The 272316-nt window shown below is 37.5% G+C and overlaps 2 protein-coding genes, 1 long non-coding RNA gene and 1 other non-coding gene across 8 annotated transcripts; 2 read left to right on the top strand and 2 right to left on the bottom strand.

The window, feature by feature from the left end:
* Window positions 1-6255: 6255 nt before the first annotated feature.
* On the bottom strand, window positions 6256-54207 carry PNPT1 (polyribonucleotide nucleotidyltransferase 1). Its single transcript, XM_015074200.3, has 28 exons — window positions 54008-54207; window positions 47061-47121; window positions 46394-46468; window positions 45611-45716; window positions 44743-44792; window positions 43681-43744; window positions 43537-43584; window positions 42531-42644; window positions 35512-35698; window positions 34357-34408; window positions 33939-33996; window positions 32200-32296; window positions 31630-31732; window positions 28003-28073; window positions 25975-26011; window positions 23061-23127; window positions 22889-22978; window positions 21304-21357; window positions 16651-16757; window positions 16093-16164; window positions 15938-16001; window positions 14366-14449; window positions 13962-14045; window positions 12781-12887; window positions 12649-12704; window positions 11623-11701; window positions 7661-7708; window positions 6256-6549 (listed from the first exon to the last, which is right to left on the bottom strand). The coding sequence occupies exons 1-28, from the start codon at window positions 54166-54168 to the stop codon at window positions 6391-6393; spliced, it is 2355 nt and encodes a 784-aa protein (XP_014929686.2). The 5' UTR covers window positions 54169-54207; the 3' UTR covers window positions 6256-6390.
* A 2-nt stretch (window positions 54208-54209) lies between these two features.
* On the top strand, window positions 54210-151158 carry LOC106976773 (uncharacterized). 4 transcript variants are annotated; one of them, XR_008289319.1, is made up of 4 exons: window positions 54210-54371; window positions 61573-61650; window positions 89058-89229; window positions 133608-151158. It is a non-coding gene; the product is annotated as an uncharacterized LOC106976773 (long non-coding RNA). The 4 variants fall into 4 exon arrangements; XR_008289318.1 differs by lacking the exon at window positions 133608-151158 and adding an exon at window positions 89802-91167; XR_001430531.3 differs by lacking the exon at window positions 133608-151158 and adding an exon at window positions 81716-81849 and having other exon boundaries at window positions 89058-89502.
* A 19561-nt stretch (window positions 151159-170719) lies between these two features.
* On the bottom strand, window positions 170720-231319 carry EFEMP1 (EGF containing fibulin extracellular matrix protein 1). 2 transcript variants are annotated; one of them, XM_027072418.2, is made up of 12 exons: window positions 231004-231319; window positions 230227-230271; window positions 229657-229744; window positions 225394-225442; window positions 224813-225229; window positions 188072-188194; window positions 183946-184065; window positions 182843-182962; window positions 181629-181748; window positions 177177-177300; window positions 176897-177092; window positions 170720-172321 (listed from the first exon to the last, which is right to left on the bottom strand). In XM_027072418.2, the coding sequence occupies exons 3-12, from the start codon at window positions 229738-229740 to the stop codon at window positions 172160-172162; spliced, it is 1515 nt and encodes a 504-aa protein (XP_026928219.1). In that variant the 5' UTR covers window positions 229741-229744; window positions 230227-230271; window positions 231004-231319; the 3' UTR covers window positions 170720-172159. The 2 variants fall into 2 exon arrangements, with proteins under 2 accessions (XP_026928219.1, XP_014929695.2); XM_015074209.3 differs by lacking the exon at window positions 230227-230271 and having other exon boundaries at window positions 231004-231315.
* On the top strand, window positions 200169-200272 carry LOC113603319 (U6 spliceosomal RNA). Its single transcript, XR_003424898.1, has one exon. It is a non-coding gene; the product is annotated as a U6 spliceosomal RNA (small nuclear RNA).
* Window positions 231320-272316: the final 40997 nt, after the last annotated feature.

Below are 272316 nucleotides of genomic sequence, written 5' to 3' on the forward strand. Positions count from 1 at the left end.
CTGAAAAGGACCTGAAAGCTAGCTGAACAGCATCTCTACAAGAAAGGATAAAAGGGCCACATTGAGATGGGTAGGAGAGGCAATACATGGTCTTGCAAGAACTGACCCCCCTCCACCCCCTGCAGGCACAGAGACCACCAACTGGAAAGGATCTCCTAATACAGAGCTTGTCCCTGAGGAGTGAGAGGTTTGTGCTCCTTATCAGGCGCCCCAGTATTTGGTAACTATATCAGAGAGATGAGCCCCCAAAGCACTTGAAAATCAACTTCAGGAAAACCAGAGGGCTTTAGGGAATGGAAAATCCATTCTTTTTTTTTTTTTCTTTTGGTTTAATGTCTATTTATATTTGAGAGATAGAGACAGAGTATGAGCGGGGGAGGGGCAGGAGAGAGGGAGACACAGAATCTGAAGCAGGCTCCAGGCTCTGAGCTTTCAGCACACAGCCCAGTGCAGGGCTCGAACTCATGAACCACAAGATCATGACCTGAGCTGAAGTCGGACACTTAGCCAACTAAGCTACCCAGGTGCCCCGAAAATCCACTCTTAAAAGGCTCATGCACAGACCCACTCATCCTAGGACCCTGCACAAAAGTAAGTTTGCTAATCTTATAGCATCTGCTAGAGAGACAGGAACCTGTTGGGACTCTCAGGACAGAGGTGCTGGCAGACACCATTTTTGCATTCTCCTTCTGCCTTGGGACTGGTGCTGGCCGTGGCCATTTTTGCACACATACCCCCTCCTCTCAGCCAAGGCCTACCCTGCTCTAGCTAGTGCCCTGCCTCCATGGCCCACCCTGCCAGGCAGTGGGCATGTATAGCCCACATAAGGGACACTCCTTGAGCACCTGGCTCGGGTGGCCAGGGTGAGACGGTGTTTCTGGACCCCCTGGGACTGAAATAATCAGTCCTTGACAGGTTACCACCTCCAAGGCACTGCACAAACAGCAGACTGAAATATATCCCCAGTGTGCATGTGAAAAAGGCATATTTTCTTGTCCTAGAGCTTTAGCCTGAGGTGCAGGATTCAGGTTTGCCATATATTCAAAAGCTATAGAGATGCCCCCAGAAGATGGGCCGGGAGATAACCATATTAGTGCTCTCCCATGGCCACATAACAGCTCACTGATACCTCCCAGAAAGGAGCTTATGTGAGTCTATAGCCACGAGTTTTGCAGTTGTTACCCCGGGGTTACCTCCAGATTTCCTGGTCTGAAAGTCAGCATGGTTTATTGATTGCAGACCCACAAGACTATATATTTACATACCTTGAGAGCTGCTACCTGTAGATCTGGCTTATTCTATACCTAAAAGAAGTAGTAAAAGGACAAATGAAGCCCAAAGTTAGTAGAAGGAAGGAAATAATAAAGATCAGAGTTGAAATAAATGAAATGAATAATTGGTTCTTTGAAAAGATAAGCAACACTTATGAACCTTTAGGTAGGCTCACAAATTAAAAAAAAAAGACAGGCCTCAAATAAAAAATAAAAAATGAAAGAAGTTACAACTGATCATCCAAGACTGAATCTTGAGGAAATAGAAAATTTGAATAAACCAATTGCTAGCAAAGGGATTGAGTCAATAATTAAACACCTCCCAACAAACAAAAGTCCAGGACCACATGGCTTCACTGGTGAATTTCTACCAAACATGCAAAGAAAATGTAATACTAGCCTTCTCAAACAAGGATACCATAAGAGAAGAAAATTACAGGCCAGGCCAATAACCCTGATGAACATAAATACAAAAGTCCTCAACAAAATATTAGCAAACCACGTTCAACATCATTAAAAAGATACACAAGGGTCGTCTGGGTGGCTCAGTTGGTTAAGTCTCTGACTTTGGCTCAGGTTATTCTCGTGGTCTGTGAGTTTGCGCTCCATGTCGGGCTTGATGCTGACAGCTCAGAGCCTGGAGCCTGCTTCGGATTCTGTCTCCCTCTCTCTCTGCCCCTCCCCTGCTTGTGCTCTGTCTCTCTTGCTCTCAAAAATAAATAGACCAAAAAAAAAAAAAAAAAAAAAAGATCATACACCATGACTGAGGTTGATTTATCTAAGGGATGCAAGGATGGTCAATATCCACAAATCAATTAATGATAGATACATCACATTAACATTTGCATAGAAGAATAAGCTATTGTGTGTAAAGTACAAATAAGGCCAGGAGACTCCAAAACAACTGTAGAGAGAGAACTGCCTCAGTTCATAATGACTTAGCAGTCCTGGTGCCATTCTGCCACAGGGAGTGTGACTTGGCTTCTGTGAAACAAATTCATGTCCCTGGGATAAATTCCCTCTTTTGCTTTAGCTTATGTTGGTTTCTGTCCTTTGATACCAAGACATATTCTTAGTTTTTCATTTACATTGTCTACCTACCTGGTCTCAACTCTCATTAGCCTAGAATTTTGTAACAGCCTCTTGAACTTTAACATGATCTCATTGTCTACCTTCTTTTTGTAAGTAAACATATTTTTGCCTGATTAAATGCTTTGAAATATCATTTTGCACTGGCCTCCTCTTGACTTGTTTTCTTTAATAAAATTTGCGAATTCTGGCGAAGAGAAGGCGCAGATTAAGGAGTAAGACTATGTTAAATTGGTTTATAAAATGAAAAGGCTACTCTATAACATAAAATACCGAGTGAATATGAAGTTGTTAGTGCCTTTATCTGGAATTCTTTTTCCAGAATAGTGGCACATCTTCCTCTGCTTCATTCAGGTGTCTGCTTAAATGTTACCTAGTCAGGCCATTCTGGTTAATTTTATCTAAAATGGTAGATTTTTCTTTTTTTTCATCTTTTAAAAAAATTATTTATTTAATTTCAAGTTAGTTAACGTATAGTATTGGTTTCAGGAGTAGAACCCAGTGATTCATCACTTACATATAACATCCAGTACTCATCCCAACAAGTGCCCTCCTTAATGCCCATCACCCATTTAGTCCATCCCCTCCAGCAACCCTCAGTTTGTTCTCTGTATTTAATAGTCTCTTATGGTTTGCCTCCTTCTCTGTTCTTATTTTTTCCTTCCCTTTCCCTGTGTTCATCTGTTTTGCTCCTTAAATTCCGAATATGAATGAAATAATATATTTGTCCTTCTCTGACTTACTTCGGTTAGGATAATACACTCTAGTTCCATCCACATTGTTGCAAATAGCAGATTTCATTCTTTTTGATCTACGATTAATATTCCATTATATATATATACACATAACACACACCACATCTTCTCTATCCATTCATTAGTTGATGAATATTTGGGCTCTTTCCATACTTTGGATATTGTTGATAGCGCTGCTATAAACATTGGGGTGTATGTGCCCCTTCAAATCAGCATTTTTGTATTCTTTGGATAAATACCTCGTAGTGCAATTGCTGGGTCATAGGGTAGTTCTATTTTTAGTTTTTTGAGAAACCCCATACTGTTTTCTAGAGTGGCTGTACCATTTTGCATTTCCAACAGTGCAAAAGTATTCCCCTTTCTCTGCATCCTCACCAACATCTTGTTTTTTTTCTGAGTTGTTAATTTTAGCCATTCTGACAGGTGTGAGGTGGTATCTCATTGTGGGTTTGATTGTATTTCCCTGATGATGAGTGATGTTGAGCATCTTTTCATGTGTCTATTAGCCATCTGGATGTAGTCTTTGGAAAAGTGTCTATTCATGTCTTTTGCCCATTTCTTCACTGGATTGGTTTTTGGATGTTGAGTTTGGTAAGTTCTTTACAGATTTTGGATACTATCCCTTTATCTATCATTTGGAAATACCTTCTCCATTCTGTTGGTTGCCTTTTAGTTTTGTTGATTATTTCCTTTGCTGTGCAGGTTTTTATCTCAGTGAGGTCCCAATAGTTCATTTTTGCTTTTGTTTCCCTTGCCTCTGAAGACATGTCTAGTAAGAAGTTGCTATGGCCTAGGTCGAAGAGGTTGCTGCTGCCTGTTTTCTCCTGTAGGATTTTGATGGTTTCCTGTCTCACATTTAGGTCTTTCATCCATTTTGAATGTATCTTTGTGTATGGTTTAAGAAAGTGGTTCAGTTTCATTCTTCAGCATGTCGATGTCCAATTTTCCCAACACTATTTGCTAAAGAGCCTGTCTTCTTTCCATTGGATATTCTTTTCTGCTTTGTTGAAGATTGGTTGGCCATACATTTATGAGTCCATTTCTGGGTTCTCTATTCTGCTCCATTGATCTAGGTGTCTGTTTTTGTGCTATAAAATAGTACTTTTTCTTAATCACTTTATCCCTTTACCCAGTTCTTTTTCTTTAAAGAACCTACTAGCTGTTATGCTATATACTTCTTTACTGTTGGCTTCCATCCATTAGAACGAGCATTGGAACTTCATCTGTTTTGTTTACTGATACATCTGTAAATGTTTACTGATTCATCTGTTTTGATACTGATACATTAGTAGTGTTTGGAACAGAGTAAGTATTGAATAAATGAATGATTACTATGCTTGGCATAATGAGCTAAGAAAGATATATTTATACTACTATCTTAAATCTGGAAGTGTAAGATACTCTATGAGAAGAAAAAAATGATTGTATACAAACTGTAATTTATGGGCAAGGGGTTATCACAGTAACTAAGAATATGAAGGAAAAAGTCTGTATGTACCTATAGTGCACGAACTACCAAAGATGGGCACTTCAATTTTAGTTCTTACAGCGTTTTTAGCATATAATTATATGCACTTTCATTTTTTAAAATATTTTTCAACCTTTCCATTTTTTTAATGTTTATTTTTATTTATTTTTGAGAGAGAGAGAGAATGATAATGAGTGCCAAGTGGAGGAGGGGCAGAGAGGGAGGGAGACACAGAATGTGAAGCAGGCTCCAGGCTCCGAGCTGTCAGCAGAGAGCTGGATGCCAGGCTCGAACCCATAAACCATGAGATCATGACCTCAGCCAAAGTCGGATCCTCAACCAACTGCAACCAACTAAATGCACTTTTAGAAGTACTTCATGGAAAATAGAGAAAACTATCAATATTTGAAGACAAAAATAAAAGTTCAGACATAAAGTGTAAGCTCTTGGTTTAAGTGGAAATGAGATCTTTTTGGAGATTTGTTAGTGGGCTGTATTGTAACTTTATGGAACCAGAGTTTTAAGAACTAGCTTCATTTTTCTCCTAGTAGTAGTAGTAGTTGGGAGTCCCTCTGAAAAATAGAAATTTAAGAAAAATATAAATTACTATTTTGAAATTCTACCATTAAAGTTTATGTCTTAGAAGGCAAAGTGAGAAATGAAAGATTTTGGTCACTATTAGAGAAAAATCAAATGTACAAAGCATATAGTTTATATTTAACGTCATTTTCAATTAATCTTAAGTATTTCAGAAAATGTGCCTACCATAATTATATATTATTTAGTATATAATATTGTATAATCAGTATTTATGGACTTAAATACATTTAAAAAATATTTGACTAAATTTTCAATATTTTATAAACCATGTATGAGTCATGAATATACAAACATTTTATCAGAGTTATAAAAGGATTGCATATTCTAAATTATGGCTTCCATCAGCTATTCACTTTTTTGTGGATTATGTGATAAATGAAATCATGGAAATGAACATTTTATAGCTATTACTAATAATTATGTCAACAGCCTTTATATAGGACTGTTTCAAGCATTAACTGAAAATCAAGGTCTTTCCATCCTTTATACCAGGAACATACATATGTGAGCAACATACACAAAAAATGACCTAGATCCTTTTGATGAGTAAATGATTTTCCTATATTTTCTAAATATTCTAAATATATTTGCTAAATTTGAAAAATGTACTCCCTCATTCTAGTTAGGATCCCATTTATAATACTTATTCCACTACATTTATGGTTTTATGACCAAATTGAAAGATGGTGTATCATTAAAAAAACAGATCAAATTAGCTTCTTCAACTCCTTATTGTATCTGGTAACTGTACTAAAGAAAATGGCTTTGAATACGGCAAGTCCCAGTCTGTGAAAGTTGTAGGCAAGTACAGCACTTGTGCAGAGGTGAGCTATTACATGACCAAGGGTAAACTGTCACAACTATATACAAAGAAGGAAAAGAAGATATGTAGGAAGAGATCCATTACAGTAGCAAATGTTACCTATTATTTCTAAGGTTTTAAGCTATTTTGAAATTATAGGAACTGAAGGGCAATCTTTTTAAAGATGTATATAAATGGTTTAGTTTTAATATTTATTCATTTATAACAAATAAAAATAAGAATAGAAGTAACTCTTAAAATAAAAAAATAGACCACATAAAATGAGCATTTTAATACAAATCATTAGAATATATTTATACTATATATAAATCTATACATTAGAAGACACTACTGAAATTTTGCTCTACAGAATATCATTCTAGAATTCTCTTTAAAACAACCAAATCACTGGGAAGAATTAGATGATGACTGTGAAACAGATTCTCCCATTACAATACTACTTCTGTCATTTAGAGTTTTGACAACAGTTGTAGCTGGAGACTGTAGCACTTTACGAGAGAGCCTCATTCTTCCATCAGCTGGATCACGTCCAAAGTATTTCACCTATATTAAAGAAACAAATTTACTTTGAAAGTTATAGTACAGTGATTGACATCCAAATTAGAAGATATTTAAATTTACATAGTGCAAATAAAACACTGATTAATGTTTTTACTTGTCTGCTGAAAGCATAGCTCAGTGCTAAGTAGAGGTATATGCTAATAAATATAATTTGGTTAAACAGTGATTATAAAAAAAGAAGAGACCAGCATTTAGTTGTCCAATTATAATCTTCTGTTAGATTCATCTGTGCCTTCCAGGTCTCTACACTGGAAGAACAGTGAAAGCCATGGTCAATGATTCTAGATAAGGGATTTCTGAGCCTAATGGTGCTACAAACTATATAGGATTATGCTTGGGTCATTTACACTATTTCTCAAAAAGGACTATCACACTGGAGATTATTTGGCTTGACCTTAGACAACACAAGTCAGGGAGAATTGTGGCAGTTTTAAAGTCCCTTCTGATGTTAAAAAAACAATCTTATACAGATGTATCTTAGTTTTTATTCTTCTCCAGAGGCTACCTGAACAATGGGACTACAGATTGGGAATAAACTAGAAACCTTAGTTACCCGGGTCATGGATGATAGGTGTAGCTGGAATGTGGTATGGAAGAACAATAAAACAAAAGAAACAAAACCAAACCACACCACACCAGACTGGCAATGACTTCCTTTATCCACTCATAAAAGACTATAGAAAAGGTCAAACAACATGGCTTTCATCAAACTTAAAAACTTTTAGCCTTAAGCAGTGTAGAAGCAATTAAAGTCTCAACTCCTCAAATATGACATTCGAGGCCCTCAACAGAGTTACTACATTTTCAGGGTTCTCCTGTCCTGTTTGCAAATCACTGCACAGTCATCATTGACCTCATGTATTTTTAAAAGCTCTAAAGGGGACTACTGTTCTAACTAAACTATAAGCTAGGGGAAAGAATTGCATCTTAAATCTTTAGTGAGTCTATTTAAGAGCAAACCTAAAGTTTAAAAAGCACAGCATATAAATAATGTAAATCACAGATGTTGTTTTGATTCTTTCAGCTTACTTAAAAAAATTCAAACTTCGGATATAATTTACAACATTAAGGGTAAAAAGTTGAATACAAGTACCTGAATTTCTTGGCCAACTTCTAATCCTAAGGCAGTAGGATGTTTAATCTGAAAGAGAACATGTTAATCTATTAGTTGTTGTATATAATTTCCTAATATCCATAGTAGTACACATTTTTTAAGTAGAAACAGCTTTATTGTTTTTTTGATTATAAAATCTGTTGATAAAGACTTAATACATAAGTATTCAGATAATAGCAAAAATTACTGAAGACCTCTATACTTTTAGATCACTACTGCTAATACAAGTATTCAAATGTCTACTTAGTGTGTATTACATTTGTAAAAATGGACCTTACTGAGCTTGTCTTATAGTATGTTAATTTTTCATTCAATAATATGTTGAGGACATCTTTTTACAGTGGTGAGAATGGACATCCCTGTTTTGTTCCTGACCTTAGTGGGAAAGATCTCAGTTTTTCCCCATTGAGGATGATATTAGCATTTGTCTTTTGTATATGGCTTTTATGATCTTGAGGTAGGCTCCTTCTATCCCTACTTTCTTGAAGGTTTTTATCACGAAAGGATGCTGTATTTTGTCAAATGCTTTCTCTGCATCTATTGAGAGGATCATATGGTTCTTGTCCTTTTTTTTATTGATGTGATGAATCATACTGATTGATTGGCGGATACTGAACCAGCCCTGCATCCCAGGTATAAACTCCACTTGGTCGTGGTGTATAATTTTTTTTAATGTATTGTTGGATCTGGTTGGCTAATATCTTGTTGAGGATTTCTGCATCCATGTTCACCAGGGAAATTGGTCTATAGTTTTCTTTTGTAGTGGGGGTCTTTGTTTGGTTTTGAAATCAAGGTAATGCTGGCTTCATAGAAAGAATTTGGAAGTTTTCCTTCCATTTCTACTTTTTGGAACAGCTTTAAGAGAAGAGGTGTTGACTCTTAACTTAAATGTTTGGTAGAATTCCCCTGGAGAGCTATCTGGCCCTGGACTCTTGTTTTTTGGGATTTTTATTACTAATTCAATTTCTTTACTGGTTATGGGTCTGTTCAAATTTTCTATTCCTGTTTCAGTTTTGGTAGTGTATGTTTCTAGGAATTTGTCAATTTCTTCCAGATTGCCCATTTTATTGGCATATAATTGCTCATAATATTCTCTTATTATTGTTTTTATTTCTGTGTTGGTTGTGATCTCTCTTTTTTCATTCTTCATTTTATTTATTTGGGTCCTTTCCTTTTTCTTTTTGATCAAACAGGCTAGGAGTTTATCAATTTTGTTAATTCTTTTAAGGAACCAGCTTCTGGTTTCATTGATCTGTTTTTTTGGTTTCAATAGCATTAATTTCTGCTCTAATCTTTATTATTTCCTGCCTTCTGCTGGTTTGGGGTTTTATTTACTGTTCTTTTTCCAGCTCTTTAAGGTGTAAGGTTAGGTAGTGTATCTGAGACCTTTCTTCCTTCTTTAGGAAGGCCTGGATTGCTATATACTTTCGTCTTATGACTGCCTTTGCTGTGTCCCAGAGGTTTTGGGTTGTAGTGTTATCATTTTCATTGGCTTCCATGTACTTTTTAATTTCCTCTTTAACTTCTTGGTTAGCTCATTCATTCTTTAGTAGGATGTTCTTTAGTCTCCAAGTATTTGTTACCTTTCCAAATTTTTTCTTGTGGTTGATTTTGAGTTTCATAGCATTGTGGTGTGAAAATATGCATGGTATGATCTTGATCTTTTTGTACTTGTTGAGGGTTGAGGACATCTTTTTTTTTTTTTTTTTAATTTTTTTAATTTATTTTTGAGACAGAGAGAGACAGAGCATGAATGGGGGAGGGTCAGAGATAGAGGGAGACACAGAATCGGAAGCAGGCTCCAGGCTCTGAGCCATCAGCCCAGAGCCCGACGCGGGGCTCGACCTCACGGACCGCGAGATCGTGACCTGAGCTGAAGTCGGACGCTTAACTGACTGAGCCACCCAGGCGCCCCAAGGACATCTTTTTATATCAATGTATGAAACAATAGAGTATTCAATTATGTAATTTGTTTGATATCCTAAAGATGGTCATTTAATGTTTTCAATTCTGGTGTTGCAAATGTTAATAATTACTGAATCTAGGTGTAAGGTATATGGGTGTTCAGTGTACAAGTTTTTCAACCTTTCTGTAGGTAATTATTATTTCAACAATTGTGTATTCATTTACTCAAATTATCCTCTCAAAACAAAGTCCTAATGTTGAACTTCTAGGGCCAAAGGTACTCATACACATTTACCAAACACTCTCCAAAATGTTTGCCCCAATCCTGTCAACAGTATCTGAAGTATATGAGAATGTCCATTTGTTTTACCATATATTTACCCACACTGGGAATTTTCAACTATCTGAAAGCTGAAAAATAGTAACTTAGTTTTATTTGCATTTAAAACAATTGCTATTGCTCTTTCTTACTGATCCATATAATCCCTTTGTATATGAAACCTCTCTCATGTTATATACATTTTTTCCCCTAAGTTGCTACTTGCCTTTCAGCTTAATTTTGCTACATACTTTTTTCCCCTTAATGTTTGTTTTTGCGACAGAGAGTGTGAGTGTGAGCAGGGCAAGGGCAAAGAGAGAGGGAGGCAGAGGATCTGAAGCAGGTCCTGCATTATTGGCACAGAGCCTGACACGGGACTCGAACACACAGTGAGATCATGACCTGAGCTGAAGTTGGAGGCTTAACTGAGCCACCCAGGCACCCTTCTGCCATATACTTAAAAAAAAAAAAAAAAAAAAAAAAAGGTCAAATTTAATCAATTTATTTACATTTTTGGCTTTGATATCATGCTGAAAACTATTTCCCCAGTCCCAATATTATTAAAATATCCCAATTTTCTTCTAGTGTCATTCCTCAACCCCACTCTCCCATGCCCAGATTTTCTTTTTCTTCCCTCATCACCTTAAAATGTTTTTTTGTTTTTAACAGCTCCTCAAAGCGGATGGGATTTTGGTATTAAAAAAAGTAGACATCAGGGGCACCTGGGTGGTCAGTCCGTTAAGTGTCTGACTTCGGCTCAGGTCATGATCTCACGGTTCACAATTCTGAGGCCTGCATCAGGCTCTGTGCTGACAGCTCAGAACCTGGAGTCTGCTTCAGATTCTGTGTCTCCCTCTCTCACTGCTCCTCCCCTGCTCACACACTCTCTCTTTCAAAAATATACATTAAAAAAAAAAAAAAAAAGAGTAGATTTCAAACCAGCTACTCCAATATGAATTATTGAATAATCTTTGTTTCTTCACAGACTGAAAATGCAACTTTTAGAATGTATTATGTTCTCATGCATATACCTGGATGACTTCTGGTCTCTATTTTCTGTTGCATAAATTGTCTATTTCTGGGTCAGTAATACACTGTTTTATTCTGTATAGCTTTATATTTCAAGGTTTGGTAAACCAAATACTCCTATTCTGTGCCCCCCCATAGTATTTTTAGCTTTATCCTGCCATGCTTGGCTGGCCAAGAAAAGTGTCAAGACAGGGCTACAACTAGATATTTGTAGTTAACTGCCACGTGTTAACTCTAGATGTAATACTCAAGAATGTTTCTATTCCATCATGAAAGAACAAATATAAACATCTGTGTTAAAGAGTATTAAGAACCTTTTGTCATTTTTAGTTTTCTTTATTTAGGCTAGTATTGGAGAAAGTACACAATCCTCATCAACCCAGGTAATTTCACTATGATTATTTTAAGGCAGTTTTATATTTTTTAAAAATTTTTTTTAACGTTTATTTATTTTTGAGACAGAGAGAGACAGAGCATGAATGGGGGAAGGTCAGAGAGAGAGAGGGAGACACAGATTCTGAAACAGGCTCCAGGCTCTGAGCTGTCAGCACAGAGCCCAACGCGGCGCTTGAACTCATGAACTGTGAGATCATGACCTGAGCCGAAGTCGGACGCTTAACCAACTGAGCCACCCAGGCGCCCCTTTAAGGCAGTTTTAAAAATAATTAAGTTATTTATTTTTTTTTACCTTTCGTTGATCAAGTTGTGTGTTATGAAGCAGTACTGCAGTCATATTTGGATATAGTTTAACCATTACTCCAGTGTCTCTGAAAAGGAAATAAGGCTAGTTAAAATAGTAATATCTGTGTATGTACTGATAATCAAACTGATTATGTATTCATATGGGAACAAAGTAAACACACACACACAATAAAAAGTAGGATTCTCTAACTTATATTTTCAATTGAACATACAACCCATATTTAAATACTTGTGAATCAAAGTACAGAGAAAAGATAAAAAGGACAAGCTTTTAGACTGTATATTTTTCTGTATTTCTTTTCATAGTATTTCCCAAAACATTTTGAAATGACATTAAATATTTTATTTTACTTTTAAATATTTATTTATTTATTTTGAGAAAGAGAGGGAGAGAGAATCCCAGGCAGGCTCCTTGCTGGCAACACAGGGGCTTGAACCTATAACCCTAAGATCATGGCCTGAAATCAAGAGACAGACACTTAACTGACTGAGCCACTCAGGTGCCCCTCCTTTGGTTTTTATTCTTTATTATTCATTTCATATCACTTTGAACATTCAGGCTACATCTGATATAGTTTTTTTTTCTTCTTAGATAGTGGATTTTCTCATTCTGAAAATCAATCTTTTCAGCTGATGTTGAAGCTGACATTTTAAAAAATGCGCTCCTTAGGCATTAAGTAATACTATCTTTACAACAAACTAACAAGAAACTACCAGAAAAAGAAGAAAGAAAAAGGTCTAGGTCTTTTCTGGGCCTGTTTACTATTAGAAGATTTAAATGGTGGGAAATTTGGTTTAAGAAAACAATTCAGATGTAAGAATCTATTAGTACAATCGCAAAATCATCTTATTGAAAACAAACTAGTATAGAAAATAAAATATACCTTAAAAATAATTAATGATTCTATGGTAATTGACATAAAATCTAAATACCTTATACTTTCAAAGTACATAATGCAAATGTGAAGTTAATGTGCACTTAGAAATCTTATAAAAACCAGAAAAGCATTACCTGATTTCAGTTATTGTGGCAGTATACACTGCTCCAAATTCTAGTTGGTGCTCTTGCTGTAAGTGCAAAATAAGTCAAAAAATTAATAAACAGCAACAGAAAAGAAAAAAGTATTATAAGATCTATACTTACATCATCTCTGCAGATTTCAGTAATGAAGTCTCTTGCTTCATGCATAGCACTGGGTGTTGGTGCAAATACAGAAAATGTTTCTTCATCCACCTGACTAATAGTTACTCCTTTTAAAAAGATAATTTAACATATTAAAGTTAACTTGCTCATGTGAGGGGTGCCTGGGTGGTCAGTCAGTTGAGTGTCTGACTCTTGGTTCTGGCTTAGGTCATGATCTCATGGTTTGTGAGTTGGGGCCCCACACTGGACTTTGTGCTGACATCACAGAACCTGCTTGGGATTCTCTCTCCCTCTTTCTCAAAATAAATAAATAAGCTTAAAAAAAAAAGTAGATGTGACAGCAAGGCATTGACCTGTAAATAGCTGGGCAGGGTTGTGTTATATTTAGTCACTGCTTTAGGAATGATAGGATTCATTCACCAATAAATACATATTGCACACCTGCTATGTATCAGACATTGTGCTAAGCCCGAAGGAAACAACAGTGAGTCAGTGTCCCTGTGCCCTTGGAGCCTACAGTTTGGCAGGAGAAAGCATATATAAGTTCTAATTTTGGAAGGTTTGGCTTTGCTCTCTTAATTATGAGTAGAAACTATACTATAATGTTTTCCTCACTTTTTCTTCTTTCTCTTACCCTTTAGAGTGATGAACAGACGGGTAAGGGATGAAATTATGTCAGTTTATCAACTAAAAAGCTGGTTAAGGCAACTCTGCTTCTCATTTTCCCTCAATAACTTCAAAGCTGGTAAGTACTAGGTAACTTAGATTGTTTCCAGAAAAAACAAAGTATACTATTTCTTTGTATACAAACTCTTTATATACAAACTCTTTGTATACAAACTTTGTATACATACTCTTTAAATAAAATAGCTTAAATAAGACTAAGTGAAAAACAGAAGATTACAGCAAAATCCTCTAAAGTTGAAAACTAAACATTTTTCTAAATGTTCAATTTTAAAATGCTGCAAAGAAACTGATGAATTCTAGGTGATCCTTCTTGAATACAGTTAAGGATGAATGCTGATTTATTAAGAGGCATACAGAAAACGTAAAGACATGTCAATGTTACATTCTTTTCTCTTGTTCTTTTCTTAAACATATTTTTGGAGCATCACAATAGAGATGAAATGGACCCTTACATGGCCTAGCATTAAAGCCCCCAAACTTCATACAACTCTCACCTGTTTCAGCCTGAAGCTTTTTTAAGTGATATCCACCTGGTCCAACAAATTTTGCCCGTTTTGATAATGGAACCTGAATAGTTTCTGAAATGTAGTACAGACAAAATTATAAATAACTCAAATATGTATATAAATATAAAACATGTCTTGATCAGTCAAGATTTTTTTTTGACTTAGACACAAGTAAAAATATTTCATGTAAAATAGAAAAATAGTTATTTGACTAAAGTTTTTGAAAGTTCTAATGTCTAAAAATATCTCCCCAAATTTAAAGCATTTTCACTATGGAAGTATTTATAATATTTCTGTTTTATGTATGGAGTTAAAGGAAATTTAAAAGTAATAACATACTTTTATATATTAATGTTTACCTTATCATGGAATAAATAATTTTAATGCATTACCTACAACAGGTCCATTTTCTTTTCTAGATGCTCGAGGTTTTGAAATAGTTTTGTTCATAATCTGTAAGATCTCCTTCTTTGCCACTACAAGAGATAAAAACATGATAAAAATTATAATTACAGTTGACCTTGAACAACTAGAGACTAGGGACACCTACCCCTGCTTAGAAAATTCGTGTCTAACTTTTGATTCTCCAAAACTTAACTACTAATAACCTATGTTGCCTGGAAGCCTTATCCATAACAAAAAAGTTAAGTAATACATTTTGTATGTTATATATATTATACACTGTATTTTTACAAAGAAGTAAGCTAGAGAAAAGGAAATGTCATTAAGAAAACCATAGGATGGGTGCCTGGGTGTCAGTTGAGCATCCGACTCTTGATTTTGGCTCAGGTCATGATCTCATCATGGTCCATGAGTTCAAGCCCCAGGTTGGGCTCTATGCTGACAGCATGGAGACTGCTTGGGATTCTCTCTTGCTCTCTCTGCCCCCCTCCCTCTAAATAAATAAAAAACATTAAAAAAATTAAAAAAAAAAAGAAAACCATAAGGAACAGAAAATACATTTACAATACTGTATGTTTACTGAAAAATATTTGTACACAGGCATGTCAGGTAGCTTAGCTAGGATGGGGGCTCCCTGTAGAATGGCAGAGCTTCATAGCCTGATTGCCTAGGCTCAGTAGTGGCAACCTCTGGGTGGCCTGCAGGTAGCAACAGTTGTGTGGAGACAAAGTATAGCTGCCTTATCTGCCTGGGCATGTACCACAGTCCCATGGCCATTCACCTGACACCTGTGGCCACTTGTGAGTACACTGGTCTCCAGGGGTTCCTTGAGGCCAAGGTGCCATGGTGGGGAGTGGGTCCCTCCCCAACCCCACAAGCACTGAAGACTTTGTGCAGGGACTCCTATGCAGTGTTGTCCTGCCCTCTGGGCATGTTCCTCCTTCATCTGAGGCTTCTGCCAGCCAGCCCTGGGTGCTTGACAGGACCACCCTCTCAGCACATTGGGTGATCTTTAGCCCAGCACAATTATGGGCCCCCTGGGGGGCTGCTGATGGCTTCAGAAGGCCTCTCAGGATAGTCAAGAGTATAGCAGGCATGACCTTTGTGTGAGATGCCTTTAGTTGGTTGGATGGAGACTGGGATGGGCAGTAGAAAATAAATGCCTTTGCTGTAAACTTAAAAAAAAATAAATCCACATATAAGTGGACCCATGCAGTTTGAGCACATTGTTCAAAGGTCAACTGTATATAAAATAAATGAGATCAGATATAGCAGCATTCTTAGTTTTTCCAGAGTAAAACCCAAATTCTTTAACTTAATAAACAAAGCTCTTCATATCCTAATTACCTTTACAAGTCTACTTATAATCCCCCTTCTCCATCAATCCTATAAAAATTGAATTTTCTCTGGTCTCTCATAAAGGTTGTTACGTGAAATTTCATTTTCTAAAGTGGTATTTTATAAACAAGCCCATTTTTAATAATAAGTTTAATGGGAATTATAGTTGCCATGAACAAATGAACAATGATGGAAAGAGAATCAGGCACACTGGGTTAGCTTACCTGAGGCTTGTTGAATGGCCTCCATTACAATTTTTATTGGTATTCCGGGTAATTTAATATCAGCCTAAGATGGAAAAGCCAAAAAATGATACAAATATTACTTCATGACATTATTTAAGTATTATACAAGTGAAACAAAATAGGTTTTAAAATACCTGTAATGCAGTTATTCCCTTATTAGTGCCAGCTATTTTGAAATCCATGTCACCATTGTAATCTTCGATTCCCTGAAAGAATTTAAGAAAGTATGATATGGTTTTAAACAAAAATAAAATTCACCCAGTTACTGTAGAAGAATTAAAAAAAATAGCTTTAGAAGTAAACCATATCTTCTGAGACTAAAAACAAAGAAGTGTCTTCTACATTAACTACTGCTTCTCATTTGTGACTTTAAGTTGTAACTATTTCATCACAAAATCACTTTCAAATCATGTTCCTCACATAAATGCATAAGGATTCATTTACAATCACCCTAAAGTGAGCCATTATGAATATTTATAGTGTAATATGTATATATATATATATATATATATATATATATATATAAACTCACATCCTATAAAATTCAAGGCTAGTATTCAGAAGAAGAAAGTAAGCACAAGGACCTTTATTTCTCAAGTAATATTATTCTTCTAAACATACAATGTTTATAAAATGTTTATAAAAATGCACAATCTTCACTCTTAAATATTTGAAAATGTGGATATACTTGCCAGGATATCTGTCAGCAATCGATAATCTTCTATTTCATCCTTGTCAGGATTGTTTTTAGTGACCAATCCTATTGCTACACCTGCGACAGCAGATGAAATTGGAACTCCTATAGTTGAGAAAAAGAGCTTGTGTGTAATGTGTATATCAGCCTAACACACATATGTATCATACCCTTGACATTTATTTTAATGTAGGTGAATAGTGTTTTAAATTGACAATCACCAGAAGTTGGAGAGGTCATCTGACTACCTCATTTCTTTTTAAGCATATGATAAAAGCCCCTTAAGACAATTCTAACAGGTAATTACTGTTCTCAGCAAAATCCTCTATAAACATAGCAACCTTAACTCTTAACAGAATCCATCCATCTTTTTGCTTTTGGTGTGTTTATCTTTTTTTTTTTTTTTTTTGAAAAGTAACCATGTATTTGGTAAATTCTTCTAGCTTGAACCCCTCAGTTTACCTTTCCATGAAAGCCATAATTAGGTTTTGTGTATCCTCCCAGAAAATTTCTGTGCCCAAATATGAATTGTAGTATAATCTTCTTTACTTATGGAAGCATACTGAATGCTCTCACTATCCTGCACCTTGTTTTTTTCACTTAATAACATACCTTGGATATTGACAACATAATGCCACACAAAGCTCCACCTTCTTCTTTTGAATGGCTGCAGAGTACTCCCCCCATAGGTTTATAGGCCACATAACAGAAGTGGGATTACTGAGTCAAAGGGTGTGTGGGTTTATATTTATTATAATTCTGTCAAACTGCCTTCCAAAGAGTGTAGCATTTTATATTTTTACTGGCAGTATTTGAGGTTCTACATTCTTAATTCCCATCCAATCTCAAGACCTTTGTTCAGATAAAGGGTAAAAATGTAGCTTATTGTTTTTAATTTGACTTGGTTAAACTTCTTTTGAATGTTTATAGGAAATATAAAAATAGATTATTTCCTAGTCAGTTGACTTTGTTTATTGTGATTTATTTTCCTATACAGAATTTTAAATTTATATGCAATGATGGTTCCTGGATTCTGCCTAAAATGGTTTTTCCTAAGATTTTGATAAAATCTTCAATGTTTCATTTTTATATAAGCATTAAAAAAAATTTTTTTTAATGTTTGTTTATTTTTGAGACAGAGACAGAGCGCGAGTGGGGGAGGGGCAGAGAGAGAGGGAGACAACAGAATCTGAAACAGGCTCCAGGCTCTGAGCTGTCAGCACAGAGTCCGATGCGGGGCACGAACCCACGAACCGTGAGATCATGACCTAAGCCGAAGTTGGATGCTTAACCGACTGAGCCACCCAGGCACCCCAAGCATTTTTTTTTTTTTTTTTTTATCACTTGGAATTTATTATAAAGGAGTGTGGCAGGGGAATCTCATTTCATATTCTCTAAGTAATGTCACTTATGCCCATGGTTTTTAACCATCACCTATAATGCTGATGACCTAAAAAAATCCCTCTCACCTGCCTACTTCTCTTTGCTAAAGCCTTACATCTGTATACCCAATAATCTGCCTTGGACATCTCTTGCTAAATGTCCCAAAAGCACCTTAAATATATATACGTATATTCAAAATGTAATTACCCCCAATAAATCCTTTTTGTCTTGCCTTTCTTATCTTGGTTGAATGCAACTAAGACACTTATGCCAGAATCAACACTTCTTTCCTCATGTCCTATATCCCATGAAGTCACAAAGATCTGATAGTTTATCCTTTAAATATTTTTTTTTTTTTAGAAAGTTGTCCTTTCCCCTAAATACTGAAACATCCATTGCTACTCCTTTAGTCCAAGTTCACATTATTTCTTGCTCTGACAGCATTCTCCCTGTCTGGTTTCCCAAATTTTAGTGTCTCCCCCCAGCTCTCATTCTCTCCCACTTCATCCTCCAGGGCTAACATCTAAGCTGGGAAAAACTACCAAGAAGAAAAAAAAAATCAGATTAAAAAAAAATCAAATTCAAATCAAATCTACATAAAATTCTCTGAGTTCCCCATTATCTCCTTTCAAGAAATTTTTATACATTTCTATGGTCAAAAAAGTTAGGGAAATAGTATATATCCTATTTCTAGAGATTCAGAATTCATACTAGCATATTAAAGTTTCTTTAATTCATATTAAATAAACCTGCTTAACCCTGCTCAAATGTACTTTAGAACAGAAAAATTTTCAATAATCAATATCCAGCAGGAACACTAGTTCATAGAACACAATACGGAGTTGTTAAATACTAGCTTTAATTTCAAAATCCTTAGCATAACAATAACCTTTAAAATCTGGTCCCAATTTAATATTTTTTTCAAATACATTTCAGAAACACGCTATACTGCTTTCTAACTTTATACATGTTGTTCCCTTCGAATGAAATATGGTCCCTGCTCCTAATGACAGATCAAAAACTACTCAACCTTTGGAACAAGATGAAATGTAGCTGTCTCTATGAAGCAAATTTTCTTCAATCTAATTCTTCATCCATATTGTGCATATTTATGCCTTTTACCTATTTGTATTATCTTTCTGATTTGTTAGTGTCTTTGGGTTTTTCACACCTGTAAGATTAAAAAAAAATAGGTACCATTTGTATCTCTGGAGCACAGGATAGTGCCTGATATAGGGCGTGGCAAGCACTCAGGTTTTGAGTTGAATTGTATACACTTTGTTGGCTTTTCCCACAGGACTTGACATTCCTTCTTGTCAAATTAAATTTTTTTCTATTTGGCTTTTTTTTTTTAATCCTGTTTTTTACATTTTTTAGAGATCAAAATTGTCATTTAACATATCGGTTACCTACTCCTTTTTAGCAGTATCCTTTTTATCAGCAGGCCAGTTTTCTCAGTTCAGTAACAAAAACATTGAAAGGGACAGGGTTTAGAATGAAGTATCCTCAAGCATTCCACTTGAGGTCTCACTCCAACATACTGATCTGATTCTCTTATCTCCTCTGCTCATCCTTCCACCAGTTATGAAGGTGCACCTATCATCCACCTCAATTTCTGCATCATTTACAGAAAGATCATAAACTGTGTATCTCTAGATACACAGCATAAGCAACATTCCCCACATCCCCCTGCTCCAAATCTAGTACTATTTTCCAAAAATGGAACATTAGTTTACTATGACATGTTTTAAGTCAGTCCCTTCTGGTCTCTTCTCTTCAGTCCCCTTCCTTCCTAAAAACACTTATACACCTTTCTTTTCATAATCTATTTAAGAGTCTTCCACAGTCAAGTTCACTGAGTTATGCTTTACAGAAAATACTTTCCTTTCTTTCAAAATTAAAAACTTTTTGTGTCCTTGGTATACCACGTTCTGATTTTTCAAATACTGCCAACATAGGTCAGTTTTCTCATCCTGAAGATCGTCTTTTTAGGTTGGGTTTTTGTCTAGACCAAAAGATCTGAATTCATTTAATGCAGTTAAAGGCTCTCTCTTTTTACTTTATCTTTCAGTTCACCTTTTTGAGAATATGTTGTGTTTTCCAATATGAAATTGGAAGACTGATGAATTCAGGACCCACAAGGACAAGGACTTCATTTTGTTCATCTGTGTCCCAAGGGCTTAGATTAGTACTTGGCACAGGAGTGACATACAGTAAAGATTGTTGAATGAATGCATGACGGTGAAAACAGCAACCTTAAATATCAGATTCTGTTTTCCTTCCACTAAACACAACTGAAAATTGCCTTTAGCTTTTTTTTTTTTTTTTTTGCTTTGGCTTAAGTTTTCATCTTTCTAGATAATGTTATTACATATTCACACCATTCTTTCATCTCATTCTTGGTTATGGTATCCTTTCTATCCATTTCTCTGTACTATAAATGTGTGAACTTAGAGGGAACTCCTTGTATGGCCTCTTGAGTATCTTTAGGTTCCTTTTTCTTCTGAATGGCATCATTGGTGGGATGCAGGAATTGTTTTCAGAGCCTCTTAACATGTTGACTCTTTCCCTTTTGGTGTTTTAGACCCAGAGATTATACTGAACCACCGGCACTCTTCCTTCCTAAAATTCTGTGTACCCTTCTATGGGTGGTATTGTTCTTCTTTTATCTTGCATAAATTGACTAGAAGATTACATGGTTACTTTCTTTTATGGGTCCTAAATACTTCTGCTTGGTGATCCAAACTTCCTTAGGGAATGGAATCAACTGCAGAGCTCTTTACCTTTTGGAAGGTGAGACAGCTCACTGCATCCCCTAGGCAAGTAAATAATTTCAGTATTCTGCTTTTTGCCAAAGATAAGAATTCTAGTAGATATCTGTATAGTTGAAGGTGTACTTTGATCTTGCTCTAGTTTAGTTTGGTAATCTGACTTCTCCAAGTTTAGTAAAACCCAATTTTTTTTTTTTTAATTTTTTTAACGTTTATTTATTTTTGAGACAGAGAGAGACAGAGCATGAATGGGGGAGGGTCAGAGAGAGAGGGAGACACAGAATCTGAAACAGGGTCCAGGCTCTGAGCTGTCAGCACAGAGCCCAACATGGGGCTCGAACTCACGGACCGCGAGATCATGACCTGAGCTGAAGTTGGATGCTCAACCGACTAAGCCACCCAGGCGCCCCAGTAAAACCGAATTTTAAAGAGATCTATATTTAATACTAATCAAATCCATATAAAGCGTTAGTAGTTTTGAGACATAATCCTTTTACCTGCATCCATTAATGCTAAGCTTCCACCACATGCAGATGCCATTGAAGATGATCCTATGGAAAGAAAAATACTTGCTTTATAATATACTGATTTTTTTAAGTGTTGAAAATTGTTATATTGGTTATTTCCTTGTACATATTCAGTTATCTTTCCTTCTTTCTATTTATTTTTTATTTTTTAAAATTTACATCCAAATTGGTTAGCATATAGTGCAACAATGATTTCAGGAATAGATTCCTTAGTGCCCCTTACCCATTTAGCCCATCCCCCCTCCCACAACCCCTCCAGTAACCCTCTTCTGCATATTTATGAATCTCTTCTGTTTTGTCCCCCTCCCTGTTTTTATATTATTTTTGTTTCCTTTCCCTTATGTTCATCTATTTTGTCTCTTAAAGTCCTCATATCAGTGAAGTCATATGATTTTTGTCTTTCTCTGACTAATTTCACTTAGCATAATACCCTCCAGCTCCATCCACGTAGTTGCAAATGGCAAGATTTCATTCTTTTTGATTGCCGAATAATACTCCATTGTATATATATACACCACATCTTTATCCATTCATCCATCGATGGACATTTGGGCTCTTTCCATACTTTGGCTATTGTTAACAGTGCTGCTATACACATGGGGGTGCATATGTCCCTTTGAAACAGCACTCCTGTATCCCTTTGATAAATGCCTAATAGTGCAATTGCTGGGTCGTAGGGTAGTTCTATTTTTAGTTTTTTAAGGAACCTCCATACTCCTTTCTTTTTAAAAGCAATTAACACAAGCTCTGCTAAACCACAAACTACAGGACTACACAAATCAGTATGATAGGTACATGTAGCTACATGTAGCTACTAAATTTAAGTTAACTGAAATAAATTCAGTCCCTAAACTGCATAGCAGAGATAACTTTCATCATCACATAAAGTTATATTGGGTAGCAATGCTATAGGAGATTCTAAGAAACCTCCCACAAAAACCAGCACACCTCTTTTTGTTGCTTAATCAGATGTCAGTTAAAGATACAGGCTCTGGCTCTCTCACTGGACCCTAAGTCACACCCAGTAGAGAACAGAAAGTCTCTAATTTAAATTCAGAGGGTGTTTTTGTTTTTTAAAAATATTATCTGATCTATGTCTGATATATCTTTGAGATCTCTGTGATCTTTCTATCTCTAATGACCATACCTTGCCTTGACCTGGGGACTTAATTTTAATTTAAATTTGATCTTATAATTCAGACTCTCTCTGTTTGCTATTTACTTGTATCTGTGATATATGATAGGTGTCCCCTACCAAATGGATCACTCTCTTCTGGTGCTTTCTTGCTGTAAGCTGGCCTTGTTTATTCTAAAAATAAACATCCCCAACTGGATAAGTTATAAAAGATAAAGAGAAATATTCACTTTATATTGCTTTAGAAACATCTCATTGGCTAAGAACAGAGATTTAGACAGTATATGATTAAACACATTTTTCTTTTTTAATGGACTTGGGCACTGTAGTTATAAGCATAATGTAACATTAATTATGAAAAGAATATATATAGAGAGTTCTGGTCTTTTTGACTAGAAAAAATTTATATTAATACTCTACCATTTGACTCTAGGACTTCGGATGTGACTCTTATGGTGAAAGGAAAATCCTTGGGGATAACAGGATACAAAGCTTTCTCAGCAAGAGCACCTAAATTAGAATAGAAAATAATAAGGATAAATGTATTAAGTCTCTGTAAGAATACCATTTGAGTTTACAGATTTGTACTCACCGTGCCCAAGTTCTCTTCTGTTCACACCAGTGACTTTGCCAATTTCGTTAGTTGCATAAGGAGGAAACTTAAAAAAATAAACACATATACATAAACAACCAACATGGAAAGATATCTAACCTATATTACCAAAATAATAACAAAAGTTACAAAACAGTAGAATCCCATTTTTTTTTAAAGTACATTTATATATGTAGAAAACGTCTGAATATCTGAAATATACAACAAACTGCTAAAGGTATCTATTTCTAGTGTGTATATGAGCCAGAGGGGAACATGGATGGTTATGGGGACTTAATAACAATGACAAAGTATTACATTTTTATAATAAGAAAAATATATACAAATTAAAAAAAATGCACACTGAAGAAATAGAGATCTTTTTCAGTAAGGGTTTTCTTTTAGTCAGAGGTGGCAAACTATTTTATTTGACCAATACAGTATCTCAAAGGAATATGAATTAGTTGCAGTCATCTAAAATATTGGGAAATTTCCCATAAAAATTTGGAATTCCAGTCTTAAACAAAATATTTTTATTTAAGGGGTGTCTGGGTGGCTCAGTCCATTAAGCATCCAACTTTGGCTCAGGTCATGATCTCACGTTTCGTGAGTTCGAGTCACACATTAGGCTCCCTGCTGTCAGTTTGGAGCCTGGAGCCTGTTTCAGATTCTGTCTCTTCCTCTCTCTCTTCCCCTCCACCACTCAGATCTGTCTCTCTCAATAAATAAACATTGAAATTAAAAAAAATTTTTTTTAATAAAATTGATTTTGAGAAAGAGAGAGAGAGTGCAAGTGGGGTAGGGGCAGAGAGAGAAGGGACAGAGAGAATCCCAAGCAGGCTCCACACTGTCAGACAGAGCCCCATGTGGGGCTCAAACTCGTGTGTGCAAGATCATGACCTGGGCTGAAATCTACAGTCAGATGCTTAACTGACTGAGCCACCCGGGCACCCCAACAAAGTATTTTTAAAAAGGAGTGATGATGGTACATGAATCTGATCAAGCCTCTGGATCTAGCCATCAATTTTCAGGAATGCAGTCAATTTTCAGGAGATAGAAGGACAGAGAAACTTGCTGGATTGCACCATGAGTGTGTAATCAGCAACATGCAGACTGTGGGGAACTCTAAATGTCAGATGGCTCTGGGACTTCAATAGACAGACTGAAAAGAAAAGAATGTACTGGAGGAGAAACCTAGAGATTAAAAGAGAAATCCCAAATTAAAAAAAAAAATGGACAAGACTATAGTGTCTAGGGATGTACACTAAAAATGCAAGGAAGTAATTACAATAAAACTTAGGAGAGTAGTTATTTTTAGGGAAAGAATGATATTGAGACTAGGATGAAAAGCATGGAGAGGTTTCTGGGGTGACTGGAAACATTCTACTCTCTACCTTGGGTGGTAGTTTGTAAGGGTCTCTGCCTTATAAAAACTCATTATGCCATCCTTTTACAGGTTTTTCAGTATCTGTGTTTCATTTTACAATAAAAAGTTTTTAAAAAATGAAATGATATAGCAGGGGCACCTGGGTGGCTCAGTTGGTTAAGTGTCTGACTCCTGATTTCAGCTTAGGTCATGATCTCACAGTTTGTGGGTTTGAGCCCCACATTGGGCTCTGCATTGACAGGGTGGAGCCTACTTGGAATTCTCTCCCTCTCTCTTCTCTGCCTCTACCCTGTTTGCTTTCTCTCTCAAAATAAATAAGTACACTTAAAAAATTTTTTTTAAAAATCAAATGATACAGCAATAACAGCCTATATCCTTTTCATGCCCCCTCCCTCACTTCTTTTCCCAGTAATCAGCTAGAGCTGCATTTTTCAGAACTGCCCTTTTAAAAAGACTGCCATGTGCTGTGTAGCTCACAATGAAGGATATGCTTCACTCAGTTATAATTCCTCTCTGGCTTCTATAACATCTGGGTATATCCAGAACAGGGTATTTATAAGGGACTGAAAACGTGTGAAAATCTCCAAGTTTCTGGATATTCTCTAGCAATTACTGTCTACATGAAGTGTTCTCTATTAATTCTAGCAGACTCAACAAAATTGACATGTTGGGATTCTGGGCAGCCAATAATGGTCACTCAAAAGTGAAGAGACTTGCTACTTTTATACCAGCCTCCCTGCATATATGCTTCAAATACTAAAACTAAAATGCTATATATAGTGTCTGGTTCCTTAGGATTAGTTGTAAATAAAGTCAATCACAAACTCATAATAATTTCACATAAAGTAATTTACTATCAAATACCTTAGAGTTCTTTTACTATTTATCAACTAAGTAAAAATATGAACATTTAAATGAACTAAAGGGAGAAGGTGATTTGTCATTTGAGGTATTTGAGAAGTCCCAGTTTTGCTTGACACATGTGAATGGGTATGACTTTTTCTTGACTAAAACAAAGCTGTCTACTATACTTTAACTTTTATGTATGATTCAGAACATGAAGTTGTTGACTGAAGACTATGGCTTAGCTCTTTAAATTCCTTTCTGCATGTAAGAAACAATAGTGCCCAAATCCACCTTTTTTTATTTTATTAAAAAAAAATTTTTTTTTAAAATTTTATTTATTTTTGATAGAGAGAGACAGAGCACAAGTGGGGGAGGGGCAGAGAGAGATGGAGACACAGAATGTGAAGCAGGCTCCAGGCCCTGAGCTGTCAGCACAGAGCCCAACACGGGCCTCAAACTCACAAACCATGAGATCATGACCTGAGCCGAAGTTGGACGCTTAACTGACTGAGCCACCCAGGCGCCCCCAAATCCACCTTAACAGATATATAAAACGAGCACCGTAAAATATTAATAGAACCGAGGTAGTGGGCATATAAGTATTCACTATAAAGTTCTTTCAACTTTGCTATATCCCAGAAATTTTTCATAGTAAAATACTGGGGAAAAAATTTATCTTACCTCATAGTGCAGCATGAAATTTTTATCTTTTATCCCACTACAAACAAAAAGCATAATATTAAAAACATCACATAGATACAAAAACATAATTTCAAAGAACTTAAAAAGATTTAAGGGTATCTAAAAAATAACTAGGTATTAAAGAGTTGGTTTGAAATTGAAAACCAGAAGAACTAGAAGGATGAATGTCAGAGACAGTATTTTTTTCTGGGACTTATAAATGAATTTTACACAGATTTAGAAAATAATTTTGCTTTATAAGCACTTTAATATTCAATTTGAATACTAAAGACAGTAGACATTTATTTTTAAGCATTTGTAACTACTGAGAGAATCTCAAACGTTTAAACACATTAGTTAAATCTCAGAATTATGATCTTTCTCCCAGTCAACATGTGAAATGAAGGTCAATAACTGAAATGATACATGGGAGAGCAATCAGGAGATTAGAGAGGCAAAGATTTTTTCAGGGTTTGAAATGAGAACTGTTATGACTCTGTCTAGAACAATGGGGGGAAATAAGGATGAGAAGAAACACAATTCCTGAAGTAGGAAACCAGATTTATCTTTAACTGAAGAAAAGACTAGCATATATAGGGTCTTAGCTCAAATAGTGTCCCCTTTGGGTGGATGTTTAATTACAAAAAATACCTCTCTCCGCTGAGTATTTAAAAAGTCCTGGATTAGGGCTAAATCTGCATAATCATAAGCCACAGTCTTGGGAAAAGAAATATAAAAACCTGACTCTAGAAGACTAAAGGAATAATAGATTTGGGGGGCTAGAGAGAAGGATATGGATCATTAGCGCAGCACCCGCATTTTACAAGTATGAAGAAACCAAAAACCAGCATGGCTGACTGATGTGTGCCCTCTCACTAACATAGGTTACAGACCTAAGACTAGAACATAAAGAAGTGCCCTGGCCAAACACAGTGCTCTTTCTTATGAAGCTGTGTTGCCTCCTAGAATGGAAAGGAGTCAAAGTGAAAAAGGGCAGGGCAACCAAATTGGGGCTCAGATGGGAATTTAAAATACAAAGTATAAAAGCTCCCCCCCCAAAGGATTATGATTACAATGAACAATCTCACCTTATACACACAGCTGCATTGTCAATTTTATCAGAAAACTGAAAAACAATTAGCAATGCTATCCTGAAAATACTGGGGATTATCCTCATAGGAAGAGTGAGACAGAGTCTTGTGGTCTTCTGAGACCCTTACCAAGGGAAAGGGAAGCAATGCTGTTAGGCACTGAGGAAAGAAAAGAACTGTGGCTATGAGTCCCAGGACTGATGCAGTAACGCTGGTGAGGACTGTAACACAGATTCTCATCATCTAAAATTGATCAGTAAGATATTATTGCTGACTTTTTAGGAAAAGAGGAGGAGAGCCAAGTATTTCTGAACACAAATTCCAACATGGCTTGGGATTAGATAAAGCTTTTTTTACTTATTAACAGCCTCCAGATTCTTTTTAGCAACTGGGACTCTTGCTTATTTATTTGCTCTCTGGTTTGTAATAGAAAAACCTACCTATAACTCTCCTGAGAAATGGTTCTAGAGACAGAGAATAAATGTACCCATGTTAAAAATACCTTAAAATCACTATTAAGTAAACAGAAACATAAAGTATAGATATATAGGTTTAAAAAAGTAATAATGAGGGGAGCCTGGGTGGCTTAGTCAGTTAAGCATCCAACTCTTGATTCTGGCTCAGGTCATGATCTCACTGCTGTGAGATGGAGCCCCATGTTGCGCTCTGCACTGGGCGTGGAGCCTGCTTAAGATTCTCTCTCTCCCTCTCTCTCTCTCTCTCTCTCTCTCTTTCTGCCCCTCCCCTGTTAGCGCTCTCTCAAAAAAAAAAAAAAAAACAAAACATAAAAATAGTAATGAATAATATACTATGAGCTTCAATTATATGATGTAAGACCACAACTTCAAGACATATCAAACGTAGGTTTTAGAACATACCAAATTTATGTTTTAGAACATACCAACATACTTATAACTTACCAAAAAACTTAACTTACTTTATGGCTGTTATAATTCGGTCTGACTTAATACTGGATTCTAATGAATCAAACGTAACAGTACAAAGAACCTAAAATAATAAGAAAAAAAATTGTCAGGCTTTAATTTACTAACAATGAGAAGAAAATAAAGTATTTGAAGAACCCAATTAGTTATTAAAGAAATGGGAAATTCTATACAAAGCTTGTCATGCTACTTAACGCAGTAAACATTTATTCATTTTATAAATATTAGAGTTATGTGTAAATCTCAATAATGCAAAGGTGTAACATCACAGACTACTATGTAAAGCATTGTACTAAAAGTGCTGGGGGAGGACAGGAAGAGGAAGGTATATATGACCATATAGGAAGCCTCAATAAAGGTCTAGCCAATAAAACTGCCTACTTAAAAAAAATCCAGTCTCATTTAGAGGGACACAATGTAGTCCAAACTCTACAGCACATCATTCACAACATCCGAGATACAACATACAAAAAAATAAGAAATGGGAATCATTCTTCAGAGAAAAGACAATGAATAGAGATTGCCCCAAGCTAACTGAGATCCTGGATTAACAAACAAGGATCTTTAATAGCTCTTATAATTATACTTAAGGACATAAAAAAGAACCAATAGAAATTCTAAAACTGAAAGACACATTATCTTGTAATGCAAACGAGATGACAAGAGTCAATAAACATGTAGATGGATTAATAGAAATTGCCAAATCTAAACAACAAAGAAGGGGTGTGGGACTATTTCAAAAGGACTAACATATATACTTACAATCCCATAAGGAGAGATAAAAGAGAATAAGGTAGAAGAGTATTTGAAGTTTCATTAACAATAGAAATTTACAGGTTCAAGCTCAGGAAACCCTTAGTATATAAATACAAAGAAAACTACACTTTTTATAGTTATATTGTTGAAAACCAAGACAAAAAGAAAATCTGGAAAGCACCAAGACGAAGACAATTGGAACAATGATTTGAATGCATCTTGACTTTTTATTAGGAGAAAAAATAAACAGTGGAACATTTTTTAAGTGCTAAAAGAAAAAAGCATCAACTTAGAATCTATACCTTGCAAAAACATTCTTTGTATGTGAAGGCAAAATAAAGATATCTTCAGATAAATGAAATATAAGAATTTGTTGTCAGAAGACCCATAGGACAATAGCAAAGGAAGTCTTGTCAGATTGAAGGTAAACAATACTAGATGGAAACTTAGATCTTCAGGAAGAAATATGAAGCATCAGAAATTATATATGTAGGTCAATATAAAAGACTATCTTTGCCACTTACCTTCTTAAAATACATGATTGTTTAAAATTCAAGTTGTAATATTGCCTTGTGGACTTTATAACATGTAGATGTTACTCATGAGACAACTACAGCATAATGTGCGAAATAGTACAAAATTAACTCTAAAATGAAAAGTTAATGATATATACCGTATTCTCAATAGTCACCATTAATAATGTAAAGATATAGCTAAAAAGCAAAGAGACATATTAAAATGGAATTCTAAAAAAATATGCAGTTAATCCAAAAAGAAGGAAAAACAGAAAAAAAGAGGGGGCAATCAGAAACAAATAATAAAATGACAGGCTAAATTCAATCAAATCAGTAATTAAAACCAAACATCAATGGACTAAACACTCCAGTTAAAAGGCTGAGACTGTCAAAATTGCTAACAAAAGTATGCAGGATATCTTAATTGAGTTATTTTTAAAATTTTATTAAAAGGCATAAAAGAAAACCTGAATCAAGAGTGAGGCTATTTATTGTAAAGACTGTGATTTAAATTGTAAAAATATCATTTCTCTGTCAAGTTAATTTATAAATTTAGCACAATACCAATTCAAATCTAAGGACCTTTTTTTTTCCCCCCGAGAATGTAATTTAACACTGAAATTCAAATGAACGAACAAATGCACTAGAATAGCTAAAACAATTTTGAAGTGCAGAGGAAAATAAAAAGGGAGGATTTGCTGGGTGCCTGGGTGGCTCAGTAGGCTAAGTATCTGACCTCAGGTCAGGTCATGATCTCATGGTTCATGGGTTCGAGCCCTGTTTTGGGCTCTATGCCGACAGCTGAGAGCCTGGAGCCTGCTTCTGATTCTGTGTCTCCCTCTCTCTGCCCCTCCCCCGTTCTCTCTCTCAAAAATAAACATTAAAAAAAAATTAAACAATTAAAAAAAGGAGCATTTGCTCCTCATATATTAAGACAAACTTTAAACCATAATAACTAAAACAGTTTGACACTGGCCAAGGAAATTCACAGAACAGAATATAGTTCAAAAATATATTTATAAGCTCAGAATATATTAACATTATAAGTCAACAGGAAAAATGAATTATTAGTAAATAAGTTGTAAAACTGGTTCACTCTGGAGGTTTCCACCTCACACCGTATGTAAGAGTAAACTCCAAGATAGATTAATGGTCTAAATTTGATAGCTACAACCAGAAAGTTAACAGAAAAATTAGGTGCACAATTTTGTGACTAGGAGGGTAAGGAAAGATTTCTTAAATAAGACTTTAAAAACACAAATCACAAAATAAAAAAGGGGAAGGATTATCTACATCAAAACTAAAGATTTCAGGTTCACTCTTCACAAAGCTAAAAGGCTTATGACAAAGAGGGAGAGGATATATACAAATTCTGGTTACTAAAAAGGATTAATATAAGAAATCATTAGAAAATAGGAAGAAAAAAATAAACCACAGTAAAAAAAAGAAAAAAGAAAAAAAACTGGCCAAAGGATATGACCAGATAATTCACAAAAGAGCAAACCTGAACCAGGATGAGCACGTTGCTTAAGTTCAGGGACCACTATCTAAGTGAAAAGAATGAATGTCCTGGAGGGTGTGCAGCCCTCCAGGGTATGATTTACGCAGTGACCACACTGATAGGCTATTTATATAAAGAGATGCTTAGACTCATAGGGAAATACAAATGAAAGCAAGGACATACCACAGTTTGTAGCAATTAAACTGGCAAAATTAAAGTAGTGATTAATATAAGAAGAGGGAGGGAGTATAAAGCAAATACCATACACAAAACAATGGATACACCTATATGTTAAATATAAGACAATGGGTGCCTAAGTAAAGGAAAAGAATAGGACTAAGGTATAAGCTAAATAGAGAACACAAATGAGGGCCTTGAATAGACCAAAAATGACAATATGCCATAACTGAAGAGCATGGGTGATTCAATTCTGTGCATGAAAATTAAAAAAAAATATGATAGAGACACCAGGTAATTCTAGAAAATGCAAACCAATTTACAGAGACAAAAGCACATCAACAGTTGCCTGAGGAAAGGGAGGGGAGCAGGAAGAAGGGATTATAGAGAGGCAGGAGGAAACTTTGCAGGGGTGATATGTTCATTATCTTAACTTTGGGGACAGTTTCTCAGTTGTATACACCTGAAAACCTATTAAACATACACTTTAAATATGTGCAGTTTTGTAGATGGCAATTATGCCTCAAAAGCCATTAAAAATATTAAAAAAAAATCAGGTATTAACACATTCCATAAGATAAAAATCTATAGTGTCTACATAATGTACTTCTATTAGATCTAATTAAGCAATCCTGAGTTAGCAAATAATTACAGCTTTTCACATATATTACCTGTGTTTGTCCCCTCTGAAATAATGCTGATCCATGAAGAATTTTAAACATATCTACCTCACAATTTATATTCCTAAGTGAAGTCAAATCTCGACCATCACACCTACAGTAATAAAGGAATAAGTATGTAAAGCAGTGTTCAAAATCATAAATATCACCTATTATCTCTTTATTCCTACCAGAAAGTTCTCAATCCCAATTGTGTCATATTACCTATGGAACTTTAAGAACTTTAAAAAAAAGAAAAAAAAAAAAAAAGAACAGTTCCTTGAACAAGTTGTCACTTTCAAAGCACCTTATAGAGACAGCACATATTTCATTCAGTTCCATCAAAAAAAATATATTGGGGCACCTGGGTGGCTCAGTCAGTTAAGCATCCTATTGAGCTTGGCTTAGGTCATGATCTCATGGTTGACGGAGTTCGAGCCCTGTGTCGGGCTCTGTACTGATAGTGTGGAACCTGCTTGGGATTTTCTCTCTCCCTGTCTCTCTGCCCCCTTCCCCGCTCATGTTCTCTGTCTCTCTCAAAATAAAAATAAAATAAATTAAAAAAAAAAAAGATATATTTACCTTTTGTATTCATTCAAGATAATACTTCTAAAAACCTCCTTTGCAACAACATTGAAGGATTCTATTATTTCATATGTATCAGCCTCTGGAAACTTTTCTGTAGAAGAAATACAAATCAAAACAGAGGTTTTCTCCTTTTGGAAGATAAGATTTCTCTTCAATTCATAGTATCAAATCAGTTAACTGTGGGAGTAAACCACGGGGGAGGTGAAGCTGAACATTTTGTCCCCAGGCAAACAAAGTAGATGAATCAAGTATTCTGAAGTAGGAGAGACACAAGTATTATACCTCAAATGTATTGTTATTGAGAACTCAGTCTGCTTTCTACAAGAAAAACAGTGCTTTGTAATTAGCTCTCTATTGTATTACATTAATAACAAATCCGGCCATATTATGAAAAGGTCTGAATGACACTCTTTAAGACTAATCACCTTCACTGTTTTACCTTAGGAACTGCAAAGAGAAATAATTTTCTTTATGTTACAAATCTATAGTTACAAATCTTTTTAGTTAACATTTATCAAATTCTTTCATGATCCATGTACTCTCTCTCTCTATATATATATATTTTAAAGTCTTTAGTCTTTGAAACAACTTATGAGGTATATTCTATTATCACCATTCTAAAGAAGAAAAATCAGCTTAAAGAAGTAAATTGCCTGAGATCACATAGTGACTGACACAGCTGTGACACTGTTCTTTAAGGCATTTGGTTTCTTAATTATAACTTTAACCAGAACTAAGAAATGGACACAGAGAGATATATTAAAAACTGTACCTTCATCAGGCAAGAATAATTTTATACACTTTAGTATGAACTTTTATGCTCTGACTTGCACTTGGAAAAGAAAATAATTAGTAATTAAATATTTAAAATATTATCCTATGAACTCAAAATGTCCTCAAGATATTCTACTACATATAATATTAACACAAAATCACTTTTCTGTTTAAATAAGGCAATAGGTGTTATACAGCTCATTTTTAACAAATAGGATGAAACGTAATGAGAAAAGACTATACATTTTCAATGGCAATTATAGGCAATGGCCTTAGTATCAATACTAACAGCAGAGTTATAATCTTAAAAATAAGATAGGAGAGAGGACATTTATCTCTTAACCGAAAAATTAATAAGTATATGTCATTCTTGGTATACATTCAGTTTGTGATTGATATTAATATAATAAGATCCTTTGCTTAATAATTTCTGGAGAGCTAAATTCTCTAAAATCTAAGTTTTACAATCCTACATATTAATAACAGAGTCAGTTAACATTTTTCGGACAGTTGGTATGTGGCAGGCACAAATGCAAATGATTTACCTATTTAATCCCTATAAACCAGATATTATCAGTATTATAATTTCACAGACTAAAAAGTCAAGAATTTTAAAGAATATTTTTCAGATGTTCAAATGACAGGATACAAAATTTCCTATCATAGAGGTTAAGAACCTGATCCAGAAGAGATTGGGAGTATTTCACATTCAACATTTACTGGTGATCACTCTGTATCAGGTACAGTGCTGACCACATTCACAGAAGTTAGTTTAACAGTACCCTTGGGATGCAGCATTATCCTAAGTTTAAAGTAAGTTTAAGGTAAGTTTAGGTATCCTGAACATAAAACTAAGGAACAATGAGAATAACTGATTCTTTGAAGTCTTAGAGTAAATTGAAATTTAAAAAACCTATTTCCTTTAAATATTTTCTTAAATTAAAAAAATGAAAATTTACCTTTTAGTTGTTCCTCTGTATCTAATCTTATCTTGTTAATAGCTTCATCTCTGGAAATCTGAAAGAAAGATGAAATTCAGTATACATGGCAATATTTACCATTTCTATTTTTACATTATTATACAATTAACACAATGCAATAGTACTCACATTTTTCTACTGATATTCTTCAAAAGATTAGAGCTGGTTATTGATTTACAAGAGCTATTAGCTGTTTAATTCAAATATATTTGCACACTTCCCTAAAATTTGCATTAATCAACAAAAGGAGAATGGAGAAGCAAATTGCTATGCTTCTATTTACTTAGCTGTTTAGAGATTTTTAATAAAAATAGGACTAACATTCATAAATAAGATTATGTGAATTATGACAAAAAAGAATTCCCAGAACAATAAGAAAAATTTCGGGTACACCTACTTTATCATGTTCATATTCAGTAAAAACTGCGTAGAGTCTTTCCATGGCGAGTCTATTTGAAGCACAAAATAAATGTCAGAATAAAAATACTTAGAAACATGAGGCAGTGTCTATTATAAACAAAACAAATATTTAGTAGTAAGTTAAAATACTTAATAAGCATTTCATAGAGAATTTAAAAATATATATTTATTATTCTTTAACACAGCTCATCTGTTTACTGTTTATGATACACAAATTTCTTTCTCCCCACCTGTCAGGGAAATCACTCACACATGGTGCTACGCCCTCCCTTTTTCTTAATTGTTCAATTTATTTCAACTTAGATTTTTTCTTACACACAAAGTCTCTCTCCCGAAACACTCTCTTTTAACTTCTTGCTTTTTTTCTATTCTGTCTACGTTGGCTGTTATCGCAGGCAACTGTTTTGTTGGGGACAGTTTACATCTCTTTACTCTCTCACTGATGACTATGAGATTGATACTAATGGAAATATTAACTTTTTCAATTTATTTGAAGTAAAATGAAATACTCTTTCTGGTGATTTCATTTATATTTACTGAGTGCTTGCCTATGTACTGGCACTGCTGTAAGCACTGGGCATAAAGAGGTGGTCATACTTTTTTTTTTTTTTTCAAACTTGATTTCTTTTCAAGAACCTCAGCAGTTTCCTTGGATAGATATCCTATACTTTCTTTTTACTTTTTGACACAGAGTTATGTGGATTATATGAATCTTAACCAATAAATTCCCTCCCCCTTGCATTTGGGATTCAAGCTTAGGCCCTTGAAGAGCGAAGTGGGTTTATCCTTTTTAAGGCATTAATGACTGATACTTATGGCACTCTTAATTTTGGGGGGGGTAAGAGTACACAAGTTGGGGAGAGGGGCAGAGGGAGGGAGAGAGAGAATCTTAAGCAAAGCATGGAGCCTGACGTAGGGTTCAATCCCACAACCCTGAGAATCATGACCTGAGCTGAAATCAAGAGTTAGACACTCAACTGACTAAGGCACTCAGGTGCCCTGGCACTCACTTTTAAAATAGAAGGGTACCATGTTAGTAATGCATGGACAATGCTTCCATGGGAAGTTTTTTTCTGAGAGGAAATTAAATCTGGTAACAATTTCAAATTTTCTTTTGTACAGATATTCTTACTTATGAGTGTGTTCCACAATCTCTGGTGAAGGGGTAAATAACTTCTGAGGTGTCCTCTTGGTAACACCAATTTCTTTTACCAACTGCTGGATGCCCTGAATTATTTGTTGGGTATATTTTACCCCCACTTTAATAGCATGGCAAAAGTCCTGTTGTAAAATGTTCTCTGCAGAGGCTTCCATCATAACTATTTAAAGGGGGAAAAAAAAAAGATTGTCATTGAACCTTTTACCAGGATAGCATTGTCAGTGCTACACATGACATGCATGTATATGACATGTATACATACATGTACACATGACATAAATACTACAGATCAATTTTATTAGTAGTATATCTACTTTTTAAATTTCTTCCCTTAAAATCAACATACTTCCAAAATGTAAACAGCAATGAATAAAGAAAACTTAATATCTGAAATTAGGTTTACATTTTTCTTTAATTTAATAAGGGACTTCTCATAACAAGTGAAACAAATTATGCATACTTATTTTTTAAATAAGTTCTGAGCTATAATTTAAATACCATAAAATTCCACTTTTTAAAGCATACAGCTGCATTTACTTTTAATATATAGTTAAAATGATATTTAAAAACAACAGCATAGTAGATATCCAATAAATGTTTCCTGTTTAACAATTATTTGCTGTGACCTCCTACTTAATTTTGTCATTGTCACATTGTCTACTGCTTGCACAGGTGGGGGAAATCTTTTGAAGTGATACTGTTTCAAGTAAGCCAACTAGAGGACAGTAGCTATTACCATAAAAAGGCTGTTTATGGTTTTGTAATAGTAAAACTCCTGTGTAAAGCAGAAGAAACCCAAGCAGTGCTTCTAGCATGGTATCTAGCTAAAATCTGCTCTTCAGGTTTGGCTTTGGTTTCTGCTAGGCTGACAGACTCTGGCCTGCTTGTGTGGCATTCCTGGCACTTCTCCATTTGTACCAAGTCAAAGATCCTGTAATGCAAAGATATGATAGTAACTGTCACATCTAATATGTTTAATTACATCATGTTGTCATTAAGGTCACTTGTAAAGCTTCTAGTTATAATCTAGAATGAAAAAAAATCTTATGTGCTTTGTATGTTGGAATTCCATCAGTCAGTTGAAGGAGACCTGTGAAACTAAAACGTTAAAAACCTAACATTTGTTGGGAATACAAGCTGGTGCAGCCACCCTGGAAAACAGTATGGAGGTTCCTCAAAAAACTAAAAACAGAACTACCCTATGACCCAGCAATTGCACTACTAGGCATTTATCCAAGGGATACAGGTGTACTGTTTTGAAGGGACACATGCACCCCCATGTTTATAACAGCACTATCAACAATAGCCAAAGTATGGAAAGAGCCCAAATGTCCATTGATGGATGAATGGATAAAGAAGATGTGGTATATATATACAATGGAGTATTGCTCGGCAATCAAAAAGAATGAAATCTTGCCATTTGCAACTACGTGGATGGAACTGGAGCATATTATGCTAAGTGAAATTAGTCAGTGATAGAAAGACAAAAATCATATGACTTCACTCATATGAGGACTTTGAGACAAAACAGGTGAACATAAGGGAAGGGAAACAAAAATAATATAAAAACAGGGAGGGGGACAAAACAGAAGAGACTCATAAATATGGAGAAGAAACAGGGTTACTGAAAGGGTTGTGGGAGGGGAATGGGCTAAATGGGTAAGGGGCACTAAAGAATCTACTCCTGAAATCATTGTTGCATTATCTGCTAACTTGGATGTAAATTTTAAAAAATAAAAAATAAAATTAAAAAAAAAAACAAAAACAAAACAAAAAAACCCTAACATTTGTGTCATCTGAAATCTGGAAAGAGAGGCTAAAGATGGCAGGCTGAAAAGTACTGGAAAAATAATAGTTGAAAAGTCCCCAGATTTGGCAGTGACATAAACCTACAGATTCGAGAAGCTGAGTAAACCCTATATAGGGTAACCCAAAGAAAAACATATCATAATTAAACTTCTGATAATCAAAGACAAAGAAAAAAATCTTGAAACCAGCCAGAGAAAAACAACACCTTACCCGTATGGGAAAAGCAATTCAAATAACACTGGATGTATCATTAGAAACCATGGAGGCCAGAAGGAAGTGGCATAATATTTTTTAGGTGCTGAAAGAAAAGAACTGTCAACCCAGGATCCCATACCCAGTAAAAATATTTATGAAATAAATAAATGAAGGAATGAATATTTAGGAATGAACTGATACTCTTAGATGAAGGAGAACTAAGAAAATTTGTCACTGGCAGCCCTACCCTAAAAGAATGGCTAACAGAAATTCTCTAAACAGAAACAATAAAGAAACCATGGAATATCAGGAAGAAAAATACCTGTTAAGCAAAAATGTAGGTAAATACACTTGCTTTCTCCTCTTGAGTTTTCTAAATTATGTTTGATGGCTGAAGCAAAAGAAAAAATTTTAACAGCCTGTTGGCTTTTCTGTCACCATGACACTGAAATGGTTATATTCTTCTTCTCATCAGTATTCCCATGACATCCTCTCACTTTTCAGATTAATTTGAACTGTTTTTTTTTTCTTTTTTTTTTTTAACATTTATTTTTGAGAGACAGAGACAGAGCATGAGCAGGGAAGGGGCAGAGAGAAAGGTTGATACAGAATCTCAAGCAGACTCCAGGTGCTGGGCTGTCAGCACAGAGCCCAACGTAGGCTCGAACCCACAAACCGCGAGATTATGACCTGAGCCAAAGTCAGACGCTTAACTGACTGAGCAAGCCAGGTGCCACTGAACTGAAGATTTTTAAAAATGTATTTGACAAATGTAAATTATACCTCAATAAATTCATTTAAAAGAATATGAAAGGAATAATATAATAAAGAAAATTAATGGCACAAAAACAGACACATAGACCAATGGAATAGAATAGAAACCCCAGAACTAGACCCAGAAACGTATGGCCAACTTATCTTTGACAAAGCAGGAAAGAACATCCAATGGAAAAAAGACAGTCTCTTCAACAAATGGTGCTGGGAGAACTGGACAGCAACATGCAGAAGGTTGAAACTAGACCACTTTCTCACACCATTCACAAAAATAAACTCAAAATGGATAAAAGACCTGAATGTGAGACAGGAAACCATCAAAACCCTACAGGAGAAAGCAAGAAAAGACCTCTCTGACCTCAGCCACAGCAATTTCTTACTTGACACATCCCCAAAGGCAAGGGAATTAAAAGCAAAAATGAACTACTGGGACCTTATGAAGATAAAAAGCTTCTGCACAGCAAAGGAAACAACCAACAAAACTCAAAGGCAACCAACGGAATGGGAAAAGATATCTGCAAATGACATATCGGACAAAGGGCTAGTACCCAAAATCTATAAAGAGCTCACCAAACTCCACACCCGAAAAACAAATAACCCAGTGAAGAAATGGGCAGAAAACATGAATAGACACTTCTCTAAAGAAGACATCCGGATGGCCAACAGGCACATGAAAAGATGCTCAACATCGCTCCTCATCAGGGAAATACAAACCAAAACCACACTCAGATATCACCTCACGCCAGTCAGGGTGGCCAAAATGAACAAATCAGGAGACTATAGATGCTGGAGAGGATGTGGAGAAACGGGAACCCTCTTGCACTGTTGGTGGGAATGCAAACTGGTGCAGCCACTCTGGAAAACAGTGTGGAGGTTCCTCAAAAAATTAAAAATGGACCTACCCTATGACCCAGCAGTAACACTGCTAGGGATTTACTCAAGGGATACAGGAGTACTGATGCATAGGGGCACTTGTACCCCAATGTTTATAGCAGCACTCTCAACAATAGCCAAATTATGGAAAGAGCCTAAATGTCCATCAACTGATGAATGGATAAAGAAATTGTGGTTTATATACACAATGGAGTACTACGTGGCAATGAGAAAGAATGAAATATGGCCCATTGTAGCAACGTGGATGGAACTGGAGAGTGTGATGCTAAGTGAAATAAGCCATACAGAGAAAGACAGATACCATATGGTTTCACTCTTATGTGGATCCTGAGAAACTTAACAGAAACCCATGGGGGAGGGGAAGGAAAAAAAAAAAAGAGGTTAGAGTGGAAAAGAGCCAAAGCATAAGAGACTCCTAAAAACTGAGAACAAACTGAGGGTTGATGGGGGGTGGGAGGGAGGGGAGGGTGGGTGATGGGTATTGAGGAGGGCACCTTTTGGGATGAGCACTGGGTGTTGTATGGAAACCAATTTGACAATAAATTTAATATATTGAAAAAAAAATAACATGATAAACAAGAGATGGGATATTTCAAGCACAATGTGAGATTTTAGTAAAATAAACATGAGAATGAAGCTCCCTAACAACAACAACAAAAAATTCCTCAAACTTTGTTTTCACTAAACTTCAAAGCAACTCATTTTAAAAAATACTTGATAAGAAATTCCTTACAGTTTTGTATCTATAGACCCGTGCTGTCCAATATGGCAGTTTTTAGTTCCATATAATTATTTGCATTTAAATAAATTAAAATTATATAAAATTTGAAATCCAGTTCCTTAGCCATTCTAGCCACATTTCAAAAGCTCAGTTGCTACATATTCAAATATAAAACATTTACTTCATTGCAGAGTTCTACTGGACAGCACTGCCATAGAGGCTAAAAATTTACACAAAAATAGCTTGTCTAAATGCTTGCTCTAAACTGTTAACCATTTTAAGTAGTTGAAGATTTTTGAGAGTAGTTGAAAACTATAAATTCTAGATATAAAGTTCTTAAAAATTGTTACTGGTATACTTTTTCCTAAATTATATCCTAGCACATGTAGAAAGATCAGTGATATTAAGTGTACCAGTTGAACACAAGCAGAATGTGTAGAATGATGGCTGCTGAAGTCATCTGGCAGCTAAAAGCACAAAGAAATTATTCTTCCCCTATAAGGTCATGCTTTAAAGATTTGGATTACTAAATTTTTAAGTAATGGAATGGCAGTAATTAATTACTTTTCTGTATTTTTGTATCCCAGAAGTTCCATGACTTGGGCCCAATATTAACTTTAACACATGAAACATGAAGTAAAATGTGTATCTGGTGCATCGTTATCAAAGTAGAGAACTGGCTGAATATCTTTATGGAGACAGTGATGGCAAAAGACATAAAATGGAGGCTGGTAATTTCTGAAACCAGTCCTTTAAGAGGTTGCTTCTGAATCACTCTAAGTCTCCTGGTTACTCAAGATAACCTTCTGATGGTTTCTTCAGTCTCTAGACTGCAAGAGAGCAATCCATCTAGAGAGCAAGAGGTAAGAAGAACAAGTAGAAGGCTGCCTGTGAGGTTTCTACAGCATGCCATAGATGCAATAAAGATCCTTAGTTCATTCCTCCAACATCTACACAAAATTAGAGGAGTTCAAAGTCCAAAGTAGGTAGAGGCTATATATGTGACTATATATATGACCATTTATATGTTATAAATTTTGAAGCAAGTTAATTTCTGTGTCTGAATGATAACAGCAGGTATGAACGGTATGCCTACTAGGTACTAGATATTATGTTAGGTACTTTACAAATCCTGACTCTAATCTTCACAACAACCCTATAAAAAAATAATTTACTAAGTAATGAACACTACTTGTTCATTTGTAACACTATTTTTAAGCAAAAAAAATTTCAGATTCAGACCAAGTAAACTTTAGACAGTAAACCAACACTTTGCTCAAGGCCCCTTCTGAGATGTTCAAGTATGTAAGAGTCATCTGTTATTCATGGCTTCCCCAAATCTTTGCAATGTTCTCCCTACATTGTAATAGTTCCCTACAGTATGAATCTCACCTTCTGGAGGTAGAATCCAAAACATTTCCTTGCTTCCCCTATAGTCAAGGATGCAGTCATGTGTTACCGTTCTGCCTAGTGTGATGTAGGTGAAAACTGCTATGTCAGGGCTCTAGGAAAGCTCCTTGAAAGGGAAGGTGACTTACTCAGTTGGCATACACCTTTTTGTTATTCCCCTCCTTTTTCCTTCCTCTTGCCTACAAATTAGCTAAGTTGGTCAGAGCTCCAGTAGCCAGTTCATAAGCATGAAATAAGGGCCACACCTTGAGGATAGCAGGGCAGAAAACTGAAAGGAATCCAGATTTCTTAAGATCTCATAGAGCCACTATAACTGTCATGGACCCACTTGTTATTTATTTTACCAACACAATCTCTAATATGTAGATAACATACAACTCCTATTATATGTGTTTTATCTACCATATAGTACCAGATTCCATCTCCATTACTGACCAGTATTCCAAAAGAAGCTGGAAATGAGGTATTTCATATGTTAATTGTACAAAAAAGTAATAAAAGCTCAGTAGTTTACATTTCATCAAAATATTCCCACATCAGAAGATCCCATGTCAGAAAGTCCCAGATATCAAATATCACACAGAATACACTGATATGAGACCTTAATTAATTTGTCCAAGGTTACACAGTTAACTGTGTGGCAGCTGTTGGGTTTCAAGCACAGGTTATTTTGACTGTGGAAGCCAATTCTCCTTCAACAGAACTATGCCACTTTTCATTCATACAATTATGACATTTTTGTTACGAGGAGCGAGGGTAACCTATGGTCAGTGCATTTCTTCATTAGTTTTCTACCTACTAGAAATAGGTCACCTCTTTTTCAGAGGACATTAAGCAGGTTTTGAATGATGAATTAGCTAAATTAACATAATTTAAACTAATAAAACAATTTATTATCAGATTTAGAAATTCAATTTTTAGACTAGCTTTTTAGTCTAAAAATAATTACCAGAACTGTCGTGGAAAATAAAAATTTTTGTAGATTTCAATTAAACTTGTACAACATTCTATAATTCTAGGTATTGTTTGATATGTAGCAAGAGCACTACCACAATAGGGCAGCAATAAAACAGAACAAAAATCTTTATGGCTAATTGACAAAACACAAATACACAGAAGTATATAAATGCATTTTTAAGGAGCCAGAATTTATAAGTAAAATCCAGAACAAATGTAGTAAACTACTTACCAATTTGACTTTTAGGTGCTCCAGCAACCACTAGATTTAAAGTACTGGAAGACATTTCTTTCCGTGTTGGATTAACAACACACTCTCCATCAATCATTCCTATTCGGACTGCCCCTACGATATATCAAAATACAGGCAGTTGTGCAATAAAAACTCAGTTTTCAAGACATTATTTCAGTGATAGCTTCAATCCCTATCTTTAATTGTGACTACAATAAAATCCATATATCTACCATGGTATTTAAGGCCCACAGAACATCCTACCCCACCTTACCTTCTGGCCTCACTGGAGCACTCTGAATTGCTCAAATACACTATTTCTTCCATACCTCTGTGATTATGCTCATGCTCTTTTCTTGGGCTAGACTGTACTTTCTCCAAGGCAAATGCTTACCATCTGATCCTACTAAGGTTCAGCTTTAATGGTGAGTACTCTGAAAAGCCCTCCTTGACAACCTGACTTCACAAGACTAAACCCACCCTTTTCTATCATTTTCTTACCATTTTTACTATACTTTTATAATGCTGTTTATAAATAATTGTTTCCCCTGCTTACATTGAAAGCAAGAATTGTGCCTAGTCTGCCTATATTCCTTCAGTTTTTACCTTAGTATCTGGCATTTAGGATATTCAAAAATTACTTACTTGATGAGTCTTTTTTATATTGCATGAATACAACTTTTAAGAGTCATTAAGTTCTAAACATGTTGTTTTATCCTGAAAGACTTATGTACTCTAACAATTTCCTATTCCCCCGCAAAAAGTCCTTAAACAGAGGAGGCAACTAAGAAGTCAAAGTATCTAGGAACATAAAAGTCTCTAACACTATAACTTATTGCTGTCAGAAATAAAACTCAAGGCAAGGATGAAAATATCTCAAAAAGGAATCTTAGATGGTCATCTAACTAAACTCCCTATGAGATTTACAGAGCCAGTAAATCTATGCCCTTGCTATAGCATGCTCACTAGTAAAAAACATGTTTCTTATTTTCAAATCCTAACTTACCAATAGGTCCATTCCAAGGAATATCTGATAATGAGAGGGCTACAGAAGCTTAACAAAAACAAAGAAAAAAAATAAGAGCTGAAATAAAATTATTTCATACCTTTAAAAAAAGGTGATAATTTTAATCTCGATTTTTAAACTTACCACCATTAATTGCTAGAACATCAGGTTCATTAACACCATCTACTGCTAACAGATTACAAAGTACCTGGTACAAGGGGAAAAATTTAAAGCACTTAAAAAAAAATCTACTTGATTTAGGAGGATTATCATTTTTGTTAACATCTTGAACTAAAATAAAGGATCATCATGTGGTTAAAAATATGGACTTTATAGTCAAACCCTTATTTCTGGCTATCATTTAACTACATGCTTGACTATGGCAAATTACTTAAGCCTCAAAAAGTTCCTTATATTTAAAAGGGAAAGATAATAGCACCTCCCTAAAAGATATTCTGTAAGTTAAAGGTAATATTATTTGTAAAGCATTTACAATACTGGGCATGTTGAAAATATTTACTAAATGTTAGCTATTTCTATTACATAAAAATACTGTTTTCTATTAACAAGCATATAGAAAACAAATGAGTGAATTACTTTATTATTACACTGCAATAATACGCCTATGTCATATACTTAAGAAAACAACTTAAAAGAGAGAAAACTTCTTGAGGCATCCTTGCAAAGGCATATTTATTTTTGTCAAATAAATAAAAGTTAATTAAAGTAAATTAATGGGTCATTATTCAGAGAATAATATTCACAAAATATTAAAATATAATAAAGTAGAAGAGGACCCAATAAAAATAGGTAATAAAAACTAGTTGCAGTGATTGTCCTAGCCTCTGACACTAATCTGACTTTCAGGCCCCAGCCTGATCTGTCCCCGACCTCCTTAATTGCTATAAACTTTTGCTCTAAACCCTGTTTCCTGCATCAGAGCTTTTGTGCTTCCCCCCCATCTGCTCAGAATGCTTCCTCCACACTCCTAGGTTGGCTAACTCCTACTCATAATTCAGTATCAATTCAAATTGACATCAGATTAATACTAATTTTTAAAATTATTAGTATGTTTTTTAAAAAAAATGTAAAATAGCATCACAAAAAATTCTTATTTTGTTCTTTAATATTTAGCTTAAGTAGTAGTATAGAGATTCATTACGTAATTTTTGATTAATCTGGAAACAAACGTAAAACAGAATCTACCTGTGTATCATAAAAGTAGCCAGCTGGAAAGAGAGGTCTAATTGACCGATCTGCCAAAAGAAAAAGAAAAGTAAATAGTACTGACAAAAGTTGCTTTATAATTCAACCTTTTCACTCTATTAAACACCAGGCTAGAAAATAATATAGGTAGCTGTTCAGATGTTAAAAAAAAAATTCCCTTGGACTGACTTACTGAGAGGGTCATGGATAAATGTCAGTGCTTCAATTAATCTATACATGCCCTAATAACAAAAAACTAGCAGGGCTGGAGCACACAAGTCTAAAATTGGGGAGCAACTTTTCACTTCTGTTCCAAAGGCATCAGTTACATATATAAGCAGAGGAAAGAGACTTAAGGCCAATAACAGACCAAAAGAAAATCTTTCGAGGTATTTTGTGTCAGAAGAATGCATATACATATACACAAACTAACAATTTCTGTTGTAACAGAGCTATAAACTCAAATGATCCCACAATATTTAAAGATGTCAAAGATTTGAAAGATTGCAGGCACATTTCAGTAGTTGAATATAATGCTTTCAGGAATTACTATGCTGAATATGAAAATGAAAAATACTAGAGCAGTAGAGGCATGAGCCACGGAATTTATATTGTCAACAGAGATTCATTCATTTCATCGACCTGTATTTACTGAATGCTCATTTTGTGCCAGGTGGTATACCAAGTACCCAGGATTCAGTAGTGAATAAACAAAATTTTTTCTTTCATGGACCCCACATGAAAGTAAATAACCTCAGGCAGTGTTAACTTAATGGAAGAACATTTAAGGGAACTGTAGAATATAGACAGAAGAAAGGCTAACACAAGCATATCAGAGAGAGTTAATGTCTCTGTATTAATATCTTACCTATTACTCGACTTGTAAGAATTTCTTTATCAGAAGATCCAATCTCTCTTCTAAGATAGTTTGTGGGAATTCTACCTGCTGCAGCAGCCTTCTGTCTATAGTCAACCTGAAGTAGTAATGAAAAAAAAAAATGAAGTTCATTTAACTCCTTTTTATGGCAACTATTTCCCAAGAACCACTATTCAGATACTAATTCTCCTGAGGTTGCTAACAATATGGTCCAGATTAAGAATGGAGAATATTTACTTTTAGTGTTTTGTATGTCTTTGGGAAGTGAAAGCTGATACAAGTATTTCAGTAAATTGATTTTTAAAAAGCCCTCCACTTAGCAGTGAGAGGACTATGTAGCCTCACTACTTCCCACAGTGGCTTATTCTACTCAAATTAAACATTCCCTTTTTTATATCAACTCTGTTCAATAAAACTGCATTCCCCTTTTCATAATAGAAGGAAGCCATAAACTCCTAAAGAACTCTTTATTCTTCACCAAACATACTTGCAGACTCATACTGAAGGGAAACCTATGAAAGCAATGAATTCATTGCTATTCAGCATCAAAGTATTAATGCACTTCACTGTTGTCAACCTGGACATTCTGAAGTATGCTTACTACTAATACGAGAATTAGTTATGAAGGAATCAGTCATAATGACTCAGTATCAACTAAGGAAAATCCTTTACTGTGCAAAGTTTACATTGTGCACTCACTAGACACGAGACAAAAATATTGCAAATTCTACATTTGTGCCATATTACTGTTTAAATAAATCAGCAAATACTTACCACCAAAGGCATGAACTGGGAAGGTGAAGGTTTTGTTTTACTGACTGCTGTGACCATCACTGCAGTGTCACCTGACTTAAACATAAACAACAACACTGGCAAATTCCTTAAAAATCAGACATTAACATATAAGTAGTGACTGAATGAATCCTTGCTCCAGTTCAATACAAAAGAACAGTTATCCCAAGACACCATGATAATGAAAATAATCACAACTAGTCCAATCTTGATCCTTTCTACAAGATCATGATCTGTTTTATAACAGTTGCTGAGCTTTGCAAAAGCAATAGAACTAAAACAAGAGGCTTACTGATAGCTTAACCACATCCAATCATATTTTCTACTTCTTATGAAGAAATTTAGGATATATATAAAGATTTCTCAATTATTACTATTAAAAGAAAAAAGTAAAATCACATTCTCTAGAAAAGCATTACAGAATATATTAACAGAATAAAACAGAACCCTAAGTTTAGAACACATCTTAAAGGTCATTTAATATATCCAGCCTTCTGACTCCCTACTTCTCTGGAATGGTTCTGAAACTAGAAATGGTCTGCATTAATTTCCAATACCACAATTCTAAGAAGTTATATGATGCTGTAAAGACAGTATCAGTCTCCATAACCATTTTTAAGATGAAAATTTTAAAATCTGGACTTTTTACCTGTACTACAGCAGAGCCATCTGCAAATCTGGCCAATTTTCCAGAGGATATTTCTAACTTTCTGTTTAAAAATAAAAATCAATACAAAAGGACTTAGGTCATCAGTACAAATTCCAGCTTAGTATAAAATACTCTAAAATATCTAACAGAAGAACCAAGCCACACAGGCTCCCACCCAGCAAAAAAAACAAACAAAAAAGGGATAAAGTTCACAATTATTATCAAAAGTACTAGGGGAATTTAAGAGCTGCTTAAGGAAAAATATAGAAACCAATGCACAGAAATAATCTGAATGAAAGATAAAGTATTTTGGGGGTGCAGAAGCTAACTGCATTCCTAAATGTTATTTCCCGTTTACAACCTTAGTCTGTCAACCTTAGTTTACAACCTTTGTCTTGTTGATAAAAGTAGACTCTTAACTCACACACTGAATCATTTCCCTACTTACAATCCTTTAAAATATTCTCCAATGCTTTCAGGACAAAATATAATTTTTAAATATTGCTTACAAGACCTTCATGTTCTATAATGGTGCCAAGACAAGTCAATAGGGGGGAAGAATAGCCATTTCAACCAATGGTACTGGGACAACTGGATATCTATATGCAAACAAGTTAATAAACTGGACCCCTTCCTTTCCTCATACTATAAATAAAAATTAACTCAAAACAGAGTATAGACCTAAATGTAAAAATTAAAACCATAAAATTCTTAGGAATACACATAGGAGTAAATCTTCAAACTTGGGTTAGCCAACATCTTCTTATATATGACATCAAAAACACAAGTGACAAAAGACAAAAACAAATAGAACTTTATCAAAATTAAAAACTTTCATGTTTCAAAGGATATCAAGAAAGTGAAAGAAAATCCACAGAATAAAAGAATGTATTTGCAAAGCGTGTAACTGGTAAGGGACTTGTATCTAGAATATGTAAAGAATTCTTACAACTCAATAGAAAGACCAACAACATTAATTTTTAAATTGGCAAAGGATTTGAAGTCTATCCAAAGAAAATCTAATAGCCAGTAAATACATGGAAATATGCTCAACATCGTAAACCGCCAGAGAAATGCAAGTCAAAACCAAGATGAGATAATGACTTCACATGTACAAGGATGGTTATAATAAAACATATCAATAAACAGTGTTGGTGAGGATATGGAGAAACTATAACCCTCATACAGTATTAATGGAAATGCAAAATGGTACATCTCCTTTGGGAAATAATCTGGCAATTCCTCAAGAGATTAAACACAGAAGTGCCATATGACCCAGCAATTCTACTCCAAGGTATATAATCAAGAGAAATGAAAACTTGGGTGGTGCCTAGGTGGCTCAGTCCTCTAAGCATCTGACTTCAGCTCAGGTCATGGTCTCACGGTTTGTGAGTTTGAGCCCCACATCATGCTATCTGCTGTCAGTGTGAGGCCTGCTTCAGATCCTCTGTCCCCCCATCTCTTCTCCTCTCCCACTTGTGCACATGCTTTCTCGTTCTCAAAATAAATAAACTTAAAAAAAAAAAAGAAAAGAGGAGCACCTGGGTGGCTCAGTCTGTTGAGCATCTAACTTCAGCTCAGGTTACAGTTTCATTGTTTGTGAGTTTGAGCTCCACGTTGGGCTTTGTACTGACAGCTCAGAGCCTGGAGCCTGCTTCAGATTCTGTCTGTCTGTCTGTCTCTCTGCCCCTCCCCACTCGTGCTCTGTCTCTCAAAAAAATAAAGAACATTAAAAAAAAACCATAAAGAACAAAAAAATAATAATAAAAAGAAATGAAAACCTGTATGTCCATTCAAAAATTTGCATATGAACGTTCATAGCCACAGCATTTTTCATAATGGCCTCAAAAAGGAAACAATCAAAATATGTCAATGAATGAACAAAATGTGGTCTAATACATACAATGGAATATTATTCAGCCATTAAAAAATGAAGTACTGATACATGTTACAACATGGATATACCTTGGAAACATAGTAAGTGAAAGAAGGCAGTCACAAAAGACCACTCATCATATTCTATTTATATGAAATGCTCAGAATAGGCAAACCCATACAGACAGAAAGTCTGTAGATTAGTGGTTGCCTAGGGCTATGGAGTTTGGGGAGAAACGGAAAGTTACTGCTAATGGGTCTGAGGTTTCTTTTGGGTGTGATGAAAATGTTCTAAAATTGTGGTGATGGCTGCAAAACTGTGAATACACTAAAAACCACCAAATTGTACATTCTAAATGGGTAAATTGTATGGCATGTAAATTATATCCTACTAAAGCTGTCTCTATATATAATAAACAGTCAGTATTATTAGCATTATTTCCCAGCTTCTGGTGAGTACAAAAAGAGGTTAATGAAGGCTTGAAACAGATCAGCAAAACTTGTCAAAGAAACTAAAATTCATCAGAGTATTGTGAAGCCTTACCAACTCAGTGACTCCTGAAGATACGGAGGAAAATGTTCTGTCCCATGAAAGCAGCTTCCAAAACTTTCTATCAAGTCCCAGTGCTGAACACACACACACACAATGCCCTGCCTCTGTACTTTATATACAAACGGGATAAAGAGATCACTCAATATTTCTACTCATTAAACACTTCTGTCAGAAGTCTGAGTTCATGAAAAGCATATTTACCTATTCAGATAGTCTCATTTTGTTAAATTTGAAAATCAAAAAAAGCATGTACACTTGTGTTATCAGTCTTGAAAAACTATGAGGATTTTTTTTTAATCACAAGAAATATTTGAGACATTCAACACAGATGTTGCAATGACAGCCTATAATAAAATGGGTTTACCTTGAGAGATGGAATAATGAGATGCAGAGATAAGAATGAAGCTGGAATAGAAGGTGGAGGGAATGAGATGCTTAGACCCAGTAACACTGGAGCCTTAAGCAGAGCCCCACCAACCTATAGCTGAAATCAGTATTAAGGTTTTATGTGTAAAATGTAAATTTAGGGTCTTGAAATTTTTTGTAATCTGGAATAAGAATACGTTACCACTGTTTCTCAAGATTTATCAGGAATTGGCATTCCATCCAATAATGCAAATTCTGAGTATCTGAGTGATCCCTGTGAAAGGGAGAGTATCTCTAAATAAATTGAAGTGGGCCCAAGACAGAAGAGCTGTGAAAGCTACAGTTCTATTCCATTCATAGGGCTCTTGCCCCACAGTTTTTGAGATTGCCCACAGTGGCATATTCTTTTGAGTATCTTCAGCGATGGTTAAGTCTTTATTCTTAAAGGGGATATAAGTTGTATAGGGGATGAAGAGAAGGCAGTAGAGAACAAATGTTAAAACATGGGTTCTCTCTGAATAATGGTAAGCATCACTGGAATAAAATAAATACTTCAGTCTGTGGATAACCTGTATCACTTCATATTAGGTTTTGCTGGTGAAAACCAGTCACATAGCCCCACCTGTGTAGGGACTAGCAGTGTACCAAAGAGAGCACACATACAAAGAAAGCTTGAGGCAAGGAGTAGAGGACCCACTCCTCTCCTAAGAACCAGCCTTTCCCAGTTCTATCAGCAGGCAGAGAAGCAGAGAGAAGGCAACACTGTTAAGCTTCCAAAGCTAACTTGTTTACAATGGGAGCTGAGTGAGAAAAACAAACAGGTCTGCAGTGTCCCTAGATCTTAGACGTGCACGCTTGGATTTATGTATTTATTCAAACATCCCATCTTCCTGCCGTCTTTGTTCCTTCTCGAGTCTACCCAGTGTCTCCATTAGCGGTCCTAGCCCACACACCAGACAGCCCTATAGTCCTGCCTTGATGATTTCCCTAATTTGAACTCTTTTTCTTCCAGGTGTGTGCAATTTATATTACACAAAGATCCAGCCGGTTACTTTTCATTATATCTCATGATCTCAGCTGATGTTACCTGACCTTGTAATTTTTTTCCTATTCATGCAGTTTTGGTTCTGTTTTTAGTGCAAACTGGTTATTACTTTTATACTTCATAGTTGGTTTTACCTTTTAACAACTTACTCTCCAGTATTTTATGTGTAAAATATCTCCAGATGCATACAAGATTGGTAACACAAGTGGCCTTTGGGAACTGGAATTAGGCAGCTATGGAACCATATGGGAAGGAGAGTTTTGAACTTCTTAAAATGCTGATTCATGTGAATGTTTACCTAATTAAAAAAAACACTTAAAAAATAAATAAAAAGGATTAGGATGAGCAAGGAGATTCTATTGGCGGGGAGAAGAGTGGGAAAAGGTAGCTGAGGAAGAGAAAGGGAAGAGCAGAGCCAGCTGCTACAGGGAGTAGAACTTCAGGGAGAGAGATGCTTAAAGAACATTTTTAGGGGTGCCTGGGTGGCTTAGTTGGCTAAGCGTCTAGCTTCAGCTCAGGTCATGATCTCATAGTTCGTGGGTTCGAGCCCCTTGTCAGGCTCTGCGCTGACCGCTCAGAGCCTGGAACCTCCATCGGATTCTGTGTCTCCCTTCCTCTTTGCCCCTCCCCTGCTCATGCTCTCTCTGTCTCTCAAAAATAAACATTAAAAAAATTTTTTTAGAAACATCTGCAGAATGATGTGGAATGTAACCACCTTGCTCCAACTTCCACAGAGAAAAATTGAGTAATACAAAACTAAAAAAACAAACATCTTTATGATTTGGACTCTGCCTATGTCATTTGACCTTTGATGCTAAACTCACATTTTACCTTTTGCTTCATCCACATTGAGTTATTTGTAGTTACTCAAATACACTCTCTCACTTCCCTGTAATTGCACTTACCTCTTTCTCCTTGCTAATTCCTCCTCCTCCTCACCCCTCAAGATTCACCTTCAATGGAAAGCTTTAGAATGGAATATGCCTTTGCTCTCCTTTGGCACCCCATCCATACCTCGACCACAGTGATTTTCCCAGCACCAAACCTGTGTTTATCTTACTCCCTCATCAGATTCTGTATCTCCAGTGCCCTGTACACAGTACATTCTCAATAAAAGCTTGTTGGATACCTACTCAGGTAGGTATCCAACTCTTGATTTCGGCTTAGGTCATGATCTCATGGTTCCTGAGCTCAAGCCCTGCGTTGGACTCTGCGCAGACAGTGCAGATCCTGCTTGGGATTTTCTCTCTCCCCCTCCCCAACTCATGTGCATGCACTTTCTGTCTCAAAGTAAACATTAAAAAAAGAAAAAAAATGTTGAAATGAAAATTAAACAGTTGCCTCAAAGGTTACTCTGAGTATTAAGTACAGCATTTGAAAAACACCACAACAGTATATAATCTATAGTGTATTGTAAATAATATACAAGATAACAAATATAAAGTGAATGGTACATAGTCAAATTTAATAAATGCAAAAAAAAACAAACAAACAAAAAAAAAAACCAAACAAAAAACAAGACAAAGGTGAAGGAACTAATTTACCCAGTGGGTATGTTATTTATGAATCTAGTTGTTAAAACACATGACACAGTTTAAAAGAACTTTCAGGCTGACTAATAAATGAAATATTTAAAGTAGATTGTTTATGGAAAATTTGAAAGGCAGGGACTAATACTGTTGCTTTTGTGTCCATTAAAGGAGTCTGTACAGCACACAGTAGCTGTCTGTTGAATGAAATGCTTTGAGGCATTTCTTTTTATTTATTTGAGAAAAAGAGAGAGCACGTGCATACAAGTGGGGAAGATGGGCAGAGAGAGAGAGAGAGAGAGAGAGAGAGAGAAAGAGAGACGGTGAGAGAATCTCAGGGAGGCTCCACACCCAGCGCAGGGCTCAATCCCATAACCCTGAGATCATGACCTGAGCGGAAATCAAGAGTCTAATGTTCAAACAACTGAGCCCACTCAGGTGCCCCCGCTAAGGCATTTCTTCAAAGAATGTTAAGTCCTTGAATAATGGAAGAGATATCCTCTCCCTCAAAAAATCAGAATCAAAGAATGTCAGAAGTGGAAAGGGTGCTTAGAGATCATCTAGTTTAGGGATCAACAAACTATAGCCTGTTTCTGTACAGCCTTTCAGCTAATATATTTTTTTTTTTTACATTTTTAAAGGGTTTGTAAACAGGAATATGTGACAGTATGCAGTCCTCAAAGCCTAAAGTATTTACCATCTGGCCCCTTACAGAAAAAGTTTGACCCTTGACCTAGACCAGTGTTCTCATTTTGCCACAAAAAACTTAACTTGTTCAGGATTCGGTAAATTAGGAAACAAGACCTGTAATCCAAAACAGATTTTTCAACTTTTTGCACGAATGAGGGTCAAAGAATTTTAAAGTATATGTAAAAAAGATAGATATATAAAGTAAGTAGCAATTTAATTTATTCCAAAAAGGATCCATTTTGTTATTTTAGACGTGAATTGTGACAAACGGACCCCTAGTAGAAGCATGGGCTTGGAGAGAAACATAAAATCCACCTAGTCTCAAAGTACTGGCTTTGTTGACTCAGAGAGTTACTAACCCTTTCTGAGCCTCTGTTTTAACTATGAAATGGGGTAACAGCACGTTTACCACAGGTTTAAAAAGAGTGTATCCCAAAACTAGCGTTCAATAAACTGACGTTTTCCTTCCCTTCCTACCCAGGGTCACACTGGCCACGCATTTAAACAATAAACTGGATTGGATGACGTAGGCATCCATTATCAACTCATTATCCCGAGGTGGAATGTTACCCACTTAGGAGTCCAGGAATCCAAGCAAATAAAGGAGATGAAAGCCAAGTACACAGACTCAGCTGGAGAAAGGAAACCGGAACAGGGTAAAAGGGAGGACCGAGAGGCAAAGGACATGAGGCTGAGACAGCGCGGCAAAAGGGAGGGTACCAGGAGACAGACTCCAAACCCGGAAAGGGAAATCCAGCATTTTACGTTTGGGGTAAAGTGGGGTAAACGAGATTTGTGTTGCCGGATTTCTAGCCTGGGAGATGAATATACATGCGATAGCTAGACAGGATGCCTTGTGAAAGGGCAGAGAACGTACACCGTTACTCACCTGCTGCCTAAGTCCACGGCCACGGCTCGGAACCCCGCGCCACCCCACAGTGCTCGCACTTGCAACTGGGTGAGCGCCCGGTCCCGCCCAGGCAGGCGGAGGGTACCATCGCCGAGCGGCCGAAGCCTCAGGCACGAGCAGCAACGCCTGCAAGCCGCCATGATACCCGGCACGCGATCACCCCGGGCTGCACCCTGATTGGCTCACTCTGCAGACGGTGGGGCGGAGCCTTATGCAGTTTTGTTTCCGTAGTGCCTGGGGGCGGGGAAGGCGGGGTTGCGGATTACTTGGCCGCTTCCTACGAAGACTAGAGAGGGTCAAACATAACTGAACGCAGTTGTGACAACCTGTTTTTCCTATTGAGGTATCTACCAGTGAAAGACAATTGGAAACGTAATGCCGTGTGTGTGTGTGTGTGTGTGTGTGTGTGTGTGTGTGTGTGTGTGTCTGTGTCTGTGCGCGCTCGGGCGCTATCGTAGTTTTAAAAAGTTCTAGAATAATGTATATGTTTAATAAGTAAAGTATAGTAATAAGAGAAGCCACCAGACAACTCATTATTATTTGGCTTCTGTGAACTGGCAATTACAGAATTTGTGTTGTGGTCCATGGAAAGAGATCTCACCGCTTCTCTGCCCTGGTTTTTACTTTATAAATTTCACGCAAATATTACTGCAAAGGTTTATGTTAATTTATTTCTAGTAAGTTAATTTCACTTCTTATTGACCTGTATCATTTTAGATATCTTTAACATCATTTGTGATTCATTTTCATTTCCATTGTTAATATTTAGCAATTCATTTCTCTGCCCCTTTTGATCAAATGTTAATCTTTTTTAAACCAACTTTTATTAAATGCGAAATGCCAGCCAGTATTTAAAGGAAATGTTTCGGAAAATGAAGAAAAAGAATTTTTGGAATTCGAGTTTGGTAAATTTTTAGGGAGTAGATAAATCTCTCTCACTCCTCTTAATCTTGTCTGTTAGAAAATTTTCATAATGGTTCCTTGAATGAACCAATGATTTTTTTAATTTTTATTATGAGGGTCATATTTCTCTTTTAAGGTCATAACTTCCTTCCTCCAAAGAAATCCAAACAAAAAAATCCAACACACAGTGGAACATGGTTTTAAGAACTAAAAATGTTGAACTTCAAACAAATGATTTAGTGGCAAAGCAGCTCCCTGACACCTTAGTTTCCAGGAGCTGTTACCACTGATTTTGGAAGGGATTACTACTAACACTGCTTAGGGGTATTTAGTGTTAAATAAGTTTTTTGCCTCTTGCTCTACATATGACTTTACTTTGTGTTGCCACAATGTTTTCAAGACCAATCTATTGAAACCTGTCCTAATGACAAATCTGTCATAATCTACTTGCCACAATACAACATGACTTTGGATTTATAAAATAAGAATACCAAATCACTTTTTGGTAAAGCACTTAAGTACTATAAAATCTTTCATTTAGGTGGTGTTGCCTACTAATTTAGAGCATAAACTTGAAGTTAGTCTTGAGTGGTCCCAATCTAAGCTCTGCCATTTACTAGTTGTCTGACTCTACCTTTCTAAGCCTCAGATTCCTCATTTATAGAAATGGTTACTAATATGTATCTTCTGGGGTTTTTGTAAAGGTTAAATGCGATAGAGAATGTAAAATGTTAATCACAGTACCTGGCACATTGTCAGCACTCAGTAAATGGCAGATTCAGCTTTGATCCATCCTTTTCTTAATTTTCCCTCTAGTTTCCTCTGAAATACTGAACAACCCTCTTTCCTGTAGAGCCCCATGGATCTATTAAACTTTCATCCATCTGGAAATACTGGAAAGCAATATTCACACATTAAGTCCACCTGTTTCTTCACACCCACCCAAAATAACTGATATGGTAGTAATTGGATCATAAATTTAAAGGTAAATGTGGGTATCGAAATTTGTTATAAAGTAGTCATAAAGATGACCCAGACTATGTTTATATTGAGTGTGGTGTCTCTCTTGATCAGATGAAGGCCCCCAAATGTGGGGTGACGACTGGGTGAAAAGTTTCACCCAAGGCAGAACAAAGGAGATAGTTTACTGAATATACTACAAGGGAGCAGTGGGCAAGACAGCAGAGGAGAGGCTGTCTGCAATGAGGCAGTGGGGGCTGTATTTAAAGGGAGAAAGTGAGGAGGTATGGCAACGTTGGGAATTTTTTTCTATTTTGGTAACTGCTGTCCACTGGTTAGTTAGGGTCTATGGGTATTTTGAGGTGAGTCGCCTGATGGTCCTGTCTGTATTCAGCCAGAGTGTCGCTGTGGGCCCTTTCTACATTCTATTGCTCAAGCCTGTTTGCCTAACAGTGGCCACTACATTATGTATCTTAAGATTAACACAGAAACAGGGTGCCTGGATGGCTCAGTCGGTTAAGCGTTCGACTTCTGCTCAGGCCATGATCTCGTGGTCTGTGGGTTTGAGCCCTGTGTCAGGTTCTGTGCTGACAGCTCAGAGCCTGGAGCCTGCTTTGAATTCGGTGTCTCCCTCTTGCTCTCTGCCCCTCCCCCACTCATTCTCTGTCTCTCTCTTGCTCTCTCAAAACAATAAACGTTAAAAAAAAAGATTAACACAAAAGCACAAATATAAAAAGTTTAAATTGTTGTGGTTGTGAGATAGGGAACCTGAAGAATTCCTTAAAAATGTGGCTTTTGCTCCTTTTCCTGCTCCTGTTCATGCTACGACCTGCACCACCACTTTACACGTGCCTCAGAATGTAGTGTGTGTCACCCTTGTAAGGGACAAGGAGTTAAGGATTTCTTTAGAATATAGAACATCTATGGAAGGACCAGATGAGAATGATGGGACAAAGCTATCATATGCATATTCCAGACAACCAGGAGCTAGGCTTCTCATGCCAAGACCTGCTGGCTCCAAGGAATGACACCTGGGCCCTGTCTTTATTCTGACCAGTCCCTGGATGCCTGAGAGGACAGGTATACCAGGCCACAATCCTCAGTAAAAAAACCCCAGACCTCAAACAAAGACAAGACTCATACTCCTTTCCTTTCTGAGTCTCCCAGACACTCCATCTGTATCTGCTCTCTCTATATCTTCAATTAACTTTGCTCTCACTTCCTGCTGGCTCATGTTTGATTTCCATCCTATGTGAAGCCAAGGACCATTTTGGCTGGTCCTGGGGGACCCCCTCTGGGTCCCTGGACCCAGCCTGCCAGCATCATTTGTATTTAAAGAAGCTATGATTCACTGAGGTTCAATCTGAGATGTCACATTCTAGAAATATAGTTCTGCCAAGTACAGTTCAACAGCCAAAATACAATTTAAGAGGAAGTTCTTTACCTATAACTCCTGAAGGACATTAAAGATGATCTAATTTAAATCTACCAGCAATATTTTTCAGATCTCCTTTTCTCTTTTTTTCAAACTCCAACGAATGTGCATCCAAATAGTTAATACCACTGCCTGCTCTAAGTGGCAATTTCGTTTAAGTAAAACATCATTGCATTAAATTACTGTTAATTAAAATTTAATTTGATTTGTAGTTTGGCTTATGAAGTATATACAATTGTTTCAGTTTGATGACTGTATAAGAGGTACCAGACTAAGGAGTTTGTGTCTTCTTATGTATTTGTACAAAAAGTATCAGTGGACACCAAGTCCACTGATACTTTTTGCTCTTAAAGAAGTGTAGGCTGCTCAACTTTAAGAAGACTGCTCTATGTCACTGCCAGAGGGAGTTTTCTAAATCACAGCCTAATTGTATCTCCATTCTGATTAATTTTCTTTAATCACTTCCTAATCTTTAATCTACAGGATAAAAATCTAAACTGCTTAGTGTTGACTACAAACTTTGCCTTTTAGACTCATCAGTTTTGACTTTCTACCTATTTTCTTCTCATTTTATAATCCAAGGAAACAACTACTTGTTCCCCTCCTAACATACAACCCTCTCTTCTGCCTCTGTGTCTTTGCATGTATGAGTCTCTGTCCTTGGTACATTTTCTCTCCTGTCAGTCTGGCACACTCAGTCTTCAGGTCTTAATACCTGAAGGGAGGTCTTCAATATTAGCCTCTCTGACTTCTGCATACTGACTTGTGGGTATAATCTATGTCCGCCCTTCCACTTTATTAATTAATATGTGTAGTCATTATTTCATCCATGGAAATGAATGCGGGAGTAGGTATTGCATAGTGGTTAAAAGTGCTGGCCTTGGCATCAGATTCTCTAGGTTCGAATTTCACCTGTTACCTCCTAACCATGTGACTCTTGTTAAGTTGCTTACCCTTTCTATGCCTCAGTTTCCCCACTTGTGAAGTAAAAATATCTACCTCTTAGGGTTGTTAGGCAGATTTAAGTGCAATCTTATTTTTATGCAACTTAGCATAGTCTTTGGCTTACCTACTTTACGCCAGGCAGTATGCTAGGCTCAGGGCATACAGGCGTGTAAGACAATCACAGGGCATAATAATTCCTGCATTATTAGCTTGAAGTTTAGTATGAGAGACTGACAAAAACACAACCAAACAAATAAAAAGAAAAAAGTAGAGGGTGATGGTAAGAAGAAAATAAACTAGGTGAGAAGATAGGGAACAATGAGATGGAAGAACTTACTTCAAATAAGGTGGCCAGGAAAAGCCATTCTGCAGAGACATTAAAGCCACCCTGAAGGATGAAAAGGAGACAAGTTCTGAAACATGGGGCCAGGTTGGAGCAGTGACTGGGAAGGGGGATGGTTGCCCCTGAGTCTGCAGAGAGTTTGGCTTTTATGAGGACTTGGAAAAGGACTTGGCTAGAGAGTAGTAAGTAGGGGTGGCAAAGATGAGGTAGGGGAGGACTACACTGTAAGTTTAAACAGAGAAGTGTCATGACCTAGTCTACATATTAAGATGGTCCCTCTGACTGCTGAGTCTAGAATTGGTTGGAGGAAGATAAGAAATAGGTGTAGAAATCAGAAGTAATATGGTGACAAGGGTGACAAAGAGAAAGGATGGGCAGATCTGGAATATATTTTAGCTTGTTGATGAATTGGATACTGGCAGGGGTGAATTAAGATAATTAACAGGATCAGATGAGTCAGAAATGCAGTGTAGGAGACACCCAGAAGTAGCTGTCAAGGCAGTTGGATCTGAGTGTAGAACTCAAGGAAAGGAATGGTAATTTGGTGCCTGGGTGGCTCAGTCCGTTAAGTGTCTGACTTCAGCTCATGTCATGATCTCACAGTTCGTGGGGTTCGAGTCCCGCCTCAGGCTCTGTGCTGACAGCTCAGAGCCTGGAGCCTGCTTTGGATTCTGTGTCTCCCTCTTTCTCTCTGCTCCTCCCCCACTCATGCTCTCTCTCTCTCAAAAATAAGGAAACATTAAAAAAAATTCAAAAAAAGTAATCAGCATACCAGTGATATCACAAGCCATGGAAATGCATAATATCACTTAGAAAGATGGTAGAGAGAAGAAGGAAGGTTCAGGTTTGCACCCTGAGGAGGCAGAGGCTGCCAAGGTTATGGAGGTGGATCCCGTGGTGATGCAGTAGTCAAGCTAGGATGATTATGCTGGGTATTTTCCATTTGCACCCACTCCATCCATACCCTTGGCTCTTCTCTGTGCCCCCATAGGTCTGATGTATGGATAGCAGCATGCCAACTCCCTGGCTCTTTTTTGGTTTGGTCAGCCAATGAGAGACACCAGCAGCCGATGAAAGGGTAGGATGAGGGAGAAACTAAAAGTATAGAACATAATTACTTATGATGTGGCATTGACTGCAGCTGCCTGCTACCTGCTTGCTGGGCTCTAGCTATCCCTCCAATTGCTGTTTCTTCTCCTTGCCACTTTAAGTCTTCACAGTTTCCCATCATTGGTCATCACTCAGTGCCTTCAGCATTCCTCATCATTAGTTCCACAATCTGCCTTCCCCACCAGAAATAGTCTCTTCATTAAGTTCTCTTTAGAACTCATCTGAGTGTGCCCTCTGTTCCCTGTTTCCCTTTGCACTGCTTCTCTGGGAGCACGCCCTGGCCTCTCTCCCAGCAGTAGACCACCATTACTTGTTAGGAGTAGCTTGTTACCCTGGAGGTGGGAGGTGAGGGGTGTGCAGTGCTATCTGCTGTTCTGACTAACCCTCAGTCTTAGGAAGGTAATGTGTCCATGGATTCTCAGTGCTCATGCCCCTCTCCCAGCTGTAATTCTTGGCCCAGCATGTATTCTACCCTTTTCCCTGGGGTAAAGCGTTATGTTCTATTCCTTCTTCTACCTGGGTTTTCACAGCGCCTTAAGATTAACAGTATTTGTCACATTCCCACAGAGCATAGAGCTTTGATTCCTGTGGAGAGATAGGGGAGGAGAATCCAGTAGGGCTTTTGCTTTCCCCACAGCACTGCTGGGTGCCTTCCCCAGACCTGCACCTTTGTCAGGAGTTTTGCTTTTACCCCAGTCTTTTTTGTGAGTGCTCGGTGAAGTCCAAGAAGAGCCTGTGAGAGGTTGTGAATTCCTGTGTCTGCAGTCTCCATGGGTTCTATATACTCTCATTCGTCCACACTGAGCCATTAGCGATTGGTTAAAAAATCTAGTTGGATTCTTTTTACCCATGTCTGTTGGTGACTATGTTGGGTGAGCAAGAGCTCATGTCCTCTTTGTCTTTGGAGACTCTTATCTTTAGATTTCAGATTCACTGGTTTTTCTGTCACTTTTAGCTCTCTGATGGGTTTCAGAAGAGTTGTGAATTTTCAGACTCTCTGGCTTTGTTGTAACTGTTGTTACTATTACTCTTGTTATAAGGATGGGATGCTCTTTCCAGATTTCTGAATCCTAAGCAGAAGTGGGTCTCACATGCATTTGAAGACCTCTTTTCTCCATTAGTCTGGAGAAATGAAAAAAGGGCATAATTTGTTCTTTCACTATTTTTTGTAGCTTGCTTCTGCCTCCATATTTTTTCTGGTTCTTAAGAATTGGGACACAGGAACAGGGAATAGAAGAGGGATGAAAGAATTCAAATTCTGGAGCCAGTGGAATTTTTATTTGACTGATGCTTGTTGGTTTTCATGTCCACTATTACTGCAGACATACAAAAGCTGGCTATGATATGGGGTGGATGTGGGAATTGCCTGGTGACCTCTGCTGGGACCTCCAAAATGGCATAGTTTCCTAATGTGGGTACTCTTGGGGTGACCTTTTGTGACCTTCCCAGCTTCCACTCCTGGTGGTCTGTTGCACAGCTTCTTAGTGCTGAGATCCTCTTGTCTTGGCTCTTATCCTTCTTGGGTGAAATACCATCAAAACAGCTTCCCTGGGTTCTTTTGGGCCACATATTCACACATCTTTGCCCCCAAAACAAGTGGAATTGAAGCTTCTCTCAAACACTGATTTCTTGCCTTTTCATTGCAGGTGAATTCAGTAAGCCTCTACCTTCCAAATTCTCTTAAATGGGAAGCAGGTGCTGGTGTCTATATTCTTAAATGCCCATGTATGGCCATTTTGTAGTAGCAAAGTGGACCCTCATCCAAAATTTGGCTTGAATGTCAAGACTGATGTTCTCTGCCCTCCTTTTATCTGCCTTAAAGCTGAACACAAATTTCCCTTTGTGAAGGTGGCGTAAATATACCCCATCTCCTGTACCAGGACGAGGAAAGTGACCATTGTCTAGAAATGGAAGGCTGGCATTAAGGTGAGTCTGCATCAACATACTTTACTAAAATAACTCTTCCATTAGTTTCCCTCATTTATTTCCTACTCACTTTCCCACAATTTATCACCAAACCTCCCTTTACTTTGTCTAGTTTTTTTCTACAATTTATTGCCCTTTGTTAAAATGTACAACCTCTGAATCTAACTACATCCTTAGGTTTTCCCTTTTTTCTGTGAAGCCCCTATACATGTAAAAATATTAACATCAACAATATTTGCATGCCTTTTCTCCTGTTGATCTGTCTTTTGTCAGTTTAATTCACAGGCCTCAGTACTGAAATAAGTGGATAGAGCAAAAGCTTAAGAAAACACCTTTTCATCATTGTCATGGATTCATTAAGAAAGCCATGACTAGATTCAACCACTGGCTCACATTTTCTGCTATGAGGAAAGCAATAAAGGTTTACTCCTTTGGAATGGGCACCTAGCCTTGCTAGTATAGATAGTAGACATCTCTTATGTATCTTCACTGGGAACCAAGTGACCTGAGCAGTTTTGAGGTTCTGGGTCATTTGGATAACTGAAAACTCCCACCTTCAGAGAGAGGGTAGGAGCAGATTCGGTAACCCATGGTAATACTTGCTACTACATATTTGGACAAGAATTCGGGATAGTGAAAACCCCATCAGCTTGTTTCTTGGTGTACTGAAAATTTCCTCCATCCCAATAAAAGAGAATCAGAAAGACATCTGCCCCAGTAAGGGGATCATCCCTAATTTTTTGATACCTTAAAATAGCTAGGGTTCAGTATTCAGACCCTCAGTCTATAGCTGTCTCCCTCTGTGTCAAGATACCTCCAATCACCATTATGGTTATTTATTTTCTTCTGCCACCACTAGTCATTGTAATTTTTCCTAATAGATTGATTTTCCTGTACTGACCACACTCCTGATGCCTTCAATTCATTGTCACAAATTACCTCAGACAGAGTGTTACCGAATTATGATGAACAGAATCAATTTACAAATAGACTTTTGCATGAGTTGTGTGTCTTTAGAATTCTAACTAACTGCAACCTGCATTAGATTATTTAAATTTTCATGTTGGTTAGTTGTTTGTAGGATATTGGGATCATTGTTCCTTCCCACAAAAGTTTCTTTAAAGTCAGCTTGAATGAACAGTAATTGAGCACAAAAGCCTGACCTTGCCAACACTGCATTACATGCTCAGTCAAATTAGTTCAGACCATTATGGTTTATATTAACTATATTTGTCATTTGTAATTAACATGGATTAAGATTTGGAGGAGAGTTCTGGTACTTGTTTTTGGTTGATTATGCTAGTGGGAATTTCAGACCATATTAACATTTTCTCTTGCTTCTTAAGTTTGTTTTGTGTTTTCTTAACAGAATAATTATATCTTTGATCTGATTTTGGAATAGTCTGGCTAATGTTTGCTCAGGAAGAAAATAAAACCATCCCTTACCCAATTTTCTCCTTCTCCCTTCGACAAGTATATAAAAGGTTGATGGGGAGAGAAGCAAACCATACATTTGAGTTTTGGCTCATTGTATAAGATGATGACAATGATCCAAATTTAGAATGTCATGAAATCTCTTAAGGTTTTGTTTTAAAATGCACTTACCATGTCTTGGATATGAAACAGGTGGTTCTGCAGACAGGCCTGAGTTATCGCCAATGAATAGACTATTGTGTGCAAAGTAGCTTTTCATTATCATTGTTAACCCTCATTAAAATCACAAACCTTTAGCTTTTCACAGCTTTGTTTTCTTTTAAAGAGATGATGTTCAAGGTTTTTGAAATGTCTACATTTTCTTGAAATGTTTTCATTTAAAATAAAACTTTTGTGGTTATACACATGCATCAGTATTATGAGAGAGGAGGGTTTGAAGCTGAGCAGTAATATTAGTTTTAATATTTTGTTGTCTTTTTCAGTCTTTCATAAAACTTTCAAAAATTAATAAATTCATAAAAATTTCATTTGGGCATCTGTATTTGCATTTTCTCTTCCTTTAAACAATCCCTGTGTCTTTTTCCTGATGGTAATATGCATCATCCTCATTACCACTAAACATTTATGGAACAATATACCATTAGGTAAGAAAACAGCAATTTCTGTAGCAAATGCCTGCACATTTTTGCTCTTTAAACACAAACTCCCATGGACTCATTGCAAGGTAATATCAGGGTGAGGAGGGCATTTGAGATTTCTTTTAGGCCTCAACCTACTTCTCATTAGGCCTCCTTTAATTTGGTTTTGGCCTTAGACATAGCTTAGTTTAATTGTTCATAGCTGGTTTGCTTCACTTTCCCCCTCAAAGTTTAACTCTTCTAGTCCTCCCAGTATTTTCTTATGGAAAATTTTAGATTGAGTTTTTATCTCTTGTAAAGTTTGGTTGCTTTGATGGTTAAGAAGGTACACTTCAGTCAAACCTTGAATTCTATGCACATTCAAATTGTTGCTCTTTTTGATGAAGATGTAAATTTTGAAATGGTACTTAGAGTATTAGGGTTCAGTTTCAACAATAATTTATTGAGTGTTGGGTATAGGCACTATGCTATTTTCACATTTGCTGTTTTACTTAATTATAAAGAATAAGGGATCATGGCTGTAAAGACTTGACCTAATATAAATTCATGAGCAATGTGTTATGGGGGAATTCAGACCATATGGAAGACTATCTTCTCTTAAGAAATTTGAAAGGAGGTATACAAATATAGTGAGATTACATTTTGAGATACTTATTCTTCCTTTCCAATATTTTCTGCTATCCTACCACTCTCCCACACTCAGGAGGTGACCTGAGTGTAGTATTCTCACTGCCCCTGAGCAAGGTTGTTACAAGAAAGAAAATAATAAATACTTGGTTTATGACTTTAAAAATAGATGCAGACAATACTTTGAAAGAAATTATTTGTGAGATACAGGGCAGAAAGTTCTGCACATCATACGAAACAGATTAGGAAGAATACAGGATGATGTAAATTCATTTTTCCAGTTTTTAAAAAGATGTCCGAGAGAGAGAGGCTAAACACAGGTGTGAGAGGGGCAGCAATAGGAACTTCATGGAAGCTTGAATATCTGTGAGAAGAGAGGACTGCAGCCATATGAGCTATTTTCAGTCCCCTAAAGAGCCATGCTGGCATATGCCTTGATGATTTTGTTCATCATCATTTTTTGCCTATATTTCTTCTGACTGATGTGTGTCTTTTGCTATACAACTCCAGTGTCATTTCTGTTGGGTGGTCTTCCTAAGCGCCCCCACTCTACTGAATTTCTATAAGTGGTAAAGGATTAACTCACTAGTAAAGGATTAATTGGTTGGATTAATTTATCCAAACCCTGCACATTCTGAGGATCTTCAGGACTGGTCTTGACCACCTCCTGGGAGATAACCTCTGATCCCTTGAATATTCTTCCTGATAACTGTGTCTTTGTATACCTGAGACTTTGTATCACACTAGATAGCTTATGTATGCTAACCCTGTTGGTGGCAAACGCTTGTTTTTTTATGCCTTGGGCTTTGGGTCATTCTGCATCAGTTTGACCTTTGGGTGGGGAGCTGGCGACTGTCATATAAGACTTCATTGCTTCATGCCTATGTGATTAGCCCAAATAAAAACCCTGTAACAAAGATCTCAGGTGGGTTTCCTTAGTTGGCAACACTTTGCATGTGTTGTTATGCATCATTGCTGGGAGAACTAAGCACTGTCCATGAGACTCCTCAGGGACAGAACAATTGGAGGATTGAATATGGTTTCTCTTGGACTCTGCCCTATGCCCTTTTCCCTTGCTTATTTTAATCTGTATCATTTTGCTGTAATAAACCATAACTGTGAATATAATAGCTTCTCTGTATCCTGTGAATCTTTCTAGTGAATCCTAGAACCTGAGGGTGGTCTTCATACTCCACAATAATTTTTGGTTATAACACTTATTATACTTCTATTCATTCATTAGTTTATTTATCCATCCATGCATTTGACTAATTAACTACTGAATGCCCACTATGTACCAGATATTGTTAAGCCCTGAAGTATGAGAATGAGCATGATAGGCAAAATTCCTACCTTTGTGAATTTATAGTCTGGTGGGACAAAGGGAGAAGGAAACAGATAAAACAATTTGGTATGGTAGCAGCTATTATGGACATAGTACAAGATGACATGAAGAACAGAGACCTCAGACTCCAACACAATCTGGTGGGGAGGGGTGTCAGGTAAGCTGCTTGATAAGTAGGGAAGTGGCAAAGGGATAGAAAAACAGTGGTTATGCAGATTCAACACATATACAAAAGCCAGAAAGTAAGAGACAAGTGAAATGAATTCATTGTGTCTGGATAAGCCTGTCTGAGGGAGAAAGTGACAAGAGATGAGGCTAGAGAAGGGGCCAGATGATGCAGGGTTCTGTTAGTTGCATTACTGAGTATGGTTTTTATCCTACAATGAGTGAGAAGTCATTGAAGGATTACAAGCAGGTGAGTGACTTGATTGGATTTGCTTTTAGAAAGAACACTCTGGCTGTGGTTTGTAAGAATGCATTGGTAAAACACAAGCATAGAGGGGGCAGACTCATTAGGAGACTATTGCAGAAATCCAGATATGAGACGATGGAGGTCTAAACTGGGGTGTTGGGAGTTCATTGGAAAAGAGTGGGTAGATTCACAAGATGCTTAGGAGGTAGAATTGATAAGACTAGCTGATACGTTGGGTACTGGGGAGAGGGCATGAAAAGAGTTAAATATGACATAGTATGCCCATCTTAAAGAGGTGTGAGCAGCTGTGCCTCTGTTAGAGAGGTGTGAAGAAAGTCAGATTTAGGAAAAAAGATGAATTCAAGTTTGGTCATGTTGATGTTGCTTAATGTTTTTTTTTCTCCTCTAGTCTGTAATCTCCATTCGGTCAGCTAGTTGTCCCAATGCCATTGTTAAAAAAAATATAATCTATTTTGCTATAATTCAATAGTATCATTCCTAAGATACTTTTCACAACATAAAGTATGTTATCAAAACAATTGTTTCAGTAGCAACAGGAAATTAGGGGTTAGAGAGTTTTAGATTGGCAATAACCAAGTTATTTTTGCTGCAGGGATTTCAATAATAAAGGAATTTTGAATATAAATGTATTTAGTTACTAGATGCTAAAAATAATAAATTGTATTAAAACTGACAAAACACATTTCATTTTCTTTACATTCCACTCACTCCAGAGCCTCATTTTGCTCTTTAATCTTTGGCCTTACCTGGCAATTTTGCTTGCAGCACACTTCATGAATATCAAAGTTAACATAAGAACAAACATATACTCAAATAAATATCGGACATGCCAACAGAGTAGACAGCCTTTCCAGGAAAGTGGTTCTGTGTCCTATGTCTCATACACATTTTCTCTACTCACTCAGCATTAGCTCCCTATCACAATCAAATTATTAAACTATTAGTCACATTGTATCATATGTATATATATATATATATATATATATATATATATATATAGTGAAAATTAACACTGTTGGAGAAATGGTTGCTATCTTGCCACCCCCAATGATGTGATATGCCACCTTTGAAATATGCTCAATTCCAACTAATTTATGTTTAAAAAAAGCTCTCCAGGATATGCTGATAACTCAGTCAGCTTTCTGTATGATGTCTATGAAGAATGTAAAGATATGTGCTGTAAGCCAGAATTCCTTCTCTCTACCAAATCACAGTCCTGCAAGTGAAATGGCATGAACATAACATTTCAGTTTAACTAACATTTATTGAGTGTGTGAGGCACTGGGCTAGGAGTCAGAGCTACAAAGGCAAGTCATGGTCTTTGCCCTCAAGCTGGTAATGGGAGAAGCAAGTGCATAACCAGATGTTTGTTTTAAAATATGGTAAGAAGCCATGTGCAAGACTACTGAAGAATTCCAGGAAAGCTTCTGGGAGAGATGAATTTTGAACTGGACCAAAATAACAGGTATGAGTTCATTAGGTAGAGAAGAGGGACTGAGGGTACCAAGGGCTATTGCTGGCACAACAAATTGTATCCTGTGTGAATGGTATCCCCAAGGGTAATGCAATGCAGAACCCTGCAAAAGGAGTGTTGATGAGAAGGTTAATCCAGGCAAGAACAAAGGCAGACAAGTGTAAAATAACAGTGTGTTCAAGGAACTAGAATCAGTTTGCAGTTACTCAACTGTAAAGTGAAGGTGGAAAGTAGTAGGATGCAAAGTGGAGGATGGAAGTTTCTCTGCTGTGGATCTTGGACTGTGCTCTGTGGGCAGTGGAGAACCTACAGATGGTATTAAGCAGGAGAGTGGTGTGGAGTTTTGAATTTCCAAGAGATGTCTTGTATGGTGAGTTGATGCATTTGAGGAAGTAAGATCAGATACAAGAACAGCGTTGACACTAATTGCTACAGTTCTGTGAACGATAAGGGGGAACCTAAACCAGGACATTATAAGAGTACTCAGTGGGAGCAAATGTAAGAGATATTTGGGGAGTACAAAATCTGGACCCTGATTTACTGTAAGGGGTGAGGCTGAGGGAAGGAGGAAGGAGAATTCAGGATAATTCCCAGGTTTCTGAAAGGTTTAGACTTGAGAGATGATGACATCAGATGCGAAATTTGAGGTACTTGTCAACCACTCCCGTGGAGTTGTCCTGTAGCACAAGGTGAGAAACAATAAATGGCACAGGGGAAGTAGAAATAAAATTTAGAGGAGCAGAAGTAAATTCTAGTTTGCATAATCAGGAATGATGGAATCATAAAGAAAGTAGTATTTGGATGTAGGCCTTGAAGGATTGGTAAGATTTGCATTTAGCGACTTGATGGGGTGGAAATGTCCCAGAGAAGGCATGGATACCCTCAGGATATTGTTTGAGAAGAGCTGAGACTTCCTGTTTGTGACTGGAGTAAAGAGTTTGCTAAGCATGATAAAGAGGATGTGGCTGGAGTGGTGGGTTGGAACCAAGTCATGAATGCCTTAGGGTTCTATGCCTAATGGGCCTTGGGCTTTGCATTGGACAAGTGTGCAAGCAGAGCCTGCTTTGGGAAGAATGATCTCAGGTAGTAAATGAGACAAAATAGAGGCAGAGAGATTGAAGCCAGACAGAAGAGTCAGGATGGTGCACCAGAATGCTAGAAACAGGAATAGAGAGGAGGGGACCAGCAGTGAAAACGATTGGGTAGTTCACTGCATTTGGTAGTGTGGCTTAGGTCAAATGTTATAAATGGTTGGATTACAAGGGATTGAGAACATGCTGCTGCCTCCATAGAAATAAAGGAGTCTAAGAGGAACAGATTTATAAAGATAATGGGGCACCTTCAAAGAGAATACTACTTGTGTCCCCACTTGTCTTTTTCTTTATTATTGGCAAAAAGATTTAAAAAAAAGGAGGAGGTAGTATGCCTCCTTATACTGGTTGACTATAGTTAGAAATTCTTGGCTTTAAATCTCTGCTCTGTTCTTTATTAGCTGTGTGCACTTGGGTGAGAGTTCTAAGCACTTTAAGTCTGAGTTTCCTGATCTGGAACATGGAAATAGGAAGACATCCAGTAAGCTTGTGAATAACACATAGTTTACATTGAATAAATGCTAGCTGCTATTATTAGAATTCTAAAAAGAAGGAAATGCAGAATAGAATTCTAATTCAGTTACTATGTTCAAAAATACAATTTGTTCAAAATTTTCATCAGCTCTTCTGATGGACTGAAGGGTTGGTAGGAAAACATTGATGTCATGTTATAATAATCCAGCTGGTGGTTACTAGCAACCATGCAAACTCTAGAGATTACCTCTTCGACTTAATATTTTAAAGATGTCCTGACCTGAATCCCTTAGACCTGGCTGTGAACCTATAGCTCTGTGCTGTGAATTCAGAGAGATCCATGCAGTGGGTCAGGATACTTTACAAAATACAAAAGATTGTTTTATATAATGTCAAGTAAATGGAAACAAGGCTGATGACTTCAGTGAAAGTCATAGGCATTTTCAAGTGAGACCAGTAGAATGAATTTATTTATTTATTTATTTATTTATTTATTTATTTATTTATTTATTTATTCTCTCTTTCTGAGAGAGTCAGAGCGTGAGGGCGGGAGGAGCATAGAGAGAGAGGGAGGCACAGAATCCGAAGCAGGCTCCAGGCTCCAAGTAGTCAGCACAGAGCCCTGTGTGGGGCTGGAACTCATGAACTGTGAGATCATGACCTGAGCTGAAGTCGGACACTCAACAGACTGAGCCACCCAGGTGCCCCCAGTAGAATACATTTATAACTTGAGATAATTTTAAGAGTTTTCCAGAATCCTAGTTATGTGTATTAACGTGCTATTTAGGTGCTTTGGAGTCTATAATGTATATAAAAATATTTTCTGTCATCATCATAGTAATTGATTCTTGCAAGAATCATCAATGGAGCTAAAACTAGTGGGTAAAAATCTGAGGAGTAACAGATTTGATTTAGATCAATCTCATCTAAAATTTAGCTTCCTTCTGTTTTCATAACAGTTCCAAAATATCTCTCCTAAAGTCAGTCTTTTTTCTTATATTTGTCCTCAATACACAATACATTCACTGACTTCAAAGAGTTCAAAAAGTAATGGAAATCTCATTTATTGCTGTTTAGCATGGGAAACACTCCTGCAGCCTTTGGACCATGGAGCATTCAGTTCCCACCAGAGGGCGCTCGGTTGTCACTTAAGTCACCATTTTGGGTTTTGGGACTTCCTTTGTAACTCAAAAAGTAAAATGGAATTTTTATTTTGTACATTTGTAGGTGAACTTAGAGATTTGACGATTAATGTAACTAACATTTTAAAGCTTGGGTAGGTCTTGCTTTTACTTCCAGGTTAAGGACAATTACCTAAATGACATATCAATCAGAATCCCTTACCAGAAACCAAAAACCAAAAACCAAAAACCAAACAAAAACAAAACAAAACCACTATAGAACACAAAGCAAAACAAAACAAGTGAACATCCATTTTTTGTTTTATTTTGTTTGTTTTTTTCAGCAAACACTTCCAGTCTTGGTTCATTGCAGGTTTGAGAGCCATAGTTTCTTCTTCACCTCACTCACTTACTCTGGAATTAGGTCATTAAAGGAGAGGTGGGGCCAGGATGGGAGGAACTCAGTTTCAGGGCCTACGTGCAAGGTGCTGACACTCCCGTGAGTCTTGCTTCTTTACCAGAATGGTCTTGCCTTCCTTGAGACCGTGTCAGTGTTCTCAAAGTCTCTCCACCAGCAACATCAGCATCACCTGGGAGCTTGTTAGAGGGCAAATTCTTGGGCCTTACTCCAGACCTACTGAGTCAGAACTTCTGGGGGTGGTGCCCAGCAATCTGCATTTTAACAGGTTCTCTGAGTGATTCTGATGTATGCTACAGTTTGAGAACCACTAAGCTAGACACTTTGTTTTTGCAAGGCAAGCTGCTTTTGGGCAATAGGAGCGTCAGGATTATTGTTTAGTTTTCATTCCAAGAATTAGGAGCAGACTTTCTCTAGGCCAGGTCTCAAAACTTTTAGGTAAAAGGTAGTATCAAAGTGGTTTTCTGCCTGCTTCAAGCTTCCAGAGAAGTTTGTTTTTCACCAGTCTAAGCAGAGGTACCAGCCCATGGAAGGAAGTTTTGGAAATAGATCACTCACATGTAGAAGGAACCAAGAGAATCCGTTAAGAATTTAGGAAGGAAGTGTATGTGATGGTTAGGCCTACAGATTCTGGATCCATCTTGCCTGCTGTGACAGCTCTGTGTGATCTTGGGCAAGCTGTTATTGTTTTACCTGTCTAGAACTCAATTTCCTTATCTGCATATTAGGGATGATAATAGTACCTATGTCATATGCTTGTTATGAGAACTAAATTAGACAAGATTTCTAATGTGATTAGAACAGACCATTGGCACAATGTAAATGTTTAGAAATACTGTGCTCTCCACAGCACAGGACCCCCTACCATCCTACCAGCACAATACTGTCCCTTTTGGCTAGCAGCAAAACAACCATAATCATACTTTTTTCCCAATTCTTAATGGGAAAATCTTAATGTAAACAATCTCCATCACATTTATACAGGTGACAAGAGTCCTAGGAGCTCCTTTGGAATCAGAACTTTTCTTTTAATTTCAGCCCTCCTACCTAATAGATGTTCAGCTTTGAGCAAATTACTTAACCTCTCTTTAAATCTCACTTTCATTTTTATTTGTAAAATGGGATTATAATTCACATCTTATAGGGTTTAGTGTGAGAGAAAGGAACACAGTCAGTGGGCAAATTGTAGAAATAAAGCACTGTTATCTGTATACTACTGTTCCCAGGAAATGCCATAAAGAGAGTAGGATAGTTCTTGGCACATAAGAGGGCTCAGTACACATTTGTTCCTTTTCATTCACAGCTTATACATTTTGAGTATTTAGGGACCTTTTAAATCACCAAAGCACTAATTATGTTCTCGTACTGTTTACTTTTCAGCTTCACACTTCAGCTCCTGAATTTCTGGCCTGGAGTGACTGGGAGAGTCTTGTTTTCCCTTCTTCTCACATGGGAACCTTTTGGGCTAGATTTTCTAGTCAGCTCTTTCCCATTTCTTTAGGCTGACTTGCCCCCAAGATCACAAAACTCATATTTTTCATTTTAGAAAATTTGGAACATTTCAATAAAGCATAAATAAGAAAACGAACATTGCCAATTCCTCTCCAAAAGAAAACATCATAAATGATTTGGTATATTTCCTGCTAGACTTTCCTACCTTTGCTTCAATAAAATTGCTATCATAAAGTATGTTCAATTTTCCTTCTTGCCTTGGGGTTTCTACAGATGTGATCCTCCTGGCCTGGCATGTCCTTCCATGGCCTAGGATGCTCCTTATTTTCCCACCCCTTCATCCTATCCCAGCCACCCCTGATGTTTCAGATGAGGCCAGGTTTCTGTATTAGACATTTTTAAAGCATGCTATACTCTTTCTGGACTTACTTCTGGTTCTTAGTGATATACAGTATTTACTGTGTGAGTATGTGAGCAGTATTTATCTCCATGACTAAACTGTAAGCTCCAGGACAGTAGGAACCATGTCTGGTTTACTTACAACTGCATTCCAAGTGCCACCACAAAGCTGGACACATAGTGTATCCTCAACAAATGGTTTTCAAATGACTGAATGAGTAAATGAAATGTGTTGTAAGCATTTCTCCATCCTGGGCATGATCTTGAATGTCTGGGTTTAAGTGGCATGATTTTAACTTGTACATGGCAGGGTGATAGGTAAGATGGTCTTTTAGAATTTCAGAGCACTCCATGGATTTCTAAAGCAGCCTGTTATGGTGAGAGGGATCTGTAGGCCAGGAATCAAGAGACCAATGTATTCCTTTCTGCTTTACCAGTTCCTGTGACCTTGAGTAAGTCACTGACCTTCACTAAACCACATTTTCTTTTTTCTCCTCTATTTCTCTCTCAAGGAAACTCATACATAAAATAAAACAGTGTGTGTAAAGACACTTTTCAAATTATAAAGAGCTATATAAATATGTCCAGACCATTCAAAATATATTTTTCTTGATAGAGCCACTTGTGATTTTGCATAGAGGCTCCATTTTCAAACTTGAAATTGACTCTGTTACCAAGAAAATCTCCTACTTCAAAGCTTAATGGTTAGAAATAATTGTGAGTCTGAATGTCTTAAATAGCCAAAATACATTAACTACTATTTTATTCCTTAAAGACAGACATAGCAGAGTTTGTTTCAATTTCATACTTGAAGATTGCAATAAAATAATTACGGTGAGTTGTGAAAACAGAAACTTAGATTTACGTTTCTTTCAAATTTCAGTTGGCTGATGCAGTCAAGATATTTCTGACAGACTAGCCAATGCATGTAACTTAAATAGATTAAAAAGAAACTTTAGTTTTTGAATATACTTTATACCTTATTCAACAGTCAAGGAATATGGTAAGATTTGGAAATTCCAAAATGGAGTTAACATCTCTGTGACAGGATCAGTGTTCATATTTGAAGTCAGGATGGAAGAAAGAAAATTTCCCACCAGTGTGTTACATGTTAGGAACTGGAATAGGTCACCCCATGACTAAATTTTATTGGCTGATTCTTTGGTAGTTTTCCACTGCCTCTTAAGCAATTTCCTTTCCATTTTAGGTTATGTGAAGGTGCTTGAAATGTACACATTGAGGAGGTAAAATATTTCAGAGAACAGATAAAAATTGAAAGTATGATAGAAGAGAACAGTCTCTTACACTCTGTGGAAATTGTGAGTTCATGGATAGAATGAGGCAGTGTTTGCTGCTTTTATTTATTAATGACTCCAACACACCGTATTGAAAGGTGAATTTTTTTTTCTCCTTCTTCATAGTACCAAATAGTAAATGCATAGCATTTTAGAAGAGGAAAATCCTTTAAAGGTCTAATGTCCTTGTTTCATAAATAATATCTGACATTTACAAAGAAATTTACAATTGCTTCCAGATAGTATGGTTTCATGGACTCTTCACAACTCTGTTACTATCCTCAATTAAAAATGAGGAAATGAAGACTCAGAGAGCTTAAATGACTTGTGTAAGGTCACAGAGATGATGATAATAATGATGGGTAATATTCATTGAGTACTTGCCTCTGTGCAAAGCCATCCTCATGCATGATCACACTGAATTCTCACAAGAGTCCTAACACCTTATACATAATACATTACAAGCTGAAATTATAAATCAGTGCTCAGAAACTGAAAATATTTTTTCACTGAATGCTCTTCTATAGACACAAGATAAATATTGAATGAAATTAATGTGATTCTCTTTTTAGCTTGTGTTGTATATGAAACTGATCAATCAAGTAAATAGTATTCTCATTTTGCAAGTGAGAAAATATGGAGAATTAAGACTACCATAATAGCATTGTGGTAGCTTATGCTCACAAGCTGAGGCAAGAACCCAGTTTTCCCCAACAGACCAAGTTTCCTTTCTTTGCCATGTATTTCAGAGTATTGAGTGGGCAATTGGCAACTAGGAGCAAAGTTAAGGACAAAGTACACCATATTCTGAATATTGAGACCAGATATTACCTGTAGGATTTAATGAGTCAGACAAATGACTCTCTCTCCCTCCAGGAAACTCCTCCCTGTACCCTGCCCATCATCATCTGAGGCTGAACCACTCCTCAAACCCCATCTACTTTTTGACTAGATAAGGGGAGGTGGACATGTTGTTAGAGTCATGAATTTTGGCCTACTGGAAAGCACTGCGGCTTCCCATTTGAGGGTGCTCTGAGGACCATCTGCAGAAATTGGGATTAAAAGAAGATAATGATATCTTTTTTAAAAAAGTTTATTTTGAGAGAGAGAGAAAGAGAAAGAGCAGGGGAGGAACAGAGAGAAGGAGAGAGAGAATCCCAAAAAGGCTCTGTGCTGTTAGCATAGAGCCCGACACAGGGCGCGATCCCGTGAACTGTGAGATTATGACCTGAACCGAAATCAAGAGTCGGATGCTTAGCCGACTGAGTCACCTAGGTGTCCCAGAAGGTAATGATATCTTATTTCTTTGTCATCAAACCATATGATTGATCCTAGTGGTTGTATCAGTGAAGGAACAGAGAATCGAAATGAGACAATAGGGCAGAGAGAAGTGAGCTAGCAGAGCAGCCTGTGCCTACCTTGTGACATGGCAGTGATATGTGAGCCTCCCAGAAGTCAAGAAGCCTCCATGAAAAGTAGCTGGACTTGAGCTGACTTGCCAGTACCCTCCATAAGAGGCGGTAGCAACTGGGGAGTATTAGATCAAGGTGAAGACTTTGTCCTGCGGACACCCCTCAGTAGTCTCTAAAGAACCCTCACATGTACCCCATGGAAGAGCCAGCGTCAGGATGTCTGCCACCCAGAGGCCAATAAGCAGCATCAGCCAAGAGAAAGCCCTAATGCAGCACTGAAAGAGACACTTGTCCCTTTCTATCTCTGCTTCTACTAGCAGCTCCAACCCTCAAGCCCACCACTCGAGAAGGAAGGATGGAAAAGTGAAGGGGAAACCAGTCCCCTTTCCCATTTCAGGCCCTAGTCACAAATGGCCTGGCCTACAGGAAGGAAGGGGCTGCAAGTAAAGTTTTAAATTGGATTGGATTTCTTTAACATAGTCGTTTCAAAACTGTAGGAGCTGTCCCAGAATGTTGTTAGTGGTTGGAAGTTGTACTCTGAATTCAGGCTGTTTAGAATGGCTATTACATTTGCTAGAAAAATATATGTAATAGTCATGACTTACCTGGAGAGCTATGTATCCTTTTCAAATACACAGAAAGTTTTATGAGATGATATTGTCGGGAATCAAGTAGAATCTTTAAAATCCTTCATTATTGTATGCTCAAAAGGAATGGAATTGAGAAAATATGGACCAGTAAAAAGACAACCCCCTCCTTTCTTCTGATTATTCCTTTTCCTACAGCAGGTATCTTGGCATCTGACCTGACAGAATGAAGATCTTTGATTCCAAGTCAGGTAGTTCACTTTTGCATAAGAAATCCTGACTGATAGAGTCAATCAAACAATATTTACCAAGTGTCTACTATCATGAGAATTATGGCAATTAAAAGCGCATAAAAACTGTTCCTACTTTCAATGAGGTTACGATCTAGATAAACATATACTCATCAAAGATAAGAGAGTGTATGACAAGTGCTAAACGAACAGAAGTGACAGCAAAAGTACTATCTGAATTGAGATGACCTGGATACCTGCTTGCAGTGGTCATCAGATCAGAAAAGGTGAGACTTGAGCAATGCCATGAAGAATGGGTAAGAGTAAGTGGGCAGAGACAAAGGGCTGCTGTATGAGGAAATGGGCAGAGATCAGGGTGGTTTGGAGGTCGCACTGGAAGGTATTGAGTCCCCTCAAACAAATTCTTCATTAGCCAACTTTTCTTTGCAAATATTGGAAACCTAATGCAAATTGGCTTAAAAAAAATAAAGGACATTTATTTATTGGCTTATGTAGCTAAAGAGAACTAGAGGTAAAGGGGGCTGTAGGGTGCATTAATTAGGGCTGTAGCTCCATTTCTCCACTGTTCTCATAGCCTTCTCTTTATTATCAGCTTGGTGTTCTTGTTGGTTGCAAGATGATTCCTCAAGTGTATAAGTTAACTATTGCTGCATAACGATCACTTCAAAATTTATGAATTAAGCAGTCAACGTTTCTTATCTCACAATTTCTGTGCAACAGGTATCTAGGCATGGCTTAGCTGAGTGGCTCTATCTCAGAGTCTCTCACAAGGCAGGAGTTAAGATGTCAGCCAGGCTGTGGTCGGTCATCTGAGGCTTCACTGGGGCTGGAGAATCTACTTGCAAATTCACTCATTTGGCTGTTGGCTGGAGGCTTCAGTTCCTTATTAGATGGGCCTGTGTATGGGTTTCTCATGTTATAGCAGTTGGCTTTCCAGAGAGCAAGTGATGAGAGAGAGAAAGGGGTAAGGAGAGGGAAAAGGAGGAGAGAGAACCCTGTATGTTATAATGTAATCTCTGAAATGACATACCATCATTTCTTCCCCACTCTATTGGTCATACAGACCAATTCAGGGACACTGTGAAAGGGGTATTATTCAAAATTGTGAATATCAGGAGACTAGAATCATTGGGGGCCACCTTAAAGTCTGATTACTACATCTGGCTTATATGATTCCTCGTTCATATCCAGGAGAAGAGACTTGCCTCTTTTAGCCACTGAACAAAACTTCTCGGATTTGCTCTGATTGTACCATCCTTAAGCCAATTACAGTGGCCAGGTGAATAACAGCTACTGAGTGACTTAGGTTTGGGTTATGAGCCAATGTTAGTTTCAAGGAATACAGGATGACAATGATTGGCTTAGACAGATTAAGGTCCACCTGTAGTGGGAGATGTGTTTTGCTGCCAAACAGCATGGTTGCTCCACGAAAGGAGTGGGTGATATGTTTGGGAGGCATCCACAGCGTCCTCTACAGTCTGCCTCTGGCTACTCTCAGCATCCATACATATCTTCCTCCCTACCCATACACTGTTAACATGCATTTACAGCCTCTGTGAAAGGGAGACAATCCAAAGTTCAATTCAAGCTCCAAGTCCAGCTTCTCTGGGGTTGTCTATCTCTATCAGGTATGGATACCATTCTTCACAGTTATTATCTAAGGGGTCCACTTGTAACACAACCAATATGGAATTGTGGAGAAAGAACAGGATAACTTCAATAAAACTTTCATTGGAAAAAGAGAGGCTAGAATATAATACATAGCTTTCCCTGGTCCACAGCACACATCATAATCCACTGGACAGGAATTTTAAGCTTCTTGCCCTGGTTAGAAGAGAGAGTCTGTGTAGGGAGGATAGGAAGTGAGGTCCCAGGAACTAATTGCTGCCAGATTGTTGAGAGCCTTTTAGAACTTTAGCCTGTAGGCAATGTAGAAAGAAAGAGGATCATTGAGCATTTTTGAGTAGGGTAGTGAAATGGTCAAAATTGCTTTGGTAAAATTAATTTGGAGGCATTATGCAGTATGAATTCACAAACTCCTTAAAATAATGCCCTGGGGACAAGTTTCCTCACATAAACTGAAGGTGATGCTTACAAAAGAAATGTTAACAGATTCCACAGTAAAAATCCATGTATAACCCAGGTTTGTCTCTTTCCAAATAGAAGCTGTAAGTTGTTTCTAGGCACCTACATGAAACAAACAGGGTGGTTCACGTTGTGTCACTTCCCTGGCATTGATTCCAAATTAGAATGAATGAGCTTTTAAGACTGTTTTATGATAGAAAGGTAGAATTGGTAGGTAGAGAGTGATTGGGACTAAGTTTAACTTGAAAAAGTAAGAAAAAAATTAGTAGGGAAAGCTTTTTAGATAAAAATAACCCTTTATTTGTGCATAGTGAAGTAAATAAAAAAATTACTGTTTTGTTTTTTAAAGATTTTATTTTTGAATAATCTCTATACCTAATGTGGGGCTTGAACTCATAACCCCAAGATGAAGAGCTGCATGCCCCACCAACTGAGCCAGCCAGGCACCCCTAAAAATTACTGTTTACATTATTTTACTACTGTAAGCCCAATGCAGTTAGCTGGTTAAAAGTTTGTGTAGACTGTGAAGCATTTGTATTTTAAAGAATCAAGCTGGGGGTAAGTGAGGCTGTGAGCACGCAGTGTCACCTGCCATTGTGAGGGGTCTTTACTAATTCAGGACATTAAGGAATATCCTCTTCATAGTGATAAAGCCTGTGAGATTTCTCTTCAGATGGTCTGGAAGGAATCCAAGAAGGGAAGTGGTGGAAAATGGATTATTCCTATTCGAAACTTCAGATTATTAGGATTGGATTTGTATTTTGACTTATTCCTAAGAAACAGATGATAGAACCTCCCTCCCAACCCCAACACACACACACAACACAATAAAGTTGTTATTTCTCTAGTCTACAGCCCTGAGTGAGTATGAGTGAGTGAAATGTATAAAAGAAAACATTTTTTGAGGTAGGAATAGATTCATCATTGAGTTTCCCTGCCAAATTCAGAATTAGATAGTGGAAAAATACTATTTATTTTGAGTTTGTGAATCTGCCAGAGAACTGTTGGGAAAAATAAAGACAAGCCAGATGAGGACTTGGGTTATGGAATGAACCATAGATGACATATGACTGAACTTTCTGAAAGAAGAATATAGTTTTTCCTACTTTTATTTCCCAGTTTTAGTTTAGAGTCCTTAATAACTTTGATTTGCAGCATGCTTTTCTATTGTACTGAACTATAGCAGCAAAATGGAAAACACAGCATACTGCAGTGTTGAAATCGACCTTAAGGGTTGGGAAATTGAAAATATCAAGTTTCCATAGTAACACTAATTTAGTCAGATCACACATGTTGTTTCTGAGCCATTAGTTTACTCTTATGATGTTAAAAGAACATAATATTTACTCTGTAATGTGGTTAAGTTAATGTTACAATGCAAAGCAATTTCATATTTTCTGCATGTACATTTTATTATGGTAGGCTTGACATTTGATTGCTTGTAATATTTTAGAAAATGTGAAAATGTCTAAAAGCTTTTTTTAAAAAGTATCTTAAGATAATTAAACAGGAAATCATGAACATATCATACTTAGAAAAATAAGGTAAAGATTAACTGAATTTTGTAAGTTTGCATCAGCATTTTTTTATGTTTGTTTATTTTTGAGAGAGTGAGAGAGGACACAGAGCATGAGTGGGGGAGGGGCAGAGAGAGAGGGAGACACAGAATCCAAAGCAGGCTCCAGGCTCTGAGCTGTCAGCACAGAGCCTGACACAGGGCTTGAACTCTTGAACTGTGAAATCATGACCTGAGCCGAAGTTGCATGCTTAACCGACTGAGCCACCCAGGTGCCCCTTGCACCAGCATTTATTGCTGAATTTCTGAGAATTTATTTGGTCTTCCAACTGGGTAGCTTTTACATGATCTGATTATAATTCTCACAGTTACCACATTCTTTATGATATATCCTTCACATCTACTAGGAATTTGTCCCAATTCCTTTTAGAATTCCCAAATTCATGAATACTACTATAGGCTGGTTGTGGGGGCCTATTATTCCACAAAGAAGCCTTTTCCTCCACAACTTTATGACTTACTACAAAGATAATGATCTAGAGAAGGGCAAAGCTGCCTTCTCAGTGGGCCCTCCTCCAGTGCACACACCAAGCATATCTTTATGACTGGTCCTCATATATTGGTCTTCTCTTGTGTGTGGTTCAAATCTGCTTCTCAATAAAATGACAAAATGCTACATATCATGTGTTCAAGGCCACTCATGATTGAGGATATTTATGCCTGTGTTTATAAGCAAAATTAGTCTGTAGTTTTATCTTCTGCTGCCATTCATGAATATTAGGGTATAAGCTACCCAAATTTCCATTCAGTTTACTAAAATTAAAAAAGAAAACAAGTAAATTCAATGAAAAAAAATAACAGTCATGCTTTTTGAGAGATAATTCATTTGGTTGACTGGACTGTTCACTTCTTGCCTGAGTCTAAGTAATGCTGAGAAATTTAATTCAATACAAGAAATAGCTACTGAATGCCTATTATGCTAGGCATTGTGCTAGGTACTGGGGATATGTTGATAAATATGTATGGTAGTAGCAGTAATAAGTTGCATAGTGGGTAATAGTGCTTGGCACTTGGTAATCACTAGATACACTTTAGCTATTATTACTATTATTATTATTATTATTATTATTATTATTATTTTGAAAAGGAGAGAGAGAGAGAGAGAGAGAGAGAGAGAGAGAGGAGCTGTAGTTGTATTCATGGGAACAGGAATAGAGAGAGAGGGAAAGAGAATTTTAGCTCAATCCTGCAACCGTGAGATCATGACCTGAACTGAAATCAAGAGTTGGACGCTTCATCAGTTGAGCCACCCAGGAGCCCCTATTATTACTATTATTATCACTATTTGTATTCCATGTGCCAGTACTTACTTACTTCATTTGATTCTTATAGCAACCCTGTTGAAGTTGTAGTGAATTGAAGTGGTATTACCTTCACTTTTATAGCTCAGAAACTGGGACTTTTAAAGGCTAAGTAACTTGCCTGAGATCACCAATATGATAACTGGTAGAAGCAGAATTCACACCCAGAATACACTCGACTGCTAAGCCAGTGTTCACATACATTACTCTATCTAGCCTGTCCCTGGCTTAAAGAAGCTCTCACCTAGTTTTTCCAGGAACCTCTGTCCAATAACTAACTTATTCTGAAAGTTTCCAGAGGAGGTCTTCTGGGGCTGTATTCCAGTAACTTATTCCCCTAAAGTTAGAAAAAAAAGTCTAACACAAATCTCATGTATTACACTTGAAATCTATTCCTTCCTTAGTCTAGAGAAGAAAATATATCTACCCATGTTGCTACCCAAAGTCAATACGTTCTAGTATTTTCTCTGATGTATACTTAGAAAATTCATTGTTCAGTGAGGGGGAGGGCACAAGTTATATTATGAAAGCTTTGTTTTTCTGGATTTCTCTTTAATGTTAAAAAGCTCTGTTAAGGAACTGAATCTTTTGTTGTCTATTTGGATACTCTTTCTGCCCTTGACTTTGATCGTGTTTCAACATTATTTTCCAGAGTCTTCTGACTGCCTGCTCATGGGATACGTTCTCACCTTGTAGTTTTTAAACGCTGTGTTTTCACACCAGATGATGGGCATAAGAGGTCATGAGACGATGGGAAGAGAGTCAGTAAATAAAGTGAAAGCAAAGGTATGAACATTTAGGGCCAAGTTTAGTGCATAACTTCTCTTGTGTGAAATAGCTTTTTTGTGGTAAAAAAAAGCTATCATTTTGGGGGAACCATGACAGAGTTTTGGATGCTGAGGCACCAGGGGAAGGAGTTTAAGTAGACTGAAACATAGAAAAGATACAGAATGAAGGTAGGGTAATTATTGTACTTCTACTAAGAGGCATCCTAGGACTTGACTATAGTCTTATATGCCCTTCAGGGTAAATGACATTGTAGAAAATCAGCCTGTTTCTTCCAAAAGGAGAAATTGTTCAACATTTCCTCTTTTTTCTTGTCCAATGGCTCTTATAAGTAATGTTTTCAAACTCTAGATTAAGGGATTGTGCTCATATTTCCCCTAAAAATAAAGCCTTTATGAGCACTATATACTCAGAATTGAAGTTCTTTGTGAAAGATGGGTGAATACCTAAAAATCAGGCAACTTTCTGAAAGGAAAGTAGTCTTTATTTTAAAGGAAGAAAATTCCAGTGCATACCAAGTATGACACAAGGCTAATACCCACCCAGTGGCCAGATATATTTTCCTTAGGGATTTTGTTGTGTTTATTCCTCTAGCATTTTTTCATTCCTGACTTTTGGGGTGGCCCTTCTGTGAAGAGTTTCCTCATCCCAGCTGTTATGATGTTTAATATAGAGTTGCCAACTTCTGATCTGGCGGTTCCAAGACACAGGGTGAGGAAAACAAAGCTTTCCAGCATTTTGAATCCTATCCCCCACCCGCACTGGAATTAGTGCTTTCATCTCTGGTCAATCCTGAATTGTTTTCAACCCTAGCTTCGTCTCTGCTCTCCCCCGGAATAGCAGAACAATTACTAATCGTAAAGATCCATGTTCATGTCCGGAGTTCAAATTACTTATGCCTCACACAAACCTCAATTCATTTCTCTTTCCTCTTCTATCTCTCCCCTCTCCTCTCCTCCACCCAAGTAAATTAGCTGATTTTCTTTTGGGGAAATATTTACTTTAAAGAGCTGTTTTTTTTTTTCCAAGATAAAAATTAGATTCTGGTTTTTAAGTGAAGTAGGGTGTAATTTTTTCTTAGGAAAAACAGGATAATCATCTGGTTTTGATCCTAATGTTAGTCCATGGGATGGCTTGATATTTCCAATATGGAAAGTCATGGTATTTCGTTTTCGAAATATATAAGGATGGCTATTCCCTGCTTCTCCTTCCTGCTCTCTAGCCTTAATTGTTTAATGTTAAGGTAGAATGGTCCTGACTGGTCTTGTGTTTTATGCCTGGCCTGCAGATAAGGAGTTTGGGATAAGCAGAACTCAAACTCAAAGGTAGAAAACAAGGCACATATGTATGAAGAAACAGCCCATTTTACCAAATGTGGAAACACATAAATCTTAACAGTACTGTACCTTGTTGCTTTCTTCTGGTACATTCAACATGCTATTATACTGTGAATACTTCTGGCAACAGAAGGTATTTAGGAGATCAAATGGTGAAATAGGAAAATGTTGTTTTTTGGTTTTCCTACTGCCCCCAAGTGTCTGGTACAACATGGCTGTTCCCATATGGCTGTGTTTAAGGACTTCACCCTCAGAGCCCTCACAAACTTGCTTTTAGACAATATCTCATGCTCTGGATCTTTTCTTCGTTGTTACCATCCAGAGGAAGGATGGGATTCATTGACCTGAAATAATTGTGTCTATTTCCCTTATACACACCTGTTCCTAGACACGTACAGGAAGGTAGACGGTTGGAAAAATATTAGCATCAATATAACATTTTACACTTTTACAATAGGAATGTTTTAGAATTAATTCCTTATCCACAAATAAACTCTACTTATATAACAAATTAGTGGAAATTTCAGATGATGTCAGAATAATTGGATAGGTATCTGGGAGCGGGCAGACCTTCTAGTGTTTTACAGGATTTCATGCATAAGGTCAAAGCTGCCTTGGAATCTTCACTTGTTTTCTATTGAAACAATAGAAAGGGTCTTCCATAAAAGGGTCTTAATGCAAGCTTCAAAGAAAAATGCAGATTTGTAATGAAGGAAGAATGGGTCCTTATTCTAAAGATATTTGGCCAGGGGTGCCTGGGTGGCTCAGTAGGTTAAGTGTCTGATTTTGGCTCAGGTCATAATCTCACAGTTCATGGGTTTGAGCCCTGTGTCAGGCTGTGTGCTGAGAGCTCAGAGCCTGGAGTCTGCTTCAGACTCTATCTCCCTCTCTCTCTGCCCTTCCTCTGCTCATTCTCTCTCTCTCTGTCTCTCAATCTCTCTAAAATAAATAAGCATTAAAAAAAAAGATGTTTGGCCAAAAAATACAAAGATTAAATGGTGTCCCCAATATTTCATAGCAGTCTAGATGAGGACAACCCGGATTCCTATACTGTTTTCACTGTATTATTCTAGGACTTTTGTATGCTTGACAACTCTTGTTCACATTTCTTCTCTTTTTCCTTTTCTGCCTCATTGGTATTATTTATACTTTGTTTCCATATATGAAAAAATATTCCTTCCAAACAGTTAAAATTCCTATAAAAGTGCTTTTTTGTTTTTTAAAGAATGAAGGTAGGTACGAATCTACTTTTGCAGGTTGGAGAATATTTAGGAGATCCAAGTCATATTTATATTATTATTGATATTGACATTATACTTGACTCATCCCTCAAAAATCACATATGGTGGAAACCTTTTATAATTGCTTGTGTTGAGTGGATTTGAGTATCTCATTTACTGATGAGGCATGATTTCTTTGGAATTCTTTTGTTTATGAAAATATGCTTTGTATATCATCTACCTGAATTTGTATAATAATTAACTTTTGCAGAACTTAAGAAAATAATTCCTTCCTGTTTAAGCACTAAAATGTGCTTTTTAAATTTTATACCACTATAAAGCATAATTTTGTTTAGTATTAAGGAGCTGCATTGGTCAAAATATTAAACTATTTTTGGTTTGTTTACTCATTTTCAGTTGTCAAAATAAGCATAATTGGAAACAGCTGCCTTGAGATTGTTTTTGACAACTCTTCACATTCAGATCTAACATGGATAACTTTAAGAAAATGAGCCTTATCTAATTATGATTTTTCCTAGAGTATATAGTCAGATTGCTATTCTGCAAATAGAAGATAATTAAAAACAGAAACTGATCATTTAAAAAGTAGTACCACAGTTTTATAGAAAGATATTTTCCATGGCTTTCTCATTTTTACATAAATTGATTAGCTTCATTTGGCTGTTTTATACACATCAACATTTTACTAATCTTTGGGATGATTAAAATGTAAGATTAATAAGATTAATGAAGTGTTTCCCTACCCTTTTATTCTTGTCCTCAAGCTGTACTTAAACTTTTTGTAATTTCCAGGACAGCTTAATAATATGATTTGATACTAATTAGTAAGAGATTTAGAAATTTTCAATATTTTAATACATTTTGTGATTAAATAAGTACATTTATTTTAATAGTTCCTCGGGTTAATTTATCTCACTCTAAGTGAGCGCTTGATTAAATTTAGAAATTAGGAAGCTATTGGAAATTTTTTTTAAATACCAGTTTTATACAAAATCCTATACTATTGGATAACTTTTTATTCTAAATTTATCCCTATAGTACTTACAATTTATTTTTGGAATTTAAAAAAGAAATATCGTGTGCTTAGATATTCTCTGGTCTCTCCTAGACCAGAGAGTTTGGCAAAGACCAGAATAAGGATAATCAAAGACACCTACCATGCATCTGAAAGTATGGGAACTGATAATTTTACTGTTAATGCTAGGATTCCATTCCTATGTGCACATTAATATAACTCAAAAAAGAAGGAATTGGGCTCAAAAAAACTTTGATTTTACATGGCAATATGGTAAGGCATAAAGAACACTGGACTATGGGTTGATGGTCCTGTGTTCCAAACTTTGCTTTTCTTTAAGCCATTTCTCTAGGCCTCATTCCCACCCCCCCAACTCCCAGATGTAATGATGACGGTGGATTAGATGAGTTTCCTGTTTTCACCCTCTTTGATATTTTGGAATATTTGGAATGCAGTCTACAACTGACTCCCTCTCATGTTTCCTACACTGTCCAGCTCAAACATTTTGCATTTTCCTCAAGGTCTACACTTTATCACACTCATTGACTGCAGATGACTGTAATTCTGAGAACAACAAAAATAGCACATCATGAACCACAGTAAAAACAGAACCAAGGCAACAACACTTTGTTTAACACAAGCCCCTAAGTAATGAAGACGTTCTGAGTCTTTACTGAGAAGTCCCTCATGAAAAAAATAATTCATCTCCAACTTCTGCCATCTATATGTAGTAGGTGGTGATCCTTGCCCATATGGTAACCATATGAGGAAATGACTGCTTTTGCCCGCCATCAACAGAATTCCTGTTACCTTGGTAACCTTGCATTTTTTTCCCTTCAATACCTGCTGTATTCTTTGTTTGGGGAATCAATTCCATTAATGATTGGACTCCATTATAAGACTCCATTATAACATTAAAAGTAAAAATACTTTCTTTTTTTAAAAAGATCTACTCTTTTAGCAACTTTCAATTATGCAATATAGTATTATTAACCGTAGTCACGATGCTGTACATTACATTTCTCATTACTGATTTATTTTCTAACTGGAAGTTTGTACCTTTTGACTTCCTTCACTAATTTCTCTGACTGCCATTTCCCCTTTCCCACCTCTTCCTTGCCTCTGGTAACAAGCAATCTGTTTTCTGTATCCATGAGCTGGGTTGCTTTTTTCTTTTTCTTTTTTTTTTTTTTTAAGATTATACATATAAGTGAGAACATCTGTATTTGTCTTTCTATGACTTAATAGGTGACTTATTTCACTTAGAGTAATGCCCTTAAGGTCTATCCATGTTGTCACAAATGGCAAGATTTTATTTTTTATGGCTGAATAATATGTCATTCTCTCTCTATATATATTTATCCTTCTATCTATCTAGATCTATCTACATATCTATATCATATTTTCTTTTATTTTTTTCTTTTAATGTTTTTATTTTTTTAGAGAGACTATGAGCAAGGGAGGGGCAGAGAGAAAGGGGGACAGAGGATCCAAAGTGGGCTCTGCACTGAGAGCAGTGAACCCAATGTGGGGCTTGGACTCATGAACTGTGAGGCTCAACTGACTAAACCACCCAGGTGCCCCTCTGTATTTTCTTTATCCATTCATCTGTTAATAAATACTTATGTTGTTCCCATGTCTTGGCTTTTGAAAATAATGCTGCAATGAACATGAAGGTGCGTGTATCTTTTTGAGTTAGTTTTTCCATTTTCTTTGGATAAATACCCAGAAGTAGAATTGCTGGACCACATAGTTCCATTTTTAATTTTTTGAGGAATCTCTACACTGTTTTCCATAGTGGCTGCACCAATTTACATTTCCATCAACAGTGCACAGAGTTTTCTTTTATTAATGTTTTGGTCTCTGAGTTTTTAATATTGTACACTTTGCTATCGAAGATCCTTCTGCCTCAAACAGGGTGTGTTCTTCCTCCTTTCAAAGACTAGCTCCTGCACTTGTGTTCTTCTGTCTCTCAGAACATTGTTCCCTCTACTCTGAACACCATCTTGCGTCTTTAATATTTCCTCATTGTAGTCTATTTGTCTGAAATCATGGTACTCTTCTTTATCTGGAAAAAGGCCCTTTTCTTTTGATTTACTACTCATGTTATTTCCCTTTTACTACCAAAAGTCTTGAAAGGACTGTATTCACTTTCTCTGCATTAGGGTGATCCAGAAAGTCCAAAACTGTTTGTAGCCTGACTTCTGCCTTCAACAATCTGCTGAAGCCACTCTGTTTAAGGTGACTAAAAATTTTTCCATCACTGAGCACAATCACTTTCTCTCAGTCCTCCAAACCACTGCTGGAAAAATACTGAAAATCTTTCCTCCTTTGGTTTCTTTACATTATGTTTTCTGTTTTCCCCACCTTTCTGCCAGCAATTATTTGTCTCATCTTTCTTCTATAACTTTAGTGTTTCCTCAAAGATTTGATCAATTTGATCTTAGCATCTTTTTCATTAAAAATGTTTTAATTAATTAATCTATCTATTTATTTTCGAGAGAGAGAGAATGAGAGAATGTGAGGGAGGGGCAGAGGGAGAGGGAGAGGGAGAGAGAGAATCTTAAGTAGGCTCCACACTCAGCGTGGAGCCTGACACAGGGTACTCTCCTACAACCCTGGATCATGACCTGAGCACAGTTTAGCAACTGGATATTGGATATTCAAATCTTTTCCCTATTTTTATTCCTGTGTACTTTTTCCTTGTTATTTGTAGCAGTTACTTATATTCTGGATAATAATTCCTTATTAGTTATATGCATTCCAAATATCTTTTCCTATTCTGAGAGTTCTTTACACTCTATATTGTTGTTTATAAGCAGTTCTTAATTTTAATTCATCAGTCATTTTTTCTAATATGAGTACTTTTTGTGCTTGTTTAGAAAATCCTTCCTGGAGTGCCTGGGTGACTCAGTCAGTTGAGCATTATACTCTTGATTTTAGCTCAGGTCATGATCCCAGGTTGTGGGATTGAGTCCCATGTTGGGCTCCACACTGAGCATGGAGCCTGCTTTGGAATCTCTCTCCCTTTTTCTCTCTCTCCCCTGCTTGCACTCTCTGTCTCTCAAAAAAAAAAAAAAATCCTTCCCTTGTCCAAAGTCAAGAAGAAATAATCCTGTATTTTCTAAAATTTGCTGGATTTCAGTTTTGTGCATGATATAAGAGTCCAGTTTCATTTTTTTCATTGTCCCAGTATCATCTTTTGGAAAGTTCATTCCATCCTCACTGCTCTGCAGTGCCATCTCTGTCACAAGCCAGGTGTCACACAAACCTATTTCTATGGTGTTTCTCAGATCTCCTGCTCTATTTTTCATCTACTTTTCTGTCCCTGTGCCAATACCATAATGTTCTGATTACTATAGCTTTGTAATATGTCTTGTTGTCCAGTAGAACAAATTTTCTTCTGGATGTTTTCTCTTCAAAAGTACTGTTATGAGCTGAATTGTGTCCTTCCCCCAAAAGATATACTGACATCTCTAAAACTTCAGAATATGACTTTTTTTTTTGGAAATAGGGTGATTACAGTAGTAATTCATTAAGATGTGGTCATATTGGAGTAGGGTGAGCCCTCATTCTTTTTTTTTAATATTTATTCATCTTTTTTTTTTTTTTGAGAGGGAGAGAAACAAAGTGTTTGCACTCATGCTCATGCAAGGGAGTGGTGAGAGGCAGAGAGAGAGAGGGAGAGAGAATGATGTGGGGCTCAGTCTCATGAACTGTAAGATCATGACCTCAGCTGAAATCAAGAGTCTGATGCTCAACCTACTGAGCTACCTAAGTGCCCCAGGTGAGCCCTTATTCTAATATAATGGGTATTCTTATAATATGCTGGCCATATAAAGACAGAGGCACAGGGAGAAGGCTATGTGACCATGAAGGCAGAGATTGGAGTTATGCAGCTGCAAACCAAGAAAAGCTGAAGATTTTCAGGAAACCGCTGGAAGATAGGAAGACACAAGGAAGGATTCTCTGTACAGGTTTCAAAGGAATCCTGTAACACCCGGATTTTAGAATTTTTGCCACCTGAAATATGAGACAATAAATTTGTTATTTTAAGTCACCCAGTGTGTGGTACTTTGTTACATAGGGCATCTCCAGGAAACTAATACAAGTGCCTTGATTGCTTTTGGCCTTTTGCATCAATATAAATTTTAGAAGTAGTTTGTCAAGTACCATAAAAGCTTGTGATTTTGATAAGATTGCATGAATCTACAAATAAATTTGGGGAAGAAGTTACATAGTTTTACTATTGAGTGTTCCAATAGTTGAATATAGTATTCTTCTCCATTACTTAAGTTGTCTTAAGTGTTCTGAACAAAGTTTTATGATGTTTTTTGGGAATGTTTATTTATTTTTTAGAGAGAGAGCACACAAGCAAGGGAGGGGCACAGAGAGAAGGGACAGAGGATCCAAAGCAGGCTTTGTGCTGACAGCAGAGAGCCCGATATGGGACTTGAACTCACAAACTACAAGATCATGATCTGAGCAGAAGGCAGATGCTTAACCGACTGAGCCACCCAGGCACCCCTCTAAGATTTTCTTTATAAAGGTCTTAGAAATCTTTCATTAGATTTATTCCTAAGTAATTGGTAATGTTTAATGCTATTGTAAATGATGTCTTTTATAAACTTAGGCTTTCCATTTGTTGCTGGTATAGAGAAGAAATAGAGTTTTTGGACATTGAATTAATATTCAGTGACTTTACTAAACCTTCTTGGTCTAAATTATAACAGTTTATTTGGGTTTTGTATAAAATCATTATCATCTGTAAATAATGCTAGTTTTTTTTCTCTACTTTAGTTTCTTATTTTTAATTTTTTAAATTTCTTCCTGAATGGGTCCTTCCCTACAATGTTGATTAGAAACAGTGATAGCCGGGAACTTAGGTGGCTTAGTTGGTTAAGTGTCTGACTCTTGATTTTGGCTTAGGTCATGATCTTATGGTTGTGAGATTGAGGCCCGGAGTCAGGCTCTGCACTGGGTGTGGAGCTGAAGGCTGCTTAGGATTCTCTGTCTTCCTCTGCTCCTCCCCCTCTCTTTCTCTCTCTCACAAAACAAAACAAAAAACAAAAACAAGAACAAAAACAAAAAAACAACAAAAAGAAACAGCGATAGCAGTCTTCCTTGTCCTGTTCCTGATTTCCAAAGGAAAAATTTTAGCATTTAAATTAAGTGTGATATTTGTTGTATGTTTTGTAAATATCCTTTATCAGATTAAAAATATTTCCTCCTGTTCCTTGTTTGCTAAGAGTTTTATTTGGTTAAATCATAAGTGAGTGTTAAATTTTATTAAGTGCTTTGATCTGCATCTATTGAGATGATCATATTATTTTTCTCTAATTTGTTAATGTGGTGAATTACATTACTTAATTTTTTAATATTAAACCAGCCATGAATTTCTAGGATAAATACACCTTAACCATGATCTATTATTATTTTTACATGTTGCTAGATTAGATTTATGGATATTCTATTAGAATTTTTGCATCTCTCTGGTCATAAGTGAGTTTGGTCTGTAATGTATTTTTCTTTTTTTTTCTCACAGTTAAACATTTTTAAATAATAAACTTTGGTTTTCAGAGTAATTAAACGGAAAGTAGAGTTTCCATTCACCCTTGCCACCATCCACAATTTTACCTATTATTAAAATCTTGCATCAGCATGATACAGTTATTACAATTATTAAACCAGTACTGACACATTTTTTTTTTTTGTAATAATCTTTCTTATATTGTCATTGTCAGGTTTTGGTATCAAAATTATGCTAGCCACATTAAATGAATTGGACAATATTTCTTATTTTTCTATTCTTTGGAAGAGTTTATGTAAAATGGGAATTATTTATTCTTTGTATGTTTGGGAGAACTTAAGAGTAAAGTCATCTAGTCCTGGAATTTTCTTTGTGGGCAGGCTTTTTTAAAAAAATTACTGACTTAATTTCTTTAACAGTTATAGGACTTTAGAGTTTTCTATTGCTTTTGATGCCAGTTTGATATGTTTTTCTATGATTTTTTTCTACTTCATTTAAATTTTCAAAACTTACTGGCAAAAGATGTCAATAATATGCTCTTATTATTTGTTTACATGTGCAGAGTCAGTAGTGCTGTTCTCTTTTTTACTTCTGATATTTGTTATTTGTTCTTTCTTCCTTTTCCTGATTAATTTCATAATGATTTTATCAATTTTAAATGTTTATTTTATGTTTTGAGAGAGAGAGAGAGAGAGAGAGCACAATCAGTGGAGGGGCAGAGAGAGAGGGAGACACAGAATCCAAAGCAGGATTCAGGCTCTGAGCTGCCAGCACAGAGCCCAACATGGGGCTCGAACCCACAAACCGTGAGATCATGACCTGAGCTGAAGTCAGAAACTTGACCTGAGCTGGAGTCGGACACTTAACCAACTGAGCCACCCAAGTGCCCTAAATTTTATCAATTTTGTTAGTCTTTTAAAAAAGAAACTTTTAGTTTTGTTGGTTTTTCTTCATTAACTGCCCTCTATCTTTATTATTTCTTTCCTTCTGCTTTCTTTAATTTTATTTTTCTTCTCTTTGTCTAATCTCTTGAGATAAATATCTAGCTTATGAATTTCCATTCATTCTTTCCCTTTTTAAAAAAATTTAGATTCAAGTTATTTAACATATAGTGTAGTATTTGTTTCAGGGGTAGAATTTAGTGATTCATCACTTACATAAAACAGCTAATGCTCATTCCAGCAAGTGCCCTTCTTAATACCCATCACCCATCTATCCCATCTCCCACCCATCTCCCCCCCATCAACCCTCAGTTTCTCTATATTTAGGAGTCTTATGGCTTGTCTCCATCCATGTTTTTATCTTATTTTATTTTTCCTTCCCATCCCTTATGTTCATCTGTTTTGTTTCTTAAATTCCACATATGAGTGAAACCATATGATATTTGTCTTTCTCTGACTGACTTATTTCACTTAGCATAATACATTCTAGTTCCATCCACATTGTTGCAAGTAGCAAGATTTCATTCTTTTTGATTGCCAAGTAATATTCCATTGTGTATATATTATATACTGTATCTTCTTTATCCATTCATCAGTTGATGGACATTTGGGCTCTTTTCATAATTTGGCTATTGGTGATAGCATTGCTATAAACATTGGGGCACATGTGCCCCTTCAAATCTGCATTTTTGTATCCTTTGGATAAATACCTAGTAGTGCAGTTGCTGGTTCATAGGGTAGTGCTATTTTTAACTTTCTGGGGAACATCCATACTGTTTTCCAGAGTGGATGCACTAGTTTGCATTTCTACCAACAGGCAAAAGGGTTTCCCTTTCTCCACATCCTCGCCAACATCTGTTATTTCCTGAGTTGTTAATTTTAGTCATTTTGACAGGTGTGAGGTGGTATCTCATTGTAGTTTTGATTTGTTTTTTGGGTGTTGAGTTTCATAAGTTCTTCATAGATTTTGGAAACTAACCTCCAAAGTGATATACACATTCAATGAGTGATGTTGAGTATCTTTTCATGTGTCTGTTGGCCATCTGCATATCTTCTTTGGAGAAGTGTCTATTCATGTTTTTTGCCCATTTCTTCACTGGATTATTTGTTTTTTGGGTGTTGAGTTTCATCAGTTCTTCATAGAGTTTGGATACTAACCCTCCAAAGTGATACACAAATTCAATGCAATCCCTAGAAAAATAACGCCAGCATTCTACACAGAACTAGAACAAATAATTCTAAATTTAGTTTGGAACCAGAAAAGACCCTGAATAGCCAAAGTAATGTTGAAAAGAAAAACAAAGCTGCAGGCATCACAATTCTGGACTTCAAGCTGTATTACAAAGTTGTAATCATCAAGACAGTATGGTACTGGCACAAAAACAGAAACACAGAGCAGTGGAATAAAATAGAGACCCAGAAATGGACCCACAAATTCATGGCCAACTAATCTTCAACCAAACAGGAAAGAATATCCAGTGGAAAAAAGACAGCCTCTTCAGCAAATAGTGTTGGGAAAACTGGACAGAAACATGCAGAAGAATGAAACTGGACCACTTTCTTATACCACACACAAATAGATTCAAAATGGATGAAAAACCTGAATATAAGACAGGAAACCCTCAAAATACTTCAGGAGAAAACAGTCAGCAACCTCTTTGAACTTGGCCCCAGCAACTTCTTACCAGACATGTCTCCAGAGGCAAGGGAAGTAAAAGCAGAAATGAACTATTGGAACTTAATCAAGATAAAAAGTTTTGCACAGCAAAGGAGACAATCAACAAAACTAAAAGGTAGGGCACTTGGGTGGCTCAGTCAGTTGAGCATCCAACTACAGCTTGGGTTATGATCTCATAGTTTGTGGGTTCGAGCCCCGTGATGAGCCCCATGTTGGGCTATGCACTGACAGTGTGGAGCCTGTCTCCCTCACTCTCTGCCCCTCCATTGCTCTCTCTCTCTCTCTCAAAATAAATAAACATTGAAAAAAAAACAACTAAAAGTCAACCGACAGAATGGGAGAAAATCAACAAAATTAAAAGTGATTATTTTCTAGTGCATTCAGTTTATATATTTCCTTCTAAGTACTATCATAGCTGCATCTTAAAGTTCTAATATTCAGGTTTTTATTTTTTATTTATTTTTATTTTTTATTTTTATTTTTGTTTTAAAATTTATTGTCAAATTGGTTTCCATAGAACATCCAGTGCTCATCCCCAGCAGGTGCCCTCCTCAATGCCCATCACCCACCCTCCCTGCCCTCCCACCCCCCATCAACCCTCAGTTTGTTCTCAGTTTTTAAGAGTCTCTTATGGTTTGGCTCCCTCCCTCTCTAACTTTTTTTTTCCCCCTTCCCCTCCACCACGGTCTTCTGTTAAGTTTCTCAGGATCCACATAAGAGTGAAAACATATGGTATCTGTCTTTCTCTGTATGACTTATTTCACTTAGCATAACACTCTCCAGTTCCATCCACGTTGCTACAAAGGGCCATATTTCATTCTTTCTCATTGCCACGTAGTACTCCATTGTGTATATAAACCACAGTTTCTTTTTCCATTCATCAGTTGATGGACATTTAGGCTCTTTCCATAATTTGGCTATTGTTGAAGTGCTGCTATAAACATTGGGGTACAAGTGCCCCTATGCATCAGCACTCCTGTATCCCATGGGTAAATTCCTAACAATGCTGTTGCTGGGTCATAGGGTAGATCTATTTTTAATTTTTTGAGGAACCTCCACACTTTTCCAGAGTGGCTGCACCAGTTTGCATTCCCACCAACAGTGCAAGAGGGTTCCCGTTTCTCCACATCCTCTCCAGCATCTATAGTCTCCTGATTTGTTCATTTTGGCCACTCTGACTGGCGTGAGGTGATATCTGAGTGTGGTTTTGATTTGTATTTCCCTGATGAGGAGCGATGTTGAACATCTTTTCATGTGCCTGTTGGCCATCTGGATGTCTTCTTTAGAGAAGTGTCTATTCATGTTTTCTGCCCATTTCTTCACTGGGTTATTTGTTTTTTGGGTGTGGAGTTTGGTGAGCTCTTTATAGATTTTGGATACTAGCCCTTTGTCTGATATGTCATTTGCAAATATCTTTTCCCATTCCGTCGGTTGCCCTTTAGTTTTGTTGATTGTTTCCTTTGCAGTGCAGAAGCTTTTTATCTTCATGAGGTCCCAATAGATCATTTTTGCTTTTAATTCCCTTGCCTTTGGGGATGTGTCAAGTAAGAAATTGCTGCGGCTAAGGTCAGAGAGGTTTTTTTCTTGCTTTCTCCTCTAGGGTTTTGATGGTTTCCTGTCTCACATTCAGGTCCTTTATCCATTTTGAGTTTATTTTTGTGAATGATGTAAGGAAGTGGTCTAGTTTCATTCTTCTGCATGTTGCTGTCCAGTTCTCCCAGTACCATTTGTTAAAGAGACTGTCTTTTTTTCCATTGGATATTCTTTCCTGCTTTGTCAAAGATTAGTTGGCCATACTTTTGTGGGTCCAATTCTGGAGTCTCTACTCTATTCCATTGGTCTATGTGTCTGTTTTTTGTTCCAATACCGTGCTGTCTTGATGATTACAGCTTTGTAGTAGAGGCTAAAGTCTGAGATTGTGATGCCTCCCTCTTCAGTCTTCTTCTTCAATATTACTTTGGCTATTTGGGGTCTTTTGTGGTTCCATACATATTTTAGAATTGCTTGTTCTAACTTCAAGAAGAATGCTGGTGCAATTTTGATTGGGATTGCATTGAATGTGTAGATAGCTTTGGGTGGTATTGACATTTTAACAATATTTATTCTTCCAATCCATGAGCATGGAATGTTTTTCCATTTCTTTGTATCTTCTTCAATTTCCTTCGTAAGTTTTCTATAGTTTTCAGCATACACAGCTTTTACATCTTTGGTTACGTTTATTCCTAGGTATTTTATGCTTCTTGGTGCAATTGTGAATGGGATCAGTTTCTTTATTTGTCTTTCTGTTGCTTCATTATTAGTGTATAAGAATGCAAGTGATTTCTGTACATTGATTTTGTATCCTGCAACTTTGCTGAATTTATGTATCAGTTCTAGCAGACTTTTGGTGGAGTCTGTTGGGTTTTCCATGTATAATATCATGTCATCTGCAAAAAGTGAAAGCTTGACTTCATCTTTGCCAATTTTGATGCCTTTGATTTCCTTTTGTTGTCTGATTGCTGATGCTAGAACTTCCAACACTATGTTAAACAACAGCGGTGAGAGTGGACATCCCTGTCGTGTTCCTGATCTCAGGGGAAAAGCTCTCAGTTTTTCCCCATTGAGGATGATATTAGCTGTGGGCTTTTCATAAATGGCTTTTATGATCTTTAAGTATGTTCCTTCTATCCCGACTTTCTCGAGGGTTTTTATTAAGAAAGAATGCTGAATTTTGTCAAATGCTTTTTCTGCATTGATTGACAGGATCATATGGTTCTTATGTTTTCTTTTATTAATGTGATGTATCACAATGATTGATTTGCGAATGTTGAACCAGCCCTGCATCCCAGCAATGAATCCCACTTGATCATGGTGAATAATTCTTTTTATATGCTGTTGAATTCGATTTGCTAGTATCTTATTGAGAATTTTTGCATCCATATTCATCAGGGATATTGGCCTGTAGTTCTCTTTTTTTTGCTAGGTCTCTGTGGAAATTTTCCTTCCATTTCTATTTTTTGGAACAGCTTGAGAAGGATAGGTATTATCTCTGCTTTAAATGTCTGGTAGAACTCCCCAGGGAAGCCATCTGGTCCTGGACTCTTATTTGTTGGGAGATTTTTGATAACTGATTCAGTTTCTTCGCTGGTTATGGGTCTGTTCAAGTTTTCTATTTCTTCCTGTTTGAGTTTTGGAAGTGTGTGGGTGCTTAGGAATTTGTCCATTTCTTCCAGGTTGTCCAGTTTATTGGCATATAATTTTTCATAGCATTCCCTGATAATTGCTTGTATTTCTGAGGGATTGGTTGTAATAATTCCATTTTCATTCATGATTTTATCTCTTTGGGTCCTCTCCCTTTTCTTTTTGAGAAACCTGGCTAGAGGTTTATCAATTTTGTTTATGTTTTCAAAAAACCAACTCTTGGTTTCATTGATCTGCTCTACAGTTTTTTTAGATTCTATATTGTTTATTTCTGCTCTGATCTTTATTATTTCTCTTCTTCTGCTGGGTTTGGGGTGTCTTTGCTGCTCTGCTTCGATTTCCTTTAGGTGTGCTGTTAGATTTTGTATTTGGGATTTTTCTTATTTCTTGAGATGGGCCTGGATTGCAATGTATTTTCCTCTCAGGACTGCCTTTGCTGCATCCCAAAGCGTTTGGATTATTGTACTTTAATTTTCATTTGTTTCCATATATTTTTAAATTTTTTCTCTAATTGCCTGGTTGACTCATTCATTCTTTAGTAGGGTGTTCTTTAACCTCCATGCTTTTGGAGGTTTTGCAGACTTTTTCCTGTGGTTGATTTCAAGCTTCATAGCATTGTGGTTTGAAATTATGCATGGTGTGATCTCAATTCTTGTATACTTATGAAGGGCTGTTTTGTGACCCAGTATGTGATCTATCTTGGAGAATGTTCCATGTGCACTTGAGAAGAAAGTGTATTCTGTTGCTTTGGGATGCAGAATTCTAAATATATCTGTCAAGTCCATCTGATCCAATGTATCATTCAGGGCCCTTGTTTCTTTATTGACCATGTGTCTAGATGATCTATCCATTGCTGTGAGTGGGGTATTAAAGTCCCCTGCAATTACCACATTCTTATCAAGAAGGTTGCTTATGTTTGTGAGTAATTGTTTTATATATTTGGGGGCTCCCGTATTTGGCACCCAGACATTTATAATTGTTAGCTCTTCCTGATGGATAGACCCTGTAATTATTATATGATGCCCTTCTGCATCTCTTTTTACAGCCTTTAATTTAAAGTCTAGTTTGTCTGATATAAGTATGGCTACTCCAGCTTTCTTTTGCCTTCTAGTAGCATGATAGATAGTTCTCCATCCCCTCACTTTCAATCTGAAAGTGTCCTCAGGTCTAAAATGAGTCTCTTATAGACAGCAAATAGATGGGTCTTGTTTTTTTTATCTATTCTGATACCCTGTGTCTTTTGGTTGGAGCATTTAGTTCATTTACATTCAGTGTTATTATTGAAAGATATGGGTTTAGAGTCATTGTGATGTCTGTAGGTTTCATGCTTGTAGTGATGTCTCTGGTACTTTGTGGTCCTTGTAACATTTCACTCATAGAATCCCCCTTAGGATCTCTTGTAGGGCTGGTTTAGTGGTGATGAGTTCCTTCAGTTTTTGTTTGGGAAAACCTTTATCTCTCCTTCTATTCTGAATGACAGAAAAATGCCTTTTTCCTTCCCCAGATCAGGGAAGTTTTCAGCTATGATTTGTTCAAGTACACCTTCAGCCCCTTTCTCTCTCTCTTCTTCTTCTGGAATTCCTATGACATGGATATTGTTCCATTTGATTGCATCACTTAGTTCTGTAATTCTTCCCTCATACTCCTGGATTTTTTATCTCTCTTTTCCTCAGCTTCCTCTTTTTCCATAATTTTATCTTCTTTCACCTATTCTCTCCTTTGCCTCTTCAATCCATGCTATGGCTGCCTCCATTTTATTTTGCACCTCATTTATAGCATTTTTTAGCTCCTTATGACTATTTCTTAGTCCCTTGATCACTGTAGCAATAGATTCTCTGCTGTCCTCTATGCTTGTTTCAAGCCCAGCGATTAATTTTATGACTATTATTCTATATTCTTGTTTCATTATATTGCTTAAATCAGTTTTGATCTATTCATTAGCTGTCGCTACTTCCTGGAGTTTCTTTTGAGGAGAGTTCTTCCGTTTCATCATTTTGGGTAGTCTCTGCGGTGGCTCCAAACTGCAGGGCACTTCCCCTGTGCTGTCCGGAGTAACTTGTGTTGGTGGGCGGGGCCGCAGTCAGACCCCGTGTCTGCCCTCAGCCCACTGCTTGAGCCACAGTCAGACTGGTGTGACCTTATCTTCCCCTCTCCCGGGGCAGGACTCACTGTGGAGTGGTGTGGCCCCTGTCTGGGCTACTTGCACACTGACAGGCTTGTGGTGGTGCTTCTGTGGGATCTGGCGTATTAGCTGGGTGGATCCGCAAGGTGCACAGGGGCAGGAGGGGCAGGCTTAGCTTGATTTGCCCTCGGTGGTCTCCTGCGGGAGGGGTCCTTCAGCACGGGGAGGGAGGCAGACCCGTTGGACGGATGAATCCACAGAAGCACAGCCTTGGGTGTTTTCGTGGTGCAAGCAAGTTCGGTGAGGGGAACTGGTTCCCTTTGGAATTTTGGCTGGGGGATGGGAGAGGGAGATGGCCCTGGCCAGAGCCTTTGTCCCCCCGTGGAGCTGAGCTCTGTCTTCCAGGGCTCAACAACTTTCCCTCCCTGTGTCCTCTCGCCCTCCCCCTCTCCAAGCAGAGCTGTTGACTTTTAACATTCCAGATGTTAAGTCCTGCTGGCTGTCAAAACTCACGGAGTCTGGCTCCTGTGCTTTTGCAAGCCAGACTTTGGGGGCTCTGCCTTGCTGGGCGGGCTGCCCCTCCACTGCCCCGGCTCCCTCCCGCCAGTCCATGTAACACGCACTGACTCTCCACCCTTCCTACCCTCTCTCATGGGCCTCTTCCATGGGCCTCTATGCTTGGCTCTGGAGAGTCCGTTCTGCTAGTCTTCTGGCAGTTTTCTGGGTTATTTAGGCAGATGTGGGTGGAATCTAAGAGATCAGCAGGACGAGGTGAGCCCAGCATCCTCCTACGCCGCCATCTTCCAAGCTCCCAGTCCAAAAGCTATTCAGGTTTTAAAATTTTGATTCAGTTCAAATTATTTTCTAATTTCTCTCATTATTTATTTTTGACCCGTTTGACCCCTTTTATAATTTCTCAAACAAGTGGAGATTTAAGAGTTTATGTTCCCACATTGTATGGTGGTCAGAAACCATTACCTGTATGATTTCAATCCTTTGAAATTTGTTACGACTTGCTTTATGACACAGTATATGGTCAATTTTTTTGCAAATGTTTCTACATACTTGATAATAATATGCATTCTACAATTTTAGAGTCAGTATTTTATATATTTCTATCAGATCAGTTTGTTAATTATATCCTTCAAGTATTTTGTCCCTACTTTTTATTTGTTTTATCATCTACTGACAGAATTATGTTAAATCTTTCAACATAATTGTAGATTTGTTTACTTGTCCTTGTAGTTTAGCTTTTGGTTTACATATTTTCTAGTCATGTATCTAGTCATGCATCAGGTGCATATAATTCTAAAATTATGTCTTCCTGGCAAAATGAAGTTTTTATTATTCAGAAGCCTCATTTCTTTCTTTCTTTCTTTCTTTCTTTCTTTCTTTCTTTCTTTCTTTCTTTGTTTCTTTCTTTCTTAATCTTTATTTTTGAGAAAGAGAGATACAGAGTGTGAGCAGGGGAGGGGGAGAGAGAGAAGGAGTCACAGAATCCAAAGCAGGCTCCAGGCTCTGGGCTGTCAGCACAGAGCCCAACGTGGGGCTTGAACTTATGAAACTCGAGGTCATGACTTGAGCTGCAGTCGGATCCTTAACCAACTAAGCCACCCAGGTACCCTGGAAGCCTCTATTTCTAGTACATTTTTTCATTGAAGTTGATTTTGTGTGATATTCATATATACACACCAGTTTTACTTTGGTTATTATCCTCATTGTTTCCTTCCTTTTACTTTAAACTTTTCAGTGTTCTTTAAAATCCAGATTGAAAATCTTTGTTTCTTAAACTGGAACATTTAATGTTTGCATTAAGCATAATTACTGATATATTTCATTTAGTTCTATCATTTTATTTATTTATTTATTTATTTATTTATTTATTTATTTATTTAAATTTGACCTACTGATCTACCTCCTTGTTTGCTTCTCTCCAGATTGACTATGTATATTTTTAAAAATCTTTTTTTCCCTTTATTATCTTAGTTGTTTTATACTTCAATTTTATTCATTTAGTTATTGACCTATTGATTACAATAATTTATTGAAGTCTAAAGTTAATACAAATTTGCCCTTCTTTCGGATAACACAAATAATTTAGTATGGCACTTACCCTATCCCAGCTTTATTTTTCCCTCCATTTTGACTTTCTGGGTTATTTCAACTTTATTACTCCACAGAAATGGAGAAGGCATTTTAGGAAGACATAATAAATTTAATATTGATAGATATAATCTTATAACGGTTTTAACTAGAAATTCTAAATTTACTTTTATGGGTCTTTCTCTGAGTTTCAGAGCTGTTAAGGAACTTTTTAGTTAGCATATAAATTCTTATGTTTAAACTTCTAAGGATTTTTAAATAAACAGTACATTCTAGAAGTGGATTTTCTACTTTAGCATCTTTATTGCAATGGAACAATTCCAGGCCAAATACAGCAACTTATCCCATGTAGCACTTGGTGGGCATGTTTAATCTGAAAACTTCTATATTTCTTCTATTTTGGAAAATTTTTTAAAAAATGTTTATTAATTTATTCTGAGAGAGAGAGAGAGAAAGAGAGAGCGAGCATATGTGTATGAGTGGGGAAGGAGCAGAGAAAGAGAGAGAGATGGAAAGGGAGAGAATCCTAAGCAGGGTCCCAGTGTGCTGTCAGCATAGAGCCTAATGGGGAGCTCAATCGATCTAATCTCATGAACTGTGAGATCACGACCTGAGCTGAAATCAAGAACAGGATGTTTAACTGACTGAGGCACCCAGGCGGCCCTATTTTGGAAAAGTTTATGTCATGTCCTCAACAATCTTTTTGTGGCCTTCCCATTAGACATATGTTGGAGACTCCTAATTGAGTCTCCATGTTTTTAAACTGCTTTTTCAAAGTTTTGATTTTACTTCCTTATCTCACTGTCAGAGTTCTAGGTAAATTCCCCAGTACACTTCCATTTTATTAATTCCCTCACCACTATCTATCTCACTTACTAAAGTTGTTAAAAAGTTAAACCCCCCAAATTTTTTTTAAAGTTTATTTATTTTGAGAGAGAGAGAGAGAATGTGCAAGCAGGGGAGGAACAGAAATAGAGGGAGAGAGAATCCCAAGCAGGCACCAAGCTACTAGTGCAGAGCCCAACACCAGGATCGAACCCATGAAACTGTGAGATTGTGACCTGAGTGGAAACCAAGAGTGGGTAGCCCAACCAAGTGAGCCACCCAGATGCTCCATAAACTCTAATTTTTATTTCAGAACTTCTAACTGGTTTTTAAATTGCCTGTTCTCATTTCATTTTTGCTTGTTTTATTTTACAATTTATTGATTTTTTCCATAAGAGTGTTATTACTTTATCTCTTTGAATATCCTATAGTCATTTAAAATTCCTTTTTAATTTTCATTTTTGCTTTTTAGTTTTCCTCATGTGTTAATAAACTTTTGATTTGTAGATTCATTTTGGGAGTAAGCATTTTTCCCTTTGTCTTTGCTCACTCACTCCCCTTCTACTTTGTTGCAATTGTACATAGTCTTTGTTGTCCCCTTTTCAGAATCAGGTGATAGGGACAACTCAAGGCATTTATCACTGGTGATTTAGGGACAGAACAGATCTAATCTTAGCCAATGGCAGTTCAGCCCAGATGCTGACTCTGAGGCTATCTGTTTTGTCTCAGGAGGATGGGTATATAGCTTTATATAAGCTGTAGCCCCAGGCAGCTGTCAGGTATAGCTCTTTCAAGCCCCCTTTCCTTTGTAGTCGGTTATGTTAAATAGTAAGACTAGCTCTGGTCTTCTGCCTCAGATAGGGCACTTTCAGTCATCATGATTAAAAATACAAGTTCCTGGCTGCCTTTGCCTACTGTGTCCTTATGTATCTATCTGCTGTATCTTGAGAGAGACAGAGACAGTGCAAGTTGGGGAGGGGCAGAGAGAGAATCCCAAGCAGGCTCCCTGCTGCCAGTACAGAGCCCGACACGGGGCTCCAACTGACCTCGAGATCATGACCTGAGCAGAAACCAAGAGTTGGATGGATACTTAACTGAATGAGCCACCCACATGTCCCTAATATTTCCACTTTTTACATTTTAATTTTTCATTGCTTATTTGGGGTGGATAGTGAGTGGCTTACAGCATGAATTCTCAATGCCTTGATCTGAGGTTGTGGCCAAAAATATATGTTAATACAGCCAGTCATTTGCTTATTAGGGATGAGTAGTATGTACTGCAGTTATTACTACTTATATCTCACATAGCCAAATATTTTAACAGTTTAAGAATTTGAGCTTCACAAACTCAAACTCATTTCCTAAGCACATCTTGATTTAATTTTCCTCCATGCTCTAATGGTGGATAGCATTAAAAATTTTACATTATATTTGGCTTGATGGAAACCTGCCCAAAATAATCATTGAACACAGCTTGTCTAATTAGCCCTTTTCCGCATGACTGTAATTGTAAAAGTGGTGGAAAGTTCTGCAGAATATAATATGCCCAGATAATTAATTAGAAACATGCCACCAAGGAGGATTTGGCATATGTATTAGTTTTCTCTTGCTGCTGTAACAAATTGCCACAAATGCAGCAGCTTAAAACAATATCCATTGTTATCTCATAGAACTGAAGATCAAAAGTCTGGCATGGCATAGCTGGATTCACTGTTGAAGGACTCGAAAAGCCAAAATCAAGGTGTTTGTAGGGCTGCATTCCTTTCTGGAAACTATTGGGAAGACTTCTATATCTAACCTGCATTAATTATACCTTTTTGGTTTTGATGCTTTGACATCTGAGACGTTGCTGACCCTGAAGAGACTGCCTTTCTACAGGCTAATTTCTAGAGGCGGTAAATGACTTACCTGCAAATGTACCTTTAATATGCAAATTAACCAATCCAGTCAGGATAGCCCCTGTGCCTCAGAGCCTGTGGAAATTATTCCTGCTAGCCAATCCTAAAACTACCTACCCTGCTCAGTTCATTCCTTCGTTGGAAGCCACAATAAGGAAAATTGCTCACATTTTCCCCACCCACTCTGCCTTTGACTGACACTAGCACTTCCTGTGCAGTCTTGTGCGGTGAGCCTACTCTTCTTGCCAACAGTGAATAACAAACTATCTTTTTAATTGTAGCAGTCTCCTGATTCCTTGGCCTCACCATATCTGAACAATAATAAGACCTGCATTTTAAAACACAAGCTTATTCAGGTTGTGGGCAGAAGCCAATTCTTTTTCATGCCTTCCACTTGGCTCCTCTACCTTCGAGCCAGCACGTCAAGTCCTTCTCATGCTTTGACTTCCTCTTATCCTTTTAAGGGCTCCTATGATTACACTGGGTCTGCATTAATAATCCGGAATAATTTCTCCACTAATTTAAGGTCAGATGATTAGTAATCTTAATTATGTCTGCAACATCCTTTTACCACGCAATGTAACATAGCCACAGGACATATACCAGGGGACATATATCATGGAGGTCAAAATTCTGCCTAACACAGTGTTTTAAAAGTTAAATAAGAAAAATACTGATTTCGGGGCACCTCGGTAGCTCAGTTGGTTAAGTGTCTCTTGATTTCAACTCAAGTCATGATCTCATGGTTTGTGAGATGGAGCCCTGAGTCAAGCTCTGTGCTGACAGCCTGGAGTCTGCTTGGGATGCTCTCTCTCCCTCTCTGTCTGTCTCTCTCCTGCTCTCTCTCTCTCCCAAAATGAAAAAACAACATTTAGAAAAGAGAAAAATACTGATTTCAAAATTTGCTTTGGGAAGACATCATGAGAAGTTGTAATATGACTGTATCTGTTCCCATTGCAGACTATAGTCTCTGAGTTCATCTGCTTAAAATTTCTGTGACTGAAATAGCTTAAGTAATAGTATGATTGAAAGAATTAGTCTGGAAAGAATTACTCAGCTATGAGTCTGGTTTTGCTCCTATCATGCATAAACCTTGCATGACATTTTGTCATGAAATTCCTTAAATTTCTCTAAGGGGGTATCTAGGTGTTTCTGTGCTCCTTCATGTGCATTCACTGTCATAAGACACCTTACTACTTTCCCTATTTTTCCATCACAGTATCTTTATTTGGATATTGTTTGTTTTCTTATACACTCATTGGGGGAAAAGTTCTGAGGCACAATGATACACTGATAGTTTAAAAGGTCTGACTTAGACTGTCTAGTACAAACACAGTTAAAAATACCTTATCTTCTGCAATTAATACAGGACCAAATAATGCAAATGTAAAGCATCTCAGAGGCAATCATTTTCCAAGATAACTTTACTGCAACCCAGAGGCTCTTTGAGATGGTCACAGATATGTTCCTCTTGCCATGTGAGTGCTCATTCTCACTTCCTCTAACCCTGTTTTACTATACTTTCTGTTTTTTTCTTCTTTCTTCATTCTTCCTTTCTTATGTCTACTTCTTGCTTTCTCCTTTCTTCTCCTATATTCTATTTTTTCCTTGTGTGCCTGTCCTGATCCTGCTTTATGTATTTCATCACTATATGATTTCATTACTCACTTTATCCTAGTTTTCCAGTTTCTTTGGATTACTCTCTTACTTTCTTCTTTTCATTGTGTTTTTCCAATAAGCATTGTTGTCTTATATCTTCTGTTCTTCAAACAGTTATTTCCTTGCAAAGTGCACTATTTCCTTGGCAAATAGTACCCATCGAAGTCTATTGCTAGGTGAGGAAAGAGAAATAAAACTAATAAAAAATTAATGGTAAACAAAAATAATTATAAATTAAGAGAAATAAAATTAATGATAAATTAAAAAATACTGATAAATTGTGTGACCCTGGTTTTAGACATAGGGTCTTCCTCACCCATAGTGATTAATCCCATTTTTCTCAAATTTTATCTTTAATGTTCTAACTTGAGAGTTTAGAATAACATGATGAGGACAGGTAACCACTTGAAGGTTAAGCATTTTTCAATTTCTTGCCAAAACAGGAGGGCATGGCAAACTTATGAGTTGGCTCAGGTTCAGAGACATGCTTCTCATGTTTTTCATGCCTTTAGAAAAGAAGTTCAGAGTTCCTCCAGCTCTAACATCTCATATGCCAAGAGTTCTGAATTTATCCCTGTAGGGTATACTGCGGTTAGTACACTATGTGCTTAATGAGTCTCTGGGGATAAAGCTTGACTCTGAACTCTCTCAAATCTGAACAGTTGTTATTTTCCCAATATAAGTAGATTTACCATAACTTTGCCATTTGCTTGGTATGTAGCTATACTGCAGCTTTAACTCCTGAAAGATTGGTGGAGTTTTCATTTGGTTGTCATAATTTTAACAAAGTCAGACTTGGCCTTTGCAAAATTATTTTGCTTTCAAGAAATCAGCCCTGGTCTTTGAAAACCCTTAGAACCTTTGTGAGGTTTTTAAGAAAAATATTTTGTGACAGTCAGTTCCAGTTGTTTTTTCCTTCTTTTAAAAAATTTTTAACTTTTTATTTCATTTTGGAGAGAGAGAGAGTGCGAGTGGGGGAGAGGGGCAGAGGGAAAGAGAAGGAGAATCTTAAGCAGGCTCCACATCCAGTGCAAAGCCTGATGTGGGGCCTGATGCCACAACCCTGGGATCAGGACCCAAGCTGAAACCAAGATTCAGACACTCAACTGACTGAGCCACCCTGGTGCTCCTTCCTTCATTTTTAAAAAATTGCTGCTATCATGAGAAATCTGGGCAGATGAATCAATTCCCTCTGTTTTGGAGTTAAAGCAATGCCATACATAATACAAATGTTAGCATTTTGCCTGTGCTAGAATATTTTTCTCCTGCTACAAATACAGAAACAAATAAAAAATATGCTATTTTCTTATTCAACCAAATGATTCCAGTCACTTCTCTTTGTTTCTTGGTTATTCAGAGTATAATTTCTTTCTTCAGCAGCAGAAATGGGATTCTTGCCTTGTGTTCTCATTATAATTAGTGGAACAACTGCTGTAATTATGAAATTTCTAGGGGCGCTTGGGTCGCTCAGTTGGTTAAACATCCAACTCTTGGTTTCAGTTTGAGTCAAGATCTCCTGGTTAGTGAGTTTGAGCCCTGCATTGTGTTCTGTGCTGACAGTGTGGAGCCTGCTTTGGATTCTCTCTCTCTCCCTCCCTCTCTCTGCCCCTCCCCCTCTCGTGTTCTTTCTCTCTCTCAAAATAAATAAATAAACTTAAAAAAATTTTAAAAAACGAGGCTACTATAATTGTGGTGCTTGAAAGATGCTTCTCTGTAAGAGTTCTGTAATACCATACTGTCTACAGTAAGCTAATGATCAAGATCACTAACTTGAGGGTAGGATTTATATTCAGATTTTCCCCCTTTCATAGTCTAAAACTTGCAGTACATTGGTGCATGAAGATTATATATACATTATGTCTAATATATATAATATCTATATATCTGTATTATATCTATAATATAGATATAATATATAAAAAATAAAATATAAAATATAAAAAAAGCAAAATAGTATATATATAATATAATATAACATTTTTTACAGTGTCAAAAGAAATAGAATATAAAATGTAGCAGGAAAAATTTAAGCTCAAAACAATTTATTCAATGCTGAAATTGTTAAGGAATTTAGCACTGATTGAGAGTCCACTATGTACCTACACTTTAAACATATCATCTTATTTAATTCTGCTAACTACCACATGAGGGAGGTATTATACTCTTCATTTTAAAGATAGAATAGGGACTCATAATTAGAAGTATTTAAGGTGACTGAAATTGAGGAAGCCTGGATTCAACAGCAGGTCTGTCTTCCTCCAAGTTTTTTGTTCTTTTGAGCACAAAAAGAGGTAGGACAGTTTTTGAGGTTTTATTTTCCTCCCTGAAAGTCTTTAAATTCTTATTCCCAGGGTCATTTAACTGAGATCTGAAGGTGAAAATAATGGACGGAGAACTCTCCTCAGTGTCAGGAGATCTGGGTTCTAGTGCTGTCCCTGGTCTCCACATGTGGAACTAGATGTACAGCTGCTGGCTTTGCTTGGACTTTGTCAGTTGCAAAGCACTGTTGACAGGCAAGGTGCTATTAATGAATAAGAAAATGTCATCTCTGGTTTTCTTGTGGTAAAGTAAGAACATAGTTTAGGGCTTTCCCATTACCATTCACTTTACTTAATCTCCTACTCTTGGTCAGAGCAGTTAGTTAAAATTAAAAAGTGCGTGAATGAAGAAGACTGGGTAGTCAGCATAACTCATGTCTGCTACCTTGCTTAAGGTGTCACAGAACTAGTAGAACAAGAAAAGAATGTAAGTGGATCCTGTTTTGTGGCAAGAAAGCAAAAACATAATGGCTTCTGGATTCAATCCAGGATCATAGGTCTTGTTGACTTTTGAATTCAATCCAGCATCACAGGTCTTGTTGCCAGTCAGGTCCTAATGAAATGAATATTCTGGCTCAGTCTATTTTTGGGCAGGCAAGGTTTCATTCCTACTTTCTGGGTGAAGCAACAGTGACTGAGAGGTTATGCAACTTGCCCTAGGTTATAGAAGGGTCCTGCAGAGAGGAATGAGAGAGTAGAACCACCTTTGAGTACAATGATCTTCCTGCTGCAAAACAGTAAAGCAAGTCTTGGTTTTGGAAATGTTTCTTTTCTGTGGGAGCCCATAGTTTTGTATTCTACAGCGGGGGAATGATCTCTCTCCTCACTTTTTTTTAAATTGTTTTTTTTTTTAAACATTTATTCATCTTTGAGAGACATAGAGAGAGACAGAGTGTGACAGACACAGAATCCGAAGCAGGCTCCAGGCTCTGAGCTGTCAGCACAGAGCCCAACGCAGGGCTTGAACCCACAAACTGCGAGATCATGACCTGAGCCGAAGTCAGACACTCAACCGACTGAGCCACCCAGGTGCCCCTCTCTCCTCACTTTCTAAATCAACCACTGTGTTCAGTGATATATCTAAAATGATAACTAAGACTTTCTGAAGTAAAAGGATCTTACATAATAGTTCCCTCCAACAGATGCTAAAACATATGCATTGCATCTACTGGCTCCAGGTCTCCACATCTTAGATCATCCAACAGTTGGATAAATCCTCTGGTTTCAGAACCAGGTTGTTCATCACTTTTTGACAAAACTTACTTCAGCAGCCTCAATTTTCACTTCAGGTGTTTAGAGCCTTCTCTCTTATTTGTCATTCAATAAACTAAAACATCAAAAAAAATTGCCAGTCTCTGATTATACCTGGTATATGTATTTCTATGCACCACTCCAACATTAATGTTGCTCTGTGCCAGAATGGTCCTCATTACTGCATGTTATTTACAGCTTCTTGTTGGGGAAGCTGTGGAGAGGATCCATGCATCAGAGTAAGTCTTAGGTGAATTTTTGGACTCTTTCAATCCTTTGAAACTATGGTTTTGTAATAACAACATTGGTCAATTCAGTGCTCATAAAGGTAAGTGTACTCTTAAACCCCTTCACCTATTTCACCCATCCCTCCACCCACCTTCCTTCTGGTATCCATTAGTTTATTCTCTATAGTTAAGAATCTGTTTTTTGGTTTGCCTTTTTTCATTGTTTTGTTTCTTAACTTCCACATATGAGTGAAATCATACGGTATTTGTCTTTATCTGATTGACTTACTTTGCTTAGCATAATATTTTGTAGATCCATCCATGTTGTTGCAAATAGCAAAGACCTCATCCTTTTTAATGACTGCGTAATATTCCATTGTGTGCATGTGCGTGAGCATGTGCATGCGGGCGTGTGTGTGTGTGTGTGTGTGTGTGTGTACCACATCTATATCCATTTATCTAAGGTTGGATACTGGGTTTCCTCCATATTGTGGCTATTATAAATAATGTTGCAATGAAAATAGAGGTGCATCTCTTTTTGAGTTGGTCTTTTCATTTTCTTTGGGTAAGTACCCAGTAGTGGAATCATTGGATTATGTGGTGTTTCTGTTTTTAATCTTTTGTGGAAGCTTCACACTGTTTTCCACAGTGACTGTACAAGTTTACATTCCTCCAACAGTGCACAAGGATTCCTTTTTCTCCATATCCTTGCCAACACTTGTTATTTGTTTTTTTTTTTTTTTTATATTAGACATTTTTATATTAGACATTCTGGTTTAAGGTGATATCTCATTGTGTTTTTGATTTTCATTTCCTTGGTAAATAGTGATGTTGAGAATCTTTTTATGTGTCTGTTGTTCATTGGTATGTATTCTTTGGAAAAATGTGTATTCTGGTCTTCTTCCCATTTTTTTACCTGGATTATTATTATTTTTTGGTATTGAGTTATATAAGTTCTTTATATATTTTGGATATTTAACCCTTTATTGGATGTCTTTTGCAAATATCTTCTCCCATTTGGTAGATTGCCTTTTAGTTTTGTTGATGGTTTCCTTTGCTGTGTGAAAGCTTTTAATTTTGATGTGGTCCTAATAGTTTATTTTTGCTTTTGTTTCCCTTGCCCCAGGAGACATAGTTAGAAAAATGTTGCTAGAGCCAATGCCAGAGAAGTTACTGCCTGTACTGTCTTCTAGGATTTCTATGCCTTCATGTCTCACATTTAGGTCTTTAATCCATTTTGAGATTATTTTTGTGTATGGTGTAAGAGAGTGGTCCAGTCTCATTCTTTTGCACGTAGTTGTCTAGTTTTCTCAGCACCATTTGTTGGAGAGACCCTCTTTTCTAATCCATAAGTATGGAATATTTCCATTTGTTTGAGTAGTCTTCAAATTATTTCATAAGTGTTATAGTTTTCAGAGTACAGGGCTTTTGCCTCCTTTGTTAAGTTTATTCCTAAGTATCTAATTTTGTGTGTGTGCAGTTGTAAATGGGATTTTCTTAACTTCTCTTTCTGCTACTTCATTATTAGTGTATAGAAACACTACTGATTTCTGAGTATTAATTTTGTATCCTGAAACTTTACTGAATTCATTTATTACTTCAAATAGTTTTTAGGTGGGAGCTTTTGGGTTTTCTATGTATCATATCATGTAATCTGCAAACAGTGACAGTTTAACTTCTTCCTTACCAATATGGATGCCTCTTATTTCTTTTTCCTGTCTGATTGCTGTGGCTAGGACTTCCAGTACTATGTTGAATAAAAGTGGTGAGGGTGGCTATTCTTGTCTTGTTCCTGATCTTGGAGGAAAAGCTCTTAGTTTTTCACCATTAAGGATGGTAATAGCTGTGAGTTTTTTATGTATGGCCTTTATTATGTTGAGGTACATTCCCTCTAATCCCACTTTGAGAGTTTTTGTGAACAGATATTAAATTTTGTCAAATGGTTTTTCTGCATTTGGTGTGGTGATCATATGATTTTTATTCTTTGTTTTGTTGATGTGGTATATCACGTTTATCAATTTGCAAATATTGAACCATCTGTGCATCCCCAGAATAAATCCCACTTGTTCATGGTGAATGATCCTTTTGATGTATTGCTGAATGTGGTTTGCTAATGTTTTATTGAGGATTTTTGCATATGTATTCATCAGAGGTATTGGCCTATAGTTTTCTTTCTTCCTTCCTCTCTTTTTTTCTTTCTTCCTTCTTTGTTTTTTGTTTGTTTGCTTATTTTGTTGTTGTTGTTATTGTGTCTTTGTCTGGTTTTGGTATCATGGTAATGCTGGCCTCATAGAATGTGTTTGGAAACTTACCTTCCTCCTTCTATTGAGGAGAATAGGTATTAACTCTTCCTTAATTTGGTAGAATTCACCTGTGAAGCCATCTGGCCCTGGACTTTTATTTTTTGGTTGATTTTTGATTACTGAGCCAATTTTATACTAGTAATTGGTGTATTCAGATTTTTTATTTCTTCCTGATTCAGTTTTGGAAGATTGTATGTTTCTAGGAATTTATCCATTTCTTCTAGGTTGTCCAATTTGTTGGCATATAATTTTTCATAATAGTCTCTTATAATCATTTATATTTCTGTGATGTCAGTGGTTACTTCCCTTTTGTTTCTAATTTTATTTATTTGAATCCTTTCTCTTTTTCTTGATGAGTCTGGCTAAGGGTTTATCAATTTTGTTTATCTTTTCAAAGAACCAGCTCTTGGTTTTGTTGATTTTTTTTTTGTCTCTTTGTCATTTATTTCTGCTGTAATCTTTATTATTCCTTTCCTTCTTCTCACGTTGGGCTTTCTTCTTCTTTTTTTTAGTTCCTTTAAGTGTAAGTTTAGGTTGTTTGAGCTTTTTAATTATTTCTTGACGTGGGCCTGTATCACTATATATTTCCCCCTTAGAACTGGTTTTGCTGCATTCTAAAAATTTTAGATTGTTGTATTTTCATTTTCATTTATTTCCACATATTTTTTTATTTCTTTGTTGACCCTTGGTTGTTCAGTATCATGTTGTTTAACCTCCATGTGTTTTTTTGTTTGTTTTCTTGTGATTGATTTTTAGTTTCATACCATGTGGTTGGAAAGGGTGATGGTATGACTTATGTCTTCTTTAATTTATTGAGACTTCTTTTATGGACTAACATGTGATCTATTCTAGAGAATATTTCATGTGCAGTTGAAAAGAATGTGTATTCTGTTATTTTTGAATGGAATGCTTTCGTGTTTATCTGGTCTTATGTGTCATTCAAAAACACTGTTTCCATATTGATTTTCTGTCTGGATGATCTATCCATTGATGTAATTGAGGCATTAAAGTCCCCTACTGTTATTGTATTGCCATCTGAATGCATGTTAATACTTGTTTTATATTTAGTGTTCCAATGTTGTTTGCATGGATATTTACAATTGTTATATCCTCTTGTTGGATTGTTCCCTTTATCATTATGGAACGCTCTTCTTTGTCTCTTGTTATAGTCATTGTTTTAAAGTCTGTTTTGTTTGATAGAAGTATTGCTACTTTGACCCTTTTCCATTTCCATTTGCATGGTAAATGTTTTCCATCCCTTTACTTTCTGTCTGTACAAGTCTCTAGGTCTGAGGTGAGTCTCTTGCAGGCAGCACTGAGATGGGCCATGTTTTTTACCCACTCTCTCATCCTATGTCTTTTGATTGGAGCATTTAGGCCTAAATGGGCTCATTTTTAAATGCTTCATGAAGTTTTGAAGGGACATTGGGAGCTTTGTATCTTTAAGTTCTATTGGATATTGGCACAAAGACCTGAGGGATGATAGGAATAGGACAAATTTGTCAGTTTCACTGCTTGACTCTGACCATTGCCGTTCTTATTTTCTCATTATCTTCATTGTCTGATAGGTGTTCTATAATTTGGTTATATAAACTTCTCCTACAAAGGGCCAAATAGAAAATATTTTAGCCTTTCAGGGTTTTATAAGGTGTCAGTTACATTTTTTTTCTTTTTCTTCTCTTTCTCTTCTTTGTCCTCTTCAATTCTCTAAAATTGTAAAAATAATTCTTAGCTTGCAGGCAGTACAAAAATAGGCTGAAGCCACATTCAGTTCAGAGGCCCATGGATTTCAAACTCCCGGGCTATGCTGCAACTTTTGTTTGTTTGTTTGTTTTTAAACATCTCCTTTTAACAGGTTGTTTGCATTTTCACTATTTCAACCAATGCTATAGTTAAAAATCCTACTACTTGTGCCTTTGCTCTGTGTGCCAATAGAAGACTAGAAGTGGAATTAGTCATTAAAGTATAATTTCATTTAGCTCTAAGGTAGACATTGCCAAATTACCCTCTGTAAATGTTGTATCATTTATACTTCCAGTAATAGTATGAGAGTGCTATTCCTTTGTAAAAACTTCATATTATCAAACTTTAAAATTTTTTGCCCATCTGATGTATAAAAAATAATGCCTCACTTTTTAAAATAATGTTTTCTTCATTCCTAGCAATGCTGGGAATCTTTTTGTGTATTTATTAGGTATTTAAATGTATTTTCTGTGAATTTCCTATAAGTTTGCCTTTTTGTCTTTTGTTATTAATTTGTAGGAGTTCTCATTAATCTTCTATCTATTTATATGTTGCAATATTTCCAACGAGACTGTCGCTTGTCTTTTAACACTGTTTAAAAATTTCATGTTTGGGGTGACTGGGTGGCTCAGTCGGTTGAGCATCCAACTTCAGCTCAGGTCATGATCTCATGATTCATGGGTTTGAGCCCCACATCAGGCTTCGTGCTGACAGCACAGAGCCTCCTTGAGATTCTCTCTCTACCCCTTCCCCACTTGTACTTTCTCTCTCAAAAATAAATAAACATTAAAAAAATTATATTTACATTTTATTTTAATTTTTTTTATCATTTTTATTTATCTTTGAGACAGAGAGAAACAGAGCATGAACAGGGGAGGGACAGAGAGAGAGGGAGACACAGAATCGGAAGCAGGCTCCAAGCTCTGAGCCATCAGCCCAGAGCCCGACGCTGGGCTCAAACTCACGGACCGCGAGATCGTGACCTGAGCTGAAGTCGGATGCTTAACCGACTGAGCCACCCAGGCGCCCCTACATTTTAGATGAACTAAACTTTTTTGGTTTGTGTTTTCTGGGGGTGTTGTGTCTTATTTTTGATGCCTTAATCTCAGGTTAGTAGTATGTCCTTTTTAATAGTACACTTGACTAAATTTCTATCAGAATTTGACATAAGGAAAATAATGGTTTCTTTCCAATAACTTATATGACTTTTTTTGCCTTGATTGTCAGGAAACAGCTAAATCTATGGTTCAAGTGTGGCAACTATCCTAACTCTTATGCTATGTAGTAGTTACTGTGAGCTGTCAGTGCTAAAATGGTACTATACACCTGAAAACAGAGGCTGAGTATAAGTTGAGCAAGTTTAAAAGACTAGCCCCTGAATAGAATTCCAAGGCAGAAAAATAGGTCATTAGGAGACCTCAAATATGAATGAAACATCACTGGGAATCTGAGTTTGGCAGACAGAGTTTATCAGCAGTATAGAAGAGTTGGTGGGGAGATAAGACCTGGAAATGGGAACAGATGCATACAATCTGGGAGAATGTATAGCCATGGTTTCTGATCCTGTGAGCTTACAACTTTTGCAGGCTCACAATCCTTTACCAGCAATTCTGAAGTCCAGAAAGCTCTAAAGACCCAGACTTAAAAAAATTTATTGTCAAAATCTGACCCAAATGGATGTGGACTATTAAAAAATCTTTATTTGACTTAGTTTGGAAATGTGGGATGCCTGAATGGCTCAGTTGATTAAGCAGTGACTTCAGCTTATGTCATGATCTCACAGTTTATGAGTTTGAGTCCCACAATGGACTCTCTGCTGTCAGCACAGAGCCTGCTTTGGATCCTCTGTTTCCCTCTCTCTGCCCCTACCCCTGCATTCTCTCTCTCTCTCTCTCTCTCTCTCTCTCTCTCTCTCTCAAATATTGATAAACATCAAAAATAAATAAAATAAGTAAATAAACATTAAAAAAAGAAAATGCATACATTTTGCTGCGTAAATAACAAGGTAGCTGATTTGAAGTTGTTTTGGAGGGTATTGTGTAGTATCTGGCGTGTGTACCTCCTTACCTCCTTACCTTTCTAAAATTCAGTAAATTTTGAATTCTGAAACATATGTAGCCTCAAGGGTTTCTGTTAAGGGATTGTGGACTTGTAATAAGTAGCTGAAGGCCTGGGTGGAATCAGCTTTCTTTTTGCCTCTTTATGGCTTTTGGTTTCACTTTCTAACATTATTTTTAATAATCCTGTTACATTTGTATTTTTAGTCTATGCTCTCAAGGTTTTTGGCAATAGGGATATTGAAGACGGCCTCCAAGAGGACCCACAACAATCCTTGCCCTTTTATAGTCTTCTGCTACATTAACTCAGAGGTGCTCTGTGTATTCATAGAGAATATGATGATGTGTGACTTCTTAAAATTTTTTTTAATGTTTGTTTATTTTTGAGAGAGAGAGAGAGCGAGCGCAAGTGGGGGAGGGGCAGAGAGAGAGGGAGACATAGAATCTGAAGCAGGTTCCAGGCTCTGAGCTGTCAGCACAGAGTCTGACATGGGGTTCAAACTTGTGAACTGCAAGATTGTGACCTGAGCCAAGGTTAACTGACTGAGCCATCCAGGTGCTCTGATGATGTGTGACTTCTGAGGCTAGTCCATAAAAGACATTGCAGCTCTGCTTGGGTTTTTTGGATCCTTTGTTCTGGAGAAAGCCAATTGCCATGGTGTGAGGACATACAAGGGGTTATAAGAAGAGGCCCAAATGGAGAGGAACCAACTTGTCAGCCATGTGGGTGACATACCTTAGAAGTGACTTCTCCAGCCCCAATGAAGCCTGTAGATGACCATAGACTTGGTCAACAGCTCACCTGCAACCTCATGAGGCACTCTGAGTCACAACTGCCCCACCAAGCTTTTCCCATACACACGACCCACCGAAACTTCGAGAAGAAGAAATAACTGTTGTTTTTTTAACTGCTAAGCCTTTGGGTGATTTGTTATGCAGAAATAGATCACTAATGCAATGAGTGATAAGTAATGAATAATTAATTCTAAAAAACATCTACTGTTTGGAAATTTTTTTCTGCAGGGCCTCATACCACTGAATAGACTTAATGTAGTGCTTGATCCTTGATTACATTTCCTGCATAATTGTGTATTGACAAAATCTGGGATTTTATCATTTACCATACATTATTTTTACATTTTTTCCCACTCTTTTTTCCCATTTCCCCTTTGATAGAACTGCTGATATAGTCATATTTTCATGAAACTCCTTATTGTGTGACTATTCTTTTTTTTAATGTTTATTTATTTATATTTGAGAGGGGAGGGGGGGTAGAGAGAGAGGGAGAGAGAGAATCTCAAGCAGGGTTTGCGCTGTCAGTGAAGAGCCCTAAGCAGTGATTGATCCCATGAACCATGAGATCATGACCAGAGCCAAAATCAAGAGTCAGACACTCAACTGACTGAGCCACCCAGGTGCCCCTTATTGTGTGACTATTCTGAGTCTGGTTGAGAAATAGTTTTGCACCAACTACCTATTGTTGTGTAACATACCACTCCAAAACTCATGTTTTGAAACAATGACATTTTACAGATGGTCCCCAACTTATGATGATTTGACCTAATGATTTTTTTACTTTACGATGGGGTGAAACCAGTATACATTCAGTACAAACCATACTTGAAATTTTGAATTTTGATTTTTTTCCTGGGCTAATGATATGTGGGACGATTTTCTTGTGATGCTTTGCAGTGGCAGCCAGCCACAGCTTCTACCCGCACGATCACAAGAGTACGTGGCTGATACTTACAACCCTTCTATATCCATACAACCATTCTGTCTTTCATTTTCAGTTTAGTCTTAGATAAATTAGATTAAAAAGTATAAAATAAGCTTTGTGTTAAATGAGTTTGCCCAACTTTAGGCTAATGTAAGTGTTATGAGTGTACTTAGGCTAGGCTAAGTTAGGATGTTTGGTAGGTTAGGTGTGTTAGATGCATTTTTGACTTAGGATACTTGTAATTTATAATGGGTTTATTGGGAATAACTTTATTGTAAGTTGAGGATGGTATGTACGGTTTCTCATGATTTTGTGGGTTGGCTGGGCAGTTCTCTGCTGTTCTTGGCCGGACTTCCTCATGGAGCTTCATTCATCTGCTGGGTCTGCTAGAGCTGAAGAGTCTAGATGGTCTCACCCTCATGTTTGGGGCCTCAGAAGAGATAGTTGGAAAACTGGAAACTCACTCTCCACATGATCTCTCATGAACATTTGAACCCAAGCTTTTCCCCATGGTGGCTGAGCCCCAAGAAAACACAGGTGGAACCTACAAGGATTCTTGGGATTTAAGCACTGGAACTTTCACGGTATCACTTCTGTCACATTGTAAAGGTCAAATCAAGTCACCAGGCCAGCTTAGATTCAAAGGGGTGGAGAAGAGCCCCAGGTCTTTACTGAAGAAACAGCAACGTCATTCTGCAAAAGAAACATAGGCACAGGGAGAAGTGATTCCTTGGGAGACATTTTGATAATGATATACTACATGCTTCTTAGGAGAAATTATAAATATTAGTTTATAGACTTCAGCAACCTGTGTTTCTGAAAAGGGAACCAAAAGATCCAGAATGATTCATTCACGAAACATACATATATTGAGAATCTACTATCTGTTGGCCCTAGGGAATAAAAATATGTAATCCCTTTCTTGAAGCAAGAAACATATTTTTTTTTTGTTTCTTCAAATTCAGTCCTTTAGGATTAGGAAATGAGTGTTCTACATAGATAAACACAGTAACAGATATTTCTCAAGTGCCTTATGTACTTAGAATTCTTCTATTTCTCCCTGAGGTGCTTTGCTAGGAGATAAACGTGGCAGCCTCTGTAAGTTATTGATGCTCTCTGCAGATGTGCCTATGGATCCCATACTTTAGACTATAACATCTGCCCTCAGGGTGTTTGATAGGGCATCTGAGTCCTATTTAGCTCCACCTGCCTTTCTGTTATGCACTATACCATATGGCAAAGATGGTAGGATTGAACTCTCATGCCTTAAAATAATTGGAGTAGGTGTCAGAAGGAGGTTATGGAATTGTCTGTTTTGTATTTTATGTACACTACAAAGTGTTGAGCATTAGGTTACAGTGACCTGAATAAGATATAAGACATGGAATCATAGTGCAGGAAGGGAAAAAACACAAATAATCTAGCCATCCCTCTCATTTGGTAAATAAGAAAATCGAGACTGAGAGACATTAAGTGACATACTCATGTTAAAATATCTATTTAGCAACAGGCCTGAAAGTACAATCTAGGAATTTTGACTTGCTGTCTTATGTTCTTTTCTACTGGTCCTTTCTATCTTAAGACTTTATATCCTTATGGAAGAGAAGTATTAATATCTAAAATTGATGGAGGGTTAACTTAATGTCTGTTAAGCAGGTTACTAAAATTGTAATTTCTCAATGAATCCTCACAATAACTGGAAGACTGAGTATTGTTAGTACTTCTATTTATAAAGGAGGAGAGCTTAAGTTACTCCTAAATCCCAAGACTAACAATTTCAGAAGCAGGTTGTTATCTGGGCATTCTTACTCTAGAGACCATGCTCATTATCTTTGTGCTAGTCCTACACTATGAATGAGGCTGACAATAATGAAAAGGCCTGAGGAGCCTGGGAGCCTGCTGAGATTACATGGAAGATCTTCAGGTCCTGAGTAAGGTACTAGGTTGGAGACAGAGGACATGCACATCTTGGGGGTAGAACACAGAGCCGGGCTCATGGGAGAGGCCTAGGCTGAGTTTGAATGAATGTTCAGACTGGTGAACTGACGAGTCAGTAAGATACACATTATTACTGGAATTTTTCTTTTGCACTGAAGACATTGATGATGACAGTCTGGTCATGAATTAATTAAATCTAGCTATTCATTGGGATGGGCAGTGAATCCTTTTTTCTATATTCCAACTTAGAAATGATAATATTTGTGGTCCATTCATTTAGTCACTCACTCATTGTTTTATTCAAGAAATTGAGCAAGAGTTTTTGTGCAAGAAGTCATTGTATTAGGCACTTCAGGGTTACCTTTGGAAGCTGGCTCTACCTTCTTGTTAGCTCTGATTATGTAATCCTATTTATCATGGCTCATGGCTTATGGTGGTCTCTTTTCTTTTTTCTTTTTTTTTTCCTTGAGGCAACAACCAAAGTTTGACATTTTCCTTAAGTTCAAAGCACAAACAAAATTAGAAAGTCATATATTGTGCACGAGTTTTGATTTGGTATTTTTTAAAAGATCCAAGAAAGAAGGAACACATATCTGCCTTTGATCAATTTGAATGAAAAGGTCTTGTACTATTTAGAGTACAACTCACTGATGTAACAAGTCCAATGATAGATGATGGCTAAAACATGAAATGAGTTTGTTTCTTGCTCATATCAAATCCCAAATGGGTATTTATGGTAAATAAGGATATTTTCCAAGTAGTCATTCAGACATCTAGTTCCTCTCAAGGTGGTTGCACACATGCACATCCAGCTGGCAGCAGAGGGAAGAGTATGGATCATGTCACACATGTGGGACTTTTATGGGTCAGATATGGAAGTGGCACCTATCTTTCAACTAACGTTCCTTTGACTACAACTCAGTTACCTGGTCAAGACCTAACTGTGAGGGAACCTGGAAAATGTACACCACTGTATGTCCAGAGAACAGAGGGAGTAGTGGAAAATGGGGAAAGGACTGTGAACTCTTCTGACTTACTCCACTTCTCTGTTAATTCATCAATCCTTCTTTAAACCTACCGATTTTTTTGAATTTCATGTAAATATTTATACATTTAAGTTTATCATTTTATAAAATTTAAAAATTGCCTTGTCAAATTTCTTTTGAAATCACATTCAACCCTTTTATTTTATAAATTATTTTAATATTTATTTACTTTTGAGAGACAGAGGGGGAAAGACAGAGACGGAGGTGGGGGGAGGGGCAGAGAGAGAGGGAGACACAGAATCTGAAGTAGCTTCCAGGCTCTGAGCTGTTAGCACAGAGCCTGATGTGGGGCTCAAATCCATGAACCATGAGATCATGACCTGAGCCAAAGTCAGACACTTAACTGACTGAGCCACCCAGGTGCCCCTAACCCCCATTTATTTTATAGATGAGATATATGAGGTCTAGAAAAGTTAAATAATTTGCCTACCATCTTGCAGCTTGTAGATGACAGAGCTAAGACTAAAGCTCGGAGATTTCTTGATTTTCTTTTTTATTTTAATTTGAAATAATATCGATATCTTCCCAAGTTCTTATTATCTGTTTTATATTTTAACATCACATAGAACAGTTTGTTGAATTCATTTTGTAGAGCTTGATGTGAATGTTCTTTCTTTTTTTTTTTTTTTTTTTTTTTGCTTTTTCAAAAAGGTTCTCACTATAGCCTTTAGGTGGCACAAGTTAGCTAATCCAAGGTTATTTTGTAGCTACAATAATTATAGAAGGTTCAAGAAAAGTTTTTGGAAAAGAGAGTGTTGAATGATTTAAACCAAGTAGACGTATTATCAACAAAGTCTCCTTGCATTTAGAATCAGTCTTCTGAATAAGTCTTTATGTACAAGAGGAAAATGTTTGGAAGTTTCTCCACAAGTTCTCTAACTCTGCCAGTGTCAGGAATCCCTAGGAATAGATGACTCTTGGGATAGGTTTTGTGATAAGGATTGGATCTGTAGAAGGTTCTCTGAAAAGTATAGAATATGAATCTGGGAGGTAGGAGGCCTCAGTTTTCCATGAATTCCTACATATTCGGGATGAATTTTCTATGGCTTGGTTCACGCTACTTATTGTGGACCCACATAGCTGTTTGCTAATGCTGTTTGCCTCACCAGGGTGTTCTGAAGACGTATATGTTGATGTCTGGAAAGTATTTTATGTACTACTGTAAGATGGTGCTATAGTACAATGCTTTGCCTTTGTTAGGGCTCCAGCAATTATTTGTGGAATATAATTTTCCCACTTGATTTTCTTTCTCTCATTCTCATCCCTGGAGGGGTTATAAACTCCTTTCCTAAGGTGTCAAGGAGAAGTCATATTTATTCAGTGCCTCTTATGTTGACCAGCACTCTGGTAGTCAGTGTGAGGAGTCCTAGGAAAATCTACTTTTTCTTGAGATCTAATTCACTTCTGAAGACAATATTTAGCTAAGAAAAAAAATCACAGAAGAAGCACTATAAAATCAAAATAGTGATTATGTGAATAATTAGTCCTTCTGCTGTGAGTGTGTGCAAGCAACCATCTTGTATGCCAAATAGGTGCAAATGTGTTGAATTGAGAGAGGAGATGATAAAATTTTCCTCTAGTATTCACCTAGAGTGTGCTCTTTGGCTTCACTGTCTCTAATTTTCTGAGTTATATGATTTTATAAAGAGTATTGGAATCTGAATTTCAGTTTGAATATGGTAACTTCATTTTTTTCTGACAATATCAGTTTCCAGGTCTATGTAATATGAAGTAGGCAAATCTAACTGTTGGTGTTCTTGGATTCAGCATTGTGAGTTCTTTCTCATTTGTGGTAGTATTCCTACCCTCAGCTCATTCTCAGTACCTGAAGTCTTCTTGTTGTCTTCGAACACTCCTCACAAAATCCATTCTCTCAACTTTCACAGTAAGGCATGTGTGACTGATGCTGGCCTCCATTGTTCCTGATATCCACTGAGTTTTCAATTTTAATGAATCTCAACAATCTCCTAAGTCAAAAGTTAAACAGATGTGCTACTTTTGAAAAAATGTACACATGGTCTGGGGCGCCTTGGTGGTTCAGTCGGTTAAGTTTCCAACTCTTCGTTTTGGCTCAGGTCATGATCTCATGGTTTGTGAGATTGAGCCCTTTGTGGGTCTCTGCACTGGCAGCACGGAGCCTGCTTAGAATTCTCTCTCTCCCTCTCTCTCTGACCCTCCCTCGCTCATGCTCTCTCTCTCTCTCTCTCTCTCAAAATCAATAAACTTAAAATGTACACATGGTCATTATAAAAATTCAAATGATATAGATAAGTACACCCCAATTTCTATTTCCCAAGGTTTCCACTACAAACACTTTCGTGAAAATTCTTCTGTATACATTTATACACGGATACATATACACAAAAATGGGGTATGAGGTTTTGTGGTGAAATTGAAGTCCTCCAGAGGGTAGCCTATTCCAACAACTATGTAATTTGCTTTGCCTACTGATAAGACACCTTGCATAACAGGCTCAGGAACTTAAAATACTTTGTATCCAATTTTCCTCTGCGATTTGATGATGTATCTATCTTTTAAATATTTTTAAATACAAAATATTATTTCTGATGATTCTCATATTGGGAAATAACTTAAGGTCTGATTAGATAGTCCATTTCTATTTTGGTACCTCTTACTTTCACAGTTAAAAAATGGTTATTTATTTATTTTGAGAAAGAGGGTGAGTGTGAGTGGGGGAAGGGCAGAGAGAGAAGGAGAAAGAGAATCCCAAGCAAGCTCCATGCTCAGCATGAAGCCTGAGGTGGGGCTCTATCTCTCAACAATGGTATCATGACCAGAGCTGAAATCAAGAGTTGGATGCTTAACAGACTGAGCCACCCAGGCAGGCTCCTCACTGCACAGTTATTGGTAACAGAATGGACACCTGCATTTTGGCCTTCAGTTTTCCATTAGGAGAGATTCCAAGTATGGTTCCTATTGACTGTATGAGGGAAAAGGGTTAGAAAATGTTGGGTATGAGTCAGCAAAACAATGGCTAGAGACATCTTGATTCTAGTCTATCAGTCTAGTTACTATTATGTCTTCTAGAACGAAATTTGATATCATGAAACTACATTACAGCTTCACTATACATTAAATTTCAAAACTTTATTTACATTTTTATATGGAAATAGCTTCTGTGGAATGTAGAATTCTGTACACTCGATCTCTTGAGTACTTTTTTCCCACTCTGAATACCTACCAATCATTGTTTTATCTTTTAGGTTTAGATTTTTCCTTTCTCTTGTCCTTATTCTAATCTGGACCACCATTTTTTTCTCCTTGCTTCCATACTAAAGAATAGGGCTTTTCGTCCAAGCTAAACCATTAATTAGATGAACAGTTAAGCTATTTAATAGTGTGCCTGGTACTTTCAGGCACTGTAAAGGTTATGAGAGGAGACAGTGCTGCTTAGTGGTCTAGCACTTGCATTTTGGACTAGGGTTGCATGGGTTTGTACATATGTTTTACTAGCTGTGTGAACATGGACACTTTCTCCTCTATGAAGATAACAGTAAGTACTTCCATTAAAGATTGTTGATATAATTAATAAAGATAATCTATGTAAACCATTGACCCCAGTACCTGGTACATAATGGTCAATAGATGTCATCAATTATTACTATAATTCTTATTCTTCATTATTATTAAAGAATGTTAAACATGAAGCCTGTCCCAAGGAAATACACAGTTTAACTGAATTAATATTCATATGTACAACTACAAAGAACAGAATAAAGTAACAAAATTGAGTGATGTAGATTGTGATATTGGCAATAATAACTATAACTAAGGAGGAATTAATGAAGGATGCAAGAATTTAACAGAGCCTTAAAAGTTAGTCTTGGTCTGCAAAGAAGAGAGACAAAATTCCCTTGTGTAGACAATATGTGTTAAGGTTAGTTTTTCTTGAACATCAGGAGACTTGGGATCCTTCTATCTTTTATGGATAAGCTGCTTCTAGAGGTATATTCTGCCAAGACCAGGAACACCATTGCTTCAAGGCCCCAGGGTTTGATGAATATGTTCTGCGGGGATTAATAGAACAGATGAATGAGTAACAGAAATGGTAATTAAGCAATATGATAGGACAGACTGTGGCATAACGATGATTAATGGGATGCCTCAGGTGAGCACTGAGGCACAAGGCAGAATGAGGGCTCTTGGTGTACCAGAGAAGTGTCATTAATCAGCATTACATCATGCTTGAGAGTAGTTTATTGAAATTTTAAAATAGGTACTTAAAATAACATTAAAAGCACAATTTTAAACATGCACAATTGATTCTAGTGAAGTCCTATGCCAGAAATGAATTCCAGCCTTTCAGAGGACTGTACCCCAAGAAAAAGAAAAAAAAACTATGCTCCTCAAAGCTGAAAGTAGCCCATTGACATAGTGTGGCTCTGCCAACTTTACCTTCTTAAAAACTGTTCTTTTCATTGGAAACCACAGTAGAGACCAGCAAAAACAGAAATGAAATTTTGGCAGTGCTTCCTCCTGCCTCATGTGCCTTGTAATGTCTCCCAAGCTGTCAGCCAAGGCTGGCTGTTTCTTCCACACCAGATCGCCAGGGACTGTGTAAAGGAAGGGGTTCTGGACAATGCACAAGCATCTGTTGAATGTGGGACAAACTATTGCATCTATACATCAAAGAAAAAAGATGGAGTTTGGGGGTTGATGGTTTAGGAAAGATGTCAGGTCTTTCATCTTGAGCTGGTATCATGGGTTTATCCCAGTAGGAGTACAGTTCAGCATCTAGCATTGAAAATCAAGTGGCTAGATAAGAGGTCAACATCCAGAGTCAGATTTGGGTTGCTATTTGGGAACTCAGGATCTGGAGAAGAGCTACAAGTTTGGAGAAGTCTCTTCCAAGCTACTTTGAATAGAAGAAGAAAAGGGAAGCAATGTGGTACAGAGTTGATGCACTTGGCAGGGCCCAAGAGGTGCCATCAGAAGGTAGGAGAGAGGCATGAATGTGTTCTCCCTCAGAACAATCAGAAGGAACCAAACCTTGCTGATGCCTTGATTTTGGACTTTTGGCTTCCAGAACTGAGAGGATAAATTTCTATTGTTTTAAGCTACCAAGTTTGTGGTAATTTGTTACAGCAGCAACATAAAACTAGTAACAGCCTTGTAGAGCTTGCCTCAAGAAACAATTTTGAGTTAAGGAGTTCAGAACCTTGCTACCTTGCTGACGGTAGTATCCAGCAATAAGCTCTACACCTCACTCCTGAAGTCTGGGTTTCTGAGGCCAAAGCAGAGAGCTTTGATATGGACGAGTGGATGGATAATTCTGCCAGTTTATTGCAGATCATTTTTTTCTGAAAGGGGTGGAAGCCTTTTTTTTTTTTTTTTTTTTTTTACAATTCATGGCTACCAGCTTGCTTTGATAGCTGTCAAGTTGGATGAGTTTAAATACTTTGATCAATACCTAAAGTACCATCTTAAAATGCAAAATCTTTTTCATCTGTTGAAAGAGCACAAATCCACAGACCAGTGTTTTGAGCCCTGGCTTCATTAATTTATTCATTAAAATATGTAATAAGCACATTCAAAGTCTCTGTCTTCTTGGGATTTACATTTTATAAGATCCTTCACTTTAGTACAATAAACGTCGTTTGACTTAACTTTCTCTTCCTTCAAGTTTCTCTCAGTTGATATACAAAGATCCATACTTGCAAAATGGATAAGAAAGAGGATGATGATTTTACAGAAGAATCCTGTGTTTCACAAGAGGATTAAATATGTGATTCATTCATTCATTTAGCGAATATTTATTGAGAACCTGTGTGGCAGACACCTTTCTATGCACCGGGGATACAAGAGTGAACGAGGCAAACTTCCCTTATCAAGCTTAATTTCTATTGGGAGAGACAGACACTGAACAGATAAGCCAATTATATAAATTAATAAATATATAATGTCAAACAATAATAAGTATATGAAGAAGCCCCTTGTCCTTCAGTTCCAGGACATATTTTGACAGGATGTTTCTGTCATTTATGACTTTTTTCTCCCCCCCAAGGAAGGTTGGTTCCTTTAAAGGCAACAGCTTCCATTTTAACTCCTGGTTTCCACTCATGAATGCAAATCTATCCTTCATCTAGCAGCCAAAGTGATATTTCTAAAGCATAAACCAGGTTCTTTCGACCTTGGCTTTGGCCTTCAGTGGCTTCCCTTGCAATTAGAATGGAATCCAGACTCTTGCAAAGTCTTGCAGTATCTGGCCCTGCCAACGTGTAACCTTGTTTCATGCCCGTTACCCATTTGCTCACTTGTTCAGTCACATTGCTTTTCTCTCAGTTCCTTGAGTACGCACACAGGTAACTTCCTCTGTCTGCGATGCTTTTCACTCCTTCCCCTTTCAATAGGTCCCTCCTGTTATTCCCTATCACAGCATCTATTACAGACTGGAAATACATTTTTGTTTGTTTTGTACTTGCTCCCTGCCAGTCTTCCCCTGACTTTGCTAGTTTGAATCCCCATGAGGGTCTGGGATTACAGTTGTTTACCTAGAACTAGCCCAGCACTTGGCACATAGAAACTATAAGCAAGTATTTTTTGCACAAATTAAAAAAAAAAAGGGAAATGCAGTAGTTGGTAAGTTCTAAACTTTTAAGAAATCAACCCAATGCAAAGAGTTATTTAAATTATTCTTATATTAAATTGTATTATCCTCTGGTCCTTTTGTGCTTACTGTTGTAGGTCCAGAAAGGAGAAAGTTTACTGGGGTTAGGTGATTTGTTGCCTTCAGAAATACTTTTGTGTTCTTTCCCAGAAGCAATATATTTGTTAAGAAATAGAAGACAGCCATTTAATAAATATTACTGGCTGTGGGCTGTATGTATCACTAATAAAATAGGAGATCTGAGATCATTCTTTAACATATTCTAGCAATCAGGTCCCCAGTTTGCGAGCATTCAATCTACCAGTGACCTTTATACACTAAAGATTACTGTCCCCTTTTTTGGACCAGATGGTTTCATCTTCCTTCCTGCTGTGAAAACTTTAGATGCTCTTAGTGCTGCTCGAGGGAGGAGAAGCCCACAAGGCCAGACCCTCTCTCTTTGTAAAGTCAAAGTTAGAAATCACCATTGCTTCATGTCCAATATGCACCAGTGCTGGTGGTTCAGAAATGGCCAGCAAAGTCTCTTCCTTCTAGAAAGAGACTAGAGTTTGGTGGCTTGGTGTCATAGCTTTACCCATCCTATAGTTCAGCTCCCTTATACATTAAGTAGGATTTTGTGGACTGATCTGGAAACCTAATAGCCCTTCATGACATTGTTCTAAAAGAGGAATGCAACCAGAGTGCCAGATAATAAATCTTCAAGGAAAAATTCAGAACTTAATTCACCCAAAAAATAAGAGTGAGCTTCACTTTTTTTATTCTCTGGAGAGAATCTGAAACCAATTTTTTTGAAGTTACTGGGCCAATTTAGCTAGTTTGGTGTTACTTAGCCAAGAACACTTGATTTTTATATTTTCTGAATTTTCTATAATGAATATATTCTTTTTATTAATAAAATATTTTTAGAAGAAAGCAAAGACATACAGGGAATACAATGGCATAAATATCATAAATGACATAAGGACCTATCATAGTGGAGGCAAGAGTAAGAAATGTGTACACTGCTGGGAACCACCCACACATGATGCTGGCAATCTTTGACGGAGCGCTTAGCCTCAGCGTGGGGAGGGATGGACATGAATGAACAGATTCGAAACTAGGGTTTACACTGACGTGAACAGCTTCCACTTGAACTGCTGGTTTCCACTCTTGAACTGAAGTCTATCCTTCATCCAGCAGCCTTAGTGATATTTCCAAAATATAAACCAGGTCATTTCCCCTTTGGCTTTGGCCTCAGCTTTCATCTTTCCCTTTAGAAGATGAGTCTAACTCTTGAAAGCATATTCTATTCTCTGTTGGACAGTGTAGAAGGTGGCCAGAGAATGTATTTGCCATCAGGCTTGCAAATTGTCAGATTGTCATGTAAAAACCAACATGGACCCACTTTTTCCTACTCATTTCTGTTCTGCCACTGGGGCTGTTGAAATCCAGACACTGTCAGTTTACACTAGCCTTCTCCAATTTCCATAATTTATTCTAGATAGAGAAGGAATGAAAGTAAATCATGTAAAATCCTTTTCTGGGGAAACTGCTGATTTATAAATTATAAAGAATTAAGAACATTTTTAATAGTTTGCATGTGTTTGGCACTTTATAATCTACCAAGTGTTTTCTTTTTAGAAATTAAAGAAAATTAAGTGTGGTAAATACACATAACAAAAAAATTTTCATCCTAATCATTTTTAGGTGTATAGTTCAGTAATGTTAAATATATTCAAATTGTTGTGCAGCTGTCACGGCCCTCGATCTCTACAACTTTTCTTGTCTTGCAAGACTGGAACTCTGTATCCATTAAACAACAGTTTACCAAGTGTTTTCTTCTACACTATTTCATATTTCATACTCTTCTCTATAGCTCTGAAAGTGAGAGGGAAGATATTAATTCTTAAAGCATAGTTGTTAATGGGGAAGGCCCTGGAGTAAGGCTATCTGGCTTAAACTTAACTCGTCAAGTATTAATTGTTAATAATATAGAACCTGTGTTATGAGGTTGTTGTGAGGATGTCACGGGTTATTCATAAAGTGTTTACAACATTATAAACCACAGAAATTCTGGCTATAATCACCCCCATTTTGCAGATAAGAAAAGTAAGACTCAGAGAACCTGAGCAATTTACCAAAACCCACACAATTAATAAATGACCAGTGGAAACCTGAGCTGTGGTTGAGTTAATGTTCTTTCCTTTCTATCAGTCAAGAACTAATCAAGTCTCAGCTCATAACCAACACAGACAGCATGCAATGATCAGATTTTAGGCTAGCAAAAGGAGGTGATTTCACTTGAGCCTTATTTTATGTTTTGACTTCAGTCAAGACCATGCAAATTTCCTTATCAGCTCTAGAATCCCATTGGAAGTACCACGAAGCCCTGACTTAAGTCATGTTGGGAATCTATGAAGCAAAAGCTGAAGATAGGGAAGTTAGAAGAAAGGTGGATGAAGGTTAAATAGGAGTGAGGTAAATTTAGTCCAGTTTGAAGCTGGTACTAGAGGCCCAAAGGGAGCTTCTTTTGGGGGGACTGGTATAGAGAATGATTTTAAAGTGCAGAATAGCAATGGTGAAGGAACCAGGCAAAGCTATGTTAAGAAGACTTTCTCAAGATAAGGTGAGAAATAGGAGAGATTCCAGACCCAGGCATAGGTGTGTATGTGTGTAGTGGAATTTAAGCAGGATTCTCTCCTTAGCTGCCTGCCCCACTCTTTGTACTAGTGCCCTGGGAATGTGAGGAACCCTTCTTGTCCCAAGGGAGGCTAGGCGGAAGGGACAGAGAAGTGATCTGGTCATCTTATGGTTTAGGGATTGGTAAGGGTGAGAAAGAAGGTCTGCAAGTTAATAACACTGTGAAAGTCTTGGCTCTGAGGCATGACAGGTCTACTAATTATTTCCAAATTCCACTGGTTTAGAGATTAAAGGTTCTTGGTTAGTGTTTCTAGTGGCAAGGTGGGGAAGTCTTTGTACAGCTGGTTGTATCCTTCAGAGCTGGTATGAGGCTAGAACAGGATAGAAGATAATATGGGAAGACTTTCAAGATAAGCTGTATACTTCCTTACCCCGTTTCCTGTTTTTCCCCCAGGGACTATCTTCATCAACACCAATCTCCTCCCCACCCCACCTTTTCTCTGTACTTTTAACCTTTTCTCCATGGCACATGCTTTTTTGTGTAGAAGCACATTCAAATCCCTCATTATAATTAAGAATCAAAGAAACAAAACCAACAGAATAACCCCTCATCCTCAGCTCCCTGTTTCCTCTGGTTACTGCTCTTTATTCTTGACTGTTTTCATGGTCATGTACACTTTTCACTTCCTCTCTCCACTGCAACTGCTGCTGCAGAAGCCACACAATTCTCTGCAATCCCAAATCTCATGGCCACTTTTTCTCTTTTTGATGATAATGACTAGGTCTATGTTTGTTTTTCCCTGGTCTATCCTCATTGCCTCACAGCTCATACTTGGCACATAGTAGGTGCTCAATAAATATTTGTTGAATTGAATTCACCTCTCTGTGGTATCTCATACTTTACTCTTCTCTCCTTTCTGTTCTTCATCAGGCTTCTTTCTTGCTTTCCTTCCCACTAGTTCCTTAAGGGTCAGTAGGTCCCAAGGCCTGTCCTTTGGCCCCTACTGTTACCACTCTAGTCTTTCTCTGAATGATCTAATCTAAACTGTCTGCTCTGAGATAATGATTTCAAAATCTATGTCTTGTCCTCAGCCCCTGTACTCCTAACTGCCCACTAGAAATCTCTAAGTGAATGTCTGCCATGTACCTCAAAGTCAACATTTTCTGAGCTGAACTCATGATCTCCCTCCTCAACCTGCCTCTCCTGTGATCCCTTAGCTCTGTGAGTTACACTCACCAGACACCCAATTGTCCAAGAAAGAAACCTGGAGCTGGGTTCATTCCTCATTCTTCCTAATCTCTCACACCTAATAAGTCATGAAATCGTACCAGTTACAACTCCTTAATAACTCTCAGATCCATCTTTTTTTCTCTGACACCACTGCCATCAGCAAAGTCCAGGTCACTGTCATCTCCCTCTCCATTATTGCAGTGGCCTTCTCATTGCTCTCTTTGGCCTCTCGCCTTCCTCAGACTCTGTGTCTCCTCTCTATCCTGCTTGGATAACTTCCTGCCATCCTTCAATGTCACTTGCTTTAGGAAACTTCCCTAAGTCCTCCCTACTCCTGTGCTCTAGGATATGTTGAGTGTTTTTATTATGTATGTTCCAAGCACTTCAAGCATCCTATTATAATTTCCTATTTAATTGCTGAATTATCTAACCCACTAGATTGTAAATGCTGTGTTCTGCACTGTTATATTTTTAGCACCTAGCAAAGAGCCTAGGGTGCATAGTACATAGTAGCACATAGTACATAATAGATACTCAACAAATATTTCTCAAATGAGTCAGTGAAGAGATCCTCTAGACTGAAGAAGCACCACTTTGTACTTCATCTAAAAATAAACAAGATCAGTCGTTTGGCAAATAAATCTATGGTGTGTGTGCAAACCTCCCACTCTCAGTTCATGTGGTTGATGAACCTCAACTATGTAAGTAAAACCTTATTTTCCAAACAAACATATTCAGTGTGAATTGCAGTATCATAACTTTTGGTGCTCATGGCAACAAGCAGCTGCAACAAACAAAATTAGCAAAGAAACAAAGGTAACAAAATCTCATTTATCTACTTGAATCCTTTCTGTGTAACTCAGTAGTCTTAACAGTTCAATAATTCAACTGCAAATTTGTTAAGATTCATTGCTTTCCAAGTCCATCACATGCTTAGGCCTATTTGTCTGTAGAGTGGCCCAGAAAACAAATCTTTTCCACGTTAATTACTCAAAGATTACGAAAGGTAAAATAAGAGTTATGTAATAGAGGGTTTGTTTTCCTTGTGGATTACTTGGTAGCGAGCATGCATACTTTTCCTTGGGAATGCTTACAGTGATGTTATTTTATGAATGGTAGGTTTTCTTCTTGTGACTCTATGAATAATTTCCATTTTCCAATCTCCATCAATTAAGTAGATTTGTCCAAAACCTTCTGTAAATTAATTTTTGGACTATTTACTGCGTACAGGAATGTGAGAATTGCCACAGCAGTAGGAAATGTATTTTAGGTCCTCAGTACCATTGGGAGCATGTGATTCAAACCCTTATGAAGCACATGGGATGGGGTGTGAGGAGGAATTGTAACCAAAACCTTATAGGCAGGGTGCTTTCCTATGAACCATCACTCAGTGAATATTGAATATTTCAATACTAAGCATGAGTTTTTTACAAGCTGCAAAGTTGTTTTCTTCTGGAGTTGCAGTATCTAGAACTATGGTTGTGTTATTATAATGCTTTTATAAAATTTTTTAACACTATAGCATGTATAGAAATCAGTTTTAAGAAGAATTTTATTATTTTCTTTCTCCCTTCTTTCTTTTCATAAGAAATTAATACTTTCATGTTTTTCATCAAAATAATATGAGCACACAGTTTGAAAAGTCAAATAATACTTAAAAGCTTTAGGAAAAATCCAATATTTTCTTTAAAAATTTTTTTTAAAGATTTACATCCAAATTAGTTAGCATATAGTGCAACAATGATTTCAGGAGTAGATTCCTTAGTGCCCCTTACCCATTTAGCCCATCCCCCTTCCCACAACCCCTCCTGTAACCCTCAGTTTGTTCTCCATATTTATGAGTCTCTTCTGTTTTGTCCCCCTCCCTGTTTTTATATTATTTTTGTTTCCCTTCCCTTATGTTCATCTGTTTTGTCTCTTAAATTCTTCATATCAGTGAAGTCATATGATATTGTCTTTCTCTGACCGACTAATTTTGCTTAGCATAATACCCTTCGGTTCTATCCACATACTTGCAAATGGCAAGATTTCATTCTTTTTGATTGCCAAGTAATACTTGCATTGTGTATATGTATGTATATATATGTATGTGTGTGTGTGTGTGTGTGTGTGTGTGTGTGTGTGTGTGTGTGTGTGTATACCACATATTCTTTATCCATTCATCCATCAATGGACATTTGGGCTCTTTCCATACTTTGGCTATTGTTGATAGTGCTGCTATAAACATTGGGGTGCGTGTGTCCTTTCGAAACAGCACACCTGTATCCCTTGGATAAATGCCTAGTACTGCAATTGCTGGGTTGTGGGGTCCAATATTCTCTTAATGTCTCCAGCCTTCATTGCTTCTTATCCATCTGTCTTCCCCTGCCTCCCTCCAATAACTATTTTCACACTCTTCAGCATTTTAATGCAGTATTTACTTCTAATATCAAAATACTATGGAAATACTGCTATTGTTTGATTAAACATTTTTTTAATGTTTGTTTATTTTTGAGAGAGAGAGAGACAGAGTGCGAGTGGGGGAGGGGCAGAGAGAGAGACACACACAGAATCTGAAGCAGGCTCCAGGCTCTGAGCTGTCAGCACAGAGCCTGATGTGGTGCTCAAACCCACCAACCGTGAGATCATGACCTGAACCAAAGTCAGAAACAACTAACTGAACCACCCAGGTGCCCCTGCTATTGTTTGATTTAACATTATTTATATATTATTTATTTTGGCTTTCTTACGGCTCCTATCTCCATTCCATTCCTTCCAAAGTAGTAGAATCACAATTTTTGGTTGAATCAATATTCAGGGATTTATTATAACTGTTATGTATATAATTGGTATATATATCACACATAATTTATACTACATATATAATCACATAGTTATACTGTATATACTATATATATAGTTTATACTGTATATACTATATTATTTAGTCAAATACATGTATATATTTTATATTATATGTAGATTATACTATAAACTATATTACATATACTATATAGCATATACATGCTATATAAGTTTAAACATACTAAAACATAGTATATATGTATGTATATATAGTGTGTATATATGTAGTTTATACTATAATTGCATTTCTTATACAATTTCTAAGTTTTCTTGGAGTTAATTTTTTATATTTTCATTTGCTCAGTTTTTATATTTTTTGAATCCATGGTTGATTCTTGGTAAGTGGCTCTCAATACAGCGTTCCACATGATGAAATCTGTAACATAATCTGTAAGTTCCATTTTATTTGCTTCCTAGAGAAATCCATCCAACCATCTTTCATGTTCTTTTTTCAGTCAGGACTGGTTGCTTTTTAAGCCTGTTACACATCTGGTTACTAGGATTTGTTTTGACACCATCTTGTGAATTCCTTCTCAAGAAATTGTTTCTCTACTGTGTTGAATCTTCCTTTTTCTTGGTTTATTGCATCATTTTAGTGGAGCACATTTCTCAGGAGCTTCCAGAGAAAGGGTGCTTAAGAGTTTGCATGAGACTTTGTCTGGAAATGGTTTTATTTTAACCTCATGTAGTTTGATGCTGAAATTTTTTTTTCCAGAATTTGTCTTTTTTTAAAGTTAGAACCTTTCTTCAAATATCTGGTAATTCTTGGCTATTATTCTTCATTTTTATTTACATGGTTTCTGTGGACCAGCTTGTTCATTCTTTCTTTCTTTCTTTCTTTCTTTCTTTCTTTCTTTCTTTCTTTCTTTCTTTCTTTCTTCCTCCTTTCTCCTTTCCTTTCCCCTTTCCTTTCCCTTCCCTTCCTTTCCCTTTCCTCTCTCTCTTTCTCTCCTTCTTTCTTTCCAATGTATTCATTATTCTAGTGTATTAATTTATTGACAATTAAAATTTGTTTAAAAAAAACAGACTTGTTTGAAGGAGAGGAAAAAGACCTGGATCACATAAATTTACAGCTATATTAAAATTAAAAAAAAAGTTTTATACACACATGCACAGTCACACAAATTCATACATAAATATATACAGAAACATTTATATACACTTGTAAATGTGTATAGGTGTATCTATATAATATTTTTCACATATAGTGAAATGCAAGATCTTAAATGAACAATTGATGAGTTATGACATATGTATGTGCCTGTATAACCAACCCCTTAATTAAGAAATAGAATATACCTATGACCCCAGAAGTAAGCTTCAGTTTGGAAGCTTTTGAAAAAAAGCTGGAAGATAATTTTAACTAAATGTATTTAGATTAATCAATCTTCTTTTTTAAAAAAATTTATTTTTAACGTTTATTTATTTTTGAGACAGAGAGAGACAGAGCATGAACGGGGGAGGGTCAGAGAGAGGGAGACACAGAATCTGAAACAGGCTCCAGGCTCTGAGCTGTCAGCACAGAGCCCGACATGGGGCTCGAACTCACGGACCGCGAGATCATGACCTGAGCCAAAGTAGGCTGCTTAACCGACTGAGCCACCCAGGCACCCCTCAATCTTCTTTTTTAAAAAACAGTATTAACACAGATATATAAAGCTGTTTTAAAAACATTATTAACTAAAGAGGGCACTTGTGATGAGCACTGGGTATTGTATGTAAGTGATGAATCCTACTCCTGCAACCAATATTGATTGCACTGTATGTTAACTAAAATTAAAAAAATTAATAAATTCTACAACTGAAGAAACTTTAAATACTGTATAGAAGAGATAAGACATTATGTTTTATTTAGATATTATTTTTTCTTCCTACCTTAAAGTTTCCATAAAAGATTATCAAATTTACTAACTGATTTTGTATTGATTGTATTCTATTAATATTGTATCCACTTATTCTCAAATTTCTGTCATCTTTTTTGTATTCATTAATTTTGAGGGAAGGGGGTTGATCATTTTTAATATAGTGATTCAACAATTCTATACATTACTCAGTGCTCATCAAGAGAAGTGTACTTTTAATCCATTCACCTATTTCACCATCCCCCCCTCCACCTCCCCTCTGGACCATCTCTACAGTTCTCTATAGTTAAGAATCTGTTTTTTTTTTTTTTTTGCCTTTGTTCATTTGTTTTGTTTCTTAAATATGGGCGAGATAATATTATATTTGTCTTTCTCTAGTTGACCTATTTCACTTAGCGTTATACCCTGTAGACCCATCCATGTTGCAAATGGCAAGATTTTATTTTTTTATGACTAATATTCCATTGTGTATATGTATGTGTGTGTGTATATATATAATCTTTCTTTATCCATTCATCTATTGGTGGACACTTGAGTTGCTTCTATATTTTGGCTATTGTAAATAATGTTGCAATAAACATGGGGGTGCATGTATTTTTTCAAATCATTGTTTTCCTATTCTTTGGGTAAATACTCAGTGGTGGGGTTACTGAATCATATGGTCATTCTATTTCTAATTTTTTGAGGAACTTCCATACTGTTTTCCATAATGGTTGCACCAGTTTTCATTCCCACCCAGAGTGCACGAATGTTCCTTTTCTTTTACATCTTCGCCAACACTTATTGTTTCTGTGTTTTTAATTTTAGCCGTTCTGACAGGTGTGAGGTGATATCTCATTGTGGTTTTGATTTGCATTTCCCTGATGATGAATGACGTTGAACATCTTTTCATGTGTCTGTTGACCATTTGTATGTCTTCTTTGGAGAAATGTCTGATCATGTCTTCTGCCCATTTTTAATGGGATTTTTTTTTTTTGAGTGTTGAGTTGTATAAGTTCTTTATATATTTTGGAATTTAACCCCTCCATTTTTTTTGCATAATTATTGTTGGTGCAGGATGTTGTTGATGCTTTGTTTTAGGTCTGCACTAATTTGAGATATTTTTCTTTCTTATTTGAAAGAGAAAAGTTAATTTGGGTAGATACTGCACTTGTGGTTAGAATTTCATTTCTCTTGGAGAGGGAGTTCAAGAGATCTGATTTGTTTTTCTTACTATATATACTTTGTCTCACATAATTATGTTAATTGTCCTTTGAGATAGAATTATTATACCCATTCTAAATGAGTACAACAGAGTAAATGAAACCAAAGTCATATATCTAAGACTAGTGCCACTTGGATTTAACTCAAGTCTTTTCAACTCTCTGACCTTTGCTTTTCCAATTGGAAAATTTGGAATTGTTGTCCAAAATGTCAATGGTGCTAAGATTGAGAAATCATGGCTTAGATGATTTAGGAAGTTTAGGGCAGTTACTTTCTTTAGGTGAATAATATTTCCAAAATTACGTATGTCACGCATATTCCTATTAGAGATTCATTTTGAAGTCTTCCTTTTTTATTTTCTCCAGCAACTGTCCAAAATTACATCTGACATTTTTTTTTTGATAGAATACAAAATATGGTATTAGTTCTCTTTTACAGTTGCAGGTATTTACTCTGGCACTTAAAACAAGGCTTTCACTTGAGGCATTTCCATTAGTACATTATTTATAAATCTTAACTATCACTACTTTTTTCTCTTTATTCAAGAGACTTCATAAATTGGTGAATAAAGAAAGTGATTACATTTATAAAACTAACACAATAGACCTTTATCTTAACTTGGGTCTTTTTTAGGTAAATGCTTTTGGATGAAAAATATATTCTCAGCAAAGTCTTTTTAAGACTTGACTATTTTAAAGGGATCCTCAGCATGAACACACCACAACATTTGCTCAAGAAATGATTTAGCATGTATGCTGAAAACTTTCAAGTTGAGAAACTGAACTAGACCAACTTTTCATTCCCTCTGGTTGAATTGCAAGTACTAATAAACACTATAGTATGAAAAAATGAAGCTATTTTGGGTTAGGGTGTTGGTTTGTAGTCTTGGTGAAAGTTTTATTAATTATTATTATTATTAGTAGTAGTACTTAGGGTTTAAACTAAGATAAAAAAGGAAGTAGGAGAGTTGATGCTTTGCTCTGAAGCTTTAAAAAGAGAAAAGGGAGGATTTGTGTCCAGTCGGTACTTGCTGATTAGTGCATCTTAAACTCCAACCAGGCAGATGACTTCCAGACTTCCTGAAAAGAAGTGGAGTCTCCATAACCTTCTCATCTTTCCTATGCACGTGGCCTTTAGAACATGGGGGTGCATTTTATTATTATTTAAATCAAGTGTTTAATGACTACATAGTGTGCTAGATGTGGGGAATACAGAGAATTATAAGATGTAGTCTTTGCATTTAAAGAATGCATACATTAAAATATTAGCTGCTTTCCAAATTAGAACCCAATAACTGCAGAAAGGATGAGACAGGCAGCTCCTGGTACCAAAATTCCCTTTCATTTCTCATGTAACCTGTCCTGCCTTGAACTGACTGTGGGGCAAAGTCTGTTCCAGGGATGTGCTGGGCATGACCCTCTTGCTTCTAGTGTGCTGGAAGCACACCCTGGCTCTTGGATATCCACATGGACACTGGGGTTTTGTGTCTGTGGCTAAGTTTCCTTGGCTTGGTGAATGATGCAGGCCACCTTTTCTGGATTACTGACCTCTTTGCTTTGCCTATCTCTTCCCACTGCAGCCTGGCTTAATTATGTTCCTTAGCTGCTTCTGGGTGGTGATAGCCTAAATTGGGCCCATAGCACCCCAACCAGTGCTGAGCAGCTGACACTTCTGATACTCCTTTCTCCCACCATGGTCATGCTTATTGTCCTGCCAGGGCAGATATCAGACTTCATGGGGGAGGTTGAACTTCAAATGAACCTTGTGAAAAACAGAGCTTTGAAAAAAATCATCTGAACGGGGCATGTACACTGGAGTAAAGATGGGGAGACTTCATGGAAGTTTTGCAATAGCCTGAGATCAGGGGATAATTTCCAAGTTGGTGGTGGTAAGAAAAGACATTGATGGTAAAGATGTTACTAAGAAAGAATTATCCTGACTAGGTGGAAGGAGAAAAGGAGAAGGAGTCTTTGAATTGTTGGAAATGCTAGATGTAAAAATTAAAAATTTTGCTCTAAAGGTAAAACTGACCACCTGGGGGAAAACATGAGAGACTTTTAATGGATCATCCCTCACTAGAGTGACCAAATGTCCCAATTTGCCTAGCACTGAGAAGGTTCTTTAGGAATGGGAAATTGGATTTCAAAACTAGATTGGTCTTTGGCAAACCAGGATGAGTTGGTCACCCTATCCCCAACCAGTGCCAGCATCACAGTGTGTGGTGTTGAATAATAGCATTTACCTTTTTTTTTTTTTTTTGATGTGGGTGCTTTTTACATTCAAAGTCAACTTTGTGTAGGTCGTCTTGGACAGGAATTTCAAACAGACATTGAGAATTTAATCAAAAAGGTTGAGATTTTATAAATGGGGAAGATGGCCACATATGAGAGGCAGGTGCCTTTGGGAGTATGACAACCTTCATGCTTCCATTTAGATGAGAGGCAAATTTAAAAAGTAAAATCTTTTCTTTCAATGTACTTTCATTTTTCTTCCACCAGCCCTTAACTCCTGCCCCTCTCCTCCGCCACTCCCTTGCCCAAATCAGAGTTCGATTTGTATGGTGTAAGATGTTTTGCTCTTTCCTTTATGATTTCTTTCCTTATGCTGGATAATTGAATACTTACTGAAATAGCTCAAAGCAGGAATCAGAGGGACAAAGGGAGGACAAAAATAGGAAGAAAAAAGAACTCTGAGAGTGAACAAATTGGTTGCTGACTGCTACACTAGCTTGACACTGCAATACCCGAGGGCAAGTAATCTCTCTGCTGTGAGATGCAGATGAAGAGCTGAGGAAGAGCTCAAAGGACTTTGAGCAACCATAATAGATGCTGCACATTCATATACTGATGCTTATGTATTTATGAGAGGGCCGTGGCTCAGAATGCCATCCAGAACTAATTGACCTTTAACATAGATGTTGTTTCAACAAACTTGTTTGGCTTCCCAGTCATCTGCGTGCTGGAAGCAATAAACCCAAAGTTTGCTTCTTGGGGCTGACATGTGAACATCAGTGCAAAGTGAATCCTGAATTTTCATATATGGAAAGATGTAGAAATAAAAATAGAAACATTTGCGAAAGTAACCAAGAAAGTATAGTGGCCTGCTGAATGTAGGGGCAAATAATCCTATGCATCTGTCATTGTTTTATTACTGAGTTTAAAGATGACCCTAAATCATCAAGACAAAGTCCAATACATTTAGCATAACTTGTTTGAGACCCAAGAGAACTACTTAACATCTTAGAGTTTCTACCAAACTTTTACATTGGTAAGTCTTCAGTTATCTGAAAAATTGACTTCTGTGGAATACTTTATTACTCCAGGAACTAATAATAAAGGAAATGTTAGTGCATGTTTAAAAAAAACAAAATGGAGGAACCTAAGCAAGATTTAGGACTCTATGCTAGAATACCAGGCACCCGGCATTTGTGAGGAAATTAACTTGCAATCTTCCTATTCAGCTGGGGCTGCACAATGGATGCCAACTGCTGGACAAAGCTGGATCTTGCAGACATTCTGTTGCCCCGACTGCCTGCCGGCAGAGAGCCATCACAAGCTTCAGTGCAGCCCCGAGGGGCGCATATATTAAAGAAAAAACAAGAGCCTTGCTCCAAAATGGCTTATTTAAAATGCAAAGGGTAACAAGAGAGTTACATTCGGGGAAAGCCCAGCTCTCAGAAACAGGAAAGTAATACCAAATCTTGGTTAAAGTTGCTTGCTCTTGAACTAATTAACTAGGGATTGAATTCAGCATGAGAAGTCAGAATGTGGGTTAAAAGTGAAGGAAAATGTTATTTTTCCTCTTAGGTACCAGCCTGGCATTTCAGAATGTAGTAGCAGGCAGCACATGATGAAATCCCAAAATTGTGAAAAACACCATGGCTAATTGAAAAGGGGTTCCAGAGATATAATTTGGTCCAGATGCATGATAAAAAGCATTTTTATCTTCTTTGGTGGTAACCTCTTTGTAATAAGATATGGGCACATTTGTCATTAAAGAAAAAAAGAGAGAAATGAATAATACAGGATCCAGTGGAACAACAAATATGTTCTCACCACTTATGAAATACTATTCCTACCTAGCATTGATCTGCTATTGTTTTCTTTCAAATTTATTTTCTTATTTTTCTAACATGGGAGATTTGTGAGAAAATCATACATAAAAGAAGGAAGCCAAGATCTTTTGCTTTTATTTTACTTGCAAACCTTTAAGGAAAGAGTAGAACCTTTTTATAAAGTCATACTACCCATTGATGGCATCCCTCACTGGATAGCACCCTTGACAGAACATGTCTGCATATAACAAAATCTTCTTAACAGGCCTGTTCTAGATTCAAAATTTCATGCCTAATTAGCTGTGTAAACAAATTTGGAATTTAGGGAATTTTCTATGTCACACAGGAGTGAAGGTTTATTACTTATTTTGTAAGTGGGTCCTCCCCAAATTTGATAGTATAGACTCTCTGAAATCCATGCTATCCCCTATGGTATTCCCTTTGACTCTTAAATTGTGTATTCTGTGTTAATTTGGCTGCCGCTTCTGTATTCAGAAGTGCTCACAGTCAGAACCAACCAGTGGACTGTCTCAGGGAGAGAGTTATACTGCCCACAAAGTGCAGGGCACATTTCAGCAGAGGGCACTCAGCCCTTTGGGTCCTGCCCTGCCAAAGCCCAAGAGTTATGTAAGGTTCCCATGCCCAGATCTCTGCCAAATTCGGGAATTCTGTGAATTTCTCATTAGCTCATTGCAGAATGAAAGGAGAGGCAGGTAGAGACCATGCCAAATCAGGGGTCAGTAGAGAAATGTGATAATTGGATGTGGCCATCTATTGACAGACAGCACCCACCTCAGCATCAGCTGGTCAGGAATCCACAGAAAATCCAGGGGGCACATGGTACAGGTCACCCAGAGGTGGCTTTATCTTCTTTGACTGACACTTAAATGGCAAAGCTCATTTGATGCTGTTCCAGGCTCACTGCTGGGTATTTCTGACCATGTGTTTTAATTAATGTTTTTATTGTACTTGGGCCCAGAGGCTGTTTCAACAGACCAGCATATATTTAGAAGTCTCTGAATAAATAAATGTAAAGCAAGGAAAAACGGACTCTGCTGGAATGATGCAAGCGATTGTTTCTGAAAAGATAGATGAAAGTTTCAGACTCTACAGCTTGAAACGAACCCCTCTGCAGTATCATGGCATGTCACCTAAACACCCACTTTGCGTGTAACAGTATGAATTCAGGATCTTATCCAACGTCTGGCTTTAGAAGTCTGTCCTCTGGGTCTTGAGGCAATTGGGGAAACAGTAGAATTGATTGTGTCAGTTTTGACTTTAAAAAGTTAGCAAAGAAATAGTAGGGATGTTGGGCTGGCAGTGGCAGCAAATTTCTGAGGCAACATTTATTTGGACCAGTGTAGATTTCTTCCCACTGGTGGAGGAAGGAACTAGTTAAAACAGGGTAGTTCCTTTGTCTCCCCTTATTGTTTGCTCTTGAATTTTTGCTGTCCTTTAAAAAAAATTTTTTTTTAACCTTTTTTCACCCTCAAGATACAGAGCATGAGTGGGGGAGGGGCAGAGAGAGAGGGAGACACCGAATCCAAAGCAGGCTCCAGGGTCTGAGCTGTCAGCACAGAGCCCAACGTGGGCCTCAAACTCACGGACAGTGAGATCATGACCTGAACTGAAGTCAGATGCTTAGCCAAATGAGCCACCCAGGTGCCCCTGCTCTTCTTTTTAAAAGGAGCTTTTATTTCTTTGCCATGCATTTTATGTCAGTAGCACTTTAATTCACTTTAGTCCATCTTTACTGGGAGAGGATTTAATTCACTTTAGCCGATCTTTACTGAGCACCTCTTCATTCAAGGCAGGAGCCAGACTTTGTAGGGGAGTGAAATGTTTACAAGGTAAAGAAAATGTATTTATATGATACATCTTGCTTCTGAATATGTGCTAAATTTGGAGTAGATAAAAGCATCTTCCTTTTCTTGTCAGGATCCATTATAAGTTAAATTCTCCAGTTGTAGTATTTTGGGGGGGCCCAGAGAACTCATGAAAGTTAATCAAGAGCTATAAGCCTGGAGTATTAGCAAATTGCCTGGTGATAGTAACCAGGTCTGGTCCTGGGCAGAAAGGTAAGGTTCTGCAGTCTGTCTGGTTATGTGCCATCATTTTTCGCTTTTCTCTTCCTACGGTGGCACCCACTTTCCTCCCTTTTGTCCATCTTGAGGGTTCCAAATTTTTCAAGATGCTCTCAATTAGTGGTTCTTGGCTCTGGTTGCAAACAGCATTGAAAAAATACTGATGGCTGGGCCTCACACCCAGAGCAATGAAAAACACTGCAGTGATTCTATTGTGCAGCCAGAGTTGAAAATAGTGCCCTTTGCCCACTGTCAGTGATTTTCCTCCATGTGCAATTTGGCAAACTCGCCCTCAAGAAAGTACTTGTTTAAATTACCCTAGTTCCTTGATTTCAGGACCTAGACAGACTCCCCTAGGCAACCACCTATTCTAGGTAATTGCAGTCAACCTACATGTCCTCCTCACTCCCTGTTTACATTTTTTAGATGGAGTTAATTTTCTTCTTTCTCTTACTCCATTCTCTTCTTTATTTCCTCTTTGTTTACTATTCTTTTCACACCCCTTTCCTTTCCCTGACCCTAACTATAGGTTTTCTGAGTACTTGAAGAGTATATGTTTCATACTTGGCTTTGTCAATAGACATGACATGTAAAGTTCTTACATATACCATAGATTTAATAACAGCTTTTTTACTAAAAAAGAAAAGAGGGCAAGAAAAAGTATCACCACATTAAAAGCATACCTTAATTATAGGGGATAACATGCTTTCGGAAATATTAAACTGTGAAAATCATGTAAATCATAGAACAAAGAGAATATGGTTTTTAGCACTATATTGTGTGGGAGCAAAAATTTACCTGTACTTTTTTGAGGGCTATTTGCATTGTGAAAGAGGGACTTTTTAAGTGAAAATATTGCAAATGTTCCCTTTTTTAATGATACATTTTCAAATGGGATTGTGGGCTAGATAAGGGTTTCTCAATCTCAGTATTATTGACAATTTGGACTAGATAGTTCTTTGTTGTGTGTGTGTGGGGCGGGGGCTGCGCTGTGGATTGCTAGATGTTTAGCAGCATCTCTCGCCTCTCCCCACTAGATGCCAATAGTATCCTCGCCTTTCAAAAGTTGTTATAACCAAAATGTCTCCAAACACTGCCAAGTATCCTCTAGGCAGGGGACACAATCATCCCCATTTAAGAACCATTCGGCTAGTGAAAAAGATACTCTGAGAGCGGCAGCTTGTATCAGTTAGTGTTCAGTTGCAGAGAACAGACCCCACTCTAGCTAGCTTAAGCCGAAATGTATTAATGACAGGGTATTCAATGTTCTACAGAACTGGTCTGCGGGCTGAAGAAACAGACTCTAGGCTGGTGAGCTTCCAGAAATGAATCCCAAAGCCACACCACAACTGAGCCATCAAAGGACTGCTGTGCTTGCCTTGATCTGGACGCTGCCTGTCAAATGGAGAAGTGGTGCTCAGGAAGCCACTTCTGCTAAACTAGGGAGTTAGCACTCCATCTGCAGCAACAGAATGATGCCTCATGTCCAGCCTCTCTCTTGTGTCACTCAGTCTTGATTTGCATTCTGAAAGGGAATCTGACGATGGAGCCTACATCGTACCCGGACCCTAGTTACAAGGAAGCATGGAAAAAAGCAGTTTTTTGTTCACCAGCCTCTGTAATACAAAGGAAGGTTTTCCAGAAGAAAGCTAGAGTAGATGCTGAAGGAGCTCATCTCTCAGGTTCTTCTTAGTGATCCTTAACTCCTACCACTAGGCAACCACCTATTCCAGGTAATTGGATTGGCCCTGGTGTCCTTTTCACTCCTTATTTAGATTTTTAAATTTTATTTATTTATTTTTTTAAAGTTTTTAAAACATTTTATTTATGTAATCTCTACACCTAACATGGGGATCAAACTCACGACCCCAAGATCAAGAGTCGCATGCTTTCCAACTGAGCCAGCCAGGTGCCCCTTAATTTACATTTTTTAGATTGATTCAATTTTCTTTGTTTTACTCCATTCTCCTCCCTATTTTCTCTTTGATTACCATTCTTTTCACAACTCTTCCCTTTCCCTTACCCTAACTATAGGCTTTCTGAGGACTTAAAGAGTACATATTTCATACTTGGCTTTGTCAATTGACTTGGCTTTGTACAAAACCTTTGCTGATGGAGTGTGAGCTGAAGCCTAGGATACTCAACTAATATCACCACTCAAGATGCTATGAGAATAGATATTTTGGGGCAAAGCTTGTATCTTTGAATCATAGAAGGATAGAGCACCAATGAACATAAGCAATCACATTGTCTGATTTGAATTAAATGTTGATCAGTAGCCTTAAGTCCAAGAGGGTAAGAATGAAGCTCTACTTTCTGTCTCTGGATTATAATCTTTTCCAATTTAGAAAAAGGTGACTCCTCATGGCTAGGCATATGAGGAGCAATCATAAATGATTGCTTGCCAAATATCACATATTTTTCTTCTAGTTTGTTGCTAAAAATATCCCAATTATGAATTGGTTTAAGATATGGGACTTTGACCCAAAGGTAAAATGAAGTCGATATTCTTGGGAGAAGTAAAGACATGAGTCATTTACTCTTTAGTATAGGGTTGCTACATTAAATATAGGACAGCCAGTTAAATTTGAATTTCAAATAAACAATGGTTAATTTTAGTGTAAGTATGTTCCAAATGTTGCATAGGATATAATTGTACTAAAAATTATTTGTTATTTATCTGAAATTAAAATTTAACTGGATGTCCTTTATTTTTATTTACTCAGTCTCATGTGAATGAGCTGTTCAAGTTATTTTTTGAGAGGTACAGGAGATGAAGAAAACATGAGGGTAATGGACTCCTGAGAGGAATAAAAATGGCCAAATTAGGCTATATACCAGAGGAAGAGGGGCAACTGAAAACAATCAGGCACTAAAACTGGTCCTGGTTGTCACTGACCATTCCCTAGACATGCAAATGAAGGCCTTACATCAAGATAAAGCTTTACTTCTCTGCAAATGTAGTCTCTATCTTAAAGCATTTGGATCTGGTCCCAGTGCAGCATTCGTTGCCCCAGCCCGACAAGCCAAGCTTCGAGGTAAGTGGAAGAGATGAGCCGCACAGGCACTGGATACCTTGGAGCCTTGTAATCTTGCTTGCACAACCTCCAGATTGCATGGTCCTTGGCTTCAGTGCAGCTGGGCACAATTTCAATGCACATCTATGGAGACCATGTCACAACAACAAAACAAACCAACGTAGCTGCAAGTTACATTAACGGCTTGAAAAAACAAGTCAACAGACTTGAAGACTGCTCTGGGAGCCCCTCCCAGGGAGTTAGTCTTTGGCAGAAAGGGAGTTACTGTGTCTCCTTTTTGACATTTTTTCAGTAAGATGATTCTATATGATCTTCAGCTTGTCCCTTTCAAGGAGTTTTTGTTTGTTTTTCGGAGGTAACCTTTATTTGCTTTATTGTTGATGAGCATTAGATCTTCCTGGGTGCAGAGTGTCCCGTACTGCATAGAAATTTCTTGTCCTAAGAGATGGTTTCCCTACTACAGATGTCACACCCATGCAATGGTACATCCCTTCCTTACACTGCTATTGGTCATAAATACATTGAGCCAGATTTTCCAAATATTCTGATACTTCAGTCACTGCCTGGTTGCAAATTGGTGGACAGGAGGAGTTTATACACCTTGCAGCAGTATCTCATATGACAATTCTGAAGTAATTTGTTGGATACAACTTGCTCCTTGCTCCTTGCTCCTTACAGAAAGTACATGGGTATATGTAAAATAAGGCTGGTAGCACCTTCCTCATTACTCAGCTAAGAACAAATTGGCTTCTTAATGTTAGTGGATCAGGCCCAGGACTATATGTGGATTGGAGTCTTGCCAAAATCAGGAACCTCCTGTGCTCATACAGTTATTATTTCTGATTTTTATGGAAGTTTTGATTTATGTGCCACTAACATCAGGGTGTGTGGGTGAATACACTGTGAGGAAGCTGGTGAAGAGAAGGAAAAATTAAGCATTTTTGAAGGAGTATTCTTAGTTGTTCGATGTGAGTTCTTTAAAAACAAATGTAAGGTATGCTTTACTTTGCATTTTGAATTTTTTTAATCTGGTTTGCATATAACCTTGGACTATTGTATGTTACCTCAAAAAATTCAGCCTGAGACATACAGTGCATTATAACAACTCTAAGTTTTGCCTTGTATAGTAATTGTAAGCTTCTTTTTGTAAGAGAACAACAACAACAAAAACAGTAAAACCATTCTAATTTTCCTTATTTTTCCTTGGTTGTCTTTTTTTTTTTTTTTTTTTTTTTATTTTAACCAAGCCTCTTCTGACTCATTTCCTGGGCTATCCCAATTTGTGTATGTTTCCAGAATTTGGTTTTTATTGTTTTTTCATTTTCACTCTTTTCTCCAGTTCTTCCGTTTCCTGTTATTCATTCCCCAAGTCCCATTCCCATATACCCTCCCTTTTCTGGATCACCCCTTCCTATTTATCTAGATCTTTGTGGAGAGATACAGCTTTCTTTGCTCTTTCATCACAGAACTTACATAAAGTTCTGCTCCACGTCCCCTGAAAGTGTGTGGAACAGTTTGCCCTTGCTTCAGGAACATATCAGTGAGAGGCACAGAAGGACTTGGAGTTGTGAACATGAACGGGAGTGGGTTATGATTTCTCTTAGGTCCATTCCACTCTTAGGATTCCATGATTCCTGGAGAGATACTCCCCGGACTGGTGTATCAGGTATACTCTTTTTGTGAATTTAGCTTCTTCAACTTAAATGTAGTTTGAAGTTAAGTTATGCTAAGCTGAAAAACAAAAAGATTTTCAAGACATAAACAATTTGGCTGTTTTCAGAGAGGCCAAAAAAAAATCAATATTGTCAGATAGTCCTCATATTATCTAAGAGGCGATTAATTCACAAAGCAGAGTAACTGTGGAAGGATGAGCTCCTAATGCAGTTAACAGGTCTTTCTCTGTCGTACCTTGGCTCTCCTAACTTTTGGTAATTTTAAAGTGCAGTTGGAAAAGCACCACTGCTTTATTTTGTTAAAAATTTTTTTTAATGTTTATTTATTTTTGAGAGAGAGAGTGCAAGCAGGGGAGGGGCAGAGAGAGAGAGGGAGACACAGAATCTGAAGCAGGCTCCAGGCTCTGAACTGTCAGCACAGAGCGGACGTGGGGCTCGAACCCATGAACTGTGAGATCATAGACTTGAAACGACGTCAGATGCTTAACCAACTGAACCACCCAGGCACCCCTCGTTTTGGTTTTTGATACTAAAAACAATGGGAAGCCATTGCTTTGGGGGGAGAATGAGAGAGGTGGTCAGACTTACATGTCAAAAATATTTATTTAGATAGTGTAATAAGCATCCTATGAATTACTAGAGGACCTCAAATATTTAAAACTGACACATATTTTCTTTTTTAAAAAATTAATTTTTGTCAGGACACTTAACATGAGATCTATATACTTAAAAAATTTTAAGTGTACCATACATTACTGTTGGATATGGACACAATCTTGTACAGCAGATATCTAGAGCTTATTCATCTTACCTAACTGAAGTTTTATGTTTGTTCATTAATAACTCCTCATATCTCCTTTCCCCTCCCCATGGTACCTACCATTCTAGTCTTTGATTTCATGAATTTGACCAATTTATATATCTCATATAAGTAGAATCATGTAGTATTTATCTTTCTGTGTCTGGCTTATTTACTTAGCATCATGTCCTTAAGCTCTATCTATGTTGTCAAATACTGCAGAATTTCTTTTTTTTTTTCCCTTAAGACTGAAGAGTACTCTATTATATGTATATTCCACATTTAAAAATCCATTTATTGTCAATGGACATTTAGATTGTTTCTGTCTCTTAGCTATTGTGAATAGTGCTGCAATAAATATGGGAGTGATAATACCTCTTTGAGATTTTGATTTTAAGTTTTTGGATATAAATTTAGAAGTGGTATTATTGAATCATATGGTAGTTCTACTTTTAATTTTTTGAGGAACTTCCATTATATTTTCCATAGAAGCTACACTATTTTGCATTCCCACCAACAGTGTTACAAGGTTCCAATTTCTATGCATCCTTTCCAACACTTGTTTCATTTGCTTGTTTCTTTTTTCATAGCAGTGATTCTAACAGTATCAGATGATATCTCATTATGGTTTTGATTTGCATTTCCCTGATGATTAATGATGATGAAATTTTTTTCCATATACCTGTTGGCTATTAGTATGTCTTCTTTGAAGACGTTTTTTTAAAAAAATTTTAATGTTTATTTATTTTTGAGAGAGAGAGATCAAACTGCGAGATCACGGCCTGAATCAAAGTTGGAAGCTTAACAGACTGAGCCACCAGGTGCTCCTAAAGAAGTTTTTATTCAAGTCTTTAGCCCATTTTTGAAATCAGATTATTAGTTTTTTTGTTAATGAATTGTAGGAGTTCTTTATATACTTTAGATATTAATTCCATATCAGATACATGATTTGTGAATATTTTCTCCCATTCTATAGGTTGCCTTTTCACTCTATTGATTATTTCCTTTGCTGTGTAGAAGGTTTTTAGTTTGATGGGATTAAGTCCACTTGTTTATTTTTGTTTTTGTTGCCTGTTGCCTGAAATAATTGTCAATACCAATATCATGAAGGTTTTCTTCTTGGATTTTTACAATTAAAAAGTTTTTTAAAAAGTTAATTTATTTTGAGAGAGAGAGAGAGAGAATTATTGGGGGGGGCAGAGAGAGAGAGGGAGAGAGAGAATCCCAGACAGGCTCCACACTGTCAGTGTAGAGCCCAACTCAGGGCTTAAGGTCATGTGAGATCATGACCTAAGCTGAAATCAAGAGTCAGATGCTCAACTGAGCTACCCAGGTGCTCTGAGTTTTACAATTTTAAGTCTTATGTTTAAGTTGATTAAAAAAAAAACAAAAAACTTTTTTTAAGTTTATTTATTTTGAGAGAGAAACAGAGCCCATGAGTGGGGGATGGGCAGAGAGAGAGGGAGAGAGAGAGAATCCCAAGCAGGCTCTGCACTGTCAGTGCACACAGCCTGATGTGGGACTCGAACCCATGAACTGTGAGATCATGACCTAAGCTGAAGTAAAGAGCCAGACATCTAACTGACTGAGCCACCCTGGCGCCCCAAGTTGATTTTTAAAAAATGTTTATTTATTTTGGAGATTGAGAGACAGCATGCAAGCAGGGGAGGGGCAGAGAGAAAGAAGGGGACAGAGGATCTGAAGTGGTCTCTTCACTGACAGCAGCTAGCCCGCTGTGGGGCTCGAACTCATGACCCATGAGATCAAGTCTGACAAAGTTGGATGCTCAACTGACTGAGCCACTGGGTGCCTGAGTTGATTTTTGTTTATGGTATGAGTCCAATTTTATTATTTTGCATTGGGTATCCAGTTTTCTCAGCACCATTTGTTGAAGAGACTATCCTTTTCACATTGTGTATTCTTGGCACCCTTATCAAAGATCAACTGGCTGTATGTATGTGAATTTATGTCTGGGCTCTATTCTGTTTCATTGGTCTATATAGCTGTCTATACTCTAGTACCATAGTGTTTTGATTACTGTAGCTTCATAGTATATTTTGAAATCAGAAAATGTGATGCTTCCAGCTTTGTTCTTCTTTCTCAGGATTTATTTGGCTATTTGTGGTCTTGTGTGATTCCATGTGAATTGTAGAATTGTTTTTTTCTATTTCTATAAAAAATGTCTTATGGGTTTTGATAGGATTTGCACTGAATCTGTAGCTCACTTTGGGTGGTACAGACATTTTAACAATATTGAGTCTTCTAATCCATGAACACAGATGTCTTCCCATTTGTGTTGTTTGATTTCTTTCATTGATGTTTTGTAGTTTTCAGTATATAAATCTTTCACCTTGTTAGTTAAGTTACTTTGGTATCTTTATCCACAAAAATGTGGTCAAGACAGCCCAGAGTGAAAACTGTAACACCAAAAAGTGGGACAAAATTATTTTGGACTTGTTTTTGTATTCTTAGGTATATCTTATCAGCATTTAATATGAGGTTCTGTTCATCATAGGTGTGCTTCGTGTTCATTCTTTTCAAATGAAATTTTTACTTTACCTTATTTGAAAAGTGAGTGAAAAACTGACTGTTGGGGTCCATATACTACTTGGAAAGGAAGAGCTAACAAAAGGTTGATCTTTCACATTTAGGTCAGTAAATAACCCTTTTATTTATTTCTGCCTGCACATAATATGGATACTTGTTTGGGACTGCTATTACATATTGCAGTCACTTAATAAATTATATTGAACTAAATTACTTGACTAAATTATTTTGTGAGTTGGTAGTAAACTTAATTTCTAACTTATGACAGTGATTTATAATTTGACATTTTAGAGAATTCCAAACATCTTAAAAATATGAGAAGCCATTGCTTATCTTGATCATTTAAAAAGAAATTCAGATTCTGTTTCAAAAAGGGCTCACGTGAGGTTATAGTTAATTTCCCATTGGTAAAATGTGTAGTAACTATTGGAATTTTTCATTTACCCTTAAAGGAAAGTAATCCCATTTATAATCTGCATGGGTTGTTCCCAAACCAAGCATAATTTCCACTGATATGTTATGAACACTAACAGGAAAAAATGATGAATGATGACCAAAAGATACAGATACTAAATGTTTCATTAAAAAAGCAGTCTTCTGGGGGCGCCTGGGTGGCACAGTCAGTTAAGCGTCCGACTTCAGCCAGGTCACGATCTCGCGGTCCGTGAGTTCGAGCCCCGCGTCAGGCTCTGGGCTGATGGCTCGGAGCCTGGAGCCTGGAGCCTGTCTCCGATTCTGTGTCTCCCTCTCTCTCTGCCCCTCCCACTTTCATGCTCTGTCTCTCTCTGTCCCAAAAATAAAAAATAAAAACGTTGAAAAAAAAAAAAGCAGTCTTCTGGAGTAAAACTTAAAGTTCTTAAAAATATTAAAATAAATGAATAACAATAGTTCTTAAACTGGATGAAATCTTACATTAATTTGTTATAAAAATTGTCTAGTGAAATGAAATATGGAAAGGGCATCTTGAGAATTGTGAAGATGTTGAATTATTCTGTTGTTTTAGATCAGCAGTTCCAAGACAAACTATAAAAAGAAGAAAAATCTAAAATTTTGTATGTAGAATGAAACTCATCTTTTTAAGCTCTAGGAACTCATTTGCAAATTAGTCTCATGCATGTTGTTCATGGTTGTTCATATTAAGCCTGGTCAATATGGCATAATAGTTAAGAGGTCCACCTCTGGAGCCTGACAGTTTAGTCTTAGAAATTCTTGCTTTCTCATTTATTAACTATAGGACTTGTGAACAATTGGGAAAATTACTTAACCTCTTCCAGTCTTGGCTTCTTCACTTCTAAAATGGGGGTCATACAGAGAAAGACAGATACCATGTTTTCACTCTTATGTGGATCCTGAGAAACTTAACAGAAGACCATGGGGGAGGGGAAGGAAAAAAAAAGTTAGAGAGGGAGAGAGCCAAACCATAAGAGACTCTTAAAAACTGAGAATAAACTGAGGGTTGATGGAGGGTGGAAGGGAGGGGAGGATGGGTGATGGGCATTGAGGAGGGCACCTGTTGAGATGAGCACTGGGTGTTGTATGGAAACCAATTTGACAATAAATTTCATATAAAAAATAAATAAATTTTAAAAAATGGGGGTCATAATAGTCCTACCTCCTAGGATTGTTGTCTGGATTAGATGTATTAATGCATCTAAAAATTCTACCTGTTACTATTATTGTTGTTGTTGTTATTTCTGTTGTTATTGTTATTATTATTATTATTATTACTGCTACAGGAGAGAATTTTCTGACGTATTGCAAATAGCCTTCTTCTCAGTGTAATATATAGTTGGTGTTTGGAGAATGTTCTTTCCTACCTAGATCATTTCCTATGTGTTCTTCATGAAGGCATTCTAGACAGTGGTGGGCTGTGTGTGTGTGTGTGTGTGTGTGTGTGTGTGTGGTCAGTCCCTAAGATTATAAAATGCAGCAGACTATTATATTATGATAGGAATCTAATATTGCAGGTATTAAAACAGTAGGAACACACAGAGAATAAAACTATGAGAAGGTATTTATAACTATGTGACGTTGGTAAAACACTTTCTCTCATGTCTCGGCTTGTTCAAATTTTTTTTCAGTCGTGTAAAACACTGGTATTGGACTAACTTCCTAATTTCCTTCCTAAGCTTCACAACTGTAATACTCTTCCTCTTGTCTGAAGTGCTCTCCTTAAGCATCACTTGAATGATGCCGTGCATCCTTGGACATGTATAGGATGCACCGGTGTGGAGTGGATTGTCTGTTTTTAACCCACTCAGGGTTGTCAGTGGAAACCACAGTATTAAGGGTAAAAGCACCCAGAAGTTAAGTATGCAGTATTGTAAGAACATTAATATGGAGGCAGTGCTGAGTGACAAAATGACAATGAAAACAGGGGTCACCCAGACTCCCTCAGTGCTTAATGTTAATAGGCATTTACTAGCCTCTTACTGAGCTGAAGTTTCTTTAGGTACTATATTCCAGATAGAAGCTGCTGGAAATTTTTACCTTTAACTTTCATCTTCACTACTCTGTGTTCTCTCCATTTATAAAAAACTACTGTTTTAAGGGCTATTTGTTACCATTGTTGAGTGTCACCACCATCAAGACCCACCATTTTCAAGGTACTCTTCTGGGCATTGAGTCAATATTTGCTGGTGATCTAAATGCCAGGGCCTCTTGAGAACTTAAGAAGAATGTTGCCTAGGCAGGGGGAGGGAAAGAGCAGATGGATTCCTGGCCATGTAGCTGTGCAGCGAATTTTGGAGGTCTGGGCTGAAGGTCTCCAAAAAATGTACCACTTAGTACCGCTTTAGCTGTCACTGTGTTGGTAGCTGCATCTCCCTCAAGCAGCCTGGAAATACCCTTTCATGTTAACACTTTGGAGGAGAGCAATAATTCTTCTCTTCTCATTCCAAGAGAAGTAAGGGAATCATGGAAATGTAGGTCTGTGAGGACGTGACAAGGCAAGCCATCAACCTCACAATGAGGGCTCAGCAAGTTGCTTCATGACTTCTATTCATAGATGCCTTTTCTCTGTCAGCAGTTTTGAAGCACCCATAAAACAAAATAGGCTCATTAAATACGTAGGAGTAAGTGAAGTTGGCAGTTTTACCTATTCAAATAGGCTTTCCTATTTAGATGTTTATACTCCAGAAGAAAGAACAGTCAGAAGATGAATGCCTGCTTATCAATGACTTCTCCTGGTGTCTCTTTGGGGTGGATGTTGCTCAGGGTCCAGTTGTGGGTATTTTGCTCCAGATCTACCTCTAATCTGGTCTATGAAGTTAATGTCACAGTGAAAAGGCAGGATGGTCTCATCACCATCATTTCATTCACTAAGTTTGAATAGAAGGGTGAAGACTGTCTCATGTTCCTTTCTAAACAATCAAGGGCATTTCTTCATGATCCTTCCCACATGGACATGGGCTTAATTGTGCCATCTTGCTGACAGGGACAAGCAATAGTTTTGGCCTGTGGACCAGCTTTCTCATCCATAGATTCTCTTCTTTCACAACATTTTGGCAAATTTGGCTCCCTTTCTGAACCTACAGCATCCACATTTTAATGAGCTGAGGAGGATGCCAAGATACATAAGTGATAGTTTTAACTCTCAAAATCTTACAGTCTGTAAATGAGGTAATGTGTGATGATGTTGAGTAAATCACTATGCAAATGTGAGGCAATTTGAGCTGATCCTTGAAAGATGGAAAACATTTCTATGCTCTTCAGTTGCTGGAATAGTTTGAGCAAAGGCACAGAGATATTTCCAATCAGTAGACACTATTTTTGGTCTTTATTTTATTTGGTGTGGGCAATATTTGATGCCGTAGACCACTTGATTCATCCTGAAGGGTTCTCTTAGCTTCTGTGACATTACATTTTACTGGGCTTCCTCCTGCTTTTCTAATGGCTCTTTTCAATCTCCTCCCTAGTCTGTGCCTCTAGCCAGGCTGTTCTCTTAAAGGTCAGACCTGTTTATCTGCTGTTCACACCCATATCTCCAACTCTTACTTAAATACCTTATGTCCAGAATGGCCAAACCTGAACTCACCATCTTTCTCCCCACTTCTGCATCCCTCAGTCTTTCTTATCTCAGGGAATAATGTACATTCAGTTATTCAAGTCAGAAACATGGTAAAATCTTTGATTCCTCCCTCCCTTTCACTCTCCATATGATCAGCCATCAAGTCCTTTATATTGTGGTTTACATTAATATTTCTCAAATATGTCCAGGTCTCTCCATATCCACTGCGACCTCCTTGGGTCAGCTCTCCATCATCTTTTGCTTGGATGACTGTAGTAGCATCTACCTTTGATCTTTCATCAGCTAATTCTTTCTTTACGGTGTTGCCAGATGAGCCTTTCTAAAACACAAATATGATCATTGTGATTTTTTTTCCTTAAAGCCCTCTAATAGCTTCTATTTGCCAAAAGGATAGTGTCCAGGTTCCTAAATAGGTTACTTGCCTTTTTTGTCTTGGTCTTGCTGATCTCTCTTGCCTCTTCTCTTGTCACCACCACTCAAGCTCCCTGAACTTCAGTCATTTTGAAGTGCACTTGCAGTTCACTCACTCACCAGGTGAATTTTCTTATCTCCAGGACCTTGTGCTTACTGTTTCCTACCTAGTACAGGTTTCTCCCTTGCTCTTTCTGTGGCTTCACCTGGGAAATCACTGTTCATACTGATTCTAATGGCCTGTTTACTTGCCTCTCTCTCTCTTTCTCTCTCTCTCTCTGTCTTTGAGACAGAAAGAGAGAGAGAAAGTGAGAGGGTGCAGATGAGTGAGGGGCAGAGAGAGAGAGAGGGAATCCCAGGAGGGGTAGAGGGAGGGAGAGAGACAGAGAGAGAGAGAGAGAGAGAGAGAGTAGCAGGGCTCACCGAAGCAGGGCTCATGTTTTACCTGAAGCGGGGCTTGTGCTCACCTGAATTGGGACATGAGCTCACCCGAAGCCAGGCTCCAGCTCACCCATGAGATCGTGACCTGAGCCAAAGTCAGACGCTTAATGACTGAGCCACCCAAGAGCCCTTGCCTATATATAGGCTCTTAAGGTCAGTCAATACCTCTTATAGAGTCTGAAACACTTTAAATAGTCAGTAGACATTATTTTTTGGATGAATAAGTGGCAACACAGGAAGTATCTTTAAGGAATGGCACGTCACTCAGTTTGACTGGAATGTAGGATATACAAAGGACAGGAGTGAAAGATGTAAAAGAAAGATGGCTGGGTGTCTTAGGTTAGGTTCCTTGAACACAAAATCTGAAATAAAGATTCCAGTGCAGGAAGTTTATTGGGGAATGCTTGTAGGGTCAAACCTTGTGGGGGAGTTAGGAAACCAGGATAGGGCAGAGGGAGAAGTTGAACTTAATGAAGTTGCAGCAGGGCCCTCAGCTATTCCCACATGACGCATAGAAGTTGGGATAACTGTACAAAGTTGTCTTGAATTGAGACAAGGGGGTTGGCCCTTTATATTACTACAGTAATCTGTCATTAAATATGGTCTGCCTCTGGGGAGAAAGCAAACCTTGGGACAAACAGCTCCTTTTGGTCAATGGCAATTTACAGGGAGGAATTCAACTATGACCTGCCAGAAGCCAACAGTGCTGTGATACTGAAGGGGGATATAGGTGGCATGCCACATCATCTATGACACTATGCCTAGTTTATGCCAGACTGAGGAATTTATACTTTATTTGGTAGGCCTGGAGATGCCACTGAAAGTATTTACACAGAGTAGTAATGTGATTCAGAGCTGCATGTAGGAAGATTAACCTGGCTAGGTATTTAGATTGGATTGGAGGTAGAGAAACTGGGACAGAGAAGACAGTGGTGGAACCTTTTGAAATAGTCCAGGTGAGGAAATAAAGGTCTGAGCAAGAGTGTTGGCACTGAAAATGGGAAAGGCAAGTGGTTTGTTATGAGAGATATGGCAATGCTAGAATTCACAGGCCCTAGTGACTGGATCGATATTGGAAGTATGGAAGAAGAAGGATACTCAAAGGTGATTCAGAAGTTTTGAGCTTGGCTGAAATGTAAGAGCAATGGTACTGGTAATATTACTTAAAATATAGGCTTGGCAGTAGATTTGTTGAATTTGCAGGATGGCAGCTACTCAAGTAGAAATGGCCTACAGGTGACTGGAAACTTTTTTCAGAAGGCAAAATACACATAAATGAAAAGTTATATAATGACAGGAGCGGTTATGAAGCAGCATAAGTATTAAATGGATTTATAAATAGTTAATGCTAAGGGAGGTCAGAAAAGAGAGAAATCACTGTGGCCAAGAAGTCATCATAGAGGAGGTGGCATTTGAGTAGGGTGAGATGCAGATGTGGGACCTAAGAGAGAGGGAGGGAGGAATGATAGCATTCTAGGTGGTTTGAGCAGAGGCAGAGAGGTAGGAATATATACCACATGTTCAGGGTACATGAGAAGGTCACTTTGACTAGAAGAAAGGATTCATTGAAGGAAATACTGGCTTAAAAATTATACAATTGATTGTGGAGGGGCTTGAGTTACAGGCTGAATGACAGGGAGTTTAGAGGAATTAAGATTTCTTGTAAAACTTCGTTTCTGAAGTTTGGTACTATCTATTGCTGAATGTGGGTCTCCATAAACGACAGAACTCGAACTTTCCACTTGAGAGATACTTTCCGTGTTTTTTTACACCTAAGTGGCTCTGATGTAGAAGACTACTGGTCATTGGCATTCTTTTTCAAAGAGACTATGTGAGGACACGTTAAAGGCAAGTCCAGCCTGCATGTATTTCTGCGGCTTTTATATTCACAGTCTTTGCTTAGATTTAATGAAGTGCAAAGAATCTGCAGCCTAATTGGTCAGCTGGTGTACTGGCTCACCCTGAAAAGTAAATATTGTGTATCTGCAAGTGGAAAGTCAGTTTGTGTAATCTAGCTGCCTAGTCACGCCTGCCCCAAACGCTGTTGAAAACTTTGACCAAGGGCTATAAAACAAACTGTCAAGAGCAAAGAGCTGGGGCCCAAGTTTGCTTCCACACCAAATAGCTCGTTCCTGAAGCTATTGGGAAGACAATAGGGCATGCATTTGACTTGCTGGGATCCCATGTTTGTTACAGAAGCATCTGGCAGAGCTAAATAGCTTTGTTTTACATCATTTTTCATTTCTTGTTTTTTATTTATCCTCTACTTCGATTTATTTGACATTGCAACTTGCCCCACCCTCTTCTAAGTACACTCATAGAATAAAAAGGGTATCTTGATATCAGTGCTGTAACTTCAAAATGGAATCTTCAGATTGACACTTGGACCATTAAAAAATAAAGCAAAACAGAAATTTCTTTGGTGTCTTTGAGCAAATGTTTAAAAATTTCACCCTCTTCGAAGGTGATCATGGACTGTTCTGAGACTTCCCCACTGCCATTTTGTGACATTCACAGAATCACTTATTTCCTATTTTCTTTGCATAATTTCATCACATAGTGTTTGAAATATCTCTTGGGAAAAGGATGAGAATTACTGTTGAAGGCACTAACTCTTTTTTTTTTTTTTTGAATGATATTTGCTGAAGCCACATGGTTACTTTTAGGATGGCCTGCTAGATTTAGAACTGGTAATAGAGAGTATGAAACTGGTGTGTGAACAGTTACTTGTTAAGGTAAAGTAGCCCAGACATGTCTGTAGCTTTTTGCTCTGCTAATTGTATGAATTTTCACTCAACAGAAGAAAGCATGTCAAATCTTGAGCAATTAAAAAAAAAAAAAAGCACCTGAGCATGTTATTAGGTTGCAACTGATATTCGACAGGTCTACATTTATCTCTAAGAAGCAAACAAAGGAGTATTTACATTTTTAATCCATCGTTCAACTTTGCACAATTGATTTTATTCTTTAGCCCACAGAAATGTTTATTGCACTGTAAAGATTTTTATACTTATATATTTAACAGTGTCCTTTAGACATTTGGTCTACAAGGGGTATGGTTCAGTGATCCAAGAAGAATCACGTAAGAGTTGTGTGTCATGTTTTCAATTTTAACTAGAAAGCTTATTTGCTTAATGCCTTACTTATTCCATTTAGATCCTTACTGAATCCAGGCTAATTTTCATGGCTGCCTTAGACATCCCTAGTAGGAACTCTTCATTTCTTTCCTATTTACTTTGGCTAGAGATGTGAAAGAGTCATCTTGAGACCCCATAGTGTGATCTTAAGGGTGCTGAACAGACTTCCTTATTTCCCAAATTAACACTCATAAATAGTATTTTTTAAATTGAGGTATAGTTGACATATAGCATTATATTAGTTTCAGGTGTATAGCATAATGATTTGATGTTTGTATTTATTACAAAATGATCACAAGAAGTCTAGTTAACATCCATCACCATATGTAGTTACAATTTTTTTCTTGTGGTGAGAACATTTAGAATCTATTCTCTTAGAAACTTTCAAATATGCAATAATTTTTTATTAGTAATACTCCTTTAACAGTCACCAAAGATCTTGATGCAATTTAATTATCTGTGGTATCTATTAGCCTCATCTCTAGTAGACAGGGGTTTTTTTGTTTGTTTACTGACAGTTTTTTTTTTAAGAAGCACAGAAAATACCAATGGCTACACAGAATTAGCCACTGATCAATAATGAGGTGGTTAGGACTACAGACTTTGGAGTCAAACTGACCTGGGTTATAGATCTTCCTTTACCACTTTCTTCTTGTGTGACCTGTATTTCTTATTTCTCTGAGGCTTAGTCTCTTCCTCTTTCAAATGAGATGGAAATGCCCATGTCATAAAATGAGGTAATATTTGTAAAGCATATCAAATGTCTAGCACAGCATGAAGCCACAGTGTATGACATGTAGTAGATACTTACTTAGTAAATGTTAGCTCTTATTATTACTATTCAAATAATCTAGGCATTAAAAAAATGCCTTCCTTGGAAAAGGCTAACACAGATTTGCCGACACTAAGCTATAACTTTAAGATTTAAAAAAAATTTTTTTTAAATGTTTATTTATTTTTGAGAGAGAGAGACAGTATGAGTGGGGGAGGGGCAGAGAGCGAGGGAGACATAGAACATGAAGCAGGCTCCAGGGTCTGAGCTGTCAGCACAGAGCCTGATGCAGGGCTTGAACTCATGAGCTGTGAGATCATGAGCTGAGCTGAAGTCAGCCACTTAACCAACTGAGCCACCCAGACACCCCTATAACTTTAAGATTTTTAAAGGCATACCTTAGATTTTCAACTGAGGTACTAGCCTACATCTTATTTTAAGAATTAATATGAACTGCCCAACACCTGAATCCTTGATCCTGAACTTCACTTAAAATATTTGAATCCAAACTGTTCCTGCAGTTTTTGCCTCTTGCATCTACTTGATACCTGGCACCTGTAGCCTCTGCTGTTGTGGTAGCCACAGTCTGGACTTTCCCCCTGGCTCTCCATTACCGCAGAGTTTGACTTTGTTATACCACCTCCTCTATCCAGGCTTGAATCTCTAGACTGGGTTCTGTTTTTTGGCTTTGCCCTACTAGGTCAACATTGATGGGCCCGTCCCCTGGGCTGCATATAGGACACTAATATGTTAAAGTCCTTAGTTAATGGGACTGGTGGACTCTATACCAAAACACTATTGAACAAGCACTCATGGAAGATTCTGGTAACCCACTCCAGATTTTGGATTCAGCCTGTAGCTTTAGTTTAATGCCTGGCTGTGATTTTCTATCATATTTCCAAGTCTCCTTAGGGCTTCCTTGCGTTTGCTTTGAATTAAAAAACAACAAGTTCTTAACCTGACATGAAGCTCCTTGTAAAAAAGAATAAATTGCAGATATAGGAATGTATAGAGAGGAGAATACAGTGTTCTTTCAATCCTATCCCAGAAGTAACTATAGTGAACATTTGAAATACTTTTTTCTCTTTTATGGTATGTTTTACGTACCTGAGACGGTACCTCTTGCATTTTTCACTTAACACTTATATCATAAACGCCCCCCATTCTATAAAAATCTTTTAAACATTTTAATCACTGGATAATATTCTACTATATAGATGTGCCGTAGTTTTAACTTAGCCATTCCCCCATTATTATGTATTTAAACTCTTTTCATTTGTTTGGTTATTAGAAATAATACTAAACTAATCACATATGCATAAACATTTCCTTACCAATTTAAAACCCAGTTGTAATACCTTTTTCTTAAAGGGTAAAATAATAGCATTGTTTCTTTCTGCCATCTTTGGACAAAATGTAAATAACTAGGCTGAGACAATTATAGTCACTTAAATATCTATTGGATGAATAAATAAATAGGTATTGAAAAGGTGATTTGCCCTCATTAAAAATAAATACATGGAAGTGTGGAACTAAGGAAGAGTTCTACTTACCCTAGAACATAAGAAGTATGTTAAAGAAAAGGGATAGAGAATTTTGAGGGGAGAAAAGAGTGCAGGAAGGTAAGGGAGACATTCCTGCAGCAATGCCTACCAAGGACCTAAAGAGCAATGTGGAAGGAAAGCAAGAAGGAATGCTTCACTACATTAAGTGAAAAGCAAACAATATGCATATGAGCAACCTAAGATATACCACTCTGCTAGGAAAACCCAAGACAAAATAATTATTGGACACAACAGTTCAAAGCACATTGCACCTGTCAAAATGTCCATCTTGAATAGAAATGAACCATTCCAAGAGAGAAAAGGGAACTTTAGCAAAGTCATTCAGGAACAACAGCTGACTTTGTCTTGTTCCTTTGGCCAACTCCTCCATCTGAAAGCCATTTAGCTCCATGCTAAAAATTGCCTGCAAGGACAATAGTAAGGTCTCTTTCATTGTCAGGGACAGTTAACACTTTGAAGGTGACACTCAAGGGGCACCTGGGTTGTTCAGTCGGTTAAGCGTCCGACTTCATCTCAGGTCATGATCTCACGGTTTGTGAGTTTGAGCCCTGCGTTGGGCTCTGTGCTGACAGCTCAGAACCTGGAGCCTGCTTCAGATTCTGTGTCTCCTTCTCTCTCTGCCCTTCTCCTGATCGCGCTCTGTCTCTTCCTCTCTCAAAAGTGAATAATAAGCGTTAATAAAAAATTTGAAGATGACACTCAAAAGAGGTTAAAATGGGTCAACAAGCAATTGTTAGGCTTATGCAAGGGCATGTGAAATGAATGGTAAAGCCACACACAAAAATTTTTGATCTTGGGGCGCCTGGGTGGCTCAGTGGGCTAAGCATCTGACTTCGGCTCAGGTCATGCTCTCAGGGCTTGTAGGTTCGAGCTCCACTTCAGGCTCTGTGCAACAGCTCAGAGCCTGGAGCTTGCTTCAGATTCTGTGTCTGCATGTCTCTGCTCCTCCCCAACTCATGCTCTGTCTCTCTCTCAAAAATAAATGAATGTTAAAAAAAATTTTTTTTAAAGTCTTCTAAATGAATATTAAAAAAATCAAAAAAAATCTTCAACTCAAAGAATTCAATTTTAACCTAGAGGAGGTGTGGGAAGGAAGGAACTAACATGCAATACTGATTTCATTCCAAAGAAAATTTAAGGGGAGGGGATCTACACCAAGAGAATTAGTTAATAGATGGTTTGGGGATAATCTTTGCCATTCCAAACATCTACCTACACTGTGTATTAGAAAGATAAGTGTAATTTGGGGCAAAATGAGAAAAATGTGACTTAAAAATGGTGTAAAATATGCAAGTGGTGCTAATTCCATGCAGGCTATTATGGTTTTAAGAATTATATTTTCTGGATGCACTTTAGGAAGTATGTGTAGCATTTAGTAAGATGATAGGTAAATGGCTTGGGGGTGGGCATAGGTACACAGTGGTTATAACTTTTGTACAATTCCTTAGATATCCTTAAAAGGAAAACCTAGAAGCCCATCTGAAAAGAGCTGATCTAGAGAGAAGTAGCATGGCAAATTTGAGTCAGCATGACTGGGTGTACGGCCTGGCTCTGCCTTGTACAGGTCACGTGACTTTGGACAAGTAACCTAACCTGGTAATCCTGTTTCGACTTGTGTGGGAGGGGATACCAACAACAGGCCACAGAGATACTGGGAGGATAAATTGAGAGACTACATCCAGGAAGACATATGCTTACACAAAAACCTGTACACAAATGTTTATAGCAGCATTATTCATAATAACGAAAAAGTGGAAACAACTTCAAAGTCCCTCAAATGAAGAATGGATAAACAAAATGTGGTGTAGCCATGTAATAGAAAATTATTTGTCCGTAAAAAGGAATGGAAAACTGACACATGCTGCAACATGGATGAATCTTGAAAAATTATGTTCAGTGGAAGCCAATTACAAAAGATTGCATATTATATAATTCCATTCATATTAAATACCTAGAATAGGGAAATTTACAGAGATAAAAAGTAGATTAGTGATCATTTATTGCTGGGGAACTGAGGGTAGAGGGGAGGACAGGAAGCTGATAGCTAAAGGATAGAAGGTTTCTATTTGAGGAGATGAAAATGTAAAATTGGCTGTGATGATGTGCCACCATCGTCTGTGAATATGTTACAAGCCAGTGAATTGTTCACTTTAGACAGATGGGTTGTATGATATGTGAATTATATCTCAATAAAGCTGTTAAAAATAAAAAAATAAGAAACAAAAAAGGGAGAAGGGGTACAGAAGAAAGTAAGTAAAGCTCTAAGTGAAGCTAAAAAACTGAGAGTTAGAAAATTGTTCTCTGTTCCAGTGGAATGCTCTCATTTCTAGGATAAAGAATATACTTATTTTCTAGTTTCCCCATTGAGGCAGAAACTGCTAGCTAGTGACCAAACCCATTTTCTTTTCTTCCTGGACATGCAGCTAGACTCTATTTCCCAGCCTTCCAAGGGAATATGAACATGGCAATGTAAGCCACTTCCAGGCCTGCCCCTAAAAAAGCTTTCACTTTCTATCTGCCATTGACCCAACTCTTTTTAAAAGTTTATTTATTTATTTTGAGAGGGGAGAGAGAGAGAGAGAGAGAGGGAGAGAAGGAAGGAGCAGAGAGAGAGAGGCACAGAGCTTGATGCAAGGCTCAATCCCATGAACTGTGAGATCATGACCTGAGCAGTAATCAAGAGTAGGATGCTTAATTGACTGAGCCACCCAGGCACCCTGATACAATTCTTGATGTGGATAAGCACAGTGATTTTGGAAGTCATTTGAAGATGGTAGAGCCCCAAAATGAAAGAAGTTTAGATTTCTGAATCTCTGCTTAGAAACCATTCATTGCCTGCTTGTCAGGTTATGGGAGCCAGAAACCTAGCTTGGCTCATTCCTGACATGTCCTTCTCTCTCACTCTCCACATCTAAGCCATCATTGAATTCTTTATTTTGTCTCCTGTGTATATTGAATTTGTTCACTTCTCTTCATGCTTTCCACCAACACTTTGTCCAAGTTAACATATCTTTTCGTGGACTGCTGGCATAACTTTATAACTTGTATACATTTTGGCCCTCTTCCAAAACTTGTTTTTCCTTTATCTACTCTGGTGCCAGGTACTGTAAGACACATTGTACTGTGATAGGCCCATTGGCCTTGAACCTTTGTACATGCTGCTAACACAGAGGGCAGTAGGAATATTTCTAGAAACTATTTTTACACCCTCTAGGAACTGGACTGTATATATAGAAGTGACTGTGAATTGTATAGATATATCCCACTAAACTCAAACTAAATGTACTCTGCTGACTTCCCCAGGCTGGATTCTCAATGCAATGCTTGTGACCACTCTAGAGCCATCCAACATGAGGAGAGATGTGATGTGACAAAGGAGGAGGGGCAGGCCGGGGGCAGGGGGCTAAGCTGAAAGAGCAGTCTCAATTCAGCTAAAATGTGTTACTTTTGCAAAGTTTAAAAAAATATGACCATGTCAACACATTGCTAGAGTCTCTTCAGGGCCTTGGAAGAGACTGGTGCAAGGGAAGGGCCTTGAAGATTTAGCTTCATTAGCTTCCCTGAAAATTCACCTTTGAAGGACAACTAATTTTATACAATGGTCTGTAGTTGGACTTGTGATATGCTCTGGAATTACTGAGGCTCATGGTGTTAACTATATGATTCCACTTTATATAACATCTTGTGTGTCTTTGTATCTAATTTGGAACCATGTGTCTTGGACATGGTTGGTGCCTAATTTGTTAAGTGATACTTAGAGGAGAAGAAAACTAGAGTAGAAGAAGAGAAAGACAGAGGAAGAAAGAAAAAAAAAAGATGGAGAACCAACAGGAAAAGTCCAGGAAGAGGTTCATGTGATTTGAAGCCATCAGGCCAGTTACATGTGCTTCAGATGTCAGACTCATCACACAGTGTGCTGACCTCAGTCAGCAGATTTTCATGCCTCCCCCAGTTCCCTTCAGCCACATGGGTTTACTGGGGGCTGCAGTAGAAATTTCTAGCTCACTGCCAGCATCCAACATCAAGCCTCCGTGTCTCTTCTTGTCTGCCTGTGCTTTCACCAGTGCTAGGGAGCTCCCTCTCCTGCAGGTAGTTTTAAGTTATAAGTGGGTGTGGTGTTAGTGCCCCTGGGGGCAGCCCTCACAAGAGGTTGGAAGTTGGTAGATAAATGTCCCAGCCTAGGAAGCTCCTGGTGGGATGATTTTGGGGTGAGTTCCACAGAATTTCTCAGAGGATCCTAAAGGAAATGTGTACCAGTTTCCCACAGAAGTGATCTACTCATTATCTCACTCATTTATTGGCATCTCTCCTTTCCTGGACTCATTTTCCCTACTTCGTTGCCTGTTGTTTCTGAGTTAACCTCTCAAACTACCCACACTCAATTCTTGTGTGAGGGTAACACAAACCAAGACACCTGGCTTAAGTCACACGCAAGTAATTTACCACTTAAAGAAATGGAATCTAAATATTAAAATACAAAAACATGGAATACAGTTTTTAAAGGAAATAAATAATTTGGAGATACCAAAAAACTCAACAAAATTATTTATTTGTGTTATATGCATCTGTTTAAAAATAATGCTGAGATTCTGCAGAAATTTGGTTTCTATGGGGAGATAAAAAAAAAAGAACTTAATTCTTACATTCAGGTCTTTAAAATTCTCTTGAGTTTGTATTCCAACTCTGGCTTATTAAAGAAAGGGGTCTGTGCTCCGTTAACATACACGCGCACTTACAATATAAACAGCTTAACTAGACATCTGTGTTGACTGCATATGAGAGGCAGTTAACTTTTTGCCTTGTTTCTGTTCAACGATCTTGATATTTTAGTCTGCTGGCCAGATGAAACAAGATCGGTTTTTTGGTACCAGATGTGTCACAGTTTGGGTTTGTATTTTGCAGGTGTTCCCCCCAGCTGGGAGTATGGAAACGTGCCATCCTTCTGAGATGATGATTCGGGATAGAAATATAAGTCTGTTAAAAATAATTCGACATATTAATGGAAGGTTTTGTCCCTTGTGGACTTCTTATGCATACCATATGAGCAGGCCAGCAGCTGTGCTATATTTTAAAAGAAGAGTTAGAAGTTAGAAGCATACATGGCTATTCAAAACATAAGCAACTCCTTGGAGTCATGGAAACAGGATTCAACAATAAACTTGTATTTGTGAGGCTTCCCCAAAAATAATAATCCCACTGGGCTGTGTTCAGGTGGTCTTTCTGAATGATCTTTCTATTTCCATCATTTGGATTCACCAAAACATCTCCCTTGTAGGCAAAGTGGTAGAGACGATTATATTTATTAGACATGGGGATTGGTTTCCAGTTGATTTCTACCCTTCAATATTTACATTATTAAATTACAATGAAAAAAGCCCTACTTGTTTTTGCCATTTTTGTTTAAACATATTGTGAAAGAACTAAAAGCCCCACTGAGGACTGAGTTGTTAATAAAATGAGTCATCTTCTCTTATTCCAGGTGATGATGTTCATTGTTTCTTCCTTTAAAAATCACCTAATGAATATTACCTGGTGTCAAGGAATGGCAGTAATCTTTACATTAGCTCCTTATCTTACACGAATCCTATGAAAGGACTCTTACAGAGTCTTTTTGGCTCAGCTTCTGAGCCAGGAGAGCGTCAGCCTCATTCCCCCCTCACCACTGTTGCTCTCAAAGCTCTTCCATGCAGAGAACTACATCTGGATCTTTAGTAATGGACTTTATCTTTTGGGAATTGCTGTCCTTTCCAGTATAGTAATGTCTACATGACTGGTTCTTGATTTTGAGTTTCTAGAGTTTAGGAGTATTTTGTGTAACACAATTACTTCTGCCTCTCTGGAGTTTTTAAAGAGAACAAGTCAGCTAAAGTTTAAGAGAGTAAATCAGAATCAGGTTGGTATATGTGTTATTTCAACACAATTGCACATAACAGCAGTGGTGACAACTGGTCATGACAATCAGCAAAGCTGGTCCATGATTTGGGGTGGATGCTTTGCAGGAAGAAGAGTGATTGCTTGTTGGTGTTGGAATTTGGAGTTTGGCCAATGAAAAGAGCTCTAATCTAAGTCAGAAGACCTGCATTCTAGGCACAGCAGTGTTGCTCAACAAACTGTGACCTTGAGCAAGTCTTAAAAATGAGATGATTTGACTAGGTGGCATCTAAATTTAGATTCCTATTATTATTGTTAAAAAGAAGTGCATGTAATAAGAGATTTTATGTTTGGAGAGGGTGGAGATTGCAAGTTGTCAATGAGATTAGTCAAGAGGGAAATTTGGCACCTGAAGGGAATGTACTCTGTTTTGAGGCAATCTTAACAACCAAGAGGCCTTTCGTAATCACTGTCAGAATGTAACTGTCCATTCGAAGAGCATGGAAGTCTCTGAGCCCAGGTATAGTAACAGAATGGTGAAGTGATGGAAACAACTAGTTGTGACCTCATTCCTGAGACTTACTAAGAATATACTTATTTCCCTGGAAGCATGTTTGGAAGTGTGGGAACCCATGGCTGGATGTTTTCACTGATGAAACAAGGCAAAATGACTTTTAATTTAACATGAGTTTTTATATATCAGTATAGGTGAAAAGGAGCAAAAACATGCATAATTTAACAGCTTGAATAGTAAAAAAAGAATTACTTTGAATTGTGATTTAAAAATTTGTAGCTAATTTGGTTCTTTACCTCCATAACAAACCCACATTGTGAAGACCTGTTGTGGGGAGGACACTATTAGTTTTCTCTCCCACCAAGGCCCAGTGCTTCCCAGTAGCCATTGCATACAAGGAATGTTCAGATGCTTTGAAAAATTTGGCAAATTGAGCCACTTTATCTCTCAGTGCAGCCCAGGGGTAGGGGTTAGTTATAGTTGTTAAAACTGAAGGGGCACCTGGGTGGCTCAGTTGGTTAAGTGTCCGACTTAGGCTCAAGTAATGATCTCATGGTTTGTGGGTTTGAGACCCGTGTTGGGCTCCATGCTGACAGCTCAGAGCCTAGAGCCTGCTTTGATGCTGTCTCCCTCTCTCTCTCTGCAACTTCCCTGCTCATTCTGTCTGTCTCTCTCTCTTTCAAAATAAATAAACATTTTTAAAAAGTGAAAAACAGCTCTTGTTTCGATATCTCAGTTTTATGGGTAAAGAAAAACCCAGGGCCCCAAGAGCGAAGTCCCACAAGTAGTTAATGTTAGAACGGAGTCTAGAAGCCTGGTTCTTCTCTACTACAGCACACTCTTAAATGTTGCAAGGGGTTACCATAGAAGTTGCTCAATAAATGTTTGCTGCTGAATAATAATGACTCTGAAGATGAATTTTTCTTGTAATTCCCATCTAGGGGAGCTGGTTTAAATCAGTGATTCTCACAGAGGAAGGGGGGAGGGAGTCATGTGTAGTTTGAAAACAAAGCAGGTCTTTGTCTTACTGCTTTGGTTTGTTTTTAGTGAAGATGTTTACTTTATTTTGAATTTCAAATTACATTAAAAAGAGAACATGAGATTTTTATGTTGCTTTGAATGGTTGTACCTGTAAGGGAGCTCATGTGTTAGCTTTCCAAAGTTCTTTCCAGGATTTTGCTTCTGTGAATTGAAAAAAAAAATTTTTTTTTCACTTGCTTTTTTTTTTTTTTAGTTAAAAATGAAACTAAGAATGGGTGATTTAGGCTGTGAAATGAGTGGATGAATCACCTAGAAATCCGTTTCCTTTTGATAGGTAAGATAAAAAGGAATTGCTGGTGGAAACAACCTATCAGCTGATGTCTATCACCTGATGAATATGAGGCAAGGGAAAATGAAGGATTCCAGAAAAATTTGTTTTTTGCTCCTTTTTCAACTTTTATTCTTGCTGCAACCTGCACCCCCCACTTTACATGTGCCACAGGATGTAGTGTATGTCCTTGTAAGGAACAAGGAGTTAAGGATTTCTTTAGAATAGATAACATCTAAAGAAGGACCAAGTGAGAATGACGGGAGGAAGGCATCATATGTATGTTCTAGACCAACGGAGCTTGACTTCTTGACACTAAGACCCCCTGCTTCCAAGGAATGACACGTGGGCCCTTGTCTTTATTCTAACCAGTCTCTGGATGCCTGAGAGGACACGTACACCAGACCGCAATCCTCAGTAAAAATCCCCAGACCCCAAGCAAAGACCAGATGCTCTCCTTTCTTTTCTGGATTTCCCAGACACTCCATCTGTATCTGCTTTCTCTATATCTTCAATTAACTCTGCTCTCACTTCTTGCTGGCTCATGTTTGATTTCCATCCTGTGCAAAGCCAAGGACCCTCTTGGCTGGCCCTGCAGGAGCCCCTCTGGGTCTTGGACCTGGCCTGCCAACATCAAATAGATCAAGTGTGGTAATACATGGAATATTATTCGGTCATAAAAGGGATGAAATATGGAAGTACATGCTACAAAATGGCTGAACTTTGAAACACTATGATAAGTGAAAGAAGCCAGACACAAAAGGGCACCTATTATATAATTCTATTTGTATGAAGTGTTCAGAATAGCAAATCCACGGACAGAAAGTAGACTAGTGGTAACTCCTATCAGTGCTTGTGGGTTGGGGAATGAGGAGTGACTGCTAATGGATATGGGGTTTATAATAGGTATGAAACTAGATAGTGTTGATATTTGCTTGACATTGTAATGTACGAGATGGCATTTAGTTGTACACTTTAAAATGGTGAATTGGATGTGTATTTTACAATTAAAAAAAAGGAATTCTGTGACTCTTCACTATATCAACCCCTTTCATGTGTTTATGATTTGTGAATAGGGCTAGGCTTTGGGATGAAAGGGCAGCCATCTTGCCTGCAGTTAATGGTTTCTATATGTCCCACATATACATATATATACACTATTATTTTATTATTATTATAAAAATATATATAAATTATTACATATTATATAATGTTTTATACATTAATTATGTAATACATAATTTATATATTTATGTATAATATATAAAATATATTATCCTATATGTTCTATAATATATAACATATAATTATATAATAATATATATAATTATAGAAGATATATGTCTGTTTAGAGGTGGGGATGGAGGGTCAAGGCTTATGTATAAATATTTCAGAGAAATTCCTGCTTCTTCTATAATCCTCTGTGGAGTTGTAGATAAGACCTTGCCTCCTTATTTAAGCACAAAAATCTGTTGGAAGAAGATCTTAAACTTTCTTTTTAAACTCTCACCATTCCCATCACTGATTTGAGAACTGTGACTACATGTAGAAAAATCAATAGACTGATTAAAACAGAAAAGTTTAAATCAAGTCTTAACTTATCTGGACTGAAAGTAATCATGCAGATGGAGTGAGCAACGCACTCAACCATCCTGCTGTGTTGTGGCTGGCTGTTTATTCTGCTTCCTCATATGGCTCTTGGTTAGACCTATTCTCTCATCACTGTTTCTGTGCCCCTTTAACAAAAGCCCATCCTCTGCTCACACAGGAAGTTTGTTTTGTTTCTTGATTTCTTGGTGAACTTTCCTTTTGACAATTACTGCACATTTAGTCAGCTCTTTGAGAAACACTTGTTTTCAGTGTCGAGGTTACCTGGGGGGTCAGAAGTTATTCATATGTGCTTTCAAACGGGATGTAAGAGAAAATTGGCTGCACACCTTTTTGGGGCATGATTTTAGCAGTCTTTTTGTTCCCTTATCTCCTAGATTATCTCTTAAAAAAATCAAATGGTTGTTCTTGCTCTGGCAGCTATAACTAAATTTTTCCCGGACAAAATTATATTGGCTGTTACTGGTTACCTTTAAAAAACTTCCAAAGATAGAGTGATCCTCTAAAAGAATATTTATTTTTATTTAAAAAATATAATACATCAAAGAGAAGCAGTTACACTTTAAACAAGACATAAAACCTTTTCATTGAATTCAGAAGGAGGATAATTTGCTTTAGTTCACTGTCACTCTGGATGCCAAGAAGAACAATTTCCATTTTATTCCTCTGTGAGCATCAGAAATAAAGATGAGAAATTTTAGTTATAAGTGAAGTCTTAGAATTTTAATTTTATTCAGAAACTAAAACTTCCTCAGTACAATACCTTTTCTTCATTTTGTTCCACATCCTGTGGAAGTCCTGAATTCAGGGATGTTCTTACATTTACCAAGTGTTAAGGATTGAATGTTTGTGTCCTCCCCAAATTTATATGTTGAAATCCAAATCCACTTCCAATGTGATAGTATTAGGAACTGAGGCCTTTGAGAGATAATTAGGTCATGACGGTGGAGCCCTCATGAATGAGATTAGTGCTCTTATAAAAGGGACCCCAAAAGATCTCACTCCTGTCTTTATACCATGGGAGGATATGAGTTTGCAACCCTGAGGAGAGCTCTCACCAGAACGTGATCATGCTGGCACTTTGATCTTAGACTTCCAGGCTCTAGGTTGTGAGAAATAAATTTGTGTTATTTATAAGCCACCCAGTCTATAGTATTTTATTATGGCAGCTTGAACTGATGAACACACTGAATTTGCTTCTTCAGGTCAACTCCACTATGGTTTAAAAATAATTTATTTTCTCATCTACTCTCTGCAGATTTCTTCACATAATAATTGTTCTATGGCTACCTTATTCATTTTGGAAATTTTGCTTACTTTTTTGTTTACATTCATAATAAAAAATTCCTGACAAAATTTAAAATATTCAACAGAAACCAGCATATTATACAATAATTATTTATTACTAAGTAATAAACAACTGTGTTTACACTGATAATGAAAATAAAAAACCAACACAAATATGGCAGATCCTCATTTTCTAAAGAAATATATCTTTATTGACTTTTTCCATTTTGTTAAAAAGCAGTTAAAAAATTCATCCTTGAACTTGCATGCTGTTCAATGTTATGAGGCTGCCTCCTTATGAGACTGTCAGTTGGGCTGTAGTAAGTTTCCTTAAGCACCACAGAAGATAATCATTGCTTTGTCCCACTTTTACAGAAAAGAATCCAAGTTTCATTGGATAGAGTATGCTTAGCTCTCTTGAAGAAGACCAGTTTAGTGGATTAATGTATAATTTACATACAGTAATAAAGACAAACTTTGAATCTTTACAGATTAAATGCCCACTTTATACCATGGTGTAATTGTTTGAATTATTGGTGAGTGTACAGCATATAGATGTAGATGTACTAGATACGTCTATAAATAAAATAGTGCTTTATTGTAACAATATTCTTTGGCTGATTTAAATGCCTATAGTGGACTCTTAAAAGACTAAAAAGAAAATGGCCCCACTATTATTGTCAATCTTAACACTGAGCTTGTGCGGAAGGTTCCTATACTGTTGACTGTTAGCATCTCCAGGTCCACGATATATTCTCTTGGTCCTGATAACGACTTCACCAGCACAAGCATTGCACTTACAGGACTTGTTTGCTAAAATAAAAGAAAAAAGAGGGAGGGAGAGGAGAATTTTTTTTGAATTGCAATTTCTATTATTTGTGAGTATACCTAATCCTATAAAAATTAGGGGAAGAATTTTGAGGGTAGAATAAAAGTCACTACTTAACTCCGTCTTGGTTTCAATCTTTCTTGTTTCTTTTTCCCTTGTCCACACAATAGTCATTACTTCCAAGTTACAGGGACTTGCTTTTCTGATAGTTCTGTGTTTTCTATACATCCCTCAGTATTAATTTTTCTCTTCACTTTTATTGATAGTACCAGTCTTTATAGAGACTGTAGTTCAGGTGAGAATGTGATAATGTTTGAACTGTTAAACAAAATTATCATCTTTCACTTCTTAGCATTATGTATTTGTTTACATTCTAGTAGGTGAAGAGACATGTAAATAGTTAATTTCAATAGAATATAGCAAATGCTAAGATATATGAGGTTATGTAGGGTATGTATGAAGATACACTAGGTGAAAAATACAGGGGAAAAGAGGAGGGACCCTAAAGCATTGAGGAAAGGCTTTTGAATGTGTGAGGATAGTCACCAAAGATAACTGGAAGTTTTGTTAAGAAGTGTGTTCATGAGAACTGAATGCAGTTTCATTCTGATGAAGAATGTGATGAGTGCTGGAGAGTAGAAGGAGATGAGTTTGGAGGGGTAGGTTAGTAGATGTGCGAATCTGAATGCCAGAGGAAAGCAGGGATAGAGACAGAAGATTAGGATTTAGCAGTCACTTCAATGAGTAGTGTACACTAAACTAAGGGACAGAATGTATGTGCGATGAGGCTGGATCTGGGAGAAGCCAATATTTAAGGAGTAGGCAGAGGAGAAGCCATTGAGGGAAGCTGATAAGAAGCAGATGATTAAATGGGAAACAAATCAATGGCCAGCAGTGTCCAACAGAGTAGTGAGGCTGAGGGAGACTGGAACTGAAAAATGCCCTCTGGATTTAGCAGTGCAGATGTCATTGGTGGCTTTTTTTTTTTTTTTTTCAGAGCAACTTCAGTAGGGTATTGGGAACAGAAGATAGAAAGGTGACCAGGAGGTGAGAAAGCAGAGACTGTGTTTACAGGCTGTGCTTTAAGAACCTTGGCTGGGAAAGGAGAGGAGAACAAGGGCAACATCTAGAGGGAGGCAAGTTGAAAACGTAGGAGGTAAATGGGAGTTCGATGGAGCAAGGTTCTAGAGGAGATGGAAGGAAAAATACAGGTGGTGGATTGGCCTTGAGTGACAGAAGTGAAACCTCATCTTGGAAAAACTCAAGGGAGAAGGTAAGAAGGGGGACACATGAACTTAAATTTGCAGGGGTGAGTGGGAAATTCAGGTAATTCATGTCTGTTGGTCTCAGTGGTTTCAGAAAAGTAGGGGAAGGGTCCAAACTTAAAGCATGTACAAACTGAACTCACCTTCCTCTCCACACTGGCTCCTTCTTCCCTATCTTAATAAATGGCACCACCACCATTTACTATTGCTTAAGGCAGAAACTTATCTTTGGAGGTTATCTTTGGTGATTCCTCCTCCTCCACTTCCCCATAGCAAATGACTTACCAACTCATATAGTTCTTCCTATATCTTCATAAATCTGTTCACTGTTTTTGGACTCACTGCTACCACTACCACACTAGTACTGCATCTCTTGAACTACTAACTAGTCTTTTCATTTCTGTTCTTGTCCTACTCCAATCCAGGCTCTGCATTGTAGCCAGGCATCATTTTTAACATGAAAATCCAATAGCAACTTCTCTACCTGAATCCTTAATATGATCCCTAAGGCCCTGCTCATCTCTCTAGGCTTCTCTCAAGCCACTCCACTGACAGCACTTGGAGTTTCAGACCAACTGGACTGCTTTTTATTCCTTGTATTTGCTAGTCTTTAATTGCTAGTCTTCAGCTTAAGTCCACTTCTTTCAGGAGGCTTCCAGACCATTCCTATCTTCTGAGCAGTTGACCTGTTAGGCATCCAAGTGCACTTGCAACTCCCTAGTGTAACATTCAGCATAACTGTGAGCACTTGCTCAGTGTCTTGACTATGACCTCCACTGGGGTAGGGATTGGCTTGGTTTCATTCACTGTTGTGTCTCTAGAATCCAGCAGGTGCTTGCCCCTTGAAGGTAATAGTAATTCCTTGAAGGCTTTGGTTGAATTAATTCTTTCATTTAAAAATATTTTTTGAGCCCCTGCCAAGTGCCGGGTACATTCCATGTGCTGAGTATAGAAGAGTGAATCAACAGGGGAAGTCTGTTTTCATTACACCCATACTGTAGTGCATGACATAGACCAATGAATACTATGCAAAGTGGTGATAAAGGCTATGAAGAAAATAGGCTCAGTAAGGCATAGATACTGGGTGGTATGGGTGGGGAGGATGGTATTCTGCCTTCTAGTTTGTGTACTACTTCTTTATAATATGTCCCCTTTTCCAGGCAAGAGGGTTTTCTCAGTATTCTCCGAAAAGGAATATAAGTAAAATCCTATATCTTAGAATCTTCAAAGACCAGGTCCAGTATCATGACCACCAAAAAACATTCTTTGTCTATTCCAGCCAACATTAATTCTTTGATGTCTTGGACCACGGAATTAGACATAAAATTGCTCCCTTTCCCTGCCCAAAGGTGTTAACTTTGGCCATACAGCAATATTTAAAGCTGTTTAAAATAAGTGTGTATTACATACACTTCACATCGTTCTGAGGGTACAGTAGGTGCTTAATTAAGGATTAATTAATTAATTAATTGCTTAATTAATTAATTAATTGCTTAATTAATTAATTAATTGGCTCATGCCTTCTACACAGGTGGGTTTTCAGTGGAGAAATTTTGTAGCATTTAACCCCACTACTTTTTCAATTACGTGATAAGAAATAATCTTAGAATGGCTTTTTATTTCAAATAATTTTTGTTTTAAATAATTTAAAATTTAGTCTGGGATTATAAAAATTGGCAATGTTTTATATCACTTATGGGAAAAAAAGATTTTACTTGAGAAAAACACTGTGAGAATTTATATTTGAAAATATCAAGTCGATAAATGCACTGATATGAATCATAAAACTTTTAAACTGCTATGTTTATTGCAAGGAAAATAACATGCTGGAACTTTGCTTAACTGTCGATTATGCTAGAAATTTTATTTTCTTAAACTATAGCTGAAAGTTCAAAATGGAAAGTTATTTTTTAGAAAGATTTTGAGATGAACCTGTTTTATTGCCATGGGTTACAAATAATGTCATTTGTTTGGGCTAGAATTATTAAATTGGTATTATCTGAACTGTGTGAAATTCATTTAGAGTAAACTTCTTAAAAATATCTAGTATATCTCAAATTGAAAGCATCAAATGTTAAAGAAGTTTATTCTTAGCTGTTAGAAAAAAAGAATAGCAATAGATTTGGGGTTGGATTTTTTCTCTTCAGAAGTTGGTCATAAGAAATTAATCATTTCTAATTTACTGGCAAAGAAACAGAATCACATAATTCTGGAGTTGGAAAGGAACTTAAAATATCAAAGAACAGGATAAACATGTAAACATTAAAAATCTGTAAACTTCACCACAAAGATGAATTTCCCAATTTACTTTTCATGTTCTCAAAATGAAATATTGACTTTAAAATTTGGTTAAAAATGAAGAGTGCCCAAAGGAGTTTTGAGAAAATTGTAACTGGATGAATAACATCCTTAGCATGAAATAGTTACCGTAACCCTGCAAACTGCTTGGTGGGGTGCCATCATTTTCACATGAAGTGGTGAGCCGTATTTGAAATATGTCAGAATTTTAACCTAAAATGAACTTTTTGAGCCTTTGCAGGGGGCCTGGAAGGCTGAGGCATCAGAGTCAGGGAGATCTGCTCGGAAGCCCTTGGAAGGATGAGGGGGTGGTGAGAGCCAGTTTAAAGGAAGAGAGGCAGGGGCATGGGGAAGCAAAGATAATCCAGGAGATACTGTGAAGAAAGAAATAGCAGAATTTAGAGAGAGATTTCATCTAGGCAGTGAAAGAAATGGAAAACACAAAGGTGACCTCACATTGTGTGCCTGGAGGTTTGGCAACAATGGTACAACTCCTGGCACATTTGGTGCAGGGGGTTGGGGTCATTTTTCAGGGACTTCCAGGTTTCAGTTTTAGTGTGAATGGAAATAATTTTGCAGGTGTGACAAGGAATTTATAGTTTCTGAAAAGTTCTCCAGGAATTAATTTTTCTATGTACAATTGAATAACTATCACTGATTTGTGGTATCTATTTGGGGTATGTGTGTTTGTGTAGGCTTGTGTTTTGTAGGTCACACACAACTCCATTAGAGTCTTCAACTTGGTTTCTGAGTGACTTTAGAGAAGCTCCTAAATCTGAGTCTCACTTTTCTATAGAGATGGAGATGAAATGTTAGTATCTCTCTGACAGTGTTACCAAGGGGATTAAACGAGATAATGCACACAGGAAGACCTTACACAATGCTTGCACATAAAAACTCTTTAAATGTTAGCTTTCCTTCCAAGTGAATACCACCAAACAGCAACAGCAAACTTGCACTTTTCCCAATAACTATGGCTGCCCTCAGTGTACTCACTCTTAGGTAGAACTCTCCATTTTCATTTCCAGATTTAATCCGAAAAGTATTGATAGTATTGGCATAAATGGTTGTGGCCTGTATCTGGAAGATGTCTGACGGCACAGACCTATCAGATCGGATGCTCATGTATTTGTAGACTATGGACTGGGGAAGTTCTCGGCACACCGCACTTGAGACTGGGCAAACACATCGGCTGCAGAGAAAAACAGAAATATTTCCCAGTTTGGCTGGTAAGACCAGAAGCTTCCTGCTTTCAAAAGTTCTAATTTTCTCTTACTTCTCTGATGTTAGAATGTACGGATCTTGACAAGGATTTCGTGGGTAACAACGGAAGCCACCATGATAATTCCAACACATTTCATCTTCCCGACATTCATTTGTGGTCTCACACTCATTTATATCTGTAGACACATAGGGTAAAAGAATTTACTGATGTAAATAAATTGTGTAAGTGGCAGATTCAGGTTTGTAAGGTAAGAGGTATATGGGGATCTAGGTTAAATTTCATTTGTTTTAGACACAAGACTGAGTAGGACTTGCATTTAATTCATTGCATTTAATTCAGGACAGATGTAGCTAAGTCATCCTAGACAGATTAGTATGTGTCATTTGATAATATTTTTTATCAAGCACCTATTGTTCATCTGTTGAATTCAAAGCCAAATGTTAGCCATTGGCCATACTTATAAAAAAGTGAAAGAGGGGTGCCTGGGTGGCTCAGTCAGTTAAGCATCTGACTTCAGCTCAGGTCTTGATCTTGTGGTTCATGAGTTCGAGCCCCACATGGGGCTCTGTGCTACCAGCTGAGAGCCTGGAGGCTGCTTCGGATTCTGTGTCTCCCTCTCTCTCTGCCCCTTCCCTGCTTGCACATACACACACACACACACACACACACACACCCCTCTCTACCTCTCTCAAAAATAAATAATAAACATCAAAAAAAAAAAAAAGTGAAAGACACCAGTTCTTGCCCTTGGGTAGATTGTAATTTAGTTAAGAATACAGATATGGCAATAATTATAAAATAAAATGGAATTAAACAAGAGATAGATAAGTGCACTAGCAGATTAGAAGCTGAATAAATTCTGCCTGGAGGGTTAGAAAGCTTCAGGAAGAAAGAGGCATCTCCGTTTGACCTTGAAGTGTGGTGGGTAGACAGGATTTTCACGGTTGGGGTAGGGAGGGTCTTCCAGGTTGAGAAAGCAGGAAGCAAAATCTATGGAGAGGGCATCTGAATGTGTGGCTCAGGAGTTCCCAAAAGAGGTGAAGCTTAGAGGTGTGGACATGCGGGTGGAGTACAGCATGCAGGTGGAGACTTGATGCTCTGAGAGTGGATGACACTGTCTGGAGGAAGCATAACACAAGAAGTGAAGCTATGAAGTGTTCCACCTTGGGCAGCATAGATAGCTATTTAGAGACAGTGTGTTAGAAGGGGAAGTAAAGAAGGGGCTCTGATGAGAGGCAACCCAGGAAGAGGCAGTGTGAGGAAGCCAGAAGGGAAGAGAGCCCCAGAAAAAGAGGGCCATAGAAAGGCCAGGCTGGACAAGGACTGGTTTTCGATTTGGGAATTAGGAGCCTTCATATGACATCTGAGAGAACACTTTCACTGGAGAGCCATTATATTTACAACAACCACAGCAACGATGAAAATTATATTAATGTTAACATCCCTGGCTATGTCTGTCTCCTGTTACATTTGAATAATGATTTAGATTTTATTCAATATAAGCCTTTCTGAATCATTCCTCCTCATAATCAGGTACGTTCATTCATTAATTTACTCATTCCATAAGTAATTTACTGAATCCCTGCTGCAAGCCAGCAATGGGCTAGTTGCTGGGATTTAATCTGTTTTTCCTATCAGAATCTCATACCTCATGTTCTTTTTGGGAGACCTTTGTTGCTCTCTGCTTTGCATTATTGAAATCTACATGTTTGTCTTAACCCTTCCATTAGCCTACAAACCCCTTGAGGGCAGGGCTGTAGTATCCATCTTTATATCCCTTCATCACCTAGCATTAATGTAACTCAGGGGCACCTGGCTTTTAAGAAATATTAAATTGAACTAAGTTGTTCTTCACACAAATCCTGTAGACATAGGTGAGAAAGATATTATCTCTATTTGACATGGAAGAAAAACAGATAAGGGCTAAGTAAGTTGCCCAAGTTCATACAGTTAGTGACAGGCATCTTTCCACTGTAAGGTACTGCATCCTCTAAATGAGCATAATTCCATGCCTTGTCTTTGGAGGAAAAAAAAATGTATTTTTCCCTTCCAAACTGGCCAAAGCTATCTGGAACCCAAGAGAGACTGGAAGTTTCCAAGGGTTTCCAAGAGTCAGTTATAAGAAGTGTCTTCTTTTGGAGTGGCTATGGCTAAAGAAAGAATTTAGATCCCTTAGAAGAAATTACAATCAACTTGTCCTTTCAATATTCTTCACTCCTCTGAAAAATAAAGATGCTGTTTAGCTACAAGGAAAACTAAGACTGGTTTGTTATGTGGAGACCAAGAAGGGCAAAAGGAAACTTTATGTAATAATTTCATTTATTACTTCCATTAATTTAGAGCCTAGCATAATTAACACCTTAATCATTCTGGAATGTTTTTCAGAAATTATTAATAGTATTAAAATATTTGATGAATGTGTGTCTGTGTATATGTGTATTCTCTCTGTTTCTCTGTCTTTCTCCTTCTCTGTGGCCTCCCCCACCCCATCCAAACACACACAGTGTTTTCATTTTTGCAAGGCTGTGGAAATGAGAACAGTTATTTCATCCTCAAAATGAGCTTTTTGTGTAAAGGTAAGAATCTGAACTCTTTCGTTTTTACTTTAGTCTATGGACGATGTTGGGAAGAGATGATTTTAGTGGAGAAAACCAATTGCTTTGTACCTTAAAAGAATGTTAAGTCTCTCTCATAAAAAAATGTTTTTGGCTTAGCCAAACATTCTGGAGCTGCATATCTTCAAGATATAACACTCATGAATCCCTTATTTGCAATTCTAGTGCATTTTTCACCTTTCGTTATAACTGAAATGTTTTCATATACTAGAGTAGGCAGGTAAGATTCCACTGTATGTTAATTTGCTTCTGTCTTTTGCTGAGGATCAAATCCATTTGTGATAAAAAAAAACACATAGACATTTTTTTGCAGGACTCCAGGGAAATTGGTTAGGACATCCCACTGGCTAACATTTTCCTCCATGTAATATTCATGTTAAAAGTCTCAGTTAGGCTTTAAAAAACAAAATCATTGGAATGCAATGTTTTCCCACAATTAACATTAAAGTCCCCAGTAACCTGGAAAGGGGATTAAAGGGGTTCATTGTGCAATGAATGCCATTCTGATTATGCTCATATTTAGTAGATGGAGTCTAGTTGAATGGCCATATGCATACTATAAAACCGCAGGTCCTGGGTGTTCCGGTGAATTAATATTTTCCTATAAAATCATGATATAGACTGAGAATCCCTAGTGTCTCCTTTCCTTGGTCTTTTCCTTTCTTGAAGGATTTATTGCTCCTGTATGTCCTTTCTCAGTTCTGATTAAAAAGGACTCTCTAGAGAAGATTTGCTACTAGTCACTTACATGGCTAAGTACATGTTACAAGAACATCTTGGGGGTGCCTGGGTGGCTCAGTCGGTTAAGCATCTAATTTTTGATTTTGGCTCATGTCATGATCTCACTGTATGTGAGATCGAGCCCTGCATTGGGCTCTATGCTATCAGTGCAGAGTCTGCTTGGGATTCTCTCTCTTCCTTTCTTTCTGCCCCTCCCCTGCTCGTTCTCTCTCCCCGCTCCATCAAAATAAATAAATAAACTAAAAAAATCTTGGATTGTAAGGCTTTATAGTTTATGTAAGGCTTTATAATTTTTATGTATATTATTTCATTTCATTCTCACAACTCCCTTTTCCAAAGTTAAGGGTCAAAGATTTTCATAATTTGTTCAGAATTACATAGATAGAAGACTAGGACTCAGATTTTCTGTCGTCAAGTTTAGTCATTTTTTTTTTTTACTTGTTCACTGCTTTATGTAAATGTAGGGGTTTATACTAGCCTTTCTAGGATTATCTATACTTTTGGTTCTATCCCTGTTTTCTTTTCCCTGTTAAAGAAATTCTAAACGACATTGTAGCATTGGAGGTGTATAGGTATGAATATTACCTGAATGTTTATTTTAAAACTGGACCCTAGTATATTAGCTATTTTTGGATCTATAGTTTTTTTTTGCTGAAGAATTCAAGCTCATTTTAAGACACATGAGGCTGATTTTCTCAGTACCTAAATTACTACCCAATTTATAATCTTGGTATTTTAGGGAATTGAGACTAGTTTGAGGTTTGCCTAACCCACATATTAAGTTTATTCTCTGGACTCAAACTCATGGCAAGATATTTTAATAATTGAATCTTTTTGGGTTGGTGATTAAAAGATGTGTATCATAGAGATTATATAGGCTATATAGAAGAGATATCAGTATTTTATTAAAATTACTTACATCTTAAGAAAGAAAAATAATTACTTTAAATTTCAAAAAAGTCAGTGTTAACTGAATAATACCCTTTTGATGAGATTTGCATAATGCATGATGAGCAAGGGAAAAAAGAGTTCAAATTATATGCAAGATGGAAAAAATGAAAGTCTATGGTAGAGAATCCTGTAACTCTGTCCCTGCTTTTCCTGGTTAAAAATGAACAGTTAACAGATATGAAAACAATAAGCTTACCTTGACATGTTCTACTTCTCACCACTTGGTATCCCTGGGGGCACATACACGAGAATTTCCCAGGTTCATTGACACACTGATATTGACACAGGTAGCTTGAGGTTCTGCATTCATCAATATCTGTTGAATTAGACAAGAGCAAGGACACAGAGTTGAAAAACGTACAGGTCACTACTTTGGTAATATTTTTAAAGATAAGGTAAGAGGGTAAAAATACTATAAACTCTAAAACAGAAATATAATACTTTATAAGAAGCTCAAAGGAAAATTATACAATATCAGCTCATTTCCCCTAGAACTTTGCCACACATCAGTTTTACTCAATTATTGCTGAGAGTTTGGCAAATCTCAGACCTCGAAATACTGACTGAACAGACTGAATGAATGAATTGGGAATTCAAGTGAAGAATGCTTTGCATTTCTCAATGGTGATGTCTTTGTAGTTTGCTCAGAAGGGCAGAAGCAGCTGTCCAGAGCCAGGCCCTTTTGGTTTTGAGCATAGTGGCATGATGTGAAACCTCTCCAGGTGGGGTATGACCTCTGTGGCCCCAAGTAAAGCTGGAAGGAAGTCAAAGACATCAAGTGTCAATGGCATTCCCCTCAGGATGTCTTATGCCTTTTGAATTGCACAGTGGAACACTCATGGGCAATGGATTCTGAAGGTCATCCTTCCAATTAAATGGCCCTCTTTTTACTCATGTGGAAAGCGAAGCCCAGGCAACTTAAGAAATGTGTGCCCAAGTCAAACAGTGGCAGGAATAAGACTACAGGACAGGTCTCTTGGTTTATATTCTAATGTTTCTGAATGTCATCATTTCTCCTCAGACTTAAGTGTGTGTACCAGTCATCTGGGATTCTTGTTAAATGCAGCCTCTAACTCACTAGGTCTGGTCTGGGGCCTGAGATCTCTATTTCTTGCAAGTAGAGACAAGGAAGTGTCAATGCTGCTGGCCATCAGATCACTTTGAGAAGCGAGACACCAGAACACCCCTTCTAATTATTAGACCCAGCCTGCATCTAATATTTCAGTTATTTTGTCCCTTCTCCTTTCTCTTGGTGACAAACTAAAAAGCCAATGTTATCACAGAACTTAATTAAAGAATAGAATTTCCATGGATAAAAATTTGTTTTCATAAACAGGTACATAATTGGATAAAGCAGCAGAAAATATAGGGATTGAACTGTTATTGCAAATTATTTGGAAAATATTTCACCTTCACAGTTGAGCCTGTCACTGCTTAGTTCGTATCCTTGATTGCACTGACAGATGAATGAACCAAGAATGTTGTAGCATTGCTGAGCACATTGATTGCTGGCATCACATTCGTTTATATCTGAAAGGAAAAGTTATATACACTCATATATCTACGTCTTCAACCATATCCTTGCTCTTTTGTACCTATGTCATCTAACGATAAGTGAATAATTCCCTAGTTGGATTCTTTGCCCTGCAGAAGCTCACTGGAGAACATCCATTCAGGTTTCATATTTGTTGGAATAACTTCAAACATCTGCCATACACTTCTTTTAGAAATACCAGAATATTTCTTTCTGGGGATGACAGTTAGTTTTGTGTTTGATGAGTCTTTCCAAAAGAATTTAATGATTCTAATAAATATACATTCTAGCATCTATTTTCTTTTATTGTTGTTCAAATGCAAAGTGCCAAGTCTATAAATAATTGATATAAGACATTTGTACTGATACAGTCTCTCAGCATGCTGTGGTGAAGATTTATCTGTGCTATTTATTACTTTTTAAATGGGTTCTGTTAAATTCCATTACAATTATAGCATAAGCTGTTGAGACCCATACAGAGTTTTGCAATGCTCCAAGGCACTGAAAATGTTGTGAAAAGGCATTTTTCCTGCACTAGATTCTTTCCATGTCATGCCAATCTTAAAATTTGTGCCATGGCACTGCATTCTGAAAGGGGAGAAGAAGCATGTAAAAATCAGATGCACTTTCAGTGGAAAGTTTATGTACTTGAACTTGCAGTAACCCTTTGGCACCTTCAGCATTTATATCACACACTGCTGACTAATTGGTGTGCGTATATCAGTTGATCTGTAGTTTTTTATATTTTTGATAAACCCACAGAGGACAACTAAAAACCAACATTAACAAAGTTTCCATTCACATCTTGATGTGTTTTAAGAGACAAATTGGTTACTGTCTTTTCAGCTTTGTGCAGGGAAGATGATGGAAATCAGTTCACTCAAGAACACAGAAAAACTGGAAATAGAACAACATGGTATGACGTTTCCTTTTTTTGAAGATAGAAATCAGTCGGTATGGCAGCGCCCCAAAAGCTTACCTACACAGGTATAGTTGTTTGCGGCCAACTGAAACCCAGGACTGCACTGGCAATAAAATGATCCTGGTGTGTTCACGCATCTTTGGTGGCAATATGGAGGGATGGTGCATTCATCTATGTCTGGGTTATCAGGCACACACACAAAGAGAACCAAATTATTAACTATCCATAGTTGTTAGCTCTTAAGTTCTCAGCAGGACATTATCTAGGAAACCTAGCTGGAGAAAATCTCCCTTAAAATAATTGTCCCTATCTTTTCAAATTAGTGTTTGTGTTTTAAAAATATTCTCCATTCTGCAGCTGAGTGAGATGTTAGAAACAAAGACTTCATAAAGCTGGTTGAGTGGGTTGAGATTTAAAGACAGAAGAGTAATTATGACTATTTCACATATATATTAGTGTTAGTTTGGGGATCTAAAAAATTATTTGTAACGGTAAAAGTCAAAAACTGCAGAAGAATCGAGCGATGTAGCATAATCTAAGCGACAGGAGGTATGGTCTGCTGCTCAGCTGGTTACATTGGCAAAGTCACATAAATGTCTGGTATCTTGGTTTTTTCTTTTGTAAAATGTGGATAGTAATACTTGCTATGTGTATCTTATGAAGTTTCTGTGAGAATCAAATGAAAGAATGCCATGGAAGGAATAGGACGCTACACAAATTACCTCTTGAGAGTGACCTCTGACACACTGATGAAGTGTTCCAGGCTGTGTTCTTCTCAGATAAATATTCCCAACTATAAAATGCTCAGCTGAGAACTTGCAGAGTAGGATTAACATCTTAGAAGCATAATAAAATTTCATTAACTCTACGCTTTGTGACAATTCTAACATGGAGTGTGTGATTTAAAATAACAATTATGCACGTACTATGTAAGACTATGTAGTGACACTAACTTCTGATAAAAAACAAAAACAAAACAATAATGCTGAACCCTTCTACCTAAAACTGTGGAAGGCAGTATGCTCAAGTGGCCTCAGGATAACCTGAATTGGAATCTTTGTTCTGGCAATTACTAGCATGGTCTTAACCTCTCAAAGCTTCCATTTCCTCCTCTGTAAGTGATAATACTACAATATGGTCGACTTGTTGGTAGGATAACATGAAATTATGTAGGCAAACTTTCTTGCACAAAATGGAATGGGTAAAAATAAATGGCAGCTATTATTAATAAGCTGCAAAATAGATTTGATTTCACTTGAATATTGAAATAAAAGGTAATGATATTGACATGGCTTTCTACCTCATTTATTGAGGTGCTGCTCAAATGTCACTTCAGGGAGGCCATCTTTGCCCATTCATACAAAATAGCTTCTTCTGCCCCATCTGTCCCCTTTTCCTACGTTATATTTCTTTGTAGCCATTCATACTCCTTGGGATTGTGTTATGTGTTTATTTGCCTTTTGTCTGTCTCCCTCACTATAATGCATGGCAAATAAGACCTGTATCCTTTTGAGGCAAAGGTAAAGTATTTTTTGTCTGTTCACTGCTGTGTGCTTAATACCTGGAACAGGGTTTGGCATAGTAGGTGCTCGATAAACATTAGTTGAATGAGTGTAGACTTCATACTAATTAAGAGCAATTTTAGCGTGGTTCTTCCTAGTACCCAGTATTATAGCCAGGTGCCAGTATTGACAGTTAGTTTCTATAAATGGTATCTTCTAATAGCTCCATGAGGGCCGTGATTCTGTAAACTGTGTTTGTTCACTATGATGGCCCAGCACTTAGAACAGTATGTGGTATATAGTCAGCCCTCAGTAATACTTGATGTATGTCTTCTCAACCAGTAAGCATCTACTGAATCACTGTTATTTGCAAGTGCTGTGTTTGGCACTGCTGGTTTTTAATGATGATAAATACATGTACATTGCACCTTGTCTAGCATGGAAGAAAGGCATGAAAACATATTACTGCATGGAATGATAAGATCAACAATAAGAAAGCTACACAAGGTACAGAGAGAGCACCACTCTACTCAAGGTGTGGCCTGCTGACCACTGCTGATCCATGGACTATTTGGACCAGTCCACGACAAATAAGTACAGAAATTCAGAATATGTATTTAGGAATAGCAATTTGGTATTGCCACAACATTTTTATTGTATTTTACAGTAGTATTGATCTGTAACAGACTAGAAATTTACAAAAAAAGATCCATCAAGGGGCACCTGGGTGGCTCAGTAGTTAAGCCTACTACTTTGGCTCAGAGGTCATGATCTCACAGTTCATGGGTTTGAGCCCCGCGTCAGGTTCTGTGCTGACAGCGTGGAACCTGGGGCCTGCTTCCAGTTCTGTGTCTCCCTCTCTCTCTCTGCCTGCCCCCACCCTCCCACCCCCGCTCACACTGTCTCTCTTTCAAAAATAAATAAACATTAAAAAAAAAGATCCATCAAAGTTTGAGAAGTACTGACAAAGAGGAGGGAGTAACTAATCATATCTGGGTAAATCATGGAAGACTTCTCAGAAGAAGTAACCCTGAGCTGGGATTTGGAAATTGAATAGGAGTTTGCCAGGGGTGCATGTTCCTGGTGCTGAAAGAGCTTATGTACAGACACTAAGGTGTGACATTGTGTGATGTATGTGCGGAACTATAACTAGTGGACAGGACTGAAGTGTAATATTTTGTGGGGGAGGGGAGGTATTGATACCACAGAGGATCTGATGGAAGAAGATCTTATATGTTCTGTTGACGAATGTAGAGTTGGTTCTGTGGGTGAGGGGAACACCAGGGCAGCCCCATGATTAGATCTGAATTTAAGAATGTTTCTTCCTGCCATATCATATAGGGCTATAAGAATACATTTTATTTTTAATTGTTCCCATAGTAGGTTGAGTTAGTTCTTTTTCTATACCTTTTATACCCTAAGGTGTTTATTCTCCTGACTAATCCAGTGGGCAAAACTTTGGTGCCTGTGGAGTTTTCCACACAGTCTTTTCCTAAATCACAGCTTCAGTCCCACAAATTCTGGGCCTTTCTCAGAGGCTGGGCACCAATCCCAGCACCTGGGCACAACCCCATGGCAGGCAGAACTGGGCCAGGGCCCATGAGGAGCTCAGTGTTGACATCCTGATGTCAACAGCCAGCATTCTCAGGCGAAAATTGATGCTAGCTCCCTGTCCCCACATTCTTATCCTCTGTTACTAAGAGAAAAGAAGTACTCTCCACTGATGTATGGTAAAAACGGTATGTAAATCAATGTCAATATCATATGAATGCAATTGACACAGGGAGTCAATTTAGAAAGTTTCATTCCTGGTGCTGGACCTCATGACTGATCCCAGAACACATTTACTTTTTACTGTTTACTTCTTATTTGCCAGTCAGCCTCCTCATACTATGTTCTTACAGTCATTCAAAAAAAAAATGCACAGAGCATCTACTTGGCAGGCACTCTTCAGGGACTGGGGAGACAGCAATGACACAAACCAGATCTGGCCCCTGCCCTCAGGTAGCTCAAGTAGAGCTCTCAAGTAGAGGCACATGCTATACTTGGCTTTGCGTTCCCAGCACTGCACCCACTTGCAACATAAAGAATGTTTAGTACATGTCTGTTAACTCGTCACATAATGATAGTACACAGCTATTCCACCCAGGACCAGGCGCTGTTTTAAGCACTCCCACATGTGAGCTCCTGAGGTAGGGGCTAGTATTATCTCCATACCACAAAGGAAAAAAGTTAACACACAGCCTATGTAAGTCACTTGTGAAGAGCCTCAAAGTGAGTTGGGGGTACAGCTGGGATTTGAACCTCACCATTTGCCCTATAAGCTATGCTATTTTATGAACCAGTGAATAAGGTTCATATCATCAGTGTTTTACTGCTATGGCCCCCAAACAGCTAATTTAAAATGATCTCCTTGGTTGCTTTTGTGGTCCCATCCATATGCCAAATTTATGCTTTTGCTTAGTCTACCATGTAACTGACACTTTATACCCAGAATACGCTCACCCTTTAGGTTAGCTCTTTCTCATTAATGTGGAAAACGGATCAGTAGTTAATGAAAGTATAAGCAGTTGTTAGCCATCATTCTCCAAATAAATATGAGTGCTTTGTTTTGAATGACTGAGGTTTAAGCAAGTAAGAGGTTTAGGACAGGATTTTGCTTATTGTTCTGCTGTACTTACCTACACACTGCTCTCCCCGCTTCTGGTACCCCGGGGGGCACTGACAGGCGAAGGAGCCTCGTAAATTGATGCACACTTGGTCAGCTCTGCAGTTGTGAGTCCCCGCAGTGCACTCGTCTATGTCTGTTAAAAGGTAGCACAGAGTTTGAGTTGGTTGGGCAGATGTTGCTATCTCCCCCATTTAAAAAAAACTGAAGTATGGTTGACACATAAGTTACACGAGTTTCAGGAATACAACATAGTGATTCAACAACCCCACACATTATGTTATACTCACCGTAAGTGTAGCTATCATCTGTCACCATACAATGCTATTATAATACCATTGACTATATGCCCTATGCTGAAATGCCATCATAGTTTCTTTTAAGGAAATAAAGTTTTTGCCCTATTCTTAAGATAATACTCTGTAATATTATTATATTGGGAATGTTTAAAATTATAAATGATTTCAAGTGTTCAGATAACAATTTTGTAGATGCCAGTGTGTACCTCTCAGATTTAACACACGCTAACATTTAGCTGTACTTGCCTTGGCTCACTTTATTTTCAGAAATGAACCATTTGAGATATAGCTAAAGCCTTACTGTATTCTCATCTCTTTACTCACCCACCTGCCACTATCCTGGTAGGTGTAAACCCTTCCCTGAGATTTTTTTTTTACATTTATTACATAGATCTACATCCATTAGAACACACAATATTGTTTTGTGTTTTAAAGTGTAAGTAAATTGTATAGTACTTGCCTTTTCCATCCAATATATTGCATTTGAGATCATTATGTTGTCAAATCTCTAAAAATCTGTCCAATAACCAGGTATAAATCAAATTTAATACTATGCATTTCCTGTTGCCTTTCCTTGCAAATTTCAAAATGCAAAGGATTCAACTAGATCATATTTGTCTAGGGGAGATAGACTGGTGTAGTTTAAAATACATATTTTCCCAAAGCATTTAATTTCAGTTAAAAAACAGATATTTCCCCAAAGCAGTTGTATAATTTACTAAGTGTGCCCTAAGGATTAGGGCACATTTTCTAGTTCTAGAAAAGTAAAAAATGCTCAGTCATAATATAATGAATCTGTTATAATGGATTCCTCTGGGGTCAAAGTGTGATGCGAATTTGTGTGTGTGTACACTCATATTACAGTAATTTATAAGTGAAATTTAATTTTGTCTTTTCAACATTACCTTCGCATTGTTTTGTTTCGTTTTTTACCTTCTCATTTAATTAACTCTCTTACATTATGAAGTTAAATAGATGAGTTCAGAAGATGAAAGGATTATGTGATTTTGGCATTCTTCAACAACTGAACAGTCTAAGCTTTGTTAAAAACTACTGTACAACTCAGGGCACCTGGGTGGCTCAGTCAGTTAAGCAACCGACTTGGGCTCATGTCACGATCTCATGGTTCGTGAGTTTGAGCCCCACGTTGGGCTCTGTGCTGACAGTTCAGAGCCTGAAACCTGCTTCACTCAGGTTCTGTGTCTCACTCTCTCTCTGTCTCTCTCAAAAATGAATAAACATTAAAGAAATCTTTAAATTAAAAAAAAAAATTGTACAACTTGGAATTCCTAGGTGACAAATTTTGCATAAAAACTGACACAGGCTTAGGGAGCCTTTGATCATCACTGGGGCAAACCCAGGGTGGTGCTTTGGGGCAAATCGTGGGCTAAAAATCAATACAAAAAATGAGCCATCTGCAATGAGAATGTATTCCTCAATTCCTGACTTCCTTTAAAGAAGCTCAGAGAGTGGCTCCTGGTATGTTGCCTTCAAGTCTGTTTCCAGGGAGAACTGCTGCACTTACGCTACTAATGTAATAATGTCGGAGGTTCCGGTTAGAAGAGACTTGTCCTCAGATGTCGGCTTTGAATGATAAAAGAGATTCTTTCCAAAAGGAAGAGGGAGGGGAGATGAAAATACTTGGGGGATGTATGTCTGTTTATTGGATAATACCCTATAAAAGCATCTACTTCACATAATTCTTTGAACCTGGTTTTAAAATTTTGGTGACTTTTTGTTACGTTTTTTAAATTTTTGTTTTGAAATCCATCATCATCATCATCATCATCATCTTCATCATCACCATCATTTTCACATCAGTGATTGTAACTCTGTCCTTCTAAGGTCCTATGCAGAGATGCCACGATCTTGCTTTGAAATTATCTGCTCTTTTTTTTGTGTGTCTTCTATTATTTTCTCTTATGCACTTGATGAAAACATTTCTACTGGGGTTTCTTTCAGAGCTTTATGACTCGCTAATGCAGAAATGACAGCAGAATTCCTATTGTTTTATGTCAAGAACATTTGCCAGCATTTGCAGTGATAACAGCCCTGAGAGATACAGAAATGTGAGATTCAGATGTGGCAAGTTCCCTCAGTACACGCTGGCAGAAGATCAAGGACTGGGGCTGGCTGCTGCATTTTCTAAGGGAGGCCTCGCCAGTGAGGGCGGCTTTTCTTTCTGAGACCTCTCTGCAAACCGCCTCCACCCCATCACATTCCCCATGTCCTACAATTTCCTTCCTACTTGCGTTCAGTTCTAAGGCTCTTTGATAAATAGGCTAATATTTCCAGTGGCCTTAATATATCATTAAATAGGTTTTAAACATAAACATTGTGCCACCTGGACCTACTCCATCTTAAGAACCAGGTCCATTCACTTTCCGAGAAAGATCATTGAATAAAAATATTAAGTGAGTTAAAATAATTTAATAGTAAAAAAAAATTCCACTGCCACTGTATTCTATCCTTTCTCTATCAAACAAACAACCAAAACTTCCATAGGACTCACTGCACCTACCACTGACTTGTGATACTTTTAACATACTTTGTACATACTTGGACTCACTTTAATTTTTAATTCTTTCAGATGGGAAACTTCTTGAAATTCAATAAAACACAATTGCATCAAATCACCTTTAAGAAATTATTCCAAAGGAGTTTGATTATTTGCTTCATCACATACTTAGAGCTGGATCTGCTAGGAAATGAACTGACTACATTTTTTTTATGGCTTCTCCAACTCAAGCTTAGAATATTTATCCTCTCCTTTGCTCTTAGCAGTTTATCTAATGCTAAAGGACACATGGACCGGATTTTTTTGAACTATCTTTGATTATACTATCAATTCATTAGTTTATAAAAAAATTTTTTTTCATTAGTTTATTTAAATAACACGATTTTATGATTTTAAAAGTTGTACTTTAAGACCCTGTTGTTGGAGCACCTGGGTGGCTCAGTTAAGCGTCCAACTTTGGCTCAGGTCATGATCTCACGGTCCGTGAGTTTGAGCCCCACGTTGGGCTCTGTGCCGACAGCTCAGAGCCTGGAGCCTGCTTTGGATTCTGTGTCTCCCTTTCTCTCTGCCCCTCCTCTGCTCATGCTCCGTTTCTCCCTGTCTCTCAAAAAATAAATAAAACCATTAAAAAAATTAAAACCCTGTCATTACTTATTCACAAAGCATATGTCATATGAGAAAGTCATATAAGCATCGTTATAAATTGTTAAACTCTTTTACTCTTGTTTTTTTAAAGATCTTATTTTAAAGTAATCTCTACACCCAATGTGGAGCTCAAACACACAATCCCGAGATCAAGAGTCACATGCTCCACTGATTAAGCCAGCCAGGCACCCCTATGCTTTTTTCTACTTGTGTGCACTTCTATATTTCTTAAATATCAGAAAGTTAATGTAATAGGAAAGTCACTAAAACACACATCTATGTCAGAGACTTGGAGCAGAACATCTATCCTCATGCAGGTGCACCAGAAGACCTGGTTTCCCAGGCTTTTTTGTTCATGAAAGGTCTCTGTGGTGAGAATATCTCTAGTGGCAAAAGCACTGCTTTATTCATATGGGAAGCAACTCAGGTCAGCTATGATTTTCCTGGTAATTTATGAAAAAGTACTTGGGGGAGAGGAAATTTTGTTTTGCTTTTCAACTAGCTTACTTGGTTCTTAAGCAGTTATTACTTAATACATTCCCTGGGCCCTGGACCCAAGCTCTTTGTGGATGGGGTCTACATCTTACTTTTTTCTGTATTCCTTTTTTTTTTTTTTTTGAAAGAGAGAGAGTGAGCAGGGGGAGGGGTAAAGAGACGGGGAAAGAGAGAATCCCAAGCAGGTTCCTGTCAGTGCAGAGCCCGATGTAGGGCTCCATTTCACAAACCGTGAGATCATGACCTGAGCTGAAACCAAAAGTCAGATGCTTAACTGACTGAGCCACCCAGGTGCCCCACTTCCCACCCCCCCCCCCATATTCCTAGCTCCTAGCAGAGTGCATGAAACATAGTGGGTTTTCAGTAAATGTTTGTTCAATAAATGGATGAGCGAATGATAATTGTTTGATGGGAACCGATACCTAGAGTGTAAGGAAAGTAGGATCAGTGTTTTATCTCATTGAACTAATCATTTACATGGAAGGGTAACAGGCAAGATGTGAGAAACAGCAAAAGCAGCAAGATGTCAGCAAATGGAAACTGAAGTAAAGCAATGACGTCAAGAAGGGCGGAAACTAGGAGGAATAAGGCAGCATCAGAGGTGGGCAACTGTGGAAGGTTTGCCAGGCTAGGTAAGTTTTGAGCTTCATTTTGAAGAAGGTGAGGAGGCTATTTCTAGGCAGGAGGCAGGTCACATTAGAAAACATGCCATGAAACAAAGAGGTTTGCATGAGAAGAGTGGCAGACAACTGGAGTCAGCACAGCTGGAGGGGCAGTGTGAGGAGCCTGGTGCAGTGCCTGCTTGAAGGTGCTCAGAACATGGTGGCTCAAGTCATAAGCAAAAATTCAGGGCCTGAAAGGTGGGATTGGAATTTGAATTGAACACCACAGGGAACTGCGCTAAACTATGTAGACACAGCCTAATGTAAACATAGCCAAAGAACAAAATAATAGAGTGTGCTTCCTAAAATATCACAACACGTAAATCAACTCACATTTCATCGTTCTAATGCATTAAGAATAGCTAATGGCAGTATTTGGTGATTCCCTCATTTTTCAAAAATGTGCCCACACTCTCCCTCCTAGTGATTTATACTGTTGTAGGGCCCTTTCTTGCTGACTTTGGCACCATCATTGCTTCAAATAATGCAGTCTGATCTTTGCTCGGCTCTCACTTCTAGCCTCTTTATCACACTAACCCCCAGTCTATGGAACTGCATATTTGGTTTCCTCTCAAAAGTTAATGGAGGCAACTGTGTCCACATCTCTGTGGTGTCCATTAAGTCCCTGCTTAGGCCTTCATTCTCTATGTTTTTGGCTCCTTCCTGTCATTCTGACTCATATTTCCCAAACCCCTGACTCATGCTGCTTTCTCTCTCTTATGCAACATTTTAATCTCTGCAATGTTCTTTTCATAATTTGATAACTTACCACGACATGGACATTCAGTGTGTTTTCATGGGCAAACATGTTTTCTGTAGCTTAAATGCTTTAGATTACCATTTAGACACTGTTGCTTTAGATTTAAGGAGTAATTCAGAACTACTTTGGAATAAGCCACCACTGACCAAGGTTGAGAACACACTGAAATAGGAGGAAGGGAACTGAAATGATTTTGCATCTGTCACTGCCTAGGTGATCTAGGACCACAGCATCAATTCTTTTTCTCTGTTTCTCCATCTGTAAAATAGACTGCACATTCTTAATGATGCATGGATTTTTTGAAGTTCAGAATCTTCAAAATATATCTTTTTGTTTTCCAGACTGTAAACACTTAGGGTAAAATGGCCATATCTTTACTAGTTCTGTGGGGAGCACTGTGCATGCTTTGTAAATATTACTTGATGGTGCTGTCCTTTGAAATCCTGTGGTAAAAGAAAAGGCAGTGATTAAATTCAAGTTGCTGCTATTTCTTCATCTGCGTGGATTTAAAATCTTATTGTATCTTCTACAACCATACTAATTTAATCTCATAAATGGAGTAAAGTAGGAAAAAAAGATCAAGGATTCATGTTTGCTATAAGAAGGAGCTACTTTACTCCTAGCCTCTTCCTCTTCCTTCCTTCTTTCCTGGCTTCCTTCTCTCTCTCCCCCTTCCTTTCTTTGTTTCTTTCTTGGTTTCTTGGCTTCTTTCTCTTTCTTTCTTTCTTTTCCTGTCTTTTCTTTTTTTTTCTTTTCTTTTCTTTTCTCTTCTTTTCTCTTTTCTTTTCTTTTCTTTTCTTTTCTTTTCTTTTCTTTTCTTTTCTTTTCTTTTCTTTTCTTTTCTTTTCTTCCCTTCCCTTCCCTTCCCTTCCCTTCCCTTTCTTTCACATTCTTAGCAGTTTAAATAGATACCCATCTGCTCAGAATGATTGGTCCTAATCCTTTCTAGTGACAGGACAATAAATTGTTTCCCAGAACTGTTTCTATTTACTGTATAAAACTTTTTCTTTTAATGTTTATTTATTTATTTTGAGAGGGTAGGGGCATGGGGTTTGATCTCATGAACTGTTAGATCATCACCTGACTGGAAATCAAGAGTAGGACATTTAACCAACTAAGCCACCCAAGTGCCCCTAGAACTTTTTAAATAAAAGGGACTCATTGTGTAAGGATCTTACTGTTATTCTGGGTTTTCATCTTATTTTTCAGTATAATCCTGGAAAGCAGGAACCATCTGAATAAGTGCTGAGAGCAGTGCTGTTTTACTGCTGCCTCATTCATTCATGGCTCTTAATAATGATAAGCTGAGTAATCAAGACATTAAACCATATTGCTTAAATTTTGATTAACAAGATGGTGTGTGACATGTTATATAACTTCATATATAAACTTGTTAAAATTCTAACATGAATTGGTGCAAAAATAGACAAATACTTAGCAATATTTAAACATCTATGATTTGATTAGAAATTTGGATCTGCAAGCCTCAGATTTAATCCTGATAACAGCTCTATGGAATAAGTGGTCACATCATGCACAACTTATGGATGAGGCAGGAGGACGTCACTGAAATGTAGATTCGTGAGGTGACCTGCCCAAGGTCACACAGAGTAGAAACTGAAATGCTAGATTTCCATTTTGCCCCTGCAGTTTTGGTCTTCAGAAAGAGTCATTTCCTGAGTTTTGGAAAGCAGACCTTTAATTGTAGTTTTATATATGTATATATATTCAATTTTTCTTAGAATTAAAGAGATGGTTGTTAATCTGTAGTACCTTGATTCCTCCCTTGTGTCTTTCTTCTCTATTAGAATAACATTCATAGCTCTCCAAGTCTTCTGTTTCCCTCCCCAGTCCTTAGCCAATTATCAACAATTTTTGTCAAAGACTTTCTATTTCCCTTGCTGCTTCTTTCATAGTACTGGAATCAGATTTATCTGGGCTAAATGCCCAGTTCTAGTTAGCTTTTCACCCTTCTGAAATTATCAGCTAGAATTCGCCCAAGCTAAGCAGTTCTAGTGGAGAAAATAAATACTGATATTAAGTAACAAAAGAGAACTGTCTTCATCTATGGCCAGCAGTAGATTTATAGTTCTAGATTCTTATCTGTTCTGGCAAAACAGATTGTTAATAATTGGTGTGCTTTAAATGATAAACAAAAATATCACCAAAATCAACAAACATCAGCCTCACTGATAGTTCATTTCTTTGTTTTAGAGGGTGGTGAATCTAGTGTCCTGGAAGTCCTTGTCATTGCCCAGTGTTCTATCAGAACCTTGAAATATGCTGTTCTCATATGGAAAAACCATGCTACATGGACTTGGAGTTGCTTTTCCAGCAATGATGATTGATTTTCACTACAAATGGACCCTTTCTCAAGCAGTTTCCTCTGTGGCTAGTGGTGCTCATTTGCAAGACGATCAGATGAGGTTAGACACACAGTTCATGAACATGGGGGAGAAAACCAAGTGGTACACATGACCAGTTCAACTCGTGACTCACCTGTACTACACACAGACCAAAGGAACCAATTGCTCACAAGGCCAAAACAGAGCAAGCAAAGAAATGGAGTCCTTAATTATTTTTCTGCTCTTTTTGCACACTTGCAAAGTGAAACTTACTGCTTTCGGAATCTTAAGGAAAAACATTTATACTTGATAAATGATTGCTAGTCATCAAGAGTGTTCTCTCACACCTCTGTGAATATGACATTTCTCAGGTAAACTCCCTTTTTTTTACTTCTTAAACTTAATTACCTATTAAAAATATGTTTGGGAAAAGATGACCCTGGTATTTGGATTGATATTACAACCAGTCATCAATCCACAACCTTGTGTAGGTAAAACTGGATTTTGAAAGAAGTGGCACCATTAATCTTTGCTTTAGGGTGGTTCAGTACCAGGAATTAAAGACAGTCTGTGTGAAAGTCCATACAAGCTGGGGACCAGCTTCAAACTGGATGGCTTTCAGAAGCATTATGATCCCATCTTATTATGGGATGCCTTTGAACTGACATTTCAATTGTGGTTTCCTGGTGCCCTACCACTTTACCTCCCTCCTCCCAACCACCTTCCATCCCCGGCTCCAGATCAAACCCCTGGAGAGTGATGAACTGAATGGAGACTGACTACATTCAGCTGAATCCACCATGCCCTGCCTAAGCACTGTGACTTGATTCCTGGCCCCCTCCTTGAGCCTTGCAGCCAGATTAGTCAGTCTTCCTAGCCCAAAGCACACACATTCTTGGCTTACTCCTTCAGGCCAATCATCGCTTGAGGTCACACAAGCCCCTGGCTATGGCAATGCCAATTATAACAAGCATGGCTTGGTGACCTCCTAATTGTATGAAACCAATTACATTATACTTGTTGTTCATTCAACAATAAACAGCTTTTGTGCCCACTAAATTGGGGCATACTACTAAATTTGCTGAGTGTAATTTGGCAATACTTCTCCAAATCATTAACTGTTTAAGGCTTTTTAAATAAAGCACATCTTTGTGCTTCTTGCCTTCAGAGCATGTTACCTTCTTGTGTATATTTTCCTACCCATTTCATTACATCTTACTTATGATGTTTCTGCACAATGTTTCCCCATATGCCTCAGGGCCCTTATGTTTTTCTGAATTCCAAATGAAGCAAAGAGGTAGGATGAAGGAGGGGTGGAACTCACCAAATTTGCACTAAATTCCTTTCTCTTTTTGATTCAAAATTCCAGAACAATGAAAAGCAATGAAAGGATAAATATGTGAGTAAATCTAAATGAATACTGACTGTATTTGTTACAATAATAGGAAGGTCTTTGGGGATTTATAAAATATTTGGGGTTTATAACATATTTGGGATTTATAAAGTATTTATAATTAAAATACATGAGAATAATATGTTGGCAGGAAGGTAAATAGAGTTTAAGTATTTGAAGGTCCTTGCATTGTCTGGGAAGAAGTAAAACTACTAATTTATTTTAGACTTTGATAAATCAAGGATGCATATCAAAGTAATCCCTAGGGAAAACACTAAAGGAACAGTAAAATAGCATAAAACTACAAATCTAATTCGGGGAGAAATGCCATAATACAAAATGAGAAGGCAAGAAAAGAAAGAAAAGGAAACTAAAATGTGCAGGACAAATAGAAGGCAAATAGTAAAATGGTAGTTTAAACCGAATCAAAGCAATTGTTATATTAATATAAGTAGATTAAATGCTCATGTTCATTACAAAGAAAAAAACCTAAAAATTCTGTTTTAAGAGAAAAAATTTGTTTTCAATTTGAGAGAGAGGGAGAGAGAGAGTGAGTGGGGGAGAGGAGCAGAGGGAGAGAGAGACAGACAGACAGAATATCCCAAGCTGGCTCCACGCCAGCTTGGAGCCTGATGTGGGGTTCGATCCCACAACCCTGGGATCATGACCAGAGGTGAAATCAAGAGTTAGACGTTCAACAGACTGACCCACCCAGATGCCCCAAGAGAAACAATTTAAATATAAGGACACAAGTTAAAGAAAAAAAGATGAAAAAATACTATGCAAACACTAATCAAAAGAAAGTTGGCTTTGCAATATCAATATCAGACAAAGCTGACTTTAAGGAAAAAAAAGATTACTAGACAATAAAAAATAATACTATGTAGTGAAAAAAGTTTTAGTTTACCAGGAAAATGTAGAAATTCAGGATAGAAGTGCATTTAATCACAGAGCCTCCATATAGATAAAGCAAAAATAGGTAAAACTAAAGGGAAAATGAATACACACAATTACACTAAGAGATTTTAACATATTTCTCTTAGTAACTAAACAAATAAACATACATTTTCATAAATGAATAGAAAATATGAATAACACGATTAAAAACTTTGAACTACTTGATATACATAGAAGGCTACACAAAATACATAATCTATTCAAGCACTGAAAGAATGTTAAAAGAAAATGATCATATGCTAGCCTTAAGGCAAGTCTAAATACATTTCAAAAATTACAATATACAGATTTTGTTCCTTCACTACAATGCAAATCTGATAGAAACAACATTGATGACAACAAAACCAGAAAAATCTCCTTCTTTTGGAAAAGAAGACACACACTTCCAAAGATCTCATGGTTTAAAGAAGATAAAATTGAAATTGAAAATTGAAATTTCAAACTGAATGAAAATGAAAATATCACATATGAAATCTTGTGGGCCCTTAAGAAGGCCTATAGCCCCTCCTTCCTTCCTTACATCTCCTTATCTTTTTACCCACTGCACTCAATTTACAAGAGAAGAAAATACAAATAGAATTTGTATGAGATGGTCTGTTATAAAGTGAACTTAAGGGTTTTGAAGGGCCACTTAGAGAAGAAGGGAAAAATCTTGACCATGTCTTTCCAAAGGCAGAACTAGAACACAAGGGTAGAAATTCAAGGAAGGCAGATTTTTTAAAAAAATGTTTATTTTTGAGAGAGAGAGAAAGAGGGAGGGAGAGAGAGAGCAGGGGAGGGCAGAGAGAGAGACACAGAATCCAAAGCAGGCTCCAGGCTCTGAGCTGTCAGCACAGAGCCTGATCCAGGGCTTGAACCCACGAACACGAGATCATAACCTGAGCCCAAGTCAGACGCTTAACTGACTGAGCCACCCTGGGGCCCCAAGGAAGGCAGATTTTAGTTCAGGGTAAGAAAAAAAAAAAACTATGGTCATTGGACATTTTAATATATTAATAAGTAATGAGGTTCCCGTCCCTGGAAATATGCAAATGATGTAATGTGGATCTCAGTGGTGGTGGGGATTTGACAGGTCATCTGTGTTTAAAAACGATGTGAAGGCACTGCATGAAAATATGGCAGAATGTTAACAATTTCTGAATCTGAATCTGATGGCAGGTGTTGAATGTTCATTGTATCACACATTCAACTTTGAGTTTGAAAATGTTAATCAAAAAATCAAAAAACAGATGCTGCAGGAACCCTAATGTAGAAAGTTGTGAGGGTTCAACAAAATTCAATGTCTATGCGTTCTCTCATTTGACACATGATGCACGTACATATATCTCTGTAGAGTTGTAATGTTTACTTCTATACTTTCATAATTTATCCCCTACCATCTGAAAACCTTGCTCTATGATAAAGTATAGCAAGGAAAGGTCTCATCTTAAGTGGTTATTTTATTCCTCTTCCTTGAGCAATGTAGGAGTTAAAATCTAGACTTAGTATTTTTTTGTCCTGTATGAATTATTTTTCAGGAAGGAATGCTCTGCAACCTTCATCATATTAAGGCATAAGATTATTCAGTGATCAAAATGTTAAATTTGAACAACTATCAGCTTGTGTCCAAATCTTTCATATACTGTTAAACCAAGTGAGACTTGACTTTTTGGTTTTGTTCCAAATTGATGCTACAGTTGCCATTTTTCCCAAGTTATTCATGAATTATCATGCATATTTGAATTTGAGTTGCTGATAAATTGTGTTTGACATACGCAGGATGTGGGATATCCCCTCCTGTCTGTGTTAAAACACGTTCAGTGTTGTGAGGTAACAGCATTCAAGTAACTCCTGAGTATTAGTTCAAGGAATACCTAAAGGCAATAGGAAACTAAAGAAAATACTGTTCAATAGAACTACTGACCCGGTGAGTGTTTCAATCCTAAAGACTTCTCAAGCTAGCATATTAGATAGTCTTTGGACTTTTAAATGAGTTTGAAGCATTTTACCTTACATTTCCATCGGAGGCAAAATTATATTTGGACTATGTATTCTCTGTGCTTGCTTCGGCAGCACATATACTAAAATTGGAACAATACAGAGAAGATTAGCATGGTCCCTGCTTAAGGATGACACGCAAATTCATGGACTGTATGTTCTGAGATCTGAAAGACAGAGATCTGTTCTGAGAGACGGAGATCTCTTTCAGTTTTAAAAATCCAAAAGTAAAGCCTACTTTACCAAATTCCTGAATGCTGTTGTAAAAAATACTCATTTTCCAACTCTTCTTTCTTCTGCCCTCTCTAACTTAAAATATTGGATCCTGGGAAACCTGAATAACATGCTCTTGCTTTTTGATGAACCATGATCATAGGTCTCTATTTTTTCTTCCCTTCTTTTTCATTTTTCAGCAGTGGATTCTGATCTATAGTATAAAAGGAGCATCTAAAAGTGGACTCATCTTTCAGGATTAAATGGCTCTGTTAGCAGAGTGGGATGAACAGAAAGTGCTCCTCCATGTTTAAATGCACTACTGTGTACCTGTAAAGTTACATACTTTCAGGAATTTAGAGTTGCTTAATGCTTGTTTGGCAGCATAAACTCTGAAAAAAAATCTCATGGGGAAACACGCCCCATACACAGTTTCTATGTCTGTAGAGTACAAAGGGAGATGGACCTTTGCCAGTTATACAGTCGATATGTTAAAGGTAGATGCCAAACTAAGTCAGTCTTTAAGGGAATTTCTTGGCATGAATCAACACAGAAGAAAAAAGAAAGACTGTGTTCTTAGATCTGATATATATATATATATATATATATATATATATATATATATATATACACACACACACATACTCAAAATGGTTACTGCATGGAGCACATCCATAGAGTCTATCATATTCCAAGTTTTCATTTTAGAAGAAAATGGAAAAATTGAACAGTTCATATTGTTAATTTTGAAATTAGCCTGGAATTATTTTTCCCTAGAAATGTAATAATTTGTTTATGGAAACCTCAAAATGAAAATCTTTGGCTTCAGGCATGTATGTGGTTAATGTGGATGATTGTGAGGCTGCCAGATAGGTATAAGGACCTATCAGCCAGGGATCTGTTTCAGGGCTTCCAGAGTTACAACAATCATACTATTTTCTCACTGCACAATATTTTTAAATCGTAGGTTATTATATTTGAGATTTTTTTGGTGCTTGTGCTAGCTTTTTTCTAACCTAATTATACCAAGAATTTATTATACCAAGAATGAGAGTTTATGGGAGGACTTGTTGATCTTTTTAGAAAGTCTGAGAACCCTAGAATAAATTTTTTTTCTTATGGAACTCACTGACAGAATGATATGAAATATGACTGAGACACAAGAGTGGGTAAGATCACAGGTCTTAGCATCGAGTAGGTCTCAGTTCAAATTCAAGAAATACCACATTTTAGGTGTGTATTCAGGGAAAGTTATTTAACCTTTCCAAGTTTCACTGCCACATCTGTCAAGGAGGGATAATACCTATTTCATAATGGTATTGTGAGTACTAATTGAAATAACACCCCCTCTCCTGCAAATGGTACCTGGTTGACACTAAGTGTTCAATAAATTGTATTTAACATTGTGAGATGACTATAAGTCAGTGTATATCAGGTTGGCACCTCTGTTGTCTACAGATGGAAGGAAGCAAAAAACTGCAGAAAGTCAGGGCTTTTAATATAATTTTCTATGCACTTGTCTATAATTACGTATCCTATCCTTGTTTCCTTGCTCAGTGTCCTATTTTGAATGTGGTCTGTCATGACTGAAATCCAGTCAGGAGAATGACCACAGCATTGAATGACTTCCCTTCCTTTGGCATAGTCCAGATAAATGGATATGAGAATAGGCAAAATCAGCCTTTCTTAAAGTTTTTCTCATTGGGGAAACTGCATTTAAACAAAGGAGATATGGCAAAACAAAAAGAAATCTAGTATTATTTTGTGATACGAAAGGACAGTTAATTGCTTCACAGCAATGGAGTATTAATGTTTATAAAGGCTACTTAGCAAACATAGCTTTAATTAGAGCTCTAATTAGAACCTATATGTTACTCTGAGAAAGAACTTTTGTGTGAACAAGTTCCAACTATGAAAAAGCTATGAAAATGTAAATTTCAGCAGCAATTTTTATTATATTGGCTAAGAAGAGGATATTATGGTCATCATCTTTCAAGACAGTGCTGAAGTTACAAATCAGAACCAAAGAACAGATGGGGAATATTTTCAAGTGTAGTGGAAACAACTGCATGTAAAGTCAGGACAAGTATTTCTGGTTGTTTATTCATAAGGACAAGGCTCAGAGTTAGACTCTAAGATGAAAACATTGACATCTGACTTTTCACATGAGGAGTCTCCACAAAACATAATGGTGATCTGAATAATTTGCAGTTGATGAAGCATCCATTCAATCACATCATACAGGAAAGTTTGATTTTGAGCCATTTGTTGTTGTTGTTGTTGTTGTTGTTGTTGTTGTAAATGCAATGCTAGTAATATGGTAAGACCGTGGCATATTAAAAATAGTCTTTAGGAAGATTAATTTTGGTTTCCTTCAAACACTAAATGACCTCTTCCCAATGCTTTCATTATAGTCGTAGGTAAATTATGTATGTGGATATGACAGACTCTTGTTTCCAGATCAAGGGCTTAACTGAGAAAATTAACAGGAAAAAAATGAAAGAATTTCAAACTTGAAGAAAAACACTGTGCATATGGTTATAGTGTGACAAACCGGCAGGTGGCTAGGCTGACTTCTTTCCATCATCTTCTTATACTATCTTTCTCTATCTTCCATCTCAAACTCCTTCTTGCTCTTTAAACATTCAATTTTGTATTTGCCCTTTCTCAATTTCACCCTGATCAGTCAGACCATTCTTTTTAAGTTTATTTATTTTGAGAGAGAGAGAGAGAGCGCGTGAGCAGCGGGGGAGCAGAGAGAGAGGGAGGGAGAGAGAGAATCCCAGGTAGTCTCTGCACTGTCAGCACAGAGCCTGACAAGGGGCTCAAACCCACAACTGTGAGATAATGACCTAAGCCGAAATCAAGAGCTGATGCTTAACCAACTGAGACACCAGGTGCCGCAACAGACTATTCTTTTAACTTGAGAGCTCTGACTGCTGTCACATCCAAACTAGTGTTAGGACATCTCTTCCTGGTTTGTAGGCCTTGGGCACTGCTGCTTCACCAATGGTTTGGGAGGGCTGTTTTCCTGGCCCAGCGCTGTGACCCTCCAGTGCACCAATTGGGAGCTCAGCAGGGTGCCCCTGCCATCTTTATCTCCTCAGTGAAGGTGGGCTGCTGTCCAGGCCCCCAGAACTCCAACACCTGCAACTAGTCTCATCATTACTCATGTAGATGTTGATAAAATGCAGAAGGTCCTGTATGATTAGCTTGCACCTCACTGCAACATAACAGGTGGTTTAATATAAAAACAAGTCTTTTCCTTAAATTCCAACTTATCAATGCATTCTTATATGACCATCAGCCAGGCTACATACTGCCATGTGTAAGACACATGTTGCCATCTGTCTGACTTTGCCCCCCATGAGCCTCTCCCCAGCCCCTGTACTTTAATAGGATAGATTTCTTTTCAAGGTCCAGCTCGTGCCCACCTTCTTTATGCTTCTTTTCCCAGATTACTTTGGGTCAATGTAAGATCACTACAGAAAGCAGCTTGTCCAGTTGACTTTGGGACAGCTGTATCCTCGTTAAGAAAGAACAGCAGCAGCAAACTTGCTATCTCTAGAAAGTCAACTGCCTTGAGAGGTCTTAAATAGTCGCTCCCAACCTCCTCCTTAAACAGAGCCTTCTTAAGGGTAAAAGCATGCCCCTTTGTCTGGTTCAGGGTCCTAAACAAGTTGTGCTCTGACTACCGAATGCTGGCATTCTTTACTAGGAAACCAGCTGCTGGATAACCCGAGGTACACATCAGTGGCCCATATAAATTTTATGGCCCCAATTTGTTGAAGGTACCAACTGAGCTTTCCATTGGATTTGATGCATAAATTCAAGCCCCGTTATATTACAACGTGGCAAAACACAATAAATAACACTCAATGCTTCCATAGTATTTATACAATTGTTACGACATTATTTTTTTCTTTTACAAGACTAAGGGATTCCCTGCCAAATAAGGTGAATGTATAGAACTTCTTGTAGCTTCTGCAAAGGCTGAGTTAAATTTTACTTTCAAATTAGTCTTCCAATAAGTTTTAGTACAAGCTTTAAGATGGAATAAATCCCAAGTAGTAAAAATCCTTTACGAGTTACAGTTATATTCTGGATGGATAAAATCATAATGGCCTGGAACAACGCACTAACTGCTGAGTGGATTTTTAATGCTGATGTTTTTAGCTGTTTCTTGAGCTATTTTCCCTATTGCATTGCATTTCATTAAAAATTTGAGCTGTGCTATTTTTAGAATGAAATCCATACTTAATTTGCCCTTATAGCACTGTTATAAATGGAGACTAGAACCAGTCCTGATTACTTACAATGAAATTATCTGAGTCAACAAAGTTAGGATTCAGAAATGTTTTAAAAGTAAATGATGTGTTTATCTCCTCTGTGAGCGAAGCAAGCAGACTTCCTTTGGGTTTGCAGTAGTCCCGTATTTGTACAGGACATCTTTCACTTGGTGCAGAGGAAAACTCACTATGTCCTTTTCCACCATCTTCAGGATGAAATCTAAACTTTTTAATGTGCTGTGCAAGGCCCTTCATGATTTGATCCTTACCTACAGTCATGTGCTGCACACTGAATCATACAGAACACCTGTCCCCTTCTTTTGTCTTTTACTTCTGACCTTAGCAAGTGCTCTTCCCTCTGCATGGAACATTCTTTCTCCTTTCCCCCCTTCTCTTTCTCCAAATTGTTAAAGGCTAATGCCCACAACTTCCTTAGACTGAAGCCTGATGTCACCTTCTCTGGGAAGTCTTTAAAATGCGACTCAAAATGCCACGTTGTCAATGCTGTCCACTTCCTCATAGATGGTGAACTTTTGAGGGTGGGCAGGCAATATAAGCTTTTATCTTTGTATTCTCAGCATCTTTGTATTGTGTGCTCTGCACACAATAGTTACTCAACTCAAGCTTGTTGAATCATCTTACAGTTATAGGATAGTGAGTCTGTGGTCTTGTGCTATCTCCCAAACTGTAATTATCAAAGCAAATGTTAAAACTTTCTTTCCCCATATTATTCCCAAATCAAATGTAAAAGAATAAAGTAAATCTAGACAACTAATATATAATCTCCAGAAGACACCACTCTTGTAAAGGAGAAGCACAGGCGTGACTATTGCTTATGAAGTGTTTTAGAATGGAAGCTTAAACAGATCAATAAACAGACAAAATAGGTGTTTTACCTTTGCAAAGTTCTAACTGTTGGGTAGGTCTTAAACACACACATGCGTGCGCGCACACACACACCCACACACTATCACGACTTAGTGAAGGGAGATCTAAATCTAGTTAAGACTCCTTTGGATTATTTCATAAGGTAAACTATATAGTCTTATGTTCTTAAGTTCTTGCTTTATTAGCTTAGCAGTCCAGCCTTACTCCCACTCTCAAACAGCCCCTTCTTTTTTTGTATTCCATTTAAATTCTTATTTTTAATGAAGATAATTTTTAACTAGGAAATGCATTTCCCCTAGCCATACCAGGAGAACTTTTGCTCTCCTCTGTATATAACCAGATTATTTCTTGGTTCATGCTTACATGCAAAATGGATGATAGGGGGCATATAGAGGAAAGTGGGCCTATGGATAATTACCTCTTGCCATAATTTCCTGTAATTGCGAAAACCTTGTTATAATCAGAGCATGACTCTGCTTAGGTTATGTTCATTGCATTTCACAGCATCACAGCCTTAACCATATTAGAAATAAGAGACTACTATTAAAGGTCTATGTTCAGACATAGTTTATGGTTAGAGACTTACTCTGTATTCCTTCAGCCATATATTATGACTAATGAACATTCTACAGTTTAATGGATGTGAACATGAGGTCGAAAGGCTGATTGTTCAGGAGATCATTTAAGGGCTTGTTTAGCTTCTAACTGGTTATTTCATGGGGTGTAAGAGCTGAAATTATACCAAAATATTATTAATTTACAATTTGATGTTTACCTTTGTAATACTTATGAATAAATATGTTGCCAAACAATATTATAAACCATTTACCCTACTTAGTTAGAGTCATCTTTGACTCAAGATTTGAGTCATCACTTACATGCAAAAATAATGAATGTGTCTGTTAGAAATAGTTTTAAACAAATTACTGTGATCCTGAAAATAGTCCTTGTGGATCAAACTCTTTTTATGTTTCGTATTAGCATTGTTATTATATGTACAGTACTTGAAAATTAATGCAATTCTTTTTTGAGGAACTCACTCACTTTACAAGAAGTCAGATCCATCCCAGTCCTATTAAGATGATTTAACGTATTTAACCATATGTGTATATTTATTTTTCCTCCTCATCCTACAACTGTCTGGAGGCAGTGTTTTCATTATGTCATTCTTTGCTCAAAATCTTTTACTAGTTACAACATTACTAAATCTGAATGGCTTAACCAAGAATTCAGGGTTCATATAAACTGTCCTCCAATGATTCAGTGACTTTTCCTATCTTGTTTCCTGTAGCCCCCACAATAGCCCCCCTTTCCCTCACCCCAAACAGTGACATGATATTGTCACCATTATTCTGTATACAGGACATCCACCCAGCAAAGCCTGCCCCTTCTCTTCTCGGGATTATTTATATCCAGTTCATCCTTCATGACTCCGATTACATCCACTACCTCCAAAAAGCCCGTATGGCCTCTGTTTGCAGCAACCAATTCCTCCTCTGGACTCTACCACTGCTTTTACCATTGACTACATGGGGAATGAGGCTCTCAACTAATGTTTTGTTGACCTGAATTGTTAAGCTGAATTATTTGTGTCATCTAATTTTTTAAAAATCGGACCTTACTTTACCTCTTCAGCTAGCCTGAAAAGTCCTTGCAAGTAAGGTGGTATGTTTAGGCATCTAGTACAGTTTGAATACATATAAACTGAACACATCGATACATGATTTGGAGAATAAATGACTAAAAGCTGAACAAATGAATGCATGCATGGTGCATATTTCAGGGTGTACATGAGAAAATATATTCTAAATTTACATTAACAATTTGGGGTCTAGCCAGGTAAAGGTGGAGTTCTTTAAAGCCAAGGCTCATGATAGTTAAATTATCCTTTTATGCCTACAGGGTAAAAAGTAGTGGATCCAGCAAGAATGGCTAGAAACAGACTTTTTTAGTTCCATAATCACTCAGTTGAGAATTTAAGATTGTGTTTGGGAATTTAAGATCAGCATGAAGTTATGGCGACAACCTGGCCACAAAATGTCTCCTTTTCCTTCCATCCAAGGAGGGGATGTGACCTCATTCTCTGAGAAGGGATTCTCCTCCAAACACTCAAGGACTATCTCTCTGAAAAATTAAATGAAATGCAAAATGGGGGCAGGACAGAACCAATCTTACTCAGAGAGCATGCATGAGTTCTGGGGTGGGGGAAGTCATTGTTGAGTTTTATAATTTTTTTTCTTTTAAATCTTTGAAAAAAGAAATCAACTCTGGTTTCAGTTTAATTTAAAAAAAAAAAAAACCTACATGACCACTTCTTAAAATTTGTTCCAGATGGATTTAGTCATAGAATGATTGATTATCCACTCAATGTGAGCTATGTGGTTAAGCTCAGAAACCTACAACAAACTGGTTTGGAGCTATGTTTCATGGTAAATGGCAGAAAGGATAATCCTTAAGCTGTCATTTTAGAGTTAGTGATGAGGAAAGAGGAATTTAGTAGGCTACTTATGTCAAGAGAATGTATTAGCAAATGGATGGCTGAATATGAGGAAATCTTATGAGCATAATACTTTTTTTTCCCCTTTCTGGATTTCACAGTAAGGGGAACCACATCTGACTGGGAGCCCCCTTGAAGACTGCCCAAGCTCTCACTGACTGCTTCATGAACCAGACCCACTTCCCCAGGATGCTTCAGGCCTGAGGCCAGAGGTTGGCCTCTAACTGGTTTCCTAGTACCTAGGATATCCTAGTACCTAGGATTGTACTCTATCTGGTACCTACTCAACAGGCCCAAAGAGATTTTTATTATTGGCATCAGAGACACCTGGGAAAATCTGGAAACTAATTCTGGGGAAAGTGAACCAAAGAGAAAAGGTACTGAACTCCACACAGAGCTGTTTAATGCACTTTAAAAAGCAATTTAACAACATTTGGTTCATATTCATTTTAAGAAAAAATAAAACACTTCCTTTGGATTTTAATTACTCCTTTTAATAGCCATATTAGCCTTTTATCTATCCTTTCCATCTGACTAATTCACAATTTAGCTACTAGAACATTCTCTTAAGAGAGTTTGGATGTGGCTGGTGGCTTTCGACCCATGTCACCATCTGATTTTACAATTTCCTCTGTACATTGTTCCATTTTTTGGTTTCCACCTTCATTGATTTTTCTGTTTTTGCTTATGTATCTTTTCCCTTTTTTTTCCTTCAGAGTGCACTTCATTATTGTCTTCTTATTGAAAAACAAGCCACTATCCTGCCTCCTTATCAAGATACCTACTCCTTAGAATCCCAAGAAAGTCCATGTTACATTTTATGGCTTCTGAATTTTTAAATCTTACATAACCTATTTACTGTAACCTTAGGTTATATTTCCCATGTCTCCTAGTACACTTTCGAGGCAAAAGGTATAAACATGTTTAAACATGGTTAAACAGAGATTTCTATGGGAGAGATGGAGAACATTTTCCACAATTCCCTACCAAACACACAAATATCACAGATGTCTAGGACAAAAGTTAACATGAAGCAAAAAGGATGTTTATTAAATTTATTTTAGGTAACAGGCATGTAGACTTATGCTAATCTTCAAGAATAAAGGTAGTTCTTGTGTTTGCTCACAAAGTTTTTGTTTCAAGGCTATTGTTTATTTGTAGAGTAGATTAAAGGAGATTTTAATTACAAAGTTTTCAAATCAAGGGATATGGTCATAATTACTTAGGAATAGTTTTGGGCAGGATTGGTAGGATTTTAGAAATTACAAGTCCATGAAGGAGAGAAAGGTCCATTCATTCAAAAGGAGCTGTCAGAAGAGTGAGGTTCTTATGGATAGTACTTTGCCTATTTCAACCACACCTATCAGACTCTATATCTGAATGAGTCATACAGTCTCTTGCACTGCTGTGGAGGTGGGTGCATTTTGCTTTTTAATTCATATTTTGCTTTTTGAAACTATTCATAATTCTAGATGTAACTCTAAAGGTTTGGCTGGAATCAATGAGGGGGGAATTTTAATTACACATTGTGGTAGGCAGCTAGTGACATGGCTCCCAATGATTCCAGACTTCTGGCATTTATGCCGTTGAAAGTGGACTGGATCTTGTGACTGGTTTCTAGTGAACAGAACATGGCAAAAGTGATGGGTTGTCACTTCCATGATTAAGTTACAAAAGCCTGTGACTTCAGTCTTAGTAGCATTCTCTCTCTTGCTGGCACTTTCTCTTGCCCCCTCACTTGCTTACTTTGATAAAGAAGGCTGCAATGTTGTAAGATACTCTATGGAGAGGCACATGCAGCAAAGAGTTGAAGGAGGAAGAACCCATGAGGAATAGAGGCAGGAAATGAATCCTGCCAACAACCACTGGGGAAGGAGCTAGGGAGAGGGTCTTTCCTAGTCAAATCTAGAGATGGCTGTAGCTTAGTGAAAGACCCAAAGCCAGGGGATCCACCTAAGCCACACCTCAATTCCTGACCCAGGAAAAATGTGAGATAATAAGTGTTGTTGAAACCATTAAGTTTTAGGGTTATTTGTTACCTGGCAACAGATAACTAAGGCATAGATTTCCTTATGGTTTCTGTGTGATGGATAATAAAACATAAGCTGAGTAAGGACTAGTTATTTTGGTTGTAAACCTGGTTTGAGTCTGAGGCTAAAAACAATCCCAAAATGTGAAATGAACAGATTGTTCTTTGCTGAAAGGTACTTAGGAAGGCAGGAAATCTTAATTCAAAATCAAGAAGATAATACAGAGCCTTTAACATTTAGCGTTGGCACCTTTACATTTTAAAGCAGTTTATATTAATACATGCAAAAAGTATATTTACTGTGCACCAAAGTAAAAACAACTCCTTTCTATGCTAGAATTGAAATGGGAGTCCTGGGCTGTGCCATGAACCACAATAATTACCCCTGTCAGTGCCTGGAGAAAAGACTGCAGTGATCTAGCTTTTAAAGCTTCAGTGATTTGGTCCTGACTTTTAACAAACAACCAGTACAAGGTGTGAACTGTTTTGTCAATAAAGCTTCACGTCATTACAACTGTCTGGCTTTTTGTTTCTGAGTCATTAATGCTATTATAGTCACAGAAGGCACCTGCATTCTTCCCTGGGCAGATTTTAACTTGCTCCGGTATGTTTTCCTGATAAAAATACCATCTGAAAGGCAAAGAAGAACTCCTATCAATAGAACCACTTGACATACCAGGCATGTATCAATCAAGAGCCATATAGCTACCACCCTTGTAAAGCTTATAACCTAGACAAAGTGCATTCTCTTTACCTCTCTCTTACTTTCTCTCATTTTTAAAAATTATTTTCAATAAGAGCTGGAAAGGACAACTCTTTTAACTTTAACATCTGAGAAGACTGAGGCCCAGAGAGGTTAACTGGTTTAACACAGTCTGAGTCACTTAGGGGAAGACCCAGATGGGAACCTTTGTCTTTTGCTGAGTTTCATGGGATTTCTGCCACTCTTGGCTGCCAAAGACTACTTTCTGGGATCCTCCTGAGCATTCAAGCATAAAAACATTCTACTGCAGGAGAAAATTCTATTAATTAGTAAGCAAAGAAAATGTCTATGTATTACAGCTGTAGCTGTTACAACGGAATTTGCATTGGAGAAACTGAGTACTAACCAGAGGAGAAAAATATCTTTCTGAAAACAAAAAAACAACTCACCACATGCAAATTATCCACATTATACCACATTTTGCTAAAGGCAGCAAGTAGAGGATGAAGAATCACTAGATATATCTGCTTCCTGGTGGGAAGCACAAATTGTCAACTACTGGAAGACACGCTCTGTTATATATCAACAAAATCTGGGGACTTTGTAGAAATGTGAGATCTCGGGTCTCATCCTAGACCTACTGAATCAGTATCTTCATTTTAATAGGATCTCCAGGTAATTCATATTTCATTACAATTTGAGAAGCACTGGTCTATCACACATAGCATATAGAAGATTCTCAAAAAACATTAGACAATTGAATTCCAAATTTAAAACTCCCCTAGCCAATTTTATAAAAAAAACAAAAAAACAGTAAACCTGATTTATTCAGGGCCATCTTTCCTTTTTTCCTTCATCAGTTTCTTCTTTGAGGAAAATATGCATTTATATGTATGAACATAAGTGGGAAGTTGGTAACTGTAATACTATTTTATGAGATACTTCAGTAGAACCTATTTTTGATTAGTATAGTCTACACTTGCTCATTGTCCTTAATGTTCCTATCTTGCTCTCTTTTCTCTCTCTACATCTCTCTTCCAGATGTAGATGTTCCATTCTACATCTCCCTTATTTTTTTTTCCCTGCCCCTCAGTCTTCTTACAGCTTCTCCTGTCATCCAGGGTAACAGGAGACTCCTGGAAGAGAAGGATATGACTCACCTGTTTGCTCTATCTTGCTTTTTCTCTCCACCAATGTGTGACTATGGTCCTGGCCTCTACCTGAACAGGTGTTCATTGCAGGTTTTGCTTTTTTCCTAGATGAGTGATTTTCATACTGATAAGTGGTGATGGTAGGTGGTGTTGGGGGAGAGTGTCATTGTTAGTTGAGTCACTTAGCAGAGGAGCCAGAGAAGTCCTAAAACAGGTATCGCCATTTCATCCCAATAATATTTGGTATATACATTTAAAATCAATCAAAGAGAAAGCAATACTTCAGTCATGAATTATTGGCAACTGATTTACTCAGTTGTGAACTTTGTGGATAAGAGGTTCCCCTAACTGTAACAAAGAAAAGAAATTATTTCTTCTTGAAGGGAAAGTGGTGTTTTTTTTCTTGCTGGGTAGTAGAATTTACATACCAGTGATGTGTCATCTGTTAGAATAATTTGTAAATGTAGCTCTCCAAATCAAGTGCAAAGATGTGGTCTGAACTTGAATCTACACAGATTCTTCTTTTTCTAACCTGAGATCTACACTGAGTAACAGGCAGGCCCTTTGCTAGCAGGTAGTTTTACCCACTTAACAGGACCTTTATTTGATTTTTTAATTGAGAAAATTCAAAACACTACTCATACTTAATCAAATAATTCATGTACTCTTCCTTTTAGAGGTCTTCCTTATTTTCTTGTGTCTCTATAAACTGTTCCCTATTTAATATTAGACCAGAAAGTGTATTTTTTCAAAGAAAAATACAGGTAAAAGCACTTTGTAATAGATTCACACTTTTGGTAATGTGTAGTTCTGCCTACTCCTGATATAACCAGATTTTCCAATAATTCTTTAAAACTTTCTATTAGAACCCTAATATTGTTTGTGGCCAGGTTTTTACAATGACAACTAAATAGGTCAAGATCTTCTAATAGAGAGAGATTCTGATGGTCTATTTGGGGTATTAACCATCTGTGACAGCTTGGTTTATTGGAAACTATGGCTCTGGTATGGTTACACAATCTATTTTTCTGCTTAAATTGAAAAATCAATGAGAAGATTTTTTAGTTTACTTAGAGTTGAACTCTAATTTACAATGGTTTTGTTATTTAACTTTTTTTATTGAATGAGGTAGTCGCCAAATAATCTTTCCTGCTATTTCAGAACTGTCATTAGCTGTGTAAATCGCATGATGATTAAGTTTCCTTCTTTCATTTAGCTTCTTTTTTTTATCATTAACTATTTATTTATTTATTTATTTTTTCAATCACTAAAGAAGGGAGGTCATGCAATTGAAGTTCAGAACAAAGCCCTGCATCTTTACCAGCTTGTGTGGGAGGATTCCCCCCCCCCCCCCGGCTACCTCCCTGGATTAGGGTTCTTCTGATATGCCAGGTCATGAACTATTTTTACAAAAAGGGCCCACAGCTTTTACTGGGAAGTTTACTTAATCATGAATTACTGGAATTTTCTGGTTTGCTTGTTGAGTGGAGTTTTATTCCAGGCTACCTCCTGACCATATAATTTGCCAAAGTCTGAAGAATAAAAGGGCTTGGGGATTCAGTGTCAGGTCCAGATAAGTGATTTTTTAATCCATTCTATGATGGTCTACATAAAAAGTTTATTTTGTTAAAAATTCAGTTGCCCATCATAGAAGGCGGGTCAGGATGGAATCCCAGTAAATCTGTGAGAAAGATTAGTAAAGAAATGTGCAGGATGACCAGGACGCTTCAGAAGTGTAAGAGAGCAGGGCCTTTGAGGCTAACTGTAGTGCTTTCACTTCTATTTTGTTGACCCTGACTCTACTCCATCTAACGTAATTACTTGTTGATTAAATAATTCAGTAGCTGTCCAAGGTGCCCTGTTTTCCTGTGGTAGGTAAACACATGAATTTAGAAAGCAGTTTCCAGGTTTGATTTTATAGAAATAATGAGCGAGTAAATGAATCATTTTAGAAGCTTTATCAGCTTTGATCAGCTTAATTTTGATATGAAATTTCCTACCAAAATGATGGTACATCATATATGTCTGTGCATGTGCCCATAAATGGCTGTGAACTTGGTGTGTGTGTGCATATACATGTGTGAGCTGGAATAAATGCAATCTAGGCAAGAAAGGGGGCACTGGGCCTGCATAGGCAGATTCCTAGGGTGTCTTTTAACAATGTCTTCTAGAATGTCCTTCTTTTTAAAGATGAGGTGTCTTCTGATATCACAAACTGCTCAGGAAAGAACATGGCTAAGTAGAGAAAACCGTCTTACACAAAAATCTCTCTTCAGCATTCAAATTATGAAAAAGCAGTGACTAGAAAAAAATTCATTGGTGGATTTAGTAAAGTTAAATGATGCCAGATACCTAAATTGCTCCTATATTTTAGGAGAATAACTAGAGTTGAACTAATTCTCTAAGAAGACTCTTCAACAATAGTTTGAAGGTTCAACAGCAGACTCTGAGAAACAGACATACTGCTCTCCATAATTTTGGTAAATTAAAAATACTGAGATATTTAAGTTTTTTACTAAATAGCAAAAAATTCAGCCACAATTTAAAGGCATACTCATTTGTGAATATATGTATGACAAGAGAGCTTTGCTGCAAAATATTTCACAAGTGAAATTAACTAATCAGCACTGAACAAAAAATCTTTGAATCCAGATTGTGATAGACCTGGTCTCCAGCGAGGACACAGAATACAGCCCCTTGAGATGTTTCTCATTCTCGATCATGTTCTACACCTCTACTCAAGGGAGTAGGATTAGATTCCTTGCAGCACACCTAGCTGTTTAGGGTGCAAGGCTTATTTCATTATCATGTATCCCATCATGATTCTTGTTTTACTTGGAAATATATAGAAGCCATACACTCTGCTTTTATGCATGTCTCTGGTTCACACTCTTATTTCATCTACAGTTCAAGTATAAGCTAGTCATAAGTTCCCAAGAGGCTCTCCATAAACTGGGTTCTTTCTTCCTGGGTCCTTGGGATCCATGGCTTTTCTTCTCACCTCTTAAGCAAATCAGCTCTTCCTACCTTGGGGCCAGCTCAGAACTACACGTCTTTAAGTCACCTATACCCAACTAAGTGACTTTCCTGGATTCTACCCTTCAGCACTTGAACAAAATTGACTTAAAAAAAGATAATTTCTGGGCGCCTGGGTGGCTCAGTCGTTTAAGCATCTGACTTCAGCTCAGGTCATGATCTTGCGGTTAGTGGGTTCAAGCTCTACATCAGGCTCTGTGCTGACAACTCAGAGCCTGGAGCCTGCTTCAGATTCTGTGTCTCCCTCTCTCTCTGCTCCTCTCTACACTCATGCTCTCTCTCTCTCTCTTTCTCTCTCAAAAAAAAAAAAAACATTGAAAAACAAAAAAAGGATTTCTGGCTGGCAGTTGAGGAAAACAACCAAGATGGATTTCTCTGATCCTTTTTTCTTACCCTTGTTTTAGAGAGCTTTATCAAGTGCCTTGAGTTTGTTCACAGTATCAGAGAGTTTACCTATTTTCTAGCCTTATGATTATATCACTTCAAATATTACAAATAATATTTCCCCCAAACAACTGTATTTTCACTATTCACCATTAGATTTCTGAGGAATTATACATATGATACAAAGATGCATTCACTAGTTAAATGACTTGCCAGAAAGCAAAAAACAATTTTTTTTTTTTTTGGTATATCCAATTACTAGTCTTGCTCTAGGAATAATAGAAACCTGTTTATTCACCAATGTTTATTGAAAACCTGACAATCCAGGATATAAAGAATAGACTTTATAGCTCCTTTCAAGTGGCTTAAGCTTAAAATGGGAACAAGATATCTAAGCCCTCCATTACTAATGAGAAATTTGATAAAATACATAGTTGGGAAATATACCTCATATACATATGGTACTTAATAGTTCATTTACAAGGATGGTTTTAGAACTCAGAGTAAACCATAAGCCTGAGCTCCCTGATGGTTAGAAACCATTAATTTATTCAATTAAACACACACACACACACACACACACACACACACACACACACACACACAAAGCATTTGCGTAGTGTCTATTCAAAATAAGTAAAACAGGACATAGTTCGGGATGATATTTAGGCAGAGCTGGAGGAACCTATTAGTATTTTGTTGGGGAGAGTTGCTGAGGATGGAAGTAGTCACAGATACTTGCTGTGCTGTGGCTCAGTATCATAAGTATTTTCTGATTGGGTTTTCCTCCCCTCCACCTCCCACCCCTTTCCTCATTAACGTTCCCATCTGCAGCACTGTGTTTTTGGAGGACTCCCCTGGGAAACTATTCTAAGGTAGAAGGAACATGGACACAATGCTGATTCTTACCAGTTCCGCTTGACTACATGATGGTTACTTCCTCTACTGTTTGGATTTTAATTTCCACTTTATACCTCTCAACTTCCCCTCATCATTCCTTTCTAAATGGTCCATTTGAGGGAGGAACCAGACTTTTGTTCTTGACCAAATTTCTAGGGACATGTTTTCTTTTTATGTCCAAATATGGATTTTAGTAACTTGGAAGGATGCCTAAAGCACACACTAGTTTTACTTCTGCTTGTGGCAGTTTGTTATGCACTTCTTGTGATGTCCCATGTGTTACTTGGCTGGGCTGTTGTTGGTTTCTTTTATTGCTTTTTTATTTTAATTTCTTGAAAAAATTTTTTAATGTTTATTTATTTTTGAGAGAGACACAGAGTGCAAGCAGGGGAAAGACAGAGAGAGAGGGAGACACTGGATCAGAAGCAGGCTCCAGGCTCTAAGTTGTCAGCACAGAGCTGGACACAGGGGTTGAACTCACAAACCATGAGATCATGACCTACATTGAAGTCGGACGCTTAACTGACTGAACCACCCAGGTGCCCCTCTTTTGTTACTTTTTGGTAACTGAGGGGTTGATGATGCCAAGTTCCCCAAGGACAATTACCACTCATTCCATCCACTCCGATTCTATCAAAGTGCCTCGCAACAGAAAGTGGTTCTCAAACTTGATTGAATTTACTGAACATGAACTGAATGGGTTTATGTTCTGTTTGATCAATTTCACTTGTGGTATTGCCTGGTTACCCTTGACTAGTACAGGTGCACAATTATTTGAAAAGTAGTTCAAGTTTTAGAAATTGATTTTGCCCAAATCTCAAGTTTTTTAGTCTATTTAGTACACATTTACATAACATTGATTCACTGTCTCTCCCTCCTTTGAATCTGTGGTCATATGAAATTGACAGCAATAAGCTATCCATGCTGCTGCCAGTATCTTGCTACTCAGCCTTCTTTTCATGTCATTTCTTCACTTCATCTTTATTAAATGTTTACAAATCATTTAGGTTCAAGCTACAAGACCAAAATTGTGGCTAAATGCTTGCAATGACAGCTGTAGTTTTCTGCCAGTATTTGAATGCAGTTTTCTTGATCAGTTTTGTTTTTGAGTGTGCAATTTGCAGTTACCTCCTGGAAAAAGAAGCATGCTAATGGATTTCAGATGTGGCATGAATTACTTATTTGTACATTCGTGCAAAATCAAACACATTTGGGACAAATTTTGTTTACTCGTTGGTTTCAAAGAATAGAATTGTGCCAGTAATTCAGCAAGTGCAAAGGCAATCCTTACAAATGGGGCAACTTGTTGATTTCAGAGAATACAGTTTGAGACTTTCTGCTGGAGAAAGAAAGAATGAGCCAGTACCAGTGCACATTCCTGAAGTTACCGAAGCTTGCAATTCTACTCTAATCTGCTTCTTTTTGCTGCTATGGGGAGAGGGAAATTCATTCCACAGATTAAGTGTTAACTAGTTTTAACAAGAATCTCATCTTTGATGAGAAGTAAATCTTTGATCAAGTTTGAATTGAACAGAGACACTATGTGAATATTCTTTTATTATCTGGTGATAGACACAGAATCTACATAGAATGAGATGTCAGCTGGGCCTCTGTTATTGGAAGGATCTCCTATCACTTTGGTGAAATGAAAGATGCTTTTAAAGCCAAAGTCAGAGTCAACCTCCTCTTTTGTGACTCTGCATGAACTGAACTTCCAAAGAGCATTACCTCATCTTGCCAGTTTGTGTCATGAGCATAAGGGTTATGCCTACAGGAGGTATGAGTATCTCTTAGCACCAATTATTACCACAGCCAAAGCAGAACTTAGAGCTTCTGCTGACAATTTAAGGTCCTACTGGTCCTACTGACAATTTAAGGACCATTAGAGTATTTCACATTTGCAGGTTTTATAGAGAGATGCAAGGTCTCTTCTTTTCTTTAGATGCCTCCTTTCCCTTTCTCATGCCCTACTAATGAGACTCATGACCTCTCATGTTTAGGAATTAGAGTACTGGTGATGACAGTAATAAAGGTAAGAGAAGTAAAAGAGAAATATTATAATATCCTAGAAATAGAATATATATTTTTGATGGTTTCTCTTTTCTACTGCACATTTTCCATGTGAAGTATTATGACCCTGCCCTCTGATTTTTAGAGCTGAATGCAATTTCCTGATGTTAAGATTAAGTTAGGGTATTGGTTCTCAAACTTGAACACACATCAAAATCATGAGATTGTTAAAACACAGGTTGCCGAGCCCCATCCCCAGATCCAGTAGGTCTGACGGGGCCCAGGAATGAGCATTTCTAATAAATTATTGGATGATGCTTAATGCTTCTGGTCTAGGGACCACACTGTGGAAATTGTAGAGTTGGGTAGTTACATAGCATAGTCTTTTGCTGCATAAGTGTGATCATACTGACTTCTTTCATCCCTTTACCTAATAGCTGCCATACAATTTTTATGAACCAATTTTAAGGACACTTTTTGAGTGTGCATGAATCAGATACATATATACACTGTTCACAAATGTATATTAGAAATAAGTCCAATTTCTAATATGCATTTATCAGGGGAGGGGCAGAGACAGAGAGGGAGGGAGAGAATCCCAAGCAGGCTCCGTGCTGTCATCACAGAGCTCCACATGGGGCTTGATCCCATGAACTGTGAGATCATGACCTGAGCCGAGATCAAGAGTCAGACGCTTAACCAACTGAGCCACCAAGGTGCCCCTAGAAATAGTCTTAAGTTAACTGAACAGTCAGTGGTTATGGTATTTGGAGAAGTAAAATTATGAAACTGTACTATATTTTTCAGGAGAAAATCAATTACTTCCATCCACACAGCATCAGCTTATTTAAAATGTAATTAAGGTATCACCATAAAATCAACTCCTATCCATTTATATGGCTTTAGAGAATTTTTATTTTTTTTATTTTTTAAATTTTTTTAAATGTTTTTATTTTTACTTTTGAGACAGAGAGAGACAGAGCATGAGCAGGGGAGGGGCAGAGAGAGGGAGACACAGAATCTGAAGCAGGCTCCAGGCTCTGAGCTGTCAGCACAGAGCCCGACGTGGGGCTTGAACTCACGGAGTGTGAGATCATGACCTAAGCTGTCGGACACTTAACCGACTGAGCCACCCAGGCGGCCTGGCTTTAGAGAATTTTTAGATACTCAAAGGCAATTAACAACTAAAAGCAATGAAAAGCAGTAAGCAGACTAAATACCCATTTTATTTTCTGCTTGAAGTATTCGTTTCTGTTAATATCATACTTTACTCAATTATAGTCTTCCTTTAGCAAAATATCTATTTTCTGTGATCAAAGTCTTCACTGGGCTGTATAATTATACATAACAAAAATTAGACATTTCCTCACAAAACTAACCAAAGCAATGAGAAACCCTAATGACATTAGTGAGGATCAAAAAAAAAAAAAAAAAAAAAAGGTAGTGTTTGAAAGCTCTTTGGTAATGACAATGTCAGGTATGCTAAGACAGTTGATTACACTATAATTTCTAAATCCACCTTTGGATATGCGGTCATTTAAATTTCAAATGAAAGAAGTCAAGGAAAGATGTTCCCAGCATCTGAGAATCTGTACATGTTAGCTCAAGTTTCTCTTTTTTTTTTAAGTAGATGTATAGATAGTAACTTCTTTCCTTTTCAAAATAGTATTTTAGTTATCCTTATGTTTATGAAGAAATGTGCAAAAGATAATAGGTGATCCCCAAGAGCGTAGAGCTTCTTAAACCCTGAGCATATTGTTTTCTGTTCTTAAAGGCTTTTAAAAAATACAGTTTTTTCTTTTTAGTGTTTTAGTTGCTCCTGCATCACAGACAATAGTGATAAAAATCAAATTGAATCATTTAAAATAGAGCTAAAAATAGAAAAAAATATTTTGACAAACAAAACTTTATAGTTGAAGCATGGTATTTAATTTGGCTGTGTGGTACGTTTTTCCCCAGTAGAAATGTGGAAAGATGAGCCACCAAGGTATAACATGTATCTAAGTATGTAGGTGCTAATGACTAGGTATTCCACACATGCAAAGTCTAGAACAATGTGGAAAACAGCTCACTGACAAACTGGCAAGTGGGAGCCTGTCAACTATAAAGAAAGACTGTGTCCAGGTACTTAAAAATCAGTGAAGTTTGGTTTTTAAAAGTTCAAAACAAATTGAAAAAACAATTTCACTAGACAAACATGCCTTAACCTGAAAAAATGGCTTTAACATTAGGATTTCCTTACTCTTGGCAGTGAGGTGCAAGAGATTTGGTTGTTGAGGATGTGCTAGGGTGATCAACCATCCCATTTGCTCAGGACTGAGGCATTTGCTGGGTTGTGGGGCTTTCAGTAGTCAAACCAAGATAGTCTTGGGTAAACAGGGACATTTGGAAACCCTAGGTTGTATTTTCACCTCTCAGTTATACCTTATGTAATACAAGCTAGGTGCTGCATCCTGGATTTGGCTCCATAATCAGCTTTATTAAGCCCTTGTATCAAGTTCATTTTTTGATGTTTCAGTTTCTTTAGCAAGTTAGTAATGATACCTGTAAATCCTGACTGATTTTAGTAATGGCATAATTACCAGCTAAACAAAATTCCCTATGTTTAATTTTTTGAAAGTTCAATTGAGTAAACAAATTCCTTCAAATTGGGCAATCGATGCTTTCTCTTACTTGCCAGTTCCCAAAAGACTTTTTTTTTTCCTAGAAGAATGAGGCTTTTAGAAAGTTGTATATGATTTAAAAAAAAATCTGGGGCTCCTGAGTGGCTCAGTAGGTTGAGCGTCTGACTTTGGCTCAGGTCATGATCTCATGGTTTGTGGGTTCGAGTCCTACATCAGGTTCTGTGCTGACAGCTCAGAGCCTGGAGCCTGCTTCAGATTCTGTTTCCCTCTCTCTCTGCCCCTCCCATGCTCATGCTCTGTTTCTCAAAAATAAATAAATGTTAAAAAAAAATTTAAAAATCCTTTCTTAACTCAAACTAGTGATTTCCAAAGCCATTGCCTTTGAGGAAGATTACACAGAGACTATGCAATGAAGTTGTAGAAACAAAGTGACACATTGATGGGTTATAATATATTTCCCGTTCATTTAACTTCCTTTTGGAATAGATGAATATCTGTTGTCTTATAGGTAGGTGACAGCTCATAGAGAAATAATTTCTAAAACTTTATTTATATATGACTCCAAGTATGTGGCAATAAAATGATATTCATGTAGTTTTATGGCTGCCAAGGATGGTGCTGCTCATTTGAAATTCTCAGGGCAAACTGCTCTTTCAGCATCACCCATGGTTAGCAAAACTTGTTTGAAAAAACTTGCTCAGTGTGAATTGATATTTGCATGTTATGTTACTCTTTTAACCCCTTTGCTTTTGCACTAAATTGAAAAGTTCTGGACAAGTACATGAAAAGGAGTAAAAAAAAAAATAATAAATCATATTTTCACTGAATGTTAAAACATAGACAGTTGTTTAAAGATATAGGGGTGCCTGGGTGGCTCAGTCAGTTAAGCATCGGACTTCAACTCAGGTCATGATCTCACAGTTCGTGGGTTCAAGCCCCACATCGGGCTCTGTGCTGACAGCTCAGAGCCTGGAGCCTGCTTCAGATTCTGCATCTCCTTCTCTCTCTGCCCCTCCCCCACTCATGCTCTATCTCACTCTCTCTCTTGTAATGTTTAATAAAACATTAAAAATATAAAAATAAAAATATATTTATAAAGCAGAACACACTTAAAAATACCTACTGGTATTTAAATTATTGGGTGCCATCTGTGGCTAGTAATAGTATGTTCAAAGGTACAGTTGAATTTAACACCAAAGCACAGTACACATTTCAGCCATTAAATAAAAAATGTCCTTAGCTTTAGGTTATGTAATGATAAACTGTACCTGTTGAAAAATATATGTGGAAAAAAAATAATTTTAATACAAATATGACTCATCTGCAGGCATTCATTTATTCCGATCCAGCAACCATGGTAAATGTGTTTGGATTACTGGGCATAGTATGAAATATTTAAAAGGGAGTGGAGGTCTTTATTAAAACAGAAGGCTCTTCAAACTCCACAATGATGTCAGAAATATAGGTCCTTGGAGCACATTATTGTTTTAAGCGGAGGTCCCCGTACTTTCACATTGGTTATAAAACATTATTTTGTGCTGCTGGCCTGGACTGGGAATGTCATACATCTGCAGGCAATTAGAAGAAGCTGGACTGCATGTTTGATTAGCTCAATAATAAACGGGCACAAGTGTGACTCGACTTATGTTAGTCAGATTCCCCAGACAGATTATCCTGTTGTTATCATATGAAATAACCCCCTTTTATCAACAATTAAGTAAATCCACATTTATGGGCACTTTGCAAAATTGTGAGGTGGGAAGAAATCCAACTTAAGCCTTAAGTCATCCAAAAAACTTTTAACCCTGCTTTCAATGATACAGACCCCAATCCCAAGTTTTAGAAATTGGTTGAATTATGCAGAACAGTTGGGCTGGGAATACTCTGTGTGCACACAGTAAGTGTATGTTTTTAGCATCTATTATAAGCACGGCATTTAATCGTTTTAGCTTATATGTAAAGAAAAAAATTCTCATAGAAGTAAGAATTACAAATGTTGTAATATGTGAAAAATAACTTTGTAAGGTAGTCTAAATCTTTTTCAGAAAAAGTAAATAGGATTTAATTTTTATTATTCACACTTTATTATACAGCTTCTACTGTAACCAGTACATATTCTAAGTCTTGAATATGCTTTATCCTAGAACTTCTTCACTTGGTTCTAGGCTTTGTTCTTGAAGTCAACCATAATCATCAATGATAGACTATAAGCTACTTTGGGAAATGACCTATTCATTTGTTTTTTTTTCTCCTAAGTACCATTTAAAATATACATCTGAAGCATGAAAAATAATTCGGTACATAAAAGTCAATGCTTAAGAAATTTCAGCATAACTTTTAAGTTTCAGGAAAAATTCCACCAACCCTTCCAGTTCAACTATATATTTAAATAACACAATTAAAAAGTTGGTATCTTCAATAAGCTCAAGATACCTTTCACCAATATTCACTCAAATACGTATACATAAAGTAACCTCGTGAGGGTATCTCCTTGACATAATCCTTAAATTAAATATCAGAATATCAAGCAGATGCTGAAGCATTCATCATCAATATTGGAATTCTGACTCATGACAGTAACACGAAACAGATGCTAATATGATGCGCCCTCTGAAAAGTGACACCATCACAGCACGGGTTAGCTCTTGATGTGGGGTACTTAAAAATTTGAACACAAAATATAAAACAATAAAAGTCAGAGTGTGATAGGTGTCCTTACTTCATTTATAAGCCATTTGAAATCTATCTCCTACAGAAGATAAAACTCAACACTAATGAAGAAAAGGCAGCACCTCAGGGAACCAGAAGATGCTTCTTTCACTTAATGTAGCATGTAGGTGATCCCAATTGAGCCCCTCAGTACTGAGGGAGGAAGGTGCTCTCTTCCTCACTCATGAGCAGGTAGAAGGTAAGAACTCCTGGGCCCTTTCCATTGGCCAGTGTGTACCAGGCACTTGTGGTGTAATATGGGGTCTACTGTCTCAGCCCCTGGCAGTGAAAAAGGAGTCTGGGGCTCCTATGGCCCATCTCAGTAACAGTCTCCACACCAGGCAGATCTGAAAGGGTTTGCTAAGAAGGAAAAGGGGAACAAAATCTCTTAGCACAGTCCAGTTAGCTAATATCCTACACATCTTCAAAGCCCAAGATTCTCATCATTTTGCTAGCATGAGTCTACTGCTGTTTCTAGAATAATGCACAGTGATGTGTACTCTTTGTGAAAATAAACAGAAAAACCCAAGTAGATGGTACTATGGTGCAAGTGATATAAGTGAAATGTACTCCCATGACAACTTAAAAAGACATAAATGTTAGTGGGGGAGATTCCCTCAAAGGTAACAAGAAACAGAAGTCCCATCTCTTTATTCCTCAGTGAGGAAAATAAGTTAGTGGCAAGTGAAATGAAATCTTGAGAACCCAAAGGACATTTATGGAGTAGCTTGACAGGCACAATTTCAAATTCCGAATGAATAACCTGACTGCTCCTGCTGACAGCTGTGACTCTGCCCCCACTGCTGGGGTTTTCAGGCTAGCTTTGCTCTCACCACCTGTGTGACCTCTGGTTCTCAAACTTGGCTACACACTGGAACCACGTGGGGAGCTTTAAAAAATACTGATGCCTGGAACCCACCCCCAGAGACTGTTATTTAATTGAGCTGGGGTGTGGCTTGGATATAGAGAAGTTCTAAAAGCTCCCCAGAGACTCTAAATATGTGTAGCTAAGGTTTAGAAGCCCTGATGACCTCTCTGAGCCACAGTTTCCTCCTTTGTAAAATGATGACCATATAGGCAGCAACCACCTTTTAGGATTATTACAATGATTAATTGTTATTATTGACGATGACTAATTATTCATAATGATTCATTATTGCAATGATTATTGGCATGTGGGAAGCTCTCAGCAAATGTGAGCTGTTATCGTGCTCACCACGAGGTGCACCTGGACAAGAACTTTCTCCTTAGCATAATCAGTCATGCTTACCTTGACACACGTTATGCTCACTCTGCTCATAGCCCGTTGCGCACTGGATCCGGTGAGAAGGGTTGGCTGGGATGCGCTGAGGGTCAGCTGGGTTCCGTCGGATGACAAAGTTATTTCGGCCAGTCTGTACTTCAGGGCCTGCAACAGCAGCAGCACTGGCGATGAAGCCACCCCCAGGCATCACTGCACTGGCTGCCATGCCACTGGCTGCCATGCCCCCAGCGCCTGTACCTGATGTGGCGGCAGCATTTGCAGCGGCACCCACACTTTCCGCTGCCGCCGGTGTTTCTTGCTGAGGCTGTTCATTATTGACAATAATCTGGGCTGTTTTAGGAAGGCAGAGGTATCCTCCGTAGTGGTTGACACATTTCATTCCACCTTTGCAAGCGTCTGGGACAATGTCACATTCATCAATATCTGTGGTCAGCAATAAAAGAAATCAGGAATCTTCTCAGAGGGAAATCTGAACATGTAAATATATACTCATGCCTTTTTGGTAGAATATAAACAGGACAGGAAGAGTGACATGAGATGGAGACAGAAAGCTATGTTCAGATGGGAAGTCTTTGAAGTTGGCTCACCTTTGCACTGCTGTCTTACAGGATCCCACTCATATCCATCTGTGCATTGCTGTGAAGAAACATCAAAGATGGGGCCAGGAGACAGTTAATTTGTGTATCCAACTTCCTAAGAAGTCACTCTAAAAGCTTCATTCTTATGGCAACAATCCTTGCTCTAGAGTCTTAGATACATGATGTGATGGGTAGTTTAACATTCTCTAGATTTTCTTTCTTTCTTTTTTTCCCCTTCCTTCCTTCCTTCCTTCCTTCCTTCCTTCCTTCCTTCCTTCCTTCCTTCCTTTCTTTCTTTCTTTCTTTCTTTCTTTCTTTCTTTCTTTCTTTCTTTCTTTCTTTCTTTCTTTCTTTCTTTCTTTGACATATCTGTGCATTGGATCACTTTAGGAGGTCCCTTCTCAATCACCAGCTGCCTCACCACTTCTGTTGTATTTAGAACAATTGCCCATCACCATGTTGGAATTATTTTCTCTGTCAGGATACTCATCTTCTCTAATCTCCCTGAATGCTCTTTTTGCTTTATTTGCCCTCCTTCCACATTATAAATTTTACCAAAAGAAAGAAAGATAGATACAACCAAGTTCTTTTTTTCCTTCACTTGAACTTGACACTTCCCCTCCTCTCTCTATTGTCTTAGAGCATTCTAGCAGCTGGCTTTCCTTATTCCTGTTCAACTGAGTCCCAAGTCTTGCACTCACACCTTGACCTGTCTCCTAGCTTCAATTCCTACGGGTCCTCTCTAGTTCAATCACTGAACAAACCATCTACTGAATACCTTCTCCTACCAGCCACCATTCTAGTACTTCAGAATGCAGAGGTCATGAAGACCTTGTGCTTGTTCTCAAGCAGCTCACAGATCAGAAGAGACAGACAGGTAGACAAGTTGGAGCAAGATGTCAGGTGCCGTGACACAAGCATGTATGTGGAAGAAGTGATGAATGCTATACAGGGTAGCGTGTGGGCATGACAGGGTGGCAGAGAAGTTTTATGGGGGAGGCCACAAGTGAATTGGGCCTTATATGCTCTTCCCAGGCAAAATGAGGGAATTCTAGGGGTGAGGGACCATGTGAGCAAAGGTGTGACATTGTTAAAGAGGAACTGGGAGTAGTCTGGGTGGGGGGAGGATGAGGTTAGAGGGGTAGGCAAGAACTGAATTCTATCTTGAATGTCAATGAAACTCAAGCTTTATGATCAAGCTTAAGAGTCACCCAGGGTGCTTGTTAAAGTGCAGACTCAAAAGATCTGATTCTGTAGGTCTGGGTAGGGGGCTTGAAATCTGAATTCCTAACAAGCATCCCAGGTGACCCTGTCACAGGTTGCCTATAGGCTACTTCCTGAGAAACACTGCTGTAAGTGATAAGAGGCCCCTGAAGAATTTTTTTAATTATTTTTTTTTTCTCTCCACAATTTTTAAGCTCAGGAAAACATTTGACCAGATGCAGATTTGAGGGAGATGCTTCAGGAAAGATTGAGCAAAAGTACAGTGAACAAACAAATAAACTTGAATTCTTTTAATAGAGCTGAGAGTTGCTCATGCACACAACAGATGCTTGGCAAGTAAATTGCTGAACGGAGACAGCTCAGTTTAAATATTTTAATGATATCTGAAACTTCACAGGGTGAAAGTTAAACTCGTTTTATCTTCTAAGCTAATTCTTTTTAGTTTCCCCAACCTGTCCAAGGCACTGCCACCTATCTTAGGACCCAGGATTACAACCTTAATATCCACACTGACTTTTCCAACTGTTCTCCTGCAAGCTCTGCCAACCTTGTGTCCATTTCTAGATCTACCACGTTGGTGAAAGCCTTCTTGGCTTCATGAGTAGGCAACGCTCTTGGCAGGTCTCCATAACTCTGTGTGCCACACACAGCTTCCACAACAGCCTTTCTTGCTGTCTTGGTTATGTTACTCCTGCATTTAAGAGCTCACACTGGTTCGCAGACCTCTCAACTCTGACTACTGCCATCTGCAGGTTCCCTCCACTACCCAGCTCCAGCCCATCTAACCTTGACATCTCCTCAACTTGTCTTGGTTGTTCTTACCTCTAGACTTTAATTATGTCACTTTCGCTGATTCAGGGGCCACTTCATCCTTTCTAGATTAATCTGAAGTCATTACTTCCGTTAAGGTTCAGCATGGAGCTCAACCTCTTCCAATATGCCGGTACTGACATTAATTGCTTCCTTGATTTTCTATTTCTTTCTTTAGCAACTTGTATAGTCTATATAATGATAATATTTGTACTTGCTCAGGAACTTTGTAGTTTTCAACAATATTTTCCCAGGGTAAATTCTCTAAGATGAAGATCTGAATTTTCCTAATAAACAGAAAAACTTAAATTCTTTTGCTAGTGGTACGAATTGCTTATGCACATGGCAGGTGCTTGGTGAGTAAACGGCTGAATAGACTTTAACTTTAAAATGGAAGGGGGATATGAGGTTGTCTTGTGGATATGGGCTCAATCTTCTACCTTTCAAGTCAGGCACAATGACAGTTCACTTGAATAATCTGCATGCTAACTAGAGAAGACATGCAGATTGTTTTAGGTATTTAGTGCCAGTAAATTTAATATGGATCTACTATTAAACAAGCCTGGACTGAGTTTAGCTTCACCACTTGCTGGCTGTGTAGCCTTCGGCAAGTTAGATACTCTCTCTGGTCTGCGGTTCTCCTATTGGTGATAGGAAGATGATACCACTTCTCTCATACTTCACCATGAAAATGAAAGGAGATGGTGTCTCCACAGTGCGGTACTCAAAAAGTAGTTACATCTTATTCTTTAACCATGAATCATTAGGCATACACAGTCCAAGAGAGAATAGACCCAATCTTAAAACAAAAAGGATGTCATATCTGGAAAATCTACTACTATAATAATAAACCCTAGTTAGTGGTCTAAAATTATAGTGTTTAATCCACAAGGAATTTTCTCTGCTAAAGATGAATGTGATTTAGCTGATTAACCAAAGAGAAGGGGGTAGAAGACAAGCAGTTATAGCCATAAAATATTTTATTGGATGAATATAAAAAATGTGTAGTTAACTTCATTCTAGCTTCCTAAGAAGGCAGTTAAGTTTAGCCTGAATAATAAAACATTCTCATTTGAAGATAAACAATCATTTCATGTGCTTTATTTATCTTCAGCAGAGGAAGCAACTACATTTATCATTAAGTTAACAAAATATTTATGTGAAAACTTATTTGATTTATAGTTGATTTGAACAACAACAAGGAACATTTTCCAGATGAATACTAACATTCTAGGGATAATAGGATACCAAAAAGTGAGATAATGCTTATTATCAGTAATTGACATTAGCTCACTTTTAGGAGTTTTATTTTCAAAAATTTTTCACATTCTTTTGAGTAGGATTACTTAATTTTAAATTGGGAGAAAATAGAAAAATATGTTTTTCATATTATGATCCAGGACAAATACCACTTGTCTCACAACACAGGTTAAAGAGTAGAAAACACAAAACAAAAGCAAACAAAAAGAAAACACAAAACAGAGGTGCACAGAAACTCACCAGAAGTGAGGTTAAGTATTGCCCTCTGTTCTCACCACATTCATTCCTGATGGTGGGATGGGTCTGATGATGTTTTCAATATTTTATTAAACATTGGTTATACCCATGCAATTCACTAATTAATCAAATATTACTTGGAAATAATCAGATGTAATTAATTAGAAAATGCAAAACCAAATTTCACACAATGCATTTTAAGACCACTTTAGCCAATGCTGCATCCTGGTAGCACATAAAGTTTACCTGAAGGGCATTTATATGAATTGTTATTTATACTATAAATGAATATATAGCCTTTATAAATTCAATACAGGTCATTTACATGAGAACATAAGTCACACACCCAAATGAGGCACATGCTTTCTTTGTGATGTTTGTTTTTATCTGCCTGTATATAGGGATCCAGGCTTTCCAATTCCTTACCTCCATTAATTTATTGCATGTTTTGGAAACATGTACCTTACTTAGGTTTTTGTTTTTAAAAGGGTCTCTCTCCTTTTTTGGTTTTGCAGAATCATTACATTTTGCTCCCTATCTCAATTGGTGATCTAAATGAACTTTTGGAGGAACCATGGGCAATTTAAATAAATCTTAAAATGTGAACTATACTAAAGTGTTGTTTAATTTATTACCCTCCACAGCCTACAGCCCACATACACTGGCAGGAGTGGATAAAGTCTCTCTTGTGTCACTGAACCCCGCTGAACCGCACTTATCTCAAATTCCATCACCCCTTACCGTGTACGTGATGGTTTCTTCGGTGTCCTGTGACTTGACCAGAGCCAGAGTCAGCATAGTTAGGAAAAGGGCTTTCAACATCATGAATCTCAAAGAAAACACAGGACAAACCAGTGCTTAGTATCTGCTGGAGGGGTGGGGGGCGGAATAACAAAAGTTTAGCTGTGAAGTATCAAGTAAGGAAGGGCAGGAGGGAGAGGTTTAGGTTCCATCATACCCAATTTCCAATCTACTTTCTCATTCCCCCTCCCCCTCCTCAACCTTCGTGGCCAAACGAGGCACCAAAAACTGTAAAACGGCTGCAGAATTACATTTCACTTTACTCCATCCAGCTGCGCTTAACATATACAAAGGATATTCAGCAAGCATTTTATACTGTACCTACACAACAGGCTCCAGAAAGGGGGTGGAAAAGAAAAGAGAGGGTGCTTAATTTCAAAGGAGATGGTGCATTTGTGTGTGTGTGTGTGTGTGTGTGTGTGTATGTGTGTGAGAGAGAGAGAGAGAGAGAGAAGGTGGGGCAGCAAATCTCAGATTCCTTGAACGTTAAGGCTTTCCCTGTGTGCTCACCTCCAGCTAGTAAAGGAAGTTCCTTGCACAGCTCAGCTGAAATACCTGTGAATCAATATGAATTACCTTGGCTTCAAGTTATTTTTTTTTTTTTAACAAAACACCAAAACAAAACTCGAAGAGCAATCTCCTTCCCTAGTAGAATACCTGCCCTTCAGAGTTCCTTCTTATATCCTCCAACACAAACTCTCTAAGTGGCATTTTCACGCCAGTTCTCTGCCTGCAGCTTTGTGTAAAAGCCCCAGGTTTGTGGAGAAGCAGCCCAAAGCTTCTGATTCTCTGCGCATTATCAGTCCTTTGGTATCAGAATCTGGCTGCCTAGGACCAGAACCGGGGAACCGCACCGCAGCCGGGTCCAGTATCGGGGCAGCGGGCCTGCCCCCGGGGAGGTGAGGTCCCTCTCGCAACAGAAAGTCAACATGCGGCAGTACCCGGGAGCTGCTCAGCGCTCCAGCTTCAAACTAGCTCCTGTGGAATCCAGGTGTGGCTTAAATCTCGTACATTAGCCCCCTGAAACTTTCAAAGCCTCGTTTATGGGCAAAGCCCAGTCGGCTGATTGTCGGCGCGCACACACTTGCCCATCCAAACAGATGTCACCCGGGTACTCGCACATGCTGACAGATCGCATTCCGAGACCGCACACCTCCACCTTCCTCTCTGCGTGAGAGATCCTGCTCAGTGTGGGACAGTTCTCGGGTACCCCTGCACCCCTGAGGTCACCCCACTTATTTCCCCTAGCGCTGCCCGGCGGGCACCGGGTGCACCGGGGGCTCCTACCTGTGCGGCCGCGCTGCGCTCCGGGCCTGGGCAGCAGGGGGAGAGCGCAGGGGAGGGCAGCCCGGTGGGTCTGAACTGGCGAGGTCTGGCAGCGGCCGCGGCGGCAGGAGGAGGAGGAGGAGAAAGGGAGGGAAAGGGGGAGGGCAAAGGGGGGCGGAGGAGAGAGCGGAGGGAGGTGCAAGAGCTGAGCCTAGCACTGCAGGCCGGGCGGGAGAGCGTGCTGCGCTTCTCGGTCCGCGCCCCCTCCTCTTAGCGCACTCTGCGTCCGCGCCTGCCCTCTCCTGTCAGCCCCCACCCCAGTTCCCAGACACCCGGAACCCCAGGCCGAAGATGGCACGTTTGCCGTGTGAGGTCTTGGGTTTGACTCAGCCTTGGTGATGCTCCAGCCTTCCGGACAGTATCTTGTGCCCTTTAGAGGGGAAACATCTCTCCCAGAGGGCTGCTGAGGGTCCTGAGGAACTGCTTAATCTTTTTTTTTTTCCCCCCAGTAAGTGACTCCTAGGACAGTAAATTAACCCATTCATTGCACTGGTTCTTTTGCCTTTTCTCTCAAATGCTTTTTTTTTTTTTTTTTTTTTTTTTTTTTTTGCGCGTGGGGGAGGGTCTGCTTCCTCAAATGTAGAAAAAAAGAGAATCCATTCATTCCACAAATATTGTTGACCTACTATGTGCCATGGTTGGCAATGGGCCAGGTATAACACACACTAACAAAATTGTGTAGCCAGCTTTGATTTTGGTCTCACACACCTCCTCTTTTTATGGGCCCTTTTTCTTATCCACTGCTTCTCTTTTCTGCACTGGTTCACTTGCAGGAGTCCCCAGGATGGGTCATTCAAAGTTGGGCATTTCACTTTCACCTTTCATACTAATGGTGGAATTTCGGGAATCTGGAGAGCAAAAAAATTTTTTTCTGGCTTCTTCAAATCATACCACACAGATTGCTGTTATCTCTGAAGGCTCCAACTCTACAGTCAGATTAATAGTTTGCTTCCAAGGCGGTCATGTCTTCTAAGAAGCAAACGGCCAACTACAACTTCATGAATGAGACAATGTGCAAACTGAAGATGCTAAGGACCTTGACACTGAGCAGGAGAGAGAGGGTGGGAGAGAGAGGATCTGCTCCCTTTCCTGCTGGCCACAGGGGAGAAGATGGTAGACAGTGCCAGAGTGAGAGGCTGTTGGGTAGAGGCCTCACTCCTTATCTCTGGGATATGCAGTGGGTTGCCCAGACCTTGCCAGATTGGTTACAAGACACACAACATTGGGCAAGATCAAAGGAGCTTCATGGCCCTGAACCTTACATAAGTATGTGGGGTTTTGCTAATAGTACTGAAAATTTTTACTATCAAATTCAAAAAGTTTGTTTTCTTAGTCATTAATGACCTCCAAACTTAAAAAACAAAACAAAAATTTGCCTTTGGTTAGTAAAAAAAAGATCTACCCATTTTCTTCTATTATTATTTTTTAAAATTCTATCTATCCTCTGCTCTCTCCCCAGAAAAAGTGGGTTGAACCTCCCAAATTTCTATCTCCAGCCTGGAACTCTTCCTGCCGGAATATCCAACTGCTGACATTGTTATCTTCATCTCACCTAGTGGGCATTTCAAACTTAGCAAGTCTGCTGGGTCTCACCCTCTCTCCCAACCTGCTCTATCCACCTGTTCTACCATCCCAGTTAATACCAATTCCCAGTTTGCTCAGGTCCAAGATCATGGGTCATCCTTGATTTCTCTTTTTCTCACACACCTTGTATTCAATTCTTTAGAAAATTCCCTTGGCTCTGTCTTCAAAATATATCCAGAATCAGACCACTTTTCATCACTTCTTTTCTTAACATCCTGGTCTGAGCACGCATCATCTTCCACCTGGATTATTATGACAGCCTCCTAATTGGTCTACCTGGAGTTTTTTTTTTTTTTTTTCCTCAGCAGAAGTTCATATAAACGGATCCTAGAATATGTACTCTTTTGTGTCTGGCTTCCTTCACTTAGCATGCTTTTGAGATGCATCCAGATGTTCATTCCTTTTTATTGCTGCATAGTATTCTAGTGTGTGGCTATACCCTGACTTGTTTATCTGTTCACTTGTTGCTAGATTTTGGGTTGTTTATGAATAAAGCTGTCATGGACACTCATGCAGACATTTTTTGTGTGGCCATATGTTTTCCTTTCTTTAAGATATTTAGGAGAGGAAGTACTAGGTTATATGCTAAAATATGTTTAACTTTAAAAGCAAGTGCCAAACTTGTCCCACTTCAAATGAATAAAAACTAGAAGGAAGTATTTCCTTTTCATAGTTAGGGGAAAGGCCTTCAAAGCTCACAGTGGACGGGAACAATGGAGCCCTTTGCCTGAGTTGCCAATGACAGCCATGTTATCTCCTGGAGGCAAGCCAGCCTATCCACGAAGGTGGTACATGATGTGGGTGGCCAACCACGAACAGAACCTAGATACTTTATGGATTCTTCATAGGGCTGACTGATCTTAGGACCCATGATACTTTTAGGGATTCTCCACAATGTTTTATTTTCTTATGAAGTCAGAGGAAAAAATAAATGTCATACAGCCGGGATTAATTTGTCTTAATTCTATTGCAGTCATGAACTATAATTTTTTTTTTTTTTAATGGAGGAAGGGGCCCATAAAGGCAAAAGTGCCCAGGGACCATGAAAGTCATAATGTGGCCCTGATTGTTGCACTTCGAAATCAGCCATACGTGGACTCTGTTCTACCTCTGCACTCCAGTTTTGTGAGGTAATATATTTTCTTATGATTCAAGCCAGTCTCAGTCAGGTGTTCAATTACTTGTGGCAGAAAATATACTCACTTGCAGCGTGACAAAGCCTCCTACCCTGGGAGCTCAGGCCCTCGTGATGTCCCCTGCTTGCATCCTGCACTCCAGAGTGACAGCTTGCGAGTGTTTCTTGGGAGAGGCTGTTGAGAGAGATTCCCAGGCTTTCTGTCCTTGGGCAAGCTGAGTGTTCAAGCCACTTCTGCTTGGATCAGCTTCTGAATTCCTCCCCACCACCCACTGGCATTTTTGTGTGTGTGTATGATTTTTAAAGATTTAAGATTTGAATTCTCCCTTTAATTCAAGAAGGTAACTCTGGCTTCTCTTCATGTGATTTGAAAAGTTATTAGTGACTAACTTTTATAAGGGAGCCTTCTGCTTCCTAGTTTACCAACTATTACACTATATGTATTGCAAAGAAAAATTTATATTGTATTTTAATATTTCCCTTTTTAAAAATTTCCTAAAAATAATTAGAAGTATCGAGGACCCACAGGCTCTTTTGTTAACTGAGTCATGGAGTCAACCAATCCTGTGGTTGAAACCTGATTAAGAATATTCACTGGTGGGGTGCCTGGGTGGCTCAGTCCATTAAGCATCCGACTCTTGGTTTTGGCTCAGGTCATGGTCTGATAGTTTGTGAGTTCAAGCCCCACACTGGGCTCTGTGCTGACAGTGCAAAGCCTGCTTAGAATTCTCTCTCTCTCCCCCTCTCTCTCTGCCCCTCCTCTACTTGTGCTGTCTCTCTCTCTCTCAAAATAAATAAATAAACTTAAAAAAAAGAATATTCACTGGTGTGTGGGCAATTGGAGAATGAAATGTATTAAAAATAATGAATTCAGGAGGAAGGTAATAAAAATGAAACAATTACATAGGGATTAATAGCAGGGTGCTCAATTCACCCCAGTTTGTCCAGGGCTTATCCACTTTCTGCACTGAAAGTTCTGTGTCTTGGGAGAGTCTCCAGTTCTAGACAAATTTAAAGGTTTGTGTAGTGGAAAGAAAGTAGGACAAGTAGCCAGGACTTCCTGCCTGAACTTTGCTATGCTCTAGCTGGGTTACCATGGCATCACTTTGAATCAGTTCTACACAAATGTTGACCAGGGTAACAACATTTGTAACTGCAGTTATTATATTATACTTTACCTGTATCTGTCACCTTGTTTTTGCCAGCTCCTTTTCTTCTGGTAATAATATCTTGATTTTCCCTTGGATACCAACTCTTACAGTGATAGGCCATAAAAAGGCCTTCCCGTAGAATGCCACTAAGTATACATAAAGGGAAAATTCGTAGGCCCTAAAAATAAGGGGAAATGGTCCAATGCCAGCACAAAAAGAATGTCAAGGCCCAGAACATGGTTATTGGGTCTGGTGATGTGGCACAATTATTGTCTTAAGTTATTTCCACGTGCTGATAAGACTGAAGATATAAAGAATGCAGGCCCATAATTCCATGCTCCTCTGCCTGGAAAGAGCCCATTCTGCAAGGACTGTCAACACTTCTAGGCTTTAGGCCGGCCTCTATGAGCTACAAGGCAGGCAGGGCACTGGGGCATCCTCCAGGAGCCCTTATTTTATTGCTTCCTTTGCTGGCTGATTCTTTCTATCTTTGAATCCAGACACCATGATTTAGTCCTGAACATTTCCAATCTGTGTGATTTGCATGGAGCTTATGTGACCCAGGCTCTGCCAGTCATAATATCAAGTCTCCTGTATCCAAAGTAATTGGGTCAGAAATGATAGATACACCCTAAGACAACCCCACTGAAGACTAGGATTCCAGAGAGTCTGGGTTCAAGTCCTGACTGTGCCATTCACTGGTTGTGTGAACCTGGGAAAGTTCCTTAACCTCTCTGGGCCTCAGTTTCCTCATATGGAAAATGAGGATAGTGATAATTCCTATCTTATAGAGTTTTTATGGTATTAAATAAGAGAATGCACATAAAGCCCTTTGTACAGTTCCTTACACATAGCTATTGCTGCTGTTGTTATTAATCACAAGGACCTATCACTCATGGGTCTGTGCTGTAAGCTTAGGAAATCAGATTCATTGTATAATAGGATAAAAGAAGTTACCAAGGTTGAAAATTGTCTTCATATTTTCATTTGTACCTATTCGTAGTGCAGAGGATATTTAGAAGAAGCAGGGTCTGGACACTTAGTCCCCTGCAGTTTTATGACTGGGTCATGGAAATGTGTGGCCCCATACTGAGCAACATCCTGAGATGACAGTATTTTTGGAATAAGTGGCTCTGAGATACCTAATATTCTGAATTTCAAATGGCTTATAAAATTATACTTCCTTACTGATAATAAATAGTAATAGCTAACACTTATGTGTTATTTACACTGTGTCAGGACTATGGTAAGCAGTTCATATGTATTAACTCAATAGTACTATTACTATGCCTATTTTATTAAAAAGGAAATTGAGGCACAGAGTAGTTTAGTAACTTGCCCTCATCGTACAGCTAGTGAGCAGCAGTGTGGGGGTTCAAAAGTAGGCTGTCTGGTGTCAAAACCCCTGCTCTAAATTCTCCTTTATGTCACTTACTCCCTGCCATCAACTGAATCTAGGTTTGTAGGGACAGAATAGGGTCATGAATGATTTCTTCAATGTAATGCAACTCCAGAGGTTCAAACTGGATGAATAGATTGAGAAGACTGCACTTAGAGACTGCAATGAATTCACTTTGCTAAATTACTATGAGCTCAAGGGAACCTGAGATTTCAAAGATTTGAAGATCTTGTTGGTGGGGAAAATATCATAATTTCAGAAGAGATTCACAGATGTTGATGACCATGCATTGTACTTTAAGTTTCCACATGCTTTAGAATGTGTATCTGAATCAAAGATGTCCTCACAGTATGGCTCAGTTCTAAGAGTGACTGACTGAAAAGCATAGGCTAACTGTGCCCAGCAAGAACCCACAGTGAGTATCCCTGACATTCTAGAGACCAAGACATGAATTGTAGAATTTGCCTACAATTCCTGGCCATGTTGCCAAACCAGACAATAGTTGGGTCCAGTTTGTAAAAGTATATTCCCTTATGAAGCTGTTGAAGGAAAAGCCAACACTGGAGCCAGAATTGGCTGTAAAAGCCTCCGCCTTTCATAGAAAGAGTTCATTTGTTAAATACTAGGGTTCTTAGTGACATGATAAAAATTGATCACTGACTAATGATAGCCCTGTAACATACTCTTTCAAGAATAATGTTGATTAAATTATGTATTTTCTTGGGCTGCTTTCATATTGATGCTTAAAAATTCAATATTTTTGAATAGCTAAGTTTACCATTATTATCCGTGAAAATATTCTCATGGTGAATACACATATGGATTTCTGATATACTTGCCATTATTGAAACAAATCCTTGGAAGAGGTAGCTTCTAATTCTCTTTTTAGTTCTAAAATTCTTTGATTTTAGCTTGTCTTTTGGAGTCAGCATCAGGTCAAGAGAAAAGATGAATTTAAGTGGGCTTTCAGAAGATGTGAAGTCTTTTCTAATACACCTCCCCCCAACAGACACACATACACAAACCATTGTATACAGAAGATGATATGTATTTATTAAACTGATTGCTAAAATACCCCAAACATTAAGCCATGTGACTGGTGGCTTGCGCTTTAGAAGAGAACTCACTGAAATACATGAAGGTTGGATTGCAGCTCTGGCCTCGAAGAATATTGGCAAATTTGTATTTATGTGACATTAATTTGCCTCAAGTATGTCATTGGTGAGTTTTTTATTTTAGTGAATGCCAGATGTATTCTTCAGAATGCATTTGGTGAAACTCTTTTCCTGAATGCCAAACTGACATGAGAAAACTTTCAGTCATCTGGAGCTTGTAAATTGTTCTGAAATTTTTGGAATTTTATTGAAGGCTTGATTTCATCACAGAGCAGAGGATACCTTGGATGAATAAAAAGCAAATCAATCAGAAATGATTGGAACCAGTAATTAAAATTTCCTTGGAGAGATAAAATGTATGATGTAAATCCACTGCCTTGCAAAAAAGATTGCTTTCTAACAAGTTATCAGATCTTACAGAGCAACTTCAGATGCTGACACAGATGTGAAACTTTATTTTGTTTTCCGCTCTAAGTTCCTCCCTCTCTTTTCAAACAGTTTTTCCGGAAACTTCATTTGGCTAATCGAGTCTGATGGGGTTTCAAGATGATTGCATATGGGGCATGGAATTAGAAATAGTACCTCCTGAAAATTAGTAATTTGATTTCAATATGTAATTTAAAGAAATGGGCCCTCACTCTCCCACTTTCACCAGTTTGGAATCCTTACATAATATTTTGTGGGCTTTTAGAATTTCTATGTTCTACTTTCCAACTTGATTTTACCTTATGTGCATTATTTTTTCCCTCACTCTGTGGGTTTTTATTAGAATAGAAAATTCTTCTTATCTGTCCTTTTGTGAAGACTTAATCTATCTTGATACTGACAGCAGATAACAAAATGGGTTTTAAAATCTCTTTGAAAATATTTAAATTAACTTTTTAGGAAGCAATGGTTCAAACAAAATTGAAATGTTTTTGTTGAAATCTAGAACTTGAAAAATGTAATGATATTTTTATAACATTAATAATACTGATTTATGATTTTTCCCCTTAGTATGTCATATCCTATACAAATGGAACTGCTGAGACCAGAGCCTACATTGGGATGGATATTATTATTTTCTCCTTGCTCTTTGAGGAATTTTAAAGCATAAATTATTTTGGTTAACTATTATTAACTTCTTTCTTACTGTAGAATGTGGAAGGGCCAAAAAAAAAAAAAACGAAACAAAAAACCAAACCCAAAAAACCTTTTGTACTTGGAATTTATAGTATGCTGCTAATGCAAAAAATATAAGGAATGACATATCTGACTTTTATTGTTGATTAAATAGGACAAATGTGGAAACTCTATCTAAGGTAAGAGGTTGAAAGTTTACATATCCACAAGGGAGATATCACAAGGATATTGCTTAGATTTAAGTGTGTGTGTGTGTGTGTGTGTGTGTGTGTGTGTGTTTTAAATAACTGTTCAAGCAGATGCTTCAAAATGTAGTTGATTTTTAAAAGGACCAAGAGATATAAAACACTCAAGTTTGTTCAACTCAGTTGGAAGAATGGCAAAATCAGAAAAGACTTTACAATCTGATTTAAGATAGATGAATTCCTTTTATGGTAAAAAGGAAATAGAGGAAAAGGGGGTCTTTGCAATCATCTGCTCCAACTCCCTCATGAAACTTGGAACCTAAATAACTTGTCCAAGTTCACCCTAGTTAGTGGCAGAGCCAAGGACTAGAACCAGGTGTCTTGATTCCCCGACTTGGGAGCATTCCACCTCCCTGCCCTCTTTATCTACAGCCTTCTTTGGGGCCCCTGGGTGGCTCATTGGTTAAGTGTCCAACTTCAGCTCAGGTCATGATTTCATTGTTCGTGGGTTCAAGCCCCACTTCGGGCTCTATGCTGACAGTTTGGAGCCTGGAGCCTGCTTCGGATTCTTTGTCTCCCTCTCGCTCTGCTCCTTCCCAGCTTGCACTCTGTCTCTGTCTCTCTCAAAATAAAAATAAACATTTAAAAAATATGTACAGCCTCCTTTGTCTGTTTGACAATCTTCATTATCATCATCCATTCATACAACACAAATTGAGTGTTTGACTGAGGTGTATTTCTAGAACTGTTGGGTGGCGCTGATACATAGTGAATGAAATGAGTGTTATCTCTCTTTTCTGCCAAGCTGTGATCTTGAAGGCAGGGATTATGTTTGTCCACTTCTTTCCCATTCCACATTGCAAATATATTCTCTATGCAGAATGCACTCTGCCTCAGGAAATTTCTCCACTTGTCCCTACCTTGTGAATCCTCTTGTCTGTTTTGATTTCTGTTCCATTGTCTCCTACTAGGAGTCCTCCTCTCTAGTACCCCTTTAGGACTGACAATTCACTTGGTCAGCCTGCATTTGATTTTTGTATATCTCTTAGAAATTACCTTTTATATTCTTTCTGCTTAACACTATGCTCTGCAGACCTTGGGCAAGTGATCCACATCTCTGCCCCTACTGCAAACTTCTGGGGCACTGCACCCAGCCCAACCTACTGCCCATGCCCCACTTGTCTGGGGCCTGAAATTATCTTATCTTTGGGACCTCAAATTGTCTTATCTTTGTATTGCTGAGGAAATGAAGATAGCCTGGCATGTGGTAGATACTTAATAGAGTTTGTGGAATGAACAGTGAAGACACTTCATAGTGTTACCTTTGTCCTCATCCTTTTCATCTTTCTATTGAACATTTAGCTTGGAGAGATGATGTTAAGCACTGTGTGTGGTGTGAAATGGCCCGTGGTTCAACTGATCCCACTCAGATACATATAATAAAACCTACTCTTAGTCTTGAACCTCCAGATGTTTGGTTTTAAATACTTAGAGAATTCTATAAATAACTGGTTATTTTTCTCCCTCTCCGAGTGTTGTTAAGACTTAGTTTGGATAGAATTTTGTGCTATAGTAAGGGATTATTTTCTCTTCCCTGTCTAATCAGTAAAGATTTTGCTATAAACACATGCTGAATGTCTATCACTTAGTTTTCTTTTAAACACTTTCAGAAATTCTGGGTTGGAGCTAACTAACAACTAGCAATTAAAAAATAATGTGTGAATCAGGGGCACCTGGGTGATTCGGTTGGTTGGGCACAGGCTCTGATTTTGGTTCAGGTCATGACCTCACAGTTTGTGGGATCAAGGCCCATGTAGGGCTCCACTGACAGCTTAGGGCCTGCTTGAGATTCTCCCTCTCTTTCTCTGCCCTTTCTCCACTTCCCCACTTGCACGTGCATGAAAAATAAATAAGATGAATCAACATTTAAAAAAAATAAAATGTTTCAAAATAAACATTTTAAAAAATAAAAATAAATAAAATATAAAATAATGTGTGAATCAGCTATATCTTAGAAAAAATAAACATTTTTCTTCTGCAGAAGTATATGAAAGGAGAGAACAATGAATTTAGCAATTGCAATTTGATTAGAAGCTTCTTTTTCAGTGATTTGCTAACATTTAAAAATGAATTTATTATGTTTCTAAGCATTTTATAATTTTCTTCTTCCTAATGACTGTTTTAAATAATAGTGTTTTTTTTCTGGTTATAAAAGTAATATATGCTCAATGTACACATTTTACAAAATATAGGAAAATATGAAGCTATGAAGTCATCCATTATCCATCCGTAAACAACTTAAGTATTATCTAAAAGAAGGGCGCCTGGGTGGCTCAGTAGCTTAAATGTCTGTTTTCTGTTCAGGTCATGATCTCGTGGTTTATGGGTTTGAACCCTGCGTTGGGCTCTGTGCTGACAGCTCAGAGCCTGAAGCCTGCTTAGGATTCTGTGTGTCCCTCTCTCTCTGCCCCTGCCCCACTGGTGCTCTGTTTCCCTCTCTCTCAAAACTAAATAAACATTTTTAAATAATTAAGAAAATATTATCTAAAAGAGAACCAGTTAACATTTTGTTGTATTTCTTTCCATATTTGTTTTTATATACATGTATATATACACATATTCAGTCTTCCTTGATTTCTCTCTCCTTACACATTTATTAAGTATATGTGCAAATATAGACAATGGTGTTATTTTGAAGCATTATACATTATACACGTGTACAAATGTTGTTTATTGTTTTTCCTTTATCAACATTATATTTATTTTTTAAAACGTTAGTTTTAATATTTATTTAGTTTTGAGAGGGAGAGAGACAGAGTGTGAGTGAGGGAGAGGCAGAGAGAGGGAGAAACACAGAATCTGAAGCAGGCTTCTGACCCTGAGCTGTCAACACAGAGTCTGACGCAGAGCTCCAACTCACGATCCATGAGATCATGATCTGAGCAGAAGTCGGACGCTTAACCGACTGAGCCACCCAGGCACTCCTCAACATTATATTTAGAACATTTCTTCATATTTTGTAATGTTTTGTAAAGCTTATCTCTTATTTTCTCTATGAGCAATCTCTAGACCTAGGTTCTGGTCATTACTGAATTGTACAACCATAATTTCCTGGATAATAATCATGCTCCACTTTCATAGATTGAAAATCTGGCTTTCATGGGAAATTTTCCCTTCCATTTTATGACACAGAGTGGGTTAAATACTTACTTGTCTACACTACAACAGCACCACGTGTATTTCCCTTTTCATTATACTGACCTACAGTCTATGATTGCCCTGTGCATATATGTCTGCGTGTCTGTGTCCCCTGTGGGAATAAAATCTCCTTGAAGGGTCAGGTTGTTTTAATTTTGATATTCTCAGCACTCGGCAGTGTGTCTCCAGTTGGTACTCCATATATGCTTATTAAATAAAAATGAGGAAATGGAGGCCCAGAGACATTAAATGATCCCAGTGAGCAGAATTAGTCTAGGTCTCTTTGCTAGAGGGCAGGGCTGATCGCCCTAGTTTCTTTGCTACTGAAGTTACTGCAAACCACAGCGGCCTGCACTGAGAATAATAAGTTGTTTTCTGGCCTTTGTATCTGTTTGTTACTGCAGGACCTTTAGTTCTAAAGTCTTTTCTTCTGGGCAGGTCAGGCCTGGGAGTGGTGGTCCCACATGGGCTCATGAATGTGTCCTTCTCACTTCTGCTGAGAGCTAAGGGCTGCTGAGCCTGCCATTTTGCAGGAGTAGTTCTCCTGGGGATGTAGTCTAAGGCATTATACTGGGCACTGAAGCTCCCATGTTTGGATTGGAGCCTTTAAGGTTTCCAAAGTGAACTGTTTTCTGGGACCTCCAATGCTCTGACACTGCCTTGGACCCATGGTAAATAAGGGAAATGTTTTTTACTTCCTCTTAAGCTACATTTTATCACATGGGTACCAAAGTGGCATTTCATTGGACATCAATATTTATACACTCAATAGCAGAAACAGTTTCTTGAGTCTAGGAATCAATGTGGGAGGCTTTGGCCAATGGGACAAATCTCAGTAATGACATGATACTCAAGACATGCTGCTACCCTCCTGTCTTCCTCCCCAGCAACTGTGTCTTTGCTATTGAGTCAAACTGGGTTTTCTCCAGAAGACTCCTCAGTCTCCCAGTGCAAATCATCTTCCAGCAGGCCCACCCCACCAGTTTACCAGACAAACTCATATGTCTGGATTTCAGTGGAGAACATGACATATGTATCTCTATATCAAATTACACTTCAGTCTGCAAAGGTGATCTGTAGGTTGACAGAAGATAATGAAGATAAAAAGGATTTTGAGCTTCCAGCACAGAGTGAAGAACCTTTGAACATTTGCTAATTCTAGAATTCCTTTTGGATTTTTCTTGACAAGTTTTGCTATTCTTGCTACATGCTGGCTCTTACTGGTATGCCTAATTGCTATTACTGTTCTTCTCTTCCACATAGTATCTGCTATATGTCTTTCTTCCTCAGCACCTTTTAGCCCTTCATTTATTTTTCTACTAACTGCTGAAGAAAGCCAGATTTCTTAAACCAACATCATTGTATTGACATGAAATAGGTAACAACTGGGTCACAAAAAATAAGGATATCCTTGTCCCTTTCACTTTTATTCCTTTTTCTATAAAGAGCTTTGAAACTTGAGTTGAGCAAGTTAAGAATTAGTTTAAATAAAATAAAACATTTCAGAGTTATATAAAAGCATCTGTCTTCTAAATTTCAGCCTGAGAATCATTTTTTAGACCTTTCTCGTTTTTCATATTTTAATATTTATCAAAATTCTGCAACATTAAATAGGAACTAGATCTTTAATCCTTTGACCTCCCATGCCATTCTTGTTCCTTTATGATTATACTTCAGAGCTAGAGCTTAAATCCTACTCTGTTATTGATGAAGAAATTTACACGTACACACGTACACACACACACACACTCACTCACACACACACACATTTAACAGCAGAGCTGGGTCTGGGATTTCTGTTTTCTTGATTCTTATTCTATATAATATTCATCTCTTCATTCATTCTTAAGGGCTTTTTGAATGGTTGCTATACTCCAGGACGTGGGCTTGGTTTCAGGGATACAAAAAAGAAAGTCCAAACTGTGGCCCATTCTAATTTGGATGAGGGGAGACAGATAATGCTTAATCCTTTCTTAAAGAATCAAAGATATTTTTTGAGACACACAATAAATGTTTACAAGGTAGTTATCCAGGTCTGAGAAGTAGTTTATAATAACAAAGTAAAATTATAAATGCATTGGGGCTAAGACTTAAGAGATTCAGATTTTTTTTTTTCAGTAAAAAGCTGCTGTCAAACATAGAGTACAACTGAATCTAAGTGCTACAGGGCGGAGGCTGTTTCTGTCTGTCTGATTCTGTGTCAATGCTTGCCATGGAATAGGTTCTCAACAAAAATGTTTTGGATGAATTATTGAATGAATAGTTAGTTTTTTCCTGGAAGCTGTAACTTAGTTGAAGAATCTCACAGAACATTATGAGGATATTATCAAGAATATGGCTTCCTTGTTTCCACCTTCTGCTAAAGAGTGATTGGCTTCAACAAATGTTTATCAGTTTCCTTTTCAACTCTGTTTTGCTACTATTTAAAACAATTTTTTAACGTTTATTTATTTTTGAGAGAGAGAGAGAGAGACAGCACAAGTAGGGGAAGGGGCAGAGAGAGAGAGGGACACAGAATCCAAAGCAGGCTCCAGGCTCTGAGCTGTCAGCACAGAGCCCTATGCGGGGCTCGAACCCACGAACTATGAGATCATGACCTGAGCCGAAGTTGGACACTTAACTGACTGAGTCACCCAGGTGCCCCTGCTACTATTTTTTTTAAATATTGAAAAACCTGAAGAGACTGCTTGTTTGACAGACCTTAGAAATACAGTAGAGTAAATTTGAATATGTCTTAGTCCATCCAACCAGTTTTCTTAAAGTGCAAATTTGTAGAAGTGAAGGTTTATGTCCTTTTTTTTTCAATTTCCTATTTTGTTTGGACAACAGTGAGATTTTAAAGCACCCAAACTCAAAACTCCTTTCCAAATGGAAATGAATGTGTATTTCCATTATTTATAAGTGGTAATGCTTTAAGTTTGACTAGCTTCTGATCTGTGGAAATAATGTTTATGTGAGGAAACTCCTAGTCATGTATTTAAACCTGATCAACAGACTATGTACAAAGTACCCAGTACTATGTCCTAAGCATGGGTTTACCACCATACCTCTAAGGATGTTATAGTCTGGAGGTGTGTGAAACACCTAAGCAGGCAATTATAACACAATGTGTTAGGGCAGCACAGAGAGGTCAAGGAAGAGGCAACTAATCCCTCCTTGGGAGGTCATGGAAAGCTTTTCTTTGGAAGGAGTGACATCTAAGGGGAGTTCTGGAGAATAAATTGGGTTAGCCAGGGCAAGGGAGGAAACAGCCCTTGACAAAGACTCAGAGAGCCTCCAGAGAAGCAGTAAGCAGTAAATTATAACCGGGGTAGAGAGAACAAATAGGGGAGTTGGGGCTGGAGAGATAAATTAGGGCTAGATTATGAGTCCTTTGTTTGCCAGGCTAGGCAATCTGGACTACATGGTCCTATGTAAGTGGGTTTCAAGTATATTTGTCTTGAATTGGTAAATGTTAACTGGATTTAGAAATAGAGGTTATATTTGACCTTGAAGAGAGCAATTAATGGGAGGGGTGGGAGTGGAAAGCAGAATGTAGCAGGTTGAAGAATGGATAAAAAATGATGCTATAGAGTCAGTAGTTGCTATCGAGAAGTTAATTCAATTTATGAAATAGTTAAACTTTGTAAGTCATTAAATGTATGGAGTTAGTATGGAACTTTAGGTTGGCTATAATAAGAGAGGATAGTATTACTATTTTATATCTCTCTTGATATGTGTTAATTTTATTTTTCAAGAGTACCATGAAGAAAATAATGTTAGGTGATAAAAATGTTTCCACCAAAAAGAAGTCTTCATGATCAAGGTTAATGCCTTCTACTTAAGAATTATGGTGCATATGAGGGGCACCTGGGTGGCTCAGTCGGTTGAGCGTCTGACTTTGGCTCAGGTCATGATCTCTTGGTCTGTGAGTTTGAGCCCTGCATCTGGCTCTGTGATGACAGCTCAGAGCCTGGAGCCTGCTGCGGATTCTGTGTCTCTCTCTGCCTCTCCCCCACTCATGCTCTGTCTCTCTCTCTCTCTCTCTCTCTCTCTGTCAAAAATAAATAAACATTAAAAAGAATTATGGTACATATGAGATCTGAGAAGTTTCTACAAAGTTTCATTTCATTGTGACTAATTGAGAGAACTTAAAGTAGATTATATTGTGTGTGGAATCTAATTTAAAAAAACTGAGCTCATGGAAACAGGGAAAAGATTGGTAGAATGAAGTGAGGGGATGGAGAACTATTTATCATGCTACTGGAAGTCAAAAGAAAGCTGGAGTAGCCATACTTATATCAGACAAACTAGGTTTTAAATTAAAGGCTGCAACAAGAGATGAAGAAGGGCATTATATAATAATTACAGGGTCTATCCATCAAGAAGAACTAACAATTATAAATGTCTATGCGCTGAATACAGGAGCCCCCAAATATATAAAACAATTACAAACATAAGCAACCTTATTGACAAGAATGTGGTAATTGCAGGGGAGTTTAATACCCCACTTACAACAATGGATGGATCACCTAGACACATGTTCAATAAAGAAACAAGGGCCCTGAATGATACGTTGGATCAGATGGACTTGACAGATATATTTAGAACTTTGCATCCCAAAGCAACAGAATATACTTTCTTCTCGAGTGCACATGGAACATTCTCCAAGATAGATCACAAACTGGGTCACAAAATAGCCCTTCATAAGTACACAAGGATTGAGATCATACCATGCATACTTTCTGACAACAATGCTATGAAGCTTGAAATCAACCACAGGAAAAAGTCTGCAAAACCTCCAAAAGCATGGAGGTTAAAGAACACCCTACTAAAGAATGAATGGGTCAACCAGACAATTAGAGAAGATATTAAAAAATATATGGAAACAAACGAAAATGAAAATACAACAATCCAAATGCTTTGGGATGCAGTGAAGGCAGTCCTGAGAGGAAAATACATTGCAATCCAGGCCTATCTCAAGAAATAAGAAAAATCCCAAATACAAAATCTAACAGCACACCTAAAGGAAATAGAAGCAGAGCAGCAAAGACACCCTAAACCTAGCAGAAGAAGAGAAATAATAAAGATCAGAGCAGAAATAAACAATATAGAATCTAAAAAAAAAACTGTAGAGCAGATCAATGAAACCAAGAGTTGGTTTTTTGAAAACATAAACAAAATTGATAACCCTCTAGCTAGGCTTCTCAAAAGGAAAAGGGAGATGACCCAAAGAGATAAAATCATGAATGAAAATGGAATTATTACAACAAATCCCTCAGAAATACAAGCAATTATCAGGGAATACTATGAAAAATTATATGCCAACAAACTGGACAACCTGGAAGAAATGGACAAATTCCTAAACACCCACACACTTCCAAAACTCAAATAGGAGGAAATAGAAAGCTTGAACAGACCCATAACCAGTGAAGAAGTTGAATCAGTTATCAAAAATCTCCCAACAAATAAGAGTCCAGGACCAGATGGCTTCCCTGGGGAGTTCTACCAGACATTTAAAGCAGAGATAATACCTATCCTTCTCAAGCTGTTCCAAAAATAGAAAGGGAAGGAAAACTTCCAGACTCATTCTATGAAGCCAGTATTACTCTGATTCCTAAACCAGACAGAGACTCAGTAAAAAAAGAGAACTACAGGCCAATATCCCTGATGAATATGGATGCAAAAATTCTGAATAAGATACTAGCAAATCGAATCAACAGCATATAAAAAGAATTATTCACCATGATCAAGGGGGATTCATTCCTGGGATGCACGGTGGGTTCAACATTCACAAATCAATCATTGTGATACATCACATTAATAAAAGAAAACATAAGAACCATATGATCCTGTCAATCAATGGAGAAAAAGCATTTGACAAAATTCAGCATTCTTTCTTAATAAAACCCTTGAGAAAGTCGGGATAGAAGGAACATACTTAAAGATCATAAAATCCATTTATGAAAAGCCCACAGCTAACATCATCCTCAATGGGGAAAAACTGAGAGCCTTTTCCCTGAGATCAGGAACACGACAGGGATGTCCACTCTCACCGCTGTTGTTTAACATAGTGTTGGAAGTTCTAGCATCAGCAATCAGACAACAAAAGGAAATCAAAGGCATCAAAATTGGCAAAGATGAAGTCAAGCTTTCGCTTTTTGCAGATGACATGATATTATGCATGGAAAATCCGATAGACTCCACCAAAAGTCTGCTAGAACTGATACATGAATTCAGCAAAGTCACAGGATACAAAATCAATGTACAGAAATCAGTTGCATTCTTATACAGTTATAATGAAGTAACAGAAAGACAAATAAAGAAACTGATCCCATTCACAATTGCACCCAGAAGCATAAAATACCTAGGAATAAATCTAACCAATGATGTAAAAGATCTGTATGCTGAAAACTATAGAAAGCTTATGAAGGTAATTGAAGAAGATATAAAGAAATGGAAAAACATTCCGTGCTCATGGGTTGGAAGAATAAATATTGTTAAAATGTCAATACTGCCCACAGCTATCTACACATTCAATGCAATCCCAATCAAAATTGCACCAGCATTCTTCTCAAAGCTAGAACAAACAATCCTAAAATTCATATGGAACCACAAAAGGCCCTGAATAGCCAAAGTAATTTTGAAGAAGAAGACCAAAGCAGGAGGCATTACAATCCCAGACTTTAGCCTCTACTACAAAGCTGTAATCATCAAGACAGCATGGTATTGGCACAAAAACAGACACATAGACCAATGGAATAGAATAGAAACCCCAGAACTAGACCCACAAAAGTATGGCCAACTCATCTTTGACAAAGTAGGAAAGAATATCCAATGGAAAAAAGAGTCTCTTTAACAAATGGTGCAGGGAGAACTGGACAGCAACATGCAGAAGAATAAACTAGACTACTTTCTTACACCATTCACAAAAATAAACTCAAAATGGATAAAGGACCTGAATGCGAGACAGGAAACCATCAAAGCACTAAAGGAGAAAGCAGGAAAAGACCTCTCTGACCTCAGCTGCAGCCATTTCTTACTTGACACATCCCCAAAGGCAAGGGAATTAAAAGCAAAAATGAACTATTGGGACCTCATGAAGATAAAAAGCTTCTGCACAGCAAGGGAAATAATCAACAAAACTGAAAGGCAACCAACGGAATGGGAAAAGATATTTGCAAATGACATATCAGACAAAGGGCTAGTATCCAAAATCTATAAAGAGCTCACCAAACTCCACACCCGAAAAACAAATAATCCAGTGAAGAAATGGGCAGAAGACATGAATAGACACTTCTCTAAAGAAGACATCCAGATGGCCAACAGGCACATGAAAAGATGCTCAACGTCACTCCTCATCAGGGAAATACAAATCAAAACCACACTCAGATATCACCTCACGCCAGTCAGAGTGGCCAAAATGAATAAATCAGGAGACTATAGATGCTGGAGAGGATGTGGAGAAACGGGAACCCTCTTGCACTGTTGGTGGGAATGCAAACTGGTGCAGCCACTCTGGAAAACAGTGTGGAGGTTCCTCAAAAAATTAAAAATAGACCTACCCTATGGCCCAGCATTAGCACTGCTAGGAATTTACCCAAGGGATACAGGAGTACTGATGCATAGGGGCACTTGTACCCCAATGTTTATAGCAGCACTCTCAACAATAGCCAAATTATGGAAAGAGCCTAAATGTCCATCAACTGATGAATGGATAAAGAAATTGTGGTTTATAGACACAATGGAGTACTACGTGGCAATGAGAAAGAATGAAATATGGCCTTTTGTAGCAACGTGGATGGAGCTGGAGAGTGTTATGCTAAGTGAAATAAGCCATACAGAGAAAGACAGATACCATATTTTTTCACTCCTATGTGGATCCTGAGAAACTTAACAGAAGACTATGGGGGAGGGGAAGGAAAAAAAAAAAAAGAGGTTAGAGTGGAAGAGAGCCAAACCATAAGAGACTCTTAAAAACTGAGAACAAACTGAGGGTTGATGGGGGGTGGGAGGGAGGGAAGGGTAGGTGATGGGTATTGAGGAGGACACCTTTTGGGATGAGCACTGGGTGTTGTATGGAAACCAATTTGACAATAAATTTCATACATTAAAAAAAAAAAGAAAAAAAGAAAAAGAAACCCAATGTAAGTTTTTAAAGCTTCTAGTTTGAACAAGAAATTGGGAGAATAGGCTACTGAAGGGATAAACACTCACATTTAAATTTTAAACAAGTGTCAATGAGTAGAGAATATTCTTGGAAACCAACAAAGCAAAACATTTCTACAACTAAGTAATTTTATATTATCTTTGGGTGGCTTTGTTATCCAGTAAGAGGCCACAATTTTAGGACTCACTGTGAACTAGGTTTAAATTAATCTACACAGCAAGACTGGGAAGTAGGACCTATTTCTGTTTGCATTGCACAAAGATAAAACTGAGGCCTACACAGCTGAAACTGATTTGAATCTGCCTATTAAGAAAGCATATAACTTAGCCATATATTGTTCAAATAGTCAATACACACTATTCAAGTGGTCAGGTTTTTCTGTGTCATACCTCAACAAATTTAACTCTTCCAGACAAATATATATATATATATAAAGGCAATTCCCTTTGTCATAAGGAAACTATTAGGGGCCATGGCTGGTCAGGGCACATCCATGACCATATAGGAAAAGGGAATCTAAACTTATGTCTCTTCAAGAGTGAATCTGTCTATGGCATCATTAGCATTGATGAATGATGGCTTATTGCTTTGGTATATTTTAGGTAGTTGTTCTACTTAAAGTGTTTTATTTACTTTCCACCCCAGGAGAGCACTAAACCACTCAAAACCACTGGTTGTCCATAACAATTAACAAATGGTGCTGGGACCATTTGAATGGCTAACATTTGAATGGCTATCAGGAAATTGACTTTTTAAGAAAGGAGGGGTAAAGATATAGTCTTCTGACAAAATAAAATGAAAGAGATGGGCCTAAATTAGCTATGGCCATGGGAAAAAGAAACATTTAGTAAAAATGTTCAATAAAAATACCCTTGAATAGTTTCTTATATGACCCAGACACATGTTGTCATACAAACAGTTAAGATTTATTTTGTCACTAAAATACTCAGTGCGCATGGGGCTTGTGGTAGACATAGCCAGAGTCAGGAATCTCATCCATGCTAAAGCTTTCCATGAGTAGCTAAAGAGCAGGTCATTCCATTTTTGTACCCAGCTGTCAAAGCATTTATATTACCAAAATGGAGTAGTGTTATTCCATAGAACCAAGTGTATGTTTAATTGAATCCTCCTGTGGTAATTGTGTTTTCAATCTGATCCCTAATCTTCAGAATTCTTTCTAGAAGCCTGCAAAGGGTTTCATTGTTTATTATAGGCTTTTCCAGACTAGTAAGGCCTTCCTTACTTCCCCCCACACTCCAGCAATATTTTATTTTTAAAGAGCACCTGGTACTCTGAGCATAGTTTATTTTTATGTTTCAAATCTGAAATCTGGTTTTTAGAAGAAAAAAAAAAGCTGCTGAGATCAGGCAGAATCTACTAGTTTTAGTAACATTTTTAGGGTCTCTATATATTTGTTAAATTACAAAATAAAAATCTCCTGTTAGAAATTTACCAAATCATTTTATAGCTGAAAGTGCTGCTTCTGAATGTTATGTTTAACCTGAATAGCTGACAGATTTATCCTTTCAATAACTTCCCACTCCTGCCCTTCTAACCCCCTACCTACTAATTTTGTCTTTTTTAGTCATGAATAAATAACATTTATGATTACAGTATGTGATAGCCCTTGGGAACTGTGAGATGGTCTCAACTGGAATTTAAATTTCTATAAGCAGTAATCCAGTTTGTCAGATTTTGGGATCTTAGCCATGTATACTTAGCATTATTCAATCACCAGAGTCATATCTTTAGAAAAGAATTGGTCTCACCACATAAATTTAGTCTCTGAATGAAAGTCAGCATGAGTTAAACAGACACAACTAATTGGGTCTTCACTGTAAAGAACCATAAAGAACAATTGTTAGTAAGTTGTGGCATAATTGTTCATTATTTGATAGAAAACTCTTCATTGGGAAGACATTTTGCTATGAAAATATAAAATATATGAATTGAGGGTACTTTTGGGGGGGTAATTATTGGGAGATTTAAATCATGCTTTAAATGTAACAGAAGTCTTTGCAATTTGATGCTAGGGAAGCAAATTTGAAATGAAATTTAAGATATTTTTGGACTGATCAAGTTTGTCTTCTAATTACAGCATGGTTTAGTTTGTTTAACAAAAAGTTACCAACCCTTGGGTGAAAGATAGAGCTGGATGATTTTAGGTGGTTGTTTCCCTGAATTTTTCACTTTCTCATTACCTCTTTTATACATACACAGTAATTTAGAGAATCAGTAAAAATCAGGATTGATCTTTAATTTCTATAGAGTTTGCAGGGTCCTAGTAGAAATGCTACCTCAGTAGGTAGCTTTTTGGATTGAATACATTTTCTGCAGGAAAGGGGGCTTGTAACCACTGGGAATGAAGTGTAGGTTGTAATTCTGAGTTATTTGTTGATGTAGGCCAAATTCCAAACAATGAACTAGAGGTGAAAGTCCCTAGGTCCAATTACAAATCCCCATGGCCTCTTTGGTTCCTTTTGTTTTTCTTCTCATTACATTATTAACTATAGAATGTCAGGGGATACATCAAATTTCCATAATGGAAGCACAAAGTACAAACAATTTATACCTTAGAAAATTCTTTATTTTAGATGTAGGGTTCTCATATTTAATGTATACCATTATTGAACTCTAGATAACTTTTTCTTTGTTACATTTCTGCAGATTTTTTCATTTTTCCCCCTGATATTGGATCTTAAGTTTTATGACTTCTTTTCTTCTCTTTATATTAAATTTGTGTCCACATCAAATATGGCGTTTGAAAATAATTTCACCTGTGACTTCCATTATTTTCTTTAGTTGAATAGTCTTGTATTAGATTCCCCTGTACTTCTTTTTTTTTTAATTTTTAAATGTTTATTTATTTTTGAGAGAGAGAGAGAGACAGAGAATGAGTGGGTGGGGGGCAGAGAGAGAGGGAGACACAGAATCTGAAGCAGGCTCCAGGCTCTGAGCTGTCAGCCCAGAGCTCCATGTGGAGCTTGAACTCACCAACTGTGAGATCATGACCTGAGCTGAATTTGGAAGCTTAACTGACTGAGCCACCCAGGTGCCTCATGGATTCCCCTGTATTTCTTGAGCTTCAGCATGTTCCCTTTGGAAAGCATTAGATTTACCGTAAAGAAAAAGGCGAAGTTTTAAGAAGTGGCAATATTATCTCTGGTGCTGTTTACACACCATATTATTTTTCTAAAAAAATTTTTTTAACATTTATTCATTTTTTGAGAGATAGAGTGTGAGCAGGGGAGGGCCAGAAAGAGAGGGAGACACAGAATCTGAAGCAAGATCCAGACTCTGAACTGAGAGCACAGAGCCCGATGCGGAGCTTGAACTCGCAAACCATGAGATCATGACCTGAACTGAAGTCAGACACTTAACCCACTGAGCCACCTAGGCGCCCCACTGTATTATTTTTCTAAATACCACATTTAAGCTTTTTTCTTTTGAAGTTATTCATTATACATGATTATTGTACAAAATAAGAAAATAATGACAGGCAAAGAGGCATAAATGAAAATCACTCAAATCCTATCACCCAGAGGTAACAAGTGTTAATATTTTCATTTTGATGTGCTTTATATCTTTTAATATCTTTTAATTTATACACATACATGTATTATGCATCTATAATGGGGTCATACTATGCCTACTTAGAGCACAACTATTTTTTCCCATCTAATATTTTTATAAACACATTCTCCTGTCCACGATTAGGTATTAATGCTATCATCTAATAGTTGTTTAATGGTGTTGTTGTAGACTCCTGTGGTTTATTTGGCTAACCCCTAATAATTGGATATTTAAATTGTTTCCAACTTTATACTGTCATAAAGAGTTTTCCAATGTATAAGAGTGTCCTTATACATGTATCTTGTGCATTTGACTATTAAGATGAATTTTTGTTTATTTTATTATTTTTTAATGTTTATGTTTGACGGAGAGAGAGTACAAGTAGAGGAGGGCAGAGAGAGGGGGATAGCAGATCCAAAGCAGGCTCTGTGCAGACAGCAGCAAGCCTTATGTGGGGCTTGAACTCGCAAACTGTGAGATCATGATCTGAGCTGAAGTCGGACCTTCGACTGACTGAGCCATCCAGGTGCCCCAGGATGAATTTTTAGAAGCATAATTTCTGGGTCAAAGGGTAAGCACACATTGATATCTTTGCCAAATTGGTCCCAAGAAATATTACATCAATATATAGTTCTTCCTGTTGAATATAAGTGATATTATATCCCATACTATCCCTTTCTTTTTAATCTTTGGCTCTCTTACTATTGAAAGTGACATCACACGATTTCTATTTCAGTGAGGCTGAATACATTTTTATATATTTAGTGGTACAGTTGTGATTTCTTAAAACGGATTGTCTGTTTCAGTGTTTAACCTATTTTTCTATTAAGTCTATTTATAGAATTTAAGAAATGCAATAACTCTTTGTTTATTAGATATGATAACAAGATTCAAAAAATTTTGTCATTTGCCTTTCAATGTTTGCAGTATTTTTGATATGCAGTTTAGACCTTTAAGTTTTATTTAAAAAATTAAATATTTGTACAAAAGAACATGCCTACATACAGTGTTTGAAACACTAATTATAATAAAACAAGTAACCCTGTACTCACATCCCAGTTTAAGGGTAGTACATTTGCAAAACTCCTATCATATCACATTTTCCCTTCTTTCAGAGGCAACAGATTTCTTTAATTTTGACTTCTTTTCTTTATAGTTTTGTCATATATGGATAATTCCTAAATAACGTATTATTTAATTTTGTATATTTTTGAATATATACAACTAGAATCACACTTTATAAATTCTTTTGTGACACTATTTATTTATTTATTTATTTATTTATTATTTTTAAAGTTTATTTATTTATTCTGAGAGAGACAGAGACAGCACAAGTTGGGGAGGGGCAGAGAGAGGGAGACAGAGAATCCCAAACAGGCTCCATGCTGCCAGTGCAGAGCCTGACGCAGGACTCCATCCCACAAAGTGTGAGATCATGATCTCAGCCAAAACCAAGAGTCAGATGCTTAACTAACTGAGCCACCCAGGTGCCCTGACACCATTTATTTTTTTAACTAAACATGACCCATTGACACTCACCCACATGGAGGCACCCTTTTTAATGCATGTAAAGGCATTCCATTATGTGGCCAGATCACAATTTATTGATTAATTCTGTTTTTTCTAGTTTTTTTGTTATTATAAAATAATAATGCTACCTTGTACACTGCTGGTGCTAGTACAAAATGGTACAAACCCTTTGCAAGACAATTTGGCTTTTTTTAAAGCAGAAAATATGATTACCCTACAAACCAAAATTCCAATACTGAGAATACACTTTTTGTACATAAGCACCAGGAGATATGTACAAAAGGTTTACTTTTGTAAATATTACTGGTGAAGTGAGCATCTTTTCCATGTGTTTATTGGTCATTTGTGGATACTCTTCTGAGGAACGCTTTTTATTTATTTTATTTTATTTTTTTGTGTTTTGACCATTTTTCTGTTGAGTTGTCTGTTTTTGCTTCCTTTTCTTCCTTTCTTCTTTTCTTTCTCTTCTTTCTTTCTTTCTTTCTTTCTTTCTTTATCTTTCTTCTTTCATTTTGAGGGGTTCTTTACATATTTTGGATACTAATCTTAAATAAGCTTTATTTGTGAAAATGCCTTCTCTCAGTTTGTGACTTATTTTTTCCACTTATTTTTATGGTATTTTTGGTGTCATCATAATTTAATTTATCAAGCTTTCCTTTCATGATTTGTGCTTTGTATTTCTTGCTTAAAATTTTTTTCTACTCTAAGGACATAAAGATATTCACTTATTTTTTTCCTGAAAGATAAACAAGTTTGTTTTTCATATTTATGTTCCTTTATACATCTGAAATTTTTTTTTTTAAAATAGCACTTGATGACAGTTAACAGTCACCAAATGGTAGGCACTGTGGTCAACCCCTTTGCTGCCTCCACTGATCACAGGTATCATTTTTTTAATGCTTATTTACTTATTTTGAGAGAGAGAGAGAGATGGAGCACGAGTGGGGGAGGGGTAGAGAAAGAGGGGGACAGAGAATCCTGAGCTGTGACCCCACAAACTGTGAGATCTTGCCCCAAGCTGAAATCAAGAGTCCCACGCTTAACTGACTGAGCCATCCAGGCACCCCTGAAATTGATTCTTGTGAATGGTTTCACTGCGGTAGAAGGTTATTTTAATGGTCCCGGTTCTTCACCTCTTCTCCTATCCTCTTTGTGACTTTAAGTTCCTCCCACAAAGTTAGATGTTAGTTAACCAGCTCTTGCATTGGGATCAGTCTCTGGCTTGTTTTGGCTAACAGAATGAGCAGAAGAGACATTAGCTTCAAGCCTAGGCCTTAAGAGGCCTTGTGTATTTCTGCTTCTTCCATTGCTATGAGAAAAACATGTCTAGGCTTGTCTACCAGTCCCAAGAGGAAGAGAGCTATTCCAAGCAAGCAACCTGAGCTGAGCCCAATGGATTTCAATAGAATTCCAAATAATTAGGACTTGTCACTGATGATAAACCATCACTGTTTTAAGCCACTGGGTTTAAAGTGGTTAGTTCTGTAACACTAGTTAACTGATACAGGTGCTGATTCAATTTCTTTTCTTTTCTTTTTTTCCTGGATGAAAACCAATTGTCTCTCTTTTCATTATATATAGTGATATCTCTAGTCTTTTGGTTTTCTTCTGGTTAGCATTTGCCTATTAAGTTTTTTTCCATCTTTTTACTTTCAGCCTATTTTTTAGTCCTTATGGGTTAACTGTATCATTTTTTTAAATTCCATCTAACAATGTTGCTCTTCGAAGTAGAAAGCATAATCATGTTTATTTATAGTGATTATTATGATTTTGAATTCATTTCTACCATCTTAACTTTCCTTTTCTCTTTGTCTTATATTTTCTATGTTCTTTTTTTCTCCCTTTTGCCTTCTTTGGGACTTGTTTGTTATTATGTTTTTTTTTTTTCATTCTACTTTTTCTTCTAGTTTTTAATTAAATATACCCTTTCTATTAAATTTGTGATTATCTTAAAATTTTAGTATGTATATTTAACTTAAAAATGTTCAAAAATAATCACTATCTTAATCCTCTTGAAAATTATATGGACTTTAGAACTCCTTAACCATATTCTTGATAACCATATTCTGTACTATTGTTTTCTTTTACTTTTGTTCTTTTTATTTCTTTTTATTATTTTTTAAAAGTTTATTTACTTAAAAAATTCTTTTTAATATTTATTTATTTTTGAGAGAGAGAGAGAGAGAGAGCATGAGCAGCAGAGGGGCAGAGAGAGGGAGACACAGAATCCGAAGCAGGCTCCAGGCTCTGAGCTGTCAGCACAGAGCCCAATGCAGCGCTTGAACCCATGAACTGTGAGATCATGACCTGAGCCAAAGTCGGACACTCAACTGACTAAGCCACCCAGGCACCCCTAAAGTTTATTTTGAGAGAGAGAGTGTACACAAATGTGAACAGGGAAGGGGCAGAGAAAGAGAGAGAGAGAGAATCCCAAGCAGGCTCTGTGCTGTCAGTGTGGAGCCCAAGGCAGGGCTTGATGCCATGAACCATGAGATCATGACCTGAGGCGAAATCAAGAGTTGGACATTTAACTGACTGAGCCACCTAGGTGCCCTTGTTTTATCTTTTTAAAAATGCCACAAGTTAGACATTGTTATCATTGCATTCAATGTTTATTTAATTTGCCAACATATTTACTATATTTTCTCCCAGTATTTCCTCCTGCATTTCAGATCTTTGGGGCTTTGTCTTAGAGTCCTTCCTTTAGAAGTTCCTTTAGTAAGCATCTGCCAATGATGTCTTCTGTAAGAGACAATTTTCATTTGCTTCTGTAAGCCAATTAGGGTGTTACAAAATCAAGAGCTATTTTGGTTTACCTTAAATTTTTTTTGTTTTGTTTTGTTTTTAGTCCACTTAGATAATGTGAAGTCTGTTATTAAATCAAAAGGAAAGTTGACTTGAAGCTATTAGTTTTCAGGCCTTCTCACCATCTTTTCCAGAATCTGGAATCCAGAGCCCTTCCTCTGTGTGGCAGAGGATAGGGATTTTTGTTTTGTTTTATTTTGTTTGTTTTTTTCAGCTTATCTTTTTTCACTGAGAATGTTTCCTTTCATGACTTCAGCTTTGTGGAAGTATCTTAATCTTAATTTTTGCCTTAAATTGACTCTGTTTCCTTTTCCTTATTAAACTTGAAATCTTCAGACTTCTAGAAATCAGAAAATATCAGCAAGTGGCCTCAGAAAACTCTGTCCTTTAGTGCTTGACTCTCTTTTTGCATTCCAGCTATTAAATAATTTTTGCCTCTGAAGAATTCCTTTATTTTCTTCCATCGAGGCTATGGTTCTAAAAGGTTTTAAAAATGTTTTATTCTGAATTTTTCTGGTACAGAAGTATTCCTTGGGGGTACACCATGTTGCTGGAATTGTAAGTCTAGAAATTTAAATATTTGATGTAGTCAAATCTATCAACGTTTTCTTTAATGGGTTTTGGTTTTGGTATTAAACTTAGGAAGTCCTGCTCCATTTCAAGAATATTCAAATATGTGCATATATTTTCTTTTTGTAATTTCATGGTTTCATGTTTTAAATGTTTAAATATTTAATTCATTTAGAATTTATCTTTTTTTTAAATTTTTTTAATACTTATTTATTTTTGAGACAGAGAGAGACAGAGCATGAACAGGGGAGGGTCAGAGAGAGAGGGAGACACAGAATCTGAAGCAGACTCCAGGCTCTGAGCACAGGCTCTGAGCCTCAGCACAGAGCCCGAGGCGGGGCTCAAACTCACGGACCGTGAGATCATGACCTGAGCTGAAGTCGGACACTTAACTGAGTGAGCCAACCAGGCGCCCCTAGAATTTATCTCGATGAAACACAAGAAGTAGAAATCTACTTTTATTTTTTCTTAGGCAGTTAACTTGTTGTCCCCAAGTCTAGGTAATTTGTCAAAACATAAAAATATGAAATAATAAAGGCTGAATTAATTATCACCAATGAGAAGGGGTACTTGTTAGCTGCATAATATGGAAAACCAATTATGAAAATGAATGGTTTTGTATTTTTTAAAGTATCTTAATTTCCTTTGTACTCTTGCAAAGATAATGGACTTTGCCTCCTTGGTTTTATTTGCCAGTGTCTATTGTGGAAGATATCTTTTTTTCCTTAAAAATTCCCAGGATACTATAAAATGGGGCATTAAAATAAGGAACTCAGGGGAACTGAAGATTTTTGCTGACCTCATGTATAGATTCTGTTTTTCTGAAATCAGAATCTTGCATATATTGAATTTCATGAATTGAATTATATTGTGACATGATTATTGGTGGTCTACTAGAGAATTAGAAACAGATACACATTAATTTAGAAGGGGAAATTGGAACTTGAGAGGGGTGCAGGGATAACCTCAATGGAAGAATATTAGGCTCTTTTTCACAGATTAGATTGTGCTTTCTAGTCAAGTTTCCCTGTATCTATAGATTCATTTCCATGCAAACTAGAAATTTGCTGTTCTATGAGGACTTGCATTATGGACATACTCTCAATCATTCAGCAATTATTTGTTGACCCTTTGAAATCTCATGTTGGGTTTTGTGTAGGATACAAAGAGACTTCATCCCTCATTTATTTATAATGTAGGAGAAGAGGCTATTTTTATTAATGGAACATATGAATTATTAGCCACGTTTTTCCCCCAGAAAGTCAAATAATAGGGGTATGTTTGAAACTAAAAGTCCGTGGAAGAGACTTGACTCTGTTTCATGCTTCCAGATGTTATAGTGTTTTCCACTTACCATCAGAGCATTGGCTGCTATTGGCCTGTGGTTAGAGATGAACAAGGCAGTTTGGAATTGAATTAGGATTCTTTTTGATGTGCTAGAAGTTGCTTTGGGGACTACATTACTTTTTGATGTGTTAGAAGTTGCTTGTTTACTTGTTATTTTTTTCCTTATAAAAGGGAAGTTATGCAATTCTAAGCAACATTTGTTACATATACCATAGAATCCAAAGCAGTGTTAGGAACATAATAGGCATTCAATAAACACCTGTAAATTAACTGAAAAGGGAGCATAGACCATCACCCTATTTATTTTAACATTCTGGTTGATTGCATTCTAGATAAATGGCAATTTATTATAGAGAGAAAAACAGGACCTGATAGAATCTAAGAAAGATGTGGAAAGGGAAGGTTGTTCAGCAGGTCAGGAAATTTGAACCCGTTGTCAAGAGTTCTGAACTAGTGCTTTTTTATTTAACATCAGGTTTTTTTTTTTAATGATTTGCATTTTGTTTCATGACAGTTGCCCAAAATATCCTTGAAAAAGGAGGGCTGTGTTCACCTTTAATACTTAAAAATCACTTGGAGTCAGTTCAATTGAGCATGAGTATGTGTTTGCAAGAAAGTAAAACATAACCAAAATGAGTAACCTCTGTTCTCTGAGGCTTATTGCGTATCATTTATGCTTGAAAAAACAGAGTGAATTTATTTGTTTTAATGTCCAAAAACTTTGACCCAAGAGTTAAAAAGAGCTAGCTGACCAATACAGTAAAAATAGCTGCAAACTTACTTTTTAACTGGGGTGATATTTAACCTCACATCTCTTTATCACAGAACATGTTGAAAACAGTTTGAAATAATTTTCTAGTGTGAGAAGCACATTTAAAATATCTACTATGGTAATATGAAGTGTAGGTTGGCCAAATTATCTGGATAACCCAGGTCACCAAAACCACCCAGGAGATAAAGGAGAGTTATTTTTTTTTTTTTTAGTTTAAATTATCCAAATAGCTTATCTTCATAATCCCACGACACTAAGTAATTGCTCAATCTTCATCGGATCCCTGCTGCCTTGTGGACACAGTTATATTAATAAAATGAAAGGAGTTAAGGAAATAGCATGTCAGGAATCAGAAGCAAAAGCCTCATTTTACTTTAAAAATGTTGTTTTTAAATTAGAAATGATACATAATAATTTAGTTAAACCTGAAGAAATCCTGATTAATCTCTTCATATATCTATATTTTGTTGATTAATCCTGTGAGATTTTGCTCTGTTGTTTTCTATTTTCTCTCAAGGAGTGGGTGGATCTTAGCTTGATTTGATGTTCCCTCCCAGGCCACTAATAAAGGCAGGCATCTTTCCCAAATGATTTTTTTTATTATCTCCCTAGAAAATATTGCTGATGACAATATATTTTTTATTACCTTTTATACTGAACCTCTTCATTCTTCCTCAAATGACTATAACAGTCAATTATTTAATATTAATGAATAATTTTGGGGGTGCCTGGGTGTCTCAGTTGGTTGAGTGTCCAACTTCGGCTCAAGTCATGATCTTGCAGTTCCTGAGTTCGAGCCCAGCACCGGCTCTGTGCTGACAGCTTACATTCTGGAGCCTGCTCTGGATTCTGTGTCTCCCTCTCTCTCTGCCCTTCCCCTTCTTGCGCTCTGTCTCCTTCTCTCTCTCAAAAATAAATTAACATTAAAAAAATTAAAAAAAATTTTTTGGATCAAACAAGGGCTTTTCCCCTCCTGCCAGGTTTTTAAAAAAAATTTTTTACTGCTGTTAAATGTACCCTAGAAGGCACAATAGAGAATATGAAAATCACACATTTAGTTATCTTTTAGACTCTGAGTTTGCCTACAGAGACAGTGATGTTGATAAAGTGACCTGTCAATAATTAAACACTTTTTTCCATGGTACTGTGCCTTGCACACTGTGGGGTATAAAATTTTAAGATGTGGTTGCTGTCAACAGCTTACAGTCTGGATGAGGTGATCATATTTACATCTGAGCATTTGGCAATTAAATAGCGGCATAAGATAGCGTATGACTAACTGTGAAAATAAACAGTGTAAACAGCATGTACTGTAAGTGCTTCTAATGGAGGTTAAGTATCAGTAGAGGATATATGACTTAGCCCATGGAGTCACATCTTACTTGGGGGAGACGTGCCAAAGTCAATACACAATATAAAAACTATGTGAAGTGCATATTTTTGAAAGTCTCTTAAATCGCTCATAATTTCACTATATATAGTCATAAATAGGTACTACACTGGATACCGACACATACTCTCTCTTTGCAAGTTCTGTTCAGTTAGTGTTTTGTTTACTGTATAAACAGATCCTTAAGGAACCTGGCTTGAATTTGTATCCAAAGCCCCAAAATCAGCCTCAGCATCATGAGCTGCTTATACAATGAGGGGTGCGTGGGGAGAGCATCTGACTGGTTCGGCATCGCTTGCTCCTTTACTGGAATAGGTGACAGAATTGTCCACACTTTATAGCTCTTTCTCCCTCACCCTCTCCTATCAAGTCTCTAGAGGTAACTTTACACAAGTTAAATGTGTATATGATATGTTCCATTGTATATAAGTTACACATACTCTTGCCATCTCTTTATCTACTCATTCATGGTAATTTCTGCTTTGTTTTTGCTTGGCTGCATTTAACATTTGTGTGGCATACTTAGCTTAGTATATTAATTTTTCATGATTATTTTTATAAGATTGAGGCTCTCTTACTCAGGACTTTTGTATTCTCCTTTATCATTTTTCTATTTCTTCCCTTTCAACTGTTTAGTTTAGTGGAAGGAAATATACTCTATATTTCCATAAGCTAAAACCACTACCCTTCTGTGTCCCACTCACTTCCTTTAAAATTCCATCCCCTAAAAGATCTACCAAATCAGCCAATATTAAGGAATACCTACAACCATGTAAATATTGAAGTAAAGTTTAGAAAAGGAGCTTTGAAGTGCAGTAGGAAGGAAAACAGAGATATTTAATAGTTCAAAGCATCGTGTTGTAAATGTCAAGCTGGTGATACAGAAGGTAAGTGGTGTAAGAGGGAGACACTCACTGCCCGGAGTGAGTGCCCTGAAAAAGTCTTTGAAAGGGCTGGGACTGAGTCAAGCCTGGAAGCTTGAGTAAGATTCAGATAAGCAGAGGACAGGGTGCATTCATAGCCACATTCATTTAGACCAAGATAAATGAGTATTCTCTGGTACTAGTCCTCTGTGAGTTCACGGTGTAGTGATGGAGACAAACAGGTAAAAAGATAAATTTCAATACAATGTGGTAAATGTGCTTGTATAAGGATTGGAACAAAGTCCTGTCAGGGCACAGGGACTGTTAGATTCTGATGGGAAGTAAGTAAGGAGGAGTCATTTGAATTGTACCTTATTTTTAAAGAAAATTTTTTTTAAATTTTTTTTTAATTTATTTTTTAGAGAGAGAGAGAGAGAGAAAGCACGGATGGGGGAGGGGAAGTGAGACAGGGAGACAGAGAATCTGAAGCAGGCTCTAGGCTCTGAGCTGTCAGCAAGAGCCTGACGCAGGGCTCAAGCTCATGAATTATGAGATCATGATCTGACCAAAGTCGGATGCTTAACCAACAGAGCCACCCAGGTGCCCCTTGAATTGCACTTTAGAGGTAGGTAGGGGCTTCTCAGGGTGCAGAAGGAAGAAACGCATAGTAGATCAAAGAAAGCACTCCTCCTAAGCATGGATCTGGAAAGGAAAAGAAGCCACCATGGCAGTGACAAAAGGCTGGGGGTGAGGGTTGCGGCACCTGGGAAAGCAAATTGTGAAACATCTCTTATGATAAGGGGAGGTCTTATGTTTCATCTTGAAGAATAAAGGAGTCAAAAGAGAGTTTTAAGTCACAGCATGACATCAGATTTTATTTCCTATAAGAAAATTCATTAAGCCTGTGGCTGGGAGACCAGCTAATATTGAAAGCTACACAGGGCAAGGTTGTGTTTAACCCCTTTGGTATCTATCACATGGTAGGTAGCACCATCACATGGTAGGTGCTCTATAATATTTCAGTGAGTTAAACTTATTTGGTAGCCTGAGTAGTTTAAGGAAAGGTTGAGAGCCCAGTAAGACTGAAGCCTTAGTAGTAGAGATGGAAAGAAGAGATCAAATTTGAACAATGTTTGTGAGATGGAATCCATAATGTCTATTGTCTGATCTGATGTGGCGGGAGGAGATTAGGAAGAAGAGAAAGTTGAAGATAATGTTAAAGCTTTTCACTTAGAAGACCAGATGAATTTATCATGAATTAAAACATAAACCATAGGAGGCACTTCTCTTTTGGAAGTGGACATCTTTTGTGTAAAGGGCCTATGGATTTATTGCTCATCTGTGTCCAGTTGGCAATGGGAAATACAGGCCTGGGAAGTGGGGTTGTGATTACAGCTGAGGATACAGATTTCAGAGTCATGAGCAGAGATTAGATGGGTTGGAAGTAGATGAGACCACACTGGAATGGCCATTGTCTGAGGAATGGTTCAGAATTGTACTGAGTTGAGTAGTATTCCCTCCCCCACCCAATTCATGTCAACCTGGGATCTCAGAATATAGCTCTATTTGTAAATAGGGTCGTGGATGAGTGCAAGCATGGTTTCATCAGAAGAGACAATTTGTGTCAAGAGATGGTTTCGAGATAGAGTCCCAAAGGTATTTAGAACCAATCTGAAGTATACTTCTGTGCTGGATGCAGGTATGTGGTCAGCCTCTGACTGTTGTGGCTGAGCAGGGAGCAGAATGGTTCTGGGTTATTTCCACATCTCAAATCTTCTGTCTCTCAGGGTCATCCATTCCCTCTCTTGCCTCCAAACTCACACTGGTCTCCCTATTCTGTAAAGGACAGAACAATTTACCCTGTGTCTAGTCTGCCACCCCCTCTCATCTCTCTTTGCACTTACTGCCTCCATTTCCTCACCACTCACCCTCTGGGATTTGATTCTCTCCTTACTTTCCTGATTAGCCTTTAACTTGTTAAATCCAGTGCCTTTTCCCTCCTCCTCATTTTCCTTGACTTCCCTGCATCTCTGCAGCGTTAACATTTCTGATCTTCTCTGCTTTGTTGAAAGTTTCTCTTCCTATGAATTCTCTGCTGCTATATTATTCCAGTTCTTAAATTACATCTTGGTCTCCCCAGGGTTCATTCTTCCTGCTGCTGCATAATGTGGGCTACATGATTCTTTTGGTTTAACTATGACTTCTGTGATTCTCTTCCTCCCTCCCACAGTCAATTTATATAACTATTTATTGAATGAATTAATTATGAGTTAATTCAATACATATTAATACCACCAAAATCCCTTCTCCACATCTGACTTCCCTCAGGCCTAATCTAATTTTGGTCAGGAATATTGAGCATTAACTCTAATCTGTGCCTGTTTTGTCCCTCTTATTTTATTTAAAATGTTTCCTAAAGGAGCTCATTGAAGAAAATTTGGAAGATATAGAACAGGTGAAAGGAGAAAAAATTACCCAATCTTTTCATTTTTTCTACATTTATTGTTTTTATAAGCATAGTTAAAAGCAAGTGTTTTTTTAATCTATGTGTATTGGTAATATATGTTTGTCTTCTGCTCTTAAATTTAATATGATATAAGCATTTTCATGTCATTACTGATGTTAACAAATATTTCTTATGGCTTCATAGTATTCTGTTGAGAGGTTATATTAATTTTTCCTTAACTATTTTCTTAAGTTCAACATGAGTTGTTTCTATGTTTTTCTGTTATAAATAATGCTGCAGTAAGTATCTTTGTACACAAAGCTTTACATTAGTCTAGATTTTTTTAAATGATAAGTTCCCCAAAAAGGACTTTTTGGATCCAAGGTATATATATTTAAAACCTTAATATGTCTTGTCAAGTTGCTTGTGAGAGAGTTCTACCAACATGCACACGAGCAATCTATAAGAGTCCCTATTTACCACAGCCCTGCTAAAATGTTTACTTAAATTTTCTGCTCTTTAAATACTTGATTGTTTTCCTCCGAGAACACTGATGGTGTGTGTCAGTGAATAAACCTACAATTCTGATACTTTTCGTGATACATGTGTTTAAGGACTGATAGTAGAAACGAGGTTGATGACAAGGGTTCGCCTTTCACTAACAAAAGCATGTTTACTTGGAAAGCAGAATCTCAGAAAAAGAAAGATCTGAGAAGAGAATTTGATATGGTTTTAGAGGCAGTCTGTTTGAATCTGTGGGACAGTATTTTGGCTTGGATTTCTCTGTAATTCCTCTGCAGAAAAGAAAATATTCTTAATTTCTTAATTTTAAGCAGAAAAGCAGTTCCAACAGAGAGGGAATAGCTTTCTCTCTGCAGATATGGGGTTCACATATCCTCACAGAAATCGTCTTCCCCCAGGCATGTGCAGATGAACATTTTAGCATGTGCTTGTTATCTGCTCACCAAATGAAGTGATTCTTCAGCAAAACTTTTTGAGAGAAACATATATTACCTGAACGTAGGCATGTGTCGCTTGTGGTGTGTAAGGTCAGCTCAAAACATTAATTAAATTCTTGCTAGCTTATATAGATCATAGTGTCAGTTCATGGAAGGGATGTTTATGTGTTTGCAGAATTCTTTCAAAGAGTCTAAGATCTGATACATTACAGAAAACAACTCATGTCTTACCAAGTCTGATTTCTGAAATCACTTTTTTCATAGCTTCCTGAGTTTCTGGTTTGTGATACTTGAATAAAAGAGAACATATAGGTGCTTGATAACATGCAACTGTATGTTCTGTAGTCTTTTGGGGAAACCAAACCACTATTAATATGTTGAAAGCTAAATTTTGTAGAATGTTAAACATTCATAAAAGGAATGATGAAAGAAAGGATAGGTTTCCTGCCAGCTTTGCGGTCAGCAGCAGGGCTCTGGCCTGATTACTTAAGCCCATGTTTTTCCTAAATCAGTCATGAATCAGTAATTATCAAGTTTTGCAATACCAGGCGATTCTCTTGGGAATAGCAAATGATTTGTAATGTTAAGTTGATAGCTTTTTTTAAAAAAAGAAATAATTTGGCTCCTCTTGGTGGGTTTCCCTGGGCACTGGGCAGAACCCTTATTGATTTGGTGGAACTTTGTCTCTGGAAGCTTTGTAGATTGATCTTTCCTACACAATCAAACAGCACATACATGTTTTCCTTCCCCCCCCCCCCAAAAAAAAAAGAATGCTGCTGGTGTGTGGTATGTTGATTTCACTTCCATTCATTTGGCTTAACTGTTTAAACCACAATTTAATCCCAAAAGGAAAAAAAAAAAAAAGAGGTCACAGATCAAAATTCAGGAATCACGGTTTTTGCTTTATTTAGTTTCTTCCGGCATAATTTGTGATGACCTGTTTTCTGTTTTCTTCAGCTATAAGATGTTCTCCTTTGCGCATTGGGATTACAGATTTTAGAGCTGGAAGGGACTCCATGAAAGTCTTCTCTTTCACTGTCCTCTTTTCTGAAGCTCATAGGAATGAAACTGCCTCAGTCACAGAGCCTAGAATTAGTTAAATAGGGTACTTTCTTACTCCATACTGTGTTTCCTATCATGCCCACATCAATGCAATTACCTTGTTTAGATACAGGAAACCTGGAGTTCAGTGAATTACACTCTTTGCAATTTGTCCTGATGTGTCAAGTGACATCAGGATTTTAAACAGCTAGTTCCTGGTTTCTAGGACCTTCAAACTGTTGCCTCTCTTTTTACACCCACCATCCTGTGCCTACATATTTCAGCCAGGAGGCCTGTATAACTTTGCTTTGTCCACCCCCTGCTGTGTCACTTTGGAGATACTCTCTTCCTGGGCACATCTCTAGCAACATCTCTGCTTAAATGTTCCCAAGAATTTTGATGCCTTAATGTCCAGGAAGACCCCTCTGTGTGGTGACCAGGAAAGCCTGCATCAGATGATACTTTCAAAATACTCTAGAGTCCTATGTGTATTCTCCAATGGGCTATATTTTTCATACTTTGTCTTGGGGTGCTCCTTGTCCAATAGCCATTATCTCCTTTCAGTACTAATGAGTTTTGGTGTTCTGAGGCTCTCCCAGACACTCTGACCTCAGGAGTTTGGTTAGGCTCTTGGTAAAAGCTACACGTTCCCATTTTCTCTGTTTCCTTATCACTATTCACTCTGGGCTCTGGTGCCCTGAATGAGCCTAACCCATGGCTAATCTTCAACATTGTGGCTGTTGTGTGGTGTGGGTTCCCAGACTCGTCTATTGTGCTATCAAATAGGAGCTGCAAAAGTTCACACAATCACAGGATTGGAAGGGAGCCTAGTGGTCATCTAATGCCTGAGTCACCTCTACAAATTACAGCCAACTAATTATCTAGCCTGACGGGAAACTTATTACCTCCCAAGGCGGTTCATTCTAATTCGGACAGCTCCGGCTGGTGGGAAATTTTTTCTCATACCTACTCAGTGTTGATGGGTTTCCCGTATTGAGTAAAACAGAATTCCTATTAATTAGCGCCCCCCCCCCCCAGAGTCTTTCCAGAGTTGATTTAACCCAATACCTTTGGGAGGAAAACTTATTTGCATTTACAGAACCTGGTGGATGCTGCTTGTGAAATTCAGAATGCAGCCTTACATCATCAACAGACCTGTAGTGGGCATTTAATATAAAACACTTGTTGAACTAAACTGAATTATTCTCCGAAGAAAGCAGTGATGGCTAGAAGTACGGTGCTTATAGCATGCGTCATTCTTTTGGCAGCTACTGCCTTGGGCTCTTAGTTACTTTACATGCACGAATCTTGCCTATACAGCTAGTTCTTAAACTCCTGGGGGTACGGACCTGTGTATTATGTGTAGTCTCTAACAAGCTTTACTCATGACCTTGCACTCAGCTCGTGTTTTGCAAGAAAGTAAAAGTGCAAGAATTACTGTTTCTGTCACTGAATTGCTTTTCTTTCTTGTCGCACATGATGAGTGGTGGTGGTGGTGATGGTGTGTGTGTGTGTGTGTGTGTGTGTGTGTGTGTGTGTGTGTTGGTATGAGCCCAGGACCAATTTTGTCTTATTGAAGGTTTTAGAACTAATCTCCCAACAGAAACACATTTTCCTAGACCATCCTACAAAAACCTGTTCCCTTTCTGTCTCTGACAGTGCTGTGGCATTGGCCCAGCTACATTAGGGGTTAAATTGACACTTGGGTGTTGGCCTGGCAGCCTGACAATCACATACCAGGAACACCCTTCTCCACTCATCTGCCCGGTGCACATTTCCTCATTCTTCAGGCCTCATCAGGAATGTCTCTTTGTGGAACCTTGTTGATCTGCCCATGCAGAGGGATCGCCTTCTCTTTCTTGTCCTTGCTGTGCTGTGGACATTCCTCTATTTTTACACATGCTGCACTGCATATATATTATTTACTTCTACCACTGTCTCCTTTGTTATTTTGTGAACTTCTGGAAATGGGGGACTGAGTCTCATTTCTTTTTGTCTCCCTGTGCCAAGAGCAGTGACTAGTGCAAAGAAGGGAGATAATGAATATTTTTGAAGGAATGACTATTAAAATAAGTGAATTGTTTATGAAGACTCGGAAAATGCATTCTCAAGTGCTAGAGAAACTATTTACAAACAAACTTTTGGAACATAGCATTTTTCAAGGTTGGGCATTGCTTGCCCTGTTTGTATACTCCCAGGGCTCTACCCATGATAGGCATGACTAAATAGCATCCTTTCAGTTAACTGTAGTGAGGGTCATTCAGTCTGGGGTAAGCCATGAGCTGCATCAGGAACCAAGAGAGGCAGGCCCTGATGACATGAACCACTATAGATGTCCTGAGGGAGTACAGGGTGGCAATAGAACATGGTGTCCCCTGGGTATGGCAGCCAAGAACATACAAGGCAAGCAGTTGACTTTATAGAGTCGACTGGAATAAGTGACAAATCCCAAAGGTGGTTAAATAAAGTGGTAGGAGTTGAGGAAGAAGTGAACCTCATTAGTGTTGAGTGCTAATTGGTCAGCCAGCATCAGAGAATCTGACAGCAGGTAAGAGGTGTTGTATATGAGGGGAATATTGGCAAGTGCCTGGCGGAGCTCTAAACCTAGGGGAACACTGGCATAAAGCCTTTTATCATTCATTCAGCAATATTTATTGAATATTTGTGTCTTCCCAAATTAAATGTTGAAACCCACTCCCCATTGTGGCAGTATTTGGAGGTGGGAGTCCTTTGGGCGGTGCTTATGTCATGAGGGTGGAGTCCTCATGAATGGGATTTGCATCCTTCTGAGACAGACCCCATGTGAAGACATAATGAAAAGACAGCTATGAACCAGGAAGTACATTGTCACCAGACACTAAACCTGCCAGCACGTTGATCTTGAACTATGAAGAATTAATTTCTGTTGTTGATAAGCCACCTGGTCTAAAAGATTTTGTTATAGCAGCCTGAATGGATTGAGACAAATGCCTCTTGAAAATACTTCCAAGAGGAGGTGAATTCCTGATCTGGTTGTCTTGGGAAAAGAAGGAAGATACCTAGTTACCAGCATCGGGGCACATGATCAGGGCTGGACTGAATACTGTGACATGTGTGAATTCCTTGTTATGGGGCCAGAGCTCCCTTAAATGCCTTCTGTTTTGATCAGAATGTATCCTGGAGACAGGATGGGGTAGAGAGGCCAGGGCCAAATATGCCCAGCTGTGGCAAGAAGAAGGTCTGGGGGCTGGGTACCAAGGAGGGCCTGACAAATGTCTCTTGACTGAGAGAACTGCGTCTAGCCTATAACTGTCTATTAAACCATCATATATAATTCTTTGACCACACCAAATGTTGGCATTACATAGCAGAGAGCAAGAAACACTGATTTTAAGATCATCTTGCACTTGAAAAATACTCCATACTTACCAAAATACTTTCACATTTCACTGTTTCATGAGACTCCAAAATTCTTTGATATAGACTGGGATGGTGTTATACCCATTTTCTTGGATGGATATGTTAAGGCACTAACAGTTTAAATGAACTGCCTTACTCCTGTTTAACTAATGGCCAGGGCAGAACTAGAACTATGAACCCCTTATTGCTCTTTTCCTTATGCCACTGCTTTGCTCAAGTGATGCTGTGATATCTCTTAAAGGATCAAGTTCACTGAGAATTCAGTCCTGGTTTAACTGACTTCTGGGACAAGAGGGTACTCTCAGCAATAATTGTGAACCCAAGTATTGTTTAAGATACCTGCTTAAGAAATATGCTTCAATTCTGATTAAGTGGGTTATTATCTATTTAAAGGCGGTCTATTTAAATGTAGTACAAATTAGGCACTACTGAAGATTTTAAAATGCCAGTTTGTAGTAACATGTTCCCATTTTTTTTGTGTGTGTGATTTCACCAATCTGCTGAATTACTGAGTACTTATGATGTTCTAAGCACTGTTCAAGCTTTGAGAACATGGCAATAGACAAAAGAGACAAAATTTCCTTTGTCATAGGGCTTTTGCTCCAGTTGGGGAGAGGGCGTTGGAAGAGGAGACTTACAGAAACCAAGTAAAATAAAAAGTATGACAGATATTGATAAGTGTCATAGAGAAAAATACAGCAGGGAATGGGGATAGAATATGTGGGAATTGGGAGGGACTGCAATTTAAAATAGGATGCTTAGGGAAAACCCCTCAAAAAACTTGAAGGAAATACCTACCTGTGTACAAATTCAAAGTAGTACACATCCTATGTAGTTATTATCAGTAATTATTAGTGAGTACACACATGCACACACAAATGCACACATACACATTTAAAAATGTAACCTAGCATTTACTTTTCAAATTAATTCTTAACTCTATTCATCTAAAAAATGAAATAAACTTGACTTTATGTTTGTGTAGAACTACAAGGATACGGAATTTAGCTATCACTAATCTCTGATTTTTGTTTGCAGACCTCCCACTGTTTAAAAGTGATAAAATTCCACAATAAATTTTGACTTGAAAGATTTCAGGATATCACAAAAATGAGAATGACGAATGATGGCTGTGAGATGGGGTAAATACTTGGCAAATCCTGTAAAGCACTTAGGACAAGCTTTATTAAGTGTAGAGGAATCAAATGATCATTATTGTTTTTATTTTTATCTGGGGTCAAGCATAATTAAAATAAAACCTCTTCTGTGGGTTTCCAAATTAGCCTAACGATTTATTGGTCTCCAAAGATCTTTGTAGACGGTCATCTTGGCACAGAGTTCTAAAAGAGGGCTCTCTAGATCTGGAAAGAAGTTGGAAAATAATTTGTTTAAAAACCAAACAAAAAAGTCCCAAGAAACACCGTGAAAGAATGTTTTGTGACATATTGAGGATTCGGTTGAAAGTTGCTATCAGTGATCTATGGCAGGCTGGGCCCTTGAAATAACGTTTGTCCTTGGGTTAGAACTGCAAAAATCAAGGA

The sequence above is a fragment of the Acinonyx jubatus genome, chromosome A3, assembly GCF_027475565.1.
Source record: "Acinonyx jubatus isolate Ajub_Pintada_27869175 chromosome A3, VMU_Ajub_asm_v1.0, whole genome shotgun sequence".
Taxonomy (NCBI): domain Eukaryota; kingdom Metazoa; phylum Chordata; class Mammalia; order Carnivora; family Felidae; genus Acinonyx; species Acinonyx jubatus.

Bases quoted from the DNA above. Each gene is read 5' to 3' on its own strand.
- PNPT1 (XM_015074200.3), bottom strand. From the start codon at position 54,168: ATGGCGGCTTGCAGGCGTTGCTGCTCGTGCCTGAGGCTTCGGCCGCTC. The intron at 28,074-31,629 runs GTAATATATGTG...TTATTATTTTAG, and splicing joins TTCAGAGGGGACAAACACAG to GTTCTTTGTACTGTTACGTT. The intron at 14,046-14,365 runs GTAATGCATTAA...ACTACATTTCAG, and splicing joins AGAAAATGGACCTGTTGTAG to AAACTATTCAGGTTCCATTA.
- EFEMP1 (XM_027072418.2), bottom strand. From the start codon at position 229,740: ATGATGTTGAAAGCCCTTTTCCTAACTATGCTGACTCTGGCTCTGGTC. The intron at 225,230-225,393 runs GTGAGCCAACTT...TGCTGACCACAG, and splicing joins TGTAAGACAGCAGTGCAAAG to ATATTGATGAATGTGACATT. The intron at 181,749-182,842 runs GTGAAATATTTT...CTAATTCAACAG, and splicing joins TGACAGGCTCAACTGTGAAG to ATATTGATGAATGCAGAACC.